General features: G+C 36.8%; 5 protein-coding genes across 6 annotated transcripts; 2 read left to right on the forward strand and 3 right to left on the reverse strand.

Moving 5' to 3' along the window:
• Positions 1 to 2,487: 2,487 nt before the first annotated feature.
• On the reverse strand, positions 2,488 to 39,931 carry LOC149776993 (protein N-terminal glutamine amidohydrolase-like). Of its 2 annotated transcripts, XM_089941746.1 has the most exons (6): positions 39,807 to 39,931; positions 32,498 to 32,597; positions 18,651 to 18,704; positions 11,613 to 11,758; positions 8,350 to 8,474; positions 2,488 to 2,634 (listed from the first exon to the last, which is right to left on the reverse strand). In XM_089941746.1, exons 1-6 carry the CDS (start codon positions 39,911 to 39,913, stop codon positions 2,537 to 2,539), a joined length of 630 nt encoding a protein of 209 aa, XP_089797872.1. In that variant the 5' UTR covers positions 39,914 to 39,931; the 3' UTR covers positions 2,488 to 2,536. The 2 variants fall into 2 exon arrangements, with proteins under 2 accessions (XP_089797872.1, XP_089797873.1); XM_089941747.1 differs by lacking the exon at positions 18,651 to 18,704.
• Positions 39,932 to 42,800: 2,869 nt separating this feature from the next.
• On the forward strand, positions 42,801 to 57,372 carry LOC149776994 (isochorismatase domain-containing protein 1-like). Its single transcript, XM_089941750.1, has 5 exons — positions 42,801 to 42,946; positions 43,820 to 43,867; positions 44,752 to 44,913; positions 50,392 to 50,508; positions 57,019 to 57,372. Exons 1-5 carry the CDS (start codon positions 42,818 to 42,820, stop codon positions 57,163 to 57,165), a joined length of 603 nt encoding a protein of 200 aa, XP_089797876.1. The 5' UTR covers positions 42,801 to 42,817; the 3' UTR covers positions 57,166 to 57,372.
• A 3,325-nt stretch (positions 57,373 to 60,697) lies between these two features.
• Positions 60,698 to 83,448, reverse strand: LOC149776995 (mediator of RNA polymerase II transcription subunit 19-like). The gene is made up of 6 exons (XM_089941749.1): positions 83,242 to 83,448; positions 80,784 to 80,940; positions 77,184 to 77,283; positions 73,522 to 73,630; positions 68,556 to 68,687; positions 60,698 to 64,188 (listed from the first exon to the last, which is right to left on the reverse strand). Exons 1-6 carry the CDS (start codon positions 83,420 to 83,422, stop codon positions 64,175 to 64,177), a joined length of 693 nt encoding a protein of 230 aa, XP_089797875.1. The 5' UTR covers positions 83,423 to 83,448; the 3' UTR covers positions 60,698 to 64,174.
• Positions 83,449 to 83,544: 96 nt separating this feature from the next.
• LOC149776996 (transmembrane protein 120A-like) lies at positions 83,545 to 128,994 on the forward strand. Its single transcript, XM_089941751.1, has 12 exons — positions 83,545 to 83,716; positions 93,776 to 93,894; positions 97,006 to 97,122; positions 100,330 to 100,389; positions 105,601 to 105,705; positions 112,471 to 112,560; positions 113,265 to 113,330; positions 117,345 to 117,406; positions 119,929 to 120,021; positions 121,473 to 121,537; positions 124,411 to 124,479; positions 128,333 to 128,994. Exons 1-12 carry the CDS (start codon positions 83,582 to 83,584, stop codon positions 128,495 to 128,497), a joined length of 1,146 nt encoding a protein of 381 aa, XP_089797877.1. The 5' UTR covers positions 83,545 to 83,581; the 3' UTR covers positions 128,498 to 128,994.
• A 14,597-nt stretch (positions 128,995 to 143,591) lies between these two features.
• On the reverse strand, positions 143,592 to 181,723 carry LOC149776997 (sphingomyelin phosphodiesterase-like). The gene is made up of 13 exons (XM_089941752.1): positions 181,329 to 181,723; positions 176,357 to 176,521; positions 170,244 to 170,367; positions 169,593 to 169,699; positions 168,036 to 168,205; positions 163,440 to 163,550; positions 162,211 to 162,291; positions 161,186 to 161,273; positions 159,979 to 160,061; positions 154,983 to 155,175; positions 150,891 to 150,980; positions 149,832 to 149,926; positions 143,592 to 143,951 (listed from the first exon to the last, which is right to left on the reverse strand). Exons 1-13 carry the CDS (start codon positions 181,674 to 181,676, stop codon positions 143,837 to 143,839), a joined length of 1,770 nt encoding a protein of 589 aa, XP_089797878.1. The 5' UTR covers positions 181,677 to 181,723; the 3' UTR covers positions 143,592 to 143,836.
• Between the last annotated feature and the right edge of the window lie 93,653 nt (positions 181,724 to 275,376).

Consider the following 275,376-nt stretch of genomic DNA (forward strand, 5'->3'; position numbering starts at 1 on the left):
TATAAATAACAAGTATATAGTGGTCACCTGTTCAAACCATTTAATGGATCAACAGTCCCAAATACACATATTACATGTATATAATGGTCATATGGGTGTGACCTGCATATTATAGCTGGCAAGTATCCCGTTTTTTTTTCCATATTTGTCCTGTATTTTGGACTAGAATACAGGTATACGTATAGGATGAGGTGGGGTAAAAATCCGATTTTTAATATAAAAAATTAAATTAAAAATTTCCGTGCAATTTTCTGTTTAGAATGTGCACCCAGTTCTCTTCTGAGAAAAATTTATCACATGTATATGGAGTTCTAAAATACAATTGGTTCATCTGAAATTTAGGCTACAATGCCAGTCTTTAACCACCATATTGGACTACACAAAGCAGTTGTTGCTATCACTGTATCTCATCTTTGTAATATTCAACTTCTAGTCATGTTGAAAAGGAAAGCAAAGATTCAGAATTTTCTACAGTAGAGAAAACAGAACTGGAAGGACAATTATGCCATTGTGTTTGGATTTATGAAACCACCAAGAAAGAAGACAACGTTGTGTATTGCAAATTGTGTAATTGTGATTTTGCTATTGGGCATTGAGGCACTAATGACATACAATAGCAAGAGAAAGCTAATAAACATCAGCTTGCTCCTTCATCATCAGCAACTAGGCCTGAACATATGATGTTTATAAATACCAGATAGAACCTTGATGTAATTTGATCGAAGTTTGGTTTACTAAATTTCTTATAGAAATGAACCTTCCTCTTTCAGTTCCAGGTGTTGCTGGCAATATATTTCACACTTTTTCCAGACAGTAAAATCGCAAAGGATTACTCTTGTGCAAGAACAAATACAGTTCAGTAAAAAAATTTTTACATGGAATTCAGATTATCAATGCAATGAAAGATGGTACATTGGAATCAACAGTAACTGAAAAATAACCAAGGTGTGGAAAACGTTCCTATAGACAGCCTGTGTCTGAGTATGTTGCACTCTTGCACCTTCTGAATGGTCACCTGAATGCAACAGGGTGCCCGTTCAGAAGGTGCAAGATAGCTACACATGAATTTCTGATATTAAATAATTAAGTGATGTCCTACTTTACTGATGATTGGTGATGTTGTAAATAGTTACATATACATTAAAGTTTAAAAACAGTAAAGTCTGATACATGCCAACCATTACGCTTTTGGCGTAACCATTACGCTTTTTTTCACTAAATTATGCCTTGTGCATGAATGTATTCGGATTACACATTTTTGGTACATCCCCCGCCAAAAAAATTAATAATTTGTTTTCTCATTCTTATTAACATCTCATTAATTCCACAGACCATATTCTAGAAAAGACGGCTTCTATGTAACTATGACATAAGAGTACACTAGTCCGTTGACTTACATGCACCTTCCTAACAGTATTATGTTCTATTTATGTTCATTGAATTTTTATCATGTTATGTGTGGATTACTCTTTTTCTGCTCGGATTACTCTTTTTGTCCACTTGGATTACACTTTTTCCTCGCCAGGGGTTGGCATGTATGAAGTCTGTATTTTTGTCATAAGCAGTCATTTTTTTTCTCGGGTTGGCAGCTATGATATATAATGATCATATAGGGGTGACCTGTCTATAGTGGTCATATGGGTGTAAATCCATCTATCTTTAATGTCTTGGCAGTAAAGAGTCCAGGGTTTGTACTAACACTTAAGGTAAAACATGAAACAAAATAGATACATCGTCTGTTTTCTTCACAAATTCTAGAGTGTTTCGGCATTTCCTTTGTAATTCTTCCTTCGGTCATCTTTCTGTTTGCCTAAGATTGTGTCCCTGTATATTAAGACCATTACTGGCAATTCACCTGAATGACCACTAAACATAGGTTTGACTGTGCCAAGATATAGCTATGTACTAATGGTGGCATTATTTGATTCCTTACTATTTAAGTTATCCATCACAGTAACTAAATGATTTGATTGTCTGGACAATAATTGAATATGATGCAAGATTTCCCTTAAGAAATGTTTTTTTTGTTGATGGTTGTCAAAATGGGCCTGTTTTTAATATAGAAGCAAATACTTGACAATCATGAAATGATACTTGTGAAAGGAGCATACAAGACAAAAGAACTTGAAATTTTTCCCACTTCATATGACAGTTATGACAATCTTCAGTGACTGATCTAGATAGTAATTAGTAACTGTAACATACTTACATTTAATTCAGGGTCAATTGGAAAAAACAGACCCTGATCTGCCATCTCATAATATAGCAACATATCAGGGTCTGTGGTGATTGTTCTACTTATTAGTCGTAGAGAGAACCAGATCTGCCAGTACATTATGCAATGTTGTATTGTACCAGTACACAAGTACAGATGGTAACTTCAGACATCAGTTGAATTTTAGTCTGTCATATTATTCATATCTCATCTAGTGAAGAAAAACTCTATGACATTTCTAAGCTAAACAGAGTGAACAGACAAGAATAAAATAAAAATGGAGATTTTAATCATTGTATCAAGAATGACAGCTCAAAAAGTTTAATGGAATTTTTCTTTAAAGTCACTCAAATCCATCACAGTTCCATGGCCAGTCCCTGGAGACATATTGATAAAGTCCTGAATATTATTGGTCGACTCTGGAAAGATAGAAGAGAAAATTTTAATAACTGCAACTATCTATTTTTAGGAATACTGAACAAAGACCTGGAGGGCTTACTATCTACTATACTCTCTTACAAGTCAAGTCCAACTGCAAACTGCACAGACCCAGATCTGCCATTGCATAAAGCAACAGCATATCTGGGTCTGTGCAGTTTGTTAGGAGTAATTAGTAGAAACAAACAACATAGACCCTGATCTGCAGTGCATTATGCTACTGCAGATCAGGACCTATCAGGCTTGCAGTTGGACTTGGCTTAAAGGCAAGTGTATACAGTATGTCAAGGTTTGTTGCAAGTCCATCTGCTAGCACAGATTTTTTATTGCTATGCTTACTAAACTATATGAAGGATTGCCATTGCATTTTATAAATACATTCATCCCATGGTGCTGAATGAATGGATGGTTGCATCATACCATTGTCAAGTTAGTCATAAATGAAATTAGTGCTGCGGGGACATCCACACTGCTGGTCTATAATGACCTGGCTTGGTCTTATACCAGGAGAAATTAGAGCTAGTTCCATCTCTGGATTTCATATAAATATCTTTATGAAAAGGGAATTAGTCCATGTCCTGCTGGACAGAGGAGATAGAATATTGACCCTTTTGGAGGAAAATGAGACCCAAGACTTCCTTGTCAGCTTGTCTATATCCCATCTGAGGACCTTGAACTACATGGTGGACCTGGTTCCCCAAGGAAGGCTGCACTTGCACCCCCTTAAGTTTCTCCTTCTGGTGAACTGGAAACAACACTGGGATCCCCACAAACTCAGATTTCTCTAGGATAAGATATTTATCAACACTTGAGTTGATGGGCTAATCGGGACCAGTTTCTGACCAGGGTACCCATGCATGCCCCTGAAAAGAATCTGGTTGGGGCTCACTTTAAAGCAAGACAGTGAGGTCCTTCTGGGTTTGTGGCCCTAGGAAGAAGCTACTCAACATAAAAACAATTTAGGGAGACCCTTAGTGAACTTGTTTGTGACAAGGCTAAACAACAAGCTCCCCTTTTATATTTTCCCAGTACCAGATGAGAGGGCATGGGCAGCAGATGCCTTCAACCTCATGTGTGATTGTCTGTTTACTTATGCCTTCCCACCACTCAGAATAATTCTGCGAATGCTCCATGAAGTCAGGATCTCCACCACTTGTGTCATTTTGAACGTCCCCCTGTATTCTCTATAATCTTGACCTATTGGTAGACCAGCCTAGGATATTGCCTCAGTAGACCTTTAGCCCAACAGCCTGCAGATTTTCCACCTTCATTCCTTGTAGGGTCAAAAAATACCACTCTCTTTTCCAACTTATGTTAATGGTAGCTCCTTTCTGGGACCATGTGAGCACCATGTGTACAGATAGTGGGATTTGGGAACTTTTTTAAGGGTTCAGAGAGAAACTCTCCTTGCCTGGTCCACCAAATCAAGAGGCAATAAAACTTTGAATCGAATACAAACTGAACCATCATGAGATCCTTGTGGAGTTTCCATGAGAAACTGAGGAGAGCACAAGTAGTCTTTTTAGGTAACCAAATCCACTGCAGAGTTCAAGGGTACCATGCGGGATAGACAGAAGTGAGCTGACAATGAGGCCCTAGCTTTAAGCAGCACCACAAGAGGCAGGATTCTGTCTCTTTTGTCCAGTGGAAAATGAACTCATCCAAGGCTGTTGAGGAAATTCATCCCCATGTAAAAAAGTCCTGAGAAGGAATTGGTTCTGATTTCTTGAGATCTAAAAAAAGTCTTAGCCAGAATATGTGTACCAGAACTGGAACATATCCTGCACAGTGGACTCTTTGAAACCACTGTGCATCAACTATTTAAGGCCTGGGATCCCAAGAGATCTCATGGGTTGCAACTACTCCCGTCACTCTGTAAACGCTCTGGGCACAGAGGTTAGGCCAAACTGCAAATTTCCAACCTGGATAACTGGATGATGGATGCACAGCAAGAAAGGTTCAAATCTCTTGGGCCTCTCCCTCCCAATTCCTTTTGAAAAGGGGAGGAGTCCACATGCTTCCTTTCTTGGCTCTTCTGGCCACCTTACTTAGCTCACAGTAGGCATGAGGGAGGCTTGAAACTGTGTTGCTACATGAAGTATTGAGGCTGCATACTTCTAAAGAGCCACTGTACCACTGCTGTTCGCCTTAAGGTCCCAAGATATCAAAAAGAATGAGAGCTCTGAAGATAAAAGTGACATCCCAGCGTCCTGGGTGGATGGTTTAAGAGACCACCCTGGAAAATAAACCCAGTAGCTGGATGCTGAAACCAGCAGTCATAGAATAAAGAGGGGAACAGACCACCCCTTGTGATGCCTGAATGCCTGTGACACAAATCCTGTTGGAGAAGGTCGTTAACTTCATTTACTACTTTGTGAAAAGACCAGACTCCGCCTGTACCAACTTGGTTGGTTGATCGGTGAACAAGTCCACCAAAACCAAGGAATGTCATTGTACTGCTCCTGAGGAGAGTCAGGACTTCCCAACCCAGTGTCTCACTGGTGAGAGAGACTGGAGGGTAGTGGTATGCAACTTGTACGATATTAGCATATGGGGTGAAAATCCCAATAGACCTTTTTTGTGCCCACATTTTGTGATATTCCTGAAAATAAAATACCTACTGCTTAAGCAATCTAAATATTTGCATAGTATTTTTTATATTTTTTGTTTTAGGAGTTAAAACAAAAAATATAAAAATATTATGCAAATATTTAGTTTCTAAATTATACTGCCAATGCAGAGAAATAGTTATTTTAACAACAACGGTGATTCAAACAAAATCAAGTGAAAGATCAGACCTTAAATTTTTCATTGGTTTTGACAATACTGGACTTGTTTAATTCAACAATTTCAGGATTATTTACATTTATGTGTACCAGTCGACTTGACTGATAAGATGTTGATTCAGTTTGTCCGACAATCAGTTAACTATGAGCTTCAGTACTGTGACGTAATTTGTGTATATACATTTTCATTAGTAACTGTGCCTCTGGCAATACCATATTTACCGTACATGTTGGGACACTTTGTTTGTTGGCACACCATAAATTAATTTAAAAGTAATTTTTTGTGTGCACTAAAAATGCGTACTTGAGATAAAACTCTTTAATCCACTGCAGTAGCATCTCATCAACACAACCCTTCTCCTGCACACGTACGATCCATTCTTTCAGTGCATGAATGTATTTTTTTTAGCTTTCTCATACTGTGATTTTTTTTAGAAGCAACACATCACCTGAAGATGAAACTGCAAGGATTAAAGTCAGATTTTTTTCAAATCTGCACAGTCTTGCAAATTCTTACACTTTTGACAAAGTAAACTAGAATTTCATCTATGTCAGTGTTCATATTGTCATCGAAATCGTGTGTTTCTCTTCTGGCAATCACGAATTCATCACATGATTTTATTTTCTCCAACTATCCTGGGCAACGCTGGGTCATAGATGTCCATGCAAGAAGTACTATACTGTGTCACTTAAAATTTGTTTCAATGTTTCAATTTATTTTCAAAATTCCCATGAATACAGGTGAAAAGAAACCAAAGTGAGCTTCCATATCTCAGCCGTCATTGTATATTAAAAAAACAAAGAAAAAATGGCACACTTAAAAGAATCCAAGTTGGCTTCTGATGCCAGCTGCTTTGCAATAAAATAACCTCTGTATTAATGTCCTTTAAAAAAAGAAAAACAGGTTTCAAAGTATCGAAAGTTGGCTTTCGAGGTCAGCTTGCTTTGTACTAAAAATAACCTTAGTCTTTGATGTCCTATCGGTAAGTTCAAAGAATGAGTTTACTGCTCGGTGCGAGCTGTGTTTATTTACCACCCAGGCTTCTATGTGCTTGACATCTGTAGTTATAATTAATACAAATGGGTACACAGTATACTCAGCAATAACTTGTATTAATGATACTTTGTAACCCGTGCTAGTGAAAAGATGGTCATTTGCACTAAGTGAATATATTTTCAAATAATGACTTTTATTTGGGAGACAGTGTCATACAGTTGACCTGGATATAATTCAGTCTTGGTTATTTTGTACCAAACAACGTGTCATACATGAATGGCAGTTGTCTTAAATATGTTGGTTGATAATTTCCCTCTCATCTGTGAAATCATCTGCTTCTCATCTGGTCTTCTCGAATTCATCATATGATTTTATTTTCCCCAAATATTCTGGGCAACGCTGGGTCATCTGTGCACAAAGCACTATATCGTGTCACTTTAAAAATTGTTCCAATGTTTCAATTTATTTTCAAAATTCCTGTGAATACCAGTGAAAAGGTACCAAAGTTAGCTTTCAAATCTTGATCGTCGCTAAGTTCAAGGAAGGGTGTGTGCTTTGGATTTTTAACGTAGCTTTAACAATTTTTCAGTCATATCGCAATCATGTCTGCAGTGTGGCAGTTTACAGTGATGTCTAGCACTGGGGCATCATGCTGCAGACATGTAGCATGGTGTCCTACCCAGTCACAGTATCCTGACACCAGGCCGACCAGTCCTAACACTAACCTCTTAATGCTGAGCACCAAGTAAGGCAGCTGTCAGTACCATTTTTGTAAGTCAAACCCAAGACCTCCCGCATCCAAGGCATACGCTCTAACTACTAGCCCCCAGAGCAGTTAAGTTCAAGGAAGGAGTTTACTGCTCACTGCCAGTTGTGTTTATTTACCACCCACGTGTTTATGTGATTATCATCTGTAGTTATAATTAGGTAAATATTATACACAGCAATAATTTGCTTTAATGATACTTTTTAACCTGTGCTGGCAAAATAATTGTCACTTGCGCTCATGTGAATGTGTTTTGAAAAAATTATTTTTATTTGCGAGATAATTTCATACAGTAGACCTGGATATAATTCAATCTTAGTTATTTTGCACAAAACACCATGTCATGCATGAATGACAGTTGTCTTCAAGATATCGGTTGATTATTTCCCTTTCGTTTGTGATTTTGTTGGATCCACTTTTCAGTCACATAACATATTCAAACCTTTGAGCACAATCAAACACGATTTGTTTCTCAATGTTCATGTCAACAACATGTCATGTTATCATGTTATCGGACATAAGCGAAACACGCAACAGTATGGAAGCCTATGCTACAGATGTGGATATATTTTATTCTTTAATGCCTGAATACCTTATGCGTTTTCTTGTTTCTCACTATCCTGATTTATCTTGCAACATATCAATTTCAAGCAGTGCTTGGAAATTTTGGCTACCAGATACTGAATAGATACATGAGTACAGAATACAATGAATACAATTTTGTACTGTTATACAAAATGCTGTGTATTTCTTTCTTTTAAGGTCAAAAATAGAACCAACACATCTCAAATGTAATAGTATTAATAAGATTACATAAATAACATTGATTTATTAAACAGCTTTGTTGATCTATGGGAATTAAAAACATTTTGAAAAGAAGATGGGGGATTTTTATCATTACATGGCTAATTTTATGTTGGGTCCCTAAATTTCATGCTTTAAGACAGCAATGAAATCCACAAATTTTTTGACCCCATGAAAATTAATGATGCTACAATACTTCTTTTAAATATTTGAAATATTATTTTGTCACTGGCATTTTTATGCATTTGTCATTGTAAACACACACAACTCATGCTCACACAAACCCTTCACACACCGTTCCAACCTCCCACAAAATGTTTCAGAAAGATGTTATCATGCTAACCTTTGGTCTGTATACAAGGATAGTTTGGTGGCTCCTTAATCCACTCGCCCTCTTCATTTAACATGTGTGATCTGTCCGATGCAAATGTCCTAATGAACTCTTCTGATGGTATCACACGAAAGAATCTAGAACAGTTTAAACAGAGATTTTTTGATGATGAAAATCACAAAGTTGAATCATCTGAATAACTTATTTAATGCCAGGAACAGCTGACAACATTTCCAAATGAAACAGGGGATACTAAAGATAAAAATAGATAATAAAGAAGATAAAAAAAGATACAAAGATAATACAGAAGATAATACTGATAAAGAATATTAATGATACTATCTTGTTACAGACAGTAAAAGTACTATTTATACTTGTTTGTAAGTCATATCCAACAATGCAACTGTACAGACCCAGATCTACCACTGCATAATGCGCCAAAAGATTTGTGTATATGCAATTTGTTAGAACCAATTAATACAAAATACAAGACAGACCATAATCTGATGGCATATTATGTGATGGGAGATCTGGGTCTTGCAATTGGATACTACTTGTTGGTCTTAAACTAAGTACATGTAATAAAAAAAGAGCAAAAACCAACATGTTTTGTAAAACTCAACAAATAATTTCGACTGGAATACGAAAGTGAAAAATGAAAAATGAAATAATTCTAGAATTTCTAACACAAGTCCTAATGGTCAAAGTTCTGAATAAACTTTAGTGGTATTCCAAAATAAATCCAACAATGGAAATATGATGGTTTGTGTTGTAATTATGTGCCAATAGTGTCACAATTGGCATTTTCTATTTAAAAAACTATTACCGGATGGAAAATTTCATTCTGGAAGGTTCCAAATGTTTATAAGATAAAATTGTTGTTATAATGAGAAGGTCTATTACTAAAATTAGAATATAAAATGTGGTAAACAACAGGTAGACCCAGCATTTCATGGGCGATTTTCAATATTCTGGACACTGATTGCGATAAACATGTTGTTTACAAAACCAAATCAATGATTCAGGTCAGGTAGAAAATGAACTTGATTCTGGCCAATGTCAAGTCCAAAATACAAGTATCCATAGTGTATAATGAATAAAAAAACTAATAAACAATGCATATTAAATATAGATAACACTGTATACAAGTAAATATAGTAGCATAATTTATTTACATAGTCTTAAAACTCTCTGATGCTTTTTCAAAAAAGAAGGAAAAATTTTTCCTTATGTTACCTCTCAAAGAAAAATATTTCCTAAAAGCAACAGCCACATTTAGTTTGAAAGCAACAGCCACATTTAGTTTGAAACATGGTAAATATATCCCCTGAAATCAGATCACCTCCATAATCAGATTACTTTTTGCTATGTCTCCTGCAAATGGGACATCTTGATTTTATGCTGTAGACCGTCATAGACGAAAAAACCTCTCCATACTGACAACTGCAAGTCTAAGTGCATTTGCATTCATATATAGATGATGGGTTCGATTTTTTAAACTATTGACACCAATTTTTCAATTTTTAAACATATTTTTTTACTTGTATTTAAAAAAAAAAAAGCATTGTTAGCTTGATTAAACAAAAACTACCTGCAGTTAAAAGGTTGAATCTAGTTAGTATATTTGTTTCCAAATGAAGGTGACTTGATTAGATTATCTGGCCTGCACAGCAAATTACATATTTTTTAAGTTCTTTTACTTTAAAAAAAAATAAAACCCTTATTTGCACAAACCACTTGAGTTATAAAAATGAAGTTTGGTAGAATTATTGTTATTCGTGCAGATGACCGTATCAGGTTTTCAGGCTATTACAACTCATTAAAAGTTTTTGGTTTTTTTAACACGTTTGAACTTTTTGGAAATGTTTGTTAGCACAAGAGATATTTTCCAAACTGCTTCCCTTAGGCAGTACCTTAGATATTGCAGTGCTTTTTCTTGGATAGTAATGACAAAACTCCTTAGGACCATGTACATTATAAATGAAGACCCACACATGCCACTTTTCAATCTGTTCTGTTAAATGTTAAGTATCAGTCAAGGTGGAGCAGGAGGTAGTTTATAATCAGGGTATATTGTTATATATGTTAGTTTTTATTTTGAATAATTATTATCTTGATTTGCCATTACATAGTTTGGTTGCTCTGTAGTACACTGAAAGGAAGGGTTGGGGTTTGTAGGGAAGTGGACCTGGAACTTGGCATTCTGCCAATATCTAACAGAGGAAAATAAAATGTATCAAGCAGGCAAAATTTCACAATTTAATCAAAGTTCCTTCTTTTCATATGATCTCTGATCATGGATGGAGACAGTAGTGAAATACACATGCACTCAAATGGCCACCAAGTTTGACAAATACGCCACAAACAGCATAAAACATAATGGTAAAAGATAAATCATTTATTAACATATTAATCAAGAGTCTATATGCCTACCACTTGCAGGAAGAAAAATAAATTACTTATTTCCAACCTAATCATACATCTTAAAGCTAGTGAAGAACAGTCACTACTGGATTGTTTGATCAGTGATCCCAGTAAAACACAGGTTACTTATTTATATCCAGTGCAAACAGAACCACAAGGTATGGGACACAACTCATGGTATTTCAGAAATTATCTATTCAGCAAAAACCATTTAAGTAGACATGAAATCTGTATGCATGTTGTATGGCTATAGATGACCTGATTAGATTTCATTCCTTATATAGCAATTTTTCTTTTTGGTCCTGGACTTTTTGGTTTGCAGGGGCATATAAATGTTTTTATGAATACAAATCAAGTTAAGTTGTTGTTGTTCTAGGGTTTAATGCCATTTTTCAGCACAAGATAGGCTATACATGGTGGCCAGTATAACTGGTGGAGGAAGAACCCTGGAAAACCCAGGGAAGAACCACCGACCCACGAGAAGCTACTGGCAGGCTTTTCCATGTACCCACGCTAGCCGAGCCTTGGACTCAAACCCATGCAGACAGAGGTGAGATGGCAGTGATCTGGAACAGTGAGCGCTTTAGACCACTCGGCCACTTGGGGCCCCTTCAAGTTAAGTGGTATTATGGAAATCACTAATCTTTTCCAGATAAAACAACCATAACTTTGGACTCTAGAATGGTTCACTGTTTCATAAAACTTCAATTACGGTAAAAATTTCTGAAACACGAAATAAGAAAAAAGTTTTCAGATGACATCTGCAATATAGTTACTATTTTGCAGTTAAATTGGAAGGGTTTACTGTATTTACTGCATGTGAGAAATCTAGATTTAAAAGTAAAACTGACCTGCGAAACTCTGGTTTGATAAGCACATCAGATTGTATTGCTTTGCTTAGATATTCCTCAATATCACATGGAAATGGGAGCCTGGTGTCCATGTCATACACAAGGCTCTTGTCTTTGGATTTGTACACAAATATCACATGGTAATCCTGAAAATAATAAGAGATAAAAATAACTGATACAAGATTCTGAATACCATTATATTTGTAGTGCTGATGAATACAAGTTTTTTTATACATACTTCTGGACATTAAAACTCGTCTCATTAATATGCAGGTATATAGCTTTCCTCTGGAGAAGCCATTTTGATATGACTTTCTGTTTGAAGGAGTAACAATAACAAGATTTTCAGGCTTGGCACCATGGTGTCCATACTGGAGATCAGATTAGCACCATTTCCATTTAGTATCAACTATGAATCACAAGAGGTATTTCTGTGGAATCATAATGTCAACATGACGAGCCATTTAAGAGAAGCAGAGATAACAAGCTTTTGAAGATGCCCATTGTGCCTACCATATTAGAAGTTGGATCTGCACCATTTTCATTTGCAACCAACAAGACATCATTCGAAGTCTTTCAGTGAAAACTCCATGTAGATATGACCATTAATTCAGGAGGGGTAGCATTAACAATATTATAAAGATGATACTGAATATTTACATGGCACCATTTTTAGGACAAACCAGACACTGTAAGAATTTTTTAATAAAAACCCTGTATTGATATGACCATCCATACAGCTGGAGTAGTGATAACAATATTTTCAAGATGGTACTGTGGCAGCTATATTCAGCATCAGAAAGGCACCATTTTCATTCAAGACATAATAAAATAAAAGGTCTTCTGGTGAAAAACCCATGGCAACTGTACTTTTCAAACAGGAGGAGTAGTGCTAACAAGATTATCAAAATGACCACTATGGTGGCCATATTGGACAATAGATAGCACCATTTTCAATTGCGACCAAGCAGACATCATAAAAAAGTCCCCTGTTGAAAATCCCATTGGCAATATTATTTTTCCTTTTTGGAGGACCAGATATCAGATCTGCACCGTTTCAATTTAGGGCCACTTAGACATCATAAGAAGTCATCAGGTGCAAATGCTACGTCAGTATAACTTTCAGTTAAGGAGTACATGTAGTGATAGTAAGATTTTCGAGATGGCCGTTGCTGCAGCCATATTGGACATCTGATCAGCCCAATTTTCACGAAGGACCAACAAAATATGTCTTTTAGTGACACCTCCATGTTTATATGACCATCCATTCAGGAAGAGTAGCAATAACAACATGTTAATATATGACCATCCATTCAGGAGGAGTAGCAATAAGAACATGTTAATATATGACCATCCATTCAGAAGGAGTAGCAATAACAACATGTTAATATATGACCATCCATTCAGGTGGAGTAGCAATAACAACATGTTAATATATGACCATCCATTCAGAAGGAGTAGCAATAACAACATGTTAATATATGACCATCCATTCAGAAGGAGTAGCAATAACAACATGTTAATATATGACCATCCATTCAGAAGGAGTAGCAATAACAACATGTTAATATATGACCATCCATTCAGGAGGAGTAGCAGCAACAAGATTTTCAAGGTGGTACACACCATTTTCATTTTGGACCAAGCTGACATCAAAACAAGTCCATTACCCATGTTGATGCAACCTCCAATCTAGGAGAAGTAGCAATAACAATATATTCAAGACGGCAACTACTGTGGCCATGTTGGATCAACAACAGTTTAATTTAAGACCAACTAGGCATCATAGTAAGTCACTTGGCAATATTGCTTTTCACTCAGGTGCTGCACTAGCAAGATTTTTAAGATGGCCACTGTGGTTGTCATTGGACATCATATCAGCACCATTTTCAATTACAACCAAGTAGACTTCATAAGAAGTCTTCAGGTGAAAACCCGATGGCAACATTACTGTTGGATCTAAATGACTGGGAGTAATACAATTTTAAAGATGGCCACTGCTGTGGCCATATTGGATATCAGATTGGCTTCATTTTCATTTAAGACCAACTAGACATCATAAGAAGTCTTTTAATAAAATCCTATCATATGACCATACATTTAGGAGCAGTAAAAATAACAAGATTTTGAACATAGCCACTGTGGCAGCCATAGTGGATACTCAAATAGCACAGTTTTCATTAAGGGCCAGTCAGACCATGGGATGATGGTGTGAGTAATGTTCAATAGCAAACCTCCAAGTAGTTAGGGAGAAGCACAAATAATTTATGCTTATAGATGGACAGGCAACACACAACAGACCAACTTATAAGCTCCTATGGCATATAGAACAAATACAAAAATAGAACTCTGTATTTTTCATGTTATTTAAAATCAGCATACAAAATGTATACATAGTGACACTTTTTCTTCCCACAAAAATGAATACCAGTACTCTGAAGAAATTAGATTGGTCAATGATATTATCAAGGTAGGATACTGTACATAAATTAACCCCAAATACTCAACCAAAAGCAACTGCATAATGCACCAGCAGATCAGGTCTATCTTGTTTGTTCTAAAGATCAGTCCTAACAAACTGCACAGACCCAGATCTGCTGGCAAATTATGCAAAGGCAGATTTGGATCAGGAAACTTGTAGCTGAATTGCAGTACATATGGTGGAAACTTTGTATCTGTGTTTGTTTTCTTTCAACTTAAAATATCACATCTGAAAGTACATCTACAGTAAAACTGAACATTAAAGACTATGTTGTGGGACACCACCTGTCATTTCAAACCAAACTGTTAATTCATGGATTATTTGTTATATAATGTAATGACCTCCATTAAGAAACAACATGTCTTGAGAGACTTGTTATGAAATTAAGGATATCAACATCATTTGTTATGATACAATAATTCAAAATACTTTTTTAATAATAGGATTGTATTTGTCACAAATTAATCTTGAATATTACAAATATAATTATATTTATGATCCTTTAATTAATCACTACAATGTCTGCAGTGTGGCAGTTTACAGTGATGTCTAGAACTAAGGCATCATGCCACAGACATGTAGCATCATGTCCCACCCAGTCACATTGTCCTGAAACCAGACCAACCAGTCCTAACACTATGCTCTTAATGCTAAGCGCCAAGCAAGGCAGCTGCTATAAACATCTTTATAAGTCTTTGGTTTGGTATGACTTGTCCAGGGTTCGTACCCATGACCTCCCACATCCAATGAGGATGCTCTAACCACTTAGGCCATTGGAGTGCTCCCATCAAATGAAGTAGTTACCACCACTGACAAATGTTCTATTCCTGATCAATCTGACTCTCTCCTAGTTGCTGTGACAGCCAAAGATTTCTGGCTGTTGTTCTCAAGATAAATATGTTGAGGATTAAGTGTCCTTTGATTATTTCACAAAGAGTATGTGCCTTTTTTATTTTTATTTTTGGATAACATCTGAAAAGGATTTATTGTTCATATCACATGACCATTAGACCTCTGATGTCATGGATATATAGGTTGCAAGATTTGTGTAGTCATGTAACTAGCAATGCAAATGGCAAGTAACAGGTAAAAATTCATCAATGCTGAGTTCTGTCTTATCTGCTAGGAGATTAAAGATATAACGATTGTAATACGTGGAATTTCTCGCAAAAAAAGATCATTTTCATACTGATTTCATGCAGGTATGACTTGATATAACATTGTTTCAGTCTGCTAGGCCCACTTGTAAGTGGCTACTATATCCAACCACCACTGGCAGCAAATTCCATTGTTTTGAAAGGCAACTGACTCTGACCCTACACCGCAACATTAATGTCCAAAATCAAAATTGGAGTGGGAAGGGTCAGAGGAAACTCAGATTACTAAACAGCAGTGGTGCAGTGTACCTTCTGTAAGGATGAAACCCGCCTAACATTCTTAGCTGACACACTGACACCTTTGAATTTAACTGGATTACAATGAATACAATCGAAATTAGTCTGATTTTTCTCTGATACTTGCCACCTAATTTTTGATATTTGGATATTAAGTTGTGGTGTATATAAATAATATACTTCAACCATATAGTTTTAAGTTTTTCATAAAGTAATCATGCCCACTGACATATGAAATTGTCTGTGATTAATTTCTTGAAATTCCATGCTTTTATCAGTCCCGCTTAGGAATGATATCATTGTCTTATATCCATTGTTGAACTCTCTGCTCAACAATTTGTTATATCCATTGTTGGACTTTATGTGCATAAGTAAGGTGTCAGATTCATTCATCATTCATTTGCATTCTAAATAAACAGCTCATTTACATAACTGTGTTGAATGTTTTCTCAAGATCCAATCCCACTTGATTTCATCCAGTTACAACAGGAACTCTGAAGGTCATGACTACCAATGGAAGCTAGTTTTTGGCTATAAAAAAAACAGGTTGACAAAGGAGAGAAAAAGTCTTATAATTGCTATTGAACCATAACAACCTCTACAAATAAAGTGAAAAGCTCACTCCTTTGTCCTGCAGGCACTAAAAAGATCAGGAAAACAGATTTAAAGGCAATGTTCTTGAAAGAAGTGTCACCCAATAGTTCATACAGAACAATGACCACAACACATACACAAGTTCTTCTGTCAAGGCATTAGTGAGAAAACTGTCTCTGCAGTTCAAAATGGTGGATAAAATTGGAAATATGAGGATCCAAACTAATGTAAGCTCAAGCACATTAGATAGGGTTGCTTGAAAGATTTTAATAGAAGAATCGACCATTCGCTCTCTTCAAACAGAGAGAACTAGAATTAATATCTTTTCTACAGCATTCAGAAACTCCCTGTGCTGCAAAAGCCAACAACATGTTCCTCCTCTAAGGCACTGTCTTGAGCTGTTCTACCAAACGGTCAAGATTGCTGAATCATGGTCACTCTTGCCACAGAGGGGTATGAAAATGAGCAGTGAAGATCCTGACTTTGTGGAACATTTGTGGATTCATTCTAACTGGAGGGAAGCAAATCCCATTTCGGACTGAAGGTGACACTGCCCATGTCCTCTGATCTGAGACTGGGAAAATGTAAAAGGTGAGCTCTTGGATTGGTGCTGAGACCATTATGTTAGAACTACCTCAACTCTCCTCCACTGACTGTCAGCCAGAATATTCTTTTTGCCAGGAATATGATGAACTCAGAGGAAAATCCCTTCCAACACTGCACAGTGATGACAGTTCCAAATTCTCCACACAAAGAAAAAAAATATGTGTCTCCTTGGTACCACAGATGTGTTGTCAGAGGAGACCATCACACAAATGACTCCTTATTTGGTTGATGAACCCTTTAGACTAAAATTTCTGTCCTTATTTCCAAATTATTTATGTGCTATATAATTATTATGCTGCAACTTTTCTCAAATCAAGTTTGCAAGAAGCGGTGAAGTAAAAAATAAAAATCTAGTTTCCAGGCAAAATGTTTTGAAACATTTTTTTTATATATTGTTTCATGTCACTAGCCTGTTTCAATGACTGTTTTCCACTGCTAACATGTATCTTTATTACAGTAGACTGTATCAGTTTTTTTATACAAAGATTTCACATTATGTTGTTGTTGTTGTTGTGGGGGTTAACGCCATTTTTCAGCACACAATAGGCTATACATGGTGGCCAGTATTAATGGTGGAGGAAGAACCCAGGAAAACCACGGAAAGAACCACCAACCCTCGAGAAGCTACTGGCAAGCTTTCTCACATACCCACATTGGCCGAATCCGAGACTCGAACCTACGCAGACGGAGGTGAGATGGCAGTGATCCGTAACGGAGAGCGCTTTAGACCACTCGGGGCCCCTATATTTGTAGTGCTGATGAATACAAGTTTTTTTATACATACTTCTGGACATTAAAACTCATCTCATTAATATTCACATTATGGATAACTCTTATGAGACAAGGTTTCAATATAGGATTCAGCACTATAGTTTTTCTAAACCACTTTACAACATCTGTATGTAAGATATATGAATGCAATTTACATTTATAAATTCCCAATACACCAAAAAATGCATTACTACTAATTTTAACTCAACTATAGTTGATTTCATTTACCAATTTTAAAACTAAAATTGAAACGGGAGGTAAGCAAAAAGAAATATTTTTAATGACATTATTTTCATCACTATGTATCAGAAGATTAAAAAATAAATGTCAGAATGGAGTCTGAAAAGTTGGTTTCTTTTGGTGCTGATATTAGCAAAATACCGAGTTTCAATTTGAAATAGGAAAAGTAGAAGAGATGAATCGCTTCAAAGAGAAAACTTTTACAGTTATCTCCAACTCATCACTTAGGGAAGCACAGCTAAGTTTCTAGTCTGAGAGCAAATACACTCACACCTTTCATCTTGCCACTCAAATGAGCACCAGAAAGGGAACAATCATTACCTGGCATCTCTCTAAAGTAATGAATCCCTTTGTTATACACTATCCCTGTTTAGGTGAATTCAATTATAAAAGTCAGGAACATGTTTGTCAATTGCCTACTGTGATATTGTTTTCTTGTATGTGGTGAGACTGGTTGTCATTTGCCACTTTGTTAGATATCAATTCAGTAGCATGGTGCAGTCTAACCAGTCAAGCTAAACCACATCAGTCTGTCAGTCAACTGTCCATCTGCATAATGCATATCACAGGTGCTGAGCTGAATTCACAACCAGCAACATGGGTGCAGAGTCATGTGAAGTTATTGTAAATGAAAATGAATTCAAACCATGTGGACATGTCTTTCATATTTTTCTGAGTGGAGATGAATGCTTTTTGCACCAGTGATACAAAAACACAGCATAGACTAAACCCTATGAGCTGGGCTTCAATGGGATGCAAATGATGCCGGTTGTTTGAGTAATCCTACTTGATGTATTTGTCCTAAAACACAAATTACTCATCAAGTATTGAATCCCTATAAATTCTCTTTAGTATTTAACCAAGACAGTGATCTAAATTTGAAAATATAAGAATAGATATAAGCTTTTAATCACTTTTTTACATATGGAGATGTATGATAGGCAATACTACCCAAATAACTAATCCATCTTCTTCTCTACTTGATTTTTGGCACCACAATGGAATCTGAAAAAAAATCAATAATTCATCACTGACTGAATTGGCTTTCTGAAGTTACCCTTTAAATGACTATTGACTATTAGTATTGCTGAATGAAAGGTTGTAGAATTCTCTTATGTAAGAAGTAGATGCAAACATATATCTCTTAATAGTCAATTTGAATACTATCCAAAACCTGTAATTTTAGGCAAATTAACTCAGGGTCAAAAATTATGAATAATCCTTATAAAGAATTTTCAAAAAGATTAAAAAACTGAGTAAAATATTATATTTTGGAGAAATATGAGAGTTTTCTGATACATGTTGCTGACATGAGTTGTTTCTCTTCTAAAAATCAAATGCAAGATGCAGAATCAAAGGGAGGTAATTTCTGCAGTGCTCCACAAACTGCATGTTTAATTGGTTTTGTTTTGTTTTGTGTTTTACAACAAATAGTGCCAAGGTATTTTGGAGTAAAATGCCCTGCCCAAGCATACCAATACAGCTGACCTGGACTGACCAGATGATAAGATTCAAGTCTGGCATGCTAACCAATGGTCTGACCAGATGGACAGATTCAAGTCTGGCATGCTAACATCTGAGCTGCCATGTAATTAAAGTCCTAAATTATACATGCAAGGCATACTGAATAAATAAATATGAAAAAATCTTGTATCATGCTAAAATAACAAGAAAATTTATTGTTTCACTTGCAACAGAAGCTGTTGCAGTCTTAATAAATCATGACCATAATGACCAAAGTGACTTTGACCTATAACCTTTCAACAATCACACTGCCAGGGATGTTTTATTCCCCCTGTTGAACTTTTTTGTCAGAATCGGATAATCACTGGTTATGTCCCTTTACCTTCTTATGAAGCTCAAGCCAAAGTCTGATGATAATCCACTGTAACAAACGTAAGATAAATCTGTATCACTCTTTGAAGTAAAATAATTTTTTTACCAAACACTGTTGGCAAGCTGATGGATAGAAATTCAGACTGTAATGTATTGCCTTTTGTGACAGACATCAAAGACAAGACAAAAAAGAGTCCCTTGAGTGAGTGATGCTCTACTGGCCAAAAATAACTTCAGAAATCCAAAATAAATTTATTTCTTCTTTGAAACTGCTGAGCACAGAAACCATATTCTTGACAAACTGCAACAGACCTAAACTGATAACAAAACTATTTTTTTACAGCTGAATTAACATATTCCACATGATACATGCAAGTGCAGTACTAAACTATTTTTTTACAGCTGAATTAACATATTCCACATGATACATGCAAGTGCAGTACTAAACTATTTTTCATGGCATTTGATACTGAACCTGATGTCTTGCCTCAAACAAGATCAGGATATAACCACATGCTAAGTTTGATTAAATCTAAAAGTAATAAATGTCAGTGAAATAAAAAACCATCATTTAGGTGATCTCACTCAAGGTATTCTTCAGCTATATCTAAAAGCTAAGTTAAATGATACGAATCTATTCATACTTGTTTGTGTTATCTTGCTCACAAGTCTACATAGGTAAAAATCCTGAGTCAAGACTTTTGACCTTAAATTCAATGACAGCTGACAATCAATTTGTTCATCAGAATGCAACTAAATAGAAAGTCTGGTCAAAATTCTCTTTCATATGTATGAGCCACTGGAAACAACAATCAATGACTTTAAACCAAGGTCAGTAAGATCGGATTTTCAAAACTATTTTACAATAGTGTGGATGTGTTAGTATTCAGATCCGCACCATTTTCATTTAGAACCAATTATATATTGTGAAAGAATGTAATTTCATGACAACACCATGTCAATACAACCATACATGCAGATGCATTAGAGATGACAAGATTTTCAAGATGGCCACTATAGTGCCATACTGGAGGCCAAATTAACACTGTTTTCATATAGAATCAGCAACAAATTACTCTGGTACTATAGAGCAAACTCCATGTCGATATGACCATCCATTAAGGATAGGAAGCCATACAAAGATTTTCAGGATGACAATCAAGGCAGTCATTTTGGAGACTGTATCAGTATCATTCTAATATAGGTACAAACTACATACTGCAAGATAGAAATTTGGGTCTGTTATTTAAAAATGTTGTTAAGTCTGTTAGGAGATGTAGCACATACCAGATTTGTCAAATTGTTAGGAAGTTACAGTTAGGACATGTAGCCTAAGTAGTAGATCTGTCAAATTGTTAGGAAGTTACAGTTAGGACATGTAGCCTAAGTAGTAGATTTGTCAAATTGTTAGGAAGTTACATTTAGGACACGTAGCCTAAGTAGTAGATTTGTCAAATTGTTAGGAAGTTACATTTAGGACATGTAGCCTAAGTAGTAGATTTGTCAAATTGTTAGGAAGTTACATTTAGGACATGTAGTCTAAGTAGTAGATCTGTCAAATTGTTAGGAAGTTACATTTAGGACATGTAGTCTAAGTAGTAGATTTGTCAAATTGTTAGGAAGTTACATTTAGGACATGTAGCCTAGGTAGTAGATTTGTCAAATTGATAGGAAGTTACATTTAGGACATGTAGCCTAGGTAGTATATTTGTCAAATTGTTAGGAAGTTACATTTAGGACATGTAGCCTAAGTAGTAGATTTGTCAAATTGTTAGGAAGCTACATTTAGGACATGTAGCCTAAGTAGTAGATTTGTCAAATTGTTAGGAAGTTACATTTAGGACACGTAGCCTAGGTAGTAGATTTGTCAAATTGTTAGGAAGTTACATTTAGGACATGTAGTCTAAGTAGTAGATCTGTCAAATTGTTAGGAAGTTACATTTAGGACATGTAGCCTAGGTAGTAGATTTGTCAAATTGATAGGAAGTTACATTTAGGACATGTAGCCTAGGTAGTATATTTGTCAAATTGTTAGGAAGTTACATTTAGGACATGTAGCCTAAGTAGTAGATTTGTCAAATTGTTAGGAAGCTACATTTAGGACATGTAGCCTAAGTAGTAGATTTGTCAAATTGTTAGGAAGTTACATTTAGGACACGTAGCCTAGGTAGTAGATTTGTCAAATTGTTAGGAAGTTACATTTAGGACATGTAGCCTAAGTAGTAGATTTGTCAAATTGTTAGGAAGCTACATTTAGGACATGTAGCCTAGGTAGTAGATTTGTCAAATTGTTAGGAAGTTACATTTAGGACATGTAGCCTAAGTAGTAGATCTGTCAAATTGTTAGGAAGTTACATTTAGGACATGTAGCCTAAGTAGTAGATCTGTCAAATTGTTAGGAAGTTACATTTAGGACACGTAGCCTAGGTAGTAGATTTGTCAAATTGTTAGGAAGTTACATTTAGGACATGTAGTCTAAGTAGTAGATCTGTCAAATTGTTAGGAAGTTACATTTAGGACATGTAGCCTAAGTAGTAGATCTGTCAAATTGTTAGGAAGTTACATTTAGGACACGTAGCCTAGGTAGTAGATTTGTCAAATTGTTAGGAAGTTACATTTAGGACATGTAGTCTAAGTAGTAGATCTGTCAAATTGTTAGGAAGTTACATTTAGGACATGTAGTCTAAGTAGTAGATTTGTCAAATTGTTAGGAAGTTACATTTAGGACATGTAGCCTAAGTAGTAGATTTGTCAAATTGTTAGGAAGTTACATTTAGGACATGTAGTCTAAGTAGTAGATCTGTCAAATTGTTAGGAAGTTACATTTAGGACATGTAGTCTAAGTAGTAGATTTGTCAAATTGTTAGGAAGTTACATTTAGGACATGTAGCCTAAGTAGTAGATTTGTCAAATTGTTAGGAAGTTACATTTAGGACATGTAGCCTAGGTAGTAGATTTGTCAAATTGTTAGGAAGTTACATTTAGGACATGTAGTCTAAGTAGTAGATTTGTCAAATTGTTAGGAAGTTACATTTAGGACATGTAGTCTAAGTAGTAGATCTGTCAAATTGGTAGGAAGTTACATTTAGGACATGTAGTCTAAGTAGTAGATTTGTCAAATTGTTAGGAAGTTACATTTAGGACATGTAGTCTAAGTAGTAGATCTGTCAAATTGGTAGGAAGTTACATTTAGGACATGTAGTCTAAGTAGTAGATTTGTCAAATTGGTAGGAAGTTACATTTAGGACATGTAGTCTAAGTAGTAGATCTGTCAAATTGTTAGGAAGTTACATTTAGGACACGTAGCCTAGGTAGTAGATTTGTCAAATTGTTAGGAAGTTACATTTAGGACATGTAGTCTAAGTAGTAGATCTGTCAAATTGTTAGGAAGTTAGATTTAGGACACGTAGCCTAGGTAGTAGATCTGTCAAATTGTTAGGAAGTTACATTTAGGACACGTAGCCTAGGTAGTAGATTTGTCAAATTGTTAGGAAGTTACATTTAGGACATGTAGTCTAAGTAGTAGATCTGTCAAATTGTTAGGAAGTTACATTTAGGACATGTAGTCTAAGTAGTAGATCTGTCAAATTGGTAGGAAGTTACATTTAGGACATGTAGTCTAAGTAGTAGATTTGTCAAATTGTTAGGAAGTTACATTTAGGACATGTAGCCTAGGTAGTAGATTTGTCAAACTGTTAGGAAGTTACATTTAGGACATGTAGTCTAAGTAGTAGATTTGTCAAATTGTTAGGAAGTTACATTTAGGACATGTAGTCTAAGTAGTAGATTTGTCAAATTGTTAGGAAGTTACATTTAGGACATGTAGCCTAAGTAGTAGATTTGTCAAATTGTTAGGAAGTTACATTTAGGACATGTAGCCTAAGTAGTAGATTTGTCAAATTGTTAGGAAGTTACATTTAGGACACGTAGCCTAGGTAGTAGATTTGTCAAATTGTTAGGAAGTTACATTTAGGACATGTAGTCTAAGTAGTAGATCTGTCAAATTGTTAGGAAGTTACATTTAGGACATGTAGTCTAAGTAGTAGATTTGTCAAATTGTTAGGAAGTTACATTTAGGACATGTAGCCTAAGTAGTAGATTTGTCAAATTGTTAGGAAGTTACATTTAGGACACGTAGCCTAGGTAGTAGATTTGTCAAATTGTTAGGAAGTTACATTTAGGACATGTAGTCTAAGTAGTAGATCTGTCAAATTGGTAGGAAGTTACATTTAGGACATGTAGTCTAAGTAGTAGATTTGTCAAATTGTTAGGAAGTTACATTTAGGACACGTAGTCTAAGTAGTAGATCTGTCAAATTGGTAGGAAGTTACATTTAGGACATGTAGTCTAAGTAGTAGATTTGTCAAATTGTTAGGAAGTTACATTTAGGACATGTAGTCTAAGTAGTAGATCTGTCAAATTGGTAGGAAGTTACATTTAGGACATGTAGTCTAAGTAGTAGATTTGTCAAATTGTTAGGAAGTTACATTTAGGACACGTAGTCTAAGTAGTAGATCTGTCAAATTGTTAGGAAGTTACATTTAGGACATGTAGTCTAAGTAGTAGATTTGTCAAATTGTTAGGAAGTTACATTTAGGACATGTAGTCTAAGTAGTAGATCTGTCAAATTGGTAGGAAGTTACATTTAGGACATGTAGTCTAAGTAGTAGATTTGTCAAATTGTTAGGAAGTTACATTTAGGACATGTAGTCTAAGTAGTAGATCTGTCAAATTGGTAGGAAGTTACATTTAGGACATGTAGTCTAAGTAGTAGATTTGTCAAATTGGTAGGAAGTTACATTTAGGACATGTAGTCTAAGTAGTAGATCTGTCAAATTGTTAGGAAGTTACATTTAGGACACGTAGCCTAGGTAGTAGATTTGTCAAATTGTTAGGAAGTTACATTTAGGACATGTAGTCTAAGTAGTAGATCTGTCAAATTGTTAGGAAGTTAGATTTAGGACACGTAGCCTAGGTAGTAGATCTGTCAAATTGTTAGGAAGTTACATTTAGGACACGTAGCCTAGGTAGTAGATTTGTCAAATTGTTAGGAAGTTACATTTAGGACATGTAGTCTAAGTAGTAGATCTGTCAAATTGTTAGGAAGTTACATTTAGGACATGTAGTCTAAGTAGTAGATCTGTCAAATTGGTAGGAAGTTACATTTAGGACATGTAGTCTAAGTAGTAGATTTGTCAAATTGTTAGGAAGTTACATTTAGGACATGTAGCCTAGGTAGTAGATTTGTCAAACTGTTAGGAAGTTACATTTAGGACATGTAGTCTAAGTAGTAGATTTGTCAAATTGTTAGGAAGTTACATTTAGGACATGTAGTCTAAGTAGTAGATTTGTCAAATTGTTAGGAAGTTACATTTAGGACATGTAGCCTAAGTAGTAGATTTGTCAAATTGTTAGGAAGTTACATTTAGGACATGTAGCCTAAGTAGTAGATTTGTCAAATTGTTAGGAAGTTACATTTAGGACACGTAGCCTAGGTAGTAGATTTGTCAAATTGTTAGGAAGTTACATTTAGGACATGTAGTCTAAGTAGTAGATCTGTCAAATTGTTAGGAAGTTACATTTAGGACATGTAGTCTAAGTAGTAGATTTGTCAAATTGTTAGGAAGTTACATTTAGGACATGTAGCCTAAGTAGTAGATTTGTCAAATTGTTAGGAAGTTACATTTAGGACACGTAGCCTAGGTAGTAGATTTGTCAAATTGTTAGGAAGTTACATTTAGGACACGTAGCCTAGGTAGTAGATTTGTCAAATTGTTAGGAAGTTACATTTAGGACATGTAGCCTAAGTAGTAGATTTGTCAAATTGTTAGGAAGTTACATTTAGGACACGTAGCCTAGGTAGTAGATTTGTCAAATTGTTAGGAAGTTACATTTAGGACATGTAGCCTAAGTAGTAGATTTGTCAAATTGTTAGGAAGTTACATTTAGGACACGTAGCCTAGGTAGTAGATTTGTCAAATTGTTAGGAAGTTACATTTAGGACACGTAGCCTAGGTAGTAGATTTGTCAAATTGTTAGGAAGTTACATTTAGGACATGTAGTCTAAGTAGTAGATTTGTCAAATTGTTAGAAAGTTACATTTAGGACATGTAGTCTAAGTAGTAGATCTGTCAAATTGGTAGGAAGTTACATTTAGGACATGTAGTCTAAGTAGTAGATTTGTCAAATTGTTAGGAAGTTACATTTAGGACACGTAGTCTAAGTAGTAGATCTGTCAAATTGGTAGGAAGTTACATTTAGGACATGTAGTCTAAGTAGTAGATTTGTCAAATTGTTAGGAAGTTACATTTAGGACATGTAGTCTAAGTAGTAGATCTGTCAAATTGGTAGGAAGTTACATTTAGGACATGTAGTCTAAGTAGTAGATTTGTCAAATTGTTAGGAAGTTACATTTAGGACACGTAGTCTAAGTAGTAGATCTGTCAAATTGGTAGGAAGTTACATTTAGGACATGTAGTCTAAGTAGTAGATTTGTCAAATTGTTAGGAAGTTACATTTAGGACATGTAGTCTAAGTAGTAGATCTGTCAAATTGGTAGGAAGTTACATTTAGGACATGTAGTCTAAGTAGTAGATTTGTCAAATTGTTAGGAAGTTACATTTAGGACATGTAGTCTAAGTAGTAGATCTGTCAAATTGTTAGGAAGTTACATTTAGGACATGTAGTCTAAGTAGTAGATTTGTCAAATTGTTAGGAAGTTACATTTAGGACATGTAGTCTAAGTAGTAGATCTGTCAAATTGGTAGGAAGTTACATTTAGGACATGTAGTCTAAGTAGTAGATTTGTCAAATTGTTAGGAAGTTACATTTAGGACATGTAGTCTAAGTAGTAGATCTGTCAAATTGGTAGGAAGTTACATTTAGGACATGTAGTCTAAGTAGTAGATCTGTCAAATTGTTAGGAAGTTACATTTAGGACACGTAGCCTAGGTAGTAGATTTGTCAAATTGTTAGGAAGTTACATTTAGGACATGTAGTCTAAGTAGTAGATCTGTCAAATTGTTAGGAAGTTAGATTTAGGACACGTAGCCTAGGTAGTAGATCTGTCAAATTGTTAGGAAGTTACATTTAGGACACGTAGCCTAGGTAGTAGATTTGTCAAATTGTTAGGAAGTTACATTTAGGACATGTAGTCTAAGTAGTAGATCTGTCAAATTGTTAGGAAGTTACATTTAGGACATGTAGTCTAAGTAGTAGATCTGTCAAATTGGTAGGAAGTTACATTTAGGACATGTAGTCTAAGTAGTAGATTTGTCAAATTGTTAGGAAGTTACATTTAGGACATGTAGCCTAGGTAGTAGATTTGTCAAACTGTTAGGAAGTTACATTTAGGACATGTAGTCTAAGTAGTAGATTTGTCAAATTGTTAGGAAGTTACATTTAGGACATGTAGTCTAAGTAGTAGATTTGTCAAATTGTTAGGAAGTTACATTTAGGACATGTAGCCTAAGTAGTAGATTTGTCAAATTGTTAGGAAGTTACATTTAGGACATGTAGCCTAAGTAGTAGATTTGTCAAATTGTTAGGAAGTTACATTTAGGACACGTAGCCTAGGTAGTAGATTTGTCAAATTGTTAGGAAGTTACATTTAGGACATGTAGTCTAAGTAGTAGATCTGTCAAATTGTTAGGAAGTTACATTTAGGACATGTAGTCTAAGTAGTAGATTTGTCAAATTGTTAGGAAGTTACATTTAGGACATGTAACCTAAGTAGTAGATTTGTCAAATTGTTAGGAAGTTACATTTAGGACACGTAGCCTAGGTAGTAGATTTGTCAAATTGTTAGGAAGTTACATTTAGGACATGTAGTCTAAATAGTAGATCTGTCAAATTGTTAGGAAGTTACAGTTAGGACATGTAGCCTAAGTAGTAGATCTGTCAAATTGTTAGGAAGTTACATTTAGGACACGTAGCCTAGGTAGTAGATTTGTCAAATTGATAGAAAGTTACATTTAGGACATGTAGCCTAAGTAGTAGATCTGTCAAATTGTTAGGAAGTTACATTTAGGACATGTAGTCTAAGTAGTAGATTTGTCAAATTGGTAGGAAGTTACATTTAGGACATGTAGCCTAAGTAGTAGATTTGTCAAATTGTTAGGAAGCTACATTTAGGACATGTAGTCTAAGTAGTAGATCTGTCAAATTGTTAGGAAGTTACATTTAGGACATGTAGCCTAAGTAGTAGATTTGTCAAATTGTTAGGAAGTTACATTTAGGACATGTAGCCTAAGTAGTAGATTTGTCAAATTGTTAGGAAGTTACATTTAGGACACGTAGCCTAGGTAGTAGATTTGTCAAATTGTTAGGAAGTTACATTTAGGACATGTAGCCTAAGTAGTAGATCTGTCAAATTGTTAGGAAGTTACATTTAGGACATGTAGTCTAAGTAGTAGATTTGTCAAATTGGTAGGAAGTTACATTTAGGACATGTAGCCTAAGTAGTAGATTTGTCAAATTGTTAGGAAGTTACATTTAGGACACGTAGCCTAGGTAGTAGATTTGTCAAATTGTTAGGAAGTTACATTTAGGACATGTAGCCTAAGTAGTAGATCTGTCAAATTGTTAGGAAGTTACATTTAGGACATGTAGCCTAGGTAGTAGATTTGTCAAATTGTTAGGAAGTTACATTTAGGACACGTAGCCTAGGTAGTAGATTTGTCAAATTGTTAGGAAGTTACATTTAGGACATGTAGCCTAAGTAGTAGATCTGTCAAATTGTTAGGAAGTTACATTTAGGACATGTAGTCTAAGTAGTAGATTTGTCAAATTGGTAGGAAGTTACATTTAGGACATGTAGCCTAAGTAGTAGATTTGTCAAATTGTTAGGAAGTTACATTTAGGACACGTAACCTAGGTAGTAGATTTGTCAAATTGTTAGGAAGTTACATTTAGGACATGTAGCCTAAGTAGTAGATCTGTCAAATTGTTAGGAAGTTACATTTAGGACATGCAGTCTAAGTAGTAGATCTGTCAAATTGTTAGGAAGTTACATTTAGGACATGTAGTCTAAGTAGTAGATTTGTCAAATTGTTAGGAAGTTACATTTAGGACATGTAGCCTAAGTAGTAGATTTGTCAAATTGTTAGGAAGTTACATTTAGGACATGTAGCCTAAGTAGTAGATTTGTCAAATTGTTAGGAAGTTACATTTAGGACACGTAGCCTAGGTAGTAGATTTGTCAAATTGTTAGGAAGTTACATTTAGGACATGTAGCCTAAGTAGTAGATCTGTCAAATTGTTAGGAAGTTACATTTAGGACATGTAGTCTAAGTAGTAGATTTGTCAAATTGGTAGGAAGTTACATTTAGGACATGTAGCCTAAGTAGTAGATTTGTCAAATTGTTAGGAAGTTACATTTAGGACATGTAGCCTAAGTAGTAGATTTGTCAAATTGTTAGGAAGTTACATTTAGGACATGTAGCCTAAGTAGTAGATTTGTCAAACTGTTAGGAAGTTACATTTAGGACATGTAGCCTAAGTAGTAGATTTGTCAAATTGTTAGGAAGTTACATTTAGGACATGTAGCCTAAGTAGTAGATTTGTCAAATTGTTAGGAAGTTACATTTAGGACACGTAGCCTAGGTAGTAGATTTGTCAAATTGTTAGGAAGTTACATTTAGGACACGTAGCCTAAGTAGTAGATTTGTCAAATTGTTAGGAAGTTACATTTAGGACATGTAGCCTAAGTAGTAGATTTGTCAAATTGTTAGGAAGTTACATTTAGGACACGTAGCCTAGGTAGTAGATTTGTCAAATTGTTAGGAAGTTACATTTAGGACATGTAGCCTAAGTAGTAGATCTGTCAAATTGTTAGGAAGTTACATTTAGGACATGTAGTCTAAGTAGTAGATTTGTCAAATTGGTAGGAAGTTACATTTAGGACATGTAGCCTAAGTAGTAGATTTGTCAAATTGTTAGGAAGTTACATTTAGGACACGTAGCCTAGGTAGTAGATTTGTCAAATTGTTAGGAAGTTACATTTAGGACACGTAGCCTAGGTAGTAGATCTGTCAAATTGTTAGGAAGTTACATTTAGGACATGTAGTCTAAGTAGTATATTTGTCAAATTGTTAGGAAGTTACATTTAGGACATGTAGCCTAAGTAGTAGATTTGTCAAATTGGTAGGAAGTTCCAGTGGTTTCATTTTCATTTAGGACATGTAGCTTATGTGGCTTAGCTGGTAGAGCATCAGACTCATCATCCAAGGTCACAGGTTCAATGCTTGCCTAGTCCAGCCCAGATTGACTGTATGTTTTGGGTAAAGGCACTTATTTCCTCAGCAAGTTATGGCCAATAATGCATTCAAAGTGCCAATAAAACAAAAATAATAAAAGATCCTCCAGGACTAACTACATATAGTGAGAAGTGTTTTAGTGAAAATGTCAAAAAGACCGTCCCATAAAGATGATTAGTGATAAAATTTTCAAGATGGCCATCATGTTGGAGGTCTGATCATCACCATTTTTATTTGCGACCAGCTAGATATCACAGGAAATCTTTCAGTGACAACCTCGTCTATATGACCATCTGTTCTGAAGAAGTAGATGTAACAAGACTTTAAAGATGGCTACCATGGCAGCGATATAGAAGGACTGATAAGCACTTTTTTCATTGAGGACCAACTTGAGATCACAAAAAGTCTTTCACTGAAAACCCCACATCAATACAAACATTTATTTAGGAGAAGCAGCTATAACAAGATTTTCAAGACAGCCCTCATTACCATCAATTTGGCGCTGAGCATTAAGAGGTTAGTGTTAGGACTGGTTGGCCTGGTGACAGGATATGGTGACTGGGTGGGACATCATGCTACGTGTCTGCGGCATGATGCCCCAGTGCTAGACATCACTATTAACTGCCATACTGCAGACATCGTAGCGATATGAATGGAAAATTGTTAAAGCTACGTTACAAATCCTAATCACACACACACACCATCAAATTGGAAGTTTGATCAGCATAATTTTCATTTAGGATGAACTAGATCTCCTACGAAGCCAAATACCCAAAAACCGATGTCTATGTGACCATCTGTTAAGAAGAAGTGGCAATAACAAGATTTTAAGATGATTACCATGTTGGCCATATTGTGGGTCTAACTGGAACATTTCCATTTAGGATTAACTAAATATCATATGAAGTCTTTTCGAGAAAATCTGTTGTACCTATGACTATCTGGTCAGAAGTAGTGATAAGCTTTTCCATGATGAAGATCTAATCATTCCAATTTTCATCTGAAACCAAGTCTTTTAATGAAGCCCCATGTCTACCAAGTCTTTTAATGAAGTCTATATGGCTATCTATCTGTTCAGGAAAAAAAGCAGCAATAAGATTTTCAAGATGGCTGCCATGGCAGTCCAGTTAGAGGTCTGATCAATGCTATTTTTATTCTTGATTAACATAAGAAAACCCATGTAACTAATCTTTAAGGGAAAGTAACAATAACAATATTTTCAAGATGGACCCCATCACAGCAAGACTGGATATCGGATTGGCACCATTTTCATTCAGAACCAACAAAACATCATAAGACATTGTATTCTGAAAACCCCATGTTGCTAAAGTCATCTGCTTATGACAAGCAGTAATACGTGTAACAATATTTTCAAGTTGGCCACTGTCAGCCATCTTGAATGTTAGATTGGCACTATTTTCAATTAGGAAAAACAAGATATGATAAGAACTTGTTTGGTGAAAACAATGTGGCAGCCATGTTGGATGTTATATCAGCACAATTTTAATTAAAGACCAACCAGACATATTTAAAAGCTTTTAGTGGAAAATTCATGTGGATAAAACCATCAATTCATGAGTAGCAAAATTACAAGATTTTGATGGCCAACATATAGGCCATATTCAATATTCAGATCAACAATAATTTCATTTAGAAATGACTAGACATCATAAGAGACTTTAATAACAGCCCAATGTCAATATGACCATATGTTCAGGATGAGAGGTGATAATAAGATTTTTAAGATTCTGGATGTCTGTAGCAATATATGATGGGCACCATTTCTGGACCAACCCAACATCCTAAGAATTCTTTCAGATGAAACCCTGTGTCAATATAACCCTCTGTTCAGGATGATGACAAATAACATGCCTTTCAAGATGGATGTCAAGTTAGCCATATTGGATGACAGATCTGCACCAGTGATAAGATTTTAAAGATAATAGCCATATTGGATGTCAGATCTGCACCAGTGATAAGATTTTAAAGATAGCAGCCACACTGGATGACAGATCTGCAACATTGATAAGATTTTAAAGATGACAGCCATATTGGATGACAGATCTGCACCAGTGATAAGAGTTTAAAGATAGCAGCCATATTGGATGACAGATCTGCAACATTGATAAGATTTTAAAGATGGCAGCCATATTGGATGACAGATCTGCACCAGTGATAAGATTTTAAAGATGGCAGCCATACTGAATGTTAGATTGACACCATTTTCATTTGAAAACCAACTTGACATCCTGCAAAGTATTTTAGTGAAAACTCCATTGAACTGCCATCAAATTTGGAGAAATAAATATAAAAGGATTTTCAAGATTGCAACCATAGTGGTGGCAGCAATATTGCATCTCTGACAAGCACCATTTTCATTTGAAACCATTTAGGCATACTAAGTCTTATGTCACTATGTCCATTCAGAAGCAGTGGTGATAACAATATTTTAAAGATGGCCACAATAACAGCTGTATAATATGTTCAGGGGTCACCATTTTTATTTTGGTGCAATTAGACCTTGAGATGAGTGAGTATGAAGTTTCATAGCAATCTTCACAGTAGTTAGGATGAACAGTGACAACAAACTTGTGCTAAAGGATGGATAATGAAATATGGACACTATACAATGGACAACAGGTCATCACAAAAGCTCTTCTATGACCAGTAGGGTTAAAATTATCTAAGAAGCATCTATGTCTTTACCTTTTTCTTTGGGTTGGAGATAAACACACAGAAACAGTTTTTTTGATGTTCTGGAAAATTCAGTTGTACATGTTCACAGAGTTTCCACACATTCTCTTCGCTGTAAAATAACAAAATGTATGAAATGTCACTAGGCTAGAAAGGCAAATATGGACTGAGTAAAACTTGACTTAAAAGACCACCTGTCAATAATGACCACATTCTTGATGTACCAATCAGTTATGCAATATGTTTCTTTCTTTTTGAGTGACCACATGCAGTTCTCTTTAAATACTAATTTGAGGCATTGGGAGAGGGGTGACCACCTGCAGTTGTTGTCAAATACCATTGGCGGTGGGTGGCTGGAGTGATCACTTGCAGTTGTCTATCATCTTTTGGGGGGGGGTGTGTGGCAAAAACAGATAGTCTCTTAAGATAAAACTGACTATATAGTCAGGCTATCATATTTGGTGAGTGTGACTGAAACAACAGTCAACATTATCAAAACTTCTGCTGAATTCAGCATATATATTTGAATAAAGTTGTTTAGCTTAAGTGGACAATTGACTTTTATAAGCCTAGAATTTAATTAAGTGACTGCACTGTGATGAATCTGTAAAATAAAAATCAAGCAACTATATAACAACACACAAATATATTGTAATAACACTTTATGTGTGTGTGATTCCATTCAAATTTAATGTCTTTCCTCCTCATTTAAAAATCTGTGTTCTTTCAACTTGCCAAACTGGTAATGCTAGTTTCTGTTATCATGGTAATGAGTATAGGTAATGCTGGTTTGTATTTTCATGGTCATTGGTATTGGTTAATGTCATTTGTGTTTTCATGGTAATGGGTATGGGTAATGCTAGTTTGTGTTATCATGGCACTGAGTATGGGTAATGCTGGTTTGTGTTTTCATGGTAATGAGTATGGGTAATGCTGGTTTGTGTTTTCATGGTAATGAATATGGGTAATGCTAGTTTATGTTATCATGGTAATGAGTATATGTTGGTTTGTGTTATCATGGTAATGGGTATGGGTAATGCTAGTTTGTATTATCATGGTAATGAATATGGGTAATGCTGATTTGTGTTATCATGGTAATGAGTATGGATAATGCTGGTTTGTGTTATCATGGTAATGAGTACGGAAAATGCTGGTTTGTGTTTTCATGGTAATGAATATGGGTAATGCTAGTTTGTGTTATCATGGTAATGAGTATGGGTATTACTGGTTTGTGTTTTTACAGTAATGAGTATGGGTAATACTGGTTTGTGTTTTCATGATCAGGGTATGGGTAATGCTGGTTTGTGTTATCATTGTAATGGGTACTGGTAATGCTGGTTTGTGTTTTCGTGGTAATAAGCATGGATAATGCTGGTTTGTTTTGGATGGTAATGAGTATGGGTAATGTTGGTTTGTACTTTCATGGTAATAAGTATGGGCAATGCTAGTTTGTGTTATCATGGTCCAGAGTATGGGTAATTCTGGTTTTTTGTGTTATCATGGAAATGAGTATGGGTAATGTTGGTTTGTGTTATGCTAATTGGTATGGGTAATGCTGGTTTATGTTATCATTGTAATGAGTATGGGTAATGCTGGTTTGTGTTATCATGCTAATGGGTATGGGTAATGCTGGTTTGTGTTATCATTGTAATGAGTATGGGTAATGCTGGTTTGTGTTATGGTAATGGGTATGGGCAATGCTGGCTTGTTTTCGTGTTAATTGGTATAAATAATGCTCGTTTGTGTTATCATGCTAATGGGTATGGGTAATGCTGGTTTGTGTTTTCATGGTAATGGGTATGGGTAATGATGGTTTGTGTTTTCATGGTAATGGGTGTAGGGTAATGCTTGATTGTGTTTTCATGTCATGGGTATTGGTAATGCTGTTCGTGTTTTCATGGTCATGGGTTTTGGTAATGAGGGTTTGTGTTTTCATGGTCATTGGGTATGGGTAATGCTGGTTTGTGTTTTCATGGTAATGGGTATGGGTAATGCTGGTTTGTGTTTTCATGGTAATGGGTATGGGTAATGCTGGTTTGGTTTCATGGTAATGGGTATGGGTAATGATGGTTTGTGTTTTCATGGTAATGGGTATGGGTAATGCTGGTTTGTGTTTTCATGGTAATGAATATGGGTAATACTAGTTTGTGTTATCAAGGTAATGAGTATATGTTGGTTTGTGTTATCATGGTAATGGGTATGGGTAATGGTAGTTTGTGTTATCATGGTAATGAGTATCGGTAATGCTGGTTTGTGTTATCATGGTAATGAGTATGGAAAATGCTGGTTTGTGTTTTCATGGTAATGAATATGGGTAATGCTAGTTTGTGTTATCATGGTAATGAGTATGGGTATTACTGGTTTGTGTTTTTATGGTAATGAGTATGGGTAATACTGGTTTGTGTTTTCATGATCAGGGTATGGGTAATGCTGGTTTGTGTTATCATTGTAATGGGTACTGGTAATGCTGGTTTGTGTTTTCATGGTAATAAGCATGGATAATGCAGGTTTGTTTTGGATGGTAATGAGTATGGGTAATGTTGGTTTGTGTTTTCATGGTAATAAGTATGGGCAATGCTAGTTTGTGTTATCATGGTCCAGAGTATGGGTAATTCTGGTTTTTTGTGTTATCATGGAAATGAGTATGGGTAATGTTGGTTTGTGTTATGCTAATTGGTATGGGTAATGCTGGTTTATGTTATCATTGTAATGAGTATGGGTAATGCTGGTTTGTGTTATCATGCTAATAGGTATGGGTAATGCTGGTTTGTGTTATCATTGTAATGAGTATGGGTAATGCTGGTTTGTGTTATGGTAATGGGTATGGGCAATGCTGGCTTGTTTTCATGTTAACTGGTATAAGTAATGCTCGTTTGTGTTATCATGCTAATGGGTATGGGTAATGCTGATTTGTGTTTTCATGGTAATGGGTATGGGTAATGATGGTTTGTGTTTTCATGGTAATGAGTGTAGGGTAATGCTTGATTGTGTTTTCATGTCATGGGTATTGGTAATGCTGTTTGTTTTCATGGTCATTTGTTTTGGTAATGAGGGTTTGTGTTTTCATGGTCATTGGGTATGGGTAATGCTGGTTTGTGTTTTCATGGTAACGGGTATGGGTAATGCTGGTTTGTGTTTTCATGGTAACGGGTATGGGTAAAGATGGTTATGTTTTCATGGTCATTAGGTATGGGTAATGCTGGTTTCTATTTTCATGGTAACAGGTATGGGTAGTGATGGTTTGTGTTTTCATGGTATTGGGCATGTGCAATGCTTGTTTGTTTTCATGGTAATGAGTATGGGTAATATTGGTTTGTTTTCATTGTCAGGGTATGGGTAATGCTGGTTTGTGTTTTCATGTTAATGGGTATGGGGAATGCTGGTTTGTGTTTTCATGGTCAAGGTATGGTTGATGCTGGTTTTTGTTTTTGTGGTAATTGGTGTAGGGTAATGGTGGTTTGTTTTTTATGGTATTTGGTATGGGTAATGCTGGCTTGTGTTTTCATGGTAATGGGTGTTGGTCATGCTGGTTTGTGTTATCATTGAATTGAGTATGGGTAATGCTGGTTTGTGTTTTCATGGTAATGGATGTAGGGTAATGCTGGCTTGTGTTTTCATGGTAATGTGTGTGGGTAATGCTGGTTTGTGTTTTCATGGTAATGGATGTACGGCAATGCTGGCTTGTTTTCATGATCAGGGTATGGGTAATGCTGGTTTGTGTTTTCATGGTCATGGATGTAGGGTAATGCTGGCTTGTGTTTTCATGGTCAGGGTATGGGTAATGCTGGTTTGTGTTTTCATGGTCATGGGTGTTGGTCATGCTGGTTTGTGTTTTCATGGTAATGGGTATGGGTAATACAGGTTTATGTTATCATGGTAATGAATTTTGGTATTGCTGGTTTGTGTTATCATTGAACTGAGTATGGGTAATGCTGGTTTGTGTTATGCTATTGGCATAGGTAAATGCTGGTTAGTGTTTTCATGTTAAATGGTATGGGTAATGCTGGTTTGTATTTTCATGGTAATGGATATTGGTAATGCTGGTTTTTGTTTTCATGTTTCTGCTTCTGGTGATTTGTTTCTTCAATGATAATTTTCATGGCACAAGAAAGCTAAAAAATATTCATGCACCGAAAGGATTGATCATATGGGTGCAGAAGGATTGGGTTGATGAGATGCTGCAATAGGTTAAAGAGTTTGATATCAAGTACACAATGTTATATTTTGTTAAAATAGAATTAAGTTAGAGTACATTTTCCAACATGTAATTTTCAAATGATTTAAAGGTGTCCCACAACTTACAACTAAAAAACCCTGATGTGTCCCAGAACTTACAGTGCATAAAAAATTACATTAAAAATTAATTTATGGTGTTCCAACAAATATGGTGTCCCAACATATACAGTAAATATGGTACTAACTGTTTGTTATGGGGGTGCTTACCAGTTATTATGTACTTTTGAGAGAGTGACATCTGTAAGGTGAAGTTGTTTGCATTTAAAACATGCAATATGGGGAGAATGTTGGCATATCTCTGTGCTACTTTAATGTAATGTGGCTGACATTTCTTTGGATATTGTACTTTTGGAAATTGTATATGATCTAAGCACACTGCTAACTAAAATGACTGCTCCCTTGTGCTAAAAAATCAGTCTGAATTAGTCTAAAGTACACTTTCCATGGCAGCTATTAAAATAGGGAAAATGAATTTTGCCAGACTAGACAATACCAGCTTCTGAAAGTGCAATGAATGAATTACCAAATATATAAAATGTTTTTTTTTTTAATCAGCTCTTTTTTTATACAATTAACTTTAAGTTCAGGAAGTGAAAAAGACCAAGTGGAGCTAGCACTTTTTTGAAAGGTGCACATCTGGAGTAAGGCCAAGCTGTATACTCTATAACCCATAGTACACCCATCAATCATATACCAAAATAAAGGGAATTAAAGGTTCTTTGAATTATACCTAAGATATACAAGGTCTTTTTTAAATAGCCAGTATAACCAGTGAGGAAAGCTGGGGAAAGTCTTTTTCTTTAAAATTCTAACCCTATGCAAAATGCGAAACTGTAGAGCGCCACCTAAAGCAATTTCATTTTTTCAGTAATTCCCTTTGTTCTTGTGAAAAATGTAAATATGAACTTCTGGTCAGGTTATATAAGGTAAAACAAATATCTTTATCCCCTTCAAATTTGATTTAATAATTACTGACTTGAATACTTAAAACATCAATTATATGAAACCATATATATTTTTGTTCTGGTAATTTCATTTTTATTCTAGTAATTTCTTTTGTTCTGGTAAATATAGAGACCATTCATTAGTCAGACTGGCTTCATCCATGCTTACCTAATTATAGGCCAATAAACTAGCCTCACACCTATAATAATATTGACTGGCAGTTTAGAGGCTAATATTGCCTATTCATTCAAACTTGCACAAATCTGCTGCCAGTTTTGTCTGCACACATCGCTGTATATTACACTTACTGCTATTTCTCACACCTGTTGAGCTACTGTCAGCTAAATGGTTCTTCTGGCAATATGTACATCCTATGTTTGGCGATTTGTAAATCCACATAGAATAAAACAACCCTCTGTCTTGTGGCAATTTTGCCACACTAGATATGGCTGCTACTAAATACCAGTATGTGTCTAAACTGTACATAGGTGTGTTCTGGAAAAATCTGCATGCAGCAAAATTGCAAATTTGAATAAACAGATAACATCATACCCACATATCACCCATCAGTATCAACACAGATTTGGGAGGAGGTCTGATTCATCAGATTAATCTGAGTCTAGCCATTACTATTCTGCACATCTGCCAGATGAAATCTATAAAAAGGGAAATGGCTTGTGGGAAGATCAGGTGCATCATGGGGATGTATGAATTTGCTGACATCCATTTTGGTGTCAGCATAGGACAGCCGCTTTCTAGCCGGCCTAGCGAACTTGAATGACTTTTCATCGAGATATACCTGCATGAAATCTTTCGGAATATGAATTATTTTCTTAAAAAATCATGAGCATAGCATTCTTCATGTCTTTAATCCGCTGACAGATGAGACAAAAGTACATTGTTGCTGAAATTTGACCTGGATCTCCCAGTTTGCATTTTGAGTAACATGACTATACAAATCTCTCAACCTACATGTCAGTGCTATCAGGGGTCAAAGTCACGTGATATCGACAATAAACAAAATTTCAAAGTTGTTGATCATATAATTTGGAAATATAATATAGAAGTCACTTAATGTTTGTAAATAAATATAATGCACACTTAATTCTCACCAAATTTATTCTGAGAAAAACGACCAGAAACCTGTTGGTATCGCAGCAGGGTGGAGAATACCATTTTCAACAAGTACTGAGCATGTGTCAGAGTTGTTTTTACTGGCATCATGTGACTACTGCATGGATATGTGCTCTCTGCTTAGTTACTTTGGTTTTCTTTAAGTTGTTTCCAAATAAATATTTTGAGAAGTTTGTGTTCTTTCATTTTTCTATAAAGATTATGTGACTTTCATTTGTATGTTCAATTTGTTTTCCTACAGCAACACTAAAAATGGTTTATTGTTGATATCACATGACTATACCCTCTCTGATGTCACTATCTTGTAGGTTGCAAGATTTGTGTAGTCATGTGACTCTGAATGCAAATGGAAAGATCCAGGTAAAATTTTAGCAACGATGAATGTTCATCTCGTCTGTCAGCAGATTAAAGATATAACAAATTATATGCTCACAATATCGGAGAAAATAAACCTTATTGCTATCGATTTCATGCAGGTATATCTCAATATTAGGTTTGCTAGGTTGGCTATTAAGCGGCTACCCTATGCCAACACTAAATGGTGTCAGCAAATTCTAACTTGTTGACAGGTAGTGAACTCTGACCCTACACCCCAATATAAATATCCAAATATCAAAAATGGGATGGCAAGGGTCTGAGGAAACTCTAGTACTAATATTAGTACCCTTACTCGTACCTCAACCACAACAAATCAAGTTGAGGCTACGACATCGTAGCTAAGGAAACTCGGACTACTTGAATACCCGAACCGACCACAGTAAATTTCCAATATTATTGCTATTACTGGCCTCACTTAAAACTTTGTAATTAAACAAACATGCAATACAATAGCACGTGCAAAATCGCTAAAGCTGTATTAGATCGTCATTCTGACAGGATCTCTGTGATAAACACGCTAAGATAAAGCAAACTGAAAGTAGCCTTACAGTTAATCTAGTAACAGGCAATCACTGTGCGTGTTAGTGGGCTCATTAAATGAATCATGTTAAGATTCGTGTGTATATACCAATAGCAGCTCGTATATACACAATCTTGAATTAGAGGAATGTTAAAATCCTTCCCAGGATTCGAAGATACATTTTCACATTTCTCAGCCTTCACCTGAGACTCCATCTTTCAATATTGGATGCGTTCGATTTGGATAGATAGAATCATCAGAACGGATATAATTATTGGAATAGGGGATTTGTACATTGTTTGCTTAATCGTAAATCAAAAGTTTTATAAGAAACTAAATTTGGGATATTCGTTGCTATTATTTGTTGTCCACAGGGGACAAATGTATCATTCACAACTATAATAATGAGTTCTTTTTTGTCCAAGAAAGGAGTTACATTTTTAGTTCAATTTTTATTAAGTTTCCATGTCTGCAAAAATATTTATTAATATTTTTGCATGAATATGTATTAAGTTGTATTTGTAATTAATCAGCTGAGTTTTTTGTTTTGTTCTTGCCAGTGAGTGTGTATATGGCATTAGAATTATAAAATGTATTCTCTGTTTTAATGCTTGCTATTAGATAGATGAATAAATTTACATAAATCAGATTCCTTTTATCTTTCTACCCTCCATTCTGGTTGCTTCTAGAACAATAATGGGTGTACAGTCATTTAAAAAATAAGATAAGTGCCTTCAAAAATAAATTAAATCAATTTATACCATCTGTTCTGGTAATTAACTCCATTCCTGTGATTCTATTTGGTCTCTATAAACACAATAACAGACAGTCATTTACAGTACTGGAGATGAAATACAGTAATGAAAAAGAAAGTAAAGTAATGGATCATGAAATTATAATAATAAATACTTTTGTTGTTCAGTTTGTTGTTGTAATATTGTTTATCCACTGACATTTATATGAAAACTGATGGTGATTATGGAACAATATGCAGTAAGGTATACTCTACAACAAGTATACAAATAATGCAAAGTCATGGCTCGAAGGATAATTATATTAATTTTGTTCTGTCTCCAGCTTTTGAGACTTTTTATTTCATTGTTATTGTTCTTATAGATTCATTTTAAAATTTTTAGTTACAGTAATGGACTTTTATTAATGGAAAGTAGTCATTATGTACTACTGGTATAGGTGTTATAAATGTTGTTGAATTTTAAAAATCATATACAATTTTTGTTCAGTTTCCTTTTGTAACTTATTTTTATTCATCTGTTAATTATATAAGATGGCATTGGTATGCAGTTCTGGAACACCAACTAATGGTATATAGTATTCTTTGGTAGCAAATAAAGCGACATATCGCCATGTAGATATGGAACTTGATATATTTAAACTTATTCATTTATTTCTCTCTCCATTTAAGACATGTTTTTAAGCTTCCTTTCTATAAGAAAAAACAAAAATGAAAAAAAAAAGAAAAATCATTAAAAAAAAACAAGAAATAATTTATAAATTGTAAAATCAGTTTCATTCAATATATATATATATATATATATATATATATATATATATATATATATATATATATATATATATATATATATATAGAAAGAGAGAGAGAGAGAAATAAGAGAACAAAATAAAATAATTAAAAGTCTGTAAAAAAGCATTCAATTTTGTAATCATTTTCATTCAAACATGTTCTAATTATAGCACATTGATTAACAAAATAGGTACTTAGGATAGGACTAGCCACCTTAAGTCACTGGGGTCTGACACTGTGGGAGGCATTTCCAAATGATTAAAGGTGTATCAACAGTATAGAGCATAATAAATGCAATCATGATAAAGATAATATTAAAATTAATAAACAATATTGATTTAATAACAGTTTTAATTTCAGCTGTTTAGAACATGGGAATATTTGTTCTCTTGTTAGCTAATAGTAGAGATGTAAAAAAATAGAAATAAGATGTGTCATTCCCATTAACAAAAAGAGGGGAACTCAGGAAAGCTGGGTCCTCGTTCCTGAGACCCAGGTGCACTTAGTGTAGCTGATGCTTTCACCATTATTCTCACCCATTGGCATTAAATATCATTGACATCATCATCATCATCACCATCGTCATCATTACTGGTGTTAAAGTTGGTCCTATGAAGGAGGAGTTCTACAGCATATATTCTCTGTTCCACAGTATCATGCAATATTCCACATTGCAGAGAATATCACCATTCAAATAAACAATTACATTAATAAAACAATAAAAAAACACAATTTGTTATTTATGATTTTCATATTTAAGTCAATATAATACAATTTGTTATTTATGATTTTTATATTGAAGTCAATATAATACAATTTGTTATTTATGATTTTTATATTGAAGTCAATATAATACAATTTGTTATTTATGATTTTTATACTGAAGTCAATACAATACAATTTTGATATTCAGTGGTCCATTACTATTGTTTTACATTACAGCACTTTCTCACATTACTGAAAATAACGATTTTAAATCATATTTAGAAAAATAACTACAATAATTCCTAAATAGATAATTACATGCATCCATGCATACTGTATGAGCAAAATGATTAATTTCTTGCTCCATTATTTTAATTTCTTTTACATTACAGCATCATGATCTCCATTACTGTACATTACTCTGTTATATCAATTTTTTCCACTGGTTCAATTGGACTTCATTGTCTATCATCTCAACAAGATGGGTTTAATTGAATCTTTCAATTATATACCAGTAGATCAAGAAAACACTCCCATTTTCCCCAGAACAGCAAAGTACCAGGGGTAATCAATGTAACGGGATAAGAAAAAATAAAAATAAATCGTAGGTCGCAACTATTCTGGTACTGTGTTTTCGTTGTGCGTTTTTAGTGATACTTACTACTCATGCGTACCTTGATCCGAAATGTTACCGGTATTCCTGAATCGAACGCACCACAAATAGAGATTATTTATTATTCTCATGTAAAATGAAATAGCCATAATGCATTTGCCTAAAATAATATGTTAATTAAAATGAATATTATATCAAAAAAGTTATGTTGTATTCAAAACATAGTTTATGATCATGTGATCAGATGCTCTGGTCAAAATGGCGGCAGGAAAAAAATTAGGGAATCTTGCTGCTGACAAAACGGTTTTCTTTTGCTGTGACATGCAGGAGAAGTTCCGACCAGCAATAGCCTATTTCTCCGATATTGTTACGTGTGCTGGGAGACTGGTAAACAATTGTCAACGATCAATACTGTTTCATTAAGCTGTTTCACTATAGTTTTGATCACGTAACGGTAAAATTTAAATAGTACCGGGCTTACGGATGAAAATTCACATTTGCATGCAACTACTTTTGTATTACTGCCTCGTGGTAAAATCCTTTAACATTCTGAGTCTTTAGAGAAATGGTAGAAATTTAGGATTATTTTTTTATATTTTTATTTATTCACAATACTGTAAGTGTCTCTGGAATTGTTACTGAAACTGAAATAGCACTCTTATGAAGATAATCAGAATTTTAGAACACAAGTAGAAAAACTGGTAACAGATCAGGCTAAAAGAAATCTAATATTCTTCGTTGCCTGGTTTAATTTTTGCCCTTCACATTTTAGGCATCTTTTAGCCATCTTTTAGCCATCCTCCTCTTCCTGTTCTGATTTACCTAGCCACTGTGATTTACCTGTTTGCACCAGCTTAGTTCTGAAAGTCAGAGATATTTTTGTTCAGATTTGTAGACAGAGCATCAGTATGTACTGACAAGTTTGCAAAAATGGCACTGAAAATGGGGAAAGTTACAACAGTATGAGTTTGGTATCTGTTATATGATGAAATAATTCAGGTAACCAAGTCCTCATATAGATTTTAGGTGTTCTAAATAATCAGTAATGAGGTAATAAACCAATGAGTCATATTGGCTGACATGATTTGTTAGTGGTCAGCTAAGATCGTTGAAATGCACTGATTACTTGATGGTCACCATTTCAATATCATGTTGAAAGTCAACATTTTTGTCTAGATTGGGCGAAGCTATAACCCCTGATCTACTCAGAATGACCCAAAAATGTATTCTCTTCTCAGTAATTACTATTTTAATTTTCAGGTCAAAGCTGCAAAAATCCTAAATATTCCACTGATAGCAACAGAGCAGGTGAGTCATGATCAATAGCTGGAAAAATGGTCATGTCACATTTATTGTTGATGCTGTACAACATCCCCAGTATATGCATCATGTTTCAGGAACTTGATTAAACAAAGATATTGTATTTAAAAATCCACCCAGTTTTCAAAACACATCAAATCTTAAAATATTGTACTATTATCAATCTCAGCCCTATATTAGATTTATATAATATAAGCCAAAGAGTGTGTGTGGTTTTAATCCTAACTTTAAAATATAAATACACAATGTAGATTTGAATACAAATCAAAGCATTAAGAGGTAAAAGGTCAAAGCAGGGATTAATATACATATATGTTAGAGGACTACCAAATTATATCTCATTTTGGGTCACAACATTAACTGTTAAACCTTAAACCCTCAAAACCGTAAGATTAAAATTGTTCAGAAGTTTGCGATTCTGAGATACAGTCAAAGCAGCCTTGATAGCTACCTTTATTTACCAGTCACCTGGTTTCATATGACCATTCCTGTTTCCTCTCTACCCAAATATTATTTCATTTATAAAAGTCTTATTAAACTATCACCTACAGTCCACAGTAAATGGCTTGGTGTTTCCTAACTGCTTGACAAGACTGACTTTATTATCATCATTAAGTTTTCTTCAGTTTTGCAAATTAGGCATATTTTGGGTCATAATGTGTAATTTGATTTAATTAGCAACCTACGTATTTTATGTTACTGTGTCATATGAGTTATGTCATTTTCTCATTTTATTAATTTTGTGATAATGTAAAGTTTTGGCGATTTATAATATAAATGGTTTGATTTTTCATATTAGTGTTTTGGAAAGAAGCAATCGCAGATTTCATTTTTCATTTGTGACATCTACATATTTTCTCTTTCCCTGTCAGTATCCTAAGGGCCTTGGTAACACAGTGCCTGAATTGGATGTCAGCCATGCTGTTGGTGTGTTTCCAAAGACCAAATTCAGCATGGTGATCAGTGAAGTGGAAGAAAAGCTGAAGACACTGTGTGGAGGAGATGTGCAACACATTGTCTTATTTGGAATTGAGGTTTAGCCACATTGGTTTCATTTTAATTAGACTTTCTAAAAAATTTTGTTTAAACCAGTCGAAAACTTCTCAAATAAAATCACTCTGTTGTGCTTATATGACAAGACTGTCGTTAAGTTTCTTAAATAATTCATGGTGAGAAAAGGTGTAAATAACCTTTCACCTTTTTACCATCTATACTCATTTATAAGATGAGTCCAACTGCAAACTGCACAGACCCAGATCTGCTGTCAAATAATGTGTCAGTAGATCTGGGTCTGTGCAGTTTGTTAGGAGTAAACAGTAGAACAAGCAACTTGGGCCCTGAAGGTGCATTATACTATGGCAGATCAGAATCATTGTTGCTTGCAGATTGACTTCACTTACAAGCGAGTATATATGGTAAGTGTTTGACTTGGCATCTAAGTGAGTATAGATGTTAGGTGATGATACTGTTTAAACTTGCACCGAATTAATCACCTGATTCTTTCTAAATGCATGTATGCTGAGTTTGTTTAAAGTGGTGGATCTTGTTTAAAATGATCAACTCTGTCTCTTTTTGTTGAACCTGCCTTGGTACAAGATTGACATGATGGTTATTTTGAGTCCATGTGCATGACCTTAAATATTACATCCAACCAGACATTACATTAAGTGTTAGAGTATTTTAGAGCTAGATTAGTGTTAAAGCTTTTAACTTTCTTGCTAAATAAAAAACTGAGCTCAACAAAGAGGGAGCCTTTTCATGGTTTTCTTGTTTTACTCTGCCATGATTTAGAAAAAGCATCTTAAAACTTCATAGCGATTTCTTTTGGTTTTAAGAATCTGTATTTGTGGACTTGCTTTATAGTCTTATTAGGACTTGGTTGAGGTGTCCTTATAAAATATAATTTTCAGATTGTTCCATGACTTATGAACACAAATAATGTGATATTTTCAAGGTTCCCACGCTAGCAGGAAATGGGGGGAAAAGTTAATAGAAATGGTAAATTTTATCTGATCCTGAAAAGTATTTGAATTTTGCAAATTTTGATGAAAGTTGGGAAAAACCTGAGAATTTTCTGCCACCACTTGATGAGTAGAAGCTGTTATATAATTGAATCTAGTTAGTTCACAGACAGCTCAATATTGGTATTGTTTCTTACTTGCAAGACATGAAAACCAGTCTAGCATCACAATAAGCTTATGTGGTGGCAACACAGGGTTGCCGCTTACCAGATGACTTAAAAAACATAAATGTGTACATTGAAGTATGCCTGCATGATAGGGAAATTATTTATTTTCTTAGAAATTGCAAGCATTACAATCATTATGCAATTAATCCACTGACAGATGAGGTAAAAATACAGTATTGATGAAATTTTTTACTTGATACTAGCCATTTGCATTGCTAGTCTCATGATTACACAAATCGTACAGTCTACATATTCATGACATCATAATAATAATACTAATGAGGACTTTGTATAGCGCCTAATCTTTAGAAGCTCTAAGCACTTTACAACATTAGACAACACCTATAAGAAAAACAACATATAATGATATTACAAAAACAAACACCATGAAATTAGAAAACATTAAAAAAAACATGCTGAGAATATTTAAGGTAGGAAACATTATTAGGTCTTTAAGTTTGTTCTTGTAGTCGAAATAAGTGAGTTTTGTGAGCCCTCTTGAATGCGATCACTGTGTCTTTGTGTCTAAGTTCAGTGGGCAATTCATTCCACATTGCTGGGCCCTGGTATGCAAAAGAACGCTGTCCATGACTTTGTTTTTATAGTGGGAATAATGAGTATACAGTTGTCAAAAGAGAAGCGTAAGTATCTTGCTGGTGTGTACACATGGGTGAGGTCGGATAGGTATGTTGGACTAGAGTCCGACAGTGAAACATAGCACAGAGAACAAATTTTGTATTTGATTCTGGATTGAATGGATAGCCTGTGTAGGGTACAGAGCAGCGGGGAGGTGTGCTCTGATCGTGGTACTCTAAGTATGATCTGAGCAGCTGTGTTTTGAACTTTTTGAAGTTTATGGAGCAGATATTGAGATGAACCAGACAGAATCGAGTTACAATAGTCCAGTCTTGAAAGTACTAATGAACACACAAGTGTTTTAGTGGCATCAACTGAAAGATATTTGCGAATTGAGCTGATGCGTCTCAGCTCAAGATATGCAGCCTTGCATATGTTCATTACATGTTGGTGCAATGTGAGAGTACTGTCCAGAGTAACACCTAGGTTTCGTACTGATTGTGTGAATTTAATGTTGGTGTTGCTGATATTTATTGTTTGAGGTAAAGGATGTGAATGAGGTCCAGTAGTCTTATGATATCACCAAGAACGCATTTAAGATGTTCTAGAAAAAAATATAAAAAATATTAAGTGAAAGTTGCATACTGTTTCTAATTTTAAAAAAATGAAAGAACACAAAATTCTCTATACATTTCAAGATCAACTACCTGTGTAAGATTCATGATATTAGTAATGGTTTTGTTTTATCATGTGACTACCAGGTTCACATGTGCTCTGTTTAACTGCTCTGGTGGCCTATTTGCCTCGGATGCGGGAGGTCATGGGTTCAATCCCGGGCTGAGTCAAACCAAAGACTTATAAAAGTGGTACTAACAGCTGCTTCGCTAGGTGCTCAGCATTAAGAGGTTAGTGCTAGGACTGGTCAGCCTGGTGTCAAGATAATATGACAAGTGCCATACTTCAGACATCGTAGTGATATGACTGAAATTGTTTTAAAAGCTATGTTAAAAATCCAAATCACACACACATATCACACATTCTGTTTGATGACTTTGGGTCTGTTCAGGGTGCTGCAATAGTGACAGGTTTCTGGTCATTATTCTCGGAATAAATATGTTGAGAATTATACATCCATTTGGGCTTTTACAAAAGGCATATGGCTTTTATTTAATATTTTGTACAACATTAGAAAGGGGTTTGTTGATTATTGAATCTACGTTGTCTTAGGTTGTGGGATTTGTGTAGTCATGTGACTAGCAATGTATATGGTGAGTATCAAGTTAGGTTTCTTTATTGCTATAGTTTCGTCTCATCTGTCAGCAGATTAAATATATGACAATTATAATATTCTGAGAAAATAAATAATTTATTGATTTCAGGCAGACGTAACAATGTTTAATTTTTCCTAGGCCCACTGGTATGCAACTACCATATGCCACTATCACACAGTGACAGCAGATTTTTTTTTTAATAGACAATTGGCTCAGATCCCACACCCCAATATAAATGTCCAAATATGAAAAATTTGGTGGGAATATTCACTGGAAAGCCCAATTAGAAAATGGACAACCATTCCTTAGGAGGCAAAGTCAAAGTCTAATATTTTGAATCTCTGAGCTGAACTTTGATGCTAAACTATTGCACTATCTGTCATATGTAGCTTTAAGTATTTGTTTCAGATCTTCAAGATATTGCAGGAGAAATAGGTGATTGTGATCAATTGTATTATTTATTAAGAAATGATATCAGCCCCTGTCAGTATCAATACAGGTTTGGGAACTGGTTTATCGCATTACAAGCAGATGTGTTGATTCTGCAGATAATTAAATCCTTGTTTATGTAGTAGTATATAATTTTGATGGTCTTTTTGTCACAATTAAAATCAACCCGTTTTGTAATTGGAACTTTTTTAATGATGGATTTTTTAAATCCAAATCGCCTTAAGGAGCTTAGGTTGTTTATTTTGGATTTTATTTTGACAGATTAATTCAGGGTTAACTTTTTTCTGTACAATATAAGATTCTAATACTTTGCATTTATTGTTTTTTTCACTGTGATAGGAAAAGTTTACTTTGTATAACATGCATATAGATTGCTTTACAGCTGATTATTCATATTTTTTCAGAATTCAGGGTTGAAAGGAAACAAAACTAATTTATGGTCATTATGTTATTGTTTTTCTCGTGCCAATATAATGCAGTTCAGCAAAGTAAAGTTAAAATATATATGCTATAAACAGAAATGACTTTACATGCCAATTTATTTTAATAAACCATAGTAAAACTTGTTTCTTGTGATACATTTTGTGGTTTAGTGCATGATCATATATTTGACTTGGATGTTTTGGGAGAGTCATGAAATAGAAACATCTTTTGATTTAAAAAACGAAAATCTTATGCTAAAATGTTTTTGTTTTTTGTTCCATTCAGTAATGGTCATAGGTGAACCTTGAAAAAAATACATTTCATCCTGTAAAAACCCTGGAAACAACCTGGAGATTTATCTTTTAAAAACTGCAAGAATTCAGCATTTTGTAATCCATCACTTTACACAAAACCTCATTACTTCTTTTCATCCAATGATAATCCCAACCACCACCTTTACTGAATTTTGGCACCAATTTATTAGGCTGATTCCTGAACTTAGGAGAAACACTATTCAATAAATAATTTAATCTGAGTCCCCCTCTAGGTTTGTGGGGTGTAAAATATATCTGATAAACGTTCTTTTGTGGGGGTGCTCACCAGTTATTATTTACATTTGAGAGAGAGAGATGAATGTAAGGTGAAGTTGTTTGCATTTGAAACTTGCACATTGGAGAGAATGTTGGCATACCTCTATGCTACTTTGATGTAATGTGGCTGACATTTCTTTAGATATTGTACTTATGGAAATTGTACATGATCTAAGCACACTGCTAACTAAAATGACTGTTCCCTTGTGCTAAAAATTATCAGCCTGAATTAGTCTAAAGTACACTATCTTTAGCACCTATTACAATAGGGAAAATGAATTTTGCCTAGCTAGAAAATACTAGCTTCTGAAAGTCCAATGGATGAATTTCTAAATATATAAAAAATAAAAAAATGGTTATTGGCTCTTTTTTTTAACAATTTACCTCTGCAGTCCAGGAAGTGAAAATGACCAAGTAGAGCTGGCAGTTTTATGAAAGGTGCACATCTGGAGTAAGGCCAAGCTGTATACTCTATAACCCATATTACGCCCATCAATCATACACCAAAATAAAGGGAATTAAAGGTTCTTTGAACAGTACCTAAGATAAACAAAGTCTTTTTTGAATAGCCAGTATAACCAGTGAGGAAACCCAGGGAAATTCTTTTTCTTTAAAATGCTAACCTATGCAAAATACAAAACTGTAGAGTGCAACTAATGTCACAAGTGATAGTGACTAATAAAGGCAGAAGCAGTGGTAGCATGCTATGCTGTTTGTATTCTACTGTTGTATCAACCTGAATTAGCTACTGTGGTGTGCATGTCCTTTGGCAAGACATTTTACTCCCAATATCCTAGGCACTAATTAACTTACATTTTTACTGTGCCATAAAATACCAAACCAAAGCAGTCAATTTCGTTACTTATGAAATGTGAAATTTTAAAATAAATGTGAACATTTTGGTTAATACAAAAACATTTGGCTTTGCTGTCTAAATCATAGTTTCAAGAAAATTATTATTTAAATTTCTTTGGTTTTAATAGAACAGAATCAACATACTATTTTGAATTTCAGACCCATGTGTGTGTCCAGCAAACCGTGATTGACCTGCTGGAGAGGAACTATGAGGTTCACGTTGTAGCTGATGCTTGTTCCTCACGTAACATGATGGACAGGGTGTTTGCTTATCAGGTATGTTTTATGTCAGACAGTCTGTAATTTTGTAGTTAGGGTTGACAATCTACCTCTTGGGTTAGATGTTAGGTGCCTGAATTTTACACACCATCTTGTAGTCAGTGTTGACAATCAACCTCTTGGAAGAGATGGTAGATACCTGTATTTTTATACACCATCTTGTAGTCAGTGTTGACAATCTACCTCTTGGAAGAGATGGTAGATACCTGTATTTTTATACACCATCTTGTAGTCAGTGTTGACAATCTACCTCTTGGAATAGATGGTAGATGCCTGTATTTTTATACACCATCTTGTAGTCAGTGTTGACAATCTACCTCTTGGAATAGATGGTAGATACCTGTATTTTTATACACCATCTTGTAGTCAGTGTTGACAATCTACCTCTTGGAAGAGATGGTAGATACCTGTATTTTTATACACCATCTTGTAGTCAGTGTTGACAATCTACCTCTTGGAAGAGATGGTAGATACCTGTATTTTTATACACCATCTTGTAGTCAGTGTTGACAATCTACCTCTTGGAATAGATGGTAGATACCTGTATTTTTATACACCATCTTGTAGTCAGTGTTGACAATCTACCTCTTGGAATAGATGGTAGATACCTGTATTTTTATACACCATCTTGTAGTCAGTGTTGACAATCTACCTCTTGGAATAGATGGTAGATACCTGTATTTTTATACACCATCTTGTAGTCAGTGTTGACAATCTACCTCTTGGAAGAGATGGTAGATACCTGTATTTTTACACACCATCTTGTAGTCAGTGTTGACAATCTACCTCTTGGAATAGATGGTAGATACCTGTATTTTTATACACCATCTTGTAGTCGGTGTTGACAGTCTACCTCTTGGAATAGATGGTAGATGCCTGTATTTTTATACACCATCTTGTAGTCAGTGTTGACAATCTACCTCTTGGAAGAGATGGTAGGTACCTGTATTTTTACACACCATCTTGTAGTCAGTGTTGACAATCTACCTCTTGGAATAGATGGTAGATACCTGTATTTTTATACACCATCTTGTAGTCGGTGTTGACAGTCTACCTCTTGGAATAGATGGTAGATGCCTGTATTTTTATACACCATCTTGTAGTCAGTGTTGACAATCTACCTCTTGGAATAGATGGTAGATACCTGTATTTTTACACACCATCTTGTAGTCAGTGATGACAATCTACCTCTTGGAAGAGATGGTAGATACCTGTATTTTTATACACCATCTTGTAGTCAGTGTTGACAATCTACCTCTTGGAAGAGATGGTAGGTACCTGTATTTTTATACACCATCTTGTAGTCAGTGTTGACAATCTACCTCTTGGAATAGATGGTAGATACCTGTATCTTTATACACCATCTTGTATTCAGTGTTGACAGTCTACCTCTTGGAATAGATGGTAGATACCTGTATTTTTATACACCATCTTGTAGTCGGTGTTGACAGTCTACCTCTTGGAATAGATGGTAGATACCTGTATTTTTATACACCATCTTGTAGTCAGTGTTGACAATCTACCTCTTGGAATAGATGGTAGATGCCTGTATTTTTATACACCATCTTGTAGTCAGTGTTGACAATCTACCTCTTGGATTAGATGGTAGATACCTGTATTTTTATACACCATCTTGTAGTCAGTGTTGACAATCTACCTCTTGGAATAGATGGTAGATACCTGTATTTTTACACACCATCTTGTAGTCAGTGTTGACAATCTACCTCTTGGAATAGATGGTAGATACCTGTATCTTTATACACCATCTTGTATTCAGTGTTGACAGTCTACCTCTTGGAATAGATGGTAGATACCTGTATTTTTATACACCATCTTGTAGTCAGTGTTGACAGTCTACCTCTTGGAATAGATGGTAGATACCTGTATTTTTATACACCATCTTGTAGTCAGTGTTGACAATCTACCTCTTGGAATAGATGGTAGATGCCTGTATTTTTATACACCATCTTGTAGTCAGTGTTGACAATCTACCTCTTGGAATAGATGGTAGATACCTGTATTTTTATACACCATCTTGTAGTCAGTGTTGACAATCTACCTCTTGGAATAGATGGTAGATACCTGTATTTTTATACACCATCTTGTAGTCAGTGTTGACAATCTACCTCTTGGAAGAGATGGTAGATACCTGTATTTTTATACACCATCTTGTAGTCGGTGTTGACAGTCTACCTCTTGGAATAGATGGTAGATACCTGTATTTTTATACACCATCTTGTAGTCAGTGTTGACAATCTACCTCTTGGAATAGATGGTAGATGCCTGTATTTTTATACACCATCTTGTAGTCAGTGTTGACAATCTACCTCTTAGAATAGATGGTAGATACCTGTATTTTTATACACCATCTTGTAGTCAGTGTTGACAATCTACCTCTTGGAATAGATGGTAGATACCTGTATTTTTACACACCATCTTGTAGTCAGTGTTGACAATCTACCTCTTGGAATAGATGGTAGATACCTGTATTTTTATACACCATCTTGTAGTCGGTGTTGACAGTCTACCTCTTGGAATAGATGGTAGATGCCTGTATTTTTATACACCATCTTGTAGTCAGTGTTGACAATCTACCTCTTGGATTAGATGGTAGATACCTGTATTTTTATACACCATCTTGTAGTCAGTGTTGACAATCTACCTCTTGGAATAGATGGTAGATACCTGTATTTTTACACACCATCTTGTAGTCAGTGTTGACAATCTACCTCTTGGAATAGATGGTAGATACCTGTATTTTTATACACCATCTTGTAATCAGTGTTAACAATCTACCTCTTGGAAGAGATGGTAGGTACCTGTATTTAATCCACAATCTTGTTGTCAGTGTTGACAATCTAATAAATATCAGCACAGTTAAAATGATCAATTGATTAACACATTTTCCCACTCAAGTAGGACTGGTAAACTTCATTGCCAGCTATTGCATCATGTGTGGCTGTGACTTTAGTAATTTATACATTGATTAATACATTGTGTCAGTGCGATCAGCTGAGACTGCTGCAGCATTTTGTTGCAAGCTTGAATCTGAAACAGGTGGGTATTGAAAAACACAGGTCTTATATTGTTTGTTTTAAATTTTCTTGAGAAAAGGGGAGGGGGGCAGTAACTGGAGTTGGAGCATTAATTACGGAGCATATTGTATATATCTAATCCTTCAAAATGCCCTTTTCTGTTAAAAAAAATACTGGACAGAATTTTATCAAATTTGACAGCTTGCTGGTATGAATGGCTTTCAGATTTATATCAATGATGGTACAATTATTTGTTCTAAAAAGCAGGCACATACCCAAAGAAAAATGGAATGGATCAAGAGACTACTCCATTTGAAACATTTGGCCTCTCGTTGATAAGGAGCCAACCAGGACAATGAATCTGCCAAAGATGTGCCAGACTGGTATATTTTAGTGATATTGGGTACATCAATGAGAGTAATTCCATACTTTGACACAAAAGGTATGGTTTGTTTCCTCGTTTAAAAGGGGTCAGTCACAACAACCGACTAATCTGACATTATCTGCACTGTCTTCTTTTGAATGTGTTCTACCCAAATGTCAGAGGTTTTGAGAATGGCTTTAATTTTCAGGAGATTGATGTAAATAGCCAAATATTGCTAAGTCCACTTGTCACTGACCATCGCAAAGCATGGTATAACATTGACCAGAGTTTCCTCCAGCTCTTCTCACACCATTTTTTATATTTGGAAATTTATGTTGAGGTTTAAGGTCCAATTCATTTGTCTATAACAAATTTGGAGTTTGCTGACGCCATGCGGTGTCGATATAGGTTAACTACCTACTACTGGGAGTAGCAAACTTAAATGACCTTATATTGAGCCATACCTACAAAAAAATCAATTGGAAGATGATTTATCATCTCAAAATTGAGTTTGATGCACGTTACATATTTAAACTGCTGAGAGATGAGACAAAACTAAGCACTGATGACATTTGAGCTGGTACTAGCCATTTGCATTGCTAGTCACATGACTACACAAATCTCGCATCTTACTGTCTATGACATCAGAGGTGCAATAGTCACATGGTGTCAACAATAAAACGCTTTCCAGGTGTTGATTAACTGAGGCTACGACAGAGAACTAGCAGTGGAGGCAACCCTATGGGCTAATCAAACAAACCGTCATGATCTGCTAAAATATAGAGAGAAGGAAAAGGTTGATTGGATACCATTTATCATGATCTACCATCCAGACAACCCCAAAGTAGGCAAAATCATCCGGAAACACTGACCCATCTTAGAATCATATGACTCACTGAAGTTAATCCTCGCAAACAAGCCAGTAGTAGTCTACAGGAGACCAAAAATCCTCAAAGACATTCTAGTTGGGGCTAAGCTAATGCCAATCACTAACCAAGATCACCCTAGTAATTCTGGCCCCTGTGGCAATAAAAGGTGCAAAATCTGTCAACATATGATAGAGACCAGCACATTTTCTAGCACAGCAACTCGAGAAAAACTAAACATACATGGTCCAAACAAAACGTGCACAATAGAGAATGTAATTTATCTCATCACATATAAGATCTGTAGCCTTCAGTATGTCAGAGAAACTGAAAAGTTGCACAAAACGATCCATCTTCACAGATCTGTTGGATGACAAAGAAGCTGTATAAAACGTCAAGTTCTAGAATACTTCTCTTCCCATGGTCACACATTCAGTGATGTAACACTTATTGCAGTTGCTCACAACCCCAACCAGAGCTCCGAAACCAAAAAAGAAAAGGAGTCGTAGTGGATTTGCTACCTTAGAGCATTGAAACCAAGCAGTTTAAACTGAAAAGACTAGAAAAAAACAGCTATGAACAAATAAAATCATCATCTTTTTGCAGCCAGCACATTTTCATTTAAATAATTTTTTCAATTTGCTTATTAGTCACCCAGTAGTCTATAATTACCACCAAAACAATGAAATTATCAGGGATATAGTTTACAGTTACACAAATTTACATCAAATAAATAGATGGTGATAAGGCTCATTCATTTCTAGGTCAATATAAAATATATTTTGGCATCAGTGTCAAGTTGTAGTCAACTAGTTGAAACATCAGAACTGTCAAGCTTTTATTCCTGTAGAAAGTCAAGTAAAATTTCATAACCTGAACACTTTTTGTGTTTTCTGTCTTGTCTGTGTCTTGTAATTTACCTTTGAAAAAGACTCTTTTAGAGTCGAAAGCACTTAGGCTAGTAAGAAACTAGTTTTGCACTGTTCGTAGTCAGTTTATTACATTATCTTAATCAATCCACGACACATGCAGTCCCTTGCTGGATCCAGCGTACTTGAAAAGACTGTTATTCGCCATGTGATTTGTATTCTTTAAATATATATATATATATATATATATATATATATATATATATATATATATATATATATATATATGTGTGTGTGTGTGTGTGTGTATATATATATATATCCCTTGGAGGGAAACTTGTGAAGCTCAAAATTTCTTTTACAGTTTCTTTGCATATAGATGAGCCTTGTCCCTACAGGAATAAGCTGAATTTGATTTTTCCCATTATAAATAAAATGCAGGAAGAGTTTTTCCTGTTTGACCTCCAAACTTTCACCAAGCAATACTCACAAATATCATCTATTCAGTAGGACAAAGTTGATGAAATAAATTCAAGATGAATAAGTTTTCTGTTGACTCTTTTCAAGTGTGGCCGAGTGGTCTAAAGCGCTCGCCGTTACGGATCACTGCCATCTCACCTCTGTCTGCGTGAGTTCGAGTTCAGCCTCGGCTAATGTTGGTACGTGAGAAAGCCTGCCAGTAGCTTCTCGTGGGTCGGTGGTTCTTCCCTGGGTTTTCCAGGGTTTTTCCTCCACCAATTATACTGGCCGCCATGTATAGCCTATCTTGTGCTGAAAATGGCGTTAAACCCTACAACAACAACAACAACGACTCTTTTCAATGATAACATATAGTATGGTAAAATGGGGGTGGGGGATTAACTCTGTTAACATGGCATCAGTAGTATTATTATGGGTAAACATAAATAAATAGAGACCATTACTCAGTCCAAAGTCCAAATACAATGCAAAAAAGCAAAAACAAATTTAACCTACCAGTAGATCTTCTTGATAACATACTCCATACCAAATTTAATTATGATCCATTCATTTTTTCAAAAGTAATTGAGCAGAAATGAAATTAATATGCAAGGGTGGGTAAGTCAAGCAGGAGCAGTCAACAAGTCCTATTGAGAGCACACAGAAATGTGAAACTAGACCTAGGTATTCTTGATATAAAGCTGCATGCATGCCAGATTTTTGTTGCAGTTCTTAGCATCCTACAAAAATGGCTGCCAGAATTACATTTATGATATAAATATGTAAGTAATACTTTCTAGACAAAAATTTTATGGGCATAAAAAAATACTTAATCGGTTTTGCTGTCAGAGACAAATTTTACTGTTTCAAATAAGCTGCATCATGATTACTTATTGCGTCTTATTTTTTTTCAGAGGTTTCAGCACTCGGGGGCTATTGTGACAACCAGTGAGGCAGTTCTTCTACAACTTATTGGTGACAAGGATCATCCAAAATTTAAAGAAATTCAGGGTCTAATCAAAGACAAGGCACCAGATTCAGGACTTCTGAACAAGTTGTAACATAATACCTGGAGATTTTTTTTTTTATGAACTTAATAAGTTTCAGACCAAGTTGACCCAGGTTGGACAGAATTTTTTTTATGAACTGTAAAGCTAGATGTAAAGTAGAACCCTTTCATCAAAACTCCTCAGGGCACTTGAAAAGTGTTTGCATAAGCATGAGTTTGCAGGGGTAGGCCTGGCATTAAAAAAAAAAATCATCATTGATTTTGCCAATTTTATTAATATTTTCTCCTATTTGAATATTTGTTTTCCTCAACCCAATTTACTGTATTTATATTTGGTTTCTTATTTTGCCTGATTTTTTCTATTTCTTCCCCAAATGCAGTATTTGTGAACTACAGGTCTATCTCTCATGGATGATGCTTTAGTTAGATACAGTCAGCAAATTGGAAATGAAATGAGTTTTGGATAAATTGTTCTTCAGTTGGCATGGATCATTTTTGATTGACGTACCTCATTTTTTTATTGACTTGTCTAGTTTGATGTTTAGTTTATTACCATCATGATTAATGACTTTCATTTGCCTACATTAACAGGTGATATGAATTTGGTTAAATTTTTAACAGTCCAGGGGTACTCAATATCTAATGTACAAGTGAGTCTATTGTTATAGAAAACAAGTGTACTTAAATGTGCAATGGATGCTTAAAGGATTATGTAAAATATATTCCCTTGCTAAGTGCTGTCAACAGTAGTAATGGAATAATGCAGTCCTTAAGAGTCACTGTTACTTTGGTATAATATGGTATTATTTATTATGATGATTTGTAAACATTAAGAAATGACTGCCTTTCTCAATCTGTAAAGATTTGTATCCTTCAACATTAGTCTTTCATCTGGCTTTCTCAGTCTGTGAATACCTGTATTTTTCAACATTGGTCTTTCACCTGACTTTCTCAATCTGTGAAGATTTGTATCCTTCAACATTAGTCTTTCATCTGACTTTCTCAATCTGTGAAGACTTGAATCCTTCAACATTAGTCTTTCATCTATAATTTTAGACTTTGATGATCCAATATTACCTCTCTGCCAATTTATGATTTTCTGACATATGTCATAAATTGTTAAATAATGCCATATTACAGCCCACTCATTTGATTACAAAATCGGAAGAGCTTCTTTGTTTTGATGAATGGTAAGGTCATAGTTTTGAGACTGGTACAGAATTTCAATACATGCTATCATGAAAATTTGAATTGTAAACCAATCTTCATCAGGGGATGACAGTTCCCATGCCCATATAACCTGGACAAGAAAATTTCAAGTTAGTTTATACAAGTATTTGGTGTAGAATAAAGAAGATACATTTGAATTTCAAGACCGTATTCCTCACATCTTCTCTTCCATGCTAATAGGTTCAAATTGTAATTGTGCCCCCCCACACACACACACATTGCAGACATAATTAAGCAGATTACATTTTGAGTTAGTATTTTTTCTTTCATATCTTATTTTGATCCATTTGTACATTCTTTTTTTGGTCTGCCATTTTCAAACTTTCTTAAAAACATGACATTTTCGATATCTTAGTAGTTGTAGTAGTAATCTCTCACTACAACACCATGAAGAAGCATACATGTAACAAGTGAGGTTTACCTTGATATCTTGGTAACAGTCCTCCACTATAATGCTGTCATGAGCATTAAAAGTTTACTGTTTTATAAGCGAGGTCACATTATAGCAAGACAGTTTCACTGTCAAATCCACTTTGATCCTGCAAATAGGATCCATCATCATACCCATGTTATACTGGGACACTTTATAAATACAGGAACACTTTATCCATATAGGGAATTAGCCAAACAAATTAGCCAAATTCAGATTTTCAGCTAAGTCCTGGCAATAAACATATCACTGCAAATTATTGTGGGCAAGCAAGTTTTAGAGATTTCCTAGCACTCAGACATATCTTCATGGACGATATGAAGTTTCAGTATTTCTTCCAATGAAATCATGACATCAATATTGTACTAACTGAACAATACAAAAACTGAGTTTCTACGTGGACATTTGTCTCATGAAATAAATGTCACCAGTTTTAAAAAAAAGAAATCTTGTTTGTTGCTGTATCGACAGGTAGTCTAGTTTCCTGCTCCTGTACTCACGACTTGGCATTATACTATTAAATACCACTCCATGAACCAGACTAATCAACAAAGCAGTGATGTAATACACAGATGTTTTCGCATAAACATGATTGTTGTTGAAACCAGTTGGAACAATCTTTCACATGTTGGACATTTGGAAAGTAAATCTTATTTATACAGAATAAGGAACAACTTCATTAGAAAAAGCGTGTTATTAACAATTATTATCAACGTGATTGTAAAACGAGGATTCAGTCATTAAACAGCCCAGTCCCCCCCCCCATGTTTTTCTCGATGTCTATGTGATTTTTTTCCTAATAATTAGCGGTCCCTCTGTAACTCGTGTCCTCGATTATAGTGCGGTCTATGTTTGTAGACCCTGTTGTATGCAAGTTATCGAGGGAGAGGTGTACTGTGAATTCATATGTATATATTGTTTCCTAAATTCATGGATTGGGAGTCTCATTTACACAGGAGAATCATTGTTAGGTCATAAAATTAGTGTTTTTTTACCATCCATGAAATCCATTCACAGTGTATCAGAAACTACTGAGTCAAATCAAACCAAATTGGACAATACCTCGAGTGGGTCTCAGTACATAATAGGTTCTGGTGACAGCGACACTATTTTCAGGGTCACAGAGTGATACATTGTGAAAAGTGTAGTGTATAAATGTCATGATCGTGGTTGAGGGGGAGATTGATTAAGGTTTTGTTGTGAAAACAATGTTTTATAGTTTTTTTTCTTAAGTGATCCTCAATCACAATCACAATTCTTCATACCAACTACTTGTTTCTTGAATTAAGCAAATTTACCCTTTTCTTAAGATCAAGGGATGTGATGTTGATAAAGTTAATGGGGTTGTTCCCTATAAAGTGTTCTTTAAATGTGTGGTTTTCTAAACCTTGCGAGAAGTAGTTTCATTTTCAACCATATTTATATTTTCTGTTTGGTGAGTTGTAACCAAATCTGAATAAAGTGTCATCACATTTAAGCAAATTTTAGTTTATAGCATACTGACAGCATAAAATTTAAGCAAACTACCAATTAGTAAAAACAAATTACTGATGCAGTGTGTAAAGTTTTCATTTTCTGTGAAAAAAAAACAAAAGTAACCATCATCTCCTGGTTCAATTAATGCTGGGCAATTCAATAGGCTGAAAATCACCACAGGGTGACAATGGTGTCTCTATAATTCCGGCACGCAGACTGCATCGCAGAAATCTGACACAAATTAAACTTTAAGTGAAAACTGGTTTCATCATTAAATTCCAAAACATTTTGTACTAAAATTTTCTGATTTATAATACTAATATTTTTTCTGTGTTCAATGTAATCAGTATCATTCAAACTTTTATGTACTTAATAATTTGAATGTGAGACCATACAATGTAGGTTACAGTGACCAACTTGTGGTTAATACAAAACTTATTAAACTGACTTGTTTTCAGATTTTTATTTATTTCTCACACAAAAGCATCTGAGAGAGGATGTAATCAAATAAAATAAATTCACAAAAAAAGCACTGTTCATTGATATGACAAATTAGATTTAACTAATCCTTTTGCTGACAAGGAGAATCACTGGCTAGCATGCAGAACTTGCAACCGAAAGGGTGTGGTTTCAAATCCTACCGATGACTGGGTCTGAGTCAGCTACCATTGTGGAAAAGGTAATTGACTCCAACTGAGATGGCACTAAATAACCTACCTGTGTTGTAGTGCTGTAAAACATCAACTAAAACCAAACCTTTGCTGCCAATGTACAATGTTATGTTAAATACTTAAAATTAATTTACAAATGCTCATGTACAAATATGAATGTAATCTATTAAGTACTGTACAGTCAGATCAGGCAAATTATACAAAATCTGTTCCCAGGGAATCTTCCAATAAAGTTTTTCCTGAGTACACACAAAATGAGTCAATACATTTTCATCATATATGCACACACCTGGCATGAATTGTATGAAACAGTGAAGTTATGCAATAATGAAAAGTTAAAGAAAACATCCACAACATACCCCATCTCTTGTCCATACTAACATAAAAATATCTCTTTGCTTGCATCTAGTTTACAAACCTGTTGTAAATCTAACAAAAGCTGCAATGATATTATCTATCCAGGAACATATGTTGTACAAAGGTGCAACTAAGGGCTGTTCCAGTAAAACATACATAGGACCAAGGGAAAGCACTATCAATTTTTCAACAGTCATTCATAGATGCAGTTTACAATTTATTTATCCCTTTCATATAAACTACTTACTTTTGCAGATACAATATGTACTTGCTTATAAGTCAAGCCCAACTGCAAACTGCACAGACCCAGATGTGCCATCACACAATATGCATGCAGATCAGGGTCTGTGCAGTTTGTTAGGAATAATCAGTAGAACAAGCGACACAGACCCTGAACTGCAGGTGCATTATACTATGGCAGATCAGGATTTTTGTTGTTTGCAGTTTGACAACTTATAAGCGAATATAGATGGTATTTGCTACAAATGCCTTCCCCTGGTACCATGTTTCATTAAATGGAACAGCCCAAATAAGGTGTGTTGCATAACAGAAATAATAATTTGCTCCAAGCTTTTCAGTCATTAGTCAAGATTATAAAAAAATTCATCTTACATTTTTTGTTCAGACATACAACACTGGGTCAAACAAACCTGGCTTGCTTTGCACCCTTACCTGTCCTAAATTGGCAATAGCAATCTGGAAACTTTCCAATGATGATCAAAATTAAGACGGAATTTCATTTCAAGAAAACTTTACATCTGGTAACAGAAAATTTAGTGACCTGTCCTGCCTGCACAATTTAAACTTTTGGAGCCGCTGATGCAAGTTCAGCATATTTTTAAGTTTGTATAAATAAAGGGATTACATTTTCTGAAACGGTGGAGTAAATATATTTGTGTGTGTGTGTGTATGTGATCTGGATTTTTAATGTAGCTTTAACAATTTTTCAGTCATATCGCTACAATTCCTGAAGTGTGGTAGTTTATAGTGATTCTAGCACTGGAGCATCAAACTGCAGACATGTAGCATGATGAGCCACCCAGTCACATTATCCTGACACCAGGCCGACCAGTCCCAACACTAACCTCTTAATGCTGAGCACATAGCAAGGCAGTTGTTAGTATTATTTTTATAAGTCTTTGGTATGACTCGGCCAGAGTTCGAACCCACGACCTCGTGCATCCGAGGCAGACACTCTAACCACCAGGCCACTCAAGCATTGTGGAGCATGTAGAAAGATTTAATAATAAATCAAAGTTTTTTCTAAGTTAAAAAGAAATATTTCTGAGAAAGAGTGGAATTATGCTAGTTAGTAATGGGTAATGGCTAAAATTTAAAAGGAGCCATGTCAGGATCGTAAAGTTTCATAATGCAGATCTTTTCTTGTACATCAGATAACAGCATGTCATTATGTTTAAGGGAATATTCTGTAATTACTTTGGAAAGTCAAGTGCCAACTTAGATTTTCAGCTGCAATTTACTATTCAAATATGTGCAAAGGTACATGGTTGTTGCCAGTTTTCTCTAGGTATTCCGATTTCTAAAATCTTAAGAGTCCTGCTTACACTAACATCTGGACCTTGTGTACCCAGCAATTTGATGGCAAAACTGTTCTATTACTCATATAAAGTATTGAGAGAATATATACAAGTGTTATCTGGTTCAGGCAACATGTAAACATGACAGCTTACTAACTGATGATGACTGATTTCTGTACTCGTATAGTTACACAAATGAAATTGAACAAAATCTTTTTACATATCCAGATATATAGAAAGAATTGGAATCTTACTTAAATTTTCTGGACACAAATTCCAAGTTACAACTAATCTTATTCCCAATCAGACTTGTGTACAAGATGCTGTTTCAGTAAAATGTACTTGGGACCCAATCAGATTTATTCATGAGACACAAGTATTTTCTAAGGGCTGTTTCAGTAAAATATACTTGGGACCCAGGGAAGGCCCTCTGAATGTTGAGTGGATGCCCATTGACACAATTTAGAATTCTGTTATACTTTTGTAGGAACTTTTTGAGTAATTTGAGTATCCTGGTGTACATTATTAAAAAACTGCCTTCCCTGTCTAAATAGAATAGCTGTAAGATGAAACTATAGGAATTGTTCATGGAGTATATGAGAACCAAAACGCAAACCTTTCTTGCAGCAATAACAGAGGAAAACACCAAATAATTCAGTAACAATTTAATACTGAACATATCTAAAGCTCTGCTGACATATATAGTGTAAGTGTCCACAGCAGTCATTTGTTACACATACCTGAATAACATAATGGCTCTTTAGCATTCTTTAATACGTACTATGCAAGGTAGGAAGGGTTTCTTGCACATCAAACAGAAGTATGTCAGGCACAATAAATACCTGAATTTTGAATTTATATTATGATATGGTGAAAAGCTTAAGTAATCTTTTCAGTGATAAAAACATATAAAGATACACGTGAAGCCATGTGATTTGTTGAGTTAAAACCTTTTCTGAATTCTATTGATTTAAAAAAAACATTTTAAAAAGGGTGAATTGGAAAGAAGAAATAGAGCCTGATTATTTTAATTTGTTTTTAAAAAAATGAAATTTGGGAAAGGTCCTCTCACTGGCCACTCAACATGAGTAGCTATCCCTGCAGCAAACATGAATAGGACAAATGCTAACAATGACAATTCTTTTCTCAGCAATAGAATGAAAACATCTAGTAGAACTATCACCAGGAAATAAGGAAATGTCTTGCTGGAAAAGTTATTTTTTTCCCATGAATACATTCTATCCAAGTCTGTTCACTGTGGCTTCTTCTGTTAGCGATTATTTTTCTGTCATCTACTCTGTCCATCCATATTTGCCCTCTTTGAACATTAACAACATATCTGGTACATTACTTATATCTTCAAGACTGTTCTCCTGTAAGCAAAAACAGAATTTTGGTGATATCCAAACACATGTGTATCACCAAATTCAACACTGTGATAATACAACACTAGAACCTTGCCAAAAAATTACATCAACTCGTAAGACCAAAAGAGATCATTGTTGTACCTTTTGGTTGCACTGAAACTCATACACATGCTGACTAATCTCAAGTTTATAATGAAAGCCTCAAGTTCCACAAAAGATGTATTGGAGAATAGTTGTGGTGTTCTTAGAATTTATAAATATGTTTGGAGTGTTTGCTAAATGAATCCTTGCAAAATTTAATAAATCGCCCCACCTTAAATATGAGCAAGAACACGAAAATTGCACACTGCTGAAATGACATGAACATAATAAAACCTGTAACATTTAATAATGTTAACAAAGGTTGATTTGATCATGTTCACACTTTACTAGTTCAAATGCCATATTGAAGTACTCACCACTTGATTTTTGCAATTAAGCAATGACCTAGTTACACTGAATATCTATTGCATTTGCTTGCCTATACTTTTGAACCCAAATGTGAAGGCATTGTCTTATACTCCAAAAAAACATATATATGGATTATGGAATCTAAATCATTTCAAATAAAATATTTGTTTTCCTTCAAATTACAGAAAAAATAATGTGTAAAAATTAATTATTATTTTGGGGAAGAAATCTTGTATGAAATAATACAGGACCTTGAAAAGGATTTTTTTAAACAAATTTAGATGACTGTCAGCATTAAATTTATGTGCATCAGATGTATTTGTGCTAAAGCAGCATGTATTAGTAATATTTGTTTTTTTAAATTAGATTGTATGTGAATTAGAATTATATTATATGTGTATTAGAAATAATTGCACCCAGCATGGTGTGCTCTACTCGACATGTGAATCCATATTTTGATCAAAAAATGTTTCAAACAAATTTCAATTTTCCAGATCCTCGAATTTCTGATAAAACGTACCTAAGCTGACTGCAGTCAAAAGCATCTACATCCATGCAACAGAATGAAAACAAACTCTCCAGCTGATTTCTAACTAAAATAATTCCACTGTCGTTTCTATATCAACCACAGATTAGTGGACTATAATGACTGAATTATTCAGGCTAGCTTATTTGTGGTACTGGTAGTGATGCCAGATGATAATCCAAAGACCATAACTCCCACTTAATAAAGGTTCTTCTTTTAAAATGGTGATGGGTCAACGAAGTCTCAACTTTTACTGGAGAAAAAAAATGAAGCTTCACCATCTGATTACACTTTTATCTGTAAATGCATGTACACTTCTTGTAATTAGGCAGCATTTGGTTTGATCTTTACTCATGCTAGGTGTTACTTTGAATTGCTCTGACACTTCTGTCAGCAAGAACAAAAAGTATCACTGGTTGAGAAACTTACAAGAGTAAGCACCTGGCATTTCTGGTCATTGCATGGTATCAAAGTCAAAATACCATATTATTACTTCTCTGTTTTCTTAAAACAAGTAAGAGAAAAGTGCAAAAACCAACAAGTTTTACAAAGTGAAAATTGAAAAAGAACTGTAATGCAAAATAAATCCCAATTAGTCCAAAAAGCTTCTATCACCAGTCCTAATAAATCAAGTTCTAATTAAATTCCAGTAGTATTCCCAATTAGATCCAATGCTTGTAGTCTCGCATGTACTAATTTATCAATGGCTGAAGTGTAGTGATGTACCAAGTCTTTTGATGAATTACAGTAATATAATCCAATATACCTTTGTCTGAATTCACTAAAATTCCAAATTAATGTTTCTGTTCAAGACTATTATTTATGAGCACTTTGTATTTCTAGTGAATAAATAATTTGAATAAATAAATAATTCCAAATAATGTACTGAAAACATCAATAAGACTGATTTCTGCTTTACAAGGATAAATAATTTCCCCAGTAAACAAGATTAAAAAACACCTGACTTGACCTAGGTCACAATCAGCATTTTCAAAAAAAGATACTATTACTTAATGGAAACTTCCATTCTAGAAGATTCTGTTACTAAAGTTATAATAATGAATGTGATAAACATCAAGTAGATAGGTATTTTTATGGGGAATTCCAATAACCACGATCCAGACACTAATAAATGTTTACTTCTACTGATAATAATTCTAATATTAAACCCACACTCTTATAAAAATATTAGGTATGTATGATTAGTTTACCACAATAAAAACATCACTGTCTCTCATCAGGAACACTGAACTTGATTTTGGACAAGGTCAAGTACAAAATACACTTAAAACTTATAATCATGGAGAAAAACTAACAAATACAAATTAAATATACATAACAACTATGGGTAGCCTCACTTTCCAACTGATAGTCTTACTGATTTAATCTCGTTTACCGAATCTTGCCCAGGTGTCAGCTGGAATAACCTGGCCAAAGCATCAGGCATATTTAATTAGCATGCAAATAACACTGCAATTATTACTATAGTATTGCCCTTGTACATGAGGAATATCACAATCATAAGGAAACTGAACCATAGTCCACAGCAATTAATAGTCCAGAAAATAAACCACTCTGATTTAGCCATTTTCTATCCAAAAACAAAAAACATTCAGACACACTCACAACTGCTCAATATAAAGGTATTACACTAGATGAAATAATTGATAAAAGAAAGGTACAAAATAGCTATCTAACACATCAGTAGCAAGTACACATGCCTGGGAATATATACAGAAGGAACTGTTTATTCAAAGATATTAATTGATAATGGAATATAGTATTGCCCTTGTTCATAAGTAAGATCACAATTGTCAGGTAATTGAACAATACAGATTAGAATCATCATGACCCCCCTCACACATACAGTTCATACACACACTCTCTTTTCAAAATAAAATTGGAAAAGCATGCCAGCGTCACTGATGCAATTTCCCAATTTCTTAATTTTAAAAGCGTAGTGTTAAAAGTATCTTTGATATTTTTCAGTGGTAAGAAGATGTTTGAATTTGCTGCTTTTGTTGTTGTTGTAGGGTTTAACGCCATTTTTCAGCACACGATAGGCTATACATGGCGGTCAGTATTAATGGTGGAGGAAGAACCCGGGAAAACCCCAGAAAGAACCACCGACCCACAAGAAGCTACTGGCAAGCTTTCTCACATACCCACATTAACCGAATCCGAGACTTGAACCACCGCAGACAGAGGTGAGATGGCAGTGATCCGTCACGGAAAGCGCTTTAGACCACTCGGGGCCCCCCGAATTTGCTGCTATGGTGACCATAATGAATGGCATATTAGCACCATTTTCAAGTAGGACAAAGTAGATAACATAAAAAGACTTTGGTGAGAACTCCATGTCAGTATGACCATCTATTCAATGGGAGTAGTGATAAAAAGATTCCAAGATGGCCATCATGGCAGCCATATTGGAAGTACAACTGTCACTTTTGTCATTTGGGACAGACTAGGTATCGTGAAAAAAAAAGAAGGCCATATTGAAAGTCAGTGTGCATTACTTTCATTTAGAACCAACTAGACACCATAAGAATGAAAGTTTTGTACATTTTATTAGAATATACTTGAGGCTTTTCATTTTTAAAATGGGAAGGGTGGGTGGATGATACGAACTGTCCATGGTAGTGGGTGGCCGGTAGTAAAATCTAAAAAAACAAAAACAACAACAAACATCACAGGCAGCTGGTAGCCAAAAAAGGCTTTAGAACCTTGCAGTTAAGCCAATAATGACTGTCTGAGCAGCACCATTTCTATTTAGGTCCAACTCGACATTATAATTAGTTTTTTAATAAAAGCTTGATGTAGATATGACCATCCATTTAGCAGAGTAACAATAAAAGATTTTTAAGATGGCTACTGTGGTGGCTATACTGGATGTGCATAAGACACCATTTTCATTTAGAACCAATCTGACATCACAAGAAATCTTCTGGTGAAACTCCCATGTCAATAGGACTTTCATTCTGTAGTGATAATAAAATGTTCCAGATGGCTATATTGGTGGCCATATTAAGCATCAGATTGGCATTATTTCCACTGAGGACCAAACACACCTTATAAAAAGTCTTTTAGTCAAAGCCCCATGTTGATATGACCACTGACTGAGGAGAAGTAGCAATAACAAGACTTTCACCATGGCCCCTTTGGTGGCCATAATGGATGTCTAAGCAAAACAGTTTTCATTCAGGAACAACTAGATCCTGGGATAAATGTGTTTCAAAGCAATCTTCCAAGTAGTTTAGGATGAGTAGCTATAATAACTTGTGCTGATGGACATATGGACGATGGACAAATGACCATCCCATAAGACCTCCTAGTCAATGACCAGTAGAGCTAAAGAATAACAAGTAAATGATACTTCTTCCCACAATATACTTACCATCTTCCTTTTCCTTTACTTTCTTCTTTTTCTTTTTCTTCCTCTTTTCTTTCTTTGAATCTTTGGATTCTTTTGAATCTTCTTCAGTTTTTGGTCGCTTCTTGTGTTTCTTATCAAGATCTGCAACATTTTCTGTATAAAAAATAAAATAAAATAAAAGCACAGATAAGGGCAAATGCAAATTAAAAGTGTAAGACATGTGCTAAAGATTATTAAATAATGTTCAAAACTTAAAACTTAACTCCAATTTGATACTTTCCATATAAAACAATATAGAAAATCTAATCTCCATTTTTTTCATTTGTTTCCATGACACAATATTATAATCTAAGTTGATCTTTTTGTTAGGAATGCACAGAACAGTGGAAACATATGTTACCAATACTACATATAAGGGGATACTAAAAACGTTTTCTGTGTTACTGAGTTAATAAATGAAAATGTGACATCTGGACATCAGGTTTATATTGTGGTCAAAGGATAATCTGGTTTGGTCCATCAATAATCTTATTACCACCACCCCACAAAAACACAAAGCCAAGGCCTGCATGTGTAGCCCATCATTAAATCATGCATACAAAATGAGTGACCTTGACCCCAAGATCAAAAGACAGTATGTTGCAGAATGAATTGTCTTGCCTTCAATACACATCATAGGTGATAACTTTGATATGTATGGACTGAAACAGTGGAATTGGGAATCACTAAAACAAATCTTAGTAACAAATATGATTGTAAATTAAAACCTTTCCTTGTGTTACTGAGTTAATTTAAAAAAAACGGAACATCTGGACATCAGAATTCACATATGGGCCAGGGATAACTTTTTACTCCCTCAATAGGGTTATTAAAAACTAGAATGCCAGGGCCTACAAGTATGAAGAAAATCCATCAATGGATTTACGAAATAGAAGCAAATAAAAGAACATTAATCTGACCTGTAACACAAACTTCCTGTGACTGTAACCTTGAACCCTAAGATCACATGGGCAAGTCATAGAATGAATGGTCTTAACTTTATAATGATCAAGTGCCAAGTATAATGAGAACCTATCAAGAAATTTTGGAAATATTAGCAAATGAAAAAACGTTTGACTAAAATCTTAATTCTATTTTCTCTGATTTTGATTCTAAGGTAACAGGGGAGAGAAAGCATGTTGTATATTGAATTCTTTACTTCATAATGACTGAAGTCAAGTATGTTGAGACTCTGTCAAGGTGTTTTGGAAATATATGCCAATAAAAACTTGAACCAAAACCTTTAAAAAAAACATATTTTCCGAGTGAAATATGTTTCTTTAAGAATACTTACACAATCATAATATCGTAGAAGAAATACAGTCCTCCCATATACTATTTTAAGCTAAAGGGAGCTAAACATTGTCTGCCAACATACGTGGTGGTCAGGCAGAGCGATAACCCCATAGGTATAAGAATTGGCAGAAAAGTCAAAGAACCTCTCAGTCACTACTTGAGCAGAAAGCATGCTCTCTATGGATGTAACAACAGGGAGGACGGGAGGGTGTATGTGTGTTATGATTGGGTAAGTATTCTTGAAGAAACATTTTTTTACTAGGAAAAATTGATTTCTTCTTTAAATATATTACCCAATCATAATACCTCAGGAGAACAGGTAAGAAGTCAAGAGAGGTACATCTGTTTACCCTGGTGATACATCTCCAGTCCCCAAAGGTATGTGAGACAGCTTCTAGGTAGCCAGACTGGTGGGGATTCTATCTGTCAGGGTGTAGCCGGTGGCAACTGCTCTAACCTCATGAGCCAAAATGCATAATAAGTTCATCTGAGCTGGGGTTATTTCTCAATATGCTGAGCAAATAACCCACTTAATCCAGGATGATATAGTCTGTGTTGCTTTATCCTTGTGTCCTCTCTTGAGAGGTAAAAAGAGGCATGATCTTCCTTGATGCAGCGGCTGTTTTATTGAGGTACCACTTCAAAGCTCGAGCTGGGTCTTGTAGGTGGCCATGAGCTGACAAGACAGAGGTTTCTAGATTAAAGTCTGGTTACATGTGGAATCCGGTTCCTGGCGATGAAAGAGGATGCCATCATGCATAAGACTGACCTGTCTTGTCGGAACTGCATGTAATTCAGGTCTGCTGATAGGGAATGTATTTCGCTAATTCTGCCTGCAGTTGCTAATGCCAAGAGGATGCAGGTCTTGTATTATGAAAGGTGTGCCTGAGATGCCCTTTAAATTGGTTCAAAAGGTGCCTTGTTCAGCCAGGCTAATCCTCACTGGGCATAGGGTTAATGTTTCAGCAGTGTAAACTCAAAATTGGCATGGAGGTCGGATAAGTCCTTGTTTTATTGGTTATCCTCTCTTCCATGATGATGAAAGGTTTTAGTAACTGTAGAGCGGTAACCATTTATTGTACTCTGTGCTTACTTTCTGTCTTCCAAGAGCCAGATCTATCAGCATTTTAGATACCTGGAGTGGCAGGATATGTTCATTTGTGTAGCACTGAGGGAAAAGGTGCCACTTGCTTTCATATGCTTTCAGAGTGCCTGACCAATTCTCTCCATGACTGGGTGCAAGAAGTGTTCAGTTCTGAAAGCCTGTTTAATGATTCAGTAGGTTCAGTTGCTCTGGTCAGGGATGAAACAACTGCCATAGTAGTTGTTTGAATTGATGAGGGAAAATCCAAATTTTCCAAGGAGACTCCTATGCAAGACTGATGAGATCACTGATCCAAGACTTCTCCCATCTGAGGGGTACAATGTGGATCTGGCAATAGGCTGATTCTCGTGCTTTCTGCATCACGTTTGGAACCAGAGGTGTTGGAGGGTAGGCATATGCATCCAGGTCATCCAAATCTAGCAATAAAGCAATGACTGTTGAAGCTTTTGGGTCTGAGATGAGAGACTAAGGTTGGGAGTTTGGTATTCCACCTTGCTGCAAACAGGTCCACCAACAGTAGGTGCTTTCGGGTACATATCTAAGTGAAAACCGAGGGATGGAGAGACCATTCTGTCTGTATTAGTTGACTGTTCTGAGACAAGAATCAACCAGTATGTTTAGGCATCCCAGGATGTGGCAAATGTGTATGTGGATTTATTGTTGACAACATTTTAGAATATCCCACACTATGACACAAATTGCTGGGGACATGGTTCCTCCTTATCATTTGAGATAAGTCACTACCGTAGAGTTGTCTGACAGAATGACGACTCCCTTTCCAATTAAACTTTCTTGAGACCAGTGAACGGACTTCATCTCTAGAAGATTGATATGAGATGCAGATGGCATTCCTGTGGAGCCAATGCACCACTGGCTTCCTGAATGGATGCTAGTTGGAAGGCTCCCCAATGGGCACATAAAAAAGTGACCTAGGACAATGAGGTCCACTGCCGCACTGAGGAAGTCTAGCTAGTGAAGGAAATCCTGTGCAAATAGAATTTCCCTAAAAAGCAAAACAGTGAACATGGTTCAGATTTTCAATGCCCAATCCTGAGGGAAATAAATAACGTTGCCTGTGTCTTGAACTCCATACCGGGCATTTAGGTCAATGACTGGAGGCAGATAGTGCTGTTGCCTTTGTGACCAAGAAAAGTCTGGGATAAAACATCGGAGAAATGTTGGAATGAATGGTACATGAACTGTGGGCATCACTGGGTGGAGCTGTTATAGGATGATTTTCAGAGGATTGTGTCCTATGTGTGGCGCTCAAATCATTTTGTTGATTTCCCATACTATCCTTGTATCAACACTGTGCTTGTTGGGGAGGGAAATTGGTCTCCTTGGTGGCTTGTTTGCAGACTTCTTTAATCTGGCCATTAAATGGAAGGTTAGAGGATAAAGGTTGTGCTCTTTTTGCCTTATGGTGGTCCTTCAGGAATGTGCAAGCAGAGAGCACCCATTTGAGTGACTAAGTGCTCTTTAAATATGATGGAATGCTTATGCAGATAAAAATGACTCGAGTATCACCTATAGAAATATGCATGAGCAAAACGTGACTGAATAAACCTTGCATAGAAAGCTTACCTCTAATTGTTCGACCAGAATGGAAGCAAACTGACACAAGTGTCAACATTACACACACAAACCAGCATATAAAAGGGAACTGAGGCACCATTTTAGATGCATACAAAATAAGTGCAAACATATCCATTATGAGGCAATTATCTGTAATGAAAAAGGCTCAGAGACTGTCCGTACAAATAAAATCATTGAAATTGGCACCCTGATGCTACAAATCCCTTGGAATAGAAACTCACCAATATGTACCCATTCGTAATGGAATTACACATACATTAGATGTTTTTTTAAATTTTTTATATAAGCACTTAATGTGAAGTGACTTAGGCTCCCCGTGCAAGTACCTAAAGGTGTCATAATCACAAAGTGTAAGCAAACTGTAAAGACAGCTTTGTCAGCACAAGAGAAAAAGTTTGAAATGTAGATTGAGTATACTTTCTATGGAAGTGAAAAACTCCTCCAACTTGTAATGGTAAATCTTCCACATAGATTCTGGTTTTTTGTGAGGTCTCTCATGACAAGTGTGTGCTTCTTGGCATGAGCAGAAGTAGTAACTGGGAGTTTCACGCATTTTGCTGCCAATCCTTATATCTATGGGAGATCACTCTGCCTGACCAACATCTAGGTCGTCAAACAATTTTTATCTCCCTTCAGCTAAAAGTAGTATCTGGGAGGGCTGAATCTGTGAGGTTGAAGTAGTTCTCCATAGGTATTATGATCAGGTAACATATTTAAAGAAGAAATAGCTAATAACAAAAATCATGCTAATAGAGTGATTTGTTGAATGTGCATCTTCAGATGATGACCGTAACGTTTATCAAGTTTCACATCAATCCCTCAAAAACTGAAAGCCTAGTTGCTTTCATATTATTGTACACTGGAAGGCAGGACAAAATCCTATATACCCCTGCCTCTACTAAGATGGGGTATAATAAAACAAAGGCATGGTGGCTTGAATCTGTCTCTCACCCTGTGTCTCCTGTAATGCTCCATCTTTCTCATGTTCTCGTTTTCTTTTGTGTTTATTTTTCTTTCTGCTGGCAGGCATGTGGCTCATGAATCTGTATTGTTCTGGCAACTGGAAATAAACAATAATGATGTAAGAAATACAGTACATTTACTGTATTTCCATATATGTCAGGTCCAACTCCAAAAACATATACCCTGATCTGCTGTTGCATAATGTGCCTGAAGTTCAGGATCGATGTTTATTCTACAGATTACTGTTAACAAAATGCACAGACCCATATCTATCTGTGCATTATGCAATGGAAGATTCCAGTCTATAAGGTATGCAAGTGGCTCTATCTTATTCTAGAGTTTGTAAAATGATGTTTTTACTTAAATTTTAATTTATACATGGTATATAGTGAAAACTATCTAAGCGTCTAACCATCAGGGTAACATATATCATTATATACTGGTTTACACAAATTGTCCAGGACAATACTGGCAACAGCCAAACAGAGTTTTGAATAAACAACAACTGACAGACTGCTGGTGGTACACAACAGGAGTTTGGTATCTTTCAATTAGTAATGAAAGCTGGAACAGTACAAGTATAATGTGATGCAATACCAGTGTACCATCCTGGACAGCTATTGCTACAAGCAAGTACTGCCAAGCCAGACTTCTTCACACCCCAAGTAAATTAAACTTGTACAATTATTGTGCACCTCTAACAAATTCTGCCAATTATATCACAAAGTTTGAAGTTTTGACACTAAACAATGCAGAAGTTTCAAATAAATCATTTGTGCACTGACACTCTCACTAACGTTTACAGGAAAAAAGGAAGATAAAATTTATACCAGTTATCTAGTATGTATAAACAATTTATTCTGAGCTGGAGAGACAAAAAATGATTTTAAAAAATAGGCAGTTAAAGTTCTTCCTCTAACATTTTAAACATTAGCTCAAAGATATTTCAACTAACTTTATGAAAAATAAAATAAAGGAAGCATGATATATAACATGAGAATTCAGACAAATGTTCAGAGTCAGATCATTACATTAGAAGAAAGAAAAAAAAAAGTTAGCAGTGTTCTGCTGTCAGTTGTCAAATGTGAAAGTTGCCAAAAAATAATTAATTGGCCAAATTGATGAATCTTGCAAAAACTCTCCATACAAACTGACTGGTTTGCTTCAAACCTAACTTTTCACCCTTGTAATTAGACATTCCCTTTTGATGAGTGCAGTAACCGAAACTCATCGCTGCACTATCAGAGCTGATTCCCTATTACATAGTTTCCATACCAGGTTGTTTCATATTCAAGCTCTATTAACACACACTGGGAATTTATTCAGATTTCTCTCTTAATGTTTACTCAAATGAAACCCAAGGTTAGTGAGTAGGCTGTCAGCTCCATTACTCAAATGTACAAATTGCTCAAATGTACACCATTACTCAAATGTACAATTTGTACTATTCTCAACATTTGTTCTACAATACTAATATTCAAAGAGCGTTACAACTCAAAACTCAAAAAGTATTGTTCTACCAGTCAATGGCCAATGACATTCAAAATGAAGTAGAACAACTACATCACAAACAGCTGCTGGAAAAAAAAGTGCTTTTGTGATGGCCTGTCATTGGTTGTCTGTTTGTTAGCACAAGTTTGTTATCACTTACTCCTCCTAAACTGATGTTAGGATTACCATGAAACTTTAGACACAATTCATCCCAATGTCAATCCGGTCCTATGTGAAAATGGTGCAACTTGGATATCCAGCATGGCTGCATTTTCTTATTACTACCCTTCCTAAATGGATGGTCATACTGGCATGGAGTTTTCACAAAATAACTTATTAAAATGTCAGTTTGGTTCAAAATGAAAATGATGCTAATATGGCATCCAGTATTGTCCCCAAGGTGGAAATCTTGAAAATACTGAATCTCTTTTCTTGAATGGATAGTTGTATTGTAATGTTTTTACTACATGACTTCTTATGATGTCTAGTTGGTAATTAATGAAAATGGTCAGAATCCGATGTTTAGCAGGATGGCCATCTGGAAACATTGATATCACTACTAAATGACTTCTCCTGATACGAAGTTGGCTCTAAATGAAAATGGCGTGGATAGGCCTTCAAAAACATGATGGCAACTCTTGAATGTATGGACACTAAAGATTTCTTATGACATCTAATTGGTCCTAAATGAAAATTGTTACCTCCAACATAATGGCAGTGACAGGCATATTTAAAAGCTTGTTACCACTACTCCTCTTGAAAGTACGGACATATCATGCTTTCACTAAATCACTTCTCACTACATGTAGTTTGTCCTAAATAAAAATGATGCCAAAGTGACCTCCCAGAATATAACTGTCTGATCTCATTACAGATACTTCTTTTTTCTTTTAAATAAAATCTTTTTTTTGCATTATTTCTATATTAAGTGATACTGATCCAACCTCCAAAATAACTGTCCTAACAGTCATCCCGAAAAACTTTATGTGACTGATTTTCCTAAACACATGGTTGTAATGGCATGAAGTTTTCCAAAAATCCCTAAAACAACAGGGCCATCTTGAACATTTTGTTATCATATTTCCTCTTACACAAATGGTGACATTTACATTGGGCCTTCATTACAGTGTGTCAGTGTTTAAATCAAAGCCCATGATGATTCTGTACTGCACTTACAGGTACATGTATCCATAAACATGTTACCTCAAACATGTAGGAAATTATATATATTTTAAACCAAATTTGGTATGTTGGACTTTTTCAAGAATATATATGTTGTTTCAATATTCAGTAATAAAAAAATACAATAAAATGGACATATCATGAAGTCCTTTAAAAAATGTCAGTCTTTTCGAAGGGCTCATTTAAGCAAATTTTCATTTTAATAAACTGGGAAATTATTTGCATTAAAAGTGATAGGATAGCAATGTGATTCTTGAGCACTACCAAGAATAACCATATTTGTGTACTCCAATAATTCCTTTTAAGGAACTATAATGTAACTTGTAGTTCATATAAATGATAAAAAGTGCTCTATGTTATTTGATTATAAATGTAATTCTAACACGTCAATGAATACAGTCTGGATCTCATTATTTACTCTCTTATATTCTCAGCATATATGAAGATAATTTTTCCTCAAGTTAAGAATATGGTGTTATTTAAGAAAAATACAAACTGAAGAAAAGAATATAAAACATTAATGCATATATTTCTTCCTGTTTCTTTCTTTCATTTTTCATCTGTTTTCTAAACACATACATACAAACACACACACACTCACTGATGCATCTGCAGACAAACTTTCATCTGTATACTACAACGGTTGACCAGAAATAACAAAAAGAATAATTATAAAGTGCTGAAGAAAAATTAGTAAGGTGGAAACATTGGGGTAGACAAGTAATATCCAAACAATTTTTGGCATGAAATTAGCGGGGTCTGTTCTACAACACATGATTTCAGAATACATGTTAATTTCCAAAAGTTCACACAAAAAGATCAAAATCAAATACATGTAAAGCATACTCCATAAATGCAGGACATTTTGGAATACCTCTTTACTAAAAGTGGGGGTGGGGTGTGTGGAAATTCCCACTGGAAATGACCATGAATAAGGTTACTGTACTCAATATGTGTGAAAAGAATGGTGTACATACTGGGCCAGGATGTAGTCTAAAGCCTGTCAAAGCACTACCAGACAAAACCTGGAGTTCCTTCCCTATGATTGGGGGTTTCTCTATCAAGGATCGCAGTGAACTGAAATAAACAGCAATAGTGGTAATAATAATATGATAGCTAAGAAAAAATGATAAACCTATGTATACTAAATTCCTATATATAAAAACCCCAATAAGAACCATCTTTTTAACAAGTCATGTATCAATTTGGATTTCTCCAAAACTAGTGGGTTTTTGTTAAGGATGTGTGATTGTGCAAATTAAAATAAAGTGAAAGTAATTTCCTAACCTCCACTTCCTAAATTTAATGAATCCACCGCATGTTAAAAATGAGTGATTGTGCAAAGTTGCACAAAACTGATTCACCATCACCATAAGAAAACCTGTAAATTCAATAATATTTATAAAGCTTAATCTGATCATGTAAGCATTTGGCAATGCAATAATCAAGTGATTACTAAGTGACACCCAGATCAATGCCATAATCAGGTGATTACTAAGTGACACCCAGATCAATGCCATAATCAGGTGATCACTAAGTGACACCCAGATCAATGCCATAATCAGGTGATTACTAAGTGACATCTAGATCAACCACCAAAATCACATCATCATGACTTCATTTACCTTAACCTGGCCATTTATGCCCTTCAGGCATACTGTTTCAACCTACCCCTCTCCATATATTTATTTACATCTTTATATCACACCTACTGGCAGTCATTAACAACTGTTGGAAGCATGCGTGTTCTATTAACACTTGACTGCATATTAGACTATTAAAGCAATCAAACTGTTGACCAAACCATGTCAAACAAAACAAGATCTATATGATTTATTTTAAATGACCTTGTTATATAGTGTTTACTTAAACCTGATCCTCACAAATGACTCAGCCTCTAATTTTAATCCAGTTAGGCATACTTACAGACATTAGTGTTGGTTCTTTTTATGAACCGATTGAATGGAAAATTGATTCTTCAAGTTTTAATTGATTATACACATAGAGGATTAACCTACAACATCCGATACTGCATTTAAAGTGGAAAAATTTGACTAATTAAGGAACCGTATGACTACCACTGCATGTGGGGTAAATATTTCTCCAAAGATACTTAAGCAACAACTCTGTGGCAACAAAAAATCTTAAATATTACACTACTAAGAGAGTGAAATTTTCAGCCCCATTGGGTTCATAGTTATCCCTGGCCTGAATTCATTGTCTTGGAAGGAGAAAATGTTTGTCAGTTATTGAAAAAAAATAACACAAACTGGTACAGGTTGGAAATTCAGCCAGTGTATATGCACAAATCTAGCCAACAAATACTTAGAGTTGCCAACACTCCACTAGGAACGATCCTTTCTAAACTAAGTAAGACTGAAATGAAGTAAATTTAAATGCTATTTAACACAGCCTATAGCTTAGCCCATTATGGAAACCATTTTCCCAGATGGAAATGCTGTGTGCACTTCAGAAGAAGAACTGAATTGAACTTGGTGCTAATTATAAGAACAAATTCAGACAAAAGAGTGTTCTATCAATTGATCAAGTTTTTAGAGAAGAAGTCAGGGAAAGTCTGAATTCCAGTAAATTACTTTCCATTCTTGCTGATGGAAGTACATACACTATCATATCAGAGCAAGAAGTAGTCCACAATACTGGAAAATGGAAAAGTGAAAACATCAGATATAACAGAATGTATAATATCAACCTGTTTTAAAAATATTAAATTTTGGATGAAAGTCCATGCATCTCATTAAATTCTGACATGTGATTTAAACTTTGGGATATTTTCTGAAACCACCTTTTCTGGGCAAGTGGATAAAAAAGTGCTTAGCCATGTTAAGGGATTACTCTATACCACCTCCAAATCCAGGCATTACTGAAAAATGAAAAAAATCTTCCATCTATATAAATTATAGATGATGAAAAGCCACTGCAGGTTAACTCAGCTTTATTCCAGCAAGGTGGCCATCTGTGTTTTGGATATAACCAGTCTGAACTTGAGCAAAACATGTAACAGGATGCTCACACTGTAAGGAATGGGGTGGGTGTGAGGGAACTTGAGTAATGTCATTGGGTAAGAACTATCAGATGATTTACTAAAACAATTACAAACTCAAACTTTATTAGCTCAAAAACAATTCTTTCAAAGAAAGTGGGGAATTATGAAAAAAATATGTTAGTAATTGGTGATGACTAAAATTTAATAGAAGCGATTCAGAACTGAAACTCCAAAGTGCAGCTAATTTTTAAAATGCATGCATTAATATTTTTCAATACACATTTTTAGCATCTAAACTCACAAATGATATAAAAACCATTCTCATTTTTTCCAGCGAGTTCATACAGAAGAGGCCATATATACAAAACCACATACATGTTTCATTCAATGTCAGTCGAACAAACAATTTTGCTGTGGTGTAGGAATATGCTTAGTCCACTAGGCCAAAACATATTTGTTTGCCATATCAATCTTCTTTCCCCCACCTTAGAATAAACTATGAATGTGGTTTTGTGTGTATATATATATATATATATATATATATATATATATATATATATAGAGAGAGAGAGAGAGAGAGAGAGACAGAGACAGAGAGAGAGACACAGAGAGAGAGAGAACAGTAATGTGCAATTAACAAACTTGATAAGTGGATAACAATTAAAATACAATAAATTGTTACGGCCTTGTTGTGTCATACACAAAGATAGACTGAACTTCTAGATGTATCTTGTAACATATTTAATAATCAAAGAAGTGGGAATATGGATGGCATGGACGGTTCAGGGAATACTAATATTAACCAAAATCAAACTAGAATCAAAGGGATGGACATAACTTAGGAGATAATGAAAACCATGTTCCTTTTTGATGTTCATAAGCACATACTAATATTCCTCTAGTATAAGTCTTAATTATAAATGGTTTAAGTCCTTTCTTGGCTTTATCTCTTAACAGAATTAAGAAATTCATAAAATATATTTTTAAAAATCTAGGCAATTACCGGAGATTAAGTTGCTGTTCTTCAGGTTTACATTTATATGGAAGGGTTTATTTTCATAAAGTTTGTGCAATCTATATTACACTTTTCAAATTTACCTTTAGTTGGCACATATAACCATAATTGTGCTGATGTGTTATAGAATGATACAACTTACATACAAAGTGACATGCTACATAAAAACTATTTTAAGGGATGCTGTGGAATCTGAAGGATGAAATTCCTCCAAGTAAAAATATTATCAAGACAAGATTTCTCCACAGTGCCACACCTTGCCTGATCTTCAAGATTAGAATCTCAGCTTTTAACCTTATTACATCCATCCTTTGTTAGTAGAGTGCAATAGTTTTCAGGATAATGGATCTATTAAACTTCATGACAGTACTTACAACAGTTACTAAAAATGAAAAAAAATGCTGTGCAAAGAAAATAATTTAAAAATCTAGTGATATTTATGCCTCAATTAATTTTATCTGACAACAAAACCTTAGATAAAGACATTATCACCACATCAATGTTAATACTCAATATTTTGATGGTTTGAATTTATGATGGTAAATATATTTATCTTACCTGTTATCTTGCACCCCAGGAGCATCAATGTACCCAGGTAGATGTGGCAAAAATGCACTTAGCTCCTCTTTTCCCTTCTTGCTACAGAACTTATTATATGAGTGTTCAAGTCCATAATACTCCATAAGATTTGTACTTCCAGTTATTTCTGCTTTCTCTGAAAAAAGAAATAGTAATAGTCCTGTTTTACTTGAAACTAAATTGTGTGTGTATATATATATATATATATATATATATATATATATATATATATATATATATATATCAGGTCAGTCAATTCTGTGCAACGATATGTCATTGCTGTAAACATTGGAACATTGGATCACGTGTTATTTTGGGTCAAAAATCCATTTTGTATCAAGAAAGAATGGTCATACTTTAATTAAGAAAAGTGACATTCATAAACTGTACAAAAATATCCCACATTTCAACTCAAAATGCAGATGAAAATGTGATTTCTAAATATTAACATGATGACCCACTCCATGACCTTCTTGAACCTGTAACCCAGAAAATCCTACTGCTATTTATCTTTTAGAATCATACAAATACATTATTTAAAAGATGGAGATGCATTTTAATCCAAGTTTGAAATTCTACAAGATTTTTCCCACACGTACAAAATCATCTGCTACCCAACGTATCAACTTGCCGCTAGAACAAGATTCTCAAGAAATTCCTTGGCTTATAGTATGTTTCTAAATTCTTTAATAATTCTTTCCCATAAACAAGACATTGTAAACACATTACATCATATTCATTGTTGTTTCTCTTCTACATAATAGCTTATTTTTATGTTGAACTTCACTAATTTTTTTTTACAAGATTGGTTTAGTTGGCTTAATATCTTTTGCCACTTATTGGCATTGTTACGTTGAATTTTGTAAAACTAGCTATAAACTTAACCTAATTACTCAACTGAACTGACAGAAACAGTCCAAAGTAATGTATTTCATTTCTATAGCCCGGTGGATAAATATTACATCTTTTCAAAGCTGTGCACAGAATAGCCTGACATATAGCAAGTCATAAAAACATGGGGTGGTATCCAGTGTTTCCAAAATTAATATTATTTTGAACAGAATATTCTGTCGACAACTGCCTCTTTTCAAATGGTAAGCATTGCAGTATTTTATTTTTGTCAATCTGTCATATTCGTTATGCCTTTTGCTTCAGTATTGTTGACAGAAACAACAGCTGTGCAGAAAAGGGAATATATATTATTAAACCAAAATGTTTTGTTGTTGTTTTTGTTGTTGTAGGGTTTAATGCCATTTTTCAGCACAAGATAGGCTATACGTGGCAGCCAGTATAAATGGTGGAGGAAGAACCCGAGAAAACCCCAGAAAGAACCACTGACCCATAAGAAGCTACTGGCAAGCTTTCTCACATACCCACATTGGCCGAACTTGAGACTCGAACGTACGCAGACAGAGTGAGATGGCAATGATCTGTAATGGTGAGTGCTTTAGACCACTTGGCCACTTGGGGCTCCAGTCTAGTAGTTATTCACCTGGACAACTTCGCTAATCATAATGATGACCAAGTCCACACACAGAACATGGAGAACATGTGGATGTCAGCAAAGCATAAGCTGCAACTTCAATAAGGGTCTAAAGTACAAGTCATCATGTATGAGCATTTACTCATTTTAAATTAAAGATAAATTGTTCTTTTAAAATTTAACACTAATTTTCATTAACCAAAGTCTATTCTATCCTGATTATTGAATGTGCTGCACCTTAACTGTCACCAAGAAACTTCCAGACAAAAATTATGTATTTCTATGGACTTTTACAATGGTGGCCATGTACTAAACTTGGGTAAAAATAAAAAAGCAGCGAGTGGAATCATCACAATCAAGGGTAGTACAAATTTGTTTATCTATATGCGTAGCTTTCATTGTGACATCACAACACGCGACATTCATTCTGGATTTTACTGGCTCACACCTTTAGGTTCATTTCGTCAAAAACTGTCTATGTACTTTAACATTGATTTTACCGTATGCACCTATAGGGGTGTCTAAAATATGACCTTCCAAACGAATATGGATGTATACGACTCCAAATGAAGCAAATACTTGCCACTTAAAGGTATGCAGAATCAAATTCTAAAAAAATACACCCATTACTGAAATAATCGGTGTTGAATACCTACCTGACTCGTGTGACTTGTACTACTGTAGAGTTCTCTCCCCCGCACACACACACACCTACAGGAATTTGTTTTCCGTAATTCATTTCGTGGCAAAGACAGATTTCCGAATCTTCTTGTTTGGATTTGTTAAAACAATCCATACAGTTTATACTACTATATCAAGAATTGTTATGCTAAAATAGGTAAACGTCCTGGAAAAATAATTTTACGCAATCTATAACAATGCATAAAAAATAAATTATGACGCTAAAATAGGGTTTTATCCAGTTATCATGTTTGTTTTTTTCCTGCGATCTACCTGGTATGTCCTTCACGAGATAAAAAGGGCCTGAATGTATCACTGATGGAAGCCCTCTACCCAAACTAATAGTCGTCTTTAAAGTCCCAGAGGAGTCTGTGCGAGGGTAAGCGGGTGATCTTGACCCCCTGGGACTAGATTTTGGCGAAATCTGGTCAGGCCTACGAATTGTTTCGTTCATCGTCCACCATTACTGAGAATAACGAAGAAAACGAAATTTAATAATTTGATTGGATAAAACTATCAGCCGGCAGTCACTGTTTCTTTCATGAGCTTGTCTTGAAATTCAAATAGAGTCAAGCGCTTTGTTAACGCAGCTGTTATCTGACACAAGGCAAAGATGGAGAGTCCTCGTCCTTCGTCTGCAAATCATGCAGTTAAATTATTTCTTCCCACGGATTCAGTTCAGTCGAAAGAATTAAAGAGTTGTTTTGAGGACTGGAATGAACTCGAGCAAGAGTTTATGCAGCTTGAGGTTAAAGTCAGATTATACAATTCTGTTATATATTGTTTAGCTATGATTTCGCATGTTGAGTGCACTGTTCAGTAGTACAGTTAGTCCTACATGTAAGACTTTTACGCTGATATTTATGTTTTGTAGCACTTAAATATAAATAACATGTGATACGTCTTACATTGTAGGACTAGTACTACACTGTAATATGTCTTCCCAGATATTTATGTTGTTTGGGAAGCCAGTAACACGAGATTGGCTGAAGGGATTATAAGTATCTTTTAAAACCTATCAAACACTTTAATAAATATTAGGGTTTTTGTTTAAAAAATTAGTTTATTTAAAGAAACGTACAACGACTTTGTATGATATCGGCATTCCCAGCGTCTACAACATTCTAGCCAACTAAACTGTAGGTCGATGGAACTTGAAAACACTTGTCAGAATTTGAAGTCATTAGAAAAAATAGATCAGTATAAGTGAAGTCATACTAAAGCAGTTAGACTTTAATTTGTCGAAAAGTATTGATATGGCAAGCCAAGTGGGTGATATGTTCCTGAAAATTTGACTTCCCTGTCAGTCAACCGAAAAACATGCTACACAACACCATTAGTTGGATGTTGACCTAAACAACATAAATATAAGGGTATTCATCTTTCATTATTGGACTAAGAGTCATTATGATAGTTGTCCCAGGCATTCATGAGCCGAGAACCAGTGCCCCAATTCTGTGATCAGTTCATTCATTATAAAACAAAAGAATTACATGCACATTGCTTAATTGCTTGAGATATCAAATCATACTGAATTTAACTTTTAGAAACATAGTGTTTAATTTTAAAAAGTACATCCTGTCTATTTTGTGGAAAGTAGACATACTGGCTGGAGACTAATTTTCACTGCATTGGCATAGTGTTATTAGCTTATGAGAACACATGAAGTTAGATTCATGTTTACAAAATAAGAAGATTCTGTGTGTGGCTGACAAGTCTTGGCACAAATAAGCATTATGTAAGTTGATAGTCCAAGTTTCCTTTGACCCTTCCCACCTCATTTTAGATATTTTGACTTTTGTTGGGCTTGGAATTGGAGTGCATAGTCTATTGCAAAATTGGAATTTACTAACACCATTCAGTGTTGACTTTGGGTAGCCTTTTAATACCAGGCCTAGCTATGATGTTATAGCCTCATTACATTGAGATTATGAAACAATCTCCTATAATTAATTATTGATGGTGCAACAAAATTACAGTCTCAAGTTACAAAATAGTTTGTCTTCTCTTACAAAGCATGAGCATCTATATTCTCTGGAATTTTTTCTATCCATATTTCATGCTCATCCAACCAGATACTTATTTCAAGATGGTAGCCTATTCTGATTAAGTTGTTTAAAGGACAGTAAGACCTTGCATTTGCTTTTAGGTGGAATAAGCTAAGGAAACTGCTGTTTAATAGTATCTATGCATTTTTATGAATACATGCAAACATTTTGCAAAACATAACAGCTATGAATTACACCCAACTGTTCGATTGATAGCTTTGGGATTGAATTAGTATCCCATCCATGAAGTAGGTAGGGTTAGTAATATTAGTACTATACTAGGCTTAGCCAACTGAAAGGACTTACATTGAGCCATTTTACTACCCACATCTTGGAGACTATATATCCATGATATCATAAAGTCACATGTTTTTAAAACCACAAACACCAAAAAGGTGATTTTTGTTGGTATCTCAGAACTATTGGACGTTTGATATCATGGATATATAGGCTTTGTGATTTGGGTAGTCATGTGGCTAGTTAAGCAAATAACAAGAACCAGGTAAAATTTCATCAGTGCAGTTCTTTCTTTTTCTTTGTCAGTGGATTAAAGACATTATGACCATGATAATTACAATTTCAAAGAGGAAAAATATTCTTCATGTTGATTTCATGCAGGCGTGGCTCACTGTAATTTGCTAGACCTAGTAGTTAGTGACAACTCTGTCATCACTGCAAGGTGTTGGTGAATTCCAGCTTTTCACTCTGACATCACACTCCAAGATAAATGTCAAAATATCTCATATAGAATGGGAAGGGTAAGAGGAAACTTGGATAAGGTAAATTGTTAAAGTAAAGAAAAAAAGTATATAATCCCCAATTCACCCAGCTTTACTTATTCATGGAGTCCCATAGCACTAGCACCATTAATGGGTCTACAACAACTAGGTCATAAAACAATACCTTAATGTCAGACCCACCTTTATAATAGATGCTGTGCAGTGCTGAAAGAAATTGTTTTTTAGACATGGGCCTAGGGCTGATGACTTTACAAAAAATCACAAGCCCTGCCTCCACTTTCCATCTGCCTAAAATTGACCAGTTTTGTTTTTTGCTATTATTTGTCACAATGCTGCAATTGTGTACCTAAAATGTGAAAGGATAAAAACAAAATCATATCAGATTGACTTGTGTCTTTATTCATATCTCATGTAAAGCAATGTTTCCTCCAAGTCCTTGGGTAAGTTATTGTCTGATTGCTCTGTCTCCTCCTTACTCATTGGATAATCAATGTTCATTAGCATCTGAAGTATACCTTGCTTCAAATAGTTTCTGTTTACAACTTTTTGTTTCTCATAGGTGCTGCTTAATATGTTTATCCAGATTAACATTATTGGTACACTAGTTTAAGTGTGAGTAAGGGAAAGCTGAATTATTTTTCATTAAACTTTAACTTGATACATGTTCAGTATTGCAGTAGCAATTAAGCAAGACCACATAAAAATCAAAGTACTTGAGTGTTTCTGCCAAAATACCTGTTTAGGTGTTGGGTTCCTTTTTATCTTGCCTCCACCAAAGGATGGTCAAATTTTAAACAAAGACTCAAAAGCCATCATGGACCACTTTTTATCCTTTATTACATATAATTCGTTATAAAACATTTGCAGTTCCCCAGAGCTCTCCAGATTACAATAGCAAAGCAGTCAGTTAACCGCTTGAGTATACGTGCTAGCCCCTTGCTCCTGCTGACTTGCTAATGTATTGTTGACTAAATGTATCAAACATTACCTTTGTGAATGCTTGACAATTAAGTTAAACATGGGGATTAGTGACTTATAAAAGCCCACAATAAAATGTATTTTTTGCACCCTAAAGGAACTGAAATCATTATATTGTATTTAAATTGTATTTAAATCCATTTAATTCATAGAGTTGGTAGCAACTGATCTTATTGATACAGAGAATGTTTTCTGTAATTGTGACATGTCCAAAGGACTGTCTCATGAACTATAATTATGAACTTGAAGCTATTGTGTTTGCAAAATGATACATGTATTTTAAATAAATTAAAGACCTACTGCACATTGAACTGAAGGCATACAGTTGGAAATCACATGAGCAGAGTTGTATGCCACAATCATGGATGGTCCTGGCTTTTAAAAAGCTGTCGCCAAAAAAATCGCCAACCTCAATATTTTGTCGCCAATTTTCAAAAAGTGTCGCCAAAACAAGTAGTGTACATTTTTCCAAGTGTTAATTTAGTCTATTAATGTAACAGGCAATGAAAATTACAAAAGATGTGTTAGTTAATACTTTAATTACAACAAGCATTAACAAAATATTACAAACTGTTACATGAAGATCTGTCGCGATTTTAGAGTTGCCCACTTGTTGAATGCAGTTTCAAAGTCTAATTTTTCACATCTGTACATGCTGATTCTCATTAAATTCTCGAGAGATGAGATGCAGAGCTTATTTCTGATGTCAGTTTTTATGAAGTTCATCTTACTGAATCCACGTTCACAGTCTACAGTGCTGACAGGTGACACCAGTAGTCTCTCAGCAGCCCCCCCCCCCCCCATAGCTAGCATCCCAAAGCTTGTAGTGAATTGCTTCCTAAATCCCAAGAGTGATCACTGAATGCGGTATAAATTTTCTCGACAAGGAAAATAGGATCTCCATTCCCACGAATGAAACTTACACGAGTCAACACCTGGCAATATTGGACCGTATATATAAGCATAAATTCACACCCAATTTAGGGATTCTTTCACTCCTGTATTTTGAGAAATAAATAATTATTATTAATTATGCAAAACTTTTGTTGTTTTTTTTTGCTATTTCTTGTTGCGGAGTTTAAGTCTCTGCAGCCGTAACACGGAATTGATGGCAAAAGGAAAAGATCAATGAGTAAAATGCTGCACTGGCGACAGATATAATTGTGATTGAGATTTTTTCCATTTGCTTTGTATTTATACACAGTCGGTACTTCAAAGGTTATACGTTTTCTATGAAGGTTTAGCAAAACTATTGTATTGGTATATGTATAAAAAAAAAAAACACAGAAGGATTAGCCATACAATTTAATTGTATCTGTTCTATTCGGGTCTTCAGAAGTCGGTCAGTTGTAGGTATAGTGCGGTAGCATGATTGACTGTATCACAGCATACAGTACTCAGCCCAGATGTCAGCATAAGCAGATTATGATGTAACAATGCACTGTAAAGATGGGGTTGTCAATACGAACAAAGGATCGTTTGTGTAACAGATTGATTCCAATGCATTGCTTAGTCAAGTTTGTGGCTTCCTTTCGTTCTCGCTTTTAATTTATCCAGTCCAAATCCATGATTGTGTACAAATTAAATAACCAAAAAGTATGTCGCCAAAAAAATCGCCGGATGGGATATTTTTGTCGCCAATAAGGAAAAAAAATCGCAATTTGCGACATTGGCGAAGCCCAGGACGATCCATGCACAATTATTCAGAATTTACCGCCAGAGCATTTGTGAATTTGTTGGTATCTTTGATGGTTGTGAGCCCTCTTCAGCAGAATGTGAATGAAGGTTTGGCGACCAGTAAAACCAACCATTTAATTCTTCTGGGTGGGGGTGGCAGTGTCAGAATAATAGCAAAAATTATGGTCTTCTCTGGCAAGTGGATTTTAAGTCGGGGGCAAGTGAATTTTATTTGGAAAGGAGATTTGCCTTGAGCCTGTGTCTGAAAAATTCTTTTAGCACTGGAACAATTGGATGATTGTTGACATCAAAGGTGAATAAACACATAAATCAGTTTAATATGATTTTTGTATATTTCATTTTTCATATAAAGTACAGCAATTTCAACAGCATATCCAAGTATTAGCAAAAAAATAGGTCCATTTTAAGCACATGGAATAGCAGTGGAATTTTAGTAATTTCTTGTGACTTTGTTAAAGTCAATTGCTTTGGAAGCGTTATATTTTCTTTGAGCACTGGTGTGTATACTGATGTCATGGAGATGAGATGCATTGTGTCAGGTGCATTCTTCACCTGTGTAGAACTAGTAATGTTCCTGAGATGCAAGAGATGTATATTACTATAATTTGGATGAATAGCAAGAGTTTAAAAAAACTGACATTCTGAATGACAAGTCCCAAGACAAACAAGATATGTTCCCTGCATGCTCTGATATGTAGAATATGTCCAATGCACATGCCTGCATGTCATAATTGGCAGTTGATGAAAGCAGGCACCACATTGACTCAGTGGTTAGCATGCAGGTTGGTTGTCATGGATGTCCTTTGGCTAAGCACTACAGTTGTTTTGCAACTCGATAACCATCGTGGTTGCTACAGACCACCTGTCAATTATAGTGTGCCGTGGACACTAACAGGGCATTCAGGCACCCTCCCCCCTTCTCACTGCTTCAAAGTTTGAATCTCCTCTGTTGGATAGCATTATACTGGGCAAGAGGAATGTTCTGGCAGACATTTTGTCAAAACAGGGCAAGTAGTCTTCATGGAATGGTCTCTACACAAGTCAGTAGCAGTGACACTTTTTCATTTGTGGTCAAGGCCATTGGTAGACTAGTTTGCAGCAAACTGAACAACAAGCTCCCTTTTTACACCTCTCCCATGCCTTACCAGAGGGCATGGGCCATGGATTCCTTCAGTCTGAGATTTGATAAATGGTATGCTTATGCCTTCCCACTTTCCAGAATAATTTCTTGAATTCTTTCCCAAGTGATTCACTCCTTATCCTGAGAGATCCCCTGTGGCCCTAGTGATTATTTTTTCTACATTCACCTTGACCTGTTGGTTGACAGTCCCATGAAATAACTAGTGAGGAGGTATCAGCTGTTGCAACAAGCACTCTTCAAATCCACTACCTTAATGTGAGACTCATATCAAATAATCGGGCCATAAAGACCAGTTTTTTTAGTAAGGTTGCCATATGCATTGCTCCGGCCAGAAGGCAACCAACCAACAAGGTTTAAAGTGCCAAGTTGAGAATTTTCAGTAACTGGTGCCATAGGAAATGCATTTTTTTTTATCACCCCCCTCCCCTTCATAATTATGATTCACTCTTTGTTCTTTGCCAATGGGGATTTTTGGTTAAGAATTAGCTACTGAATTGAAATCCCTAGTCTCAGTCCTGTCTGTGCTTGGAATGATCAATATAGACTCCATTGACGAGTTAGAGCTTAACTGTTCTATTACTCTGGATCATAAGAGAAAAGAAAGCATGATAACTCTTTTTCTCCTTTCAAAAGGTACTTCTGATATTTCACCAGCACTGTTTTGAGGTGGGTCATTCAGACTATTAAAAGAGCTTATCAGTGAGAGCTTTCATGAAAATCATTTCCCATGATTTTAGGGCTCTAGATTCATCTGGGGCCTTAATAAATCATTCCTCATTGGATGATGTCATGAAAATCACCATCTGGCATTCTCACTCCATTTTTTCATTTTACCATTTGTTCAGTGATGCACCAAAGTGAGGGTATGTATGCTTTTGGTCCATTTGTATCAGACAAACAAGCTGTCAATGCATCTTGATGTCAGCAGTACAACATCATAATGACAACAGTGATAAGTTCACTTGACAACTGATCTTCGGCCATAACTCTCCCACTGGGCTGGCAAATTCAGCAATTCATTAACAGTTGGTAATGTATTACTGCTATTAAAATACTGTTTATTTTGGGTGGGAGTAAAAGTTATTTTAATTATCTAATGTTTACATGCTACAGTGAACCCTGCTATAATATGCTTCTTTATAGCACAGATTCAAATATAGCATGATCTTGGCTTGGCTCCTGATATTTTGCAATTATTTCACTCATTTTGTGCCAAAGTAAGCAAGAGTTTGATTTAATAATTCGGTATGATGTGTTGTATTCTTGAAGAAAAAAATATCATCTTTCTTATCTTTGAAAAGACATTAGCCCTCTAGCAATATAATAATTGTTAATCTATTATTGAAGCATCAACAAGAATTCGATCAAGTTGCCCACCTATTTTATCAAAACCACCATTGTCTCCTTAATCAACTTTCACACACAAACCTGTTGAAACAAGTTTATCACCCAAATTGTCAGGAGCAGTTTTAGTCACATGCCCCTTCTCCACAACATAATTATTTTTGTTTTAGTCAGGAATGCAGACAGTAGGTCGAAATCACTCATATACACAGCCCACTGTAATGTGTAATGCTAAAGATACATGTATATAGCTTGTACTGCCATGGATAATTGACCTTAACAGAACCATTTAAGTTGTAGGAGTGAATGGATTTGCTGTTAATAATTAAACATACAGCTCCCCATTATAATACTGGGTTTATTTTATTTATTTTTTACTTTGTCCATTAGAGAATGACTTGGCTGTTTTTATATCATAGAATACCCTGTTTGATTGCACTTAAGCACCAACTTTCACCTTTTCAGTAGTGATATCTCTAATTACTTTTGGAAACATTAGTTATTTTAGCAAAGTATGGGTAGGAAATGACAATGATATATTCCGTCATACTGTTCTTTATGAGCTTTCATCCAGACAACCCAGTGTCATGAAGATCATGTAGTACATCACCCATTTCGACTCACCTCACAGAGCAACATCAACAGCACATAGAAAATTAAAGTTTATAGGAAAAATGACTTTAAAAGAAATTATTTAGCAGTCCTAAAGTTTTTCTTATATTTTATCATAATTTTCATTTTGGAACAGATTTTGTCTTGAAGGTTATAATAATCCAGTTGGGGAATATCGTGTTCATATCATGATAAAAATGTTTACTTATGATTTAAAAAAAACTAAATTTAGTGTATAATTGTTTTCCAGAACCTAACTGGTGTCATTAATGTACAGAACTGCAATCTTAAAATGCAATATTGTTAAACTGCAGTCTTCAGATGTAATATTTTTAAACTTTAAAACTGGTTTGCATCATTCACAGCTTATGTCTCTAAGAGTGAAATAATCAGAGAAAGAATACAGTGTTACAAGAGATGGTTTTATTTTGATTTATTGTAAATCATGCCATTATCAAACTAATTTATAAATAATAAATTGGTCTAAATAGGATAAATATCAAGATTCTCTTTAGGACTGATTGAAAATTTACTATCAAAGTAAAATTTCTTGTTTACCAGATAGAAAATCATGCTACATTCTTTTTAAATAAGAAATAATAAACAGGATGCTGATTTAGTTATTACGTTTCATGTAAATTTCCACAAATTGTAATAACAAAAGAAGCTCGTCAGAATATCACTAAGGAGAGATCCATATAAAACATTATAAGGATGTACACCATTCTAAACAGTATTACTGATTCAGTTTATCAGCTGTGAGAAACATGGCTAAGACATGTCGAGTAGCAGACTAGATGCTTATTATGGTGGAAATTTGATTTGCCCAGTCAGAAAAGCTGATAAGGATTTTTATGAGGACTTACTGATTGGAAAAAAAGAAACTGAAATGCAGTATTTTTCATGGGATGTATCTTTGTTTCATTTCACGGATTTTCGACAAATGTCTCGGTCAGCTTGACTCAGTCTTGATCAGTGTAAACAAATGTTGTTATGACATCAATGAGAGACGTGTTCTCAGAGAACTGTGAGTTTATGACACTGCATCAAAATAAGGGTAGTGTCAAATTAGGGTGTAAGACAATAGAGATGACTCTGTACCCATGAAATTGAATGATTCACTCCCATTCTGGGTACAGGCAATTACACACAGCTGTTCAACTGTTAATCTGAAATATATTATAAAGTCAATACCTTTGAACTAACATCAATTTTCAGTTAAATTTTAAGCCTCAATACAATTTTTTTTATAGAAACTTGCAGTGTCTGATTTATGCGTTTTATTGTATGTAATAAAAAAAAGACTCTTTGGACATGTCCAGTAAATCTGAATATTTTGGAAATACAATGTTTCTGAAGTTAGAGAGTGTTTTAGCAAGAAATAAAATATTTGGATTTAAAAATAGTCTTGCAGAAAATGTCTGTATATTCTACTTCTTTGTGTATTTTCAATTGAATTACTATTATGGATACCATGAGATTGTCTGGTGAGTACACTTAAGTTGTCACCTTTATTGTTTGTATTTACCAATGAATGGTTGTGTGGCAAAAATATTAAAATTACTATATATATGTAATAATGGTTTGAAGTTTTTCTTATTTAAAATGCATAAAGTTGGTAACTGCATCAAAGAATTCCGTAGCGTTGTGTCCAACACCAATACAGCCACAGTATTGCATACCTAAGAAGATACACATGCAACATTTTATTCAGTTAACTGACTTGGTTGGATATGGTACATTATATAGTATGATGGTACTTTGTGAACACAGCCCATTTTGTTAAACTTGGTCACAATTCTCACCTTGCTCACCAGTATGTTGTCCTTCAGTCTCAGTCCAAATCAGAGAAGGAGCATATTCTGATTGTCGGAAGTAGACTAAGGCATCAGACTGGTATCATACTGTTTTTGATCCTAGACCTCCAATATCTACTTGGAGGAGGGAATAAAATCTTTGGACCAGGACTAGCACCATAAAAAGATGTAGCAATACAGTAATAGCTGATGAGTATTACATAATTAAAATAATTTTACCCTTAAAAAGACTTTTACTGTTTATAAAAGGTGTACTTTCAACTATTTCAAGGAGTCAAGTAAACCTGAAGAATAATACATAGAAATATTTATTTATTAATTTGAGGGACTTGACATGTAAGATATACTAAAAAAAACAACTGTTAAAAATACTCCTCAATGTACCATTTAGGTGTCAACAGTTTTATTTGTTCTCTTGTATCTTTGCAGGATGACCATGATAAGTACATAAAAAAACTCGAGGAGGTGAAGAACCTCCAGAAGAAGTGCATGGGTGGTATAGCTCATCACAGATACAGGACAAAGAAGATAATGGAGTCCATGAAAAAGTCTCAGATTCATTTTAACTTTATATTGAAGCAAGATATAATTTGATTTCTTAATTTTCGTTCATTTGGACATACCTTTAATGCATGTATGTTAACAGGATTTAATCTGGGATTCAGGAATTAGAGGAATGGCAGCCTTGATATTTTTCTAAAGGGACCCGGTCAGTTTTTGATGTGCCAATATTTTGCATGATTTCTGTTCCTTTAAAATATATTTTTTGTGTACTTTTAATTATTTTTTTAAATAATAATTTTACACTGCAGTTTATCATTTGCAATGTACAATCTTTAGCACTTTTTTATGCCAAACAATAATTATCTTTCTTATATCCAAATCAAATAATTCCCAAGAAAAACTATCAAAAAAGTTTGGGTTAAGTTGATTGGGGCCAGATTTCCTTTCAGAGTTGGCAGATTCATGAGTGTGGAAACAGTGTAGATTTCATGAAATCTTTGTTTTTATACTTTATATATCAGTTGCTTTTAACATTTTTTAAAAATGTAGTCTTTCCATGTGAGAAAAAATAAGTACCAGTACATAGAAACAGTATTATGTCAATGAAGTTCAAGTTGCATTATCACCTTGTTTCAGCATAATTGGTAGGGGGAACATAATCTTTTAAATACCAGTGAAGCCCTCATGCATCATCCTATTTAATGTTGCTTCCTTTTCTCATTTCATTAGTTCTTGTCTGAGAATGGCCCACTATAGTGTGTGTAGCAATTTTCATGTGAATGAACAATATCCAGTCAGTACTTGCACTGTTCCAGACCATTGAGAATGTAAAATACAATCTCACCATTATGTGAAGGCATTAATGGCAGTTATAACAATTCAAACTTCAGGTTGGCACCTGAATTAATTGTTTAATATCAATAATACATAACCTATTACTATTGCATAGTGTACTGGAAAAATATCCTTGAACATTTGATCAAAATTCAGTCAGGAATAAAAACTAGATCCAGTGGCTGGGTAGTCACCATTGATATTCAGGATGCATATATTCATATCCTAATCTTTCCTTCTCAAAGGAAGTATCTCAGGTTATATTCTGATAGGTCTTCCAATTCTGTGTTCAGCTGTTTGGTGTAAACTCCACACCCTGAGCTTTGACTGGGTCAGGAGAGTATTTGCAGCCCAACTGAAGTCACTGGGCATTCCAGTCTTCCAATATTTCAGTGATTGTTTGATCCACAATGGCTGGATAGAGTCTCTCAGACTAGATCTGTCTTGCTCTTGGTTCATATTGACCAGTCTGTGTTGTTTTCCCAACCTCAAGAAATCAGAGCTCACTCCATCTCAGGATTTCATCAGCATGAGGATGAATTTCTTCACAAAGAGAGGATTAGTTTGTATCCTGGTGGATAGAGTGTACAAGATCCTGTCCCTGTGTCCTGGGGGATAGAGTGTACAAGATCCTGTCCCCGTTGGAGGCATTGAGAGTCAAGACCGTATCAGTTTCATCTATTTCTTTCTCATCTGGGGACCTTGAACTCTGCAGCAGACCTGGTTTGCTTAGGCAGACTGCATTTGTACCCCAATCCATTTTATCCTTCATGTAAATTGGAAACTGCAGGGACCCACGGAATTATTTTAATTGGTGGACAAATTGGGACTGGCTTCGTGTCAGAGACACTGTGAATGCTCTTGAACCCCACTCCTATCTTTTTGTATTGTCATGTCTTTTTGTATAAAAAAAAACTGGTGGAATAAAAGAAAATTTAAAAGGCATGTAAATACTACTTGTGTAAGCACTAGAAGTTATGGTTGTGTGTCAGATCAACTCATTTAAATTGATCAATTAAACACTGTTATTATTATGTTATTAATATAATTAAACTATCTTAAACTAACCTACTCATTCACAAATGTGATAGAAGATAGCAAGGCAATGAATGCTGAATGAATACTTGGTGAATGAAAAGCTTATTTTTACAGATATGGTTCATCACGGAGAAGTGAGTTCAGAATTGGCACTCAGAGATGAGAAGAAGTTTTACTGTTACTTGCAATTAAATCCTGGCATTAATATTTTACTTATAGATCAATATAAAGAAAAATTGGAGTTTTGATATTGACAGTTGTTTCACATAATGAATGTCTGTAGTATTGAAAATCTTGTTCTGTTGTGAATCAGCAACAACAAAACCCAGTGATGTAATACATGATGATTTGGTGTACAAGTGATGGTTGTTGAAACTGGAGTCTTGGACTATGTCATTAACAATCTTGCAGAGGTTGGGCATCTTGAAAATAATGGAAATTTATGCAAAAAAGATCAATTTCATGACAGAAAGCTCTTTATTGACTATTATTCCCAGTGTGATTGTAAAACGAGTGTTCATCCATTCAACATCCCCATGACTCCTCCTCCAGTGGTTTACTAAATGTCCCGAGGGATGGTATCCCTTCCTAATTATTTTGATGTCCCTTAGAAACATGCATCCTTACTTATATTAAAATCTATGTTTTTTGACTCCATTGTGCAACTATCATGGAAGAGGTGTACTCTTATGGTTAAGTTTTTTAAAAAAAGGGAAAGAAAGAGATCTGCAACATTTGATCAGTCTACTTCTGTTATTACAAATTGGATGGAATATTTCAACATTGGAAGTGTTGCAGAACAATGCAGGCAATCATTATTCAAAAGTGTTGTATTAGTAATCAGAAAAAGTTTAATTACTTGCAGTAGGAGCCTCCATCAAGATGTATATTGCATATTGATATGAAATTTACTGTTAAAGCAACAAATTTTAAGAAAATAAAAGTGATATTTCTTGTTTATTTCATGAAGGTTTATTTTAGAATCAATTTCATCAGCAGTTATTTTACCAGCTGTCATAGCAATATTTAGATTGCGAAAATGCGTAATTGAATTGCATATGGTAAACTTGTTTTGATTAATTTTTTCTACATCTGAGATTAATGAGTAGTTGATTATTAAAAATCACAAACAGCTTGGTAACTTTGCTGTGCAGGACATTTTACTTACATTCTTTCATATTTAATGTTCAAAATATTTATCTTCAATCATATTTGCCCAGCCCACTAAACATATTACAGATTTTGTTTGCAAATAAAAATTGATTTTGTTCTTTTGCATTTAGGAGTGAAAAGGGACTGTCAGAGGATGATAAAAAGCTTTTAGCAGAACTCCAGCAGAAAATTTTAAACAGGAAAAACACATTTAGAGAGATGGAGGAATTCCTTCCTCACAAAAATGGGTAAATTTCATTTTAGCTGAGGCTACCTCAGCTCTAGAAGCCCCAGGCTATAATATTGATGTTGAAGACTTCAGAGCTAGTCAAATGCGAAGACATTTTTAGCAGAGTTACCAGATCCTAGTAATTTGGCATTTGATACTAGCTTTAATATATTTTATACATAGATTTTAACCACAAAAATTACCTCTGTTAAAAAACCCCGTTCTTCTATACCAGATACTTTTAAGCACAACTTGGTCTAAATCTGTCAGTTTTCAGACTTTTATTTTCATTCACCATGTTAGATTGCTGCTACTTGAGGCTTTTATAAATCTTGTGTAGGTTATCCATTGTGATATCTTGAAGCTGTTTTGAATTTGAAGAAACATGGCTGCCTAATACAATAATGATTTTTACTTGGTTAAAATCGAAACATAAATGCTGTAAAAACCAGTCTCTAGTGCCAGAAAGTTATCAGAATCCGCCAGTTGTATGTCGATTCATTTGATGTTAACTCTAAAGTCCCTTCTATCAGAAAAATAGCCATGGACTTTTAGAGTTACTGTAAGGTAACCTTAGATAATTACATATATATGTATACGTGTATGTGTTGTGCATGCACTCACATAATGAAGGGCAGTTCAGGGTAAATTTTCTACTTTTTTGGTTTTATACAGTGCTGTTAGTAACAAATCATGCAGTGATTTTACCCCACCTATGATAGTGAGGTTCTCATTTTTAGGTGGAAGTATAGTTGAAAAAATGTTAAATGACTTTATGAAAATTGTGCTGTTGGTAATGTAATGTTACAAGGCAATTTGCCCACAGACCTTTTATAGTTTATTGTGATTGTTAAACTTGTGTACCATTTATAGTTGATTATAAGTCAAATCCAACTGCAAACAATGTAGATCCTAATATACCATCATGTAAGCACCAGTAGATCAGCACCTGTGTTGCTTGTTCTACTGATTACTTCTAACAAACTGCAAAGACCCAATACATTATGTGATGAAAATTTTGGGTCTGTGCAATTTGCAGTTGGACTCAACTAATAAGCAAGTATATATGGTAACAATTTTTCTTGTTCAGGGAGCCACTGTAGCTCCATTGATAGAGTGCTGGACTCCTAATCTAAAGGTTGCAGGTGCAATACCAACCCAGACCAGCCTGGTTCAGCTGATTGGTATGTTTTTGGGAAAGGCGCTTACATCCCATTTCATCTGCTTGAGATATCCAATAATGTGTTAAAAGTGCCATTACACCCCACCCCACGCACACCTGGTTCAGAGGTAGAACAGTTTTTGAAAACCATGGTTGCACCCAGGATAACAAAATCTGGTGTCCCAGCAAAGATGCCTGGTTTTCCAAATTAATTTTTTTTATGGCAGTTCTAATAAAAGATAGTGTTTAAGAAATTATTTGCAATTTAGCACAGAATTTCTGGCAATCTATGTGAAAAGGAAGGCCATTTGTTGACAGCCCATTTGATTTATTTTGTGTCATGGCAAATGCACCTATTTTAGACCTTTAACATTAGAAGATTAGATGTTCAGTGGGCATTGAATTTGATTTATTTGTTTGCCCAATTTTAATTTTTATTTGTGTCAGGCTACTGTAAAAAAAATAATAATTTCCATCTGATTTGTTCTTTATTTAATAAGAAACTGATATTAAAGTCACATAATTTTATGCCCATTCTCTCTCTGAGTTCACAGCACTACGATACACCTCGTTAAATTTTTTTACATCACAATGTAATGATAAAATCATTTTGAGTTGTACAGTAACCATTGATTTTACACAAGTGAACTGTCTTTAGTGTTTAAAAGTGACATACATGGTAGCATGGTTCACTGTAGGTATACTATTCATCAAAAGAGTTAACTAACCAGGACCACCTCGGGAAGTTTTGCCATCATGAATAACAGAACATGCAAGCAGCAGATTAATGACTACAGAGTTCATCAGATTTTGGCTTTCACACATTGTCTTAATGGAAACTACTGTAAATATAACATTTTTGCATCATTCAGTTTTAGGCATATTAGTAACTTATAACTTAAACAAATTACTAATATATAATGTTTTGTGCATTGTTAATGTTGATAAAAGACACGATTTGATTTCAAGAAATTCATTAAGCAGACAAATCTGCTGAGAAATTAATGTCTTGTTTTGTTTTTTTTTTACATGCAGATTAAAAATTGTCACTTGATTTCTCAAGGTATTGTGTGTTTGATACAATATTTGATTGTTGATAAAAATTAATGAAATTCATAACTAAACCAGGTTTTTTACAATAGTTTTTTTTGTTGAAAAACCAGTCAGTCATGAGTTACATTAGATTCGTGATTTTGGATTATGTTTTTCTTCATGGTGTATGTATTTACTTTTATGTTGAATTAAGTTTTCTTTTAAACTTTTATAATTAAACATTGTGACTAGTCGGCTAGTAGAAATAGAAATGGTTAGGTGGAATTACCTTAGTCATAGTAGGATGGCTGGTCAATCTACTGAAACATGTTTATCCTATTAAACTTTCTATCATTGTGATACTCATGTCATTGCATTATCACATTCTGTACAGTTTTGTAGTAGTTGTTCCAAAATGATGAAATATGTTTAGTTAATTTTGTGTATATAACGACAAAGATCGGTTTTATATATTTTTATCTGGCAAATAATAATGCAATCATGAGTAGAAATTCAACTGAACCTCTCGCGCATCAGAATGTGTATAATTACAATCTTCACAAAGAAGAGATGCAGAGTGTAAAAGTTATTTTAGAGGTATTGGTCATCTAAAATTGTAATTTCTTCATTGTCAGCATTTCTTTTACTCAATTTTGAAAGGAGTCAAAATAGATGTTTTGTTGTTGTTGTAGGGTTTAATGCCATTTTTCAGCACAAGATAGGCTTTACATGGCGGCCAGTATTAATGGTGGAGGAAGAACCCCGGAAAACCACCGACCCACGAGAAGCTACTGGCAAGCTTTCTTACATAACCACATTGGCTGAATCTGAGACTCGAACCCATGCAGACAGAGGTGAGATAGCAGTGATCTGTAACGGAGAGCGCTTTAGAGCACTAGGCCACTTGGTTCTCCCCAGATGTTTTGTAACATTGCATGAAATTATTGCAGTTATTTTTGAAGGAAAGCATATTTCTGTTGGTAGGCCATCCCACAGAAGAAAACTTATCTCAGTTTCTAATCTTTTTTGCAGACTATACCTTAGCATTATACTTGGACAGGTGAATGTGTCTCTCCTCAGTAAAGAAGACAGGTAAGTTTGGTTGTCCAGGGATGTTTCATTGAAAGATAACACTGGTCAACAGTGAAATCATTACTGACTTGAAAAGGCCCTAATCTGTAGTATTTTGGTGTGCCGAACACGAATATAACCGTGAAAAATTTGTATTGGCTCTCGTTTTGAAGATATTCATATACCTCATTTTCTATGTTTCACTGTGTAAATTTCTCCAGTAGGACTGCAGCAACATCCGGAATAATGATGTAACATTGCATAATACCATCATGCTCACATCATCCACAGTTGATTGCATCATTTTCTGATGCAATGCAATACTAATGCCATGCGGCTGCTGAAGTAAGTTGACGTCAGCAGTGTACTATACATGTGTAGGCCTATTATACTAATGCCAGGCGGCTGCTGAAGCTGACGTAAGCAGTGTACTATATAAAGCCCAATCAGATAGGTTCAGCATTTAAAATATTTTAGACGTTGTGCGAGACAGTTCAAGCTACTGTTACATAAAACTTATTATTTTATCCATTTACGTACAATAAAGAACAGTAATGCCTCGAAAGTGTGTTAATACCGCGGACAATTTTTGCTATATTTGTGGGGAAGTGACATTTGCCAACCAGAAGAAAAGTATCAATTCTCAAGTGAAGAAGGCATATCATCTTTACTTCGGATGCAAGGTTGGTGACCAAGACAAGCCTTGGGCTCCGCATATATGCTGTGCTACATGTACAACACAGCTTTCACAGTGGTTGAATTGCAAAAGGTCATCAATGCCGTTTGCAGTCCCAATGGTGTGGAGAGAGCCAAGCAACCACCTAAATGACTGTTACTTCTGCTTGGTTCCTCCTCTTTCCGGCGGAATAACGAAGCGAAAGAAGTCGAGAATAGTCTACCCAAACATTCCGTCTGCATTGAGACCAGTTCCACATGGTGAGGGACTTCCTATTCCAGAACCTCCAGCAGAATATTCTCTTGATTCATCTGACGAAGACAAAGGTGAGTCGACCTGTTCTTCTCCTGGTCCATCAGCATGCAGTGATCCAGATTTTCACTGTGGTGCATCATCAACCCCACACAGAATAACACAGGAAGAACTAAATGACCTGATTCGTGATTTGGACTTATCAAAGAACAAGGCAGAATTGCTAGGATCAAGACTCCAACAATGGAATCTTCTAGAAGAAGATGTCACAATTACTGCATATCGAAAGCGCCACCAGCAGTTGGAGCCTTTCTTCAGAAAGGAAAGTAATCTGATATTCTGTTCCGATATTGAGGGCCTCATGAATGCTTTAAAAATCACTCATGACCCACAAGAATGGAGACTATTTGTGGACTCTTCGAAACTGAGTCTCAAGGCTGTGCTTTTGCACAATGGAAACATTCTTCCATCTATTCCAGTAGCGTATGCTGTCCACATGAAAGAGACATACGATAACTTAAGGCAGCTACTGAATTCCATTGAGTATAACAAGTACAGCTGGCACCTCTGTGGTGATTTGAAGGTAGTTGCCCTTTTAATGGGACTGCAGCAAGGATATACAAAATACATGTGTTTCTTATGCGAGTGGGATAGCCGAGCAAGGGAAATGCACTACATGAGGAAGGAATGGACTCACAGGCAGAATGTAGCCATTGGAGAGAAGAATATCCAACACCCAGCTCTGGTTGAGGCTCAGAAAATCTTGCTACCACCCCTTCACATCAAACTAGGTTTGATGAAGAACTTCGTGAAAGCCATTGACCGGACTTTGCCAGCATTCCGATACCTGCATGAAAAATTCCCTCGACTCAGTGAAGCAAAGATTAAAGAGGGAGTTTTTGTGGGTCCTCAAATTCGAGAGCTTTTCAAAGATGACCGGTTCAACAACTTGCTGGAAGGTGACGCGAAACAAGCATGGAATGCTTTTCGCCTAGTTTCTACAAACTTCCTCGGAAATGTTAGGGCAGAAAACTATAAGAAACTAGTAGAAGACATGTTGATGAAGTATAAGAAACTTGGCTGCAATATGTCTCTAAAGATTCACTTCCTTCATTCCCATTTGGATTTCTTTCCTAGCAACTGTGGTATTGTTAGTGATGAACACGGCGAACGTTTTCATCAAGATATCGCAACAATGGAACAAAGATACCAGGGAAAATGGTCCACTACAATGCTGGCTGACTACTGCTGGACACTCCTCAGAGATGCTCCCGAACAGCTGTACAAGAGACAGGCGAAGAAATCTAAGATGTAGTCAATGACTTGATTTTTTATAGGTAGGCTATTACAGTTGACCTTTTACTATTGGAATGCATTTCGTTATGTAAACATTAATTTCTTGCAGATTACAAAAGAACTAGAGCCAATTTTGCAATTTGACTGTCATATTCGTGTTCAGCACATAAAAATTGATAAGAATTGACTAATTTTATTTCAGTAACATGACTTTTGTAAAAATTTGTTGTCCAGTGTAAATGGTACCCAGGAAAGGCATTTTAAAAAAAATATATGCTTGGGTTCTCTGATTACTCTTAGAGTTAATATGATACAGAATTTTAAATTGCATGTGTGGGTGACTACTCCACATTGAAAGTGCCTTCCTTGGTACATGAACAACTCAAATTATTAATTTTCATGGACATTGTTTTATTTTATTGCAAATATTGTAACCAGAGGTTGTGTTTGCAATTTTGCTCACAAGTCCTAGAACTTGTACAGTAAAAATGTTGAGTCACATGTTCCCAGCTTTGCATAATTATCTACTGCCAATCCCTAAATTCACACAGAGTAAGTTGTTTTGGCAAGTGTTAAGACACTACTGGTCAAAATTGACATCTCCCAGTAATATTCATGCAAATTTCTAAGGCTTTCACATTAACTTGGATGTTGATGATTCAGTTTCTGTAATCAAATACAAGACATGATATTCCATGTGTGCTGCAGAATGACTTCTCATAGATTTGTGGAACAACTTGTTTGTAAAAAGCTCTAGTACATGTAGTACACTTATCTGTTCCAGTGCTGTACAGGCAGAAGGTACTCAGACTCAATATACAAGTAGCAGGTTCAAAACCAGATTAATACAGAAATCTTCATCAGCACAAGATATACTGTAGTATCACTAATTTTCATTAACCATTGAAGCAATCATCATTTGTTGTGTTGTGCTAATTGTTCCTTTGTATTCTTTATTGAGTTATTTGTTGAGGTTAATCCAAGAAATAAAATACCTTCAGATATGCAAACATTGACAGGAAAAACTACAATTCAAGTACCCTTTGAAAATGAATTTTTTTACCTTCAGAACCATGAAAATTGAGACCCGTGAAAATAAATGATACTAAAGTGTATACTAACCATAGGAAGTGCAAATGAACATTTTGTAAATGAACATTAAAATTAGAACTCCAATTTATTGTTCCGGCATTGATCATTGGTAAACTATTCTCACTTGATTGGGAACTGCAGATAATTATGATGAACAGATGTTTGGCAAATTTAGACACAGCTTGCAAAGTTTATTGGTATGACATTGATGCAAGCAAGAATCCTTTTCCTTCTGGACTGATGTATTTTGCATCCAAGATGCAAAATCTTGCAATTACATTTCCATTCCCTGTATCCTTGAAGAAAAAAATCATAAGTCTGTTCTAGGTACAACATACAACATTTACGTTCATCTATTTGCCACTGTCTAGTAAAAAATTATGTGGGACTAGTTAAATTTTGCTTTTAGTTAGTCTATCAGACAAGTGGAGGAAGAAAACCTAAATAAATAAAGAAAACCCAGTTTATCCAGTTGGGCAACAAACTGTACCAATCATAAAAGAAATAACAAATATCTAACACTTCATGGATATAAGCAACTGTGTTCTTGGTCATTGAGTCATTTGATATTTAATGTAAAAATGTTAAGGTCAAGCTTCTTAATGATCAGGAATAAATTAAATAAAGCCTGATTGGCAGTTGAGTATCACAAATGGCTGTCCTAAAAATACTATATATTTCAACCCAGGAGTATAAAGCTTTTAAATTCTTTTAAGTGCTATGGAACACACCACAAATTTCCATGTACTAGTTTTTTGGAGTCTACTAACAGCTCTTGGTTCCTCTACTGTTGAGCAAATTTTACAGGCATCTGTCACATCATCTTATGGTGGGTATATAATTACCAAGTTACCTCTGAGTCTCTTATATATGAAATTGTATATATCTTCTTAAGATATGTTCCCTGATCACATTATCGTTGGGGATGTAAATCTGCTACCTCCAGAATCAGTCCAGCAAAAAAGATGAAGATTCATTTTTTCTGTCTATTCAATATAGACAAGGGGCACTGACTCTTGCCCATGACCTCCTCTTGCACCATCAGGTGTCTCTAGTTGTTAAGCTTCCGTATTGTCAGCTTCATTCATAATACCTCCATAAATCCACACTAATATCAGTATAAATATTAGCCATTAGGATTTTCTTTCACTAACCCACATGAGCATCATACTAAAATTTTGACTTGTCTAAACTCCACACTTACCCTGTTAAAGTCGAATTGATGTCAGGTCAGTTTCTAATTCAACATTTATTATTCATTAACATCAACTCTAAACAAATAACAGATGCATTTCACAAACATGACTTAATTCAAGTTGAAAATATGTGTTCTATAAAGCCTAGTCTCTGTTCTTCTTTTCTATTAGTCGTACAGCATGCCACAGCCTGATGGCATTTCTGGTATCTTGTGAGTTAAGGGGAAATATTATTAGTGTGGTTTCTGGGACCATTTTTTAAAGTTTTTATACCCATCAACAAATCATACTGAAGTAGAAACCACACTTTAGTATTTTTGAGAAATTTATTGCACCTTGTCAAGTGCAGGATATTGGTAGGTATCCAGTTAACTCAACAGATCAATTAACCATTAAAGGAAATGGTGTCTATGATAGCAAACAGCAATATTTTCACTGCTTCATCAGATAAGTAATGGCCAGAGTTAAGTGTTCAGTTGACAAAATCACTGACCTTAGGTTAGCAAATTATCTTTATTTCAATCCCTGCATGACTGACACATTTAAGATTTATTGTCTGTTTGGAAAACTTGAGTGTTCTTGTAAATTGTATGTCTACTTGTACAATTGGAACATGAAATATAATCAAAGAGATTCTTATCATTCAGCAGCGACTGAATGACAGCAGAATCTTGCTTCATGGAGCTGATATTTTGGTTTGCAATATTATTTGTATTTCAGATTCAACTATAAGAAGGAGTATGAGAACTTCAAGCTGACAGTCAGCTCAGTTGTCCTGGCTTTATCCTTCTTCCTGCTGATAGTAACAGGCTATATTGAAACTAGGTAAATGTAATGTTATGAAAATGTAGTTAGCTTATAGTAGACTCCTGCCTGCAATGTGCTTTGTTCATTTTGCATCATGCATGGTTCATTCATCAAAATGTGAAAAATGTCCAACTTCTCTAAAACTGTTTGACAAAGACCATTAAAATATTTGGTAGGACACATTAATATCATGTCCCTTCCTACTGTACACACATGATGCAAATTGGTCATAAGATATAATAAATATTCTTAATGCTGGTAAACCATTAAATCAAATCTAATAAATCAGCCTGGTGAAACCTCTATTTATATAAGACATTTGAATTTTCTACAATGTGATGCTTGTCCACAATCAGAAATGGCTATGGTTACTGGAAAATATATATTTTTTTTAAATTGAAATTATAAATTGCTCAACCAATTTCTACAGAAATTTGACAGAAGCATTTCTGTCATCAAGACTTGTTACAATTTTTACATATGATTTTCATTCACCATTATATATGGCCACTGTTCATAATAACTGCAAAAGCTGTTTAAAATGTCCTTTGATCTTCAGTCAAATTCTGGTGTCATTGAACCAAATTTGAAAATTGAAATTGTAGTAAATTCCTCAGTAATCTTCAACAAATATGGGAATAGATCAAAACTATAGTTTGACTTGATGTAATCTTGGTGCATTTCTACCTCAGCTGTCAGAATATTTATTATAAGCACTGTTCAGAGCTGATAGCGTATGTTGTCCAGTGCTCTCCTTCATATGAAAGGACACCCATTCATCCTTTTATTCTTTAAAATTATCTACTCTAAAGATTTATGAATAAACAGGAGAATAAATTACCTAGTGTTAGGCCACATCATAATGGCAAGGTATTAGGTAGGGCTTGGTTGACTCACAAAATAGATAGTGGTATTTATGCCTCAAAATTGTCTGAGCTAGATAGATCATTTTATGCTCATTTGGCATATAATGCTGATATTTATTCTAATGAAAGTTCAAACAGACAAGTTTTGTTGGTCAAGCAGCATGCCATTTATGTGTTCATCATGCAGTAAAATAGAAACAGCTGCTATGCATTTCATAATCTATCAATAACTCCAATAAAAAGTAACTTCTTATCTAGTCTGTCAAGTCTTGAATGTTTTAAGGTTTCTTATGTTTTCCTACATGTGAATTTTCCTATAGTTTGAAAAAATTGAGTTGTAGTTTAAGGTCATTGGTCTTGATCACTCACTAGCTCTGATTGGCTGCTTGCAAGGTGTTTCATATCAAACATTATGAAGAAGATAAAGAAATCACTGTGCAGTTTCATAAAAAAGGGAATACAAATCTGTCTACAGCTTTGACAAGGAAAGACTTTACCACTGCTTATGTTGTTCAGCACAGACAAAAATTGAGACACCAAGACAAAAACTGGTTGATATCAGAAAGGTGCATCATGTATGCCATGGAACTTGAGGATTAGGGAAAAGCTAACTAATGTTCCAGGAAATAAAGCTCCATTATAAACACTTTTTCATCATTAATCCTTTGCTGGCACAGATAATTCAGCTTACTAGTCTAACATGTTTCTAAGTCTACATATTTGCAAGATTTCATATTTTAAGCAAATTAACTGTGTTTATATGGTAGAGAAAGGTGGCCTACAATAAAAACCCAGAGAGATTGGTCCTAATTACCCATGGCTTTGATAAAGCTGAACTTGTCTAATTTTGTTAAGTCTGAGGTTTTTTTACAGTGCTGTAATTGGTGCATATACTTAGTGTTTAATTGACACTTGTGCTGTAATTGGAGCATATTCACAGTGTTAATTGACACCCTATGCAGTATATTGGTGTATATACATAGTGTTTAATTAACGCTTGTACTTGAAGGAATAGTTGTAGTCTTGTCATACCTTTGGATTAAAAATGCATGGATAAAATCAGATGTGCTTTCAGGAAGATATAAATTTTAACATGAAAGTTTGTATATACATATATATTTTGCATGTAAATTATTCCTTCAGATGGATCGTGTCTTTAGTTAAGTGTTATATCGCCAATAATTTCAGAAAATAAAGTACGCACAATTTTGTCATACAAGTATTTTTGACAGCAGTTTCACTTTAATGATGGGTCAGTGTGAATAGGTAGTAAACATAATTTTAGTACATCATTTCAGTATTTCTTTCATTTTCAGTAATACTGCTATTTAAATACTTGATTCTTTTTCTTTGTTCTTTCTATCCTTACTGATCTTACAACACATTTACATAAGGCAGTAAGTGCGAAAACGACAGCTATTGATGCTGTATACACACATGTGCATTGAAACAAAATAAACAGCTTTTTAATTCTTTTATGTTAGTTTTCAGTATGGGTCAAAATGAAACAAAGAGTTTGTAAAAAATATTTATTCCATCGATGGAGGTTAATTATCAAGTAGTTGAGGATTCTTGATTGCTAGGAATGTCTCAGTAAAAACGTGGTTATGGGGTGGGGTGGGTTGTGAGATCACATGTTCATTTTTCATTTGGTTTTTAAATTCATGGTTCAGATCAACCAGAAACTCCATGAGTAATTGGCACCCACTCAAAAAATAGTTCAACCGTAGTATCTAAAAAGTCAGTTACATTAGTCCAGTGTTTGCTTTCAATTAAAATATCTGTAAGTGTTATCCACTTTAAAGTTTTACATCAGCAGATTGTACCAGTTCAGAGTTCAGTACTCATTCACAGTAGGACTTTAGCAATGTGGAAATATTTGCAGGAAAGTATGAATAGGTAAAGCAGTCATACGGACATTTCTGTCTTGGACTTGCATGGTGAGCTATTTTACTCCAAATAAAGTTGTATGCAGGTTTTGTTCAGTTGCTACAGATTGTTGTAATTCTGCAAGCATTTTCACATCCAATTTCAATTTAATTATTGCTTTCAGTTAAATTAGTTCTACATTGTGCATGTGGCTTGATTAAGTACATATACAATGATGAAGTTCATGTAACCTGATTGAATACATATGGCCTGAAAGTACAAGTGGCATGACTAAATACAATGTTTCCTGATTAGGTACACTTAGCCATATTAAGTATATGTGGCCTAATTAGGTACATGTAGCCTGATATTATGTTTTAAAAAATTGTTTGAAAGTTCAGATTCCTTAGAACCATGAACATTTATCCTTCTCATTTTTTTTTTATTGTTCAAAAGCCTACATTTGTCTAAAAAAAATTACAGGTACCAGGGGTATCTTATAGAGAACAAGAAGAGGTATAATGTCTGTTGTGAAATCCAGTTGAGACAAATTGAGACAAATTTGGTTTTTAAGTGCATATGTGTTTTTTTATATGCTTATTGATTTTTATTCATATACAGGTAGCTTAAATATTGTTTATTTTGTTTTATTTGGTTATTTTAATTTTATTATTATTGTTATGATTTGGATTTAGCATAGACAGAGTTAAATTTGACAAATTTGAAACACTGACATTCACTTCTTTCACTTCATGACTTGGACTTTAGATAATGTATTTTCTTATATGGTTTATTTATTCACTTAAGAAATCTGAGACATTGACATTAAGGTGCAGCTTACTCTCACTTCATCAACGTATTAGATGAAATCAGAGTATAAATGCTGACATCCATGTCAAGCTTTAATAAAACACTGAACCATCTTTACCCTAAGATGTTTGGACACGTATTTTTGTTTAAACAATTTGTTTTTTGGTAAGTTGTCTTTGGTGATTTTCTTACTGTAATTTTTGATGCATTAAATGAGATCAATGACAGTTTTTATTAAGAAGAAAGAAAGTGATTTAATTTAATACAGTTTCTAGTATTTGAAAAATCAAAACAACATATACAGTCTATATATATACATATATAGTTTTATAATAATTTGAAAAATTTCTGAAAAGTAAAAATTTCTTTAGTTTCATGTTATATATGGTAATTATTGACCAGTTAACAGCGACCATTAGACATAATAAATTTTGGTATTGGTTGTGTAAGAAGCTATGTTTTGAAACCAACCTTGTTCTCAGAGACAAAGCATAGCAGTCAGAAAAAAGAATAAACAAGCAACACTAGTTTGAATTAAGTTTTATTTTAGTTAAATGTTTAAAGTCATTTATTTAACCCTTTATCTATCAGATTTATTGTGCATCAATTAAAAATTATGAATTTGGTTTATTAAATTTCAAAAGTTGTATAGGATTTACCCTAACATGCACTTGCATTTAATATCATTTATCTCATCTTAATCACAGGTGAATTAAGAATCATGATAAAATGTTTATTGTCAATATCTGTCACTAAAAGCTTATCTTTAATGTTCAGGCAAGAGGGAGAGAAAGGCAAAGTGCATCCAACCACAACGTTCAAACATGATTAATGTTCACACTGCTGAATATCAATTAATCACTTAAGATAATTGCATGAAGTTTGAACTGCAGTAATAACAATGAAGTTTGAATTGCAGTAATAACAATGAAGTTTGAACTGCAGTAATAACACACTTCAATAATATTTATACCTCATGTTAAACTACTTACCACTTTATCAATGCATCTTTACAGCGCAAGATTTGATTGTCTAATTGTCAAGTCTGTATGAAAATGGTGGCACACATTATCAGGCCATACCCTGGATGATAATGAGGGAAATTTAATTCAAGAATCAATATTTCTCATATTTTTGGATGTTGATTTCAGTAGTCATTGACAGACTCTGTTCAGCCTACCAGTTGGTTTAATCTTAATTTGAGATGATAATGCATGGCAGTTCTGACAAACCTTACACACCTTGAGTTGATAATGCATGGCAGTTCTGACAAACTTTACACACCTTGAGATGATAATGCATGGCAGTTCTGACAAACCTTACACACCTTGAGATGATAATGCATGGCAATTCTGACAAACCTTACACACCTTGAGATGATAATGCATGGCAGTTCTGACAAGTCCTACACACCTTGAGTTGACAGTGTAGGACATTTCTGACAAATCTGATATACCTGGGGGTTTAAAATGCATGGCTGTAACAAATCTTATACACCATGTGATGACAAATTTTGTACATCTTGATGATAATGCATGCCAATTCTGACAAAGCAGACTTTACTGACATTGACAAACTGCTGTTTTAATTTAAGTATTGTCTCATTTGGAAGCAACAGCATTCACATTAAAAAATGTCAAAATCATTGATATATTGACTTAAAAGATTTTGAATTCATCATGTCTACATTCTAAACTTGATAATTAATTGACCAACTACAGAAATGATAGCAGTTGATCTTGCCCCACCTCCAGCCCTGACCTCCTGGCTTTTGGACAGTTTTGTTAGGAATTATTTTCTTTGGACATAAGAGAAGATAATTATTTTTATAGTGTCTGAAATCTTAGGATAAAGATGGTAATAGTACTAGCAAATAGTAAATCATTGTAATGGGCATGAATCTGAACAACTGAATGGAATAAACATGATCTAGACCAAAAACAGTGGTTTAATTAGTAGAATGTAAAACCAGTGGTTTTAAAATTTAAAAAATAGTGAAATATATTTGAATAAATTTGGTTTTGAAATATCATGGAAAGTGTATGGCTTGGCTGTAAAGGAATATGGTTGTCAAAACTTTTTTTTTTTTGAACCATAAAACTAAGTAAAATACTGTCTGTCAATCATATGCTTCATTGCTTTTAGTCCAGAAATATTCCTGTGTTTAATTTAAAGAATTTATCCTATTTATGCCTGCAATTTAATATTTAACTCCCAATGTTTCCTATATGTTTGTTTCAGATTTCTTGATTTTTTTTAGAAACTCCCTCTGATATTTTAGTCCAAGGAAACTTGACAGCCTCCTATTGCATGCTATTACATCAGTAAATTTAATACTTTAAATCACAAATGTTTGGCAAACGCATTAGAATGAATTAGGTGAGCAAAGTTTAGTTGCTCAAATTATGTTGGTAACCTGCTAAATTTTGTGTATCCTTGAAAATTGAATGATGCTAAATAATTGTGATTTAGAGAATTTGTGCAAATTACCACAATCCCTAGTTTGGGTATAACCTGCTTTAGCAAAGGCCAGACATAGGGATCACTTTTTGCTGCAGTGGCAATGTACACATTAGCATGGGTTTACATTAAAGGTTTTCTGTGTGGTTACAAATGCCAAAGATTTAAAGTGCTTTCTGTCATAGTCTGGTATTAGAATCAGCCAGCTTTGCCTTTTTAACTCAGTGCATCAGTACCATCTATCTTCAAAGCAAGGTAGGGGTCATATGAAGATCTTGGTCACATTTTTATATACCCAACATAAGGCAGAACATGTTATCATTCCTTTTTTAAATATTTAATTTCCTCACAATCACTCAAGTTCTCCACCATCTACTATTACCAAACTTTGTCAAAAGCTTGCAACTGCTCCAGTGGCCTAACTTGTTAGAGTGTCTGCGTCAGATGCAGGAGGTCACAGGTTTGGACTAGTGCTGAGTCAATGGTAGGTGCCATTCTAAATGAATACTATACTCAAAACAATTGTTAAATAAATATAATAAATTATTAAATAATAATAATAATAATTTTGATGATGAGTAACATTATTAAATACCAATGTATTGATTTAACAGGTATGATAAATTATTCTTGTTAAGTAAAACTATGCCTTGCTTCATTTGTTATTAAAACATCCATTTGAATAGTCTTGTTGTCCAATATGGCTTCCACTGGAACTACAAACTGTCAAGTAGCATCTTCATTCATTCCTTTTCTATTGTCCATATTTTCTTTACAGATGGCTTGATGCAGTCCTTCATTTTCTCCTGGTGTGGTATTACTGTACTCTCACAATCAGGGAAAACATACTTGTTGTAAATGGATCAAGGTGATAAAAAACTATCAATCTGTACAAATAAACTTTTGGAAGGAAAATTATATGTAAAATACCTGGTATACCATAGGTATTTCCCAGTCACAATCAGAAGAAAGTATACTTGTAAAATTTGAAAGTATGTATTGATGTCATAAGTGTTTTGTAAGTTTCATATATAATGGAGTTTCATATCATACTTTCCATAATGTTAAATTTTTTGTAGATCATCAGTCTGTGTAAATCGTGATTGAATATATCTCAAGCTCATCAGTTTTTCATACAAACAACAATGGTATTTTTCGGGGGGGGGTCATTTTTGATTCAGACATGCTGTTTACAGTTTAGGAGATTGAATTGTTATATCAAGGGAACGTCATAGAAGGGGAAATTAAACTGGCTGTACATCAGAAATTGTCTGCTGATAGTGATTAAAGTTTATTTCAATGCAGACATAAAAAAAATGTCTGGATCGGTTTTTAATTCTGGATGTATTTTAACCGACCAAAAACCTTTTAAGAGTTACTTTCCTTTCCAGTTTATAATTGTAGTGGGACAGAGACATAAAATTATGACTTGCCACAATATTCAGTAGCACAAAAAGAATACACTGTGAGTCATATTTTCATTTCACCTGCAATAACATAGTGAGACAGGTCTTACTTTTCCTGTGCTATATATTTGGCTAGATTTTACATGCAACTACTGTAAATTTTCAGGATAAAAGGCTGGTGGGTGTATCATCACTTCATTTCAACTGTGTGTGCTGGTATTTCTTTAATATGGTGAGTATTCTTCTTGCATTAAAGTTTTGAAGTTCAGACATTTAAATTAACATTGCTGCCCCACACTCATATAACCATATAGATGGGGCTTGCTAGCTGTATTTCTTTCTCAAACATGATTTGATTTTGGAATAAAATCCAAAGCTCAGATTTTTTTACTTTCTTTTCCAAAATTTAAAATCTTGTTAGCTAATCATGCCTTTTAGGATGAATTAGTATACTTACCAGTAATTTATGCCCCGTTAAGATCACACATTAAATATGTCAGCTTCTCATCTTTCTAATTATGGGATTTTGGAAAGTTGTAAAATCTTGCTACATGTCAGACATTTATAAGGGCTTGTTCACAAATAGAATTTTGTTGTTGTTGTAGGGTTTAACGCCATTTTTCAGCACACGATAGGCTATACATATCGGCCAGTATTAATGGTGGAGGAAGAACCCGGGAAAACCCCAGAAAGAACCACCGACCCACAAGAAGCACAAATAGAATTGACAGAATATATATCATAATGACATTTTCAGCATACACCCCGAAAATGTTTCAGGACAACATGATTTATTAATACTGATTTTTGAAAACGTATCAGTTTGATTTTAGAAAGGTCAAACTAACTTAATTTTCAGGTATTCCTTTGAGCTTTGGAATCTGTTACGTATATTCATGCCAATTTCTACAAGTTCATTTTGATTTGGTCATATTGTAGCAAGAGATTTTGGATTTGATTTTTATACTTTTATGCAAAGGTAATAATGCTTTTGATCTACATTGCTTAAATGGCTTTGAAGGCAGTTTATTCTACGCTTAAGTCAAATACTTCTGGAGTGTAGTCATAATTGGATGCAGCAAATCTGGCCTCTTGCTTTTTGATTGTATCAAGTTCACCCTGTTTTACTTGGGTGCAGAGGTCCCAGACAATACAGGCATATTCTAAAATAGGTGCAGCTAAACCTTTGAAATCTAATTCTTTCACAATATGTGAGCAAGGTGATAAGTTGGGCATTTGTAGAACTATAATACAATTTACCTTGGTGCATATTTCTTGAATGTTATCCATTTCAGATCACTGGTAATTGTGTTGCCTACTCATATTAACTGAGATTTTCTAAAGAAGTTCCTTCCAAGGAATATGATAACCTGATTGTATGATGTTTTCATATTTCTTGTCATTTATATTTTATTGCATTTTGGGAGCTTGGAATTGTGTACCAAATTTTCCTGCCCATTGAAAATCACACTTTATTTATAAACAAGTAAAATCTATTGCACATAAAGTTTTTAAAACAAAATTCAAAATGGTAACAAAATTGCAGTTGAAACTGATAGGAAAGTAACATAGTTCCTTCTGTCTCTAAAACTCCTGGCTTAAAATTATATTTTAATAAAAGTAAGTGGTACAGAAAATATCCAGTAGAAATAGGATTTTGTAAGTTTATATTTTCTCCAACAAGTTGTAAAAAAAAGTTAAATTTTGAGCCCTGTCACTCCCAACTGATCCATTTGTTAAATACATGCATCAGATAAAGGCTGTTCCAGTAGGGAAGGCACTTTAAGAGTGAAGTAATCTTCTGTAGGTGCAATTTAGAATTTTGTAGTTTCATAATGAACTCATGATATATTTTTATTAAAAACTGCATTCCTTGTGTACCATGTATGTTGATAAGTAACAGCTGTAAAGGTTTCTTTACCACTTTGGGTGCAGGAGGTTGCAGGTTCAAATCCAGGCCAAGTCATACCAAGACTTATAAAATTGTTACTAGCAGCTGTCTTGCGTGGGGCTCAATATTAGGATGTTTGTGTTAGGACTGGTCAGCCTGGTGTCAGGATAATGTGATTGGGTGGGACATGATGCTACATGTCTGTGGCATGATGCCCAAGTGCTAGACATCACTATAAACGGCCACGCTGCAGACATCATAGCAATATGACAAAAATTGTTAAAGCTTTGTTAAAAATTTAAATCACACACACACACTCCTCTATGAATTTTCAAGAGAGGCAGCTCTACAAGTCCCTGTGTTTGCTTTATGGTCTACTTAAAGCAAGACATAACTCCCCAGCCATTGGCAACTTGGCTGAAGTGGGTGATTCACTCATTGTATTTTAACATCTCACTCTAAGAGCAGATATGTCTCATGAAAATTTCTGCTCATGAGATTAATCATCTCTGTGAACCTCACTTTCAAATTCAGTGTTTTGGTTTGAGACTTTATTGTGCCTATCAGTAGTGAGTAGAACTGAAATTGATTATCAAGATAGTAAATAAGAAAGGTGGAGCATTAATTCTTAAGTCTAAAAAGCAGTTATTGGAAGTAACTCTTTTTTGCCTTCTGTCCATGTCTAAAATTCATTGTTGTGAATGTGTTTCACAAATTATGCTCAAAACATGTTACAAGAGCATGAAAATGAAGTCAGAGTTTTTATTAAAATTTTTGTAACAGAAAACAATTTTTTTCATCCTAAATTTATGTCTGTAGCGCAACAGACAACTATAAATCTAGGTAGTCCTTATTATTAAAATACTATATGTGGACGTTGATGGGCATAAAATCCAGCTATGAATGAAAAATCAGAGTTCTGGACCAATGTGAAAAATTCTGAACTGTTTGAAATACAATCCTTTACCTTTTGATCTTGTTTTACACCTGATATTTACATATGGGAGATCCCTCTTTGACCCTACCATTCCCATTACTTAAAGAATCAAATACCGCTTCAGAAGTGAGGTAATTATAGTGGTATTTTGGAAAAATTGCTTCCCAGTGATACTATTTTTGCATCTGTGTTGTATAGCATATAGACAGGAATAAACTCTTTCTTCTTTCTCAGAGGGCTGGATTTAGGAGGTAGTGTTCTTTTTTACATGTCATCAAGTGAGTATTTTTGAAGGAACATACTTAACAGTACAAATTTACTTTTCATGGTGTACATTTTTCATGAATTTCTTGGTGTTTATAATTTAGGTCACAGGTTGCTAATTATTTTATGAACCAGCCTTTATGTGGTGGTATACTAATTACTATATTTAAATAATTGAAGGTAGCTGATAGCCTGAAGATAATTACCAGAGCAAAAGTAATATAATTTTTCAGAATATGCATACATAGTAAATAGTATGCCATGTTAGGCTTGAACCATACATTACTTTCATTATATCACTGTATCTACATATGTATTACTGGATGTAAATGAAGAGTTGCCAGATTTTTGTAGTAGGCAGATGCCAGTGGATTTTCTCAAAAACATGTCACACAGCATGTGATTTTCATTATTTTAAGAGTTTCCTCTTGAATAGATGATTTATTGGTTATATCCATCTTCTGCAGGTCTTAACAGAAAAGTATGGTAACATGGGCCAACATTATCATTACAAGCTGTGGGAATTAGATGTCTGTGTATATAAACCATGAATTTATCACCCAACCAAAATCATTTTTCTATTGAAAAAATTTGACTTCTTCCCTAATCCACAAATTTAAGTACTGACAAAAATGTATTGTTGTTCACAGAACCACAAAACATTGATATGCATGAAAATAAACGAATTCACTGTTTTTGATTACAAGAAAACGGCGATCAGTATTGACTTTATTTTCAGAAATAAGATTTTTTAATCAAATGAAGTGTGACTGTCACAATCTTTCTGTTTCAGTTACTGGAACTGATGTCTCGAGATTTAAGTACATTACTTGTATATGTGATCTCGTAGCAAATGGCCATGGTCCAACCCCCAGCCCCCCCTGAAAAAACAAGGCTCAGTTTTGATAAACATTTTCTTCCTTAAATTGACATTTTGTAATATCATTTCTATTGCTTACTTTGGATTTACAAGTTTTTCTCCAAACATTAAGCAGACATAAAGGATTCAAATAGTCATAACATCCACATTTTCCCAAAATTACAGTAGTTGTGTATCTGAGAAAAAATCAAAGAAGCAAGTGAAAGAGATTTCTGTAATTAAAAAAATGATAGACGATAACTGATACTTAAAAAGGTACTTGTTCCCTTTTCAGGCCTGATAGCTGGTCCTACCAGAGCTTCAGATTACAGTATGGCTACTATTCTTTGTACCTTGGTAAGTATTATGGAAACCACACCAATATAATTAAAGGCAGAATCAAGAGGAATACTTCTGTCAGCATAATATAGCTTTATACCACTGCAGCAATCCTGTGGGCCAATTAGATTTTTATCTCCTAATTACAAATCTCTAGTGAATAAGAATTTTCATATTCTTGTTCTCTGCCTTTGTGCAAAACATAGTATCAGTGTCCATCCATCACACTTTCATTTCCACTATGTCACTTAAAAGCCCTTTGAGTTCAAGGGTTGAAACTTGGCATACTTGTGCAACATTATTTGAAGGCGTATCGCAAGTCTCATGGCCAGTGGGGTGGGTGGGGTGGGGGCTTATTACAAGGTTATGGCCATGGCTCAATATTTTCAGTTTTCCATCACAATTTCCTGTCTATAACTTTCAAGCCATTTGAGATGAAGGAATGCAACTTGGTATCTTTATGCATCATCATTAGGAGGTGTGTCACATAACCACTTTGGGGGTCCTATTTTCTGGGTCATGGTCAGAACTCAGTATTTTAACATTTCCATCATGTTTTCCCATCCACTGTGGGGCTAGAGGGATGAAACACTTTACATTGTTATTAGAGGGTGTGTTGCCTTCTACACTGGGGGTCATACCTTCAAGGTCATGGACATGACTTAATATTAGAGGGTGTGTTGCCTTCTGCATTGGGGGTCATACCTTCAAGGTCATGGGCATGACTTAATATTAGAGGGTGTGTTGCCTTCCACTTTGGGGGTCATACCTTCAAGGTCATGGGCATGACTTAATATTAGAGGGTGTGTTGCCTTCCACACTGGGGGTCATACCTTCAGGGTCATGGGCATGACTTAATATTTTTAAGTTTTCTGTTGTTCTTTCCATTCCAGTCAAGAATTCGAGAGCTGTCAGAGATTAAGTATGAAACTTGGTATACTCATAAAGAATCGGTAGTGTTGTATACTGTAATGGTTGTCCTATCTTCAAGGTTGAAAATCCAGTTTGACATTGAAAATTATCCTTACAATTAAAGATGTATTAATGAAAAAAGATACATATGCAGTCAAACTTATCCCATTGGTCACATTTGTACAGCAGTCACCTAGTCAAAATGGTCATTTTAATTTCCCTTGGTCAGATTTCCTATATAAAAGTTTCCTACCAACATAATGGTTTCTCTCTGATTCATGCAATCACTGGAGGGTATCAGCATGCAAGTCAAAACATTTGTATGGTAAGGAAGGCATAAAGTAATACCATATGAATTCATGTGGACACCTTTGTCACACCTGTACTTGCCATTCATCAGTCACATAGATATTCTAACTCAAAAGCATCAATATGTCAAATTTGAAAGCAAGGCATTTTTTTAATTATTATTAGAGAGAGAGAGAGAAAGAGAGAGAGAGGGTCACAGTAATTCATTACCTGCCTGGTAGAAAAGGTAGTCATTTAGTTACGTCAGAAATAAGTTGTCATTTGCGATTGGCATTCTTTGAAATCTTAACCAGATATTGATTTGAAGTGTGAACACCTTTCCTAAGCCTTGTTATGCAGACTGTCCTCTGTTTTGCAATCATATGTACACTATCAGTCAGTGATTATTTAATTTATAGGATGGACATAATCCAAAGACGCTTATCTGAATTCACTATAGGTCCAAATTAAAGCTTCTGTCCAAGAATATTATTGATGAACAATTTGTATTTCCATTAAATAATAATTTGAACAATTCCACCCTAATGAAAATCTAAATACATTAGTAAGATTGATTCTGTTGAAGATGTTAAGACAAGAATGAGTAATTTCTAAAGCAAACAACATTATATATAAAAAATCTAAGACACAGTAATGAAGCCCAGATGTAGGTTAGCCTCCTCTAAAACATTCATAGTTGCAATTATCTGTAGACTTGTATCCATCATGTAGGAAAGGATGAGATGTGGGAGAAGCAGGATTGTATTTACATGAGCAAATTGCTCACCATACCAGTTAGTTTAAAATCCACAGTAAGCTTTTTATCATTTCTCTTACTTTCCAATTTTATCTTGATAAATTTAGTGGTTGTCAGAAAGAAAACAGCAGTTATCTTGACTAAAAATGGATACCAAAGACTTGTAAAAATGGTACTAATAGCTGCCTCGCTTAGCGCTCAGCATGAAGAGGTTAGTGTTAGGACTGGTCAGCCTGGTGTCAGGATAATGTGACTGGGTGGGACATCATGCTACACGTCTGCGACATGATGCTCCAGTGCTAGGCATCACTATAAACTGCCACACTGCAGACATTGTAGCAGTATAACTGAAAAATTGTTAAAGCTACATTAAAAATCCAAATCACACACACACACATACTAAAAGCGAAAACTTGAAGTAAAAAAAATAAACTGTAAAATGGTATGAATTTTAAAAAGTTGGCACACACTTTAGAGGCACGTTTTTGTCAGTTGTTTTTAACCAGTCTTAAAAATTATTAAATTCATTATTTTTAATCAAATTCACACATGCAGTTCTTTATAAATTGTGCTTTTTTTACAGCCTTGGTGCAAGCCCTGCAGTACTACTATCAGAAGGGCTGCTTATACCGACTGAGAACTCTGGGGGAGAGGCATGATATGGATATAACTGTTGGTATGTTGTTTTGCTTGCACATTCCATATATGCTTGTGTTGTTGTTGTTGTAGGGTTTAATGCCATTTTTCAGCACACGATAGGCTATACATGGCGGCCAGTATTAATGATGGATGAAGAACCCGGGAAAACCCAAGAAAGAACCAACGACCCACAAGAAGCTACTGACAAGCTTTCTCACATACCCACATTAGCCAAATCCGAGACTTGAACCCACACAGAGATGAGATGGCAGTGATCTGTAACGGAGAGCGCTTTAGACCACTCTGCCACTACTATGCTTGTGTATAACACACAATAAATTGCAAACAGGATTGACCCATATTTCTTGTTACATATTGCACAGGGCAGATCATTGTTTGCACAGTTTCCTCCATAGGATGCATTTGTACAGACCTAGTAATTTTACCTGTGGAACATAAAACAGAACATAGAATGTACACAAGACAATACAAAATGAACACAGTTGGAATGCAAAGTGAACACAATGAAATGCAGAATTAGGACAGATAGAATGCAGAATGAACACAACAGAATGCAAAGAAATGCAAAGAAAATGATGAAACCATTTTCCAGAAAACAGTGCAAATGCAAATTGCAGAACACTAGTGATAAATAGTAAACAAAAACAAAATGCAAATGCATTGTATGAATGTTTTTGAAAATGTATTACTTTCAGGCTGCTTCTTAATTTTCATAATGAAAATCCCTTTTTGCATGATAATTCTGGATCAGCGTTTCGACACTGACATTTGTTCACCTCATGCATTGTTTTTGTTGAGATGAACATAAAAACAATCGCCATTGATGTGACGATCATATCACCAGTTATTGTCTCCATACATCTTTACTTAATCGAAAGGAAATAATAATTTGCTAACAAATACTCTGCTATATTTTTGTACTTATTGCTGTTGGTTATATTTTAATTTCTTGTAAATTCAGTAATGTCTTTTGTATTCTCTGCATAGGTTATTTTAAAATACAGGCTTCTAATAGGTTCAACATTTTCACCAGAAGACTTCTTATGATGTCTTGGTGGTCCTAAATGAAAATACATCACTCTTGCATCTAGTATGACCAAAACTTCAATATGCTTACAAATCTTGTTATTGCCGCTGCTCCAGAATGGATCATACATAGTATCAGCATGAAGTTTTCACTGACATGCTTCTTATGATGTCTAGGTCATCAATGAAAATGGTGCCAATCTGATATATAGTATGTTGAAAATATTGTTACCACTACTGAACAGAATGTCATTCACACACACACACACACACACACACATATATATATATATATATAGAGAGAGAGAGAGAGAGAGTTAGAAAGAAAGAAAGAAAGATGTTCAGATCAGCCTCTACATATTCATTTATTTGAGTGTTTTAACTAATTGATTGTATACATTTTAGCAAATTCTCATTGCTTTCAATATTTTCTAATTTCAGAGGGTTTCATGTCTTGGATGTGGAAAGGTCTTGCCTTCATCTTGCCATTTCTATTCTTTGGCTATGTAAGTAGAGGAGCTATAAATAAAGGCTCAGAAGTTAGCATATTAGTTGTTAGAACTGCTAATCATGGACCAGAAGAAATGCTATTGCGATAACCTTTCGTCTGGTGTCCAACATCCAGTGTCCATCCAGTAGCACAAGCCTGTTATGACTACTCCTCCAAAACTTCTGTATGATTGCCATCAAATTTTACTGACACAACCGTCCCAAGGTCTAATTGGCCATAAATAAAAATTAAGCCCCTCATATATCCAATGCTACAGCCATGACAGCCATTTTGAAAATCTTGTTTTAGTTCCTACTACTAAACAGATGGTCAAATCAGCATTGGATTTTCACTAACAGACTTCATACGATGTTTATTTGGTCCTTTATCAAAATGAAACCATTCTTACATCCAATATGGCCACCATGGCAGCCATATTGATACTCTTGTTGTTCCTCCTGAATGTGTATTTTTCACCAAAGGACTGATTATAGACCTAAATTAATGCCAATCTGACAGTTGTTTTGGCTGACATAACAGTAGTTAAAAACCTCTTTTTTAGCTACTTCTTTTGAATGGATAGCATTGTTGATGTGGGGTTTTCATTAAATGACTTCTGGTTGGTCCTAAATGAAAATGGTGCCGATCAGATCTTCAGTATGGCCACCATGGTAGCGATCTTGAAAATCTTGTGATCACTTTTAATTGGAATGGATGGTCATACACAGTTTTCACCAAAACACGTCTTACTGTATGAAGTTGGTCTTAAATGACAATGACGTGTGTGACACCTCAAAATTTGAAAAATCTCATAAAAACTGCTTTCTCTTAAATGGATAGCCGTGCAAGGAATTAAGAAAAGAATAAAAGAGAAAACTTATTTTTCTTGCAATATGTTTGTTATTCCTATATTAAACTGATACTAGTGTAACCTCAAAAATGGCTGCCTTGATAGCCATACTGAATATCTTCATATCGGTACTTTACCTGAAAGGATGGTCTTGTCGAAATGAGGTTTCCACTAAAACACTATTATTACAACACATAGATAGTTCTGAATCAAAATGGTGCTCATTTAACCTCCACTATTACACCATAGATTCATTTTGAAAATGTTACCAGTATTCCATGTGCATAAATGGTGGCATTTGGATGAGGATTTTGCTAAAACACCTTTTGCAATGTGTAATTGGTTCTGAATGAAAATGGTTCACAACATACCAGTACATTGGTGAAAGTTTTGAAAAGCAGTCTGTATCTACTGCTTGTCAGTAAATTGATTAAAATTATAACAACCTTTTGACATTTTTGGTGGATTTTTATTATTTTATCACCATCTTAAATTATATATTTCCTCACATTCCACACTTGTACATATAGGAGGCAAAATGTATGTTTGAAATACAGAAATTGTTTTGTAGTAAGCTTTAAAAAATTAGTATTTTTGCATTTGTACTTAAATTTATATTGTACTTAATTTTTTACACCTGAAAAGTTTCTGATATAAAATATATGGATTGTTAGAGAATATCGTTCATTTTAAAATGATACTTAACTTTAAAACATTATTTGATCGGCTTGTCCAGTAAACACAGATTTACCAACACGACTGCATTTTCTTGTTCTGATACACATCTGATTGAACAAATTTCCAGTTCTACACAACTGCGTGTATGTTTTGGCTTCAGTATGGTTAGTATAAATATTTATGACCTTACCATATTAGACATGGGACAAAATTCACTGAATTTGCATGTTTTCATTTGCTGTCAATGGATATACAAGGATATAACTATTTCAGTGATTTCAGCAGCAGTTTACATAATTCCTAAAACACTGCAAGTGCTATGATATGATTATTTTTTAACAGAGACTCTCAAAAAACTAGTCCATATGACTTCATTAAAACTATAGATTTTTGATGATTGAGACTCCTGCTTTTTTTGCTTTTTGTTCCAAACCAATTGAACGCTGATCACATCAACTACACACTGATTGAAAAAGTTTTAACCTCAAACACATGTTGCTAATTGTCAGATGACTTATCTAACCTTACTTGCACATGCTTCTTATTCAGGTCTCATTTTTCATCTGCAAAAACACTTGTCATCAGAGTTTTTAGAAGCTTGCTATTTTTAGCATATCATAGTGGCACATGTTAAAAGTTGGTTCCAGACTGAATACGATGAGTAGCACAGTACAGAGGCAACATGCCAGTCCAGAAATGGAAGGGGAACAGTACTATATAAAAGATGGTGTGGCAGTTTAACAAATTAAATAAAGGAGGTCAGATCAGAGGCCAGAAATAGGAGCAAGGCACATGGAGTTGGGGCCAGGGTGCCTGTTCTCCAGTAACTGCATAGCTGGCACACTGTCATAACATAGTGGATATGAAGTTTAAGTTTGCTACGGAATGTTAACAAACTCATTATACTCATTTTTTGCTCTAGTATCACTTGCTATATCTGAACTGTTTATATTTATAGTGGTTATAGACCTTGACAGTCATGTTGATCCAGTGTTTTGAATCTTGGGTGAGTCATTATATTTGTCTCCAGGGGTATCAAAGTGAAAACAGTATTGTAATTAAGAATTCACTTGTTATATCAAATAATTAATTTTTTTTAATTATCACAGAACTATGTACTCAATCATTGTAATGGCATACATGTGAAAAATGGCACAAGTTGTATGAGCAACATTTGGATGACTATCCAAGGTACATGTCAACACATATGTGAGCAATACAAAGTTTGCATTTGTTACAAGTACATGGATAATTCAGTGTTTTATTTACATAAATATTTATGCTTAAGAGAAACCATATGTCATCATATCTAGACCTGTTCACACTGATGTTAACTTAAGATTTCATTTTTTTGTTAACAGATGTTCCAGCTGTACAATGCATATGTCCTGTATCACCTTTCAATTGACCCCAGGTGTAAGGAATGGCAGGTTAGTGGTGCCTTTTCATTAGTAATGATTGAAGGACCATGTAATTGATTCACATTTTCTGCTATTTTCTACCATTTGCAGCATTTAGCCAAACATTTCCAGAAAAGTTTATTATGCAATAATTGCACTGTTTACATCCAGGTGTAAAAAAAAATCAGCAAAAGTTACAGATTTACATAGAGGTTAAATGCTTTTAATAAATAATGGCAACGCATGATACACTCTAAGTATGATAAAGCTTAGATATACCATTCTCATAAAAAATTGTTGTTTACATGAATCATTTATACTGTAAGAAGTAACTTTAGCATTGTGTGTAGGCTTACCTAATGACCAATTCTCATGTACATTATTAACTTGGAAAGAGAAAATGAACTCTGATAAAAATTTGTTCTGTGCATATTTTCTTCTTATATTACATAATAATATTTAGGGTTATATCCACTACCTTGCAAAATCAGCCCTTCTAAACTGAAACACATGTTAGCCGGGGTGGGTGGGCTTGTTTTAGCAATAAAAGTGCTAAATATTCACCTGGTTGTCAAGTTGGATGCCATGATAATTGTCCAGGCAAATGGCAGACACCCTATCCATTGCAATTTGAAACTCCATTGCAATTTGAAACTAAGTCTTACAGAAATGATACTTAAAATGCAGTCTTGTAGAATAAAAGCAGATATTTCAAAGTAAGATGTTTGTAGTAAAACCAGATAGTGGCTTGGCCATGTTTGAGTCAGATTTGGGTTTCATATTAGTATCAGTGGTGTTGGTCAGGGAACTAGACTAGCTTTACATGAGTACCTCAGATGCTTTAAATTGCAGATGTTTTTTCATGCAAATAGCTGCATTATCTAGCTGTTGCTTTTTGAATAGATGGTTTCCAACAAGTGATATATGTTCAAGGCAAAAAGGGACAATAAGCTTCTCACGAAGAATCTGTAGTGCAGAAGAATAAAAAGGAATATTCAGATTCTTAGTGGGGAGGGGATGAAAGCATAATTGGCAACGATTACATTTATTGGACGTCATATATTGATTTGAGCATGTCTTATGATGGGAGAGATGATTGATTGCCATATAATTAAAATAAAAAGATGGGTTTTATGTCAAGTTGAGATAAAGCAAGAAGGCCAGTGAGCTCCGATGGATTTGGAAAAACTGCTGTTTGTGAAACTACTGGAGATAATCAAGTCCTAGGTGTGCTTTACAAATGTTTTAGTTGAACATAATGTTTACTGTTGCTGCATTAGTCTGGAATCACACTTCTGAAGTTTTAAATGCTTGTTTTCAAACTTATCAGTAGCAGTACATGATGCTTTGTTTTACCTTAATGAAAACTGGTCCAACTTTATTGATAAGATTTTGTTAGGGTTGGCTGGTCTGGCATGGGGTTTTTAACGATTATTTGGATCAATCACATACAACTGTATTGCTGTCGAGAGCTGTCCACAGTCATTCAGCCATTTAAGCCTGCTGGCTAGCCAATCCAGCCATCTCAATCAGAGGATCTTAATGAAAGATACATCCTTCTTGACAGACCTGCAACTTCATCTTTCAACAATTATGTGTTCTGGACAAATCTGTCAAAATGGAAAAGGTGGGGCCCAGTGGTCACTACCAGATAAGAAAGTGGGGTCATTTAGGAATAAAACAGATTGTAAAATACCCTTGTATCTTGTTTTTTCAAGAAATTCAAACACACATCATTGTTGCAGGCAATAGCACCATTACTTATTATTTTCTGCAATAAATATACACCTTTTCAGCATTATATACACTGAATCAGTCTTGAAGTTAGACTACAGCACCATTTTCTGCAATTTCCTTGTCTGCTTAAACAAACATCTACTGTTAATGTCAAGGTTATTTTAGTTGACAAGGAAACTGCAGCAAGTGTCAGTGCTGAAAATATTAACTCATTAATATACGCTTTGCTATGTGTGATTGGTTAAAAGAGTCTATGATCTTCAACCTGTGCATACTGATTAAGTTATTCTTGTAGCGACAATTGGTGATAGATGCTTTTTCCATATTTGTCTGGTTAATAGCACAAACGTGGGATTTTAATTTCAACTAAATATAGTGCAAGAAAATGTAAACCAGCTTATACATTTTTAAGTTATTTGCATTGTTTGGACCATTAGTATGTAAAATATTTATTACATAAATGTGAAATATGGAAACTTACTGATGAAATAAATTTGTCATTTTTTTCAATCCTACATTTTCACATATGAAAAATATATAAAAGTATAATATTTCCTATAATGCCTTGTGATGCTTGATTATGTGTATCTACAGAAGTTGTACCCACAACAAGAAAACAAGTGTTTTGTGAGCCAGAACAGATTAATGGAAACTGCCTTACATTGCAGACATGGAAATTAATCTTTAATGAAGAAATTTGACCTGATGCTGTTAATGTCTCTGAAGTTATTCCCCTTCCTTGACAGCAGCAATAAACCCACTGATGCTTTGCTGAATTGGCCTATGCTTTGTTTTCAGACAGGGTCAGATAGTTCACAAAATGTCAGAAATGTAATTTACTGCGACAGATTAGGTCAAACCAATCCTACCTTTCTTGCCAGTCTTATATATGTATGTGATCAGCCTTTGAAAGTGAGTTGAATTTACAAAAAAATGAGGTGAAGGTTTTGTGATGAAGAGTGAGTTGAATTTTCTAAACACTGATTCTGGGGCAAGTTTGGTATATAGGGGCGCTCACCAGTTATTATGTACTTTTGAGAGAATGACGTGTGTAAGGTGAAGTTGTTTACATTTAAAACATGCACATTGGAGAGAATGTTGTCACACCTCTATGCTACATTAATGTAATGTGGATGATATTTCTTTGGATATTGTACTTTTGGAAATTGTACATGATCTAAGCACAATGCTAACTTGTGCTAAAAAAATCAGCCTGAATTAGTCTAAAGTACACTATCCATAGCAGCTATTATATTATAGGGAAAATAAATTTTACCAGACTAGACAATACCAGCTTCTGAAAGCGCAATGAATGAATTACCAAATACATAAAATATAAAAAAAGTTATCAGCTCCTCTTTATACAATTTACCTCTGAAGTTCAGGAAGTGAAAATGACCAAGTGGAGCTAGCACTTTTTTGAAAGGTGCACATCTGGAGTAAGGCCAAGCTGTATACTTTATAACCCATATTACACCCATCAATCACACACCAAAATAAAGGGAAGTAAAGGTTCTTTGAATTATACCCAAGATATACAAGGTCTTTTCTAATTAGCCAGCATAACCAGTGAGGAAAGCCGGGGAAATTCTTTTTCTTAAAAATTCTAACCCTATGCAAATTACGAAACTGTAGAGCGGCACCATAATAAAAAGAAAAGTTTCCTTTCTTATGTAAATACAGGATATATTTCATCTTTTGGTACCAAAAATGACTTTTTTAAACTCTTTACATTGCCACTTGTTAAAATATAATGGGTTTTCTTGTAACAGGTGACAAAATATATCCATTATTAGAGTAGGAAAAGAAAATATCCATTTCTAGTTTTTTTTTTAAAGTTATATAATAATCCTACATTTCACATGTGTTTATTATTTAACTTCATCAAGTTTAAATTCCAATGGAACCTGAGACCATCAATGGGAACTAAAGCATGTGGTCTCTGAAGATAGGTAATCATTTACTACAGGTTTTCATTTACATCAGGTGTTTGAGCACATAAATTGTCAAAAAGTTTAATCCAATTATGGGGTCTCGATATCTTGCCCTTTAAAGAGGACTTTACAACAGGTTCAGATGATCTTGTGTTTGTAAATTTTGTCTGCACTATTGTTTCTAAATTTTGTTATTATTTTATTTTTTCTAGGTATTTATTCTGTGCTGCATCCACTTAATCCTGTTCCTAGGCAACATGACTACTAGTTTGAGGGTTATCCACCAGAAAATGAAGACAGATAGGCTCAAGCTGAAACAATATAAACGCAAGTACAGATTCCAAGGCACCATGGACACCAAACCAAAGACCTTGTGAAGCACTGAAGATATAAAGGGATACACTGGAAACTTGAACAGAGACATGGTCAGATGCCATTACAGCAAGGTCATGGCCATGTTTATGACTTCTTGTCTGAAAACCTGTAGCAGCATTACATACATTTTGCATTTAAACACCAACTTTGTACAGTTTCTATCAAAAAAATAGCAATATAAATATTAAAGGAGATGATTGATTGTTAAAGAAATATGTCAAAGGTATTGATGTTGAATTTATGCTTTATGTTCTCTTGAAAGCCTAACAAGCTCACTAATGCCAAATTGAAATTTCAAGCTGTTTGAGCCATTTTTAATCACACATATGCTGTAATAATGTTAGTCACTATTTATCCTTAAAAAACACATGGGTAATGAAAGCACTGCATTCTTTACTGTTAGACACTGTTCCATAATGAATAAATTGATGTGAAACAGTTATCATGTCTGATGAAAACATTAGTTGTTTGATGAATAATAAATGAAGTTTTTACTGTATTTTTGATTTTGTGGATCACTTGTACTATTATTCACCATTATATTGATCAAGTAGTACACAATGGGATATTGTTATTGCTAAATATGTTTCACACATATAACAAACAGCACAATAAACAATCAGCACCTCAGACCTGCATTCTTGAAACTCATTCCAGTCAGGTCCATCTAGAGTGACATTTTGTCATGTATGGAGATGATCCACTTTACATAAATTGGATTAAGGGAAGACGTTTTCAGAGTGATCAAAACATTATCTGAGAACACGTATCCATTATCCAACCATTCATTCAACTGAGCACTCATCTAAGTCAAACATCTTGAGTTCCTCATTCTAGAACTTGATGACAGATTAACCCTGGCCCCTTCATCATAAAACTTTAATTGACTCCAAAATTTACTAAAAGTGTTTTGACCATTCAGAAGGCTGCATTTCTTAATTTTAAGTAATATTTCCATGCTGAGTAGAGTTTTGTGACAGATGGACCAGGGGTTGCAACCTATTTATGTATTAGATTGGTACAGATGGTGTAAGATGCCATTTCCCTTAAAGTGAGACATAAGCATTTCCCAGTGACATGTTTTGAGAACATCAAAGAACGCTACCACCTTATGTTCACACTAAGGGGAAGTGAATCATATACAGAGTTCACATAGGATATCAGAATCCAGTCTACAAAATGAATCATAGAATCCTTGTAAACCTGTAGAGTGTGAGTACATGTCATGCCCCAGTCACTAATTACTAAAATAACAGTAGCAGTTAAATCTATTTTGCTCAGAAATGTGTAAACCTAAGTGTCAGATAATGTTTTATTAAGATATACATGGATTTTATCTTCCATTTTGTTTTTGAAAGGACAAATACCTACTCATAAATTTAAAGCAAGTCACACTAAGTGCCTAAACTGCAAGCTGAAGCAGGGAAAATCATTTGTAGGGCAATAAAAAATGCTTCACATGCTGGAAATTGGGATGAAACAAAAGAGGAAAGACATTCAGTAAAGTTCTTCAAAGATAGAACGTTAATATTTTAATAAAAAAAATAACCATGCTATGATTCCTGGAAACCAGCAGACTATGTTTCCACCAGGTGTTCAGCATGATATGATTCCTGGAAACCAGCAGGCCTTGTTTCCACCAGGTGTTCAGCAGGTGATTAATCAACAACTTCTTGATAGGTCAAACCTTCATATGATTTCTGCAGTGACTAAATTATGTCAGAATTTGTTTTTATCAAAGTCTTATTGAATTTAATCTTCCTTTGGAGAATAGGAACAATCCTTCATTACATTCCTTTGAGTTAAACTTAAAATCAGAATGTAACTTAATTTTTCAACCATCACGTTTTTATTTGATTCAATCCATACTTAATTGATTAAACTTTCAGTGAATCTGACAGATTATTGGCCATCAGCTTCACTGTGTCATGCATTTCTTAGTTGCAAGGAAATACGCAGCTATATTTAACAAAAGTACAAGTGAAATCCTGGTCAAGGGACCAGACCAATACACAGTGGTCAACAAGGCAGAGAAATATACTGAATATAAAAAAAAAAACAATGAAACCTTTTGATGTACCAGGTTTTTGAAATTTGACAAAAGAATGATTCTCTTACCATCTTTATGAAGCACAACTTTTCCGTCACATTTGGAATACTAATTGTCAGAGTTATACCCATTACAAGTTCATCAATGTTTGGGTTTCCCATATTGATTTTCATAAGAAATCATTTGTTTCAAGTTTTTCTGAATTCTGTGTTTATTTTTATTGCTTTATTGAATAAGCCAGTGGCTGTTTCAGTTTAAAAACTAAGATCACAGAAGGACTCACTGATGCCTTCAGTTGTCCTTTTGGTGATGGTGATACATGCATTCTGTCATCATTACTTTTTTTCTTTAATTTCATATGACCTTCAACATGCATTTTTCAGTGATAGTTATGGTGTAGATATTGATGGTATGTTAAACACGCTTCTTTTAATACATGCCTGTAATCTAGTTATATTTGCTGAAACATTATTTCATTGATTTAAATTTTATTACTAGTATGATGAATGGGGATTTGATGCTAATTTGGACAAAAAAATTTGGTTTTCTGCAAAAGAGGCTACCAATACAACCAAAACTGTTTTTAGGGTTTGTTTTTTAATTACATACTAAAAGTGGATTCACATTATAAATCCCTAAGGCTGTTGTTATCTTCACATAACATTTCGTACAAATACCAAAAAGTTTTATCAAAATAAGCATCAACGGTATCTTAGTTAAAGCAAGTTGCTTTGTTTTGGGAAATTCTTGATAGACGTACTCTTTAAGATTTTGGACACTAAGCTATTTCCTGTCTTATCATGCAGAGTGGAAATTTGGTGTTTTGGTAATGTGTCTGACATACAGTAAATGCAAACTACATGTACTGTGATTATATATTGAAAATTGGATTTATATGGTTGAATCAGGGAGAAACGGTCTTAAATTGTTTGACATTATGAAGCCAATAATATGTTGGTTGAAAATACTCTGCTTCTCTGAAGTTAGACGTCCAGAATCTGCCCCAGAAACATCAGCCCATTTCATATGGTTTGGGAGATGTTTGGTGCAGTTAATATGTAGATGATGAACTCGCATTTCAGAAATTGTTGAAGTAAAAATGTATCTCTATTGACATACACACCTGGAATGCAGAAATTTATAAATTTGATATTTTAAGAGCTTACAAATTAAATTTGACTTTAGTTGAGAACCAGATTTAGATATTATAGAAAATCCATTGAACCTTAACTTAGTTTGCAAACATGGAGCAAGTTATCAGAATATAAGAGTTAATATGAATAGATACAATCAATCTCCATGACATGAAAGAATATGTCTCTGTTGTGAATGTCTAATTGAAGAGGAGTACCATTTTGTCAGTGAATTTGAAGCTTTGAAATTGCACTGAAAACTTTTTTTGCCTCTGTACCATTATGTACTCTTCAGAGGAGAAATTTATTTGTTTTGCAGAGTAGAAGTAAATTACTTTGAATTCAGTATGTAAATTTTCACTGTACACATTTAAATATAAAAAGGAACTGTAAGATTCTTGTTATATTCTAATAAAAAATTATGATGTTATGTAAACATTTTTTCTATCTCACATACATGTATAATGTAATTTTTACCAGTGGCTTATGTTGCCTCAGTAAAGACACTAGTGGCCAGCACCTTTTGATAAATACAGCTTTTATTGAGTGTGATTTTCTTGGAAATCATCTGAACACCAACAGTTGGAAAGCCTACTTCACCATGCTTTTATAAACATGTAACTTTTGAGTTTATCTACAGGTTTTAGAAAACTCAATATTTAAATGTAAAATTACTTGAGTGTAATATTAAACCAATATTTCCAAAAGAAATGGGTTATTTTAGGTTGTTAAATTGACTTTTTTCTCTTTCACTTTGGCAAAATTGTATTGAGGAGAAAGTTTAGGGAGTTGTGTTTTTACTGGGACTGAGATGTTTCTTAAAAATAGCACCTTAAGTCTCATAATTTGCCCAACTCTAGCACTAAACAAAAACTTCTTGGTTTGATAAGATCCTACATTCATCCTGGTCTGAGTTTTTTGTAGCACAAATTTTGTTCGAAAAAATACTGGATTTGAATCAGAGTTCATATTTTGTAGTTGCTTATTGTTCTGCAGATGGAAACTTTATGGCATGAGAATTATACCAACTATACCTGGTACATTAATAAGGATAATTAATTATATTAGATTCCTGGTTCATAACAAGTTTAGAAAAAGAATGGACTGAGTGGCTACTTATTATGGTACTTGCTTGGGAAAACTACTATTTTATTGTTGATGTTGTGTTTCAGGCTGTGGAAATTGTACATTAGTTGGTGTATCTATCATGGGCATTTTTATGTATTTAATATAGCATATAAAAAATTCATTAATATATTTTGATGTCATATAGAACTTATATCCAGTGTTTATTATCATTATGCGTTATTGAATTGCCAATAGTTGCCTTGATTTTGGACAGAGTTAATGCCCTTTACAATTGGGCATCTGGTTAAAATCTTAACGCACACAAACCATAGGTATAGTCAAAGTACATGAATTAGTGTCTGTAATCAAGATTGTAATACTCTTCTTGTCTATGGCTATGTTTGTTCAGGTTTTCTTACGCTGTATTTCTGAGTATTGAGATGTCAGCATAGTGAATATACTATATATATATATATATATATATATATATATATATATATGACTCTCTTGATGTACAAAGTATGTCCACTTGACAGAATGCAAAAGTCACGTTTGGTAGGGGGTTTGCATGTGTAAGCTTGATAGGAAATTAGAAAACGGATACCTTCACCAGCAGCTGTGGCTTCTGTTTTAAAGTTTTGCATGAAAGTATTAGCAAGTCAGATGTATTGATTAAATCATAGTTTGGTTTAATGACAAGACATTTCATTCCATGGAACACATCTTAATTTTACAAGGCCAGTACTACATGTGTAACTGAAGATCATCTCAAAATCTGTTGTTTTTGTTCATATTTCAAAGATATGTACCATTTTCATCAGTGATTTATATCTTGGAATTGTGTTACTTTTCAAAGCAAGCTTCACTAGAAACATCTTCCACAAACTAACACATATACATACATTAACACAAAACATGCATTAAAACAAAACACATTAACATATATATACATCTTAACACAAAATTTGATTATTGTTACTTGATGAACTAAAATATATAGGGTTGAATCATAAGTGGCATTTCTTGTCATGTGGAAGAATCTTAATTTTTTCTTCTTCTTTGAAGGTTCACAGCATTAAATGTACAGTACTGTATATACTGACTGATAAGTCTAGAAAACTGCAAAAAAGCAGACCCTTTTTTGTTGTCACAGAATGTATTGGCAGATCAGATCCTGTGTTGTTGGTTCTGTTGATTACTCTATGAAACTGCAGTGATCCAGATCTGCTGGTGAACTATGTAATAGGATATCTGGGTCTGTGTAGTTTGTAGTTGGACTCTACTTTTAATTGAGTATGTATGTTAAGTTCTTTTTTGGGGAAATAAAATTAAATAAATTATCACTACAAATTCCTGTGGATGGAAGTGAAAATTCATAGAACAAAACTGGAATTTTGTGGCACAAAAGGAGCATGTATACACAAATTCTGACCACAAAAAGAGTATGTGATATAATTAATAAGGATTCCTGTGATAATCATTTTTGTGCAACAAAATAAACAAGAAAGAGGAAAGAGGAATTTTCTAATTATATTGTTTCTGTTAGAAAAGTTGACAAAAAGGTTATTGATTGCATTGTGATTGTATATCTGGAAGTTTTGTTTGTAGTTTAATTTAATTTTTCAGTCTATTTTGAAATTTCCCTTCAATTATAGCAGTTTTACATATCGTTAGATTTTAGTAACAAATATTACTGGAATGAATTAGCTTCAGATTTATCCAGTGTCTTGAACATGAGATTAACAAATTATGCCATTGAAGTAAATTTAGAGAATGATGTAATTTATCTTTTTGTGCATTTGCTGCACATGTCATACTATATTTTGTTGTGTTTCCTCAGTTCCAATTCACCATTTTGAATAAAATGATTAGAATGTCAGATTGATTGTGTATGTAATGTACCTTCTAGCTTGCCTCTACCGAAAGAGCTTAAGGTCAGGTCATAGCACAAAAGAAAAAGTGCTTCATTTTATTCTCTAAATTCTTGCTAACATTGACAATAATGTCAAGCTGTCATAATTGAAGGGAGAGTTAAAACAGACTGAATTTTTTTTTAAAAACCCTGGAAACAGCACTTCCAAATATATGATCACAGTGCTATGACAGAACTATTGTACTGTCTCTAGCATCAGTGTCAACACATATAAACTTGCATACATATGAACAGCTTCACTGCATCTCAACCATTCTTGCAATAGTTTTGTTTTAATGTATTAGATATAAAGGGGCCAACATTGTATATACATATATATTCTTAGTTAAGTTTTTGCATTTAGCTCTGTTTTTTTTTATGACAATACATACTGTTATACATGGAATCATGAAACTTGGTGAGGGTGTGCATCTTGATGAGTATTAAACCTCCATCACAAAAGTAGGTCAATATGACCCATATTTCTTGCTTCACTGATTTGGGTTAAATAATGTGTTTTAAGTTTATTTCTCAAGGTCTTTTGATAAGACAGAAATGGCCACTCTGACATTTCAGATTTTAGTCACTTAGGGTTTTGCATTTAACCGCATAGTTCTTAGATCTACTCATATAGTCCAGAAGAGCACCTGTCTGCCCATCTGTTAGCACAAGTTCATTATTGCTACTCCTTCTCAACTACTTGCAGGATTACCATGAAACGTTTCATGCACTTTCATAACATTGTCTAGTTGGTCCTAAATGAAAATTGTGCTGCTCAAACATCCAGTATGGCTGCCTGTGGCCATCTTGAAAATCTCACTGTTACTTCTCCTGAATGGGTGGTACTATTAACATAGGGTTTACACTAAAAGACTTGTGATGTCTAGTTGGTCCTAAATGAAAATGGTGCTGATCTGAAATCCAATATGGAAGCCACAGTGCTCGTCTTGAAAGTCTTCTTATTTTGCCACTTCTGAACAGAAAATCATATTGACATAGGCTTTCACCAACAGACTTATGATGTCTAGTTGGTTCTGAATGAAAATGTTGCTGATCTGATGTCAACCACATTTGCCATCTTGAAAATCTTGTTAACACTAATATAATTTTGTATTGACATGTGTTCACAAGAAGACGTCTAATGATGTCTGGTTAATCCTAAATGAAAATGATACCAATCTTATATCAATTATGGCTGCCACAGTGGCCAGCTTGAAAATCTTGCTGTCACCACTTATCCTAAATGAAAGGCTATATAAGAATGGGTTTTCCCTCAAAGACTTATAGTGTTTTGTTGAACATAAATTATAATTGTACTGATCTGACATGGCAATCTTTGCATAGTCATTTTGACATGGGCTTTAATAAGAAATCATGTGGTGACTTGTTGGTCATATTTGATTTTGTTGTTGTTGTTATAGGGTTTAACGCCATTTTTCAGCACAAGATAGGCTATACATGGCGGCCAGTATTATTGGTGGAGGAAGAACCGGGAAAACCCCGGAAAGAACCACCGACCCACGAGAAGCTACCGGCAAGCTTTCTCACATATCCACATTTGCCGAGCCCGAGACTCGAACCCACGCAGATAGAGGTGAGATGGCAGTGATCCGTGACGGACAGCGCTTTAGTTGGTCATATTTGAAATGACTAACCCCAGGCAAATATGATGGCTGTCTTCAAACTGTTGTAATGTCTAGTTATCCCAAAGGGATGGTTGTATCAACATGGCTTTTCACTGATAGACTTCTTATGAAACATAGCTGGGTCTGAATCAAAATGCTGCCAGTTTATACTTTCAGTACAGCTGCCATGACAGCTGTCTTGAATGTCTTGTCACTACTCTAACTAGAATAGATGATCATTATAACTTGGTTTTTTTTATACCAGAAGACTTCTATTGATGTATACTTTGTCCTACCTGGAAATGGCACAAATTGGACATCCAATATGTCTACTAGAGCAGCTAATTTTAAAATCTTGTTATTGCTAAAGAATGTCAGAGATGGTTTATACGCTCAGCATTTTAAAGGAAGAAATGCACTTTTCTTGAATTCTTGGAAATTCATTTTGCCTTGTAGACTGTCAGTCCCTTTGAAGGACTCCTGTTTGCAACCTGACTACATTCATACACCTAGAGCCATGAAATTTGGAAAGGGGATTGAATTTGAATTTGATGAGAATTACATCCTCATCACAAAACTAGGTCACTGTGCCCCATATGTCTTAAATTAACTGACTTAGTTTAAGTTTGTGTTTTAAGTTTTTTTTTCAATCTTTGACGAAATATCAAACTGTATGATTGCATCTATCTGGGTTAATTTCACAACAAAATAAGGACACTAACCTCATTTAACATTTTATTGTCTTGAGTTAGATTTTTGCATTTTGCTCAAAACCATGTTTTTTTTTGCATTCTGTATACATACTGTTATATTTGCGAGTGTGAAATTTGGTGCGGAGATGCACTTTACTACTCGTTACAAAAGTAGGTAGCTGCAACTTGTATTTCACACTTCACTGACTTTGGAAAAATTTTGTGTTGTAACTTTCCATGTTAGAACCATGAAACTAATGGGTAGATAATTGTATTCATCTGTTAAGTGAACCCTATATAGAAAAGGAGTTCACTGTGACCTATATCACATTTTATTGGTGGCTTGTGGTTATGTTTTTGCATTGAGCTTAAGATTATGCAGGTTTTATTGCAGGTAATGTACATACTATCATATCTAGAATCTTGAAATTTGTTGATTGGATGCATATTAAAAAGCATTACTCCTTTATAGCAGAAACAGGTAATTATGGCAGATATTTTAAGATTATGGGTTTATATCATCAAACTCTTGAATGAATTCAATACTGAGCAAGATCCACGCATATTTATGAGGTGACCTTACATTTGATTGGATAAGCTTATTACCACTCTGGAGGAGGAAGCTGTGGTAGCTCATTTAGTAGAGTGTTGGACTTGTATCCAAGGATCATGGGTTTGATACCAACCCAGTTAGCTTGGGTCAGCTGCCTCCTTGTACTTAGGACAGGCACTTAGTTTCCATTTCCTCTGCATGATATAGCCAATAGCTATTAAAACCAACAAAAGCAATATAAAGCCACTCTGGAGGCCATATTTCTGTTTCAGTTTGTATCAGACTTGAGATATATGCTTTCTTGATTTAGATTTTGAACAGATTCATTAAAGAGCTAGATCCATGCATATTAATGAGGTGACATTGTATTTGATTGGTTGTGCTTGTTACCATTTTGAAAGCCACATTTTTGTAATTCAATTTTTTGGAGACTTGAAATATGGGTTTATATCATCAAGATTGTGTATGGATTTAGTAAAGAGGGAGATCCACATATATTAATTAGATAATTTCGTATCTGACTCAATGTTCTGTCTTTGAAATCCAGAATAAGGGTAAAGTTCAGTAATAATTGAAGATACTAATGAGATTGGCTGCAGTTTCTGTTTTTGGTCAAAATTGCATTGAATGCTTGTATCTTCAACATTTTCAGTAATGAATGAGGTCCACAAATACTAATGAGGTGATCTTGCATCTGATTGGCCAAGCTTGTTCACAGTCTGGATGCTGTATTTCAGACTTTGATCAAATATTAGAGTTGGTCTGATTTCATGATGCTCTCGGATAAGGTTGATAATAAGCAAAATTAATGCATATTAATGATGCACTCTTGTATCTGAGTGGCTGACTTTGTTACCGCTCTGGAAGCTGTATAATTATGTCATCAGATTTTGATCAGGCTTGGAATATGTACTTATATCATCAGGATCTTTGAAAGAGTCTGCATTGAGCAAATCCATTCATATTAATGAGGCAATCTTGCATATTATTAGATAGGCTTCCAAAGTGGTAAACTCTGGAAGACACATTTCTTGATAAATAGGTTAATGTATTCAAGATATTGAATGATTTTTATTATGAGCAAGACCCATGCATATTCATGTGATCTTGCATTTGATAGAGAGAATTGTTTTACAACTCTGGATACTGTATTTTTCATTGGATTTGATCAAACTTGGTAAATAGGCCCCACGTAATCAAGATCTTCATTGAGTATGATGACGAGTTAAATTCATTTGTATTATTGATCTGACCTTACATTTGATTGGCTGAACTTGACAGTATTCTAGCAACAATATTTTTTTAATTCAGTTTTCATCAGACTTTTTAAATAGACATTTATTGTTAAGAGGTTGGACTGGTTTGATTAAAAGCAAGTTCAACACATTAATGAGGTAAACTTGTATCTGATTGGCTCAGCTTTTTACTACTGTAGACCAAATTCCAATCAGAAACAAAAACAAATTGCTCCACCATAAGATTACATTACCTTGTTGTCGTCGGGCTCTATGATAAACTATGTCAAATTATTTTAAAGAGATGCTTTGAATCTAATTGGCTGAACTTGTTACCTCTCTTGACTGTATTTTTGCCATCCAGTTTTGACAAGACCTGGTAAATGGGTTTATATCAGCAAGATCTTGGATGATTTTGATTATGAGCAAGAGAATGCACATTGATTATATATCTTTAGAAAGAATTTTTATTATAATTTTATAAAGAAAGGTAAAGTCAGCTTGATATAAAAGTTTGGGAGAAAGTTTACATGGGATGTGCATAAACCTGCATTGTTAAATGGTCATTTGTTTAGCTATGCAAGTCAGGTGAACAATAACAGGCTTCTTTTTATTTAGATTCCTTGCAGTTCAACTCCACCTTACCATTCATCAGATAACGCTGCCATTATAAACTGAGTCAGACATTTTAGTAAATTAAATTTGGTTATGCCTGAGTATAGTTTGTCATATTTATGCACTGTGATTTTCATAAAGCACTCTTCAGCAAATATTTTGCATTATGAAATCGCATTCTGAAAAGTGAACTTGCTAGATTCATGTTTACTGAAGGCCTGGCCAATACTGAGAAGACATTTATATACCATACATACCTTAAGTCCAACTACAAACTGCACAGACCCTGATCTGCCATCACATAATTTACTAAAATATATAGGCATATACAGTTTGTTTGAACAAACCAGCAGAACATTACAACATAAACACTGATCTCCTGGCATATAATACAATGGCAGGTCAGATTTATGTTGTTTGCAGTTGGATTTAACTTGTGAGTATATACAGTGACGTTAAAACATCAAAAGCATTTTGCAGGACTGCATTAAATAAAGAAAACCACTTTTAGGGTACAGTTGGACAGGTTGTACATTTATTGGGCAACCTGTGAAGGAGTTGACAAATTGACAAAATACTTACCACGCACATTAATTGCAGCTCTAGTCTAGTTTTTTTTAATTCTGTATACAGGTAAACCTCTTAAGACTGAAAATCCATAGGACCAAGTCACAATTTTGTTTGGTTTTCAGTTTACTGAGGTTCTTTACCCCCACCCACCCAGACATTAATTGGTTTTGTCCCTTTGTACACACACATTTAGTATAATGCTAAAAGATGCATATACTTTTATTCAAATTTATACTTGGTACATGTTTTAATTTTGCTATGTTTATATCTATATATAGTATTCATGTTCTATATTTTATAGTGTTCAATAAGTTTGGACAGTTGGTTGTTCAGAGGCACAAAGAAAGGTGTCAGTTTTATGGGGTTAATTTGAAAGTCAACATGACCCTTGCAATCAAAACTATTTCTTTATTTTAATGCTGTAGGGGTTTTGGTTTACTCAATTTAAATTTATTGAACATAAAAGAGATATTTTGGGAAAAAAAGAATATTTAAGGTGTTTGGCTGTAATTCTTTAACATATAAATATTATCATAAATAAATAGTGTGAATAACCATCAGGCTGGTCAAATTACCTTTCATACTAAAACTGAAACACTTTTGCATGCCCAACATATGTTTGGCTACCTTCCTTTCACAACACCCTTTAGTTTGATTGCCAAACCACACCATTTAACTTTCACTTTTGCCATGACAAAATAAAATTTTAGGAATTTTTTTTTTCTTTACTGAGTACCGCTTTGCTGATCCTTATATTTTACTGTCCAACTTGATCTGTTACATAGAACATGATGCTCAACTCGTTTCCAACTACTGTATTTGTTATCATAACTTATGATATCATTCCATAACTGTTCATTACAGCATTGTTTTCAATTCAGTTCAATCTACATGTCAGCAATCTGTACATTTAGGTATAAGTTTGCTATTAAAATTGTATATGATTTATTGATAATAAAATACTTATGTTATATAAAATGATTTTTGTGTTTGCTTATGACTTGGAGCCCAATGCAGGTTTGTGGATTTAGAATAGGCTTAATGAGTTGTCTTGCATGTTTCAGCTAAGGTTTTAACCTTTAAAAGAGTACAGTTCATATAGGAAAAGTTTCAAGGATTTTCTCATTTATTGTCTTGTTTTATACAAATTTTCTTGGGATACCTATAATTACTCAACACTACATAGCTAGAATTGTGCTAATGTGGCATTATACCCTACACATACACATGTGCCATGCATCCTTGCATATACACATTACTTTAAAAAGTAGGAAAAAAACTTTATTATATAAGGTTATACCTGGCTTTGTGACTACTCACATATATAAGTCAATTTTCTATATTGATCACCATTTTGTAAGCCACTTGTATTTTCCTTTGTAAGTTCCCCCGACTACTACTTTTTCATCACATGATGTGCTACACATTAGCTGGTTGTTATGTACTCGTTTTTTATCTAGTTTGTCCTTTATTTGAAAAGTCTATTTATCTTTGGAATTTAGTCTGTTTCTTTGTCGATCTATTGTCTGCCAATCTATGTTTATTTATGTATAAATATCTAATTCTTTCATTGTCTAACTCCACCTTTCTCTATATATAAATGCCACTCAGTATTGGTGCTTGAAGAACTAGTGCACCTTTTAGTATGGCCTTTATATTATAGCCTCCTGATATTTGTCCAACCAATGAAACTTGGTTTTCTTACTCAACATATTGGTCAGGGGTTCAGCAATTATAGAAAAATGTGATCAGAATTTCTGATAATATCCAGCCATAACCCAAAACCACATCAGTTGCTTCACTGATAGGAGGCACTGGGAATTCAGAGATAGCCTGAACTTCTACAAGTTTAACTTGACAGTGTCCCACATTATGTTCTAAAAATGTAAAACTAGCACAGCAAAACTCAGTTTTACTTAAATTGTCAGATTTGTATCACTGAGACGATCAAAGAATTTCTGAATGATTTCAAAATGATCTTTCAAGGTGTCATTGTAGATGATGACATCATTGATGTATGCATCTCAGCCAAAATGTTGTCATGTTCATTAAACTCTGGAATGATGATGGGGAATTTTTATATATAAAAAAACGCATCACTTTATTATGATAAATCTGATTTGGAGTTGCATATGCCAAATTTCCTTTGCTTTTTCCATGAGTGTTTTATTTGCCAGAATCCTTTCAAAAGGTCCAACTTGGCGACATTTTGCATTTCCAATTTTGTCAATCCAGTCATTCATTCTTGGCACTGGAAATTAATTTGTTTTGGTGACACTGTTTACTTTTCTATAGTCAGTACATAAACGGAAAGTATTATCTGGTTTTGGCACAATAATACATGGTGAACTCTAGTTTTTATAAAGCCATTCTCCCGCAAATAATTGTTCTTTTTTCAAACATTCTTGCTTGAGAGGATTCATCCTGTAAGGATACCGTTTCACAGGTATAGAATCTACAATTGCATCATTATTGTAGGTTTTGTGTTCATGCGGGAACTTCAGGAAACCAGTGTCATAGTCATATACTAACTGTTTTAGTTCACTCTTTTCTTGTGGCTGTAGGTGTAAAATGTTTGGTCCAAATTCTTTATATTTCTTATTTCTTAATTATTGGATTCTAAAGTCCAGAGAAAACCCCTCCCACGTAGGAGGTTCATATTTGCTACCTAGTTAAGAGTTAAAGTTTAGAACTAAAATAGAATAGGTATGACTAGTTTTTCCATTTATTTGAATAGGTATGACTAGTTTTTCCATTTATTTGAATAGAATTTTGTGTAGGAAGTTGCCCAGTGAATTTCTCAGTTCTATTTACTGGAACAAAATAAGCAACAGCAAAACTAAATTTGAAAACAGCAGACCCAGTTTCAGCTCAACAGTAAGAACAAATGTGTAAAAGAATAGTTAACACCATTTTTTCAAAATCAACCTTTTTTAATAAGCCTCACTAACTTAAACCTCAAAGAATAAATAAAGAGGAAGGACTAAGGCTAGTACCTTTCTCTTCATGAAATGTGAATGTATTTACAAGGTAAACATGAATGTTTTTTACTGGCCCACATTCACTTTGAATATATGTTTTTTGTGCACAGATACAGTTTTAGCTGTGATGTCTTTGTGTGTGTGTGTGTGTGTGATTTGGATTTTTAATGTAGCTTTAACAATGGTTCAGTCATATCACTATGATGTCTACAGTGTTGCAATTTATAGTGATGTCTAACACTGGGACATCATGCTGCAGACATGTAGCCCCCACCCAGTCACATTGCAGGTCATGTTCATAAATTATCCACAAAAAATCTGCTAGTTTACAGTCTATGAAATGTAGCCACAGACACATTATCCAAATTCAAAGGAATCGTCTCATTTTGTGGAATTGGTTCTTTTTGTGTTAGCTGGTAAACCTTAAAACTAATTTTGCATTAAAGTGGAATTCATGTCCAGTTTTGCTGACATCTGAAGTTGGGTGGAAGCAAGGAGAGGTAGTCCTTGGCTTTTTAGCATGATATATGGAAGTATTTTGAAAGAGTTTCAGTGTCAAAGAAAAACATGTCCTAATACAGCACTATTTAGTTATTGGTATACAATTCTTCAAGTGACTAAGATTGAGATGTATATGACAAACAGCAAACCACAATAATGACTAAATTAATTTTAATTTTATTCATATCCATAAACATTCAAAAGTCATTACAAAATAATTTAAATATCAAAGAACTTTACTGCTCCTTTAATTTTTCTCTCTCTCTCTCATACATTGAAAGAAAACCTTGTAAACAAATATGTTAATCATCCGAAATGTAAAACTGAAAACTGGCCATGAACTTGAGCTTGGTCATTGATATACCTGATGATTACAGACTCAACAATCTAATGAAGCATTCAAGCATCAAAGGTCATTGCACAGATTGGGGTCGTGTGATCTCCCAGTCTTGAGATCACATAATAAGTCTGTTTTGCAATCTCCAGTACATGGTGTCAGTACAGCGGATTTAGAATTGTGCCTGAAAGAAAAAAAATTCTTATTTAATTTTAATTCAAAGAATAATCCATTATTGTGCAAATTGTTTTATTAACCAGTATTTTTTGTCATATCTGTTCTTTAGCACCTAGGCTAAACATTATGATTATCACACCAATTACTGGCTAATAATAATAATATAAAGTGAAACTGTCCTAAACTGGACATTGATAGGATCAAAATTTGTCACTTTTTGGAGATGGACAGTACACAGTGGTTCGACCAGAATCAGAACAGCTTTATGAACCTGAATAAATCATTTTGCAGAAGGCAGCCTGGTTACACTGTTCACTATTATCATAATATTAATTATACTTATGGGTTCACAAAGCAATTCTGTATCAATGCCAAAAAGAATTTGTAGGAATCCATAAGAAATCCATTTCTTCCCCCCCCCGTTTATTCATTCTAATTGCTGAGTATAGAGATCATCACAGATATTCTTGAGAAACACCAAAATACCAAATGTGGAAACAACACAAATACTTGTTTGAAGTAGTGTGTTTTACAAGATAAATGCAGTACATAAATCTTTCTCATAGTCTTTTACCTTGAGCCTGATATCAAGAATAAAAAGCACAGAACTTACCTCAGATGTTCCCATGCAGCTAAGTTTAGTTTAATGTTTTCTTTCAAACCTAGGTTATTGAAGTGGTATACTTCAAGATACATTTCAGATAAAGGCACAAATCGGTTTTGTTAAAATAGCTTTCACACTTGTGCTATCTTTCTCACAAACCATGAAGATAAAAGACAGTTCATCCATCAAGTATGAACTTGTTCATTGTAAAACTACCAAATACAAAATCTTGTCAACATTTCATTGTACATGTATAAGTAACTGCACTGATAAACTCCATGATGTGCAATATGAAAGCAGTGACCTTTGACTTGACCCCAGTGTCAAGTAAGTTTGGTTTTCAAACTTGTTCACTATATGCAGGTAGCACAAACATGTGATAAAATCTGCGTCACTTTCATTCATCAAGAATTGCATGCTGTAACAGAATTTTAGTGAAAATCCCATGTCAGTGTCATCATTCATTCCAAAAGGAGCAGTAATATGGTTGCCATGTCAATGACATCATTCATTCCAAAAGGAGCAGTAATAGGGTTGCCATGCCAGAGGTTAGATAGCACAATTTTCATTAAAGCTCCAGATACATGTGATAGTGTTTTAGTGAAAATGCAATTTCAATTCCATTATTTATTCAGGAGGCTAGATGAGGATAACGTTGATATATGCCCATCTACATAATGCAAAAAGTGTTCCAGAGGAAACACAATGTCAGTGCAAGAATCCATTCAGGACAAGTAGCTATGACAGGATTTTTCATCATGGCTGCTGAGGCAGCCATACTGGAAGTCACATCAGCACCATTCTAGAACCACTACATAGCATAAGAAGCTTTCAGTGAAAACCTTCATGGCCATATTGAACATGAGATCTGCACCATTTGTATTTAGGACCATCCGCATCCAAAGAAAACCTCGTATCAATATAACAATTTATTCAATTGGAGAGTGGTGATAAGATGTTCAAGATGGCCAAAATGGTGGTCATATTGGATGTTCAAAAGGGTCACCATTTATGCGGGGTGACAATTAAATTAAAACAAAATTTTTATGGTCTTGCTTTAAAAACTACTTTGATTGTAAATAGAAAATTCTGCAATACTGCATTCAATCATTAAACATGCAGTATATTGTACCAACTAAAGTTGTGTTCATCACATGATAAATTCTCAAATTTTGATTGGCCGACTATAAGGATGTAATTTGGACAGAAACATTTCCCTGTAACTACAAGATGTTAAATTTGACTAAAGGAATTTTACCTGTTCCTGCAGAGACTATATCATGTGCCGATGTTTTCTGGGACTCAATAAAATCTCAATTTTTTTATTTGATTCATTATTATGCTTGTGAGAAAAAGAAAGTGAATACATGACACAGATGACAAGAATGGCATGTTAACATTCATGTAAGTATTAATAACATAGATATCCAATATAGAAAACTTTCAAGCATATAATTTTTGCATTCATCTTTGAATATTATACAGAAGCTCTTCAAGATCAGAACTCAAAACCTTTCAAATCATGCTCATTTAACCCTGGTAATGCGGAATGATGTTACCTGGCTGTGTATGCGGGAACCAATTATATTTATGGTCGAATGTCACCTAGCTCTGTGTGCGGATACCATATTTTTATGGCACAGGACAGTGACGTCTACAGATGTTCAATCTAGGCCAATACATTAATCGTGTTCTAATAATAACAGGGAGATAGCATATGTAATTGTCTCGAAGATCAGAACATCAGTGAAACAAATATTCAGACAGACTTATTTGCCCAGGAAAGTCTGTTGTTAGCAGTGGATGTTGATGCAAAGAATATTGTGGCTGTTAAGTAGTTGCAGTCTCGCAGCTGTCCCATATCCAGTTGGTGCTGATTATTGTATATATGTATGGGATAGTCCAAATTAGAATAAAGTTTGTTAGGGCTTTTTTGTGGAGGAATAAATGGCAATACAAAGAGTTTTCCAAATTTGGAGAATTAATTTTCTGCAGAAATATACGTGTTGATATGAAAGTGCTCTGACACTATCGCATGTTGATATACAAGTGCTATGACATGGCCATCCCATTCAGTAGCAACTTTAAAGTTACACTAAATTGAGCTTAAGCTATATAGTAGCAAAGTTTATCAACGAGTCTGTTATTAAAATTGTTGTGCATATCCTTTTCTCTATTGGGTAGTACATTGTATCATCAAGAGTGAGAACTGTACGAGCATGAAAGGGACAAACCATTAATTTTACGGGGGTGTGTGTCAAGTGTCGACTCCAACATATTCCTTCCTTGCCTATCAGTTTTTCAAAATAAAAATCACATTCTTTCTAAAGTTCATTTTGCTCTGCTTCTCTATCTCGCTCTCTCTCAACAATAAAACTGAAAAAGAAATGGACGAGAGAGAGAGAGAGATTCACTTCTTAATTTAACCTACTCTTATGACAGCAATGTGAAATGTATGTGACTTTGGAATCTAATAATCAAGACCTTCATCCAACATCTGAACTTTTGACCCAGTAGAAATCTTTTCTCTTTTTTTGCCTTGTAAGTTCGTTATGTTTCATTTTAACAGCTAGTTTCCGAGGTAGGCCAATGAACATAAAAAGCTTGATCTTTTATTTTTTTCCTCCTATGTTTGACAATGCAGAAGTTATGATCTGTTTACACTGTTGCTGAGAAATTTTATTTCAAATATTTTTGGCAAGTTGCAATTATTAATTATCAATGAAAACCTGACAACTCTCGCTCTATAATTTATAATCAATGAGAAATATTTGTTAATTTTCGGTAATAACAACTTTATGGCCTCTCAAATGTACAGCTCCACTCAAAAGAATACCTGATAACCAATATCACTATCATACATGTGTACACGACACAAGAGCTTCCCAGTGTTTCAAACTCCATCTCAGTGTTCATACTGTTGTTTATTTCTGCCTCACTTGGTGGTAAAGATCAAAGAGCTAACTTGGTAGCACACTGGCATTTTTTGGCTGTTTCATTATCATATATAACCAAAAATTGGTACACTATTGTGTTGCGAGAAGATTCAAACTAATGGCTGTGATAATATTGCTCTATCTGATGATATTGCATTAAAATCATTCAGATGTAGACACCAGAATGTTAAAGAATTAAATATGTCTATTTGGTAGGCCACTGACAGTTGTGGAAAATGAATAATTCTTTTTTAAAAAGAGGATCCGTAAGGACCCAAAACATACAATAGAAAAAAAATATAACATGAGAAAGCACTCAGGCACAACCAATACAAGTTACCTCACAAAAATACTTAATTACAGAAAACAAACAAAAATTAAAAACTGTAATGAATAGCATTCACCTTGAGCAAATACACTAAGCCTACAGGTACAATTACAGTAGGAAGGTGGGTCAAACTCTAAAGATCAGAAGAGGGATGCACCTCCCCCCCCCAAAAAAATAGCTGGACATTATAAGATGTATTAAAAATGAGAATTTAAAACAATTTGAGTTGTAAAGAAAGTTATTCAAAAACTATATTTGCTATCATATATTAAAGAATGCATTAATTAAAAAAGCTATTAAAGAAATCAACTTCAGTCTGCATGTTAATAGATCGTAAAGGAAAGTTATGATGTACATATGGTTTAGTAATGAAGCTGGCAAAAAGAAAAGTTTATGTAGTACGAGTCTAGAAATAACCCTAAAAGTTAATGTGAAATCCTAACTTTTTAACAGCATTTTTTATTTTGAAAGAAAAAGTTATATTTGTTTCCTTTACATGATGTGATGAAATAATAGAGTCCACTGCAGTCGATAACAAACCTGCAGATGGATTTTGTGTCACTTATTACATTTGTCACATGTATAGATATCAAATCATAAAATTTGTTCTTGCAACCAACAGTAATTGCTTATAGAGATGTTTACTTAAAAATCTGTAAGACATCTTTCAATAATTTTTAAATGAGATAACTAGTTTTCCGTTAGTTTGACTTCATTGCATAAACGGTATTCTCTTCACCCTAAAACATGACAAATATAATTGTTCTACATTATGATAGTAATTATTTTACCTTCCTAATTAAAACAACTTGATAACACTGAGTTCTCTGAACAATGAATGCTGTATTTAGTTGGATAAAAGATTCTGCCAGCAATATTATTTTAAACAGTCTTTTAAACCTTTTAAAGCTTTCAAACACTAACATTAATTTTTGGATGCTATGGCAACTAAAGTACATTTATGATTATTTATCATTTTCATTATGATTAGTATTTGTCCTTTATCAATGAACTATATAAGCGAATGGAATTATGTTTTTTATGGAGAAAATTTCTGAATAATAACTACATAAATCTAAATATTTTACCATACTGAAATGTAGAGACATGTTTGAAAGTTAAGTTTTACTTATCTAGCATAGGCCTAAAAGTAATGAACTGAGGATACGCAATAAGTAGAAATAAATTAACTCTCCATGTACACATTCAAAATGACTATATTTGATGGAAAAGTATACTTATATTCAATTTTTTTGGTCAAAAATTATTTTTTCCACCTATTTTCTCTATTTGGTTGCTATGGTAACCATGAACACATTAATTTCATCGACATTTTTAGTGTTTGCAATCTGCATGCATGTATGCATCACCTTGTACAATTTCACAGCAATCTGATTATAAATACTAGTTTTGTAGTTGTTATATTGATTTGGCCCTAAAAGTCTGTATTGTTCTGAAACAATTAAGCATACCTTGAAACCAGTGCTGATTTGTTTCTAACTGCCTTAGTTAGAAATAAATCAGCACTGTTTTCAAGGTCATCCCAAAACAACACAGCACTACCAGGGTTAAATGTTATGGCAACAAGCTTTTGCTAAATAGTTTGTGTCTTTGACCTTTTTATGCATATTTTAAATCTAAATATAACCCTGTCCTTATATGTACAATGGAAATCAGAAAATTGAGCCTTGACAAAGCAGGCCATTTTATTTTAGTCAAATTTTTTTTTTTAAATTAATGTCATTTAATTGTGAATATCTGCCAAGATTAATGGTCCCATATTGGCTGGTTTTTCTCAAGTTTCACTGTTTAATTTTGCAGGTGGTGTAATGGAAGGGGTTGGGAATTTTTTGGGGAGGGATGGGGGCAACTTCCCTCACCCTTCCCCATCGATGGGTGGTCAGTTAACGTCCATAGTTAGAAAACAGCCATTGAAGCAATTACATTTACAGTTGATAGGATAAAATCTCATGACTCCTATCAAACCTGACATTGACAGTAAATAAAATGTGGACAAACCTGTAAAATTCTTGAAACAAATCATCATCATCCTTCATTCTGTAGATCAGGTCATTCCAGTCTTCGGGATACAAATGATTTAGACCATATGTAGTCTGAAATATAGGACAATTTATAGATTACATGCCATAATGAATAATACATTATCTACCATGATGTATGTAAATTTGAATTTCTTACATTTTTGTTGTACACCAGCAGTCTATAAAGTTAATAACTATATATGTCCTCTAATATTAAACACCATAAATGTTTCCATTATTAAATATTTGCTTATTTTAGGCATTTAAGAAATTTATAGCGTGACCTTTAATTATTTGCACACCAGAAAATATAATAACAAGAGTCCCACAACTGGAATGATGCTCTACTGGCCAAAAAAGAATTTCCAGGAATTTTGGGTAATACAATTTCTTTTGAATTATTGAGCATTCAGACCATCTCTAATATTCTTGGACAATATCATTTTCAAATTACCAACAAGCAGGAAAATTAGAAACAGACTTTCAATATGTTTATTGTGGTGGTCAAATATGAGGTAAGATATAATTTTCATTCAGGACCAAGTCAATATGATAATTAGACTTCTGGTTGGTTGGTTGTTTGGGGTTTAACGCCATTCCTCAGCACATGATTGGCTATGCATGGTGACCAGTATAACTGTTGGAGGAAGAAAACCCTGCTAAGAACCACTGATCCATGAAATGCTACTGGTAAGCATTCTCACATATCCACACTAGCCAAGCCAAAGACTCAAACCCACATATTTTCACCCAAAATAAGGCTCTAGCCCAATGTAGCAAGTATATTAAAAGTACAGAAAGTTGGGGACTGTGATACTATAAGTGACATATTGTTCTATGTAGGTATGAAGAGTCTGTTTGGTAAATTAAAAGTACGGAAAGTTGGGGACTGTGATACTATAATAGACATCTTGTTCTATGTAGGTATGAAGAGTCTATTTGGTTAATTTTATTTATGACTGCATGGAAATAGTGTTAATATTTATCTGCAGGTGTCCTGTGCAATTAAATATCAATGTTGTTTGAACTGACAAACCTTAGCATTATACTCCATTTTCCATTCTGGATTGCCGCTTTGGTTTGCCTCGGTCAAGTTCAGATAGTAGTTTGTAAAGTCAAGTACTTGCTGTAAAGACAAAAATAAAAGACATTTTTGTAAGATTACTAACTATTTTAGTTTGCATTGATATTTTCTATAGTGCTTTCATTATAATAGAAACAAAAGAAAACACTGAGGTACCCTGGTTATAATAGTAACAGAAGATAAAACACAGGTTTTCTATAGTGCTCTCATTCTAAATGAAATGGAAGATAACACTGATGTTTTTGAGAGAAGTTTCATTGTAATGCTATTCATGGGAACTATAAAAGATAATGCGTGTTAAATTTTCTAATGGTCCATTTTTCCCCTTCAGTTTGTCCTTGATTCATAAAGTTGGGTGGACAATGGCTCAAACATTTTCTAATCAAGGAAGATGGTAACTTAGTTAAGTGGGACCCAAGTGGTCTCTATCCAAAATAAAGAGAATTTTCCTTTATAGATTGATGTTCATTTTGGTGGAATTGAGGGAGTCATTTTGTAACTAAAACATTTCAAGTTTAACTTTTAATATTCATCCCTTTATTGACTGCATTTCTGGGTAATTTTCTACCTAATAATTATTCATAAAAAAATTAAAGAAAGCTACAATGCCAACACATTCAAACTAAATTTTGTTCCTAGTAAGATGCAACAGAATTGCAATATCTGTTCTACGAAAAGCAAATATTTAAGTAAATTATATTTCTATGAGAATACTTACCCAATCACATTACGTTAGGAGTATTAGCCTCCTAGATCACGAATCCAGCACTACTAAAAAAAACGAAAATTGTCGTTTTCTATCTCATATAAACAAAGGGCAATAACTCTTGACCATTACCTCCCCTTGGCACCACCAGGTGTTGCTAGTTTTTAGCTGAGCAATATACTAACGAGGATACTTACATGGCGGTGTGGTTCAGAGGATATCTAAATGAGATTCAGTAAGAATTCTTGGAGAAACATGATTTACCTAAAAATTTGCTTTCTCCTTCAACTATGTTCCCCAATCACATTACGTTAGGAGAATAAGTAATAGAAGGGACTGTTGAGCATCCAACATCTACCTCAGGTATCCTTCGAGGGAATGATGGCTGGATTTACGATGCAAACAATAACCCATTCTCCTAATTACATAAACAACCTGGATATGGTTAAGAAGATGATTATTGAAATATTCTTACCAACAAAATTTCACTGGCAAATCCAATGAAGCTGATAGGCTGTGTTGATTGTTAAAATTGGGTCTGGTGGTCATCTGGGCTGCACCACCAGACTTACAAGATTTTCAAAGTTGCCTCTGCAAGCTAAATCTTTGGGATAAAAACTCGAGAAGGTTGAATTTGCATGCCAGTCAGCAGCTTCTATTTTAACTCAGATCGAAGCATTTTTGAACACGTGGCTTGCAGAGATCACTATAATTCCATGAGAAGTAATCATTGTGAGGCATCTCAAATCTTGTGAAAAAGAGAGTATGCCAAGTGTAAAACCCATCTCAGCCACGAAGCAAGGGCTTGAGAGGTGATATCCTGTTTCCCAGCTTGCACATGAAGAAAGACGCATTTGCACATGCAACAGTTCATCTCTATGCATTTCAAGTAGTGCTTGAGTACATGAGGAGGATCTTGCATGGCCACTGTTTCTTTACTTCTCTAAGGAAGAGTATGAGTGAATGACAACTTTTTGATGACCAATAGACCATAACCTATTTTGGCTATGAAGCCTGGTTGTGTCAATTGGACCATCGAACCATCCATTCTGAACTGAAGGTAGTTCAGGTCAACTAAGAAAGGGCATGTAGCTTGTTCACCCTGCATGCCGAAGCTAAAATTACATGTTTTGTGTGATAGTAACTTTAGTGAAGTGTGGGCTATAGGCTATGTTAAAACGAAGGACAGATTCCATTTTGTAAACAGAGTGAAGGATTTTGGTCAATTGAGACCAAAATTGCTGAAAGATTGAACAGATCTTTATCCTGCCTAATGTCACTCATACCATGATGCCGGAATGTGTCTGATATCATGGAGTGATAGCCTTTGATAGTAAATGGAGCCAACTATTTCATTTTGAAAGGCAAAAAAAAATTTCTGCTAGATGAGGGATTGAGGTACTCAGAGGGATGATGTTATTGATATGGCACCAGTCCGTGAAAACACACCACTTTCCCTCATAAGCCTTCAGAGTGGAGTGATTTCTTGCTCTTGAGATTCTCTCCACAATCAAAGATTTCAACTGTTTGTCTCACAATGCTGTCCTGACAAGGGCCAAGCGTGAAGGAGAAGATGGTCCAGGCAGGGATGGAACAGCCATGGCCCTGGTTGCTTGAGAAGATTCGAGTAGGCCTGAATATTCCTGGGCAGATCTATCACTAGATTAAGTAAATTGGTAACCCATCAATTGTCCAATCTCAGAGGGGCTATCAGAATCATCTTGCATTTCTGACACTAGAAAGCCTAGATGATCTAAAAGGAAGAGAAGATCATTTCTTCTTTGGAGTAGAACAGAAGTTACCATATGTTTCTGGAGGATGTTGTCCAGGTATGCTGAGTTGTTGATAAGTTGATCAGAACAGGGTGATAATGCAATCCATAGTCTTGGTAAAATCTCCTGGGTTGGTGTTGAGGCCAAAGGGTAGGAATCTGAACTGCTAAAGTGTGTCATGGTAAGCAAAGCACAGAAGTTCCTGAGACACAGATTGTATAGGGATGTGAAAGTATGCATCGGACAGTTCGAGACTGATGGCATACTCATCCTGTCAGATGGAGAGAAAAATGTCTCCATCTTGAATTTCGGTGGCAAAATGAACAGGTTGAGACCACTTGGGTCGATGATTGGCCTCAACTTACCATTCACCTTCTGAATAAGAAACAGACTTGAAGAAAAGCCCATTGATAGTGGTCTTTGTACAATCTCCACTGCCTGTTTTTCGATGAGTAACCATATCTTTAGTTGTAGAAAGGCATCTTTTTCCCAATCTGATGGTATATTTATGAAAATGGGAGAGAAGGAAAGGGGAGGGGACAGGATAAATGAAATCTGGAACCCCTCCAAAATGAACTGGATCACCCTATCTGTCTGATGGAATAAGGAGATCCAGTGAACCTGTAATTTTAGGAGTGGATGTCCACAGGTAAGCTACCTGTCAGTGGTGGAGTGGGTTCAGTGTCTAGAGTTAGGAGGCTTGACAGAGGAGAAACTTGGTTTCTTGTCACCTCTGTATGGTTGACTTCCAGCCTGGTTAAACTGTTGTCTCCTGGCATTGGGCTGGGATCTATATTGCACATTTGACTGAAAAATCCTGTGTCCCCAGTTCACTAATCATCCCTCCGCAGTGGCGGGTCTGATTGACTAAACATGAAAATGGCTTGGATTGTCAGAGATAAAATGTTATTAGTACAGCATCAAAGCTAAAATTTGGTGACACCTGGTGATGGCAGGAGTTATTGCCCATTGTCTATGAGAAATGATGATTTTGGTCTTTTAGTAGGGTTGGATTTACGAGGTAACAGGCTACTATTCCTAACGTAATGTGATTAGGGAACATATCTAAAAGAGAAAGCACTTTCTGCCTGTTATTGCAAGATAGCTTTCTGCATAATATATAGCGTGACATGAAGTCTTGGCACATGTGGGTAATCCTCTAGACAGGAACTGCTAGCATATCTGGGTAATATATTAGACAGGAATTTATAGCACATCTGGGTAATACTTTAGACAGGAACTCTTGCTAGCACCTCTGGATAATGCTTTTGAAAGAAGCTCCTAGCACATCTAGATAATGCTTTAGAAAGAAACTCTTAGCACATCTGGATAATGCTTTAGAAAAAAACTCCTAGCACATCTGAGCAATACTTTAGAAAGAAACTTATAGCATATCTGAGTAATACTCTAGACAGGAACTCCTTGCATATCTGGGTAATACTTTAGAAAGAAACTCTAAACTATCTGCATAATACTGTAGGTATATAGTAATAAACACAGCTGTTAAACAAACTAATATACATCTCTTGTCATTGAGAGGCAAAAGAAAAAGCCATATATATTTACCCATGAACTCCCTGTGTAATTTCCATCAATTTCATATATTCTATACCCAGGGTTAAGGTTTGTGTATGTTGTGACACTACCAGGAATATACACCACACCAGTTGGTCGTGTGAAATTAACATCATCGTACATAACTTCAAAGAGGTCTGCATGGCTATGTCCAAAGAACTGTCCAGTTATAGTACTTTCATACCTAAAAATGAAGGAAATTACATTTATCGTATTTTGATACCTAAAAATGGGGGAAAATACAAGCATAGTACTTACATACCTAAAAATTAGGGAAAATACATGAGTAATATTTTTATACCTAAAATTGGGGGAATATATATGTAAAGTACTTGCATATCTAAGAATACAAATGTGGGAAAATACATTTACAGTACTTTAATGCCTAAAAGGATCAAAAGTCTATTTTAGTTACATACCTAAAAATGGAAAATACACGTATAGTACTTTCATATCTAACAGTGAGGGAAATAATGAATAGTACTTTCATACCGAAAAATGAGGGAAATAATGAATAGTACTTTCATACCTAAAAATGGAAAATACACGTATAGTACTTTCATATCTAACAGTGAGGGAAATAATGAATAGTACTTTCATACCTAAAAATGAGGGAAATCATGAATAGTACTTTCATACCTAAAAATGAGGGAAAATATAGTACTTTCATACCTAAAAATAGGGGAAAATATATTTATATTAGTTTCATACCTAAAAATGAGGGGAAATATATTTATAATACTTTCATATAACCCAAAAATGAGAGAAAATATAATTAAGGCTCAGCAGTGTCACAAAGATTTTAACGTTTGCATTAATCTCAATTTTCATTTAATACTAAAAGGTAAATTCACATCAAGCTACCCTACACACTCACTTGTAACTCAAATCCAACTGCAAACTGCACAGACCTAGATTTGTCATTGCCTAATGTACTGGCAGGCCTAGGTCTAGGCCGTTTGTTCGAAGTAATCGGTACAACAAACACAGACCCTGGTCTGCCAGTGCATTATATGACAACACATCAGTACAACAAACACAGACCCTGGTCTGCCAGTGCATTATATGACAACACATCAGTACAACAAACACAGACCCTGGTCTGCCAGTCCATTATATGACAACACATCAGTACAAAAAACACAGACCCCGGTCTGCCAGTGCATTATATGACAGCACATCAGTACAACAAACACAGACCCTGGTCTGCCAGTCCATTATATGACAACACGTCAGTACAAAAAACACAGACCCTGGTCTGCCAGTGCATTATATGACAACACGTCAGTACAACAAACACAGACCCTGGTCTGCCAGTGCATTATATGACAACACATCAGTACAACAAACACAGACCCTGGTCTGCCAGTGCATTATATGACAACACATCAGTACAACAAACACAGACCCTGGTCTGCCAGTGCATTATATGACAACACATCAGTACAACAAACACAGACCCTGGTCTGCCAGTGCATTATATGACAACACATCAGTACAACAAACACAGACCCTGGTCTGCCAGTGCATTATATGACAACACATCAGTACAACAAACACAGACCCTGGTCTGCCAGTGCATTATATGACAACACATCAGTACAACAAACACAGACCCTGGTCTGCCAGTCCATTATATGACAGCACATCAGTACAACAAACACAGACCCTGGTCTGCCAGTCCATTATATGACAGCACATCAGTACAACAAACACAGACCCTGGTCTGCCAGTGCATTATATGACAACACATCAGTACAACAAACACAGACCCTGGTCTGCCAGTGCATTATATGACAGCACATCAGTACAACAAACACAGACCCTGGTCTGCCAGTGCATTATATGACAGCACATCAGTACAACAAACACAGACCCTGGTCTGCCAGTGCATTATATGACAGCACATCAGTACAACAAACACAGACCCTGGTCTGCCAGTGCATTATATGACAGTGCATCAGAAGCTATGTTGTTGGCAGATGGACCTGACTTAAGTATATATGGTAAATCCTGAAATTTACTCTTTCAAGGTGCTTAAAAATAATATATTAGTATCTTTCAGCCGAATCCTCTATCTAATTTTAATAATGATCATAACTTTCAGTGATCAAAGTTTAAAAAAAGAAATCATTGAAACTATGTTATATAACATTCTGATGAAGATAAATATGAATGTCACTTAAGTCTGAGAAAGTTCATTAAATTCAATTTACACATATTAATACTTCCCTTGATTAAAAAGCCATTAATTCTCTCATGGTTTATTTGCTGTTCAATGCAGATGTTCATTCCCCATTTCTACATTTCATACCCAGACTGGACTAGGTCTTCAATGATCACAGTCAAAGCCCTTTCAGTGATTCAATGGTAAATTTGCATGAAATGTAAGTGAAAAAGCATAAAAAAGTGAGATACAAGTGGTCAATGCAGCCGATGCAACAAAGTACCATGCAAGTCAGATCTAACTGCAAACAACAAAATACCACCATGTAAGTCAGATCTAACTGCAAACAACAAAGTACCATGTAAGTCAGATCTAACTACAAACAACAAAATACCACCATGCAAGTCAGATCTAATTGCAAACAACAAAGTACCATGTAAGTCAGATCTAATTGCAAACAACAAAGTACCATGTAAGTCAGATCTAATTGCAAAAAGCAAAGTACCATGTAAGTCAAATCTAACTGCAAACAATAAAGTACCATGTAAGTCAGATCTAACTGCAAACAACAAAGTACCATGTAAGTCAAATCTAATTGCAAACAACAAAGTACCATGTAAGTCAGATCTAACTGCAAACAACAAAGTACCATGTAAGTCAGATCTAATTGCAAACAACAAAGTACCATGTAAGTCAGATCTAATTGCAAACAAAGTACCATGTAAGTCAGATCTAATTGCAAACAACAAAGTACCATGTAAGTCAGATCTAATTGCAAACAACAAAGTACCATGTAAGTCAGATCTAACTGCAAACAACAAAGTACCATGTAAGTCAGATCTAATTGCAAACAACAAAGTACCATGTAATTCAGATCTAATTGCAAACAACAAAGTACCATGTAAGTCAGATCTAATTGCAAACAACAAAGTACCATGTAAGTCAGATCTAATTGCAAACAACAAAGTACCATGTAAGTCAGATCTAACTGCAAACAACAAAGTACCATGTAAGTCAGATCTAACTGCAAACAACAAAGTACCATGTAAGTCAGATCTAATTGCAAACAACAAAGTACCATGTAAGTCAGATCTAATTGCAAACAAAGTACCATGTAAGTCAGATCTAATTGCAAACAACAAAGTACCATGTAAGTCAGATCTAATTGCAAACAACAAAGTACCATGTAAGTCAGATCTAACTGCAAACAACAAAGTACCATGTAAGTCAGATCTAATTGCAAACAACAAAGTACCATGTAATTCAGATCTAATTGCAAACAACAAAGTACCATGTAAGTCAGATCTAACTGCAAACAACAAAGTACCATGTAAGTCAGATCTAATTGCAAACAACAAAGTACCATGTAAGTCAGATCTAATTGCAAACAAAGTACCATGTAAGTCATATCTAATTGCAAACAACAAAGTACCATGTAAGTCAGATCTAATTGCAAACAACAAAGTACCATGTAAGTCAGATCTAACTGCAAACAACAAAGTACCATGTAAGTCAGATCTAATTGCAAACAACAAAGTACCATGTACGTCAGATTTAATAACATAGATCCAGATTTTCCATTATATAATACCCCTGCAGATTGCTCAACTAATTAATCCAAACTGCATAGTCCCAAAATCTTCCTGTATGGTAGACTGGGATCTACATTGTTTTTGTTGCACCTGATTTTTGCAAATATTTACTGTAATCATGCTTTACCTTCAAACTTCAATATCTAAAACATGAATTACTTGAATATATTCAGCATAGCTCAAACAACTCACTCATTCCCCTCTATAACCATTTAAAAAATCAAATGACTCTTACTCCTTCTATGACCCCAAAATTGAAAACACTTATTTAGTCCCCATACAAAATGTAAAATTACTCACTTGGTCCCCAGTACAACCTTCACAAAAATGTTTAAATGGCTTTCACTTAGTCCCAACTGTAACCTAAAGAAAAACTCCAATGACTCACTCAGTCTCTTTGTGCAACCCTAAAAAAGAATCCAATGTCTCACTCATTTCCCTCGTGCAACCCTAACAAAGACTCCAATGACTCTCTCAATCCTCTTCTACAACTCAAACAAAAAATCCAAAGACTCGCTCAGTCTACTTCTGTGAACTAAAATCTCAAATGACTCAGCCTTCTTCTATGACCCTAATAAAACTGAAATGTCTCACTCAACCTCCTTCTGCAACCCTTAAAAAGTCTAAAAATGAGTAATAACTCAAGACAAAACAAAGAGTAATATGCTCCTTAAGGTTTCACAGCTCTACTACATTTTAATAACAGCCTTTGCCTGGAAATCATACAGCTTTTGAGACTAAGTAGGAGTCTGAAATTTTGTGTCAGCCAATCATAAGGAACGTTACATTTGTAATGACATGATTCATTGGCTGAAAATGAAAATCCAAGCTTAGAGTTTTATGATCTCTATGCCTGGTTTTATTCAAACTAATGTTTTGACTTAATATCAATACTTACCCAAAATCATTTTAAATTGCTTTTAAAATCCTACACCATTAGTAGAAAAGGACATTTTGCCTTATATTGCTGGTATGGTGTACTAAAATTAAGTTTAATAAACTAATTAGTGTAATAAAGACTATATGTTATCATATAAATATTTAAATAGTACTGTACTTTAAAAACCAGTGCACGAAGAATACCTATAAAAATATAGATTAACACTGCTCTGTATTTTGATGATCCAAATAGGCTGGAATATTTACCAGATTTTACTGCCTACTTGTGGGGCCTAAGAACAGATGTAATGCCTACATTACACATATCTAGGGAGAAAGTGAGGTATACCTATTCATAATTTTGTAGTAATTCCAACTGTAAGCCTTTATACAGCTTCCTGAGCCTGGGTAGATGTGACCAATGACATGGACCTGAAATGTAAATGATTATAAGCAATTTCTGCATTAATAAAATTAAGAAGTAATTCATGCAAAGAGAAAAATAAGTTACTTAATTGATGCAAATCTCTTATTGAAGTAAAAATCTTTCCGTTTCTGATGAAGGTACAAATATTTGAAATTGTAGCTCTCTTTAGAAAAATATATACCTTTGTAACCAACATAAAACATGATTCAATTACATCTTGTCAATGTTTAAAGACTGTATAAAAGACTGAAAATTCTGCATTCTCCATACAAAGAGTCAAGTATCCTAAAATCTGTATTGCTCCTTTGTTATAATTCAGTTCATATGAGCCATAACATGACTTGCATTATAGGTGATAATATTCAGGGACTTAGCAGAGCATTGGACTCATAATCCAAAGGTCCTGGGTTCAGTACCTGCACAGGCCAATTTGGGTCAGTTGCCTCAGTGTGTCCATGAAAAAGAAATGTAACTCCCATTTCCTGATATAGTCTGTTAAAGCTGCCATAAAAACCAACACCAAAAAAGCAATCTACTTATTCTGATGGAAGTCCTAACAAAGAGACTGTGTCATAATAGTACAAAAACAAGTATTTGATGATGTGAAACCATATTATATCTGGTTCTTAATAGCCAAGACTTAAAACGTCTGAAATAAATTAATAAAGAGAAACAATAAACATTATTCTATTTAATGGAATGTCTGATCCGAGTGAGGAGATTTCTAAGATTTATTTTTAGACACCGATATATAGTTAGGGACCATTATATATTAGAACTACCTTTCAGTAGTGTTAACTATGCAAAGGATCCATTTTTTGACATAGTTTGGTATAAAAAGATTTTGACATAGTTTTGTATAAAAAGATTTATAAATGAAAAAGGTCAGAAATTTTTCATCACTAGAGAAACATGCATTTAGAGTCTCCTCTTGTCAACATGGTTTCCTTTACATTGTGTAAGTATTCAGTACAACTAAATTTGGTAATTTTCTTTAAGGATTCTAAAGAGACCAAAGTTTAATTATTTTTAAGAACTCAAAAGTGCTTCCTTTTCATTTGAAAGAAGCAACAAACACTCCCAGCAACTGTTTTATATACATACTCATTGCTTTAGATTGGTTCCTTACTTTTTCTCCAATATTTTCTGACTGCTGAAGCTCGTCTATAAACCATTCTAGCTGACCTGCTGGATCTGTTGTGTTTATTAACAGCCACCTAAAAAGAATAATTTGGACTTTTCAAAATTTGAACAAAATTAAAAAAGTTGCTTTCCCATTTTAAGGGCATCTAATGATTGACTTTTACTTTTGGGATACACATTTTCATGGTTTTCATGGTTGTTGCAAAATGCAAATTCAAAGATCTAACAAATAATCATCCATGCAGGAAAACTGTCATAACACCTCAAACCAAGAATAAAAGTACCTATAAACATCTGATTTTTAGCAATGCCACAAAAATTATATGCGGCTGCCCATGAAATTAATTGGGTTGACAGTACAATATTTCAAACAAAAATAAGTTTAAATACATACATACATACATACATCTAACTGGGAATAATTTTAACCATCTAATGCTTCAAAAGTGAATCCAAAGCTTCAGAAACTCACTTCATTTCCAAAAGATTCTGAAATTACTGGTATATCAGTAATGTCTTACAATTTCACTTACACCATAATTAGAATCTTACAAAAGCAAAACAACAGTGAAGCTATGCTTCAAATATTGTTTACTGAATTAACAATCAAACAAGTCAAAAGAAAAATACATTGGCACTGCTGTTAAGAGAGCACCCTTTCTAAAGATGGACTAACAAATGGTGCAGGTTTCTCATCAGATGGACAAAATGGTTCCAGGCAAAGAGACTTCTCATCAGGGATCATTTGGTGTAGGTGATGGTGGATGGGGTTCTTTGGCAAAGGGACAGTTCAGAGTGGAACCATGTAAGTAACATTATATAGAAACAGAACATACAGTTTAATGAGCATTGACAAATCATTAACTTACCACCTCCACGACATTATTATTAATCAATGTATATAAAAATGAAGGACAATAAACAAATGTTGAGAAACAAGTACCCACACAATACATTTTAATGACAAATTCTGTAAGGAAAATAGTCCCATTCTCATTATATGCTACTTACCAATTCCCATTATTGCAGAAATTCATGTTCAGTGATATTATCTTAAGTCCTGGAAATGGTCTTACTGAATAGAAACCTCCCCTGAAAATACAAGACAGAGAGGTCAGTAATTTGATATTATCATACATCCAGTAACTGTATATCATGATACTCAGTGTCCTGTACCTTCCAATTTTTCAGTCACCATCAATCCATAAGTAAAACAACTGAGCACATTTTTTGCTATTTCAGGCTAAGGAAAGGGGAGCTAAGCACGTTTCCCCAAGGACACACTGATACAAGTGGGTTTTGGTGAGTATCAAACACACAACTCTCACATGATCACTGGAAAATGAATCCAACACCTTAACAACTGAGATACTATGGATACAACTAATTTTGGTATAAAATACTATATTCTTATTAAATTTACAACTTTTAGGTACATAAAAATGAGAATTGAATTTTATTTATAAATGTTTATACAAAAAACAGAAGGAAACTTTATAGAACATATAAAAAAAACTCAGATGACAGAAGGATGTAACTGATTGAAATTTACTTCCAGGTTTTCATACTATCTCATCATTCAATACGATCTGATGTAACTTCTGAGTGTGAAGAGACTATGTGATACAACTTGCCATAATATTTTGTACAATTTATTGGAAATGAAAAATATTCTGATAAACAGTGTCATATATAAGTACTGCTCCCCATTCACACTGCTGTTTATGGGAGTCAAAGAAGCACCTGTGTTATAACCAATAAACATTTTGATGTACTATATATATTCGCTTATGAGTTTAGTCCAATTGCAAACTTCACAGACTCATTATCTATTGTCAAATCATGCAGATCTAGGTCTGTGCAGTTTTTTTAGGAGTAATCAGTGGAACAATCAAGATACCTTGATGCGATGGCCGATCAGGATCTATATTATCTGTATTTGGGCTTGACTTACTATAGTGAGTATAGACATAATGCAACATAACTTTGTGTCAGGTTAGTACCCAAACACAAAATATGGTATTTAATGATTTAAAACTGTTGTAACTGGTTATAACTGGTTTCTCAGCAGCCAAAATCAAAAACTGAAATAAATAGCAAACAATAATATTAAACCATTCTAATTAAATAGGATCCATGACCAAATGACTGTTTCTTATGATGGTCAGTGATATAATCAAGAAGGACCTTACCGTGATGGACTATTATATTGATAACTGATGCAAAAGAATCATACATACTTAAGAATTGTTGAAAATGTGCTCTCAGGTAGCCAGTAGTCCCAGGCGATGGCCAGGGCAGAATACAACCATGTCTCTGACTGGTTCCCAGTTATAAATGGTGGTGGGAAACTGCAATAGAAGTCAATTCAATCTGCCAAAATACAGCCATGTCTGAATCAAAATTACAATAAGTTATTAGTCCATAAAAACTAATAATATAACATTGTCAACCTTGACCCTTTTAACACATCTCTAATTTCCCAAAATTATTTTTTTTATAACCATATACACCAGCATGTATCAGACATACAGATGGATATATATATATATATATATATATATATATATATATATATATATGTATTGATTGGTGGATATCAAATATTGATTGGTAGATATCAGAGTGACTTCATGGAATATACATATATACAAGCATATATCTGAAAGACTTCATACATATTACCCCCCTAAAAAAGAACAAAACAAGCAACATGGAGAGAGTCTCACTTTATCCACAATTATGGATGACAATCTGCATTTCAAGGAAATAAAAAATTAAATTTAGAGACATTAAAATAAGACAAAATTAATTTTTGATTGTAAACTTGTTTGTCTAGCATTCATTTCTGTTCTTAAATATAAATTGGGAAAATAACTCAAAAACAAATTTGCACATTTGAAGTATCTATACCAAGTAAATCTCCAATTACACCTAAAATGGGAAATGAGGGAAAAAAGTCTGTAGCTATAGTATAGTATGCCTTCGAGATATACTACCATATTTACCGCATATGTTGGGACACAATAAAGTAATTATTTTTTTTCCAGTCCCAGAACTTATGGTGAAACTTTTTTTCACTTTGGAAATATGTCCCCAGACTTAAGAAATGAAATAAATTTGTATTGCATTTTTGCTTGCCCCCCCCCGCACGTTGCAATACATTAGATAACTAAAACGCTTAATTGATAATAAAAAGAAGGAAACTAACCTTATGTTGTTATCATTTATTCCTTTTTTCAACATGATCATTAAAGAATAAAATATTTCCATGAAATCCATATAAGTAGCATAGGATTCCATACTGTAGCATGTATCAATTATGTCCGCTATCACACACCATGTTGTTCATTGACATGAACATTGAGAAACAATTGTGTGTGGTTGTGCTCAAAGGTTTGAACATGTTATCCGACTGAAAACTGGAGCCAACAAAATTGTAAACAAGAGGAAATAGTCAACCGATATCTTGAAGACGACATTCATGCATGATATGGTGTTGGGTGCAAAATAATTAAGATTGAATTATATCCAGGTCTAATGTATGACAGTATCTCGCAAATAAAAATCATCAGTTTAAAACACATTCACTTGAGTGCAAGTGACAATCTTTTCACCAGCTTGGGTTACAAAATTGTCCTTACTATTTATCCACAGACATCAATGCTCCTTCATATTAACTGTAACCACTGATGCCAAGCACATAGAAGCCCTGGTGGTGAATAAACATGATTGGCAGCAAGCAGTTAACTCCTTCTTTGAACCTACCAACAGGATATCAAAGACAAAAGGTTATTTTTATTACAAAGCAAGCCGACTTTGGTTACTTTTTTTTGGTAAAGGATATCAATACAAAGGTTATTTTATTGCAAAGCAAGCCGACATCGGAAGCTGACTGGATTCTGTGAAGTGAGCCGATTTGTTTTTTTTTTAATATACAGAGACGGTCGAGATAAGGAAGTAAACTTGGGTTCCTTTTTAACTGTATTCACAGGAATTTTGAAAATAAATTGAAACAATGGAACAAATTTTAAAGTGACACAATATAGTGCTTTGTGCACAGATGTCGATGACCCAGCATCACCCAGAATATTTGGAGAAAATAAAATCATGTGATGAATTCGTGAAGGCCAGAAGAGAAGCAAAAGATTTCGCAAACAAGAGGGAAATCATCAACTGATATATTGAAGACAACTGCCATTCATGCATGGCACAGTGTTAGGTGCAAAATAGCCAAGATTAATTTATATCCAGGTCTACTGTATGACAGTATCTCGCAAATAAAAATCATTATTTGAAAACACATTCACTTGGTGCAAGTGACAATCTTTTTGCCACCATGGGTTACAAAAGTATCATTACTATTTACCCGCAGACATCAGTGCACCTTTGTATTAATTATTACTACAGATGCCAGGCACATAGAAGCTCTGGTGGTAAATAAACACAACTGGCAGCCAGCAGTAAACTTCTTCTTTGAACTTACCAACAGGACATCAAAGACAAAGCAAGCCAACGTCGGAAGCCGACTTTGGACTCAGAAGCCGAATTTTTTTAAAGGATATCAATACAAAAGTTATTTTATTGCAAAGGAAACTGACCTCAGAAGCCGACTATGGATTCTTTTAAGTGTGCCGATTTTTTAGCTTTGAATATACAAAGATGGCCAAGATATGGAAGCTAACTTTGGTTCCTTTTCACCAGTATTCACAAAATTTTTTAAAATAAAGTGAAACAATGGAACAGTTTTTAAAGTTACACAATATAGTGCTTCATGTGTGAACATCAATGACCCAGCATCATCCAGAAGATTTGGAGAAAATAAAATCACGTGATGAATTCGTGAAGGCCAGAAGAGAAACAGATCATTTCGCCAACAATATGATCATTAACATGTATGAAACTCTAGTGTACTTTGATCGCATTCCTGGATGGACTGACAATAACATGGACATCAAAAGTGTGAGAATTAGCAAGACTAGTGCAGATTAGAAAAAATCTGACTTTTGTCCTTGCAGTTTCCGCTTCAGGTGGTGTGTTGCCTCTAACAATTTTTGACGGTATGAGAAAGCTAAAATAATATTCATGTACAAAAAGAATAGATTGTACATGTGCAGAAGAAGGGTTGTGTTGATGAGATGCTGCTGCAGTGGATTAAAGAGTTTTATCTCAAGTACACAGTTTTAAATTTTTTTAAAATAAAATTTCAGCTGGAGTGCAATTTTCGACATGCAATTTTTGAATGATTTAAAAGGTGTCCCACAACTTATGACTTGAAAAAAACGATGTGCCCCAGAACATACAGTGCATCAAAAAATTACTTTTAAAATTAATTGATGGTGTCCCAACAAATACGGTAAATATGGCAACATGTTTTGAGAAAGTCTTTAACAATGTCACAAAGGTCTTAGTAAACTGTTTACTTAAAAATAAAAAAAATTCTTCAAAAGTATTCATGAGTGTGTGTGTGTGTGTGATTTAGATTTTTAATGTAGATTTAATTATTTTAGTCATATTACTATGATGTTTGCAGTGTGGCAGTTTAGAGCGATGGATAGCACTGAGGCATCATGCAGTAGACATGAGGCATCATGTCCAACCCAGTCACATTATCCTGACACCAGGCCGACCAGTCATAACACTAACCTGTTAATGCTGAGCGCTAAGCGAGGCAACTGCCAGTACCATTTTTATAAGTTATTGGTATGACTCAGCAGGGGTTTGAACCCATGACCTAACATATCTGAGGCAAACACTCTAACTACTTAAGCCACCAGAGTGGTTTCCAAAAGTGTGAAATGCCTTGCAAGAATCTTCTTTCCTCATTTTTGGAGTTGAACAAACTTCCAAGAAACAAGCATTTACTTTTCCGAGAAAGTGAACTGATTTTGGAGGTCACATTTTATTGCATAAATTTGCTCATGTAAAATGAGAAACTGGAAATTTAAAACATGGTTTAAAAGGGGTTAGGCTAGGACAGATCAGACTGTAGGGGATAGAGCCAGGGGCATGAACACAAAATAAAACATTTCCTACACTACACTTTCTTCATAGCTAGTTAGTACAAATTAGGCCCCAGAAATAGTTCCATTGCAGGACCTTTATAGGGCACCTTTGCGGCTTCCATCCCACAGATACCTTGCCTACAGATTTATGTTCTGCCCCTCCCAGTATTTCCTTACCCCAATGAGATATCTGGCTCTGCCACTATTATGTGGTCCTCTTTTGCAACTGTCCTGGAAATTTTCGAAGTTTTATTTCCATAAATCAAACTGTTTAATGAAGACTTTTTTTCCAATGATAAGAATAATATGGGAAAAGTCTTTACTCCTGATCTAAATGCAGCAAAAGTTATAAATAGGAATAAATACACATTTAACATAAGATAATACACAAAATCATAGAATACAAAATAAGGTATTTTTTCAAAGCAGTTATATAAGTTCAGAATTTACCAAGTATGGCATACTTTTGCATCATGATTTGTTTCAAATTTATGCTTCATTCATTACTGTATATACTCAATTGTGAGTCCAACAGAAAACTGCACAGACCTAGATCACATAACGCACCAGCAGATCTGGATCTGTGCAGTTTGTTTGGAGTAGTCAGTAGAACAAAGAGCATAGACCCTGGTTTGTAGTTGCATTATGTTATGGCAGATAATGATCTTTGTTATTCCAGTTTGACTCGACTTGTAAGGAAGCATATATGGTATATTACTGTAAAAATTCATTTTCATTAATTTTTTAAGCTAAATTCACAAAAATGTGTTAATCATCAACAAAAATCAGATCAGTATTTCGCAGCAAGTTTGGTTGTCTAAGTCGTTATACCTATTGACTGGAGCACTCTCATGATTTCCTAATGCATGAAAGACCATTTTCCCAGGAAGGTAGGTAAGGAACATCTTGGTTACAATATGTAGGACACCTAACTGGTCTTCTCTGGACTGATTCCAGACATTGTGTGGTGGCAAATCACCTGTGAAGACTATAAAGTCAAACTGAAAATGAAACAGAAAATATTGTTTTCATTTTACATTTTATATATCATTTGTTTTAATTAAATTTAAAGCTGCTTTGGTCAATCTTAACTTTGTCTTCAATTTTAAATTACAGAGACTAGTTTAACAAAAGCAGTGCATACATATATAATGCATTCACCACTTGCATTATTTTCTTTTGAAAGTGACCCTAATATTGACTTTGTTTTAATTACTGAATAATTGGGGCCTCTTTATCATCATAATCAACCCAAGTTTGAATTTTCGTGAAGTTAAAAAGAGTTGAACTTGAGTAATTATCTAAAAATTAATTCCTTTGTCACCTTGCAATGACCTTGATCTTTGTCAGCTGCATTCCAGAATCAGTAGACGATGCTGTTTCACACATTTATAAGCCAAGTTATTGTATGGAAATCACATTGTCTTTTAGGGTCACGGTTATGCTTCACAGTTGGGTCATGATGACCTTGACCTTAACGTTTCAGCTATAGTTCGCCTACAAAGAAATCCAACTGCAATGTTTTATCAAAGTATGTGAAGCTGAAATTATGTTGTAACTTGATGACAAATGTTTTCCTATAACCTCCACATTAGTGCTACCTCCCCGGTTCTCCTTGCAGGCTCAGGCATATAGAATAGACCTGATGTGCCATCTTGCATGTGGTAAGAAGCAACTACTGGAGGCTGGACACACTGGTTTTGTGGTTAGAATGCCACACTCAAAACCAAAAGGATGCAAATCTGAATTCTACATTCATACTAACTAGGGTCAGCTACTGTGGCACTGAATAAATTATCTATGCACTAAATAGTGTCACAGTGCCTCAAGATACCACCCAAATATTAACACTCCAGCCAACAGTGGGCGTATAAGTAAGTATTCTTAAAGTAATGGTGTATTTAGTAGAAGTCTGCCTTGAGGAAAGTTCCTCATTTAAGTTGTATTGAAGCATGCATGACTATACTGGCAATTTACAGTTCCCCATGGAAACTGCTATTGCTTCACCCCCCACCCCCCAACAATATTCCTCTATCCCAGCAGGCTAGTCCAAACCTGACTATTTTGATATAAAAGCTGCAGACAAATCTGAAATGAGGTTTTTGTAAATCAATTTACACATTTTGACTGCATTAAGAAATAAATGAAATATAACAATTGTCTCCAATCAGAAAAGAAGGAAGGTACAGTATGTAATAAATACTGTTAAAAGAAATGCAAATACAATATAGTATTATAGCTTTGATTTAGATAGATTGGAGGTGGATGTAGATATATTATATTATATTATATTATTATATTGGAGATTTAGATATATTACCCTCACCTCATAAACTATTATTATTATTATTATTATTATTATTATTATCATTTATGTCATTATTATACCTGGTCCTGAATAGACTTGAGGTGTGTGAACAAACTGCTAAGCAGGATGTAGGGTGTATCACACCCTCTGTAGTCTCCCCACTTCCCGGCACCATCATGGTCTGGAGCTGCATGCCAAATTTGAGTTTAATTAAAATAAAATTTTCAATCAAAATATTTTATAAAGAAAAATTTAGGATCAATGCTTATGGCAGATGACAAAATTTGTTTGCAAGTCAAATATTTCCACAAAGGCAGATGTATATGGAATGTAATCCAGTTACTTTTGTCTGACACGAACCCTTGCTATTAAGGATGCTGTATAAAATGAATGTAAAAAAATTCAGCTCTCTTCATCTGTCAGTCAAAAACTCCTTATCAGTGACCCAAATAGACTGCATATTATATAATACATATTAAAAATAATTAATTTCTTTATAATTTCATCAGAATTTTTAATACATACTAATGAAGCAAATATTTACAAAAAATATTCAACCCCCTCCCCCCCAAAAATCAAAAGCTGATATGCTAATGGGTTGAAAAGCATGTTCACTGTCAAATTGTATTTAATCCTGAATGACTTAAAAAAGTGTTTCCCATTTGAAGTGATTTATTAAAGTTATAGTCAAACAAGTGCAAGTTAATGATAGCTGCAAGTAACACCCTTACCTGGTGGCCCATCATCAGCCCGACAGCAAAGTGGCTCCCCACACTCAGCATTGGATCCATGGATATACATTTGGTCCAGGTGGATGTCTGTTAAGTGAAGCACACGTAACCTGGGAGAGTCTTTCTGTATTTAAAGAAGAATTAATTAAAACATTGTGTATTGAACTAATTTATATATATATATATATGTAATTCAATTATTAGCTTTTGTCCATGATTGTAACATGTTAATATAATGTTTACATAGCAATCAAGTTCAAAACATTCTAGGCCCAGTCTTGATTACAATTAGACTGAATTTTCTGTTGAAATGACCTATATCTAGGTTAAGTGAAAATGTGTAAGATCAGTCTGTCAGATTTAATTTGAGACAAATTATTCTTTTACAATATTAATTGGAATGACTTAAGTACTCATTCACTCTTTGGGCCACCACATTGTTTTGTTTTGAGCCACCACATTGTTTTGTTTTGGGCCCCCACATTGTTTTGGATTATTGTAAACTCATCCAAAGACAGTCTAGATTGCATCACTGTGGTACATCAGCACATTAAAAAGTATGGAATTCATTCAGAACATTCTACATTTTTGGTCTTGTGATAGGATATTTGAGATTCTTTGGGAGTTAGTTAACAATACTGTAAATGTCTATTGAATTTTCACTTTGTATTGAAAATAAATAATTTTGAGAAAATTGTTTGTTTCATTTCTTTCTGTTATATAGTTTAAGACCCCAGATGTAAAAAAAATTGGGAGCTTGTCCAAGATCTGAATTTTCTTTTCTTTCTTTAAAACATTTCAGAGATATAAAAAATGTCTTTAAAATTTCAATTGACATTGTTTTAGAATTTTCACTCTCTTTACTAAAGATTTTCTTTTCACACACTGGATAAATCTTTAGTGAAACCAACAAACATTCACAATATCATCTGATGTTGATAACTTTGCTTCAAATCCTACTTAGACTGGGTTAGGGTCTATGAAAAAGGATCTTGAGCTTGCCAGACATTATGATCTTTCTGAAGCAAAAGCATCTTTAAAAAAGCAAGTGGCAGAGAATATTTTGATTCAGTATTTGGTGGGAAAAGAAGTATTGGATGATAGTGCTTTGGGTTGACTGGTAAGTCAATATTTGGTTTTGATAGGAAGTGAAAGGAATTACAGCTAAATTAAAGGAATTAAAGGAATTACAGCTAAATTAAAGGAATTACAGCTAAAGAGCCCAAGATGGAATTGGAATTAAGGCTTCAGCTCCAAAAGGAATGATTTAAATACAAATGCAGAGAGAGAGAGAGAGAGAGAGAGAGATATGCAAATTCAGAGAGATGCAAAAAAAGAAGAGGAGCTATGCAGATGCAGAGACAAGAAAGGGATGTGCAATATAGATTAAAAGAATTAGAACTGGCAGAAAGAGCACTCTTACCTACCCTTTACACAAATTCAGGTTTTGGTGTTACCAGAAATATTAGGTAAGTACCACATTTTCAGGAAAAAGAAGTAAATAAATACTTTCTTTGTTTTGAGACAATTACTGTAAAAACTGAAATGGTCAAGTGAGCATTGGACTGGACTTTATTACAAACTATATTTATTGGTAACTCTGGATATTTACATTTCACTGTCAGTACAACAGAATGCTAATTCTTATGTAGTTAAGAAGTGTATCTTGAAGGGTTATGAGTTGGTACCTGAGGCATATTGTCAAAGTTTTAGGAATTTTAAAAATGAAAATAGATGTACCTACATCAAATTTGCAAGGGGAAAAAACCAAAATATTTTATAGGTGGTGCTCAGCTGAGAAGGTTGATAAGATTATGACAGCTCATATTAATTAATAAATCCATGGAGGTATCAAGACCTATCTTGATAAGCAAATGGTAGAAATTTTGGGGAAAAGGTACTTCCACAGCTGATGATTATAGTCTACCTATTAGCATTTTTATGGCAAAGAATTCATCTCAGTCTCATATGAATACATCCAAATTTCAATGCAGCACAACATTTGGAAATCAAGCATCTGAAAAGACTAATCCATTATCCTTATCCTTCCAATGTGCACTTATTGTAAACGGAAAAGGTATGTCATTTCTGATCACTACAGGTTGAGAAATAAGCATCTGAATAATAAAGACAGCTATTCCAAGAGTTCTTATTTCATAGAGGTCAAATACATTTGTAATGGTCAAAAAAAGCCCAGTCTGATTTTATTTTGGAGACATATGAACTATCCTTATCAGAAGGCTCTATATCACTTATTGGTTATTCTGTTAAGCCAATCCCTATTAAAAAAGGACAGAGTTGGTACTCTGAGTCTTTTCTTATCAGGTACGTTGCCTTTGTCTGAGAAGTCTTCTTGTGAAAGTGTTCTTACTCAAGGAGTAGAGCATGGCTTTGTAAATTTTCCTCTTCACTGTGTCAATCTGCCATCAGATTTAGTTTCCAGACCTGTGACTGTTGGGATATTGATGTTTTACCTTAAGAAGGTATTTATTTATTATTTATTGCCTATGACCTAGGTGATAAGGTTATGGATAATCAACTAATAAACTGACAAGCCTTGTTTGGATAAAAAAAATCTTCCTATTGACAGTGAAATCCATGATTTATATCTGCTTGTGTAGTTACCAAAGCTATGTCAAAATGAGCTATTGAAATGATGTCAATCAGGAAATAATTCCTTTAGCTGATACATTTATTGGTCAGCTTTTTGATGAGGTTCACTTTGCTCCTTGTATTGATCAATCAAGAGGTATTGATCAGTGATCCTCATTTTACTACTCATTCTCTCCATTCTAATCATTCATGGTGACAAAAGGCAATAGCTATTTGTTGAAAAGGAACAAGATCCTGAGATCTGTTTGTTTCAGAGGGCTATTAGTGAAACTGAAGCCACACAAGTTCCAGTTTGCTACTTTGCTAACAATGGGGTCCTTATGAGAAAATGAAGACCACTTGAGGTACCTTGTAATGAGGGTCATGGTCAGCGAACTATATAGTTATTGTTCCAGTGTCAAATAAACAGAAAATTCTTAGTCTAGCCCATAAAACTCCCTTGGCTGGTCATTTAGGAATCAATAAGACTTATCACAATATCTTTAATCCTTTTTATTACTGAAACTTAAAAGTGATGTTTCTAAATACTGTCAGTCTTGTTACACTTGTCAAATGGAAGGTAAACAAAATCAGAAGATGCCTACGGCTCATCTGCAATCTATTCCAGCATTTGACAAACCATTTAGCACAACTATGGAAAACTGTGTCAGTGCCTTTCCAAAGACAAATTCAGATAACCAATACTTGTTGACCATAATATGTGCATCCACAAGATTTCCAAAAGCAATTTCTTTGAGAAATTGTAAAACTAAAACCACTGCAAAAGCTCTGATAAAGCTTTTTTTTAACACTTGTTTCCTTGCCAAAGTTGTCCAGTCTGATCAGGGATCAATTTTAAGGTCTGGAGTTTTTCAAGAAGGTATGCTTGAATTAGGCATCCAACAACTTAAATCTATTCTACATATCATGCTGAAGTCAAGGACTTTGGAAAGATTCATCAAACTTTGAAAAACATGATTCTGTACTATGGTATTGACACAGAAAAAGTTTGAGATAAGGGTATTCATTTGTTAAGGGTATGTTGTTAGAGATAGTACAGTTTATGATTAAATCAATATAGTTGTAATTATCCCACACAGCCAGGATGTAAATGATGGAATGCTATCTGACTAGTGAGCAGAATTCAGAAATATTAATCAAACTGGACCAGAAAGTTTCACATTTACAACAACAGGAATGGAGTGAACTAAAGCATCTATTATATAAATATGAGCACTTTTATTTCCTGATGTTCTAATATGAACAAATAAAATCTGTTATGATACTGATATTGTAGATTCTACATCTGACCTGTGAAAAAGTATGGTATAGCCGCTGAAGAACATCTGAGGACAAAAATTCAATATTTAATGGAGAATGATTTTATACAAGCAAGTTAACATAACTGGAGTTCATTATATATTCTTGTGCTTAAACCAGATGGTACATTCCGCATGTGTACTGACTTTAGAAAAGCCAAGTGTCACCAAATGGGTTAATTTCCAAAGCCATAAATAGGTGATTGTATTGACAAAATTAGAATATGAAATAAGTTACCAAGTTTGGCATTTTAAATTGACTCTTGTATCTTCCAGTAATGAAAACAGCAAAATAAATTTTGGAAATGAGCATTGCAAGTATATAGTGATGCAATTAGGAGTGAAAACTTCTCTGGCAACATTTCAGCATCTAATGAACCCATTAAAATCTGTTCTATATAACTGTTATGCATACATTGACGATATCATCTACATCAATATCTAGAAAGATCACTTAGAAACCATATTTAAATTCTTTGATTGACTCAGTGATAGAAATCTGACTGTCAATTTAGGTAAAATAGTTTTGTCGTGCTTGTGTCATATTTTGTTGGACATACTGTGGGACAAGGTCAAGTTAAACTGGTAGAAGTTGAGGTCAAGGTTATCTCTCAATTTCCAGATGCAATTTTTGATGCAATTTTTGGGTAAGGCTGGATATTATCAGAAATTTTGTTTGAATTTCTCCAAAACTGCAGAGTCTCATACAAAATCTGATGAAGATGAAATCAAAGTTTCATTGGTCTGACATTTGCCAGGAATTTTTTGTAGTATTAAAGACCATACTTAAAAGTGCATCAGTTTTTTCATCTCCCAAATTTCAGCCAATTATTTAAAATATCTTTTGATGCCACTGATTTAGAGGTTGGTGGAGTACTGAATGAAAAAATATAATAATGGTGTTGATCATCCAGTGTTTTTTATGAAGAAATAAACACCAGAAAAATTATTCCACAGTTGATGTGGAATGTTTGGCTTTGCTGTTGACTTTGCAACATTTTGAAGTGTATATTATTAGTTCAGCTATTGTCTGGCTATTGTATTCAATGATCACCCCTCCACTTACTACCATTATCAAAATGACAAATAACAATCACTGATTAGGTGGAATTTATTGCTGCACGAACACACAACTATGACATTAGACACATCAAAGGAAAAGTTAATATGATTGTAGATGCATTCTTACTTGTTTAGAAATACTATATTGCTTTATTTTGTTTATACTGAGTGTAATTAAGATAACTGTCATTCATACTATATCTTGCTATTTCAAACTGGAATATTATAGTATCATATGCTTATTTGACAAATATGTAACAGAAAGCTTTAATGTATCTATCTTTTTTTCTTTATGAGGGGAAGTGTTATGTACATTTGGGTGCTTAACTTTCGTCTTAACTTTTGTCCATGACAAAAGTTGTACTTTAGATAATGTAAACAGAAGATTTGTGTAGTTACTTTTGTCCATTATTGTAAATTATAAATAGAATGTTATCATAGCATTTGAGTTTTGGAACAGTCCAGGTCCAGTCTTGTTTACAATTTGAATGGAAATTTCCCTTGGAATGATTCACATCTATGTCAAATAAAAATGTGTATAAATAGGGATCTGAAAAACAAATACTTCATTAACGTTTTAGTTCTGTCTGTCAGAAATAATTCGAAAGGAATTATGCAAAAACTCATTGGGATGACTATAGTGCTCATTCACGTTTTAGACGAGCACACTATTTTGGATTATTGTGAACTCATTCAAAGACTGGATTACATCATTGTGGTACATCAGAGCACTCAAGGCTATTGGAATTCTACATTCTATAAACTTGTTATAAGACATCTTAATGACTATTTGAGATTACATTCTCAATACTGTAAGTGTCCATTGATTTTTCGCCGTGTATTAAGTTGCTGATTTTACCTACATTATGGTGTGTGTGTGTGTGTGTGTGTGTGTGTGTGTGTGTGTAGGTTTATAAACTTCTTAGAAACGAGTATTTCCTTTGTAGGTAGTACACATTAGAAAGTAAGCGACTAAATTATAAATATGTGCTAAGCTAATCAGTTTAAAATACCAACTTCCATCTCTACCAATTAAATTCATCCAAAACAAATCCCTTAAAAATGTTTAAATAAATTAAACCTTTAATGAAATAATTTATTAAGCTTTAAGTCAAGCGTCATAACAAAATATTACATTACCTTTGGCGGGATAGGTGGTTTTACTGGTGGTTTCGGCACATTCGGAAGTGTGACGTTCCACATGGTAGCTGGGTCGTATGGTGTACCACACGTGTCGCCTAAAATGATCCCACATACTTCGTTTGGTGTCAGAACCAGGCGCTCCGCCACGCCAAACAGTTCATCCTGAAATTATTAAACATTAACATAAGCAAATCTCTGCTGAACCACGTATCTGTGGTAAATACACATCAGCTAATATTCTTTATTACCAGCAAATCTTTGTTTCGTAAGGCAGTTTTTATAGACGGATATTCTTAAGTCCTCCATCAGTTGCATTTTGTTTTTGTCGAATTTAACAGCACTTTTAAGACGTCACTGGCCAAATCACACAGATGGAATGGGAGCTAAGCGCCATTCCAAATGACGCTTAGACAGCGGACATAGGCTGGCATGGGCGGATATTAAACCCGCGACTTTGGATTATGAGTCTACAGCTCTACCAATTGAGCTGTGGCGGCTTTCGATACATCGTACGAAGGTTAAAACTCGCTCTTAATTTCTTGTGGAGACCGTGAGATTTGGTCTTATGTGCAGTAAACCTCTTCAAACAATTCTGAATAAATATACCAATTTAAGAATGCGTTTGGCGTTAGAGAAAAGATCGAGTCTTAAACTGCATCGGCTATAGTGGTCATCTATATTACATACACACGCGAAAACAAATTACATATACTTGGGATCGACTCGCAGAAAACAACTGGAATCAAACTTCTGATTGACCTGCTTCCATGAAAAAGGAAATCACACGGACTCGAGATTTCTGTATAAAATCTATTTAAAATCCAGAAAAAGTAAATTTATATATCAATCTCAATAACTCCTTTTGCTTTTGATACTATCTCCTAATTAAAAAAATGAGTCATTACATAATCTTCGTACATTCAAAATTAAGAAATGTAAGGGCTATGATTGAAGCATACCAAACTTATTGAATGACGTAATATAATCTGTCCAAAGAAACATTTCAAGGAATCCCCTTAAGTTGGCCCACAAGCTTGCGCAGCGACTAAAACTAACGAGAATGCGAATGACTAATCTAAACCCACATTGTTCATTACACCGTGTATTTGGGTCACATTACCTTAAATGAGCATCGTAGAAATTATATATTGTAATCAAGTCAGACTGTAAGAGGAACATTTATTGAGTTATAGTAACTGCATCTTGGTAAACAAAAAACGTGATGAATTGCAACTGGAACAACCAGTTTATTTTTTGTTGGTTTGTAAAATTTTACTAAAAGCAACTAAGACCAAAATCTTTCAAAGCTGTTTTAAAACATCCCTTGTACAGGAGTGCGTGGACATGCGTCTTTTCAGCATAGTGTTCATGTAATTCAAACCAAAGACCTGATGGTCACTCATATCATCGATAAGGAGACCAACAAAGTAAATCTCCGCTTTTTTTTTCTGACCTTCCTACTACCAGCATTGTCAGAACAAAAGCGCAGATCTACTTGTTGGTCTATTCGATAACTTATCGATGACACAGATAAGTAGATCTCTGCTTTTTTGTTGTTGTTGCTTATCGGATAATTAGACTCAACGTTTGTAGTTCGAAATAAACGCGTACCCTGGTGTTTTTAAGCATGAGTGTGACCCATTATTGACGCATGATAGATCCGGCTTGAGCGTTTTAGGCTGGTACATCACCCTTAATTACCTTCTTGTGCCACTTGCTTAATTTCCTGCTAAGGATGCTGTCCACTTTACTGTATGTGAAATTGGTTGACATTTGCACCTTATTGGCCAATAATATCACACCAAAGTCTATATCAACTAGGTGGAGCTAACAGAACATGTCACTCCTACATGTGCATAATGATAATTGAGTTAAGGTTAGATTTTTTCAAAGTTATCTTAGACGATTATTAGAGGAAGATAGATATGCTTATACTTTAAATGAATTAACTTTTTTAATCCCGTACTGGCATTTGTTTGATTGCCCATCAAATTATCAATTAGACAAAATTGGGGAACATAATGCGGTTCGCGTCAAGTGAAGTGGAAAAACTTTGGAACTGTGTATTAGAGATATTCTTAATTTGGCAAAATGATATAACAATCTGGAATCTATTAACATTTTATCCGATTAACTTCTCTTCAAATATCGGCATTTGGTTGCTTGCGCATCAAATTAAACTGAATTAGACAAAACTAGTAAATATGGCGGCTCGGGAAGCCAGGTGTCAGAGGTAAATATAACATTTTTAATTAATGTGTCATTTGGCAGTGAATAGAGCTGAATTTTCTTTTTTTTTTTTTGTTTCAGTAAGAGAAACGACCTGTTGGTAATTCTTTTCTGACCCTCCGACTCCAAAAACAGAAAGTTTGTGTCAACTCTGAGGTGAAGGAGAGCAAGTTCACAAAAAGTTGTTAGAAAATTAAAGGAAAGTGAAAAAGTCAACTTCCTCAGGTGAATAATGTTTTGAAAGATGGAAATGGAGTGAATTTGTCTTTTTAATTCATACATTTCTAATTTGTTATTTTTATCTCTTTTCGAAGTTTCTCGTGCAGTAAATCCTATCAGTTTGCTGGTATTTTAGAGACGTTTTAATGTCTCTAAAAAGTGTACTGTAACAAAGCGGAAAAAATACTAATGAATGGAAGCATTCAAAAACGAAAGAAAACTAACCCTCACCGACTTTGATTAACGAGAGAGATTTCGCATTGTTTTAACACACAACGGACAAACAGGATTTCCAACGCCATGTGCTGCTTTAGAGCACAGAAATACAAGTAGGGTTTTCAGTGCCGAAGCCATTTGAGTAAGGTGTCTCGCCCAAGGATACACCACGGTAGGTGACCCAGGCTGGTCAGACTGTAGGATTCGAACTCGCACCTTTTCGGTAGTCAGTCAGGCGCGCTAATCACTGAGCCACCGCGGCTCCCAACGGAAGTGATCTCAGCATTCTCATCATTTAGCTCTCGTCACTGTCTGGTTCCCGGACTGTGAAACCAATGTTTGCATCATTTAGCTCTCGTCACTGTCTGGTTCCCGGACTGTGAAACCAATGTTTGCATCATTTAGCTCTCGGCACTGTCTGGTTCCCGGACTGTGAAACCTATGTTTGCATCATTTAGCGTGTGTACAATAGTTGAAAAACGTATTTCATAGCTTAATGACCATTTCAGTGTCCACGTGGCTGGTAGGAGCAGGTAGACATTACGCATACAGCCCCCCCCCCCCCCCAAGAAAACCCCAAACCTACTACAAAATAGCAGATCTGCTCAATGTCTTCCTTTTGTTCTACAAGGAGAGAAATCTGGTTTCTTCAGTACTTCAACACCCCAGCTAAATCTTTTTTTTTTAATTCTGAAATTTTAAACGGTGCAAGATAAAGTTAGTCTAAGCTAATTTCATTTTTATCCAAAGAATTCTGACACATCCAATTCCCACATGAACGGAAACTTAATCACTCCATATCAGTATCATATCATTTCCATATCGCTCATCTAAGGTAACCAGTACGGGTGAATGGCCGAGTGGTCTAAAGCGCTCACCGTCACGGATCATTGCCATCTCACCTCTGTCTGCGTGGGTTCGAGTCTCAGGTTAGGCCAATGTGGGTATGTGAGAAAGCTTGCCATTTGCTTCTCGTGGGTCGGTGTCCCCCCCCCCCCCCCGGGTTTTCCCGGGTTCTTCCTCCCAACATTTTTACTGGCCGCCATGTATAGCCTATTTTGTGCTGAAAAATAATGGCGTTACACCCTACAACAACAGCCAGGTAATTAGGTATGAAACGACGGGACTGTGTAATATTCTGGAGGCGAAGTCCAGATATTTTTTAAAACTTGATATTATGTTTTTTTTTCTGTTACTTCAAGATATATATTTTTAAAGCAATATGTAGATATATTTAGTTCTTTGTTGTCCAGACGAGAGAATGAATAAATTTTTTTTAAAGCTATTTGGGCCCGGATTTTTTTTTTTAATACTTTTAAAATAAACCCAGACGCCATAACCTATCCCCTCCTTCCTTACTATAAAAATGAAATATTCAGTCCCTAAGGAGGGAAAAACGAAGCAACCTCAATGACTTGCTTTTGCATATCTTCTTGCTTGTTGCTGCATATTCCACCACACCCCAGCCCACACCCCACCCCACCATCCCCAAACTTAACTAATCAGTCATACATGTAATTCAAAATAAGTAAACGATATGACGCATCTTTCAGATACGACTGCACACAAGAAGTTCGGTAAGAAAAACAGTACATAACTTTAACCGGACGAGATTTGACACCACTAAGGGTACACATGGGCGGGCTCAGAAGGAGTACAAGCGTCTCACATGCCACTGGCGAACAAAAATATGTTCATTGAATTTCCTCCCGGGAATAAATGAGGTAACTGACATACGAAGATTACCACACTATCCCCGATGTCTAATTTTATTTCCAATTCGGAATAAGAACTTGGTTATAGGTGACAACACGTACAAGTCGTGAGATACATATATGCGTGTGCTTCAACAACTTATGAGTAAACAATTAGATCACCGTTAACATCCGTTTGTGAATTAGACTTCGTTGTTGACATCTGTTTTACTGGTTGATCGGGCGAGAGATAATCGATACAAAATATTTGTGTGACACAGTTACTTTCCTCTCATATAGCACGGTTTCTTATATTATTTTTTCTTTTCTTGCCCGACTTTGAGGTAGCATATACGCCCATTCGTATGTGCACATCCAACGATATCATATATACATGATTAAGCTCGGAAACGCGATATAACGATTTATCTGTCATGTGTGGGTAGGACCACACGAGGGGTCATAAATGTAATGGAGCGCAGAATTGTCGAAAAGAGTAAGTTTGGTTCCAGCATGAAAACGTATAGTGTGTTAATATTTGCCTGTGGCGCGCGCTTGTGTGTGTGTGTGTGTGAGAGAGAGAGAGAGAGAGAGAGAGAGAGAGATGTAACCTTGAACTCTATTGTTATGCTTTCACAAACTCTCTTATCTTCAATTTTGAAGTTTTTGCAAATTGCAGTGGAGAATTTGACTACTTCTTCTTGTGTACTCCCTTGCTTAACTAAGAGCTGAAGAAAATTCACAAACAACTTGCAAATGTCACAGTCTATCACGCTGAACTTTGTTATCGCTCCACACTCGTACTCCCTTTCTTCAGCAGCTTTTTTAAAATCCAATCCCTCAAGTTTAGAGATCAAGGATCCAGGATGTTGTTTGAAAAACAAAGGTGCGGAGGACACCATCAGTAAAAGCAGGGAAACTGACAGTGAAATCCCGAGGTTTAGTAAAACCAACTCCATCTTCAACAGCGAGTCGAAACCTGAGCAGTTGCATGTATATGGTCACATGATAGAGCATATGACTTACTATAAACAGATTACCACTCCAGAACACACGGTACTGATTGTATGGAAAAATCGGAACCTGTCTGGAAATGGGTGAACATAAAATAGAGTATATATGGGTTTTACTGGATTAGTTGACAATGTAAGTTATTTTTTAGGAGAAAGAATTTTTTGAGAGCTTATCCTACTTGTAACTGATTTTTTTTAGAGTCATTGTTTTATTGATGTAATTTTAATCCTTTAACAGTCATGACTTTGGAACCGTCATTATTGAAGTTATCACCTGACTCTTTGCCGGCCGAGTCATACCAAGGACTTACAAATATGGTACTAACAGCTGCCTCGCTTGGCGCTCAGCATTAAGAGGTTAGTGTTAGGACTGGTCGGCCTGGTTTCAGGATAATGTGACTGGGCGGGACATCATGCTACATGTCTGCGACATGATGCCCCAGTGCTGGACATCACTATAAACTGCCACAATGCCGACATCGTAGCGATATGACTGAAAAATTGTTAAAGCTTCGTTAAAGATCAAATCACGCAGAAGCTGTCATCCAGGTTTCATATATACTGATAAATATAGATCTGATCATGAACACTTATAAATTTAAAGTTATTGAATTAAATATCATGGTGTTTGCATTGGTTTACTATGGGAACTGAATTAGTACCGTGAGGCCTCCAGGGTTGGCCATATAAACGGAAGAAACCAAAATGAACTAGAACGAAGCCAATGGACCGGGGCAAACCTATTAGAAACCGGAAGAAGCCGAGTAACCGGAGCGAACATATTAGAAACTGGGACGAAGCAAAGTTTAATGTTCTGACATATTCTGGGTTTATTTTAAGAGCAAAAGATACTGATATGTTTGTGGAGAGAATACCACTTTGATGTATTTTTTTTTCTGTGTAATTATGATAATTTATTCTTTTCTGACATTAACTTTGTAACTTTTAATGTAAATTATAATGAAGTAAATGATTATAAAAGAAGATAAACACTAATAAGAAAAAAAAATCTATAAGGAAAGAAGGCAAAACCTATGTGACCACTTCAGCGACTACAATATGGGCAAAAGCATCCTATGCTGTTGTATTATTACCGTAAAATAAATGTAATGATGCATACCACTGAATTATTAACATGATAAGTCTGATTCCTTCTTTAGCTTTCTTTTACATCATATCTGTCACAGAAATGTGTCCTTAATGTCAATATATTATTGTACATGAACGATAATGTACTCGGATTTGTTACCGCGTGCAGCATTGCCCACGGGTGGTGTATTTTCGTCTTGAACATATAAAATACTGAGATCGGGTCACCCAGTGCTGCACGAGCAGAAGTGCATGCTGTCAGAAACCCGATATCCACAAGTGTTTTAGCTCTGGATTTTGAAACACACGTACGTTACTTAAGGGAAGACTGGTGTTGTTTTATAACAACACAACGAGATTGGTCAAGAAGCTATTCACTTTTAGGATGGTCCACTGATCAACAAAAACATGTAAAGTAAAATACCTTACAATGAGTTCTGAATAGTTAATGGGGGCGATATACAGACAATGGGACTTACCATTAAAAACATGGCCCTGGCACTATACGGACAAATGAGAATTTAACATGGTGGACCACTATAGGACTCACGGTACTAATTCAACTCCAATAGTAAACATATGGAAACACTATCATATTCAAAATTCAATAGCTTAAAATTTCTAAGTGCTGATGATAAGACTTATATTTATCCATGAACAACTAACCTTGGTGCAAGCTTCTGTGTGGAGGACACCATTTGAGCCGCGAAATTTTTGTTTATCTACATGTGCATGAAACAACATGTTATTGATTCTGCACCAAATGAATCAGGTGCTACTTGAGTACTCCTAAGTCAAGTCTGTAAAAATACTAAAATTGTATCAATAGAATTTTGTCAATATTTAAAAAAAAATTACAGATAGGATAAGCTCTCAAAAGATATTTTTATTAAAATTTTACTTTTCATTATTAACCAATTGTGGACCACCAAGCCCGTATATACTCTATCATTTGTGCACCCATTTCTAGACTGGTTCACGATTCTTCCATATAATAGTACAATGTGTCCTATACGGACATGGGGAAATTGAACATGGGAATTAAAGAGGGTGGGCCACTATACCTACAAAGGAAAATTGAACATGGGAATTAAACAGGGTGGGCCACATTACGGACAATGGTAAATGTAGTATGATGAGTTTGTCAACGGCCAAGAGGAATGGAACATAGGATCTGTCTACGGACAAGAGTTTTTAATAGGGAAAGAAACAACAGAAACACAGACTGATACACATTTACAAACAAACAAACAACTATATACAAGAAAGACAAAAAAATTGTTGGTGCAAAGAGAGTAGAAATCTTTATAGACATACGAGTCGCCATGAAAAGGGCCTTTTTTTTTTTTGTATGTGCTAATGTCATTGTCTTAACATACAAAATATCGCTCAGGTCTTCTCTTTCTCAAACGTATTCTGACATACGGACCGTATATTAAGACTCGCTTCAGACAGCCTTGCCTCTCCATTTATATTCTTCGTTTCCAAATGGCTGTATCTGTGATCTTCGTGATAGCCCATACTGATCTGACATACATGAGGTGTGTGTGTGTGTGTGTGTGTGTGTGTGTGTGTGTGATTTGGATTTTTAACGTAGCTTTACCAATGTTTCAGTCATATCGCTACGATGTCTGCAGTGTGACAGTTTATAGTGATGCCTAGCACATTATCCTAACACCAGGCCGACCAGTCTTAACACTGACCTCTTAATGGTGAGCGCCAAGCGAGGCAGCTGTTAGTACCATTTTTGTATGTCTTTGGTATGACTCGGCCGGGGTCGAACCCACAATCTTCCGCATTCGAAGCGGACGCTCTAACCACTAGGCCACCGGAGCGGTCATATACATGAGATAGTCCGGGTTGAAGGGCATCGACGATATGAGGGTATACGACGCTACGTTAGTCCCCGTCTTGTTGTGAGAACAGGTGAATGGAATGAAGCAGTGATGGGTATTTATAGTGGAAGAGCGGATCGAAACATCTTGACCTCTTTTACCAATAAAAACACGCGTTATAAAATTCAGTCACGGTGCGGAGTCTGTCTTCCAATCAGAAGAGAGCTACATGTGACGTCACATTCCCTATATAGGAGCGATAGCGTCTGTACGCAGTGAATCGATGCGACAGAGTTGGAACATGACTGAAACTAAGAAGACGATGAATTTGGGTGCACTGGCCGTGGAGACGAGGAGTGATGGCCAGCAGTGGAAACCAAAGCAACAACAGTGATACTTCCAGAAGAGAATGATTTTAATTGGAATTTAGTGGATTTTCTCTCTTCACAAGAATTTGTACCGGCACAAGCTCCTTCGCCGCCTTCTCCTTTCTTACATCAAGTCGATGATTTTAGACAGAGGTAGAAAGAAGAATTGGATAATTTTTTGCAACAGCATAGAGAAGCAGAACAAGCCTTTCTCCTTCAACAGTAACAGCAAGAAGAAGAGGCAAGAAGAAAACGAGAAGAAGAAGAAGCAGAAAAGAAACAATGTTTAGGAGACAAGGAGGACGGTGAAAGTAAAACGGTCATGGTACTATCACACACTTTGGCAGAGATACGGAGTCTGAAACAAATGTATCAGATCTTTTTAACTTGACACAAGAGAAAAAGACCTTCCCGAGTCAAACAATCCAACCCCGTCAACATGCCCACTACTCATGTGATACCAACAGTAGTGATCTCTGCGAAATCATTGACGGTAGCAGGCCAAGAAGTAGGCCTTGGCTGTGGCAAAGGTATAAGGCAGTTAAAGCTCATTGTCTCTCGTTCCTTAGTTTGTTTTTAAAAAAACAAAATAAAAAAAAACATTCAATCAAGTTTCACAACACATCACTAAAAAGTTCAATGGCTTCTTTTCTTTTCACTCTCTCCATTTGAATTTCGTCACTGTCACATGCTGTTTTCCATCTTCTTCACCTTCTTACCGTCTTCTTTTCTTTCTGGACCGGTATGGCTTCTTCTTCTTCTTTTTCGGAGGTTACCTCTTTTCCATATTCGGAACCCCTCCATATAATCCTCTTATTTATTGGATCGATTCTCCTTTTTCTTAGGACATTCTGAAAACCAATGTTCTTTCTCCTGACAATGATAGCATGTATCTTGACCTTTGTCTCTTTTGACGCCTGTCTTACTTTGACGTTGTGGACATTATGAATATCAACGTCCTTTCTTCTGACATATATAGTAAGTGTCTGGACTTTTATCTCGAATTAAACCTTCGTACAACACCTCGCAAAGCTTTGATCACTTGTTCGATCTGTGTTGTTTTTTCCATCTTCTTGAAGGATTGAAAGTAAAAGGAATAGTCTGAGGGAAGACACTTAACCTACATACATATATATATATATATATATATATATATATATATATATATATATATATATATGGGATCATGGCTTTTGAAATTTAGTCATTTGTCATTTTGCAATCAAGATGAAACGATCGCCCAATATCATTGAGAAATGAGGAGAAAGTAAGAGGCAGAAACGTGACCGATCGCCTCGCACATGAGCTGAAGTCTTGGCTCAAATTCATGGCAGCGATTTTGAAAACGACATGAGTGAACCGGAATCCACACCATCTACGTCTGTATCCAGACCCAGAGAGTCTACGTCACACCACCATTATCATCTGAAAAGTATTACTACATTCAAGAGAATGATGAAAGTTCCTCCAGAAAACTACGGCCTACAATTACACAATGAAGTTTAAGGATTTTAAGTCAGACGTACCGCTGAAAAAAGCAGAAGGGTTTATCACCGATTTGTGAGGATCTTTGTTAACCCCACTGAAACGACAATGGGAATCCAAAGAAGACGACCGCTTGAGACTCTCCATTTGTCATGACAGTTTATAGTCCGCCGTTTGGATCGAGTTTAGCAACCTAGCAGATCTAACACTTTCCAAAGTCATTGACAAGATTCAACACGTGCAGCAATCCAACAAGTTTCACATCACCGATGGAAAAGCTACACTGTTCATAATCCACGTTTCTCTTCCCAAAGGAACCAGGCGCAGAAAGGTGTTATTAGTGGACAAACTTCGCAGCATCAAGCGTAGCATTGTCCAAATTAACAACACACAAGACAAGATGTGTTTAACTCGTGCCATCGTCGTCGGTCGAATGTATGCTGACAAGAACGACACGGCATAATGGATATGCAAATATTTCAAGATGTCTTGACTCCACGCTACACATTAAAAGTGCACACGCAAGAAGTGCGTGGGAAAATTGTTTCGATGTGACCATTTCAAAGACGGAAAATACATTCACGTCTATTATCACGACGAACATTTGGATGCCATCACTAGTATCACAGGATAACTCTGATACAGGTATTATTGTGAGAAATGTGACTGTATAAAAATCGAGAGCAACACAAGCTTTGCGGATCGAAATGCCAGGGATGTTTGGTCTCTAAACCCTGTCTTGGCGAGGAACAAAAACAAGTGCACTGCCCTGCTTGTCAGCGAACCTTTGTCACCCCTACACGTTACCAACAACATCTGAAGACACAAGGTTCACAGCGGAAAAGTGCTTGCCAACTGCTGAAATGGTGTTCTACCTGTGGACAAAGCAAACGTACCAATAGTGCAAAGGCGCGCATTTGTTCAGGGAAGAAACGGTGTCTCATTTTTCGCCAAATCTTGGACTTGGAACACGAATGCTACAGTCAAAAATATCATCTTCAACAGGAAGATGAGGAGGAAGATGACAGCAAGAAGGAAGGGAATTTCATCTTTTTCGATTTGGAATGCATGCAAGAGACTGGCATTCATATTCCTAATTTCTGCGTGGTTCATCGAGCTTGCGTGAAGTGCACCCAAGAACCGATCTTTATTCCTTGCCCTCACTGTAGCAAGATTCCTGGAGGACGCGCAAAACCCTTTCGAGGACCGAACACGCTGACCGATTTTGATCAATGGATTTTAGACTCTATTGACGACACGTGAAGTCAACAGGACATCGAACGTTACGGAGATTGCCATCGCCATGCCACGGCGATAGCTCACAATTTCATGGAATACGATGGACAATGTTTTCTAAAATACTATAAGGAACAAAGCACCGAACGTCCTAAATTCATTTTGAACGGAGTCAAAATCATTTCCATGCAAGTGGGACAAGTACAGCTTAAAGATTCAACGAATTACTTGGCCATGCCTTTGAGATGAATGCCTAAAATGTTTGGAATTACAGAAATGACCATTGTTACTTTCCATCAGGGCATCCACAATTGCTGAAGGAAAACATCGACGTGGAAAACATTCGACAGTACGAAGGACTGATTAATGCAAAGTCTTGCCGCTCACGAACTTATATCATCCCGTTTTATCTTACCATTGGCAAGGAAAACTCATGTTTCTATTGTGCCACACCTGTGCCGAAACATGCAATCAAAGTCAACCTTGTCATCACATTCAGGAACAACGCGCATTGACGGGAACGTGGGTCAGCATATAATTGTTTAAAGCTGTGGACCTGGGATACCAATTATTAGAAGTGTACGAAATTTACCACTTTCTCAAGACAGAACAGTACAAAAAGGGTGGCGAGACTAAGAAAGTAATTTTTGCGGACTACGTGGATGCCTTTTTGAAACGGAAGCAAGAAGCCAGTGGCTATACTTCCTGGTGCCAAACCCCCGAAGAACAAACGAAATTCAAAGAGAAATACTTCAGCAGAAAGGCATCACTTTAGACGACGTGGAGAAAAACGAAGGACGGCGATCATTTACCAAAGTGATGTTGAATTGCTTGTGGGAAAAAATAGCACAACGATCGTCTTTACCCAAGACGGATTATTTGACAGAACCTTCCCCCTACTTCCAGATGGCTCACGACAAAACCAAATATATGAAACACGTGGACGTTATTCGTGAAGACTTGATCTAAGTCCATTACGAAGAAGAACTGGGTCGACGCATTTGGAAATGTTTTCATTGCGCCCTACGCGATAGCCGATGCTCGCTTAAAATTGTATGAAGCCTTACACCAATTAGGAGATCGCGTCCTGCATTTTTATACGAACAGTTGCATCTGCATCGATTGCCTTGGTCACCGTCACCCTAAAATCGAAGGAGACCGTTTAGGAGTTTGGACGGACGAGCACCCGGATGATAAGATTCTAAATTTTGCTGGCGGCGGTCCTAAACATTCAGGCTACTAATACCGGGACCAACGAGAAGAAGTTCACACCGAGTGTAAAGTGAAAGGATTGATTGTAAATCATCGCACGAGTCAAGCAGTCAACTTTGGGGTGTTGAAAAAAGCCTTGCAATCTGGAGATGATCAACCTTTTAGAGTGACCACATACTAACTGCACAAGACTGTACGTTTACCCACACACTAAATCGTCAATCGGCCTTTGAAAAAATGTATCAGATCGTGTACCTGAAGCGAATACGACTTCCCAATGACTTTACTTTACCGTACGGACACGCCGATATTGCCCGGCATATAAAGGGGAAAACCTTCCAGACAGATTCTTCATTGTGACTACAAACGCCAAGCTAGATAGATGAATCCTTCCAGACGACACAAACCAAAGAGATGTTCAAGTTCAGTAATTCTCAAGTCGAATACGATGCTGAGCCTTGCTATGCGATACGCTAGGACATTTGCGATTCAGCACGACATATGGGAAGTTTGCTACTAGTACACTTACCAATGAAAGTGATGCCGTGCGTGTCAAACCCGTCGGATGCAAAAGCGATGCCATTCGTTACAGTATAACGTGCCTGTTTACTGGTTTTCATCCTCAACGTAATACTACTTTTCAGCTACCACCCTACGGAGTTCATCCATGTCTGAGTAAATTAATTCGGGTTCCACCGTCACCTCATCGAAATGAACATGTGAAAGAAGAATATTCGTTGCCTGTGCATTTGTCTGGATATTGCGACTTTGAAAGTTGATTCCAAACATTCAAAGGAATGTGGCCCAAATATCTGGGATAACCTACCCCCGAAGAATTACCCAGAGCCGGATGTATCTACTTGAGAGAAGGTTATAAAGTCAAGTGCTTCAGTTGCTTGTGTCACTTCACGAATGGGAGCAGAAAGACTCAGCTTACCTGGAACATGTTCGATGGTCTCCGCACTGTCACTACCTACCTTTAGTGAGACATCAGTAATAGAAGTGTCAATACCAAGCTGCATTATGTTGTTTAAGAAACCAGACTGGCTAGGGGTCAAACGCTCGACAACACCGAGATAAATATTTAAACCCCATTTGAAAAGTAATATTCAAGATTACCAAGCTAATTGCAGGAGAGGATTTACAAAGAAGTTTTTGGCTGGGACTTACCAGATTAAAATCTCAAGTTGTGACTGTAGAACTTTTGTGTTGAGAAATTGCCAAGAGGGAAGTGAAAAAGTAAACAAACTCGTCAGATTTCTCTGGATCAAATCTGCGTTTGTCAGAGTATTCCGCTTTAGACCATTTACATTAAAAGATTTTCTTGACATTCTTGACCTTTTCCCGGAATGGCAGTGGTCAGAAATTACTCATTACTTCCATCATTTTCACTCTGGGAGAAGATTTTGAATAAAACGAAGGACAATTAGACTTTGCCCGACGTGGGTATAAACATTGGCTGACATTGTCATGGATACTTTACAAGAGACCATTCGTGGTTTGCCTCTGGTGTTGAGAGAACGCATTTACTAAGAGTCTGTCAAAATACAAGTGAAACGCAAAGACCAATTGCACCCTTTACGTCATCGATGTTTGAACCACTGGTACCTGAATGCTATCAAAGGATTGTTTTATTTGAAAACGTTCGAATCGTCACACATTGATGCATTGCACGAGTCAGAAGACTTTGGATGCTACTCCTTCTAATTACAGGGTGTCCATACTACACCAAATTCCAAAGAAAGACTTAGAGGAAATCCAAAATCTTTTACACGAACTAATATTGTCTGAAGAGAAAACTTCTGTGCGACGTGTGGTGTGTGAGTTAGTGACTAAACAATTTGGATCCGTCACTGGAGTATGAGCAGTTCTGTGCAATATGTACATCCATTACCTCAGAGAAAAGAGTGTATAAAAAGTTTGGCCCCATGCCAACCTTTAGCAGCAGTGATACAAGAGATTCCGTGGAAGGAAGTCAATGACACTATTCAGACTGGAGGATTACCAACACTTTTTATAAGAACTGCTTTCTTTGAATTGGGAGGTCGTGCGGTGTACGTCTTAGTGACTTCCTTTCTTGGATTTCGTTTATTTAGCAGATTTACGAAAAGTAGCTACCACAAAAACATGATGGTGGTTTCTTTAAATGTACATGAGATTTATTCTGTTAAAAGCGTTGCATTTTCATCTCGATACTTCTTTAGCTCAAAGGGAAAAAGGCGTAAACGTTTAAACACTGAGGGTGCTTACGAAGATATGTGGATAGCTTTTGACTTACACTTTCACTGAAAGATGTACGTGACTGGAAAAGTCGTGGTTTCGATGTTTGGAAGAAAGAAGTGGTTCAGTATGCCAAAGATCTGTGTCAGTGATTTCGATCGTCCAGTGACACATATAACCTTTAAACCCATGTTAGCCAAAGTGCTAGAAGAATCCGACACCGACGAAAACCACCCCATTCAAGTAAGTACCGTCATCGACATCGATACCCCCAAAAAGCCATTCCAGGAAGGCACATGTGAGACTGTGATAAATGTAGAGTCTAAAAGAGCATTACAAAGTGTTGCTTGGACACCACACCTTCGTCAAACAAATATGTTGTACAGTGACTTGTTTATATTCCACTTTGATTGTTTTTTTTTGATGTGTATTTAATTGATGCACTTAACCATGTATTTTTGTATTTCGTGTCTAATTTTAAAGTTTGGAATAAACGTGTCCTGAAAAAATATAAAAGCTCTTCTCTTGTCGGTGTTCGTTACAAAATTGGAAACACCTGCGCTATGGCTACCTCTGCTGTCTCTTTTACCTCTTCCTCGGCTTTCAAAGTCATTGACGAAAAATTAAATCGTTCCATTTGGCAGGCGTTGTAACTTCGTCATCCCTTTGACGTGTTCATTGCTGAACCCAGTCGTTCAGACAAAATCTTTGTCAAACTTTTGATGGAACAGAAAAGCCATTTAATCGATCGTCTACCTCAACGCATCGTGTGGTGTTACAAAGAGTGGCAATCGACTTTCAGCTTCCTACGATATAGTCGAGGAGATTCCATCGTTTTTGTGAAGGCATTCCTCGCGAAGGTGACGGGATCGTGTCTGACCCCAGTCAAACATCTGATCATATTCGACGACATGTTAGGAGGTAACGAAGAAAAATTAAACTGTGGCTTACGCGCAAAGGGCATCATCGTAATACCAGTGTCATTTACATCTCTCAAAACTTGTTTTAACAAAGTAAAGCCCATATCACCATCAGTCTCAATGCTCATTACGTGACCGAGATGACCTAGTTACAACACGAATTGCAATCGTTGATGGATCTCAGCGATTTGTCAGAAACGGAAAAATGCAATGGTACGACCAAGGTTTACAACGTCTTCAACTCTTTTACTAGAAAGCTTTAGATGAAGCAGCTCAAACAATTCTGAAAGATTTCAAGGGCCTGATGAAAAGTCAGTCGCCACCATCGCCAGTTACCAAGACAGACGCAGCCCCACTAATGTCAGAGGAAGAAGACGTACGAGAAGTCTTTCAAATTTCATCAGCGCCACCCGTCCCGAATAAAATTGCACCGTCCTTATTGACCCCTTCAGCCACACCTCAACGATAAGAACTCAAAGTTTGGGGTTAAAACGATGATGTCCGCTCCTCGTTCGACAGAAGTGAAAAAGAAAGAAGGGTAACCAGAAATGAAGAAAATAAAGAAAACAAGAAAAAAGCCATCCCATTGCCACCACCAATATCCTCGACTTCCACTCCTGTGGCACGTCGGAAACGCCAAGCTATTTCTAAACCACCTCACCAAAGCCAGAGTAGCATCAGTGAACAGTGGATGCCTTATTGAAGAGAGAGTCCTGATGGAGAATTTGTTAGCCAGAATTTAGTACGATCCAGCCCATCCTGCGGGTTACGAAGGAGTTCAAAAATTGTATCGTGTTGCGAAAACAAGTGTACGTTTGCCTCAAGTGTAACGATGGTCACAAGAACAAGCCACGTACACGTTACACAAATCCATTCTACGAAACGTTTTCAGAAGTCTCACCCGATTGGAGGGCATCGATCATGAATGGCAAGCCGTTTTAGCCGATGTCTCTCATCTGGCCACCTACAATCGTGGCTACAAATAACTGTTTTGTATCATCGACGTCTTTTCCAAATTGGCTGAGTCGTACCTTTGACTTCCAAATCAAGCTTTGAGTTATTGCAAGCCGTAAAACTTATGTTGAAACAAAGCGGTCGTCACCTTCTTCGATGGCAAACCGACAATGGCAACGAATGTCATGTGGAAATATTTTACGCATCAACACACTCTCAAGTACATCAACGTCTTACCGCGCCTGGTCAAAGCATACAACCAATCCTACCATCGGAGCATCGGATGCGCCCCGAAGAAGTGACAAAGAAGTTACCATATTTGAGCGTCTGCTTGGTGCTTCCCCGACTGCTGTCCCCAAGAAAGGTGGAGTTTTGACAACGGAAGATTGGGTGCGCAATGGCAAAACCAAACGCACTTTCGACAAATATTACTTACCCAACTGGACCACCGTATTGTTTCGTGTCATTGGACCAGTGCGTGGCCGTCATCCTGACGTCTGTAAATTGGAAGACATGGACGGTGAAGTCTAAAAGGAACTTACTACCTACCCGACTTACATCAAGTGAACAAAAAAGAAGACGAGGTGTACAACATAGGAAGCATTTCGATCGAAGAACCCGTAAAGTGGGTCAAAATCGTGTCAGTGAAGTCAGTGTGAGTTGGAAGCATATCCTCCGAGTTTTAATTTTTGGATCGTCGCTTCACAAGTCATTGACTATAAAAAGTGACCATCTTGCCGTTCAACACAACATTAGCAACAGAGACCGTTCCTTCTCCGAGAACTTCTCTGCTAGATCTACGAAAGGAACCCATGTGGGTGTGGTGGGAAGAATGTGTGCATAAAACGCAAATCGTCTTTTTCTGCCAAATATATGTGGTATATTGCGTCAGCGGTGCTGTCATCGCCAATTTGAATTTGCAACAAGGATGCAAACAATTGTGACCATTTTACTGAGCAGTTGTCTTCTACCCAATCCTTCCCTGAAATACTCTACCAGTAGTAACAACGGGAACCTTGGGGTCAACGCCAGTCACCCACCAATCAATCACAACATCAACCCTCTTTCTAAAACTTCTTTGACCTCCACGGAAAGCAGAACTCTGGAATTATGAATAACCAATTTTACTTAACTGTACCCAGTTACAGTTCCATGGATGTGTTTCCTAATAATACTTTGTGCTGTTTGGCCAAATTACCACAGGTCATCCAATTGGACCACGAAGCCAGTTGGGAAGTGGCTTTGGTCAAAATCATTCATCCCACACAAATCCTAAACCTCACCAAAAATCAAACGAAGGTTTGGGTCAAAATCCGGAATACACAAGTTCAAGAACACTCGCATGTCAACGATACTGGTTTTTACCAGTTAAAAAAGCCGTCACAATTCAATTCTCCAATGAGCATCTATGAGATGAAAATTTCGATAGGCTATTATTTTAACGGTCAACATTTGGTTGAAATGATTGCCAGTATTTTCGCCACTCAACTTAGCAAAGCCATGGCCAAACATATTAAAACTAACTATCGAGTACCACAAAATAGCTCGTCGCCTATTGATGAAATTTACGGATGCCCAAATGTTGTTCATCACTTTGAATCCCAGTTTTTTTGACATGCTGGGTAGAGAGAAGATCATATTATCTAATGTCAGGTTTCCCTTGACATTAGCATCTACTGCAATGGCCGATTTTTAAAGCTATTTCGTGACCTGGTAGAAATGCATGAAGGATTGAATTTGATCTTTGTGTACTCCGATCTGGTGGGACACACATCCACATCGTTGCCGAGGAGCATTACTTTCAAGGTGGATTCTGGGATGACTCATGACAAGGAAGGTGAAAATAAATATCACCACTAATTTGTACTCCCTCATTATTTGCCTGTCAGCAAGTTGTATTTTGATTGTGTCAACATTGCAATAAAAGGAGATCTGGGTAAAATATTCCATTCTCAAAAGGGAAAGCCACGGTAAAACTCTATTTTCGAAAAAGATTCTCTAGCGACTTGTAAGTCATGTATCTAGTGTACCGACGATCCGCTCGACAGCGAGGGCCTGATTTAGGAGATATGCTGAAATCTGCGTTTCGTTCGGTGGCACCCGTCTTGAAACCGCTGGTGAGGATTGCACACGTTCACACAAGGAAAAGAATTTCTCCAAAATTTCATCATTGACAAACAAAATCCCAAAGAATCCTTCCTGAGAGCAGGCAAAAACTGGAAAATACATTTTGGGCCGACGAGAAACTCCTATAAATGCACTGGACGCTGCTGATCCAGGCATTCCTTCTTCCCTTACGTCACAGCAAGGACAAGGCAGAAAGAGACGACAAGACACCTATCCATATGACTTCATAAACAAGTTGCCTGAAAGACGAAGAAAAAACAAACCTTTAGAGAGTTAAACGTTTTTGATTATTAAACAGAGAGAAAAAAAATGATGCACAGAGAATGTTGCGAATGTTCCAAGTGAGAACTTGATCTGTTTGCCATGCCACCCACCATCATGATGATGCGAGAATCCCAATGGGTAGAATTTAATCGCGTCTCCTCTTGGACGACCTCATCCTCCATCAAATTTGAAATTTAAGGGCAGACGAAGATTACATTGATTTGAAAAGCATACATTGATTTGAAAAGCAGTTACTTGCACCTGAAAGTCAAAGTTCTCAAAACGGACAACACCATGCATTCCTTGTTCAGCTAAGTTGATTTGTATTTGAATGGAGAGAAAAAACTGGTCAGCAGTAGCATTGATACTTACCTTTACCGAGCGTACCTCGAAAACCTATTTACGTACGGAGAAGACACCAAGAACACCCATCTGAATGCTTGTGCGGTATGGAACCTGACACGGCAGGTGAGGACAAGTTCAACGACATAACCGTGACAGAAGCTGACGATCCTCACAATATGGGGTTTAAAGACCGTCGAAAGAAAATCATAAAGGGCGTAGTTTAGAACAGACGAATTGTTTGCATCTGGACACGTGGATGGAAGACAATTATTTGCTAAACGGATTGGATGTGCGCCTGAGATTGAATTGAAGCAGTACCGTTTTCCATTTGATGGACAATGCCAATGAGTACACAAGGGCCATCCAAGACGCCAGACTCTACGTGCGACGCGTGGAAATGTTACTTAAAGTGGGAAACGACATCAGTCACACTTTGAGCTGAACGATCGACAAGTATCCGATACTACGAGTGGAAGTGAAAACCTCCACCATTGCCGCTGAACTCCGATCCAAGATCGAAGATCATCTGTTTCAAGGACAGTTACCTAAACGTGTAATCATTGGCATTGTCAGCAATTCAGCCCTCAACGAAGCCATCACTGCCGATCTTTCTGAGTTAAAGCACTTCAGAGAGTCCAAGATCGAAGTCAGTCAAGATGGCAAGACCTTGTGTACCAGAACCTTCGAACCTAACACTGAGCAGAAGAATTACTTGAGATCCTACTTGTCCCTGTACGAACAGACAGGACATTTAGGGAACAACAGCGGCCACGACATTTCTTAAAACGATAATACAGGAGGTCACGCTTTGTGGGCTTTGATTTCATTCCAGACCAAGGCAGCGACGAGGAAAATTTTCCACTCTATAAAATCCAGTCAACGTCGCGTGGAACTACAGTTTGCTAAAGCTCTAACCGAGACGGTGAACGTCATCTTGTATGCATAATTCGACAATGCGATAGAAATGAAGAGTTTGAGAGAAATGATTTCAGACTATTAAAAGCTATGGAAGACTCTTATCCATATTTGGACTGTACAGCCTGTTTGGCGATGGGGGACCGTGGATTTCATTGAACCAGAACCAAAGACAAAAACGAAAAGGACATTCTGATGTCGAGATGGCCTGAACAAGAAGAACATGTATTATCCTGTTTTGTGAAGCACTTGGCATACAAAATTACAGGGTTGAGCCAGAAACCTTGTTAGGGATGTCAAAACGATCATCCCAGTCAAATTTAAAACGATAAATGCATAATGATGAGCCAAGAAGAAAAATTGGACGAGTATCTGGATGACACCCGGGGTCTCATCTCGGAAGAAGCAGTGTTGCATCAGTGGTATAAAGACTTGAGTGACCATTCCTCCTCTTACGTCACTTTGTATAGGCTCGAATAAACAGTAACACAAGAAAGAGTGAAAACAAAATACTTTGAAAAACACAATCATTTATTTCCCTGGAAAAATTCTGTAAAAATGAAACAAATATGAACTTACGGTTTTATAGAATCAAATCCAAAAATAATCCAAACATAATCCGAGAATAAAATTTTAGTATTCCTAATAACAAAATGTTCTACTGATTTCACGTTCGAATCCCGACGAAGAATCCAAGATGGAAGACGATGACGTATGCTACAATCTGTAGTGTTGATGTCTACAGTTCCTTGTAGAAATAAGAATTATCACTCCGGTTTCTGATAGATGAATACATTTTTATATACAAAAAATTGTCCTTGTCCCACAATATTACATGAGCACACGTATGTTCCAGAAAAATAACAGAATTAATCCTTATGAATCCAAGTAATTTGAAATAACTCCAAAGCAAGTAATTTGAAATAATTCCAAACACCACAACATACAACTAACAATTTAACAGCCCAACTTCTACTGATTAATTCTCCAAAACATGGGTTATATGGGCTTTCTAAAACGTAAACAAGGGTCAAGTGATCATCTTCTAGAAATTTATAGAAGCAAGTACTTGTTACAGCTCACGATTACCCAGTGTGACCCTGACGAAACCAATCATTTTTACTCTAAGACAAAAAAATGTTTATATCTTAAAGACATGGTCCCATCATGACCTTGGAAACAACCAATCATTTTAAAATAAATTAGAACTTGTTTACGAAGGTTGCTAGAAATTCTGAAACAAGGTCAGGATTTAGATCAACACCTGGTGTTTATAAACTAACAGCCAAGGTCAAACTATTTTCGAAAAAAAATGATCATCTCTTGTGAATAAATTTACATTACAATATCATGTAATGAAAAATAATTATTTTTAAAACTGACAATTAAATTGAAATAAATATATATTAACTCAGATATAATTAAATCAAATATACGTAACACTCACCTCCATTGACTTCTCTGGAGATCGATCGTATCGAAGCTCTCTTTCAACAGAGTACGGAGACTAAGCCAAGAACCGTTTACTTGAAAGAGATTTTCAAGCAGAAAGTCAGAATTGTTTTGATGACTTATTATTACCTGTGAAAAAATGCCCAAACACCCACCCACCCCATAATAAAACATACCTGCGAACTTTATTACCTATTGAAAAGCAGTTCGCACACCGCTTCTTGGAATCCTTTCGTGTGCGCTAAAGATGAACTTTCAATCGCGCTTATGTCATCAACACGGACGACAGTCATCTCACAGGAACCCATTGGGTGGCCATATACTTTCCCAACAGTCACAGCGTGGAGTATTCTGATTCTTATGGATTACCGCCTTTGGAAGACGACACCATCAACTTCATGAGAAGAAATGCCCAGACGACTCGCTTAAATAATGTGAAATTACAAGGCACAGATTCCATGGTATGTGGACAATATTGTGTATATTTTCTTCATCAACGCAGTCCTGGATATCCCTTAGAACATTCAGTGACTTATTTTGATCGTCACTCTTATAGAAACTACGATAAAGTCGAAAGATGGCTTTGTGATCATTATGGTTATCTCTTGTCTTTAGCTAGGAAACATAGTGTATATCAATGACCTAAATCAGTGGAAGTCCAGTCTGACTTCACAACGTTGTCAACCATGTCAATACGTTCCTGTTTGAAAACAAATGTGTTGATGTTGTACTGATTGTTGAGTTTTTGCTTAGTTGATTATGAATAATGATGTTGTGTTTTGAAAATAATTGTCCGTTGTTTTTTTAAATATGGATACTGTGCTGTTGAAAATTATGTTTCTACTTTACAGGCTCTCTCTCCTATTCACTTTACTGTTACTACTGATCTAACAATCAAACAATTGAATTATTCAGTGTGTTTCAGTTCCCAGAACTCATTAAATAAATACTCAATCCAAATTAAAGCTTTTAAGGGAATTGATTTAGCACAATACTATACAGTATTAGTAGACTTTAAGATATAATGAAGAGTAAGATAGATAACATATGGTGAACTAAAGCTCACAACAGGAATCATACTGACTTATACCTGGGCGCAATCCTTGCAAGTTAGCAAGACCGTGCCAACCACTTCGAGATTTTCTACCAGTGATTAAAGCTCATCATTTTGAATTGGTCGATCATTAATCACTAATGGTAAAAATCAAAAGTAAGTTTGATCTCAAATAGCTATATTTGTCTTATCTACTATATTAACCATTACTCCATTACCCCATTTATCACTATCATTAAACATGTAGCCTAAAATTTATTAGACATTAATTGATTACTTAAGTATTGCTGCATTTGAAGCAGTATACCGATAGGAATTACTGACCCCTTTGACCAGGCCTGAAATTCAAATTCAAAATTTGGCGCCTTTTCTCGAAAATGTCACAACAAACCAGAAATAATGTTGAAACCAATTCCATTACCCAGTCTTTTAGGAAAACCAACAAAATACTGAATATGGCAGGAAAATGCAATAATTCACCCACAAATTCCCCAAGGAATTCCCCTATTGTCAATAGCAATAGCAATAGAGAAAGTACCAATAATAGCCCCTCCACTTCTTCACCAAATATTGTGGTACATTCTTCGAACATTTTGAGTGACGCCCGACTGCTCGCGTGCTTTATCATCGGCCTACTGAAGCTGTTTGTACAATGCCCTATCCATCAGAATATCCATATTTAACCTTTCCGGGACTTAAAAAATCCCATGAACCTGAGGACCTCAATGATACCGTCCCAACATCTCCTTCACTATTGCATAGTTTAGCAACCGCAAATACCATGACTACCTTATATACGCATACAGATAATGGCCAGTTAGAGCATACAGGTAAAAACGCTGATAGTCTTGAAACCCTATATATCACCCCTGACATAAAAACATCTAATTAAGATCAAGATATAACTCAACGAGGGCAACAACACAGAACTTGAAGAACCTCAAATACTAACTGACGAGACACAGATCTTAAGTCAAGCATCCAAACTTATGGAATCAAGACTCCCACTTTACCTGTTCAAACCTATGCTGAAACAGCGATTATTAAAAATCTCACCACTCAGGAAAGTGAGATCATAACACCGAACTGTGTAGTCTCCTCCTCAGCAGCATCCTACTCAGAAGTTGCGAAGAACATTACTTGACCAAATGTCTCCTCAGTAGCAGCACCATCAGAAATTCCAAAGAAGAATAACTCACCGAAATCAAACGTAAAGAAACCTAAACAAGAAAGGATCAACAACAGTCAAATCCCATAACCCTCCAGAGAGCAGCAAATCACGGGTATCATAAACTCTTCCCCTCTTTAATCAGTTTGAAGAGGATTAACTCCGCACCACTAGTCACTAAAGAACAAGCTGTGTACAAAGGAAAAGGAAAAATACAACGAAATGGTCATTTCAAAGCCACATCGACCAAACGAGATAACCAGGGAATAAACAACATCAGAAAAGACAAGTCAAGCCAAGGGAGAAAAAAGCAAGACAAACGAACGGAACAGGGAAACATGTACGAAAATACGGTACAAACAAGCCACGGAAAGGAAGTCTATTTAGAGCTCCGATAGAAACAACCAGAAAAGGAAAATACAGAGGAAACGAACAAACAAAATTCTCACAATACCAAATACCATAGTAAAGAACAACCTGAGCAATAAGAGCATTTCAACAATCCTATCTAAAGCGCATGGAGGTGAATTCCTAATAATAAGACTTAAAACTCATTATATCATAATGAGATGCAAGACTCTCCAACAAGTCACTCACTATATGGAGCTTGATCGTATTGGTCCCATCAAAGTGGCTGTGTGGAATTCTTGTCAACCCCACCCCTACTAGTCAGATTTGGGGATAAGGACCACTTCTACGAATTAGAAGACTATATCAACAAGCCTAGATTCTTCAGCAACTGCAAAGCCTGGGGGCATTTCACCAAGAAACAGGTCAAACATCCGATCAGCGATACCAATGCAAAAAGCGCAGGCCCCATCATCAAACCCACAAGGAAAAACTAAAAATAGCATTGTCAATAGACAGCAAGCACCCGCCCTTAACCCAAAAGCCCCACCTGTACCATCTTGTAGCACTTCAAGCAATAACTATAGTAACTCGGTCAAAAATGATATAAAAATTGAAAAATTTAATTAGTTTCCATTATGCGTTATACTCCGATACTTAGGGGAACAGACTGCAGGTATTTTTGCTCTCACCGAAAATGACCAAAACACCCTGTATTCCCATCTGTAAATTACTTATTGAATTGTTGGAAAAATATCTCACTATGGCTAAATAAATACCTCATCTAAATATTAACAATTTTGGTAAATTATGCATTATAACATGAATAAAAATGAAAAACATAAACTATTTGGCAATGGAACTGCCGAGGACTATTGCAAAATAATACTGAATTAATAATTAAACTAAATAAAGAAACTATCAAACCAGACATTATCTGTTTACAAGCACACATTAAACAAGTGCTATCAAAGATAAACCGAAAATCCCAGGAGATTCTACGGGACATTTTCATAATAGAGACAATGGTAAGAAAAGAGGGGGACTAGCCATTTATATTAGTGATTCTCTACCCATTTCCACAATAGGTCAAATAAGCAACAACAACTTGGAAACACTCGAGTACTATTCCTTAATAATCCACTCAGGATAATCGGTGCTCGAGGTTTACAATATTCATGACCAGGGAGCCAATCACTCAATTTCTGCACAAATGTATGCCCAGCTGTTAGTAGTGACAACGAATTTATTATATGTGGAAAGTTTAACGCCCACAGCAAAAGATGGGGAGGAATTAGCCAAGACAAAAGAGGAAAATTAACTGAAGAATGGGTCTATAAATCTCACATAGTGATACCCAATGACGGATCGCGCTCCAGGATCGACCCAGAAACTGGCTCTCTGTCAGCCATAGATCTAACTATTTGTATCTCCAATTTAGGTACAATAACAAACTGGGAAGTAGATCAGAATAGTACGTTAGGAAGTTACCACTTCCCCATAATCAGCTGTATCAATCTAACCACCCAAATCACCAACTTCACCAAAATCCTAAGTTGGAGATTTGATTCATCCGATTGGGGCTTATTCAGTTCTATACTGACTGGTGACAAACATAGAAAATCTTAGAGACGGTAGCATATACATATACAACCAAAACACACTAGAACGTCTAACAACGGCTGCAACCAGGAGCATACATAGGACAGGAAGAGGAAACAGTATAAATGCAAAAAAAAAAAAAAAAACGCCATTTCCTTGGTGGAACGACGAATGAAAAAAAGCCCTGAAGGGGAAAAAAGAGCCATAAACAGATTCAAACATATTGGACAATCCTCTAATTTTCCCATATACAAATCCAAGGAAGAAACATCAAAGCTCACTATTCGTACAGCGAAAGAAAATTCATGGCGAACTTAGTGCTCAAACCTAGATTTCAAATTAATGCAAAACAGGTATGGAACAAAATAAAAGCATTCAAAGCCATGCCCAAATTAACCGGAGCGAAAACAAATAAAGAAAATGAAGTCCTACTTGCCAAACATTTTGCGGGAATGAGCAGTAATAATAATCACACAATACCTATTCCAAAATTAGCGAAAAATAATGGAAAACAAATATCCCCACATTTTTTGGATTTGGAATAGAAACATACCCAGCTAAACACAGACTTAGCATTCAAGAATGGAAAAAAGCGCAAAAGGGGAAAAAATCAACCTCATCCGTAGAAGACAATTTGGGATATGAAATTTACCGGAACATATGGAGATCGCAGTTCTCGACCTTATCAACACATAATGGAGAACCGGAACAATCCCCCAGAAATGGAAACTAGCTATTGTAATTCCCATTCCCCAAAAGGGCAAAGTCCCAACAGAAATAACATCATATTGCGAAGTGATGGAAACTAGGATTAATAATAAGCTCAAATATCATCTAAATAGCAATAATCCGATCTCCAAAAATGAAAGCGTTTCTCGTAATAAAAGATCCACCCTAGATCAACTATTTAGGCTAGAACCATGCATTCAATAAGCATTTAACGCTAAGAGAAAATGAGATCGGAACCTCATAGCGATTTTTCTTGACCTAGAAAAAGCCTTTGATCTAGCGTGGACCAACGGCCTAATTGCGAAATTGAACCATTACGGTATCAATGTCCGCATGCATCGGTGGATATCCAATTTCCTAAATGGACGCCAGATCAGGACAAGAATAGGAGACCAATACTCAAACACTCATGCATTAGAGAATGGCACTCTGCAGGGAAGTGTCTTAAGTCACACCATATTTAACATCACGATCAGTGATCTAGAGAGCTCTGTCGACACAACCAGTATCTATCTCACAGTTGCAGATGATAGCGGTATCTGGAAGTCGAAAAACCCATCTAATAACAAAATGATCAGGGAAATCCAAATGAGCCTATATCAAATCGTGCGCTGGGCCGGTAAATGGGGATTGAAGATTTCAGAAGTAAAGACAGGAGGAGTAATGTTTTCCCCCAAATCAAATACCACTAGAGAATACCCGATCCTGTACATTTAAGGCGAACTAATAAAATTTGAAAAAATAGAGAAATTCTCAGGTATGTATTTCAATGAATATCTGATGTAGAACTACCACATCACGGAATTTGTTCGAGCATGCAACCAACATTTGCTCAATCTCCAAAATAGAAAAGGATTTAACTGGGGAGCCGACCAAGATACGCTCTTGACACTATACAGATCACTAATTAAGTCCAAACTAGATAATGGGTGCCAAGTTTATGCGTCACTACGCATATGCAAAAGAACGCACAGAAAAACCTCCAACGAAGAGCTGCAGATACTCGCAGGAGAACCACCACTCAGAATAAGGAGAGAAGTGCTAATACTAAGATACGCGGCAAGAATCTCAATACAGAAAGATTCACATCCCAACAAACCATTATCAGAAAAGGCAACACCCCATTTTACCGCAGGTTAGTACCAAATCCACCAGAAGGAAAGAAGATTTACGAATTATGTAAAGCTCTAGACATACAAAACCTATAAGCGGATCAAATTAAATTTCCTGATCCCACGCCATGGACATGCAAAACCACCAAAATCAACATACTAGCGATACGATTCCGATCCAAACACGACCATCCGCTTGATATACGAGCAAGAATACTAACTTTTATTGATGTGTCCTACAAAGACTACAACAAAATCTATACCGACGGATCTAAAACCAATAATCCTGACAGAACAGGAGCCGCTGTAGTTATTCCAGAAAAGAACACAGAACTGGAAAACAGACTCCCAGACAACTGCTCCATATCTACAGCAGAATTTGGGCCATAATGGAAGCATTCCAATGGGATAAATCCAACAATATCTGCAAATCTATAATTATTAGTGATTCACAAAGCGTTTTGAGATCATTAGAAACCGGACACTCTGTCAGCCGAGACAATTTCATGAAAGAGGCCAATCTCCTTTTAAAGAACATGGAAAACAATAACCAAATTATAGAATTTATATGGGTACCATCTCACATCGACTTACCTGGAAATGACAAAGCGGTTTTAGCAGCAAATCTAAAACTCAAAGATATTGAACATACCAAGTGAAACTACATGGCCAGGGAAACATGCAGTATCATAAGCAAAAAGATTATAGAAAAATGGGCAACATGAATGGGATAACATCCCAAAAGCAGGCACACTGCACTCTATCCAAAAACAGTGTGCAGGAACGAACAAACGCCCAAGCTAAATAACAAACACCATTAAAAAAAGCCGTCAATATAATCAGGACTGGAAGAACCCTATTAGCCAGCAATTTCGGAAAATATCGACCGACCAACAGAGATTGGAGGCCCAATTGACCTTAATTTACAACATTTATTTAAAGTGTGTCATAAATACCAGACACATCGGGAAACATTTACGACCCTACAAAAATCTATAGGCTATCCATTGACCTACCGGACTTTTTGGAGCACACTAATCCCAACCTTAACTTGACATACAATAACATATTGTATTTCCTTAAGGCCATAGGTAAACAAGGAAACATTTAATCATAATGTTTTCGCCCTTTATTTTAGAAACAGCTTTCCTTGTTTTATAAAGACCCTATTAACCCTACCAGTACCCATTATAGCCCTATATCGCCCTTGACAGGCTTTAGCAAAAATCGCATGAGGAAACAAAGTTACCTGTGAAAGTCGCAAGAATTCAGGCCGAATACGGTCTGGTTTCGCCGGTGCGCGTTCTCAGACCTAGCACTCGTTAGAATGAAACAGCATACCATTTTCACGTCAGTCACATGAAAACCCCAACCGTCCCCCGTACATACCTAAACGTAGGTTAACACAAGCAATGCAACAAGTAACAACTTCAACAAATCTCATGCAATGCAATTAAGTATGAGGAACTAAACATCGTGATGATCAGACCTTGCAGAAATACATATCAATACTCCGACTTGTGAGATCGCATAGGGCTTGGTTACGCCGGTGCGCATACTCAGACCAAACACTTGCTGGACTGGTTCTCATGTCTTGATATGTCTGGCTCATGACACTATTGGAAACCTGAAACATACAGAATCCCAGATCAAATATACAGGCAATACAATTAAAAAATACCCCAACCACAGACAATCTATTCCAAGTCCACCATTTTCGGAAAATAGCAATAGCAATAAAAACAGGCCACCTCAATACATAGATAAACACCTATTTAGGAGTACAAACAACTTCTACTATCATTCTACTCTCTGGCACTAGGACACAGTGGTTGAAGAACTATAAAAATTATTTTAACACTCTAACTGTCCATACAAATGAAGAATATATAAGGTGGTTTAAATCCCAGCCACCAGAAACAGCCGCACAATATGACAACGATTGAAATAAATATAAATTAACAAATTACTGAGGACCCCAAATTAGAACATTAAGGTGGTCAATAACCCAAGACCATCAGGCCCTGCTGCACAATGCGGCACACTAACAAGATTTAGGACTTTAAGGCCCCAACTAGATCTATAAGCTGACCAAAGCCCCAGTTATCAGGACCATTGCACAAGGCGGAACCATTCTATCCTTAGTTTAATTGAAACCCAAATTTTAACGTTCTAAATAAATGATCCAAAAAATCAGGCAATCCATCCCACTTCATCCAAACTCAAGCTCAAACAGCACAGAGTATCATTATTCCAAATTGCGACAAGACATCTTTAAATTTCGGAAATATGGCAACCAAAGCGAACCAGGATGTTAATAGGCGGTTCCCTTGACGTCATCATCCCTCCTGTTTTGCCTCGTCCGGACATTCGAATCAATCAGTGTGCCATGCACACTATAAAGTGTTGAAGAGGTGAGACACCATACCGCCTCCCCCGCTCCCAATAATTAATAAACCCTCGTATGAGGGTACTATTTAATCGTACATGCCCGATGTGCGATAACGACTCAGATCCAATAGTCAGTCAGTCACATTCGATTCCATCATTCATTCATTTCATACCATTCCATTCATTCATTGAATCGATTTTGAGCAGACCAGTCACGAAGAAGCGACACTTGCAAGAAGTGGACGAGCCTTCATACCAACAAGTTGCAGCTGAAGCATTAGCTCTGGCCAAATCGCACTACCATCAATACCACCAATCCGCACTACCACCATACCACCATCAGAAGACCAGTAGCCCGCCAAACAGCCCGCCCTGCTGTAGGGGTTCCAGTCCGCCAACCTGCTGCCTGGAATACAAAGAACAAAGAACGAAGGAAAAACATTATCCTCATTTTCGGAAAAGGAAGGGAAATATTAAAAAGTTTTTATTAAGCCTTTCGGGTAACATTATTCTGTGCTGTTTTAATTTTCCTTCAATTTTCACTACTAACCTAACGCTTAACAGTCAGCTGTCATTCAATTAATATTAGGCCAACATTAGTTATAATCGATACATTTTATCACAATATATCAATATGTATTACCATCGCATATCATTCAAATAAATTTACTAGTATTTAAACTCTAATTTCAAATAATAACGAACAAAGGGATCATAATGAATTAATGGACAGTCTGGACAGTCAGTTTTTTGGAATAAGAACAAAATACCGAAACATCCGAACCCAGAAAAGTATTCGAGCAAAGGGAAACAGCCAATGAAGAAAAAAAAACCCCACAAGTAGTTTAAAATAAAATCGAAACAGCTAAGAACTAAAGGAACACTGAGAAGAAAGAACAAGTCAGACAAATACAGAACACTAACCAGCCCAACCAAACACAAAAGGAACATATCACTGAACGGGGGGGGGGGTCCAAATCCATATCTAAAGATAGATTAAACATCAAGACACAGACAAAATTAACACTCTTTAAACCTCACCATATTTATTACAAGTAAAAACACCAAATTCCTTAACCTTAGTACTTGAGGCATCGCAGAAGCACTCACCAAGGCCCACGGCGGAGATTTCACAATCATTAGACCCAAAACGGATTACTTAATGTTCCGTGGCTGCACAACTGCACAATGATGCAGGTAGCTAAATATATGGAAATGGAATCCATTGCTACAGTGTGGGTCACTATTACAAGGCATACAGCACTGAAATGCAATAATGACAAGAAGAAATAAAACCCCAGAAAATAAACCCAAACAAAACAACCACAGTAACAAAAAAGGAGTTAAGTACAGAAGTTATAGGAACCAATAATAGCTCGGTTAAAATACCTAAAAACAATGGCATACCAGCATATAAAAAGTTGTCAAGCTGCCTAGGAACCAAAATCATAAAGCAAACAAAGATTTAAGAGAGAAACTCGTACACTATGGCTATAACATTACTAGGGCATACAAACTTTAAAAAAGACTCCCAACAACAGCAATCTTCGAATTCAATACCCCATCACCACAGATGGTAAGACTGGGCCCGTACGGGACATTTTTTAAATTAGACAACCACATCAATAAACCCCGATTCTGTGGGAAGTGCAAAGGGTGGGGCCACTTCACGCGCTCTTGTAAATACAAATCAAGAAGCGATCACTGTGGTGGACAGTATATGGGACTGTGCAAAAGAAAGGAAGATAAATATGCAAACTGTACAGAACCTCACCACCCTAAATCGTACGAGTGCAACTATACCACTGGAAAATTTGAAATAGTTCGACACATGGACCGCGACCTAATTTCAGTGAGGACATCGATAGAAGCATTAACAACCTGGTCGTGTACGACAATGTCACATTGGAGCGACAATCTATCCAGAGACAAATGTTCTCTAGGCAGACATAAAAACACTGATGTTATCTATCTGACACTACAATGCAAGCAGATCCCCAAAGTGATCAAGGAGAACGCCAATATGTTATTGCAGTTTACCGGGATAGACACACACGTTGAGAACTAGTCATGCCGCATCGTGTTCGGGCGATATGGATTATACAAATCTTTTCGAAAACTTCTTTTCACATGCACAAGCAACACCCACGGTTTTGCTACTGTATCAGTGTCAAAACAGGTTCGATACCGGATTGACATTAATAAAATTAATAAAATAATTTCGAAGCGATACTATCGTGAGTTGTAAATGCTTAAGTTAAAGAAGCAGTTAGCAAATATAAGAGATGAGTCGAACAGAACAAATAGCAAAGGAGCGCTTGGCACGCTACAGCGATATTAACCAGAGCGAGATGCATTTAATCAACAATTATAGTCTCGTCAGTCAACCCGTGAAGATCTCACTGCTTAAACACGAGCGACGTCTTAGACACTACATCACTTTTCAGGTGACACTGAAGCAATACGACGTGCCACAGCAGACACCAATGTCCGGTTGCCAGAACAAATCAACGAAGCCATTGCGGGGGGCAGCAGAACTCTAGGAAGATGCAGCAAGGCGAGGGTGGGGTGGGGTGGGGAGAGATATCGATGATCGACAATATTGCTGAGATGTTTGCACGTGAGGAAACCCCCCTCAACATAAGCCATAAATAAAATACACATTGTATAGAGAAAAAGTTAACTTTATTGACCAGCATTAATTTGTTTAGTACACTATCTTTAACAGTTATTAAATTAGGAAAAGGAATTGTAAGACTAGATAATGTCAGCTTCTGAAAGTGCAATGAATGAATTATGATATATATAAAATGTAAAGAAAGTTATCAACCTCTATTTTACATATTACTTCTGTTGTCCAGAAGTGCAAATGACCAAGCAGAACTAGAAGTTTTTTTCGAAAGGAGCACATCTGAAATAAAGCCAAGCATATACTCTACAATTCATATTACACACATCATACACCAAAATAGAAGGAATGAAAAGATCTTTAAAAAATACAGACGACAAACAAGGTCTTTTTTTTAAAAAAGCTAGTATAGGCAGTGAGGAATTCCAGGAAGATTATTTTTCTTTAAAATGTAACCCATGCACAATACAAAAACCATAGCGCGCCACCTCTTCACTATTGAGAATTTCGAACTGACGTCATCACTGTTATTCAACCAAACACCGCTGCCAGACTCTTTCGAGTATGTTGTTCACTCTGTTTTTAACCTTTTAGACATTTGTCTTTGATAAGGAAGACATTATTTCTATCCTGTTATTTTTGTTTCAAAACTAAGTATGCATAGCCAATAACATGTTGAAACGTATTCCCAAGAGTTTCCCAGATTCACTGTAAGCAATTCTATGATGAAATTAGACCCTTGTAAGGCAAGATGAAGGATAAGACCCAAGTAAACCAAATGTTTTCACCTAACGGATACGGGCGTCAAGGCTGTTCTTGCCCATATCAGTGTGAATATGTTTGGCCATACTCGGTTATAAACGGAAAATAACACACGCAGACATCCGATTATGACCTAATTACATTTAGACGAATATATTTACAATGTATCAATATGGCTGGGCAGCGAGCGATGTATAGTGGTGGGGAGTCAGTTAACAGAATAGTACACACGGTGAAAAAAGATTTATTTTATAGCTTTGTTAACATAGACCAATTATCGAATTCGATCCGAATACAAATCATCAAACGTAAAATTTCGAACGTTTATTCTCTTCAGCTGTAACATTGTGCGTGTATCATTTACCTAATAAGACTCTTTACCTAATGAGACTCCAAACTTCATCCACTAGAACTGAATTGCTACAAGATACTGGGAAGGGGAACTAGTTGCGCGCTCAGAGCGATCTGACTCGTTTGCTTGTTTTGTTTCAAACATATTTTATTGCGACAATAAGATACAATGAGATCGGGCATAAGTTCCAACAACTTAAATTAGCCCTCTCTATGCACGATACAAGTAGTGCAACATATTCAATATGACAATATAATAATGAAAAATGATTAGAGAGAGAGAGAGTGATTCAGATCACGAGTTCAGTAAGTTATTGAAATCGTCTTGTAGCTGTACGGGTTATACATTTGCAAACGTGATGTAAAATTCTATATTTTTCATTTGTATTCCACTTCTCCAAAGCAGTAAATCTAAGCTAATAGTTGCATATGACACTGAAAGTAAATTTCTCATTAACTCATTCGTTCTTTACTGTATTTGGGGCAGAACATGAAAAAGTGCATGGTGGTTTTGATCCAGCAATATGAACAAAAAGGAATGTCAGCAAGTTTAACACTGTAAAGATCAGCTTTAATCTACTTACATTGTGTCGTAATCTAGTATGGATAATATCCAGTTTTCGATTAATAAAACTTGCAATTTCCTAGAAACGATTTTGGATATAAACATTTTTTTTTTCTCAAAGCACTGTAAGACGTACTATACCGTGTATCCTGCTCGAGATTGTTCCACAAAGATAGTGTTGAGGGTATAAAAGATTATTTGGTAGAATTTAGCCTGAAACTGTAAATGACCATTTTTTTGAATGCCGAAGGTCATAATTTGTTTGTTCTGACACAGGGTGAGGACTAATTCAATGACATAGTCAGGAGTTGGCTCGTTTTAATGTTGTAGAGTGTTAGTAATTTTTGTCGTTTTCTTCAAGACTGCAGACTCCCCCCACCCCCGTTTCAAAGTAGAGAGATTGCCTAATAGTGTATTTTGGAAGTCCTGTAACTATTCTTGCCGTTTTGATCTGTAGTTTTTCCAATTTTTCTGAATCGATCAACGAGCATCCGTTTCAGACTACACGGGCATATTCCAATATAGGCCTGATGTAAATTGCATACAGTTTTGACACAATTTGCATACTTAGTTTTTGTTTTAGTTTTCGCAGATTAGCGACCGCTCCGGCGGTCTAGTGGTTCGAGCTTCCGCCTTGGATGCGGGAGGTCGTGGGTTCAATCCCCGGCCGAGTCATACCAAAGACTTATAAAAAAATGGTACTAACAGCTGCCTCGCTTGAGCATTAAGAAGTTAGTGCAAGGACTGGTCGGCCTGGTGTCAGGATAATGTGACTGGGTGGGACATCATGCTACATGTCTGCGTCATGATGCCCCAGTGCGAGACATCACTATAAACTGTCACACTGCAGACAATGTAGCGATGTGAATGGAAAATTGTTAATGCTACGTTAAAAATACAAATCACACACACGCACACACACACACACAAAGATTAGCTTTTCGAGATCACGCTGTTTTAAAAATTCTATCAATATGACGAATCCATTTGGTCTTTGATGAAAGTATTAATCCTAGATGTCGATGGGAATCCACATATTAAAGTCAGATATTATTAGAAACAAGTTCTGGATTATTTGTGGCGTTTTTGTTCGTGATAAACATAGCCACTGTTTTTTCTTGATGAAACCTTAAGAGTCGTTTCTTGACCAGTTATGAAGTTTTATTAGATCATTATTCATGACAAGCTCTATTTCAGCACAATAAGGGGATGAATAATGCAGAGATGAGTCATCTGCAAATTGACGAGTGAGAGAGCTCATACCATTGGCAATATCGTTTACAAAGATTAAAAACAAGAGTGGTCCAATCATGGATCCTTGCGGCACACCAGCATTTATAATAGTTTCCCGTGAATAAGTATCTTGCAAAACCACCGATTGTTTTCTATTACTTGAATAACTTTCAAACCATTTTATCAACCTACACGAAACTCCATATTCCTTCAGTTTAAATAATAAGTCTCGGTGCTAGACCGGATCGGAAGCTTTTGATAAATCACAAAATACAATACAAGAATTTTGGAATTGCTCTAATGAACTGCAAAATACTATGATAAATTTGAATAAGTTGAAAAGCAGTGGAGTGGCCAGGAAGGAATCCTGATTCATACTTATAAAAAGATGGTTTGTATGAAAGTAATTATAGACATGTTTAAAGATGCATCTTTCAATGATTTTTGTGACACAGCTAAGTAGAGAGCTTGGTCTATAATTGTCAGTCTCGTGTGGATCACCTTTTTAGGAATGGTAAGAATGTGCGTAAGTTTCCATTTATCTGGAAATTTGTTTTCATTCAACGCTCGATTAAAAGCATTGTTAGTAATACTGCTAATGTTTCACTAACGCCTTTAAGCAATCTATGACTTTCAGCATCAGGCTCTGTGGCTTTACTGACAGCAATGGAATTAATATCTTTAATTTCGTTTTCAGTAATGTTAATTTCGTTTAGGGTATCAGAGAATCTTTTGTGAAAAGTAGGCAGAGGAACACTGCTATCATCAATGGTTGAAATCGAAGTATTATAATCATTGGATAAGTTAGTCTTTTTTTTCTCATCATAGATGCAAACCGAAACATGTTTCTTGTATCTATAAGTGGTGGATTAGAGTTTGAAGGATTTATTCAATGAATTTTTAATTTTCCAAAATGTTTAAAGAGCTTTTTTTCTTCAGACTCTGAAAGATGCGCATTAATATTATTCATACATTTCTTTTCAACATATTTTTTCATGCTGTTTACTTTATTCCTGATTAGATTGAATTTGTTCCAGTCGATTGGGCTATCACGATTTTTTTTATAACTAATGATACATGATTTTATCTAATTTTTGTAATTTTTATTCATGGCTTAAATTTTGCAGAAATATTTTGTTAGATTTTGCCTTCGTGACCGGAACCTGTTAAGAGCGAAAATTACATGAGAACTATAATAGATGTTTACGTATATGTGGAAAACTATTGTGTGTGTGTGTGTGTGTGTGTGTGTGTTTGTGTGTGTGTGTGATTTGGATTTTTAACGTCGCTTTAACAATGTTTCCGTCAAATCACCACGATGTCTACAGTGTTGCAGTTAATAGTGATGTCTAGAACCAGAAACGGCCCTAGGATGTGCTGGGCGCATTGCAGCAAGCGATGAGCAGGGCCCCAAGCAAAACAATTGCATCGCAGAGTTGATTTCCGTCAGCAGCGCGGGGCCTCTAAAAGCACGGGGCCCAAGGCGGTTGCCTCGTTCGCCTTGCCCTAGGGCCGGGCCTATGTAGAACTGGGGCATCATAACACAGACATGTATCATCTAGTCACCACCTAGTCACATTATCCTGACACCAGTCCGACCAGTCCTAAACTAACTTCTTAATACTAAGCGCCAAGCGAGGCAGCTGCTATTATCATTATTATTAGTATTTGATAGGACTCGGCCGGGGTTCGAATCCACGACCTTCCACATCTGAGGTGGACGCTCTAACCACATAGGCCCCCGGAGCGATCGTTGACAATTATTAATAGCAATCTTAAGAATAAGACATAATGGCGCTTTTGGATTAATTTCTCAGTCGCTGATAGGGTTTCAAACTTCTTGAAAGAATGCCAAAAATTCCCATTAGTTGGGCTAGGTCACATGATGGGTAAATTCGAGGCAAAATGAGTAATACGATCAGTCACTTAGAGTGTATTCTGTAATGCAGTCGCAATAGAACATGTATATAAGGGAAAAAGTGAGTAATCCGATTCATTCCGATTTTGGGGTCAGCCTCATTTCTTGTATTCCTGCTGTTAGTCTGCAGACGTATTTTATGTTGTACTTTGATGTTATTCCAGAGGGAAAAAAACAACAACATTTGTTTGGACTGTTCAGTGGAAATAGCAAGTGCTCATTACACTGGTCAACAGTGAAATCATTACTGACTTGAAAAGGCCCTAATCTGTAGTATTTTGGTGTGCCGAACACGAATATAACCGTGAAAAATTTGTATTGGCTCTCGTTTTGAAGATATTCATATACCTCATTTTCTATGTTTCACTGTGTAAATTTCTCCAGTAGGACTGCAGCAACATCCGGAATAATGATGTAACATTGCATAATACCATCATGCTCACATCATCCACAGTTGATTGCATCATTTTCTGATGCAATGCAATACTAATGCCATGCGGCTGCTGAAGTAAGTTGACGTCAGCAGTGTACTATACATGTGTAGGCCTATTATACTAATGCCAGGCGGCTGCTGAAGCTGACGTAAGCAGTGTACTATATAAAGCCCAATCAGATAGGTTCAGCATTTAAAATATTTTAGACGTTGTGCGAGACAGTTCAAGCTACTGTTACATAAAACTTATTATTTTATCCATTTACGTACAATAAAGAACAGTAATGCCTCGAAAGTGTGTTAATACCGCGGACAATTTTTGCTATATTTGTGGGGAAGTGACATTTGCCAACCAGAAGAAAAGTATCAATTCTCAAGTGAAGAAGGCATATCATCTTTACTTCGGATGCAAGGTTGGTGACCAAGACAAGCCTTGGGCTCCGCATATATGCTGTGCTACATGTACAACACAGCTTTCACAGTGGTTGAATTGCAAAAGGTCATCAATGCCGTTTGCAGTCCCAATGGTGTGGAGAGAGCCAAGCAACCACCTAAATGACTGTTACTTCTGCTTGGTTCCTCCTCTTTCCGGCGGAATAACGAAGCGAAAGAAGTCGAGAATAGTCTACCCAAACATTCCGTCTGCATTGAGACCAGTTCCACATGGTGAGGGACTTTCTATTCCAGAACCTCCAGCAGAATATTCTCTTGATTCATCTGACGAAGACAAAGGTGAGTCGACCTGTTCTTCTCCTGGTCCATCAGCATGCAGTGATCCAGATTTTCACTGTGGTGCATCATCAACCCCACACAGAATAACACAGGAAGAACTAAATGACCTGATTCGTGATTTGGACTTATCAAAGAACAAGGCAGAATTGCTAGGATCAAGACTCCAACAATGGAATCTTCTAGAAGAAGATGTCACAATTACTGCATATCGAAAGCGCCACCAGCAATTGGAGCCTTTCTTCAGAAAGGAAAGTAATCTGATATTCTGTTCCGATATTGAGGGCCTCATGAATGCTTTAAAAATCACTCATGACCCACAAGAATGGAGACTATTTGTGGACTCTTCGAAACTGAGTCTCAAGGCTGTGCTTTTGCACAATGGAAACATTCTTCCATCTATTCCAGTAGCGTATGCTGTCCACATGAAAGAGACATACGATAACTTAAGGCAGCTACTGAATTCCATTGAGTATAACAAGTACAGCTGGCACCTCTGTGGTGATTTAAAGGTAGTTGCCCTTTTAATGGGACTGCAGCAAGGATATACAAAATACATGTGTTTCTTATGTGAGTGGGATAGCCGAGCAAGGGAAATGCACTACATGAGGAAGGAATGGACTCACAGGCAGAATGTAGCCATTGGAGAGAAGAATATCCAACACCCAGCTCTGGTTGAGGCTCAGAAAATCTTGCTACCACCCCTTCACATCAAACTAGGTTTGATGAAGAACTTCGTGAAAGCCATTGACCGGACTTTGCCAGCATTCTGATACCTGCATGAAAAATTCCCTCGACTCAGCGAAGCAAAGATTAAAGAGGGAGTTTTTGTGGGTCCTCAGATTCGAGAGCTTTTCAAAGATGACCGGTTCAACAACTTGCTGGAATGTGACGCGAAACAAGCATGGAATGCTTTTCGCCTAGTTTCTACAAACTTCCTCGGAAATGTTAGGGCAGAAAACTATAAGGAACTAGTAGAAGACATGTTGAAGAAGTATAAGAAACTTGGCTGCAATATGTCTCTAAAGATTCACTTCCTTCATTCCCATTTGGATTTCTTTCCTAGCAACTGTGGTATTGTTAGTGATGAACACGGCGAACGTTTTCATCAAGATATCGCAACAATGGAACAAAGATACCAGGGAAAATGGTCCACTACAATGCTGGCTGACTACTGCTGGACACTCCTCAGAGATGCTCCCGAACAGCTGTATAAGAGACAGGCGAAGAAATCTAAGATGTAGTCAATGACTTGATTTTTTATAGGTAGGCTATTACAGTTGACCTTTTACTATTGGAATGCATTTCGTTATGTAAACATTAATTTCTTGCAGATTACAAAAAAACTAGAGCCAATTTTGCAATTTGACTGTCATATTCGTGTTCAGCACATAAAAATTGATAAGAATTGACTAATTTTATTTCAGTAACATGACTTTTGTAAAAATTTGTTGTCCAGTGTTATCTGGGCTATACTATTATTCTGGAACTGTCGTGAATTATTCGAACAAGTTCTGGACTACGCTACCTTGACAACGTCACGATTCATGGCAGACCAGTACATTTCCGGTTGTGAAATTTATATACATCTTGTCATTTATTTGGACTTTCATCGAACTTTATCAGGATTATTATGGATTCACTTAATAATACTGTATGTTCCTCTCACATTTTCATTTATAACTTTAATAATTAAATTGTCTGCAGAGTTTTATAACAAAAATTGTTAGTTTGGCTTCTTTCTTTTACTTAGTTTTCTACCACTGAGTCGTGACACAAACACACAATAAGTGGAAAACACAAAATTAATGATTCATTTCTTCCTTCTGCTCCAGTTGATGTTTTTAAAAGGGAATTTTGGTCCATTTTCCCGAACTAAGGTCGAAAAGAAACGTTTCAAAGTGTTATGATCTAGTTTCTTCCATTGTTTTTTTTTTTTTCGTTGGGAGCTGGGTTAACTTTAGTGACAACACTTTGAGTGTTTGTGGGTGGGGTAATAGGTGGTGTATCAACAGTTGTTGCTTGTGCTGGTTGTTCGGTTGCTACAAATGTTGGCTGGTTGGTAAGTGCTGTTCCTGATGTGGCTACATTTGCATGTCTGTCCTTGTTGTACACTCTGTCCGCACCTCAAACAAAGGCGGGCGGGTGGGTGGGTTGGCTCTGCATAGTTGTGAGCATACCGCACATGCCTAGGGAACCAGATGTGGGATGTTTCTGGAGTCAAACTCTTTTATTTCTAGCTTAAGAAGTCCTGTCCCATTTTCAACCAGGTTTTCATTACACAATAATAGAAGGGTTTTATCCCTAGAGATCCCCAGCACTGATCCATATACTTCTAACACCTCCATTATTACGTTGTCATTCATGCTTCACAATTTCGGTGAGATATCTATTAATAAGTACACGGCTGAGTGATTTGGAATAAAGCCCGATCTTCGTAAGTAAGGTCAATTTGATGCAAGTAATTGTATACATGTATAAAACGTATCATTTCCACGACTTTGTCTGCAGAGTTATGTAAAGAAATGGGTCTGTAGTTAGTGGGATCATTTTTAATTTTATGTTTGTATTTTTGATACTACCGATTCTTTTCCCAATGAACGTGGAACATGCTATCATTAGGAGTTATACCTTTTAAGTGTTTTTGAAAATAAAAGGTTACATTCGCATTTTAACAATCAAAGGGATTTCTTGACTGAGCGATGTCAAACCCATGCACGAATCCCGCTAGGAGTCATAAGTTTCCCCTGATTCCAAAGTCTCCCATACAACTACTGTTGTGAACTGGAAAGTCCAACGTGTCCCTTCTATAAATAAGTTTACTCTAATTAATTCACGAACACAAATCTCACAACTTCCCAATTGTCTGTCAACCGAACAACTCCATGGTTTTTCTTACTAACGTTCCGTAACGTACCTACAGCAATTCACGCCGTGAAACTATTCAAATCAACCACCTAATACATGGAACTATTTTTAGGCCAGTCAAATCATGAGTTTAAACCATATTTCGCATGTAATTTTGCACCATATATACCACCTAAGGAACAATAAAGATCGCCTACCGACTGCGGAACTAGTCTCTTCTCGTTTATTCCATTGTATAATCCACCAGTCTCCAATCTTAAAAACTGCACCTGGAATCACACAAATCATTTTCACAACTAAACTTTAGTAGGTAGCCTACTACTGAGCGACAAGGACACTCATGCGGCTCTGACCTGAATTCACCAAAACTAAACCATAGAATCATGGAAACTCACTAACACTTCACTCCATGACGTTTGCTCCTAGTAGTTGGCTAATTATTTCTGTCTGATGACTATATTCCCAGTACCGACTTCTTATAATTAAACAAGTAATCACAAACATCAAAGAAATCATTAAGACGGAGAGCTAATAACAAATGCGCATACTCCGAATCTATTACAGTATATATTCAATTTTACAAATTCAAATTATTAAGTCTACACATCTGCCTGCTATCTATCTATTGAACTGTATTTATGTATTACTCTGTTTCACTCCATCCCGTTCACTAGTAACCTGTGTTTTATGTTAAATATGCATAGGTTTCTTTTTATCGAGTGGTATTCACACATGAATCCAAATGCAACAACTGACAAACGAAAATATACTTACATTTTCAAATAGCCTTTATTAAAACAACCAATATTCATGAGAGTAAAATAAGATTAATTTTTGGCATTTTCGATATTTTAGACTTAAAAAAACCCAATAACTTCAATATGGAACCAGCTGTGGAACGTGTACGTGTGATCAAAACTAAGGCTGTTGCAGCATGCAAGAACATCTATATTTCTTGTTTGTTAAACTACATGATCGGTGTTGGACCACTGGTATGTGTGTGTGTGTGTGTGTGTGTGTGTACTTAATGTAAATCAAGGACATTCATGAGATTACACACTAATATATTGAGAAGACATTTGCAACCGATGAAGTACGAGGACATCCTCGGTTGGGCAAAGGGTTCATTGTTACTTCTACAAACAAATTTAGCCTAGAACAATGGAAAACATGATTTTTAAGAGGGTCCCGTTTACACGCCTGGTGTCTGTTTGCTGTTTTCGAAATGTAACTTTCCTCAGAAGCTGTCAGTACACAGGACCGAAAGGAAACCATCGATTTCCTGGTGAAGAAAGCAGCTAGATCTACCCTATCAAGATACAGGGTTCCAAAAATATTACCTCATTTTAGATCCAAACATAGAATAATATAAAGTAGATGATGCAAAGCTAGTGCATATTGATACAATTCTAGAGGTCTTAAAACAAATAACATAAAGATGTGAAACCAACAATTTAATTAAAATTCAGCAAACAATTTAGATCAATAAAATACAAAATGAAAATTCTAAAGGCATTTACAATATTGTGAATACAAATAAAAAAATCATAAAACATCCTGTCACAATGTCCAAGCATATAGAATTATCCGAATGAATTTCAATAGACATGAATGTCCTGATGTGTAATCTAGATTGTCTTTGAATGAGTTCGCAATAGTACCAATGTAGTGTATTTGTCCAAAAGGTTAACGAGCACTTTGTAATTCAAGTGAATAATTTAGAATAATAATTACTCTCAAATTATGTCTCAACACAACTATAAATGTTTCAAAAATTTGATCTTAGAACAGGAATGAACGTTTTACCAACCTCTTTATATACAAATACCACTTGACTTGCGACGCAATATTTTGCTCTGAAAAATCCGAATGTTCCATTGGAGATTTTCAACAAATGATAGACAACCTAGTTTCCAGAACCTCCCATGGTCACAAACAAGTTGAGGCCTTGAACTCAAATTGGTAAAAACGTTACCCTTAATCAAAGAGAAAAATGAAGTGCACAGTGCAAATTAAATATACGTAGCAATGTAACGGTCCCTGTAAATTTTCATTATTATTACATATGTGTGACTTATATGTCTTTGGTATGATTGGTCCGGGGTTCAAACCAGCGACCTTCCGCATCCGAGGCAGACGCTCCAACCACTTTGGCCAACGGAGCGTCGATTCCAAAGTTATGACTTCAATATCTGATTCATAGCATTCGTCGAAGAATGCCGCGTACCAAGTGATTATTACAACAGAGGTATATGACCTGTTTTATGTCGAACGCTTGCGACCCTTGAAACAAAAAATGGCCGACATTATTGAATATTAATTTTAGAATAAATAAAAGATATGAACCACAAAAACAATCAACTTTGTAGGACATGTTTTAGTTTAGTTGTATTGCTCCTAACTACGTGATTTTCGCTTCGATAGAATGATAAGATGTTACGTGCACGAACCAACTTGGCATTGTATCAGTTTTAGTCTCAAAATGTGACCCAATGAAAATGAAATATATCCGTTGATATTTTCATGAACGCTTCTTGCAATCACGAACCTTCAATCAAAAGTGGCATAATTAATGTGTTTGTATAGTGTGTCCTCAAACATTACCATGCAGATGGTAACACACACACACACACACACACACACACACGCGCGCGCGCGTGGGCCCTGAGTGGTTGAGTGGTCTAAAGCGCTCTCTGTTACGAATCACTGCCATCTCACCTCTGTCTGCGTGGGTTCGATTCTCGGATTCAGCCAATGTGGGTATGTGAGAAAGCTTGCCAGTAGCTTCTCGAGGGTCGTTGGTTCTTTCTGGGGATTTCCCGGGTTCTTCCTCTACTGGCCGCCATGTATAGCCTATCGTGTGCTGAAAAATGGCGTTAAACCCTACAACAAAACACATACACACACACACACACACACACACACACACACACACACACACACTGTCGCAGAATAGAAACTAAGCGGGTTTTTGGACTAAATGAATAAGACAAACACAATCACACACACACACACACACACACACACACACACTGTCGCAGAATAGAAACTAAGTGGGTTTTTGGACTAAATGAATAAGACAAACACAATGTGCGAAAGATGGAAATTTATGAAATGAATTAATAAAGAAAAATATATGATGTAAAAATACAATGATTCTCTCACGCTCTCAACATAGGATTTACTCAAATCACTCAACACAACATTCACACATCAAAAATAAACCAAAAATATTAAATCAATATGAAGTACTGATCCAAGAAACCTCATGAACTGCAAATACGCTTCAAACAGTATTTTACACTATAAGAGAGATTCACATAATCTCGAATATGAATTCTATTAAGATTCAAAATAATCTTATGAACACAACTAAGATTCAAAATAATCTTATGAACACAACTAAGAGTCAAAATAATCTTATGGATCTAAAAATGCAATGGAACAACAATTGATCCAAACGTATGCTTCTAGACCCCTTGTACAGTCGCACGATTCCTTGGGTTGACCCACACTCTTATCGGCCGCTCGCACCATTTATGAATCCACCACGTGGACAGTCATACGAGCAGCAGGGGGGGCGAATCCGACATTTTGTCCAATCGTCATTTGGCTTAATTAATACTTTTTACACTCAGCGGATCCGGTGTAGTCAGCGCCGGTAAAAAGAAATGACGACGGTCCATCCTACACGACGGTGACGTCATTTAGTTTAATACACTTTTCTGTGAGCCGATCCCAGGTCGTCAGCGTCCGGTAAACACAGCGACGACCGTGTCGATGTCATTTCCCCCCCTGCTGCTAAGGGGCTATTTACAATGAAAATTATTTACAACTAACCGAATATTTGGTCAAGTCCGATACGATATCGTGTCCGAGGATCATGTAAATTTATCGTTACAAATCCGTGTGGGGTCGACTGAGCATGACTAAAAAAGTTTCGAAAACCATTAAAGTCCATGTCACCGCCGCACCATGTTTGCCAAATATTTCGTAGCGTGTGTGTATCAACGCCGTTGAATACAGCAAGAATATTACAGTTGTCTCTGATTACTTTTGGAATCTGAGTGTATCGTTGAGTGACATATATCACGTCGGTGTTTTTATGCCTGCCTCTGGAAAATATCCTAGCTGGGTTTTTTTTGATTGTCTAACATAACATCATCGTACACGACTAGATTGTTAACGTCGCCATCAATATCATCAATACCTGGTGCATCATTGATATCTGTAATAAACTCAATAACATTTTTTTCAGCGATCGCTGATGCATTCTCGTTAAAATCTTTCAACACCTCGTAGCATCGTTGATCATCCACGCTAGGGGCGATTAAATACAACTTATCCCACTTCATCCATCTCATTATTAAATTAAGTAACAATTGCGTCTTGCCGGATCCAGATGGTCCGATGATAATCATCCGGATCGAGTTTGGTAACGCTGCAACATGCTTAACTGGTTCTCTCGTTTTAGTCGCCGAAAAATCAATTATATTCATATCTCTATACATAAATTATGGATCTATATTGTGTGAAGTGTAGAGTGCGTACTGGCACAAATGATATGACAACCGTTACAACGAGAAATAACAGATCGGTACTTACTGGTAAGTGTGTACAATGCGGTACAAAGAAATTTAGATTTATTTCTGCTAGACCCGGGGATGCTTTAAAAAAAAGCGAGGAGGTGATATTGCAGCCAAGTTATCAAAACTCCCCGGAACACCGTGGGCAAAGTATCCAGGAGAAAAGCACCTCCCAGGATATAGCTACTGTGGCCCCGGAACACGATTAGATATCAGACTCGATGATCAAAATCAGCCCAAACCCGGTGAGTATCCAATAAACGCTATCGATAAGGCGTGTCATGCTCATGATGTTGCTTACTACAAAAGTAGCGATCTGCAACAGCGTCATATCGCGGATGTAAATTAATTCACGCGTTAAATGCTATTCCTGATAAATCATTCAAAGAAAAATTGGCTTCATGGTTGGTAAAATCGGCTATGAAAGGTAAATTAATGATTGGAAGCGGAGCTTCTCGCGCTGGTAATTGAAAACGCTAGCGTTTATAATAACAACATGGAATCCATCTATTATTCTCCGAGAGGATACTGGAAGGGGAAGGCCGCAATTGGTAAACTCGCAAGCGCTGCAAAGGTAACAAAGGCCGTTGCGGCTAATTGGTTATCCAAACAGGCTATATGGCAAATTTATCTACCACCACCTAAACAAATCAACTTTTCGCGCTTTGATGTCAGCGTACCTAATGAAGTTCATCAGGCTGATATACTATTTCTGCCGCATGACAACGGTTACAAATACGCGCTAACCGTAGTTGATGTTGCGAGTCGATACAAACAAGCGGAGCCGTTAAAAACAAAGTCAGCAACTGAAGTAGCCAATGCGTTTGAGCGGATTTACCGAAGGGGTCCTCTGCGCTGGCCAAATCTATTACAAGTTGATCCTGGTAGTGAATTTCGCGGCGCTGTTTTATCAACGCTGAAACATCATAGCGTCGCGATACGACGAGGTCATACTGCGCTACATCGTGATCAGGCAATTGTTGAACGATTCAATCGGACTCTTGCTGAACGGTTATTTGGGTATCAATACGCGAAGGAATTCATCCAAGAAAAACGATCTCGTGAATGGGTCAAAAGGTTGCCAGGCGTAATTGCAGCGTTAAATAACGAGATTACCCGAGCAATCAACATGAAGCCCAGCGACGCGATTAAAAAAAAGTATATACCCGGAAGATCAAAAATAGATAGCGTTTCCAAGCCGATTCTCGGTGATGTCACTGTCAGATATCTGTATGAACCAGGAGAGCTTGAAGGCGGTAAAAAAAGAGCTACTGATCCTATTTGGAGTGTTACCACGCATAACATATCAACGATAACACGATCAACTGGTAGACCACCGATCTATAGACTGGATTCAACTGCTCCTCAGCGCGGATTTACTCGCGAGCAACTACAAGTGATACCTGACGATACTCAATTGCCCCCACGTGGTCTTAACTAGCGCCGTTGCGTCTATTGCACTCAAGACAAGTTAACCTCACATTACCACGGATATGACCGAGACTGTTATCGATCCTGTCCACGGTAAATTGGCGAGCGTCTTTATCCGAATAACGCCAGCGCATTACACAATTGCAACTCGCGCAGTGATTATTCTGTTGTTGTCGTAACGCAATTATTAATTCGGCATCAATATCAAAACGCCGCTGTTTTTTTTTATCCTGTTGGCGGTAACCCGAGAGTTTTCTATCAATGACGCTAGCATCAATAATGTCATCGTTGTCACTGGCTTCGTCAATAACAATTCTTCGAAGCTGATTCATTCTCCGTACTCTGGACACTGCAAGATAGACTAGATTTGACCATTCGATGCGATTATCAACTATCCAAACAATTGTGTCCGTGATAGTCAATCCCTGCGAGGAATGTATTGTCGTTGCGTATCTTAGCGTCCACGGGGATTTATCAGCACGTAGCGCGTCCTCGACGACGCTGATATCAACGAGCACAATATCATTCAGCACAAGAATTTGTTTTTTTGTCCCTGACGCTGTCGGGCCCGGGATTTCAACTTCAATGTTTTGCCGCCGTGTGTCCGCGGGTCTATAACATAACGGCACTGGGCGCGTTGGAAACTTTTCCTTATGCAACGCAAACAACTTCCGCTGAAGTGTGTCTCTGACTATCTTTCTACTCGCTACAATCAAATCGTTTGGTCTCCATGTTTCCCAGAATTCATTTAACGGCGTTTCCGGAATCACCTCGCGGATTATTTCACATTGAACTCTATCCGGCCGTAATCTGATTAATTTTTTAACCTCGCGCAGTTGTTCATCAAGTGCTCGGTAATCAGTATCGGTTTCTTCATAATAGTCAACAAAATTCTTTAACCAATCATGTGGACCCTCGCCGACAAATGGTGGTGGTTGGCCATGGTCGCCACACATGATTACCGCTGTATTCGCGCGCAGCAACCACTCAAGAAACATTTGTAAAGTATCTAACGAAACAGTACATATCTCATCCCGGATGATAACCTCAGGAATAAATTTTTCACCCATTCGATCAGGAGTCCACTCACCGCCGCTGTATCGAAAAAAGCTGTGATAAGTAACGGCGTCAACATTTCGTTGTTTTATCTCTCGCGCTAGTCTATGGGTCGGTGTAAGCACGATTATACTTGCCCGCGTTCGAAATAATTCAATTGCCCGAGTCGTCTTTCCTGACCCGCCACAGCCGCTTAAATAAACTGTTTTATATCTACAAATTGGATCAGAACACGGTGGTGCATTAGACCATTCTGATAATTTATCACCGCGTAAGTAATTATTTTCAACGGTGACATCTGCTGACGGGGAATAACCGCGTCGTATTTCATTTTTAATTCTCCATATACCCCAACTCTCGTCCGGACTAGTAAACTCGGCTATGTTTCCCTTATACTTTACGTCTATGTAAAATGAATCAATCGCAACTCTAACCGCGGTGTCGGGAAATCTATTTATCATCGAGAATAAATTTATAGCGGCGTAACCCAGCATAGACGCCCTCAGATGTGGATATGCCGGGCTGTCTCCATCGCTGTAGGTAACAACTGTACCCAACTTTGTTCCATTGGACAAGAAAGCTGTTTTGCAGTTCACGTATCTATTTTTTGCCACTGCGTCCTTGATTACGAAATCATATTCTGCGTCATCTATAATCAGCCGTGAGCAATATCGTTTGTAGTCGCAGTTTTTTCCACCTTGTGTGAACTTACCGATTATTCTTCTACCGAGATCTTTTGCCTCGCGGTTTCGTTGGTTGAATATCTTTTTGGACCATTCGATGATATATTCCTCGTCGGCATCAATGTGTTTTCTGGATTCGTCAATTATGCTATCTAGACGCTCTGGTTCTGGTAACCAGACTTCAGTCTGCGCCCGGTATGATATAATCGCGTCACTGACAATCAACGATACAAGCATGCTACAATCAATCATATACCGTAGCAGCGCTATTGGCAGCCACTTCTTTTCAGTCATGTGTCTACCAATCCAAATATAGCAACAGCGATGAAGTCCTGCCGCGAATTCAAATGATACTATGCGAGCGAATCCGGTTAAATCAAAATCAGGCAGTGGTCCATTAATAGCAACACGAGTCATTTCATGTATGGGGTGTCCAAATCGTTTAAAGTACTCAGCGGCGGATCCATACCCAAGAAAACTCGCTGGATAACAGGCAACCATATCAACGGAAATCATAGCGTCGCGGTTGTATTCAGTGTTCCATAGTCCACCGTGATAGTATTCCAAACAACTGGATTGTACATCCGGTAGAAATTCCTTGCGCGTTGGTCTCCACGCATTTTTCCTTGCTGCAACATGAGCCGCAACCGATGGAATCGTAAAACAATTTGTTAGCAGTTGTTCATCATGCTCTTCAAATTCCATGGCGGTTTTTTTCATCTTGTTGTGAAACGCTTCAGTGCGATATAATTCACCGTTTGGTCTTACAAACTGATCAAAGGTATCCATGTCGTTTTCAGCGCTGCGAAGTAACCACACTGACACAGGGTCGTTTTTACACAAACAAGCAATAGCATCAAATAGTTTCCTCTCCGCGAGAAAACCATCCTCTCCCAGGAATTCCCCGGGGATATACTTTACTGTTCTATCCCGTGGAAATATTGTGACCGCGGGCGTCCACGCGTGTTCGTTATGATCAATAATTTTGATTGGGGCTCCATTTGATTTATACTTTGATTCATATAATACTTCACCGGTTATCGTTGTAACGGTTATTGGAAATCTCAGCGACGTTTCTAATCTCGCTATGTCGCTGATGGTTGCTCCTCGCTCGCGCACTGTCTCCTCCCATTGGTTTATTTTACTACGTCGTAAATCAGTCAATTTGTTTCCTCGACACGCATTTGTAAAATGCTCTATTACTCGTTCTGCTACACAATTTATCCCCGTTGACTGTTTCATTGGCGCTAGTTTTCCGATATCAGGTTTCTTATTTAACGGGTATATTCCATAGACAACTGCTGTTTCAGGATACGCTCGTTCATAGTATGGTCTGTCAATTCCGGTTAACAGCCCTGGCTTGGAGTCGCGGCTAACAATAACTGTTTTCTTGTCGCTGAGAACCGGTTCAAATTTATCACGTATGATCCAATTACCTGATTCCACCCGGACAATGAATTTTACTCTGAAGAAATACCTTTTACCGTCAAGTTGTGATATTATCGTTGCTGCGCGGTTGTCGTTCATGGTAGCATCAACAATACCATCAATTCGAAATGTTGACCAACTATGAGATGCACCATCACGCTTGAATTCATTGATACAGTCGCGTATTTTATTCAACAGGGTTCTATCGTTTATTAACGCTTTTGGTGCGTCCTTGAGGACTCTATCGAGATTGAACTTAATATTTTTCCAGGGCTTAATTGCTGCTAATCTCTCGAACTCCTCCATATAATTAAAACAAGTATTTAAATGAAAGAATATAGTATAATGAATCACTGCAAATGGTTGATGATTGGGTCGACAACCCCGTGCAATAAATCATGTAGAGGTGAATTCTGCGGGTATCATTTACAAAGCGTTCGTAATGGTTCTCTTGGCCCCCTACCGTGCTTGGTTTGCCACGTTGGTGTAAGAGGAAAATCGCAATTATGTATCAATTGTGGCGGAAAGCGATACAGAGAGTTAAAACGCTATTATGACAAGCGAATAAAAAATGCCGTCATTGACCCCACCGCAGACTTCGTCATCAAAACTCCTCAGGACTACATTGCAAGGTTTATAATTAAACCAAATAATGAATTAGACAAGTAGTATTATTATACAAATGAACCAAGAATTTCAGCCGCATCCTGTGCTCGTTAATTACGAGGCATCTCGCGACGGCGTTGTTAGAAATTGTAGACTGAAGAAGCCGGTTGGTACCGTAAATAATCAGGGGTATTTGATGTTTGGTGCCGGAAAGAAGAATTATTATGTTCATAGGGTGGTATTTGAAGTATTCAACGGATTAATCGAGAATGGGCTTGTGATTGATCATATTAATAATAATAAGACTGATAATTCTCTTATAAACTTGCAAGCCATCTCGCAAAGTCAAAATACCAAAAAAGGCCAAACTGGTAAGTTTTCAAAGCAAGCAAAAAGCGTAAAGTCATTTGATACAACAACGCACGAAGAAAAAATATTCAGTCGATGAATGAGGCAGGAAAATATTTCGATATTTGTAGAGCCTCAATACGATTTGTTGCAGAAGGAATACAGAATTCAGCGATCTCAAAAAAGACGGGTCACAGAATTCGATTTTCATATGTAACAGAATCCTCCGATTATATCAGCGAGTGACAAGCTCACCGGCGCCTATGGCGCTGACGAAGTCGCCATGACGAAATACTTCATACTAGATAACACACCTCGGGATTGATACGCAGGGTTCATTTTGTAAAATAATTTTTTTTTATTTAGAAATAAGATGTTTTATAAGAATATGAATATCGAAGACATCAATAATATATTAACCGAGATTTTAAAATTAAAAAATCAAGGAATTGTATTATCTGATAAGCTTGATAACCAAAAAATATTGTCCGATTATGAAATTATTAATGAGCAATCAAAGAAAGGTCGATATACCTTGCCACGCGAGTATTCTTTTATAAAGCGATTACAATATACGATCAATGAAAACTTGTCTGGCAATGACGTAAATGCATTTATTGGACTATTTACTGCCGTTGAGACAGTACGAAAAAAACTCGGACAGGCTTTTGAACGACGTCGAGAAATCTCTAATAAAATTAAAAACATTAGAAGGATTATAGACGAAAACTCCGTGGAGCCCCCGATGGGACATATCCCCCCGCCACACTCGGCGGGAAATTAGAAACTACGGAGCAATTGCAATAATGGTAGGCGAATCACTTACTACTCGGCTAGCCAGAGAGCGGCTAGCAGCGCTTAAAAAGTTCATACCGTTACGAGACAGGGTCCGAAAACAACTTCAAACGCGGCAACAACTACAAACTGATTTTGCTGTTGGAAGCGAACAGCTCTTTGCTCCGGTAACTAAAGCGACCAAAGATGTTACGGCGGCAACTGTGCCCGTTATCGGTGCGCTTGAAAAGATAGCGGCTCAGACCGAGCAAACAAAAGAGTCTCTGGAAACACTCCCTGCGAAAATAGCGGTTGCTACAACACGGAGGCCGCCACCACTCGCTATAACGGACCCACAAGAACCTTATGTTACAATAGCCGATGAAGAAGAACTAGGCGCCACCGCAAGAGAACCAGAAGAAGAAATACCGGAAGAAATACCGGAAGAAATAGAGAAAGAGGGGAATATACCCCGTAATGTATTTAAAAAGAGCACAATAGACACAATTAGAAATCTTGACGATGAAGAATTAGTCAATTTTACTGTTACAAATTTTGCTAAGGGCACACGAGATGAGCATATCAATAGCGGCTACGAGAAAAATATAAGGTCGTTAAAGGACTGGACAAGAATAGTGTATTTGGCAAATAAATATAAAAATGAATTACCACCGCGTGATAATAATTATATAATATTCCACAATAAAGTAAAAAGTGAAAGACCAAAACACGGAAAAGGATACTCTGTTGGTAAAGACGTTACTTGTCCTGGTAGTGTTCTCGGTGATATATCAAGGCTAGAAATACTAATCGGAGGAAAACGAGCCGGAAATAACTCTCCGGAAATAATCAATGAGGCCGCTGATATTTGCAGGCGGTTATTTGCCGGTGGTATCATGGACATTAATGTATATCGAACGCTCATAGACGAACTCGTGGACCACGGTCATTACAGCGATTGACCAATCACTGGTGATCAATCACTAATTGGAAAACACTGGTGTTTTTTATAATAAAGATGATTATACACTACAACCATGATAAACCAGTCAGCGTCTACGTGGTAAACTCACGATTACCCGTATACCGCGCGTGGTACGGAGACGGTCTCGGTAGCACCATTGCGGGGTTATTTACAAGAATGGCTCCAAAAGTGGCGCCGTTAGCTAAACAATTAGGAATGAAGGCCATTGATGTTATTCGTGATAGGGGTATTAGTGCTATTGGAGATGTTGCCGGAAAGGCATTTTCTGCAGCAAAGGACAAACTAATGTCGTTGGTGAGAAAAAGAAAACAGAAACCACCGGTAATGCCATCAACGACAGTGATGCCTGCAAATGTCAGTAAAGTAATAAATATCGCCGTGGAAGAAAAACTAGAGTCGTTGGCGGCTCTGGCAAAGCCATCCACCGATGCAACAACCAACGCGCTCATGAACGCGATAGCGGGAAGTGGCCTACGACGAAAACGACGTTGATGAATTAAACATCAACATGATAAATAATAAAATGTTTGCGCAAACCGCTGATCCCGCGTTTGATATGGACGCCCCAGTGCGCAGGGATGATTCTGTCCGTGATTATCAATTTTATTCCTATCAACCACCACAAGCCAACCTACGATCGCGAATTGAACTTCAAGTCCAAGATACCAGTAAATACTTTTTGCCGTGTGAAGCGTTTATCGAAATTGAGGGAGAACTTGTAACAAATGTCGCCGATAATGCACCATACGCAAATGACCCTCGTGTTTGAGTTGGCTTCGTCAACAACGGTATCATGGCGTTATTTGAGAGTGCTAGATATCTTATTGACGGGCGAGAAATTGAATCAATAGAAAACGATGTTGATGTTGCAACAACGATAATCGGGCTAGCGAGATACTCAGATGATTATACAAGATCGGCGGGCCCATCTATGATGTTCGCAAAGGATACCACTAATAACGCTGATCATATTCAGTACATTAATATGCTGACGAAGGGAGATACCGCAGTTGACCCACAGGCTGAAGCAGACCATCCAGACCGCAGAGTAAAACCACTCGCTAATTTCACTGTTATAAAAAGTACTAACAGTGATTTCAATCTAGGGTTTGCAACACGAGTAGCAACATTACAAGGACAACGCCGACAGTTTTCATGCGCGATTCCACTCCATCACATATTTGGATTCTGCAGAAATGTCAGAAAAGTTATCTATGGGGCTAAGCATACAATTGCTCTAACGCGAAGGGGCGATGATAACAATGCAATATGGCATGCTGCTGGTGTCGCTGCCGGTAAAGTCATTTTAACTAAAATAGCATTGTGGATGCCGGTGTTAACTCCATCAGTTACCACGGAAGCACGATTGTTATCATTTATGGAACAGGGGGGAAAATCGTTGTTGAGTTGGCTAGCGGTAACAACTGATGCTAAAGAAGATAATGTCGGCGATACATTTACATGGCACCTGGCATCAAAACAGGGTGTTTCAGCCCCGCGTCATATATTTGTTGCGTTACAGGATAGGAATCGATTGAATAATCAAGAACACAGTCATATGATATTTGATCGATTAGGAGTCAGGGAGGTTTCGCTGAGAATAAACGGACAACAGGAACCATTTGAGGATATACAGCTTAATTACGACAACAACCATATTGCTCGCGTGTATCATCGGATGCTGTCATATATGGGTCGTGATCAAAACGTCGACACCGGTTTGCAAATATCACAACTTGATTTTAAAAACCTGTATCCGATTTATTACTTTTCGTTGGAACATCTTGATTTAACGAGACAGTCCGTCGTTGATATACACTTCCGAGCTCGTATAGCCCCGGTTGGTGTTAATTATAGAGCGGTTGCTGTCATTCTCAGCGATAAATCACTGCTGTTGGAAGGTGTTGGTGGACGAATGAGAATCGTTGATGCACCAGTGGAAAACGTAATTGAAAACATAAACGCGTTTACAATAAAAATGTCGTATAGTGTTGTCGGTGTAGAGTTGACCGATGGTCAAGTCAAGAAATTACGATCAAAGTCGGCTAAACAATGTGGAACCACAATAACGTTAAAGCCGTCACAGATGGCAGGTGGTAATCATAAGATATCGTTGACGGCGCGTCAAATAAAACATTTCAATGATGCGATGAAGAATAAAAAGGGTGTTCAAATAGATTTTTCGGCCGCAGCGATTAAAAACATGGAAAAGACCGGTGGGATATTTCCGCTGTTAGCTGCGATTCCAGCGTTGATTGCCGCGGTGGCCCCAGCAGTGGCGAAGGCGGCGGCGTTAGGAGCCGTTGGTACCGCGGCGGGAATGGCATTGAAGAAGGCAACCGGGAAAGGTTATAAAAAAAAACGACCCGTAGCCGGAAAGGGTCTAAGACTACCGGGAACCCCGTATTCATGGTACTCGGGGAAGGGTCTAAGACTACCGGGAACCGTTTAATGACTCCTATGTCTAATTTTGATTTAATAGATGCCGCAAACGCGTTAGCGATAAAAAACTTCAGAGGTGTTTTTATGAGGGATCAATTACCGACAAAACCAAGGAATATTAAACCGGTATAATTAACCTCGATAAATCCTCCGGAGCGGGGACTCATTGGGTTGCATACGCAATTGATCCGCGTGCGATCGTCTATTTTGATTCATACGGGTTAGCCCCGCCAAACGAGTTCATGCGGTATATCCGGGCGTGTTCAGCCCCGGTTTTTTATTCCACGCTGCCAACACAACAATTAAGTGACCCACCGATATGCGGCCGTGAGGTATTGAACGTACTCGCGGAGATTTCATCATCGCGGAAACCACCTCATGTGGTTGTAAACGAATACACTAGTGGGGTCGTAGAGGCCCGGCGGGTTAATTAAAAACTGTTTTTTTTTACAATAATAATGATTGATATCTGGGGACGACCGGTTTCGGCGCTGAAAAAATCCACGGAAACGCTCGCCACCGATGACATAAAAAAACTAATCGAGGATGAAATCGCTGATACGTTAAATTTAACCAGTGTTGACCCGGGCGAAATAGTTGTATTTCAAGACCGCCAGGGTAAACTGAAATCCAGTAATGTGTCGCTGAATGACGTTTTAATACGACAGCGTGATGCCGCCGAGAACAATATCGTGTTGTATACCGATGACGGACGACTTAAATCAGGTGAATCCATCTTGACGATAAATGGAAAAATAAGTACACTTGGCAACAATTATATATCCGTGTCGGATTCGTTAAAAAATTTGTATGATAAATTTAACGCGCAAGCAAATCAGTTCGAGGGGATACAAAAGTCTGTCACCGATATACAACTCACTACTGCTAGTTTTTTTGGAACCCCGACGGTAACCGAACCGAATCTTGTGGGGATAAAAAGTACTATTTCGGAGTTTACAACGCTGTCGGGCCAATTTTACATGTTACGAAAAAATTTTAACAGGGCTGATAACACCATTGATAAATTCTTTGGTAAAAAAAATACCAAACCGGATGAAATTACAATAACTATAAATGATATCACTGCGTATGGACAGGAAATAGAAACAATCAAAAATGATGTTGAAACGATCAAAGCGGGGTTATACGTGCATATACGGGAAATAGGAACAATCAAACTTTTTATTGCAGCGATCATAAATAATATAGACGCGCATACACAGGAAATAGGAACAATCAAACTTGATGTTGCAGCGATTAAAGACAGACTACCGAAGGTGACAAAAATAAAAATCCCTCATGAAAACACCATAAACACAGTATACACGATTCAGCATGGACCATTTATCTGGACTCCTACACAGGATATAATAAATATCACCGCAACTGTTAAGGGTATTTATCGATTGACACTGGTTTCAATGATGCAGTTTAATATATCATCGTCGAGTTCATCCGGGTTTAACAATACAATATCAACAATTATAGACAAGGACGCAACTGAACCGTTTATAATTAGAGCCGTTGATAAAATATTAACCAGCGCAAACATTACATGGTATGTGGAATTTGTAGCGGATCTAAGTAATTAAAAACACTAGCTCTTTTAAAATAAAAATGACCACCAAGGTAATTGAATCAGAGGTATCACCGACGTCACATCAATATCGATTCAATACCGTAAAAGAATTCTCCGCGAATTTGAAAACGCTTTCCGAACAATACCGTGTAAAAATAAAAAAATACCGTCGAAAAATAACCACCATCGACGCGGTCGTGTACTCGGTGTCGGGTATAGTAGCCGGTACCGGTGTTATTTTATCCACGGTAACCATGATGGCCCCGATCGCTGTTCCAATCGCTATCTCCGCGGCGACAACAATTGCTGGAGTCGCCAACGCAATCACTAGAAAGATATCATCGTGTTCTCAGAAAAAACTCAACGAGTATACAGTAAAACATCAAATAGTATCCGACGCGTACTCGAAATTATCCGGGTTGATCTCGTTGGCGATAGATAATTCGTTTATATCCGATGCTGAATTCTCCACGATGGTCCAGTTGTATGACTCCGCGATGTCAAAAATCGAGGATTTTCAACTGGAAGCTGGAAACCACGTCGCTGAAACCACTTCAATGGGCTTAAAACATTCTCCTGAAACCACTTCAATGGGCTTAAAACATTCTCCTGAAAACAAGCAGGTTGTTAATATTCGGTGTTGAAATTAAACACTAGAAACAGCGAATAATAATAATGTCGCTGAACCCCGAAGGGTTTCAATTACTTCAACGGATCGCGGAGAACACCACTCCGGTACAAACAAATATGATATCGATAACATCAACGAAGCCAGAATTCAGTGTAAACTTCCCTTCTCCGATTCCAGTGAAGGAAATAGCGCTGGCAAAATTGCGAATATATCACAGTTGGCCTAATATCCGAGCGGAAGCATTTAACGGACAACAACCTAATAACTCGCTGGTTTTTGCATGGACAAATAAACCCGATGGGACCCCAGACTGGAATGAGGTTACAATACCAACTGGGTCATACCAAGTAGAACAAATCAATAAAGAATTTCAACGCAGGATAAAATCGATCACAGGAAAAGAATCAAAAATCGCTATTACGGTTCATGAACCGACGTTATCGTCGACGATTGAAATAAGCACACCGGGGTATATGGTTGATATTTATAACAGTTCAATAAGAACCATACTAGGTTGGCCTGAGAATCCACCTAATGAAATCCCCGCGGACTTGCACACGAATGCGCAATCGTATCATGAAATTATTACCAGTTATCTGGATGATTTGTCTATTATAAAAAGCACGTTATTACCCAGCAAGTTTATATTTCAAGACAGGGATACCATGCAATGGTATTTTCCGTATAAGGAAACTCCTGAATCGCAAGTCATATTAACAATTAATTTAAATGATATCGCTAGTGTTTTTATCGAGATTAATCATAATTACCAATTTCAACTAAAACAACTACGGAAAACAAAAGCACGAAAACACGTTGAGGTGTTAAATCAACTTATATCAGACATGGAATATATCAATGAACGAATCGTTAAAATAATATCCGCTAACAGCGATGGTAATAAACAAAAATTCCTAACCGAGTATAATATCACAGAAGCCGATTTACCCGATTTCAAGTTTCCAGGATACAACGCGCCAGAACTAAGAAAGTCTCTTAATGATTTTCTCGGTCCATCAATTATCCTCAGACACGATAACGGAGATGGTGGTAGGCATATTGCTCCATACAACGTAAATATCGCATCGGTGATAGCAATCAATCTAGTGTGCGATGTTATCGAAGGGAGTTACCAGGTAGATACCAAGCAATCAAATCAAGCTCAACAGGGGTATATCCTTTATTCATTTTCACCAACAGCCCCTCCCGGATTCTTAATCGTTGAGAGCCCGATTAATCCGGTCTATATGCGATGCCATAATCGGTTTTTAACGAGAATTAATTTCAGACTTACTGATCAGTCAAATAACCTAATTGATTTACAAGAGGAGGAGTTAGTGATCACTCTGTTTGTAAGATCATTGTAAATAGCCCCTTAGCAGCAGGGGGGGGGAAATGACATCGACGCGGTCGTCGCTGTGTTTACCGGACGCTGACGACGCTGGGATCGGCTCACAGAAAAGTGTATTAAACTAAATGACGTCACCGTCGTGTAGGATGGACCGTCGTCGTTTTTTTTTTACCGGCGCTGACTACACCGGATCCGCTGAGTGTAAAAAGTATTAATTAAGCCAAATGACGATTGAACAAAATGTCGGATTCGCCCCCCCCCCCGCTGCTATACGTATACACGTACAGACAGCATACAGCACCCTTTTTAATTTGCTACGTCTACGTCCGTGGCACAGACATACGTACATACATACATACATACGTATCGACAGCACGCAGCATTAAATATTCTGGAAACTCCAGACAACTCTAAACAACTTTAGACAGCTTCAGACAGCTCTAGTCATATTCACAGTCACATTAACAATCACACTTGACAACGACAGACACAATCACAGCGACAGACACAGTCAGCTACAATAAAACCAAATTGGTCATAATAATAGTTTCTGTAAAATCTCTAGATACATGATAATACTTTAACCTCTAACAGTGACGTGTAATTCAGAGTTCAAATCTGCGTTGTAATAAATGCATTATTACGCGATAAGACATTACAAACCGAATAAGCTTCGCATATCAAATGAAAATGTAAATTTAACACTTACCCCTATGGCTGGAGACCAATGGAGAGCGTACACTTCTTGACGTGATCCAAAACGACCAGTCTCGATTTTCGAAATTGATCTTACTTAAATCCATAGGAGAGTGAGCACAAGTCAGGGTAGAATACCCGTGCATATCATGTTAGTAATGTTACCTCGTCACAAGTAATCTCTGGCTAGGTACATGTTAATACAGTCGCTTACTTGGAAAAACACGTATTCACCCTAGATAACGTTGTACGCATGTACAACGAGAAATAGTCGAATAGTTCTAAGGCAAAACCAAGTTATTTCTTTGCCTAATTCTGTGAAAATACCTCCCCCCAAAGAGAAAAAAAATGTACACATTTTAAAAAAATAAAACAACCTCACAGAATAAAAGAAAAATAACTACTAACGATATGTTACACTATTTACACCGATAATACTGCAATCTGGATTTTCTATACTGGGTAAAAAGTTATCCAAATTTCCAATCATGTAGTCTGCCCCTATATTTTCAACTCCTCTTATTGCCTCTATACGGAAACGATAGACTTGTAATGTCAGCGCCCAACGCATCAATCGAGCGTTAACGACCTTGGCCTTGTTTAAATACAATAGGGGTTGGTGATCAGTCTCGAGAACGAAATCACTCCCAAAAAGATATGCATGATACTTCCCAATTCCCCACACTACGGCCAAACACTTTTTCTCAATCACGGAATAGTTTTTCTTCCTGGGTAGCAATTTTCTACTCGAGTAAGCTACGGGTAACTTACTGTTATCTTGGTCTTGCAGTAAAACTGCTCCCAACCCAGTTTCAGAGGCATCTGTTCTTAAAATAAAGGTTTTGCTAACATCTGGCAATTTTAATATAGATGCACTTATAGTTTCTTTCAGCGCGCAAAAAGCTCTATCTTGTGGCGGTCCCCACTCTACTTTGTTTGGTTGCCCGTTCTTTGTCAGATCAGACAGTAGGCTAACAATGGCTGCAACGTTTGGTATAAACACTCTATAAAACCCTACTAGACCTAGAAATGAACGAACTTGCGTTTTGTTACCCGGCATAGGTGTGTTCCTAATCGCTTCCACTTGCTTGGGATGAGGTTTCAACTGACCCGAACCAATGACCCTATGACCCAAACAATCTAAATCTGTATAGCCAATACTGCATTTAGTGGGTCTCACTGTGAGGTTCGCTCTGCGGAGTCTATCGAAGAGTTCCCAAGACGGACACGTGCTCACTCCAAGTATTCGTGAACACAAATATGTCATCTACAAAGCTATCAACGCTAGCGAAACCTCTTAGCAACTTGCGCATCAAACGACAACAGGTGGCACTGGCACCTACTAACCCGAATGACATTATCTTGAATTGCTATAATCCTTTCTGGGTCGCAAATGCTGTCAATGTACGGGACTCTTGAACAATGGGAACCTGCCAATATCCCTTGGACAGATCTAATTGGGAAATCCATCGGTTGCCCGACAACTTTGCAAATAGACCCTCCATATCTGGCGTTGGTTCTGCATCGAACACCGTGATTTTATTTAACTGTCGAAAGTCGATACAGAATCGGTTCGTCCCATCTTTTTTTCTGACTAGTACTACGGGAGAAGAATATGGCGAGTTGGATGGTTCAATCACCTCCAGATGTAACATTTTACTCACCTCTTCGTCCACAGTTTCTCGTGCGTTGTATGGTACCGGATAACCTTTGATTCTAATGGAGTCAGATGTATTCAGTTTAATTTTGAGGTCTACCAAGGTTGTACAACCTGGTCTGTCGGTGAATACATCCGAGTATTTAACCAAAAGCGCATTAATTTGTTGACGCTGGTCTTTGGTCAACTCTGCACTCACATCGACTTGATCTACCCCTTCCCTTGCAACACCCAAGGGACACTCAAGGGAAACCTCGTCTTCTGATTCTCCCAAGTCGTCGTCGATGACTGCCGTACAAACTACATTCAAGACCCCTTTTTCTACCTTGTCGCTCTGTCTCTTGATGTACAATTAAAGCATGTTAGCATGGAATGTCTTTAAATTGCCGTCTATGTTAATTTTATAGTCCATGTCATTCTTGACCTCTTTAACTTCGTAGGGACCTTTCCACTGGACTAGTAACTTATTTGTGCTAGTAGGAAGAAGCAATAAAACCTGATCTCCTACAAGAAATTTCCTATTTCGCGCTCTGCGGTTATAATACTTGGCATATCTGCGTCCCGATTTCATTAATTCGTCGCGTGCTATCTGGCATGTACTTTCCAGTTTCTCTCGCAGATCTAACACGTACTGGTAGGTAGTTTTTATTTCCTCGCTCGCGACGTCACCTGTCCATAGTTCGCGTAGTATCCGCATCGGGCCTCGAACTGTTCTTCCGTACAGCAATTCGAAGGGTGAAAACCCTAAACTTTCTTGCGGTACTTCACGGTACGCGAACAGAACCGCGTTCAAATAGCGGCCCCAGTCTTGCGGACGTTTCGCGCACATCTTTCGTAGCATACCTTTTAGGGTACCATTAAATTTCTCTACCAGTCCATTGCACATCGGATGGTATGGGGTAGTGTTTAGCTGTTTGATTGATAACAGCCTACTTATTTCACCCATGAGGTCGGAGGTGAATTGGACACCACAATCCGTAAGGATTTCTTCTGGCACCCCTACCGTACTGAAGATGTCAACCAATGCTTCAGCCACCCATTCTGTTTCAATAGTTGGTAACGCTACAGCTTCGGGATATCTGGTTGCGTAATCCACAAGAGTAAGAATATACCGGTTCTTCCTTTCGGTAACTGGTTGTATTGGGACTACAATATCCACCGCCACTCTTTCAAACGGTGTATCTATTATTGGCATCTGTCCTAAGGGCACCCTTGTGACCCTTCCCTTACATACCGTTTTCTGGCATACGTCACAAGACCTACATAACCGTGTGACATCGTCATTAACACCAGACCAGTAGAATTCAGCAACTACTCTACTCGTGGTCTTCGCCTTACCTAGGTGTCCTGCCATGCTAGACTCATGGGCCACCCTAAGTACTTGAGATCTGTATCTCTGGGGTACGACCACTTGCCAATACCTCTTACCCTCCGGAGTGATAAACTCCCTATGAATTAGCTCGTTCCTCCTAACGAATCTCGAGCTGCCCCCACCCTTGCAGTGTCTAATTGAGCCGTTTCTCAATAACAGTTTTGATGGATTCGTCACGTTCTTGTTCTCGTTTGAATTCATCACGCGAAATTCCGGAGATCGATTCAGGGACTATTAATTTCTGAAACGCGTTTTTCTCTCGTCTGGTTTGCGCTCGCGTTTCGACTGCCTGGGCCAAAGGTATCCTGAAATTTGCCATGGTTGGAAGACGGGAACCTTCAACATTACCGATCGTCAGATCGTAAATAGGATTTTCCATACAAAGGGCATCCACAGTTCCGGTTAGGAAAGGTGTTTCTACCGTGATCCTTGCTACGCGAATGCGACCGATCGTTTGATCAAGTAGCATACATAGGGACTCCCACCCGAGCATTTGGTTTTCCTGCACGAGACTACGTTTGATCACTACAGCCGTGCAACCACTGTCACGTAATGCTACGACTTCTCGACCGTTCACGAAACCTCTCGCGGTTGGTATTCGCGCTTCGGGGAAAAGAGACGTGCCAAGTGTATGAATACCTGGTTCTACCTGCATCATATTATCAGATATACTTTTACTCTGTATAGTCACGGCTACCTTATGCATAAGTCCCTTTCTTTTAGGACATTTTACTTGAACATGACACAAGAAACATTGTATACCCTGACGACCTGAATCCCTAACTGACCTACTTGCCTCAGCTGATTTCACAAGCTCCCTAGGCATCGGTCTCGTAGACTGGTTTCCAGACTTAAAATTTTTGAAACCACGTTCTGGGTTCCCCCATGAGCCTCGGCATAGAAATCGGCTTGTTTAGCCATATCCTGTACGTTTAAATAGACTTTCTCTTTCAGAATCTGACTTAGTTCCCGCCCAACTGTGTTCAACAATTGATCTCTGAGCAAGAAATCAGTCAACCCTTCAAACGTTTTCACCGCTTTGCCGCATTCAATCCACCGCTGAAAATAGTTCGCTATTCTAACGATGAACTGATCAAAGGTTTCTCCCTTCTCGGGCTTGCCATACCTGAACCTTTTACGAAAAGCCTGTTCAGTCAGCTCGTACCTTTTTAGAAGTGCTTCCTTCAGGACGTCGTATTTGAACACATCGTCTCTAGGAAGTCGCGAGTACACATCCAGCGCTTTACCTTTTAATAAAGCACTGAGATGCAGTGCCCAGTCATTTCGACTCCACTTCTGGTTCTCGGCATACCGCTCAAACCGATGAGACAGAATCGTGTTCTCCTTTTCTAGCTGTTGCTAACTCTACCTTACGTTCATGATCTCGTTGCCTTAATCTTTCTTCTACCCCCAAAGCTTCTAACCTTGCTTGTTTTTTCTAACTCTATCTTCTCCCTCTCAGCTCCCCTTTCCCATTCTATCATTTCCTTTTCGGCCTGTTTTTCCAGTTCTATCTTTTCCCTTTCGGTCTGTTTTTCTAACTCTATATTTTCCTTCTCTAATTCTGCCCGCCTTTCCTTTGTTTCCCTCATATCCCTTTCAAGCTGTTTGGTCATTTCCATCTCCCTTACCCTTCCATCCCTCTCCTGGGCTTGTTCTTCTCTTTCTAATTCCCTCGTCCTTACCCTTTCATCCCTCTCCCGGGCTTGTTCTTCCCTTTCTAATTCACTCCCCTTTACCCTTTCATCCCTCTCCCGGGCTTGTTCTTCCTTAATAAATTCCCTTAAAATTTCTCCTTCATACCCAAGATCTTTGCCTAAAGCGACCAAGTCCTTAAGGGATGACATTATTAATAGTAACAAAACAAATTTAATTTTACAAAAGAAACTATTCCTCATGAAGGCAAAGAAAAACAAAAATTAATAAGTATTTATACTAGACCCACAGACCTAGAACTACTAAACAAAATAAACACCTACTTGATGATTATCTTGTCAAGAAGGTCACACTCGAATATAAACAATAAGTGTAGACTTTCACAAACTATATGATGACGATTCACTTAATCCAAAGATCCCACTTCTGACACCATTGTCGCAGAATAGAAACCGAGTAGGTTTTTGGACTAAATGAATAAGACAAACACAATGTGCGAAAGATGGAAATTTATGAAATGAATTAAAAAACAAAAATATATGGTGTAAAAATACAATGATTCTCTCACGCTCTCAACATACGATTTACTCAAATCACTCAACACAACATTCACACATCGAAAATAAATCAAACATATTAAATCAATATGAAGCACAGATCCAAGAAACCTCATGGACAGCAGATACGCTTCAAACAGTATTTTACACTGTAAGAGAGATTCACAAAATCTCGAATATGAATTCTATTAAGATTCAAAATAATCTTATGAACACAGCTAAGAGTCAAAATAATCTTATGGATATAAAATGCAATGGAACAACAATTGATCCAAACGTATGCTTCTAGACCCCTTGTACAGTCGCACGATTCCTTGGGTTGACCCACACTCTTATCGGCCGCTCGCACCATTTATGAATCCACCACGTGGACAGTCATACGTATACACGTACAGACAGCATACAGCACCCTTTTTAATTTGCTACGTCTACGTCCGTGGCACAGACATACGTGCATACATACATACGTATCGACAGCACGCAGCATTAAATATTCTGGAAACTCCAGACAGCTCTAAACAACTTTAGACAGCTTCAGACAGCTCTAGTCATATTCACAGTCACATTAACAATCACACTTGACAGCGACAGACACAATCACAGCGACAGACACAGTCAGCTACAATAAAACCAAAGTGGTCATAATAATAGTTTCTGTATAATCTCTAGATATATGATAATACTTTAACCTCTAACAGTGACGTGAAATTCAGAGTTCAAATCTGCGTTGTAATAAATGCATTATTACGAGATAAGACATTACAAACCGAATAAGCTTCGCATATCAAATGAAAATGTAAATTTAACACTTACCCCTATGGCTGGAGACCAATGGAGAGCGTACACTTCTTGACGTGATCCAGAACGACCAGTGTCGGTTTTCGAAATTGATCTTACTTAAATCCATAGGAGAGTGAGCACAAGTCAGGGTAGAATACCCGTGCATATCATGTTAGTAATGTTACCTCGTCACAAGTAATCTCTGGCTAGGTACATGTTAATACAGTCGCTTACTTGGAAAAACACGTATTCACCCTAGATAACGTTGTACGCATGTACAACGAGAAATAGTCGAATAGTTCTAAGGCAAAACCAAGTTATTTCTTTGCCTAATTCTGTGACACACACACACGCGCTACCATTGGTCGACAATGAAGCTATCACACAAAAGACAACAATATTCCCAATCATTTCTTTTGGTAGCTAACCGTCTTAACTTTTTCAAAAGCATACATGCTATGGTAAAAAGGTTGAAAGATAGAACCAGGTTTCTTATACAGAATGCACAGAGTTTACGTTTTCAGCTATATATATATATATATATATATATATATATATATATATATATATATATATATATATAGATAGATAGATAGATAGAAATAATGTTATCTAACTGTATTAGAATATCTTTCCTTCCTTGGACATTTTGTTATTTCAGAAGCTATACGCGTGGAGTAACAGTTTTGTCATAAGTGTTTCCTCAGGGCAAACAGTGTCCTGGAAATAGAGGACAATCAACACTAGGAGATGTTGTACGTTGTCACATTACTCCCAGCAAAGTGATTTTCGCATCGATATAATCAGTTAATTGCTAAGAATACGAACCGACCTGGCATAGTACCTCGAGGAACGCCTCAACTGAGTTACATAGTGTGACCAGGTGCAAATAAAATGTATACCATTTTACTTTCATCAAAGCTATTGCAACAACAAATCTTCATTAAAATACGCTGGAAGAGAGAGAGAGAGAGAGAGAGAGAGAGAGACGCATGTCTCCCGTCCGCTTCCCGACACGCAGATTGGCATGTTTTAAAACCATGACGGAAGGCTTGCAATTACATGAATTTCCTCCGCAGCTGCCTGATTGAGAACCAGGACTTGGGATAATCTGTCATCTGGTATCACGGTGCCAATTGTTTTTTCCATATACCTCAATGCTAATGTTTTGTGAAATAAATATACTTTCTATCCTACCTCAGCATGCATGTCACACACATCCATAGAGAACAATGATAGATCGTCAATTTGACAAGGACAAAACCAGGTACTCCATTGCATTTAAGAGAGATAACTCTGTTGGAACTAGACGGGGTAAGAGTTATCTAGTCACAACAGACACAGTTTCCGCCATGTGTACCACATTTTAAAAAAATCTTAAAAAATACAAAATTTGATCTAGATCAGAATTAACATAATCTCACATGTTGCCAAGAGGCTTAACTCTTTTTAAAACCTAACAGAAAGTACAACTCTTACATAACGCACCAATCACAGCTAGTGTTGTTCTTTATTTCTGAATGCAATCTTCCTACACCTTGTACTCCGCCCACCTGGACTTAGGCAATTGGTACAGTTATACCATCTTCCATAACCATTTTGAACGCTGGGAATGTTATGATGTGTTCCGATTACCAGAACAAAATGATTAATGAGTCGAACGCAGCGATGCAACTCCGATTTCACTAGATGATGATACACGCCAGGTCCATAAGTAACTCAAACATTGTTAATGTTTGTAGTCAGCCGTATCACCAGTTTGATCCGTTGAAGTAACCAATGACTTGACAATATCTAAATCAAGGATTGTAGCTTTTCAGTACCCATACCCAACTTGTAAGCCAGATATTAGAGTAAACCGGTGGATGTAATCGTTCTCCATCCTTCATTAGAAAGGTTAATATTTTTAATAATGCGTAAATGGGATATATTTGTTTACAATTTCCTCTAGGTAATAGGGTTACAAAATGACTGTAATCAGTACTTATTTTGTTCATCACGGCGTGCCCCTTACAGCATGTTGAAATTATGTATAAATTTGTTTATATGCTCATTTGAGGAATATAAATAAGTGGGTAAAGAAAGAGAATTCGTCACATTAAAGTCAGAGAGAAGGGCACGGTCTTGCAATAGTCAGTTAGACAATATTCTCTCGTGTAATACATTTAATATTGTATGGTGGGATTCAAAGAGCGAAATCGCTGAGAAACCTGGACTGTCAAAGAGCCCTCACTGTATGTTCCATACCCATTTAGACCCCCCCACGACCCTCCCCCATGATATCCTGTGGCTAAACCGTAAACCCGCTCTTTAATGGACATTCACATCACTGAGGACGAAATGAATGTTACTGCTATTGGCTGATGCAAGGACGGATATCATGGAAGACAGATATGACAGAAACCTTTTTAAAGCTACGTTAAAAATCCAACACACACACAGACACACACACACACACACACACACACACACACACTTTCAGGTCCTTATGCTAACTTCAAGACCATGACTCATTGTATATGTTATGTGTCCTCCCGTCGTAGCTGAATACAAAGCGTTCTCATAAAAAATGTTGTACAAACTACATGTATTTTGTATGTACTCAGTACAATCTAGATTGTCGGGTTATAATGAGAGGTTAGCCAGGGAACACTCGTATTACAAGGATATGAATTTAGCACATGGTGTTTCAAGTTTCAGTGTGAATAATATCCCATAATTTGGACCAGTGATAGCAGCACACACAAACATAGTCCTACAGGTAAGACCTTGACTCTGATATTTATGTTTTGGGCGTCAGGGTCTTACTGCCTAACTAACAGCGCTTTGTAGTGTGTTTTGATGTCGACTAACATCATAACGAAAGTCAAATTTTCAGGAATATTTCACATAACTGGCAACTAAAATAACGGCGCTTTTCTATAAAGTAAAGTCATAATGTTTTAGTCAGACTTTACTTACTCTGATGTCTTTTCTCTAATAAATTCAAATTCTCACAAAATAAATGGGCTGTTTTAAAGTTTTGTTGGCCTACATTTCAGTTGACTGGAAAGCGATAAAAGCCGGAAATGCCGAAATCGGGTTAAGTTGAAATATTATTCTTTAACGAAACGAATAAAAATATATTATTCCTATTGGAACTGTAAAGTAACGTTTCGGTTCGTTCAAGAAACATATCCGCCACATGAACCTACTTAAATATAATTTGGCATACCTCGACTACCGTCGCACTGAAACTCATTTCAAATGTATGTCAACGGAAAATGAAAATGCTCCATTTATTAGTGCCATCTTTTAATTTTGCTAGGATAAAGACAGCACATTAAGTATATTAATTACACGTAGATTAGTGGAAGAGTTTCGGTATATGTTGCCAAATGTGTGAGGTATTCCTGAAACTTTGACTACTCGTTCCGATGTCATCGACATCGGAACACGCTATACAAGGCTGTTATTTTGGATAGTAAGACAGATAATAATAATAATAATAATAATAATAATAATGAGGACTTTGTATAGCGCATAATCTTTAGAAACTCTAAGCGCTTTACAACATTAGACAACACCTATAAGATAAAAAAATATATAATGATATGATTACAAACACAAACACCATGAAATCAGAAAACAGAAAAAAACATGCTGAGAATATTTAAGGTAGGAAACATTATTAGGTCTTTAAGTTTGTTCTTGCAGTCGAAATAAGTGAGCTTTGAGAGCACTCTTAAATGGGATCACTGTGTCTTTGTGTCTAAGTTCAGTGGGCAATTCATCCCACGTTGCTGGGCCCTGGTATGTAAAAGAACGTTGTCCATATGACTTTGTTTTCATAGTGGGAATAATGAATATACGATTGTCAGAAGAGGAGCATAAGTATCCTGCTGGTGTGTACACATGGGTGAGGTTGGATAGGTATGTTGGACTAGAGTCCATCAGTGAAACGTAGCAAAGAGAACAAATTCTGTGTTTGATTCTGGATCGAATGGATAGGCAATGTAGGGTACAGAGCAGCGGGAAGGTTTGCTCTGATCGTGGTACTCTAAGTATGATCCGAACAGCTGTGTTTTTAACTTTTTGAAGTTTCTAGAGTAGATATTGAGATGAACCAGACAGACTTGAGTTACAATAGTCCAGTCTTGAAAGTACTAATGAACACACGAGTCTTTTAGTGACATCAGCTGAAAGATATTTGCGAATGGAGCTGATGCGTCTCAGCTCAAGATATGCAGCTTTGCATATGTTCATGACATGTTGGTGCAATGTGACAGTACTGTCCAGAGTAGCACCTAGGTTTCGTACTGATTGTGTGAATTTAATGTTGGTGTGACTGATATTTATTGTTTGAGGTAAAGGATGTGAATGAGAAAGTCTTTGTGTTGTGATCAGAATGGCCTCAGTTTTATGATCATTCATCTGCAGCATGTTACATCTCATCCATGATTTAACATCAGAAATGCACCTCTCTACACCTTAGATGGTAGCATCAACTTCAGTTGGGTGGGTAGATTTGTATATTTGGGTGTCATCAGCGTACAGTTGGTGAGACACTGGATGATGATCTATGACACTTGAGAGCGGCTGAGTGTATAGAATGAAGAGAACAGGTCCAGACCCCTGTGGAACACCACAACATAGATCAACTGGACTGGAGTGTATTCCATTTGCAGATACAATTTGTGTCCTGTTGACCAAGTAGGACTTGAACCACAGTAAGGCTGTATCATGAATGCCAAACACATGCTGGAGACGGTGAAGTAATATGTCATGATCTATTGTGTCAAATGCTGCAGACAAATCAAAGAGAGTGAGGACTGTAATCTTTCCGCTATCCAACGCAGAGAGAATGTCATTAACTACTTTTAGAAGAGTAGTTTCAGTACTGTGGCAAGGGCGATATGCAGATTGTACATTGCTAAAAAGACTGTTTGAATTCAGATGAGATACAAGCTGGGATAGAACAACCTTTTCTAAGATTTTTGATATGAATTGGAGATTATAAACTGGGCGGTAGTTCATTAAATCGTTTTGGTCTGGTGTTGGTTTCTTCAGCAGAGGCTTTACAATGGCAGTTTTGAAAAATGATGGGAATTCCCCGGATGAGAGACAGGTATTAATAACATTAGTTAGTGAAGGCAATACTGGATCTAAGCACTCAAGCAGCAGTGATGTTGGAATTGGATCAAGTTCACATGACTTTGGTGCACTCTTCATCAGGATTGTACGTACGAAATCCATAGAGACAAGTTCAAATGCTGCTAATGGTTGCCACTCAAATTCTGTATCCCAACTGTATGGTGACGACGAGTCAATTTTAATTGTGGTGTCAAGCTTATCTCTAATGGTTTGTACTTTGTCACGGAAGAAATTTGCAAACATGTCCGGAAGGTCGACTGGAGAGAAGGTAGTTGGAAGTGGTGTAGATTTGTTCCTTGACATTAGCTTGCTAGTAATCTCGAAGAGCTCTTTTCAGCTTGAACTTTCCATGATCTTAGTAGTGTAGTGGGCTGATTTCGCTGCATGGACTATATTTGTGACATTCTTCTTAACGGCTTCATAGATTTGCTTATGAATAGTGAGTCTGGTGGAAAGCCAAAGCCTTTCAGCTTTACGGCGGTCTCTTTTAGCAGTGCGAAGCTGGTCCCTAACACTGCTATACCATGGAGAACACTTTTGAATTGATACTCTGTACTTGGTAGCTGGGGAATGTTTGTCGAGCAATGAACGCAGGCAGTTTTCGAGTTGTACTGCTGTAGGCGGTAAGCAAGTTGTTAGGCTTTCTTGGATGTTATGCATTAGTTTGGTTATATTTATCATACAGAGGTTTCTCTTAGTAGCAGATAAAGGTGGAGGGTTAGGGACTGACATGTGAAGATGGCATATAATGCAGAGGTGATCTGATGTAAGTTCATGGGATACCAGGGAGGACCGTAGAATGTTATCATCAGGTCTATGAAGTATCCAGTCTAAAATGTGACCATGTTTATGGGTGGGTTGGTTAACTGACTGTTTGAGGTTGAAAACATTGATGGAATCTATAAGTTTTGATGTGTTTGGGTTCCCGTGATAGTCAACGTGAAAGTTGACATCTCCAAGAATAATCAGATTGCCACCTATCGAATTTCCATACACCAGGAGATTCGGAAACTGCACCAAAAAGTGAGATTCAGTCAGTTTGTTTTTTTCTACTAGGAGGAGGGCGGTATATGCAGAACAAATGGACTGACCTTTGCTCCAATGTGAGTGTGGTTTGGACTAGTTCAAACGATGTGTGATCGAAATTGAATGTTGTGGTGTGGTTAAGAGGTTTGATCATGGAGTTCTTTGTGATGACAGCAATTCCACCTTCGCGAGAGTTATGGGGGAACGACTTGATGGAGTAACCAGTGGGTGTCAGATCCGCACACTTGGGCTCATCGCCTGATGTTTTTAGCGATGTTTCTGTCAGGAAAAAGACGTCAATATTCTAGTCGTTTATAAAATTAACTATTTCTGTGCGCTTTTCCGATGGTCCTACTGTTTGGGCATTGAATAATGCAATACGCAGAGGTATCTCTTGGATAGTTGACACGAAGGTTGACGAATTAATAGGGATTTGAATTAGGTTCTCTAAATTAACGGTCGAATTTTGAAATTGTCTAGCCGGAAAGGGCATAAGGGAGATAACTGGAATTCTTCTTCCTGTTCTACGCCGGCCAGCTTTGAAACAACGTTTATTTTCTCGCTTGTGTTTACATTTAGGTAATGATGAATGTAGCCCCATTTTGTTTAGTCTAGAGCACAATGTAGTGTGGAGAGCCAAGGAGTGGTCATTTAAAGCAATTAATGAGGGTCCATCATAGCATAAACGGGACGACTGGAGAGTATCACGTGATGGCGGTTTGTTCAAATGGAAGTTGTAGCAGTGGAGCCAGATAGCTGAGAAAAAGTCTAATTGTTCTCGTTTCCAAAACAAGGAGATGAAGAAAGACATAAGAACTGAACAGCCAATACATAATAAACACAAAAACGTAGACGAAGACAGGTAACAAGCACAAAGATCATGAAAATAGCACACACACACACACACACACACACACACACAAAACGGAACAGCTGCATCAAGCCGGTTAAGCGATAGCGGCCACCTTGTCTATCACTTAAACAAAACCATCATGTGCTATGTCTTACATTGTAGGACTAACGCAACCATGGAGAGCTCTCCAGCAGAATAAATCCTAATATATATGCTACTGACTGGTCAAACTGGCAGGGGTATAGTTTGCGTTATGACGAGAATATTGTTCTAGTATGTACGCGCGTGTGTGTGTGTGTGTGTGTGTGTGTGTGTGTCTGTGTGTGATTTGGATTTTTGATGTAACAGTTTTTCAGTCCTATCGCTACGATGTCTGCAGTGTGGCACTTTATTTTGATGTCTAGTATTAGAGCATCATGTCCTGCCCAGTAACATTATCCTGACACCAGGCCGACCAGTCCTAACACTAACCTCTTAATACTGAGCGCCAAGCGAGGCAGCTGATTGTACCATGTTTATAAGTCATTGGTATGACTCAACCTGGGTACGAACACGCAACCTCCATCATCTGAGGTGGTCGCTCTAACCATTGTTGCCACCTGAGCGGTGGTGTGTACGTAATTTGCTCTGTTATGGGGAGAAACTACATCAATGTCATTTTTCGAAATATTAGTCAAATGTGTCCCAAGTCTATGTTGTACCATTTGTCACTTAATTAGACTCTTCTAGACAGAATAAGTCAAATGTTGAAGTGCAAAAGAATGGCTGTCAAAGGTTGAATTTATACACATTAATATAAGCAATATTAGCTATAGCGTTGTCACAATATTATGGCACTTATTTTATGTTTTGATTATGGTTTTTGGTGAAGTCCACTGCATTTTATATGCAGAACAGACTCGTGGCTCAGAAGGAAAGTAATGTGAAATCCCTGTGTGAATACCTTACAGAGGGCGATACCATTGAGAACACGTTTTACTTTGACACTCCATATACCTGTCAATAATAACTGTTTACCTTTATCACATGTGTATTTATATCGTGAATATATTCAATTCTGTAAAGAAGCACGGCATTGAGAATCATACCTAGTTACTCGCTCTACCTGTATACAATGTTAGAACGCTAGGCTTTAAACTTTGTCTAGGCCTTAAACTTTGCAACAAACATCACGGTTATTAAAATTGACAAATACTTTATTTCTCTAACTTACAAAGTTAGAATTGAAGAGGAACGTACGGTATTGTGAACTAAATCCCAGATAATCGTAAATATCCTATCGCAATTCCAAAAGTATAGAATGTTCCGAATGCTATAGTCTTGAATATCTTGACGTACCACAATATTTCAAACCAGAATGCACCTTGTAATCCCATTGAATAATTTAAATAAATAATTCTTCTAGAATTAAACTTGAACAGAATTATAAACTCTGACGATACGGTCCTCCACCTCCATATATATATAAGTAGTGAATAGGGCCACCCTAGCGACAATGGGAGTTAGCATTACAGACCCCCCCCCCCGGGCCACTCTAGCGACAATGGAAATTTAACATGGAGAAAAATCGTGGGCCACTCTAGCGACAAGGGAAATTAACATGGGGAATAGAGTTTGGGCTTGTCTAGCGACAAGGGAAATTAACATGGGGAATAGAGTTTGGGCTTGTCTAGCGACAAGGGAAATTAACATGGGGAATAGAGTTTGGGCTTGTTTAGGGACAAGGGGAATTGAATATGGGATTTTTTTTTTTTTAAAAAAATTTTAAAAAAAGGGTAGGCAATTGAAAAGTCATTCTCTTTTCGAGAAATATGCGTGGCCCTGAAAAGGGCCTTTGGTTTTTCTTCTTCTTCAGCTTCTAATTTCTTCTTTTTCTCCACCAACTTCTTATTTTCTCTCCTACACTCTTTCTCTTCTTTTCTTTCTCCTCCTCTTCTTTCTTCTTCTCTTCCTCCTCTTCTTTCTTCCTCTTCTCATTTTCTTCTTCTTTTTCAATTTTTTCGTTCCATTTGCGTATTCTTATCCTTTCCTCTTCATCCTCCTTCTCCTCCTTTATCTCTTTCATGACACCACTTATCTTGTCCTTTACCTTTCTCAAGTTATTAATTTCCATCTTTACACGATGGGGACTATAGGAATAGTGGTCTTCAACCAGTCTTATTAACATCTGCTCCATCATTCCTAAATTGTCTAAAACGTCTTGCAATGTTTGCATCTTGTCAATTTGGTTAGAAGCCATGTTCTTTGTAGAATGGTTTGAACGACGAATACTGTGGGTTCTTATAGTGAAAGCGCGGACGTGAAGGAAAACATCCCCCAAAACATAAAATTGATCTTACCTAGATCATGACCCAACAACGCGCGGACGTGAAGGAAAACATCCCCCTACTTTCTCATTTCATATAATAAAACCCTAACTATACTCTCCACATACGCTAAGAAACCCATAATCTACTATTCACACAAACATACCTGAGCTCTTACAAACACTAACACACAAACACATACCCTCACATTTTTTCAAAAAGAGTTAGTGTTTATATTCACACTAATCTATCTACACACATTGGCAAATGGATCGTTATTTCTTTTCTAGAGTATTGGGGTAGCCCTGAAAAGGGCTGTTTTTTTGTTTGGAATTTCATGGACACCTGGTTAATTGGGGCACCTTCCAGGCCTGGCGCCGCATACACATCTTGTCCCCCAGTTACTTTTTACCTTTTGGGGGGAGAGAGCAGAGGCAGGATATGTGGCTTAAGAATCCCAATTTTCGCTCTCTGGGATTCTGAAATTTCTTCTTCTTCTTCTCTCCTTTTCCTCCTCCTCTTCTTCTTTCTTTCTTCTCTCCTCCTCTTCTTTGTATTTTCTCTCCTCCTCTTCTTTGTTTCTTCTTTGCTCCTCCTCTCTCATCCTTCCGTCTTCCACAATGGCTTCCGCGGCCAGTTCATTCAACAGGCGCCTGGCATATTCCAGATGCCAATCTCGTGTTCATTCTTCTGGTGGTGTTGATCAATCAACAAGGGTAGCTAGACTGCCGAGCCAGTTTCAAGTTATACTGAAAGCGCGGACGTGAAGGAAAACATCCCCCTAAAAACATAGAATTGATGTTACCTAGATCATGACCAAAAAACAACGCGCGGACCTAAAAGAAACACTCACTCACTTTTTTATACTTCCCATTCCTATCTTAAAAAATTTTTTCATGAATCACTTCAATAGACTATCCACATACTCAAATCAATCTAACCCCCAAATCTACTCTCCCACACCTCAAACACCAAAAAATAACATCATTTTTATCTACTATCCATACCAACGTACGTGATCACTTACAAACACACAAACACATACCCTCACATTTTTTAAAAAAGAGTTAGTGTTTATATTCACACTACTCTACTTACACACATTGGCAAATGGATTGTTATTTCTTTTCTAGAGTGTTGGGGGTAGCCCTGAAAAGGGCTGTTTTTTGTTTGTTATGGCATTCTTTTTTAGTTTCTAAGAATGCGATGTCCTCTGAGGATAGACTTTCTGGCAATAGGTCCGCTTCTTCGGAAAGAGAAGAAGAACTCTTTGGTGTCGATACGACAATCGACAAAGCCTCTGTCAGGTTCAGGTTGCTGCTGCTGCTGTTGTTGCTGCTGTTGTTGTTGCTGCTGTTGCTGCTGTCTCTGAAGTCTGTACTTCTCTGTCCATTCTTCTTTCTCCCTGTTCACTTCTTCTCTGAAGAGTTCTTCTATCAGGTCTTCAGTGACTTTTAGCATTCTCACATTCACTATTTCTTCTGGCTTCGGTATCAGACTGTGTCTGACCCTATGCAAATTCACGTAGGCTTCGTTGAGCTTAGCTAGTTTGGAGCACATCTTCGTAGGAGGATGAGTCGACAATGGATGGTTAGACTGGAAACAACCCCGGTTCTTAAAATCAAAGCGCGGACGTGAAGGAAAACATCCCCCACACGGTTTTCGAGTCGCAACGTTCAATGAGTGTTATGGGAGGGATAGTAAGAAATGAAAGAGCATCAATCCAACAGTCTTATAGCTAAACAAGCCACAAAGGCATTTGTTTTCAAAACACAACATTTTTTTATTCAAAAATCACTTAACACTAAACAACAACAACTCTAACATATTTTTCAACAATAATCCAACATGATAACATCAAACATTTTTTTTCTTCAAAACATCAAACATTTTTCTTCAAATACAGTCTACTTTAAACAGGGCTGACAACGTTGTGAATGAAATTGTGATTTCCACTGTTGGAAATCATTAGGCCATTGATGGACACTACGTTTCCTAGCTTGAGACAAAAGATAAGCATAATGGTCACAAAACCATCGATCTACTTTCACATCATTTCTAGAAGAAGAACGAGGATCAAAATGAGTCACTAAATGTTCTAAGGAATAGCCCAGACTGCGATGATGCAGAAAATACACACAGTACTGTCCACACACCAAGGAATCTGTGCCTTGTAATTTCACATTATTGAATCGGGTGGTCTGAGCATTTCTTCTCATAAAGTCGATGATATCGTCTTCCAAAGGGGGCAATCCGTACGAATCGAAATATTCCACACATCCTTCTTGAGGAAAGTAAACGGCTACCCAGTGGGTTCCTGGGAGATGACTGTCGTCCGTGTTGATCACGTAAGCTTGATGGTCTTGAGGTTTGCGATGAGGGAGTTCATCTTTAGCACAGACGACAGGATTCCAAGAAGCCGTATACGAATTGTGGTTCAAAAGGTAATAAAGTTCCCAAGTATCCATTTGTGTGTTGTTTTTTTCTTCTTCTTCACAGGTAATAATAAGTCATCAATTCGATCCTGACTTTTTGCTTGAAAATGTCTGACAAATAACCGTTTCTTCGTTTCGTCTCCTCACTCTGATTCAGGAGAGCTTCGATACGATGGATCTCTTGAGTGGTTAATGGTGGACAAGAATGTTCACGCAAGTCTTTATACCACTGATGCAACACGTCTTTGTCCGATATGAGACTCCAAGCTTCGTCCAGATATTCGTCCAATTTTTCTTCTTGACTTAACATCAGGCATTTATCGTGTTGAATTTGACTGGGATGATCGTTTTGACATCCATAGCAATTTTTCTTGACCAATTCCGTTATTTTTTCAGCCAAGTGTTTGGCAAAACAGGAGACTAAATGGGCTTCTTGTTCTGGCCATCTCGACTTCATCATGATCACTTCTTCTTCTTCCACAGTCTCCTTACATTCCATGTCCAAAGTTTTTCCACTAGGTAATGAAGGATAACAGTCTTCCATGGTTTCTAGTAATCTAAAATGACTTCTCTCAAACTGTTGATTTCTATCGTATTATCGAATTCGGCATACAGGATGACGTTCACTGTGTGATCTGGAGGTGGATTTGCAAACTGAAGTTCCACACGAATCTGCCCGGATTTTATAGGATGGAAATGTCCCTCGTCGCTGCCTTGGTCTGGAGTGAAATCAAAACCCCACAAAGCATAGCCTCCTGCATAATCCTCGTACGTAATACCGTGACTGGTGTTGGTTCCTAACTGTCCCGTGGCTTCGTACAGGGACAAGAACGATCTCAAATAATTCTTTGCGACACCAAAGTTGGGCTCAAAGGGTCGGGTACACAAGGTCTTGCCGTCGAGACTGACTTCGATCTTGGACACATTGTAATGTTGAAACTCAAAAGGATTTTGATCGTGGGTTCCGTTGAAGGCTGAATTCCTGACGATATCAACAATCAAACGTTTGGGTAACTGTCCTTGGAACAGATGATCTTCGATCATAGATCGCTGTCCAGCAGGAATGGTGAACGTTTTCACTTCTACGCGTCGTATCGGATACTTGGCGGTCGTTCTGCTCAACGTGTGACTGACGTCGTTTCCCACTTTAGGTAACACTTCCACACGACGCACGTAAAGTCGGGCTTCTTGAATGATAGTTTTGTATTCGTTGGCATGAGCCATCAAATGGAAAGTGGCACTGCTACGATTCAGTCTCAGACGGATATCCACCCCGTTCAGCAAATACTTTTCTTGTAACCACATGTCCAAATGCAAACGATCCATCAGTTCTAAACTTCGCCCTTGCAGAATTTTCTTACGACGGTCGTTAAACCCCACATTGTGAGGATTGTCATCTTCTGTCAGGACTGTGTCGCTAAACGTGCCTACATCTGCCGTGTCAGGTTTCCATACCACGCAAGCATCCAGATGAGTATTCTTGGCTTCTTTTCCGTACGTCAAGAGATTTTCCAAGTAGGCACGATATGGGTAAGTATCCATGCTGCTGCTGACCAGTTTGTTATTCAAGTACAAGTCCACTTCGCTAAATAAGGAATGCATGAAATTGTTGACAGGAGCTACTCTAGCATCGCCTCCTGGATTGGTGTTGTCCGTTTTGATCACTATCACTTCCAAATACAGGTAACTGCTATTCAGATCGATGTAATCTTCGGGTTGTCCTTTGATTTCAAACTCGATGGGAGCTGATTCCGTCAAACAGGAGACGGGATGAAATTCCACCCACTGGGATTCTTGCATCGTCATCATGGTGGGGGGCATGGCAAACAGATCTAGTTCCGTTTTGGAACAGGCGCAAGACTCTCGGTGCATCATTTTTTCTCTTTCTCAATAATCGAAAACGTCTAAGTCTCGAACGGTTCTTCTTTTCTTGGCCTTTCTCGCTTGAAGTCTGGTGAAAGGGTGTTTTCTTCGTCGTCTCTTTCTGCCTTGTCCATGCTGAATGCCTGACTCGGTAGCGTGCAAGGCATTTATAGGTGTGTCTCGTCGGCCCAAAATGTCTTTACCTGTTTGCAGCAAGACATTTTTGCCAGCCCTCATGAAGGCTTCTTTAGGGTTTTGTTTGTCGATGATGACATTTTGGAGAAATTCTTTGCCTTGCGTCAGTGCCGCATCTTTCAAGGCGTGCAATCCGCGTGTCACCATCGGTTTCAACACCGGGGCCACCGAACGAAAGGCCGATTTTAACATATCTCCTAAACCGTGTCCTCGCTGTCGAGCAACCCCTCGGTACACTGGATACATGACTTACGAGTCGTGAGAGAACCGTTGTCGAAAATGGAGTTTCACCGTGACTTTTCCTTTGGTGAATGGAATATTTTGTCCCAAATCTCCTTTTATAGCAATGTTGACCGATTTGCTGACCCGTAAATAGTGAGGATGTACAAATTCGCGGTGGACGTGATAAGTGTTTCCACCTTCCTCGTCAGCGTTCGTGGCAGAATCCACTTTGAAAGGAATGACACGCAGTAACGGTACGGAGGTGTGTCCCACCACGTTATACTCCACCACATCGGAGTACACAAACATCAAATTCAGTCCTTGGATCAGTTCTACCGGGGCACGAAATAACTTGCTAAAAGAGTCGTTGTCGTAAACGATGGGTGATTCGTTTTTCTTCATCATGGCCGTTCTCATGTCCATGTCTCCACCCAACATGTCAAACAATTCAGGACAAAATAAAATGGACAGGATTTTACTCCCGTCAAATTTCATCAAGAAGCGACGAGCTGTTTTGTGGTATTCCATGGTGACACTTTTTTGACACTTTCCAAAGCTTTCAGAAACACGACATTAAACCTGGAGGTAATGGTGCTCACCAAATGTTGACCACTAAAATAATAGCCTGGAGGAATGAACAAGTGATAGGTGGTGTACTTTTGATTTTTTGTGCCAGGGGTTTTCTTATCATATTTGCCATAGGTATCCAAGTACTGTTGCAATTGTTCGTCATGAACTTCCACATCAAAAACATTTTGATTGGGAAGGACATTGAGGACATGGGTCGGGTGAATGATTTCCACTAAAGCCACTTCCCAATGGGCTTCGTGATCTAAGGGGATGGTCTGAGGTAATTTGGCCGTGTAACAGCACAACGTGTTGTGGGGAAACACCTCCATGGAACTGTCACTGGGTAAGGTTAAGTAAAATTGGTTTTGGTGACTCATAATTCCAGAGTTCTGTGGTTGTCCGAGGGGTTATTACTGGACGTCAGAGGCGTGTCTCCACCAAAAATGGGGTTCTGGTTGTGGTTGGACTGGTGACTGGCACTGGCACTGGACACAAGGTTCCCTTTCGAGGAGAATTTCAGGGAGCGATTGGGAAGCAGGTAACCGATGCAACTACTCAATAAAATGGTCCACAATTGTTTGTCTCCTTGTTGCAAACTCAAATTGGCAATGGCTGCCCCGATGACACAATACACCACGAAGATTTGGCAGAAAAAGACGATTTGCGTTTTAGGCACACGTTCTCCACACCACACCCACAAGGGTTGTTTTTGTAACTCTTGCGCAGAAGAACTAGGTGAAGGAGGAGTGGTCGACGTAGCTGCGTCTGTGTGAAAGGGCATGATGGTCACTTCTTTTTATAGTCGATGACTTGCGAAGTGTCGATCCAAGAATCAAAACTGGGTGGATATCCTTTCCAACGTACTTTGACTTCTTTGACACGTCGTTTGCCCACTTTACGGGTTCTGCGTTCGAGAATGCTTTCGATGTCGTACACGTCGTCTTCTTTTTTGGTGACACGTTGTGACTCGGGCAAATAAAACGTTTCTTTGAGCACTTCTCCGTTCATGTCTTCCAATTTATAGACGGCAGGATGACGGCCATGCACTCGTCCAGTGACGCGAAACAATTCGGTCGTCCAATTAGGTAAGTAACCTTTGTCGAAAGTGCGTTTGGTTTTGCCAATGCGTACCCAAACTCCTACGGCCAACATTCCACTTTTCTTGGGGACAGCCCTCGTCGGGGACGTACCAAACAGGCGCTCAAACACCAACACTTCGTTGTCGGGAGTCACGTCTTGCGGGGCACGTCCGATGCTTCGATGGTAAGATTGGTTGTACGCTTGCACCAGGTGAGGTAAGATGTCGATGTACTTCAGAGTGTGGTGATGCGTAAAATATTTCCACATGCGTTTTTTCAAAGTGCGTTGAAAACGTTCCACGATGCTGGCTTTGGTTTCGGGATTCTCGGTGGTAAAAAAATGAATGTCACGTTTCTTTAATTCTTTTTGGAAAGCTTGGTTCAGAAATTCGGTGCCTTTGTCCGTTTGCCATCGAAGAGGGTGACGACCACTTTGTTTCAGCACCCGTTGCAGGGCTCGCACTAACTCGCTGCTGGATTTGGAAGTCAAGGGCACGACCCAGGCAAATTTGGAAAAGACGTCGATGACACAAAACAAATATTTGTAGCCACGATTGTAGCTGGCCAAATAAGAGACATCGGCTAAATCGGCTTGCCATTGATGATCGATGCCTTCCACTCGGGTGCGACTTCTGGAAAACTTGCGTCGAATGGGTTTGTGCAAAGTGTAGGTAGCTTGTTTTTGTAACCAACGTTGCACTTGAGGTAAACTGAGGCTTTTCAGTCGAGTTTTGGCAGCACGATACAATTTTTGAACTCCTGCGTAACCTGCAGGATGGGAGGGATCGTAGTAAATGCTGGGTAAGACTTTTTCCATTTTTTGTGTGTTAATAAGTCACCCACTCTTCGGTGATGCTACTTTGGGTGGGACGGAAGGGTGGTTTGGAAAAGGATTTACGTGTCCGATGGGCTACGGGAGTAGAAGTCGAAGGTAGTGGTGGTGGTGGTGGAGGTGGCAATGGAATGGCTTTGGTTTTCTTTTCTTTTTTCGCTTCTGGTTTCCCTTCTTTCTTTTTCACTTCTGTCGAAGGAGGAGTGGACATCATCCTTTTAACCCAAGCTTTCATTTCTTCTCGTTGGGGTGTGGGGGACGGTGTCAACAAGGATGCTGCAATCTTACTTGAAATGGGAGCTGCTGACGGTGTTTGAAACACTTCTCGCATCTCTTCTTCCTCAGGTCTTCGTGGGGTAGCATCTCTGGTGACCCCTGGGGATGGTAGTAGTAGTGGTGGTGGTGGTGGTAATAATGATGGTGCTGGACTTTTCATCAAGGTCTTAAAATCTTTCAAAGTGGGTAGAGCTGTTTCGTCTAAAGCTTTCTGGTGAAAGAGTTGCAGTCGTTGCAAGAGTTGACCGTACTTTTGCGATTTTTCTGTTTCGGACAAATCTTGGCGATCCATCAAAGACTGTAATTCGTGTTGTAACTGGGGCATCTCGCTCAAATTGGGATTGGGAGGTAAATGCGGGGTGCGTTGTTCTTGCCACCGATGGTATTCCATCCATCGTTTGTAAGGCACTAAAGCTAGTTTTCGTCCTTCCATGGGGTTGTCAGGGGTCGATTCTGAGATCTTGGGACTTCAGAGGGCCTTTTTATCTTGCTCCCACCAGACCTCCCAACATGCTTCTCAAGACTCCTTTCAGTATGGGGCCTAACAAGAGAGGCAAAATGCCTCCACGTTGTACTAACATCTTCTTCTTTTGACGAATGGGAATTTTCTTTCGAACCATTTGGCGAAGAACGTGACGATGTTTGCTTAAGCATTGTTTCTGGTGTTTGGACAAGGGGATCGTGCCTTTCAAGACGTTCAAACAACATTCGCACACGGTATCGATGACCTCTTTGGAGGCTGATTGAATGAGTTTTTTTTCGTAGAGGTGAAGAAGCTTTGGACAGGACAGATCACATGTCCCCATGTTTGACTAAACGTGGTGGTAGTCCTTTCCTTTTCTTTCCTTGGGGTTTTCTGGAGGGTGACATCTTTGAGTCTTCAGGAGCACCAAAAAAACACTGATACCCCCGACTTGGTCACACACCTTTTTTATACTGGAACGCGTCGCCACTGATTGTCTTTACGTCGTATCAGTTTAAGGACAGGCATGACACGTCGTGCAGGGGTACGCAACGGACTAAATCGAGCCAGTTCTTGCTTGGACAAATCCAGTAAACTTTGTAACATGCCCGATCTTTCATGGACTTTGATTTTGGGAGAAGGTACTTTGTGAGCAGCAGCCACTGCCACTAAATTGGAGGGTCCTGCCACTGGGGAAGTTCTTTTTGGGGTCATCAACGGAGAAGTTCTTGGTGTGATCAACGTCTCCAAGTACTCTTCAGTTCCTGGTGTCATCAACGGAGAAGTGGATAAAGGTGAGGCAGCCGGAGACACAGTCACCGACGTGGCAGGTCGTGGTTTGCGAGTGTAAGGTTGCGTCCTGGCCGAAGTGCCTCTCTTGCGACTAGTTTTCTTCTGTGGACTTTTCTTTTTCTGGGGACTTTTTCTCTGTTTCTTTTTCTGGGGGCTTCTTTTCTTTTTCCGGGGTGGTGTCTGGTAAGAGGAGGGTCCCGCCACTGGAGAAGTTCTCCTTGGGGACTTGGTCTTTTTCTTCTTGGGGCTTCGTTGGACTTTTTTCTTGGGGATAACTTTGGGGGCATTAGGATCCCATCTTAAGAGTGAGCGAATGATGACGCCTCCTAGAGTACCGCTCCCTCCAGGTTTCAAAATGATTTGCTTTTTGGTTTGAGTGTCGATGCGGGGATCGGCCAGTTGGACCAAAGCGACTTTGTTTCGATCGAAAAAGCGTTTGGTTTGATGAGGAATCTGAATGATTCCTTGGAGTATTTGACGTGCCGTCACCGTGAACCATCGTAAGACTTCTTTGAGACTAGCTTCTAAGACACGAGCTCGTGTTTGTGGATTTTTTTCTCGACTGATGCCATACAAGGCACGAATCAATTTGACGGGAAGATGCGACTGAAGGGACGTCATGTTCACACTGTGTGAGACAGGCGAAAAGGGCCTGAGGTTTTTATAGATTTTTTATGGGGAGTGAAATGAAGTCGAGGACGGAGACGTGTACAGGACAGGCCCTCCGTCTTGGCCCCAGTGGTGAAACAAGTGGGTACGAAATCGCAAATCCTCGGGGGTGGTAGGTTTCAAATCGACGAGTAAATAGGCGTGTGGCGTTTGAGTGGCATCTTCGTACGCCTGAGTCAGCCAAGGCGTTCCTAACTGTTTGGCTAAGACTTGCACTTGCGATTTATCTCGAGGGCTTTTAAACAAGACCACGTAATGCGCATTGAGACTGATGGTGCGATGGGCTTTACTTTGTTGAAACAAATTTTGGTTGATGTAAACGACACTGGCATTACGATGATGCCCTTTGCGCGTGAACCACAGTTTAATTTCTTCTTCGTCTTCTCCTAACATGTGGTCGAAAATGACCAAATGGGTTTGACGGGAGTCAGAGACGATGCCGTCGTCTTCTTTAGGAATGCCTTCCACAAACACGATGGAATCGCCTTGACTTTCTCGCAAGAGGCTGTAGGCCGATTGCCACTCTTTGTAACACCACACGATCCGCTGAGGTGGTCGATCGATCAAATCATGTTTATGTTCGATCAAACGTTTGACGAATTCGGTTTTGCAATGAGCATGTTAAAAGGATGGCGAAGATACAAAGCCTCCCAACTGGCACGATCTAAGTGTTCGTCGATGACTTTAACAGTAGAGGAAGAGGGAGCAGAGACAGCAGAGGTAGCCATTGTGTGAGAAATGTCACTTGTGACACGAAAACAAACAAGACAAGAGTTTATATACTTTTTCAGAACACGTTTATTGAATGTTTTTTTCAAACATGAATACGAAAAACAAAAATACATAAAAGCCAAAGGCTTAAGTACAAGAATAAAAGGCACATGATAACCATTAACGTGGAATAAACACAAGTGTCTGTACAGCCACATGTTTTGGGTAATGTTCTAACCAGTTCTATAGTAGGGGGTAGTAAGGTCACACAAGTGTCCTCCCGAAAGGGTCTTTCAGGCATGTCCACGACAGTTCCGTCCTGGGTGACGGGTTCTTCTGGCACCGTCACTAACACGGGTTGAAAAGTAACTTTTTTCCTTGAACAACTCTCGTGCATACTGGGCCACTTCTTGGGTCCAAGCCTCAAAACGCCCTTTTTCCAGGCACGGACATCTGTCCAATGGGGGTGTAAGTCACAAGCTACACACACATCGTCATACACGTCTTCGTTAGCTAAAAGTTGACGAATCTTTTTTTCCCGTAGAGGTCGAGAAGTATCCAGATGAAACCGCAAGGCTTTGAGCAAAAGGAGTTTTTCGTGACCATTTAAGGCCATTGAGGTGGTAAGTACTGATCGTAAAGAGTCCACAAAGAATCGGCTGGTAAACGAAATCCCAGAAAACAAGTCACTAAGACACACACCACTTGTCGTCCCAAATTGAATGGATACAGTTCTTGTAATAATCGATGGTAATGATCCACGGTTTGAATATGGTCATTGAGTTCCTTCCACGGAATCTGTTGGATTACATGTGATAAAAGTCGTGGCATGACAGCCTGTTTTTATAGTCTCTTTGTTTCGAAAAGAATACACGTACTTTCTAGCCAGAGATCTTCGTTTTCCAGTGGGGAATTTAAATGTTGCATACTGTAACCGATACGTCAGAGATCGTTTAGAAGTTTCCTCTTCCACTAAGTAGATCCCACGTAAAATATGTCGGTAATCCTTTACCTTGTCTTCCTCAATGTATTGCTGTAGGTGAATCTCGAAGTAACCAAAATAATCAACACGTGGATCATCGGGGTTATGGAAGTATTGAACAAGGTCTGTCCACTGAAACAATTTCTGACGAATCAGTTCTCTTATAGTGGTGAAGTGGTGAAGTGACACACCGCAACTGAAGCACTTGACTTTATCTCCTTCGCCCAAGTAGAAAAATCCGGCTCTGGCTAATTCTTCGGGGGTCGGTCCTCCCAGATACTTAGGCCATTTTCCTTTGAACGATTGAAGACGATTTTCAAAGTCGCAGTATTCCGACAAACGCACAGGAAACGAATATTCGTCTTTCACAGGTTCGTTTCGATAAGGGTTGGGTGACAGGAACAGGAGTTTGCTCAGGGCTGGATGACATCCGTAGGGGGGTAGACGTGAAGGTGAACATTCCCCTTTAAAACGAAACCCAGTAAAATGTCCAAGAGGGCGAGCGGCATCCCTTTCGCATCCCTCAGGTTTGACACGCACAGCATCACTTTCCATGATAGGGGTAGTGACACTAAAGTTCCCATGATGCTTTACGGCATCGCTAAGGTCACAAGGTACAGCATCGTACCCATCGCAAGGCTCACAATCGCATTCCACTTCCGAAGCTCCACACTTGAATTGTGCCTTTCCAAACAACTTGTTTTGCATTTCTCTGAAAGTATTCATCTTGTTCGTTCGGTCTTGGTAGTCCCAATGAACTATCGATCTTGCCTAGGGTTCCTTTTTATATACAGACCAATACCGACGTGTCCATACGGTAAGGTGAAATGATTGGGAAGTCGCACGCGCTTCTGGTACACGATTTGATAGACTTTTTCCAAGGGCCGACTGACGATGTGGTGAGTGGGTAAACGTACAATCTTGTTGGGTTGGTAAGTGGTCACTTTAAAGTTTGCATCCTCTCCCGATTGCAAGGCTTCTTTCACTACCCCAAAGTTCACCACTCGACTGGTACGATAATTCAGAGTCAGTCCTTTCACTTTGCACGTCGTGTGCACTTCTCCTTGTTTGTTCCGGTATTCGTAGCCGTAATTTTTAGGACCGCCACTGACGAAACTTAGAATCTTGTCGTCGGGATGCTCGTCTGTCCAGGCTTCTAAACGGTCTCCTTCGATGTCAGGGTGATGTTGAATCGGGTGATGGATGTAAATGCAACTGTCCGTGTCAAAGTACAGGACGCGTTCCCCTAACAGTTCTAAAGCTTCGTACAATTTTAAGCGAGCATGAGCTGTCAGGTAAGCCGCAATGATAACATTTCCAAAAGGGTCGTCTTGTACAAAGTCCAGATCTTCTTCGTAATTTACCAAAATCAAATCCTCTCGAACGACGTCCACGTGTTTCATGTATTTGGTTTTGTCGTGAATCATCTGGAAGTAGCGGGAAGGTTCTGTCAAATATTCCGTCTTGGGTAAACACGGTCGTTGTGCCATTTTACCCCACAAGCAATTTAACATCACTTTGGCAAACGACCGCCTGCCTTCGTTTTTCTCGATGTGGTCTAAAGAGATGCCTTCTTGTTCATAGTATTTCTCTTTAAATTGTATTTGGTCTTCGGGAGTGTGACACCAGGAAAGATAGCCGCTGGCTTCTTGTTTCAGTTTCAAAAAGGCATCCACGTAGTTAGCGAAAATGCCTTTCTGACTGGGGTCACCCTTGTGGTATTGTTGTGTCTTGGGAAAGTGACAAATTTCGTACACTTCTAACAGTTGGTATCCCATGTCCAAAGCTTTGAACAATTCTACGCTGACCCAGGTTCCCGTCAAGGCATGTTCTTCCTGGGTGTGATGACAAGGCTGGTCTTGGTTGCACGTTTCGGCACAAGTACGGCACAAAGGAAACATCAGTTTGCCTTGACAATGGTGAGTTAAGACGGGATGGTATAGGTTCTTGGGAGGCAAAACTTTACACTTGATCAAGCCTTCGTATTGTCGAATGTTTTTCAGGTCGATGTGTTCCGTTAACATTTGTGGGTGCCCTACAGGAAAGCGACAATATTTGCACACGTAGGGATACAGCGAACACACGTCCAAGTATTTGATTTCTTCTCCTTTCTCTTCGTCGGCTTGGTACAGCAAACAGGTGGCATTGGTCCTTCCTCCGTACAAACTATCCCTCGGGTTCAACGGGTCCATGAACTGGTAACTTTCCACGAGGCATTTAAACTCGGGATCGGTTTTCATACGGTGATCGTACTCGTGTTCCCACATTTCCACCACTTGGTATCCTTGCTGTTCTAACTTTAGGCGCCGCTGACAAGTGTCCTGGTACAAGTCTTCCATGGTTCGTTGTAAAAACTGATTTTTAGTGCCACGGTCAGGGTAACAGACGGGACATCCATGAAATAAGCAACCGTTAAACTCGTACACGATCTTGGGGTTTTCTAAGTCCCAGCCATCGACCGAATACGTTCCGATGGTCTTTTCGCCCCCTCCGTTGCGAGCATGCTGAATCCACTTGTCTTCCTTGTCGCACAAGTAATGTAACCAACGTAGGGCTTTGACCGAGTATTGACGTTTGACAAAGTGGGTCGTTTGAAGACTGATGACAGCCACGGTGTTTTCAGGCATGAATCGTTGTCGATACACTAAGGAACACGCTTTGGCAATGGTGCAAGCTTCTTTCAAAGGATCGACCCCTCCGTGTTCCATGAACAGTTCTCGAAATTTTCCACAGCAACGCCGTAAAATGTCCACGTCGGAACGACAATACTTTAGCATTTCTTCCTGAAAGTCGAAAGGGTCCGAGGCGTGAGCCTGGTACCAAGCGTAGAAAGCTTCTCGTTGTTCGGTACGCATGTTGTCGGGGTCGTAATAGTGAGCCTCAGGTAAATGGGGTAGAACGGCGTGTTGATTGGCTTCCGTATTGAAAAAGTGTGGAAAGTACCCTTTAGCCATTTCTGTCATTCCAAACGTTTTAGGCATTCGACTCAAAGGCATGGCCAAATAGCTCATCGAATCTTTAAACTGTACTTGTCCCACTTGCATGAAAATGATTTTGGCTCCGTTCAAAGTCACTTTAGGACGCTCGGTGCCTTGTTCCGTATAGTATCTGAGAAGAAACTGTCCATCGTATCCGGAGAAATTGTGAGCCATCACCGTGGCATGACGATGACAATCTCCGTAACGTTCGATGTCCTCTTGGCTCCGGCTCCACGTCTTGTCGATGGGGTCTAAGACCCATTGGGCAAAATCGGCTAACGTGTTCGGTCCCCGAAAGATTTTTTCACGCCCTCCAGGAATCTTGCTGCAGTGAGGGCAATGAGTGAAGATAGGTTCTTGAATACACTTCTCGCACGCTCGATGAGCCACGCAGAAATTAGGAATGTGAATGCCGGTCTCTTGCATGCATTCGAAATCGAAAAAGATGAAATTGCCTTTCTTCTTGTGACCGTCCTCTTTCTCTGGTGGGGGTTGGTATTTTTGCACGTAGCATTGGTGTTCCAAGTCCACGATGTGGTGACAAATGTGACATTTTTTCTTTCCTCGACATACGTGTGCCTTGGCACTGTTGGTACATATGCCTTGTCTACAGGTAGGGCACAATCTCAGCAGTTGACAAGCACATTTCTTCTGTGAACCTTGTGTCTTCAAATGTTGTTGGTAACAGGCAGGGCTGACAAACGTGCGCAGACAAGTTGAACAAGGCACTGGTTCTTCGCTCAGACAGGGTGGAGAGGCCAAACATCCTGGGCATCTCATTCCACAATGTTTGTGTTGCTCTCGATTGTTATAACCATAATCACATTTCTCACAGTAATATCTGTATCCCAGGAATCCGGTGATGGTGGTAATGGTATCGAAATGGTCATCGTGATAATAAACATGAATGTATTTTCCGTCCTTAAAATCTTGGCCTCGAAACAACAGAGGCCCGCGCATTTCTTGAGGGTGCACTTTCAAGGTGTATCGTGGAGCTAGGACATCTTGCATTTTTTGCATCTCAGGAATGCCACAGGGTGTGTCTTTGGACAGGCCAGCTTGTTGCAACAGGAGTTCTGCTTCATTTCGTTGTTTGGCTCGATCGGAACGTTGAATAGTTTTCCAGGTTCTTTTCCATTCTGCCGTGTCGTTCTTATTGGCATAGGTTCGTCCCACCACGATGGCACGGGCTAAACACATCTGGTCATGAGTGTTGTTAATTCGGACGAGACTTGTTTTGGTGTTGCGAAGGTCGTCCACCAATAACATCTTTTTGCGTCCAGTCCCTTGAGGAGGAGAGACCTGGGTCATGTCCAGTGTAGCTTTATCATCGGTGATGTCAAACTGATCATTAGATTGTTGTACGTGTTGAATCTTGTCCATGACTTTGGAAGCGGTCAATTCTGCAGGGGTGCTAAACTCGATCCAAACAGGGGATTTCAAACCGTCGTGTTGTATGGAAAGTCTCAAGCGATCGTCTTCTTTGGGTTGACATTGTCGCTTGAGTGCAGTGAGCAAAGAATCCCACACTCCAGTGATGAACACTTCTGCTTTCTCTAACGGCACTTCAGCCTTGAAATCTTTAAACTTCACCGTGTATTTGTAAGCCGCGGTTCTAAATTTTCTAGAGGAGCGCTTTTCCGTCTCTTGAATGGAATAGTATTTTTCAGGGTTGACTAAGGGTGGTGAACTTGGTTTAGAGGGTTCGGATTCTGGTTCACTCATGTCCTCTTCAAAATCACTGGCATGAATTTGTGCCAAGATTTCAGCCCTGGTACGAGGCGATAGATCACGTTTCTGCCTCTTACTTTCTTCTTCTTTCTTCTCGAATGAATAGGATCGTTTCATCTTGAGTGCAAAACGTCAAATGACTCAAGTTTAAACACCATGGACTAATTTATAGTCATGGCAGACCAGCGTATATAAAAGGGTGTGTGTCTTGTCCTTTCACTATTCATTTCACTCTCAAGCTGAGCACAACGATGGAAGAGACTAACCAAATCGAACGTTTCGTCAGAGCTTTGCGAGGGGTCATTAGAAAATTGTCTTCAGACCAGCCGACGGACTAATCTCCTTCCTTTCGAGATAAAAGTCAAGATACTTGCTATATCTGTCAGAAGAAAGGGCATTGGTCTTCAGAGTGTCCAGACCATCAAAAAAGAACAAAAACAGGGGCTAAAAAAGACAAAAGTCAAGATACCTGTTATTATTGTAAAGAAAAAGGACATTGGTCTCCAGATTGCCCAAAAAAGAAACAAGAGGAGTCAGAAGAAAGGAGGAATTCTTCAGAAGAAGAGAGGGATTCTTCGGAAGAAGAGAGGGATTTTTCAGAGGAAGAAAGCAGACAGGTGAAGAAAAAGAAACAGGAGAAGAAAAGAAGAAGGGAAGAAAGCGAGGAGGAAGAAGAGGAAAAGAGTGTGACGGTGAAGAAATTTAAAAAACAGAGAGACTAAACAAGGAGAAAGAAGAAGTCAATGAACTTTTTATTAAAGTGTTGTGTTGTGAATTGTGAATTGGATTGTAAATATTTATAAAAGAATAAATTAATGATATAAGGTAAGTGTCTTTGAGTTTTGATTTTAAAATAAGAAGCTACACTCACGCACTCATACAAAGACACGTACTACAGGGGGGTAAAATGGGTAATTTTTTTTTTTTTTTTTTTTGAGTTATTGGCAAATTGAAAGGCTATCTCTTTTCGAGAAATGTGGGTGGCCCTGAAAAGGGCCTTTTTTTCTTTATGGTGTAGGGGTGAGTTTAAGCAATCAACTTTAACTGCCTTAAGCCTTTGCCACGGCCAAGGCCTACTTCTGGACTGCGTAATGTTGATGATGATTGGGTTGAAATCACTAAGGGTGGTACGGTAGGCTTAGTCACAGGGTTGACGTGTTTAGCACGGGAAGGTCGTATTCTCTTCGGTCGTAATAAAGAAGTCTGATACATTTGTTTCAGACTTCTTAACTCCGCTAAAATGTCCAACAATACCGTGACCGTTTGATTTTCACCCTCTTGTTTCTTTGCTGTTGCTGCTACTTCTTCTTGCTGTTGTTGCTGTTGTTTTTTTCTTACCTCTTCTTCTTGCTGCTGTTGCTGTAGGAGAAAAGCTTGCTCCGCTTCCTTTTGTCGTTGTATAAATTTCTCCAATTCTTCTTTCTGTCTCTGTCTAAAATTCTCCACTTGCGGTAAAGAAGAATGTAACGAAGGTTCCGGAACAAATTCTTGCGAGGAGAGAAAATCCACAAAATCCCAATTCACCTCTTCTGAAAGTAAGTCCGGGTTCCCTTGGACAGTCTCCCCTGTTGGTGCACCCCAATGAATCGTTTTCTGAATTTCGTCATGTTGAATCACTGTCGCATAGATTGACTGCACACAAGCGCTAGCGAATCTATCTAGATCACGTGACGTCACAGACTGCTCTCTTCGGATTGGATGCGGGCTGACTGAATTTTGTAACGCGTGTTTGGATTGGTGAATGAACTCAATCCGTTTCAATCCTTCCTCTACCTAGAAATAAGCGCAATTCACTGCATTGATTCACCTGTTCTCTTCGCTTCAAGATGTGGACCACAGTTGAGTCATCCACCCTTGTGTCTTCCATGATGTTTAGGACGGACATGCTCATGTATGTCCGATCCAAGTGGACCGTTGTCCACAGGACAAACACCAGTCTGTGGATACGTAGGATCTACGTTGAAAGACAAGGATGCCTCAAAAGAGTGCTAATTTACGGGCCAATAGTGAGACGCAGCCTAAGGACAAGAAGAAGACCAATGCGGTGCCCTTTATGTTAATGAATACATTAACATAAACCCAAAGGCCCTTTTCAGGGCCAGCCATATTTCTCGAAAAGAGAATGACTTTTCAATTGCCTAACCTTTTTTTAAAATTTAAAAAAAAAAAAAAATCCCATATTCAATTCCCCTTGTCCCTAAACAAGCCCAAACTCTATTCCCCATGTTAATTTCCCTTGTCGCTAGAGTGGCCCACGATTTTTCTCCATGTTAAATTTCCATTGTCGCTAGAGTGGCCCAGGGGGGGTCTGTAATGCTAATTCCCATTGTCGCTAGGGTGGCCCTATTCACTATATATATATATATATATATATATATATATATATATATATATATATATATATATATATATATATATATATATATATATATATATATATATATATATATATATATATATATATATATATATATATATATATATATATATATATATATATATATATTGCCATCGCCTGTTTTGCCAATAAAAGCGGCGTCGCCACTGTGGCCAAATCACCTCTTGAACAGATTCTTTTCCATTTCTATCTGTTTCACTCTGTTTGAATGGACAGTAGTATAAATATAGGATCAGTTGACAAAAATATTTTTAATACCTTTACAGTAAGTATCAACTTTTTTTTGCTACGTTTTGCTTAACTAATATCGACTACCTTGAAGAGTACTATTTGATTTGGCTGTTAGCTCGTAGACAGTAGTGATGTGCCCAAACGATACTAAATGTAAGGCCTAATTCATGAGTAGGAGTAGTGCAAACCCACACTCATGTATTCAGTTGCATTGGCAGCCCCAGGTGTTAACCCAAGCAGTATGTAACGTCACTTGCCATTGGCCAGCTATGACGTCACATTAGGACACATGGGCTTGTGGCAAGTGGAAATCGTTCCACATCTTGCCACTTTTGTACGAAATCCGAGCGTGGTAAAGGAGGAAAAGGTGCTCAGCAAGCCAGCCCTGGATGTTATGTACTTCCCGAAACGCCAGTCCGTACTTAATTCAAATCAAGTCCAGTTATACTAGTGGACAGAAAAATACCAATATTGTGTAAGCCACCTGTGCAATTAGTTCAAATCCTGCTAGTCTGTTGAATTTCCTATCCCTTAACGTTCTGTCTAATCTAGTACAGAAGTGTACATAAACGAACTCCCTATTATTCCTTATTTAAAGTAATATGTCTAAGCGACATTTAAAAGTTTTGTCACTGGTAGGTTTTTTGATAGTTGTGAATTTTGAGCGGTGGTCCAATGGTTCAAATTTGTAGGTTTTTTGGTAAATTCAAAGAGGGAAACCAAGCCAATTTAGGTTTCCCTATTAGATTAAAAAAGGCAATTTGTTAGCCCTTAAAAGGACTATTTTGGTGGTGGTGGTAGTTCCGCCTGTTTTACTTCACTCATGTTGAAGTATGTTATTGGCGGTGTATATCGTCTCCGGGGGCGGTCTGCTGGTGGTAGACCTGGATCGGTTAGGTCTTTCAGGATCCAGTCAAGCATTCGAACCTGGTATGAGATGATCTGTGTTTTCAGCCCCTGGTGTACTGTCACTATAGTAGCGATCATGACTGCTAGATTTAAAGGGCACTCTAGAATTAGTTATCCTCTCTTTTTGAAGGCCGTCAAAGCTCTTTTTGCTTTTGATTTACTTGGCTTGGTAGTAGGGCCAACATCTTCTTCCCATTTGTAGAGTATTAGGGTGCCAAGTTCGTCTAGAAAGAGGGTGGCTTCATCTTTGCTGTGCCAAATATTTGTTATGCCGTAATCTGCTGAATATCCCCAGGCAATATGTCTGTTTGCCTCGTACAGAGTGCGTTTGCCCACCCTTGGATCTGCTGGGTTTGCTGGTTTAGGTGGAGATGTGGCTGGAGTAGTGGACTTCGCTTGGTCAGTTAAAGTTGTTGAAATTTCAGGAGGTACGGCTTGTAGTGGTGGTGGTAGCGGTGATGGAGTTAGCTTTAGCTTCTTTTTCGTCTTCGCAGTTGGAAGAATAGGTATATCAGTCATACTCCGGATGCTTTTTAACATCGGTAAAATTTGTGGTGGTGGTGGTGGTGGTGATTTCATGACTGCTTCAATCTGCTGTGGTTCTGTAGTTGTAGTTGTTGTAGAAGCTTCCCTGGTGTTCACCGCCCTTTGGGTTGGTTGCAGTTCGTTGGTTTGAGTGGAGATGGTGGTGGTGGTGGTGATGGTAGTCCCAGTTAATAGGGGCGTCTTTTTCGGGTGAAGGTGACCCTCTGTTTCGTGCGGTCTCGTAACGGGCGTGGTAGAACGGTTGGTCCCCTGAAGTGGGTCCAATGTCATTCTCTGCCTATGTGTTTACATCTAGTCCGTTTCACGAAGTACAGATCTTCCTTCTCATCGATTAAGTGGCTTCCCTCATTGCTGGTTTCCCAAACGAGTAGTAATGTAGTTCGTTTCGTCCCAGCTCGTAAGCTCCAATTAGCTGCCTGTTGGAGACCAATGGCTCTAATGGCTCTCGGTGCTAGTGCGGGGATACTGCAATAGCCGGCAGCCATTTTTTCGTGACGCCTGGCTGGCTTTGTTCGCTCTGTGCAGTTCTGCTTTCCATCGCTGTGGTGTTACCTCTTGCTCTGCTCGGCGCGACTATGGTTAGACTGGAAACTACCCCGTTTTTTAAAGTCAAAGCGCGGACGTGAAGGAAAACATCCCTACACGGTTTTCGAGTCGGAACGTTTAATGAGTGTCATGGGAGTGATAGAGAAAAGTCAAAGAACATGAATCAAGATTCCTATACCCAAACAAACCACAAAGGCATTTTTTCAAAACACAACATTGTTTTATTCAAAATCACTTAATACTAACAAACAACTATAACATTTTTAACAATAATCAAACAATATAACATCAAACTTTTTTCAAATGACAAACATTTTTTTCAACTAACACATTATTTTGGACAGGGCTGACCACGTTGTGAATGAAATTGTGATTTCCACTGTTGGAAGTCGTTAGGCCATTGATGGACACTACGTTTCCTGGCTTGAGACAAAAGATAAGCATAATGGTCACAGAACCATTTATCTACTTTCACATCGTTTCTAGAAGAAGAACGAGGATCAAAATGAGTCACTAAATGTTCTAAGAAATAGCCCAGGCTGCGATGATGCAGAAAATACACACAATATTGTCCACACACCAAGGAATTTGTGCCTTGTAATTTCACATTATTGAATAGTGTGGTCTGAGCATTTCTTCTCATAAAATCAATGATATCGTCTTCCAAAGGAGGCAATCCATACGAATCGAAATATTCCACACATCCTTCTTGAGGAAAGTAGACGGCTACCCAGTGGGTTCCTGGAAGATGACTGTCGTCCGTGTTGATCACATAAACTTGATGGTCTTGAGGTTTGCGATGAGGGAGTTCATTTTTAGCACAGACGACAGGATTCCAAGAAGCCGTGTACGAACTGTGGTTCAAAAGATAATAAAGTTCCCGGGTATCCATTTTTTGTGTGTTTTTTCTTCTTCACAGGTAATGATAAGTGATCAATTCGATCCTGACTTTTTGCTTGAAAATGTCTGACAAGTAAAAGGCGTTTAGCTCCGACTTCTTATTCTGGTCAAAGAGAGATTCGATGAGACGGCACTCCAGAGACGTTAATGGAGGAGAAGAATGTTTATCCAAGCCTTTATACCACTCGTTCAACACGAATTCTATCTCGACGAGACCCCAAGCTTTGTCCAGATATTCGTCCAATTTTTCTTCTTGACTCAACATCAGACATTTGTCGTGCTGAATTTGACTGGGATGATCGTTGTGACATCCATAGCACTCTTCCTTGATCAGTTCTTTCATTATATCTGTCAGGAATGTAGCAAAACAGGAGACTAAATGGGCTTCTTGTTCTGGCCATCTTGACTTCATCATGATAACTTCTTCGTCTTTGTCTTGGGATTCTTCTTCTTCTTCCACAGTCTCCTCACATTCCATGTCCAAAGTTTCTCCACTAGGTAAAGAGGGATAACAGTCTTCCATAGCTTCTAATAATCTAGAATGACTTCTCTCAAACTGTTGATTTCTATCGTATTATCAAATTCTGCATACAGGAGGACGTTCACTGTGTGATCTGGAGGTGGATTTGCAAACTGAAGTTCCACACGAATCTGACCCGATTTTATAGGGTGGAAATGTCCCTCGTCGCTGCCTTGGTCGGGAGTGAAATCAAAACCCCACAAAGCATAGCCTCCTGCATAATCCTCGTACGAAATACCGTGACTGGTGTTGGTTCCTAACTGTCCCGTGGCTTCGTACAGGGACAAGTACGATCTCAAATAATTCTTCGCGATACCAAAGTTAGGCTGAAAGGGTCGGGTACACAAGGTCTTGCCGTCGCGACTGACTTCGATCTTGGACACATTGTAATGTTGAAACTCAAAAGGATTTTGATCGTGGGTTCCGTTGAAGGCTGAATTCCTGACGATATCAACAATCAAACGTTTGGGTAACTGTCCTTGTAACAGATGATCTTCGATCATAGATTGCTGTCCAGCGGGAATGGTGAACGTTTTCACTTTTACGCGTCGTATCGGATACTTGGCGGTCGTTCTGCTCAACGTGTGACTGACGTCGTTTCCCACTTTAGGTAACACTTAAACACGACGCACGTAAAGTCGGGCTTCTAGAATGATAGTTTTGTATTCATTGGCATGGGCCACCAAATGGAAAGCGGCACTGCTACGATTCAGTCTCAGACGTATATCCACCCCACTGAGCAAACACTTTTCTTGTAACCACATGTCCAAATGCAAACGATAGATCAGTTCTAAACTTCGCCCTTGCAGAATTTTCTTGCGACGGTCGTTAAACCCCACATTGTGAGGATTGTCATCTTCTGTCAGGACTGTGTCGCTAAACGTGGCTACACCTGCCGTGTCAGGTTTCCATACCACGCAAGCATCCAGATGAGTATTCTTGGCTTCTTTTCCGTACGTCAAGAGATTTTCCAGGTAGGTACGATATGGGTAAGTATCCATGCTGCTGCTGACCAGTTTGTTATTCAAGTACAAGTCCACTTCGCTGAACAAGGAATGCATGAAATTGTTGACAGGAGCTACTCTAGCATCGCCTCCTGGATTGGTGTTGTCCGTTTTGATCACTTTCACTTTCAAGTACAGGTAACTGCTATTCAGATCGATGTAATCTTCGGGCTGACCTTTGATTTCAAACTCGATGGGAGCGGAATCCGTCACAGAGGAGACGGGGTGAAATTCCACCCATTGGGATTCTTGCATCGTCATCATAGTGGGTGGCATGGCAAACAGATCCAGTTCCGACTTTGAACAGGCGCAAGACTCTCGGTGCATCATTTATTCTGTTTCTCAATACTTTAATAATCAAAAACGTCTAGGTCTCGAACGGTTCTTCTTTTCTTTGTCTTTCTAGCTTTAGACGTGTGAAGTCTGGTGAAATGGTGTTTTCTTCGTCGTCTTTTTCTACCGTGTCCTTGCTGTGGCTTCAAAGCGGGAATGCCTGACTCGGTAGCGTTCAGGGCATTTATAAGTGTTTCTCGTCGGCCCAAAA

Source organism: Sinohyriopsis cumingii, chromosome 18 (assembly GCF_028554795.1).
Source record: "Sinohyriopsis cumingii isolate HCF-2022 chromosome 18, ASM2855479v2, whole genome shotgun sequence".
Taxonomy (NCBI): domain Eukaryota; kingdom Metazoa; phylum Mollusca; class Bivalvia; order Unionida; family Unionidae; genus Sinohyriopsis; species Sinohyriopsis cumingii.

Excerpts from the sequence above, each read along its gene's own strand:
- LOC149776995 (XM_089941749.1), bottom strand. The coding sequence starts at position 83,422 with ATGAACGAAACAATTCGTAGGCCTGACCAGATTTCGCCAAAATCTAGT. Across the intron at positions 80,941-83,241 it reads TCTCGTGAAGGACATACCAG|AGAAAGCAGAAATAACTGGA; the intron begins GTAGATCGCAGG and ends TTCTTTTTTCAG. Across the intron at positions 68,688-73,521 it reads AGCATTACAGGAGACACAGG|AAAATGTTGCAGATCTTGAT; the intron begins GTGAGAGACAGA and ends TTTTTTATACAG.
- LOC149776994 (XM_089941750.1), top strand. The coding sequence starts at position 42,818 with ATGGCGGCAGGAAAAAAATTAGGGAATCTTGCTGCTGACAAAACGGTT. Across the intron at positions 42,947-43,819 it reads TTACGTGTGCTGGGAGACTG|GTCAAAGCTGCAAAAATCCT; the intron begins GTAAACAATTGT and ends TTTAATTTTCAG. Across the intron at positions 44,914-50,391 it reads TTGTCTTATTTGGAATTGAG|ACCCATGTGTGTGTCCAGCA; the intron begins GTTTAGCCACAT and ends TTTGAATTTCAG.
- LOC149776997 (XM_089941752.1), bottom strand. The coding sequence starts at position 181,676 with ATGGAGTTGGTTTTACTAAACCTCGGGATTTCACTGTCAGTTTCCCTG. Across the intron at positions 168,206-169,592 it reads TCAAGTCTATTCAGGACCAG|TTTGACTTTATAGTCTTCAC; the intron begins GTATAATAATGA and ends TTTCATTTTCAG. Across the intron at positions 160,062-161,185 it reads CAGAAAATATTGGAGAAAAA|GTCCATGTCATTGGTCACAT; the intron begins GTAAGGAACCAA and ends TTTACATTTCAG.
- LOC149776993 (XM_089941746.1), bottom strand. The coding sequence starts at position 39,913 with ATGGAGTCTCAGGTGAAGGCTGAGAAATGTGAAAATGTATCTTCGAAT. Across the intron at positions 32,598-39,806 it reads GTATATACGAGCTGCTATTG|CGAAGAGAATGTGTGGAAAC; the intron begins GTATATACACAC and ends GTTATTTTACAG. Across the intron at positions 8,475-11,612 it reads ATCAAACCAGAGTTTCGCAG|ATTCTTTCGTGTGATACCAT; the intron begins GTCAGTTTTACT and ends AAACTGTTCTAG.
- LOC149776996 (XM_089941751.1), top strand. The coding sequence starts at position 83,582 with ATGGAGAGTCCTCGTCCTTCGTCTGCAAATCATGCAGTTAAATTATTT. Across the intron at positions 120,022-121,472 it reads TGATATGGATATAACTGTTG|AGGGTTTCATGTCTTGGATG; the intron begins GTATGTTGTTTT and ends TTCTAATTTCAG. Across the intron at positions 124,480-128,332 it reads CCAGGTGTAAGGAATGGCAG|GTATTTATTCTGTGCTGCAT; the intron begins GTTAGTGGTGCC and ends TATTTTTTCTAG.